Source organism: Vulpes vulpes, chromosome 7 (assembly GCF_048418805.1).
Source record: "Vulpes vulpes isolate BD-2025 chromosome 7, VulVul3, whole genome shotgun sequence".
Taxonomy (NCBI): domain Eukaryota; kingdom Metazoa; phylum Chordata; class Mammalia; order Carnivora; family Canidae; genus Vulpes; species Vulpes vulpes.
The window spans coordinates 1,227,918-1,510,691 of NC_132786.1; the positions used below are offsets into that span (position 1 = coordinate 1,227,918).

The 282,774-nt window shown below is 58.8% G+C and overlaps 4 protein-coding genes across 5 annotated transcripts; 2 read left to right on the top strand and 2 right to left on the bottom strand.

The window, feature by feature from the left end:
• The first annotated feature begins 62,257 nt into the window (after positions 1-62,257).
• IGFBP3 (insulin like growth factor binding protein 3) lies at positions 62,258-69,017 on the top strand. The gene is made up of 5 exons (XM_072762778.1): positions 62,258-62,789; positions 65,426-65,646; positions 65,966-66,085; positions 66,588-66,727; positions 67,693-69,017. Exons 1-4 carry the CDS (start codon positions 62,381-62,383, stop codon positions 66,711-66,713), a joined length of 876 nt encoding a protein of 291 aa, XP_072618879.1. The 5' UTR covers positions 62,258-62,380; the 3' UTR covers positions 66,714-66,727; positions 67,693-69,017.
• An 8,802-nt stretch (positions 69,018-77,819) lies between these two features.
• Positions 77,820-81,592, bottom strand: IGFBP1 (insulin like growth factor binding protein 1). Its single transcript, XM_025988006.2, has 4 exons — positions 81,165-81,592; positions 80,003-80,157; positions 79,087-79,209; positions 77,820-78,281 (listed from the first exon to the last, which is right to left on the bottom strand). The coding sequence occupies exons 1-4, from the start codon at positions 81,502-81,504 to the stop codon at positions 78,150-78,152; spliced, it is 750 nt and encodes a 249-aa protein (XP_025843791.1). The 5' UTR covers positions 81,505-81,592; the 3' UTR covers positions 77,820-78,149.
• Positions 81,593-83,361: 1,769 nt separating this feature from the next.
• On the top strand, positions 83,362-102,591 carry CCDC201 (coiled-coil domain containing 201). Of its 2 annotated transcripts, none has more exons than XM_072762781.1 (3): positions 83,362-84,441; positions 96,815-97,288; positions 99,777-102,591. In XM_072762781.1, the coding sequence occupies exons 2-3, from the start codon at positions 96,863-96,865 to the stop codon at positions 99,861-99,863; spliced, it is 513 nt and encodes a 170-aa protein (XP_072618882.1). In that variant the 5' UTR covers positions 83,362-84,441; positions 96,815-96,862; the 3' UTR covers positions 99,864-102,591. The 2 variants fall into 2 exon arrangements, with proteins under 2 accessions (XP_072618882.1, XP_072618881.1); XM_072762780.1 differs by lacking the exon at positions 83,362-84,441 and adding an exon at positions 93,921-94,264.
• Positions 102,592-110,923: 8,332 nt separating this feature from the next.
• LOC112911455 (adenylate cyclase type 1) lies at positions 110,924-207,934 on the bottom strand. Its single transcript, XM_072762782.1, has 20 exons — positions 207,370-207,934; positions 190,373-190,522; positions 179,831-179,949; positions 174,882-174,993; positions 161,169-161,296; positions 156,647-156,805; positions 156,262-156,403; positions 154,881-155,036; positions 147,320-147,514; positions 147,082-147,179; positions 146,199-146,283; positions 139,316-139,405; positions 138,274-138,530; positions 137,954-138,080; positions 120,874-120,990; positions 120,128-120,274; positions 119,667-119,765; positions 115,069-115,183; positions 113,819-113,943; positions 110,924-111,773 (listed from the first exon to the last, which is right to left on the bottom strand). Exons 2-20 carry the CDS (start codon positions 190,484-190,486, stop codon positions 111,435-111,437), a joined length of 2,724 nt encoding a protein of 907 aa, XP_072618883.1. The 5' UTR covers positions 190,487-190,522; positions 207,370-207,934; the 3' UTR covers positions 110,924-111,434.
• Positions 207,935-282,774: the final 74,840 nt, after the last annotated feature.

The following is a 282,774-nucleotide window of genomic DNA, read 5'->3' on the forward strand; positions in this document are numbered from 1 at the left end:
GAGGGACGGGCCTGTCTCCCCAGGGTGCTGCGCCCGGCTAGCCAGAGGCTGCACGGACGCTCACGCTGGGCCACGACGCGGGAAAGGAAGGCAGATCGTAGCTTATGTCCTCGCTCGCTGCGGCCCACGGACACGTCCTCGAGCCCGGCAGAGGGACCGTCCTCCCGGGACTCAGCTGCCTCCATGTGCACACCCTGCTGAGGGCACAGACAACCTTGGCCCGACCCCAGGGCCCCGTGAGCCCCTCTAACACGTAACTTTTTTTAAGTTAAGAAACTTTAAGCTTCTAAGTTTCCTGTAGAAACTCCCTGCGTCTCTGCAGCCCCCGAGATACGTGTTGGCGTCACCCCCCAGGCACGTGGCCCACCCATGTCCATCCGAAGGGGCTCAGGACGCAGGTTTTATTAGAGGGTAATCAGTGGCCTTCTCCCAGCAGTAGGTGGCCCCCGGGGTCCTGGAAACCTGGCTTCCAGATTCCTCAGGGACTCCCGCTCTCCCGGAGCATATAATGCCCCCCACTCCCCGCCGGTGACCCCAGGGCAGCCCCTCCTGCCGATGGGTCCCGTCCCCGTGATCGATAAAAATCACCCTTTTGCACCAAAGACGTCTCAGGAATTCTTCTCGGCCTCAGGCTTTGAACCCTGACGTCTCTCCTACATCAGGGATGGGGCTAACGTCATTATCTACCTTGTAACTAGATTTACATCCGCCCCCCCCATTGGTATCAGCACTGTGGTCCCTCGGCCCACAGACCACGAGTGCCACGGGGCATGCGGGTGCCTTCCCTCTGGGCAGACGTCCTCGCGCTTGTCACCCCGTGTGATCTGCTGTTGGGATGACGCTGAATGTAGACAAATCTCAGTGACCAAGATGCCCCCACCCCCGGCCCGACCTCGAGGGACAGGGCCGCAGGGTGAACCCACACCCATGACCAGTGATTTCATCAATCCTCGGGATGAAGCCCCCAAAACGCCCACAAGGACGGGGCCTGGGGGGCTCCCGGGCTGGTGAGCAGGTGACATGGGGACCGTGGGCCCTGGGGGGCCTGAGAGCCCTGCGTCCCCCGAGTGCGACCTGGTCGCAGAACCTCTCAGAAGCGCCCTTCATAGGATTCCACGGAGCATGCCCCGTGGCCTTCCGCACTTTAGACAGAAGGACTCGCGCGTGTTGGACACTTTAAAGGAGCAACAGCAGAGGAGACGCGCACAGCACGACGGAGGGGCTGCTGCCTGGAGGCCCTCAGCCCCGACCTGGCCGGGACACTGGTCTCCGATACAACGTCAACCTGCGACAAGGAGCAGGGGTGTCGGGGACGGCCCCCTTCCAGAAATCCACGATGAGGACTAGTTTTATGCATGGCCCGGCTGGACCGCAGCGCCCGGACACACGTGGTCAGGTGCCACTCTGCATCTCTGGGTGACGGTGGCTCGAGACGAGGTCAGCGTTTCCAGCGGCAGACCTGGGGTGAAGCCGATGACCCGTAAGGTGTGTGGCCTCGTGGCCGGGAGAGGGCCTGCACGGCACACAGGCCGACGTCCTGAGCGAGGGGGTGTCCCAGCAGGTGGCCCCGACGGCCCTGCGAGACCACAGGCTCGGGTCCGCCAGCCCACCCCGCCCACTGCGCTTGACGGCCTCCACGGTCATAAAGAAGCAAACAGGGATCCCTGGGTGGCGCAGCGGTTTGGCGCCTGCCTTTGGCCCAGGGCGCGATCCTGGAGACCCGGGATCGAATCCCACATCAGGCTCCCAGTGTATGGAGCCTGCTTCTCCCTCTGCCTGTGTCTCTGCCCCTCTCTCTCTCTCTCTCTGTATGACTATCATAAATAAATAAAAATTAAAAAAAAAAAAAGAAGCAAACAAATCCACGCATCCATCGGTCCCCACACCGCGGCTTCCCCGGAGCACGTGGAGTCCTGCCCCCGTGATCCGAGGCTCCCAGACCCGGCTCAGGGCACAGACCCCACAGCAAGGTTCCCCAAGAACCTATTGACCTATAAGGAAGGTGCAAATAGCCCCTGAAGCTCCAGGCTTGAACCTGCTCCTGGCCCAGCAGGAGCCGAAGGCGAGCAGCCGCCCAGCAACGCTCCCCTGGTGCCTGGCGGTGCCGCGTGGAAGGCCCGTCCCCACCCGGCGCCCCGAGGCCGGCCACCGCCATGGCCCCAGGCAGGGGAGCTCCGATGGAAGCCGGGAGGGGGCCCGGCAGTCCCGAGTGTGGGCAGTGGGTCCTGATGGGGTCCAGGTTCCCAGGAAGGACGGGTGGGGAGGCCCAGCCCCCTCACCGCAGCCAGATCCAGCAGCACGTGGCTGCACCCCGCACCCCCCCGGGTGGATGCAGACCTCACAAAGTGCTTCTGAATACCCGAACGTGAAGGAAATAACCAGCAGCCACTTATTGAGCACCTACTGTGTTCAAAGCACCGTCCTGTGTCCATCACATGACGCTACCATAAACCTTCCTACGAATGGTCCCAGGGAGTTTATTTGATCCCAGCAATTTTATCACATTTCATAGATAACTTGGCTGAGTCTGGGGGAGGCTTATATAGCTTTGTGCGGGTCGGAAAGTGGGAACCGGAACTCCGGGGCTAACCCTTGGGAGTTCGTCTCCAATGGAGGGCGTGCTGCAGACTCCCCCCGCCCCCCCGCACAAGCCCGGATCCCGACTTGTCGGGGTTGGGCCCCAAAACACCTCCAGCCTCTTTGCTGGCCTGAGTTTAGGGCATGGTTTTTTTCTTTTTTTTTTTTTGGAGGTCAATTTGCCAACATATAGCATAACACCCAGTGCTCATCCCGCCAAGTGCCCCCCCCAGTGCCCGTCACCCAGTCACCCCCACCCCCCGCCCACCTCCCTTTCCACTACTAGGGCGTTTTTTTATATGACTCAGCAACTGTACTTTTGCAAAAACTTACCTTGTCCTTATAATCCATAAAAGAACACATCAGTCAGGAGAAATAAACAGGACAAAGAGCAAGTTAAGTAATTCCTGGGCTTCTCCCGCGGGAGACTACTCCTGAAATTAGGAAACTGTGCACTTGAGATACTTGTCGCTGGATGTGCACTTTCTACGGTCAAGTTTATCATGAGGGAAGCGTCTGTTTTCTCTGTGGGTTCTCAGCATTTCATTCGGGGAGGACAAGGAGGCAAATTTGCACTTAGCAATACTCCACACGTCTCAGCTGGTCACCTGAAATATTCCCAGGAAGATGCCCTACGTGGGAAAGCACTCCCCAGGCGTCCGCTGCGTGCCCGGCCTTGCTCCAGGCGCTGGAACTCGACCCTCACAGGAACAGAACAGGGGCCTGGCCACACAGCAGTCTCCTTTTGTTGGGGCAAGACCAGCAACAAATTAACCAACAAGGAGCCCCCCGGCCCTTACGACGCCATCTCAGGGGCTCCTTCAGGTCAGAGGACAGAGGAGCCCATCAGGGAGGTAGCATGTGAGTTGAGATCTGCATGCAACAGCCAGCCCACCAACTGCTCTGCAAAGCCCCTGGGAAGAGCAAGAGGCAGAGAGGACGGTAGAGTAAAGGCCCTGAGGCAGACCACGCACAAGGAGTTGCAGAAGGAGGTCGGCGAAGATGCCAGGGTCACCCCAGAGGGCCTGAGAGGCAGCACGGGGAGATGCGGAGAGACCAGGTTGCAGAAGGAGCAGCTGTCGTGCTCCCAGGAAAGTGAGCTGGATGCTGAGGACCGGCCTCAGGGGCCCGATGTTCTAAAAGTGCTGGCTGCTGTGTGGAGTCGGTGGTGGACGGGCTAAGTGCAGGTAGGGAGAAGTCTTCGGCGTTGACGTTGAACTTCCTTTGCAGCCATGCAGAAAACGTGGCTCATCTCCTACTACCTCTCAGACATGTCACGTGAATAAACCCCCAAGCATTTTGGGGGTTCAGATTTGGGAGTCTGAGAAGGCTGCCCCGGAGAGGTGACCCCAGAGCTTCAATAGGATGAATAGGGAATGAAAGAAGGGGTCATGCGTGGTACACAGAAGGAACGGCAAGTACAAAGGCCCAGGGGCACAGAGCAGGGAGAGGGGATAAGCCATGAGGGTCCTTAAAGAAATTAGGTGCCAGCCTGAGATGGCACAAGGGCCTCCCCTGGCACCGGGCAGGGCATGGAGGCCTTCCCCAAACTTGTCAGCAGCAGAACATGGTTTTCAGATTATGTTTTAGGAAGGTCATTCAGGTAATGGAACATTTATGCCAGCCACGTGTCAAGCACGCTGCTAGGAACTGGGACGCAGAACTGGAAAAGGTTGATTTTTCCCTGAAGGAATTCAGAGTCTACTACCTAGATGCAAACACACATCACCTGTGGAGCGTAGCTGTCCATCGGGTGGAGACCCCATGGTAGTGGGAGCATGCTTCTGACCTGAGGGTCTTAGCCGGGGTTTTAGAAAGTGGAATTCTTCAATCCACCCATCCATCCATCCACCATCCATCCACCCATCCACCCACCCACCATCCATCCACCATCCATCCATCCATCCACCCACCCACCATCCATCCACCATCCATCCATACACCATTCATCCATCCATCCACCCATCCACCCATCCATCCATCCATCCATCCACCATCCATCCATCCACCCATCCATCCACCCATCCATCCATCCATCCATCCACCATCCATCCATCCACCCATCCATCCACCACCCATCCATCCATCCATCCACCATCCATCCATCCACCCATCCACCCATCCATCCATGCACCATCCATCCATCCACCATCCACCATCCATCCATCCACCATCCATCCATCCATCCATCCACCATCCACCATCCAACCATCCACCATCCATCCATCCATCCATCCACCCATCCACCCATCCATCCATCCACCCATCCATCCATCCATCCATCCACCCATCCACCCATCCACCCATCCATCCATGCACCATCCATCCATCCACCATCCACCATCCATCCATCCACCATCCATCCATCCATCCATCCACCATCCACCATCCATCCATCCACCATCCACCATCCATCCATCCACCATCCATCCATCCATCCATCCACTATCCACCATCCATCCATCCATCCATCCATCCACCATCCACCATCCATCCATCCACCATCCACCATCCATCCATCCACCATCCATCCATCCACTATCCACCATCCATCCATCCACCCATCCATCCACCACCCACCCATCCACCATCCATCCACCCATCCACCCACCCACCATCCATCCACCATCCATCCATCCACCCATCCACCCATCCATCCATGCACCACCCGTCCATCAACCTATTCATCATCCATCTGCCCATCCATCCACCTATCCACACGCAGCCACCCATCTACCCAACATTTCATTTATTTGATCACATATTTTCTTTACCAACTACATACCAGGTACTGGGGGTTCTTAGGGGGAAAAAGACAGATATACATCTCAGTGGGTACCATGTAGAGACCACTCTACTCAATAGGCCACTGAAGAACCTGCCAGACTCCAAGTTCCTTGGAAAGTATCTTTTATGTCATTTTTTAAGTCCTAGGTGTTGAACTGAGTTTTGTTCTATAAGTAAGAACGAGCCCATTTTTTGACACATTATTCCCTTGACTCTCTTTATTATATTTTTTCCTTCTTAAAAAAACTCTTTGAGCCTTAAACATTTTTAATGTTTAATTATGGAAGCAGGTGTCAAGAAATAGCCTTCTAGTGACCACCTCTGAAGTGTCAGCAGGAATAGCCTTTCTACCTTGTTCTCCATTTTTAGGGAAGCTGCTATGCCAGACAGGGCAAAGAATGTTTTATCAAAAAAAATTTTAATATGCACGACAACAGTGTGAGGCAGGAATTGTTTTCCCTATTTAATAAATGAGGAACCCGAGCTTCTATATAGCTAAATAACCTTGAGGAGAGGACACAGCAAATGATTTCTGGATCCAAAATGCCAAAGCATGGCCAACCTCCTACTCAGAGGCGTCCTGGAAAGTGGCCACCACTTTTACTTGAAGGCTCCGATGCAACCATTAAAAAATTCTCATTTGTGTCACTGATTTGTCCTAAACAGGGCATCCATCAGCTTCGTCCCTAACCGCTGTGCTCCTCTCTTCAGTAGGTCTGTAGGACCCTCCAAGGCTAGGTAAGGGCCTGCTCACCTTCTCATTTGATGTTCAAACACAGATCTAAGGGAAATGCATTCCTGTACACCTTTGCACGTCACCTGAACCCGGTGAGAGATTCCCTGACAGTGAAGTGCCATTTACTAATGAACGCGAAGAGCATCTTACAAAGGCCTTGGAAACCATGACCCTAGCTCCATTTTACTCATTCTGATCAACACAACCTATGTCTGCCCAGTATTTTAGTGAGTCATTTTTCAAGATCTTCCCTGACAAATATTTGCTGCTTCTGAAACTTTCTTTCACCCATACGTTGTAGGCAACCCTATGACACCGCATTTGCAAAGGCAATGAATAGAGCAGAGGCTCCCATCAAGACCCAGGCCATGTCCCGTCTTTCTAACAAAGCCGTGAGAACAGAGACACCTGCCCGCCACCCATCAAAACCGTGACCATCCACGACAGCTGCTGGGGGTGAGCGAGTTCACAGAGCCGTGAGGTTCTGATCTGGGTCCACCTGTTTGGGGTTTTCTTATAAACTGCACATGCTTCTGCCCATAAATTTCAGGAATGCCGTGTTGGCTCCCAGACTTCCTGGGGGGGGGGGGGGGATGATGAAGTTATACAATTTCATGTCCGACGAAAGCTTTGTTCCCACAGCTGCAAATCTTCATCTGTTCCAACGCATATGGACCTTATGGGTCCCGTGAGTGCAGTTTCCATGACCACGAAAGGTTCCCATAACCATTGTTTAGTTACACATATAGAAGAGGAATCTCTTCAACTTTGAATATAAACGTTGCAGATGCACCGTGCTAATTGATGCAGACTACATTTCAGTACCCCGAACGAAGGAGGAAAAAATAAGAGCTTTTCGGTAAATAAGAGAAATATTCGTGAGCACATTAATTGTTTTAAAGATGATATATTTGAATTAAGGGTGTTTTTCTTTTTCTTCTTCACTGGGGGAGAAACATTGTGATTTTTGGAAGAAAATCCAAGCGCTATCTCACTTGAATATTTTGAAACAATCTTCATTATTTTGCTACTCAGACCGAAAATACTGTGTGTGAATGTGTGTGTGTGTGTTTGTGTGCGTGTGTGTGTGTGTGTTGGAAGGAACAATGTTATGTTTTGCAGAAATCAAGACAGGAAAGAATGATAATTCTCAGAAGATTCTCCCTGAATTATTTTAGGTTAAAATCTTTATTGTGTTGTGTTCATGATTCATAGAACTTTCAAGCTGAAAGGTGTTCATATTTCATTCATCTGGTCAAGACCCAGAGTCCAGAGTCCCGTAAGCGACACCCACAAAGAGGCCCTTCCAGTGCCCATCTGGCAGTGCCGACAGCGGGGAAACAGCTGTCCCTTGGATGCGATTCCCAGTGAACCCACCGGCCACACCCAACCAGAAGCAGAGGGCAAGGGCCCCGTCCAGCCGTCTGGGGAGGTCACCCTGGTGGGGAGCGGGGCTGGAGGGGCCAGCAGAGAAGATCCAGCACAAACCAGATGTCCCTAAAGTCATGGGATGTGAAGGATTAGACAGTTCCTGGAATTCTGCTTCAGAACTCATTCTCATGTAAAGGGAAGGAGGCTGAGGGGAGGGAGGCTGCTTCCCCAGGACCACCCAGAAGGGCAGAGGAGCCGGCAGGGCAGCTTTGAGACTCCTTTTGTGCTGGAGGTGGACCTCTTTGGCTTCCTCTTAAGACAGGGGTGATGGCCCTTTGCGAGACGGGAGGACCTTGATGTGCCACCACACAGAGCCAACCCCAAATCTGGGCCTCAAAGGTCTCATGAGTTACCCAGTCGAGCTAAACAGCCACAGACTCCCACCCAGCTCTGAAGGCGGGCTGCCTCCCATCTGAGGGGCAAGAGAGACCATGGGTGCTTTATAAGAGCTTAACTCTTTTCAAAGAGCCAAAGTTAAAATGCCTTTAATCTTTCTTCCCTCGGAAATTGAAGAAATACGATGAAAAGAATGATAAATTTGCAAAACACATTTTTATGAAAACTTAAATACAAAAATTAAATTTAAAAGATTGTGTAAAATGCATGAGCTGTGTTTTATAGACATACACTCAGAGATTCATTCCGCTTAGTAATTGCTTCTAAGCGCCTGTCAGAGTGGAAAACAGAATGCCTTATTGTTTACAAACCCATCCTTTTGAAAGCATCAAAGGGCCTCAAGTAGACACCCAAGAGCCCCACAGACACGTGATGAGGAAACAGAGAACAGATAACCCCTAGAAATGGGGCGGCAAAGACAGATGAACTGGTTTAAAAGCTCTTTCTCAAAAAATAAAAATAAATAAATAAATAAATAAATAAATAAATAAATAAATAAATAAATAAAAGCCCTTTCTCCATGTCCTGGGCCATGCAGCTGCCATGAGGAAAGAGCAGAGTTCAAACAATTAAAGATGAAGTTTAGGCAACGAGACAAACGAAGGAGTCGCACAGCGTGAGGCTGGTGTGACCGTGGAAGTCACCTGAGTCGTGGCGCGGGGGAGACTGAAGATCCAACTCAAGAAAATTTTCCAGAAAGAAAATGAGCCGAGTCGCATCATTAAAACGACCTTCCGGGGCGCAGGAAAGGTTTACAAAGGGCGAAGCTGGCCTATAAATACAGCAATGAGCTTGCCAAGCATCAAAAATAGAAGTGAATACTTGGGGCGTGTAAGCAGGGGCCCCGCTGCCCACAGAGGAGGACGGAGGAGGACAGCTCCACCGCCGTCGCGGCGACAGAGACCTACGTCGGAACGTAAAGGCAGAGCCGGGCTGAAATCATCGCTTCATAAACACTAAACACGCAGATAGTTTTCACCCAGGAATTCCGGGTCTAAAAATTAGCCCAGCGCATGCGGTGCTGCCTGTGAGCCGTCAAGTGTCTATACTGGTACGTGACAGCCGCTATTTTTGGTTCAAACCCAAAAGATAGGAAACCACTGGGGATCCCTGGGTGGCGCAGCGGTTTGGCGCCTGCCTTTGGCCCAGGGCGCGATCCTGGAGACCCGGGATCGAATCCCACGTCGGGCTCCCGGTGCATGGAGCCTGCTTCTCCCTCTGCCTGTGTCTCTGCCTTGTCCCTCTCTCTCTCTCTGTGACTATCATAAATAAATAATAATAATAAATTGAAAAGATTCCTTTAAAAAAAAAAAAAAGGAAACCACCAAAACACTTATCAAAGGAAAAGAATTAAATGAATTAGGATCGATTTATAGAAAGGGATTCTGAAGAGCCATTAAACAGAACGCTGCCGAGCAATGGCTGCATGGTTAGGAGAGAGCAGGACAGTGTGCTTGCTGCTGGGTGTTACCCGCACACATTCCTGGCACCGGGAGCACGTGAGAGTTAGCACACCCGCCGCGTGTGAGCCCATGGAAGGTTCTGGAGGGATGCACAGGGAGCTGATAATGGAGATGGTCCCCGGAAAGGGGGCGTGTCGGGGCCAAGGGTGAAAGCAAACACATGCTCCAGCTTTGGGATTTTGCTCATGCACGTGTGTGACAGACAGTGACCCAGAAACACGGCGCCTGTGGTTTGCAGATATTAAACATCCCGCTGGGTAGAAGCAGCGGGAGGAGTGAGCGCTGCCACCCACCGACCCAGCCCCGCGATGCCTTCTCCTGCAGAATGACTGCTCCTACCTCCACGTCGCCTACGTGAGCCCAGGATGTGGTGATCGGTGCAGGAAACTCCAGGCGCGAGCCCCTGTCTGCGACTCCGGGCCACGGGTACCAAACTGCTCTGCTTCGTGGAATTTCTGGAGTCCTGGGCCGCTTGCCCAGAGGATCTTACAGACTTTCTTTTACTTGAGGGTGACATCCCGGGAGGTGGGGAGGCAGCAGGCCATCCCTCCTCACTGTCCCACTGAGGCCAGCCCCCCAGCTGGCGAAACCCACTGACCTGTTGCCCGGAGCCCTGCAGCTCCAAGGGCAGGTGGTCGAGCAGAGCTGGGAAAGCCACAGGCCTGAGCAGGGGTCCTGGGAGCTCACGCCCTAAGGGCCCCGTGCTGGCCAGCTGTGCTCGTTGGGGCGAGCAGGGGCAGGTAGCGCTGCTGGCAGGGGAGGCAGCGAGGGAGGGGGAGGGCCTGAGGGGCCCCGGCTGGTCCAGTCCAGCCCATCACAGGCATGGCCAGGTCCCGGGAGCTCCTCCAGCCGCTGAGCTGGAGCCGCCCTGGGCAACAGATGGGACGTGGGCCAGAGAGACAAGGTCTGCAGCCTGTGCTGGGCCCCAAGTGGACACACTTGCATGGCTGAAGGGCAGCGTGTGCCCCCCGTGCTTCCTCGGGAGCCCCAGGAACCGGAAGACGCACTCCAGCCACGCCTGCTGGCCCAGCCTCGCGCTGCAAGCAGCCACCCACTCTCCCCGGGCACCTCCTTCGTCCCAAGAACGCACCGAGGGGCGGGGAGGGGGCACAAATCTGTGCAAGACATCTGCAACGTGTCTCCTTGTCAGCCAGGAGAGTTTGGGGCCCAGGGACCTTGGTCTGCTCCCCCCGGGGTCCTCCCAGCCGGTGTCTGCAGCATCTCTGGACCCACCTCAATCCCACCTGCAGGCCTGGCTGCGAGTAATTCTCGACGTGTCCCCACTGCGCTGCTTCCTCTGGGACCCTGGGGGCTCTGACCCCGCGACAGCCTCTGCTCTGGTGTCCTGACAACCACTCCTGTGCCAATGCAGCCCTCACCCCAGTGACGGGCACGTCACCATAGCAGCACCCATGGTGCCGTCAGGGATGCTGGTGTGTTCAACGAGCCCCATTACTCAGGAATACGAGGCCCGAGGTGCATGGGTGCTGACGCGACCCAAGCAGTGGCAGCCGGGGCCCCCAGGCGCTGGCGGCTCCAGAGAGTGGCCTGCGCCCGGGGACACGTGGGCACCGTGCCATAGGGAGCGCGAAGGTGCCTCCGCCACAGAACCAGTGCAGATGAATCTTGGGGACGCAGATGTCAGCAGACACAGGGAACGGGAAGCCACTTAGCTAGAGGTCAACGACACGTGGGTCACGCAGATGAACACAGATGTGATAAGGCTCCAATTCCCGGCGGTGTGGACCCACCCAGGGACTCGGAGAGCACCCAGGATTGTGTCCGCGGGTGCCCCTGAAGCCGGGCCTGGCCCATCAGGGTCAGAGCCCCCTGGGCAGCCTTCCTGGAGCGCCAGGACCAGTGTCCCCGCAGCGGGCATGTGAGCCCCCCTCCGTGAAGGTGTCGGGGGCAGAGAGGGGACAGGGCAGAGGCAGGACGGTGAGGAGAGGGAGATGGAAACGAAGGGACACCCACTGAATCTTTTCAAGAAACAGGCTTCAGCTCGACTCCGGCCTCTGCCGTGGGAGCTCAGGGGCCCGTCTGATGCTGGCGTGCCCCGTCCTCACCCGATGGAGCCGCACACGTGGCCCAGCTGGGGCCCTGCAGCGAGGCCGTTGTGCTCGATTCCGCCGCCAGGACGGGGTCAGCTGAGAGCGAGCCCCACCGTCACCCCGTGCAAAGGGGCTGGGCTGGCACCTGGCTGGCACAGTCGGTGGGGGGCACGGCTCTGGACATCTGCTCGGTCACACTCCCTGGGCCGGGGGGCTGAGCCCCGTGGCAGGCTCGGCGCTCGGTGGGTTCTCGGCCAGAGGTCGTCTCTGCTGCCCCGCCCGCCCCCCCAAACAAACAAATCCTCAATAAAGGGGGGAGGGCTTTCCTGGCAACCAGCCTCCTCGTGGTTTTTGAAGCTGAGCCTGCTTCAAAGGACAGCGGCTGACCGAAGGCAGGACTAGGACTAAGAGCATCGCTCGGGAAATGCCCAGGAGGGTGCGTCGAGGAGCCAACGGCGGGTGGGCCCGGAGCGAGGCCACCACCCTGTCGCCCGGCGCGGGACCAGTAGGCCCAGAAATGACTCCCGCGTCGTTGTGTCTGGTGGAGGGAGACCCACACTGCGCCGTGTGCTGTCCCTGTGCTGTCGTCAGAGGAATGAAGATAAGGCGCCTGACGGCTGCTTCTGCGCTGTGTGGGGTGAACTCGGGGAGCGCGGGAGTCCCCCGGGATGGAGCACGTCCGCGAGGTCCGCCTCCCGGCCGAGGACACAGGTGCAGCCCTCCAGCCCGTCACACGGACTCCATCCCCGGCCAGACACCCCGGGAGGGAAGCCGCCCTCAGTGGGGGCCACAGAGCCTGCACATGGCCGTGGAAGGGCGAGCCCGGGGTACAAGCAGGCCTCAGGACCTGCACTTAGACAGCTGTGCCCCGAGGGCCGCGGAGCATCACCCGCACACCCAGGGCCTGGCACGCGGTGGGGGCCGGGGATGAATGAACGAATGAGCGAATGGGCGAACGACTGCAGGCGGGACACGTGTCAGTTCCCTGGGTGGTCGCTCCCTCAATCCCCCCACGACGCCCCTGACCAGCGTAACCCATCTGGGCTTGCACACTCTCCGTAAGGGAACGGAATGTATTGCTGGAAATCTGGAAGTGATGTAAGACGTCTCCGCAACCCTCTCTGCCCTCCTCACGCGCTTCCTCCTACACGGTGGGCCTGGTGCATCCCCGATGAGACGCAGCAGGATTATGAAGACGAAGGAAAGTGCTGGATCTTTCCCACCAGCTTACAAGTCTTGGGGGAAGACGCAGTGGGCTCAGTCAACCTACTATGCACTCAAGGCTTGTTGTCAAAGTCTAAACAGCCTCGGAGGCAGGACCCGGGGATGCAGGACACGCAGCTATAGGGCGTCTTGCACCAAAATTCCAACCCAAGATTTTATGTGGTAACATCAACGCTACAAAGGTCCCTGAATGCACACACTTGGCAGATACACGGCCAAGGTCAGGGACCTGACAGGACATGAGGTGCTTGACCCTAAGAGCGTCTCTCATTCGTTGCTGACGTAAAATTTACGTATATCGGGGCGTCTGGGGGGCTCAGTCGGTTAGCATCTGCCTTCGGTTCAGGCCACGATCTCAGGGTCCTGGGATGGAGCCCTGCATCGGGGTCCCTGCTCAGCGGGGAGCCTGCTTCTCCCTCTCCCTGTCCACTCCGTGCATGCTCACTCGCTCTCTCTCTCTCTCTCTCAAATAAATAAATAAAATCTTTATTAAAAAAAAAAAATTAAAAATAGGGCAGCCCAGGTGACTCAGCAGTTTAGCGCCGCCTTCAGCCCAGGGCCTGATCCTGGAGACCCGGGATCGAGTCCCACGTCGGGCTCCCTGCATGGAGCCTGCTTCTCCCTCTGACTGGGTCTCTGCCTCTCTCTGTGCCTCTCATGAGTAAATCAATAAAATCTTTAAAAATGAATAAATAAAACTTAAAAATAAATTTAAAGAATTTCATGTATACTTAAATGCATGGATTTTAGCCATTCAAAAAAATGAATTTTGGTAAACGTATACATTTTTGAAACCCACACTCCAGTCAAGACGTAAGACGTCTCCACCCTCCCAGAAAGCTCCCCCATGGACCCTTCTAATCAATCCCCACCTCCCATGGGCAGCAAATGCTCTGGCATCGATCGCCGTAGACGTGTTTTTCTTGTTGACATGTGGGTACGTGGAATCATGCAGTGTCGGGCTCTTCTGCTGGGGGTGGTTGTGATCGGTACCACGCTCCGTGTACGGACAACCGGCAGCCCAGGGTAGACATGGGCCACCATTTATCCGTTTTCATACCCATGAACATCTGGGTCCTCCCCCGCGTGGGGCCACGATGAACAAAGCTTCGTGGCGTGCTCTTGTACAGCACATTCTGAGAATGTGTTTTTATTTTTCTTCGGAAAAATATCTACGATTCGAAGGGATGGACCACAAAGCAGTCCACAAAGTGGGAGCACAAAGTAGCGTATGTGACTTTACCAGAAACCACCAGACCCGGACCCAAGAGAGATGGGCCATTGCACGTTCTTATCAGCATCACGTGGGAGACGCAAAAAGATCGTCTGTGGAATCTGAGCCGCTCTAAGGGACACAAAGGGGCTCCCCGCTGGGGTTTCACGGGGCCTTGCCCTGGCCCGTCCCCCAGGGGCTGCTCCCGGAGTTCGCCCGTTGCCCAGTAGACTGTTGCCGCCTGCCGTGAGGCACGGAGAGCAGCTTGCTCTGGGCACGAGCCTCCAGTCGGATCCGCGCGCCCTGCGAGTTCTCCCGGTTCGTGACGCGCACACTCGTGTTAATCGTGGAGATGAACCTTCCAGAGGACAGAGCTTTAATTCAGTGAAGTCTGGCACGTGGGACTCTCCCCCCCCCCCCCCTGCTCTCCGGGGAAGAGCTCGTGAGGTGCTGCCCCCTGGAAGACGTCCCTCCCTGTCGCAGGATCACAGACATTCTCTCCGATTCCTTTGGACAGGTGTAGGGTTTTAGTTTAGTTTTGGTTCTTTTGTTTTGTCTTGTTTTTATGGTTTTAGTTTTGACGTTTAGGTGCGTCGTCCACTCGCTGAAAAAGAACGTCCTTGGCCAACAGGGTCCCTCTGGCACCTTTGTCGAGGAGCGACCACCCTCGTATGTGGGTGTGCGGGTCTCCCCCCTGCCCAGTCGGCGAGCCCCGCTCCTCTCCCGTCAGAGGGGGGCCGCCCCTCTTCCTCGCGCTCGCCGAGGCCGCCAGGGAAACCACCTGGACCGGTGTCTCCTTCCGTGGAGTATTTGAAACTGCGACCCAGGCCCTTTCACAGACGTAAGGACGTCAGAGAACCTCGTCCCTCTCGACTTCACTTTGGCCGTGTCGCTCTTCCAGGGGGTCCGCACGCGATGCGTAAGGCACATCGGTCAGGGGTGAGCTCCCCGCGTTAACGCCTGGTGCCGGGAGCGCGTCTATTCTCTCCCTCCATTTGGTTGGGCTGGCAAGAGGTTTATGGCTTTTAATCATCTTTTCAGAGAACTTATTTTTTCAGCTTTATTGAGTTTTCTGGGCTCCTATTTTCAATTTTCTACTCTGATTTCCGTAATTTCCTTCCTTCCGCCTGCCTTAGTTTTTTTTTTTTTTTTTTTAACACTTCATCCTCTACTTTCTGAAGGTGGAGCGATCTATATTTCTGCTTTTCCAATGTGGATACTGAATACTATATAATATGGGCATCATATACACACTATACACATATGTGACACATACACGGATATAATTTTCCTCTTAGCATGGCCCTGGCTGCATTCCACACATTTTGGTAAGTTGTATTTTTATTCTGAGTTTGGTATAAATTTTTTAGATCTTTTCTTAGACTTCCTTAATTCATGAGTTGTCCTAATTTCCGTGTAGGAACTTTCCAACTAGCTTTTCTTGTCATTAGCCCCTGTTTAGCCTCTGTCATGTCCTGAGAGCACACACACGATTTCTACTGTTAAATTCGCGGACTTGTGCGTCCCTGGGGGGCACGCGGCCCACCCTGGCAAGTCTACGTGTGCACGACAAGAGCGTGTGGCCTCTCCGCGTGAATTCCAGGTAGGATTTGCACGGGCCCTGCTGGCACCTCCAGGGGGACGCCCACATCTTCACTCACCTCCCGCTTGGTCCTGGCAGGGTTTCCGCAGAGGGCGCAGAGGTCAGGTTTTGGGGCCACCAGGTGCCTTTCCTGGGTCAAGGTGAGTTTCCTGGTCACCGAGTTACATTTGTAGAGTTTCGGTGACATCCTGCTGGAAGGACTCGGAGCTCGCTCAGAAACTCCCATTGGCAAAGTTGAGACAATCTGACCACCAATAAGAAAAAGAATTGAAATGGTTGGAAATGTGTCAACTACGTTTAAACCCGTGGGGTCTTAATGATGTTTTAAAGGCAAAAACTGGTCTTTTTTACTGGTCCCCTTCTGATGACACAGAGCAGCCATTATTGAAAAATTAAAGCATTCAGGGAAAGTGAGCAATTTACGTCACTTTTCCCGGATAAACTTATCTCAGGGTAATAAACTTGACGGTGGTAAGGTTAGGGTTAGGATTTCTCAGCTAAAGAAGAATAAGGGGAATGTCACCGTGTTGCCCTCTTCTGAAATGAGAGGTGTTGTGTGCCGACCGACCACCCCACCACGCCCTGGCAAGAAGGGACACAGAGGGATCCCTGGGTGGCGCAGCGGTTCGGCGCCTGCCTTTGGCCCAGGGCGCGATCCTGGAGACCGGGGATCGAATCCCACATCAGGCTCCCGGTGCATGGAGCCTGCTTCTCCCTCTGCCTGTGTCTCTGCCTCTCTCTCTCTCTCTCTCTCTGTGACTATCATAAAAAAAAAAAAAAAAAAAAAAAAAAAAAGAAGGGACACAGACCCCACAGGTTCCCCTGAGGCCACGTCACAGGACACGCCCAGAAAAGCCAATAGGACTCTGACAAGGCTTCTGTGCGGGAAGGCAGGGGACAAAGGGAGCACGTCCCGTTATGCCAGGTAGACGCAGTCAGCAGACCCAGCCTGGGAACGTCTACAGGACAAACAAAGGGTCTAGTTTATCACATAATTTGCAAAAAAAAAAAAAAAAAAAAAAAAAGACAAAAGAAGGAGGAAGAAGGAAAGTGGGGAGGGGAATGGGGATGGGGAGTGGAAGAGGAGGGGGGCACAGGGAGTTAAGGACATTGGCCTTCGCAGAGGGCATGTGCCCACGGCCCCTGCTTTTCTTCTCTCAGACACGTTGGGAACTGGGTGGACTGTCCCAGCCGCTGGAAGCGTGAGGACCGCTCATGCAGCACCCCCACCCCGCCGCCCCACAGCAAGGCCGTGACCTTCCCACGCAGGGCGGGAGGCTCCATCGGAGGCACCGGTCAGCCTGAGAGCGGGGCTGGGGCTGGGACACCTACCAGCATCCGGCCCACGGACAATCCAAGCCCCCCCCCCCTCTGAGGGTGTGTCCCGGGGTGAGGGACAGTGGAACCCGCCCTGTGGGGCTGCGGCCGGTGCACGTGCTCCCCCAGGGACGGTCGCCACACCAGCTGCGGAGGGGGGTGAGCAAGGAGCCAGCCAAAGCCGCGTGAGCCTGAGGCTGCCCCGCGCCCGTCCGCCCGCACTCTGCTCCCGCGTGTGCGCTGTCTGGGGCCACAGCCGGCCCACCCGGGGGCCTGCGGGTGTCACCGTGTCTGCGCCTCCTCACACCATCCCTACGTGACTTTCCATCGCACTGTGTGGTCTCACCTGGCAAACAGAGCAACGACCACCCGCGGAATCCCTGCCGCCTGAGGAGCAGGCAGAGCCGTGAGTCACTCGGTTACGGTGACGGTAACGTGAGAACATTCAGGTGACACGTGTGGCCGTGTCTCAGCGGCCCACGCCAGGCGGATGTTAGCTGTTAAAATCACTATGTGGCTCTAATTCAAATAAAGTCAGTTATAGAGAATGCTGCATCCTAAAAGCTTGTGTCGGAACAACTATGTCTGAGTGTAAAAATGATACTTTTTTTTTTTCATTCCTCTTTGCAGGAATGTTGGGAATTAAGGAGCAACAGACCCGGCACGGAGGCCCCTGCTTGCACCCCTGCCCCACCTCACGCTGCCGCTCAAGTGCCGCCTGCTGCCCTCAGGCCTGGACAAGGCCCCTGGCATCCGGCCGCCACAGCTGGCACTGCGGGTCCCCACCTCTCACGATGCTCTGTGCGTCCCCGTTGCAGCTCCCATATGCCACAGGCCTGGTGCCTCAGGGCCTTTGCACACACGGCCCCTCTGCCCACACCCTCCTTCCCACACTCAGCTTACTGCAAGCCGCCCCCTGGAGGGCCCCGAACAGCCCCTCCGACGCATCCCTCCTCTCTGCCTGTCATCCGTGTCCCGCTCACGGAGGCTTTTCCATGCAGCCTGGCCCTTGCTCTTCTGTGGACACGTTGGCCGTGGGCCCCCCAACCAGCCTGTGCTCTCTCTAAGGCCTGTGGGGCAGCTCCGTCCCCTCACCCGCGCGGCACCTGCCCTAGACACCGGGGAGTACGGATTTGTGGGCGAATCCATTACTGTACCCTTCTTGGCATCCCGGAGCCAGGCCACCCGTGGTCATTTTCTGTGCCGGAAGTGGCCGAGTGTCACTAACTCTCATTCTGTCTCCACGGCCCCACCAGGCCCCAGGCGCCTCTTGGTGAGGGAGAATCTTGTGACCCCAGGACCAGCATCTGGCCCCGAGGCCTGGCTTGGCCACCACCACAGCCCAGAAGGGCGCAGAGGCCAGACCCCAGTCCAGGCGGGGGTTGGGGGTGCTCCCGAGGCCTCCGCGGTCCTCGTGCGCTCGTGCCTCTGTGCGGGTCTGTGTCCTGACAGCTTCTTCCGGTAGAGACACCGGGCAGATTGGCTCAGCACCACCGAGGCCCTCATTCCCCTGCTTACCTCCCCGAAGCCCTGTCTCCAAATAGCCACATCCCAGGGCGACGTGGGTTAGGGCTCCAACACGGGCTCAGGGCAGGACGTGGACCAGACCTACCCGCGCTCACGCTCAAACATGAATTCTTCAGAAGTTGAATACTCTTCCCTAAAATTTCAAATAAATAAACTATCCTCGTGGCGGATCATTGAATTGGTTTGATCCTGTGAGATTTGGGGCTAACTTTTCAACTGCTTGTCTCCCCTGAGCGCCCCCCAAGTGTGTCCACATGTAATGCAAGTGTCCGCAGAGCCGAGGGGTCCTGGGTTAGGGCGGAGGGCAGTCCCGCAGCAGGAGGGTCGGCGACAATGCGACACGCCCCACGCACCAGGGCTTGCGGTGGGGGCGGGGCCGTGGTTGCTGCCTGGCTGCCCGTGACACAGGTGGACTCAGGGTAAGCTTTGTGTTACCTGCAGAGGAGGACAGGTAACCTCCGAAGAAACAAATACCCCCCAGAGGGCCCCAAGCCACAGTTTGGGGGTGAAGCAAGAAGGGGTCAGGGTGATGGGGACACCCATGGGCTGTCTGCTGGGGGAGAGGGTCAGGGGGACGGGGATGCCCATGAGCTGCCTGCTGGGGGAGGGGGTCAGGGCAACGGGGATGCCCCGGGGCTGCCTGCTGGGGGAGGGGTTCAGGGCAACGGGGATGCCCCGGGGCTGCCCGCTGGGACAGGGGGTCAGGGGAACGGGGACGCCCGTGGTCCCTGAGCATCTTCCTGCACGATCAAACCCAAGCGCCTCCCCAAAGCAGCCTTCACAGACTTCTGAGTGGGGGACAACTGCTACCCATATCTACGGTGACCCCCAAGCTACAGGATCTAAGACAATCTAACCCACATGAGATAGACGGTCATTAAGATTGATTCTCCAAGAAAAGTCTGGAAAATGCCTGACATAAAACCCCTACAACCTTGTCATTAGCTGGGGTGGGCTTTGCCCCGGGAGCTGGCACTGAGCCTGCGGGGGCGCACGCCCAATGTGGTCCCACCGCAGAGAACCTCCTGGTCACATGGGCGACATGTGTTTCTTGCTGTCCAAGCATGAGACCGTTGGCCCCAAGAACCGTCCTTTAACTCTCACTGGATGAATCCACACGAGCTCATCCGGCGCTGCCGGGACGCGGCTTAGTGCCGTCCCCAAAGGGCTGGGTCGACACACGGGGACTGAGAGCAAACCGCAGCGCTGCAGCTGTGACTTGGTGGAGAAGCCCCCGTCCTCATGATGACAGGATGTCGGCTGCAGGGACGGACGTGCCCCCTCCCAGAGGCTGTGCGCACCGGGTGGAGTATCAGACCCCAAGGGCGGCGGCCGGGCCGGACTGCGGGGCCAGGGACACCCCAGGAGCGGTCAGGAGCTCAGGGCCCGGCGGTCGCACGCAACAGTGAGCCAGGCTTCGCTCTTTCCAATCCTGTCGTCGGGGGGATCAGGGGGTGGGGGTTCCCACAGGCTCCAGGACGCACAACCTCACAAAGACCCAACGCAGGCTCGGGTGTGAGTCTGTCCCCTACGGCAGCAGTGACAAGACTGGCTGGCAGAGATAGGAAACAGAGGCGTGTCGGCCACTTCTTCCTTAGAAAATGTATTTTCAAAAAAAAATGTATTTTCATTAAGAATATATTTTGTATGGGGGTATGTGGGGGGCTCAGCTGTTGAGCATCTTCCTTCATCTCAGGGCGTGACCCCGGGTACCCGGGATTGAGTCCTGTGTCGGGCTCCCTGCATGGAGCCTGCTTCTCCCTCTGCCTGTGTCTCTGCCTCTCTCTGTGTGTCTCTCGTGAATAAATAAATAAAATCTTTTTTTTTTAATTTTTTTATTTATTTATGATAGTCACAGAGAGAGAGAGAGAGGCAGAGACACAGGCAGAGGGAGAAGCAGGCTCCATGCACCGGGAGCCCGACGTGGGATTCGATCCCGGGTCTCCAGGATCGCGCCCTGGGCCAAAGGCAGGCGCTAAACCGCTGCGCCACCCAGGGATCCCTAAATAAATAAAATCAAAGAAAGAAAGAAAGAAAGAAAGAAAGAAAGAAAGAAAGAAAGAAAGAAAGAAAATGTGTGTACAGTTCACATTTTATTTTATTTTATTTTATTTTTCAGTTCACATTTTCTAACCCTACAAGAGCCACGTCAGACGTCGTTATCTGGGCACTGAAATTCCGGACTCATGTGTTCATAATTTTTAAAAGAATGTATTTTTATTTATAATGAAGTTACATGTTTCCAGTCTTGCAAAATAACTCCAGGGTTCCTATTTGTTATACAGAAAGCTTAAAAGCTGCATTAATCAAAAATATTCTAGTTCCTTTGCCAACTATCAGTGATTTTTTTTTTTTTTTAACCTCAGAACTTTGTCTTTTAAGGACCAGGACTGGATTTTTTTTTTTTATCACATTTGTTGGCTCCATGCTGCTTAATGAATGTTGGTAAAAATAATGAATATTAACATAAGACGTTTAAAGACAGAAATAACCCAGGGGAGCCAGGCTCTGCGCCCTGAGCGCCGCGTCCGCTGGTGACACAAATGACCTCAGTAAAGTACAGGCCGTGGCGGGTTTTGTGACGACCGACCAGTACCGGCTCGGCAGTCGAGGGAGGAAGAAGCGCCTTTGATCTGTGAGTCGGCCCTTAAAGATCTCCCAGCCGGCCCTAACCATAACCCAGCTCAGGACAGACTTGCAGGGCAGGGGCGGGGAGGGGGAGGATGCTGGACACCTGCTGACCCCCAGAAGCCACACGTACAGCCAGACACGACGTCTGCCGTCCTGGAGGACCCGGCACCAACCATACTCAGAGCAAGGTGGGGACCTCGCAGCGGAGACTCCCGACCTCAGCAGAACTGACCTGGGGCAGGGCGGGGGCAGAGGTGAGGGAGCCCCCACACCGCAGGCCTTGTGAAGGGACCATCCGGCTTGCAGCTGATGCCGCCTCTGACCTGCAGCCCCCGGAAAGGGGCATCCTTGGGGTGTGACGACTACGTGATGTGATGGAGGGTGTGCTCGTGGGGGAGGTCAGCTCCAGGAGGGGGGTCAGCTCTCAGGAGGGGTCAGCTCACAGGGTGGGGTCAGCTTGCAGGGTGGGGGGTGACATCTCAGGAGGGGGGTCAGCTCCAGGAGGGGGGTCAGCTCTCAGGAGGGGTCAGCTCACAGGGTGGGGTCAGCTCCAGGATGGGGTCAGCTTGCAGGGTGGGGGGTGACATCTCAGGAGGGGGGTCAGCTCCAAGAGGGGGGTCAGCTCGCAGCAGAGGAATGCGCCCTTCCTCTTCTATTAAGAAGCCATCCTTCCCGCCTCATGGCAGACACTGAGACTATCTCCACGTCCTGAACTCCAGGAGTCACTGGTACTCCCCAGAGCTGGGGGTCACGATCAATACTTCCGTGTGACACACTCCCTGCGCCCGCGAAGTATTTGTACCGTCTGTCTGGACTTTGCTACTCGGCTGCTTTCTGATCCTCAATCGCTGTATTTTCTCTGGGTTGCGTTTGCTCCGCGCCCGCCTCTCAGCCTGACCCTCCTGTGATTTTTGTCGCCTTGGGGCTCCCCTCCTGCATTTCTTCTCACCCCCCAGCCGCTGAAGACGCGAGGCTCGAGGGATGGGAGTCGCCGGCCGGTTATCTCCTGAAGCTCACCGTGGGGCGTCGGAGGAGAGAGTGGGGCAGGTCCGCGAGCCACGGGGCGCACCCCCAGCCACCTGTGCTGGGCCTTTGTGGGGACGACCTGTGGACATAGGCCTGGGGTCCGCGTGCGTGACAGCAGGGAAGGCACTTCTGGGTGATTCTGGGGCGCTTTCGGTTCTTTGTCCGTGAACTAGTTAGATGCACGTGAATGAAAACCACGAACACGCGGTTTCCAGGTGTGCGTGAGCCCAGGTGCCTCGGCAGCGCCCACCACCGCTCCAAGGGCCCTGGGGCCCGCCTGTGTCTCCGGCCCATCGCATCAGCAAGCTCCTCCCGCGTCGCCGTCAGCCACCAGCGCGCGTCCTCCGGAGTCTGTGAAGCCGAGGGTCTATCCATGTAGACTCACTGCGGAGACCAAGCTCGAAGGAGACTCCACGGGGAGACTGTGCCCACGCAGGACTGCGGCCAAGCGCTCCTCCAAAGTCAGTTCCAAGGAAGCAGCCCGTGACGCCAAGGGGGGAGCTTCCGTGCTCCCCGTGGGAGCTCAGACTGCAGGGCACACTTCGCCCTCCAGACGGCGGACACGGTACCTCAGTGGGAGGGACCCACGAGCGGCGTCTCGCATACTTGGGTTCCACTGGGTCATTTCCAACAGTTACGGTAGGAGAAGGGAACCCGTGACGGCTCGGAATGCAACCTCGAACAGGGCTAAATGTATTTTTAAATTGTATTTTAAGGAGAATATATGGAGTTTAAAATAATAATAGAGGGCCCGCCTGGGGGGCGCAGCGGTTGAGCGGCTGCCTTCGGCTCAGGGCGTGACCCCGGGGTCCCGGGTTCGAGTCCCGCATCGGGCTCCCTGCATGGAGCCTGCTTCTCCTTCTGCCTGTGTCTCTGCCCCTCTCTCTCTCTCTCTCTCTCTGTCGCTCATGAATGAATAAATAAAATCTTTTTTTAAAAAAATAATAATAATAGAGTGGTTAAAGGAACAGGCTTTAAAGGACTTTTGGAAACGGGTCAAGGGTGTGCGGTGAGGATGGTGGGCAGAGGCTCAGAATGGGCCCCGGGCTTTCCTGCACAGGGTCTGGGAACCGCAGGGGGGCCTGCTGCTAGGCTCGGTTGACAGGCTGCCCGACGTGGGGAAGGCGGTGACACCTCACCCCAAGCCACTTTCCTCCCTGGGAAAGCGTGAGGGTCGGAACCACCCTTGAGTCCCTCGTTACATTCCGCAGCCCCCAGCGCCCCCAGGGCACCTCTTAACCTGAGAACATTTGCTGGTTAATGTGGTGGGTCTGGCACCTCCGCTTTGCTGCTGAGGGACCTGACGCATCAAAGGCGATTGTAGTTTTACAGAGACGGCCCCTGGGACGGCCAGCCTGTCCCCAGGATTTGGGGTGGTCAGACACACTCACCACGCACACCTCCTCCTCCCCGTCCAGACGGGCCTGTCTGCATCCTGCTGCCCAAGCGTGCAGTCCACCTCCTGTTAGGGAAGGATAGAGCCCCCGGGGGCCCCTGAGGGCCTGCCCAAGGTGACCAGACCCAGGAGTCGGGGGCCTGCCCAAGGTGACCAGAGCCAGGTGCCTGGGACCTGCCCAAGGTGACCAGACCCAGGTGCCCGGGGCCTGCCCAAGGTGACCAGAGCCAGGAGCCCGGGGCCTGCCCAAGGTGACCAGACCCAGGTGCCCGGGGCCTGCCCAAGGTGACCAGAGCCAGGTGCCCGGGGCCTGCCCAAGGTGACCAGACCCAGGAGCCCGGGGCCTGCCCAAGGTGACCAGAGCCAGGTGCCCAGGGCCCCCTGCCCACACAGAGCCTTTGCCCAGCCTGACTCCCTCCCTTACCCCCGGGACAACTTGAGGTCTGGGGGAGACCCAGCGTCAGCGCTGTGAGGAGCGGTTGGGACGTGATGTTTTATCAGGGTCCCAGTTCCCAGCAGGATCACAGTCCACTTTCTTTTGATTGTGTGACCAATTCTTCACAGTAGCTTGGATTCGTCCGGGAAGCCCCCTGAAGTAGTCGCTTTTAAGGTGAAATGTGAGTGGCCCTCGTCGGACACGTGGATGAACCAGGTCAATCCTCAGCAGCAGACGGCAGGGCCGGGGGCGCAGGACGGGCCAGCAGGTGCCGAGGAGCCGTTAACAGCAGTCGGCCCCGGGGCGGGGGGCTACGGGCTCTCGGGGCTCCTCTGCTCCATGCGCGTGTGCGGCTTTTAATTAAGGAAATAAAATAACACTAAGCAGGAGGTGCCTAACCCCTAACGGACACAGGGAGCACTTCCGGGGGCTCGGCTCGGGCAAGCGGCTGGGCTGTTCGTTGGGCGCCGGGGGCCAGCCCGCCCCACCACTCCCCCTAGGAAGAAACCCGCCAGCGGCCCTTGTGTTTCTGGGTTTTCCCTCTTCTTTCATGTTTCTTATTGTTCATTAAGGTTTTTCATTTGTAATTAGATTTTTTCAATGCTTTAACGCAATTTTAACTGAAAGAAGTGGAAAGGGGCCAATGAGTCCCCAGATTTGGGTGCAAATGGATGACAGTATTTTGCAACCACACGCGCCGTCCCTGCTGTTAGCGACAGACAGGTTATCACGCAGCACACCCCAACGAAAACCCCAAATCAGGTGCTTGGTTCATCTGTGCACACACGTCGTAACCTGACGCGAGGTCAGACGAGGCCAATGCAGAGCGGAGGAGGCGCCCTGGGGTCCCGGAGCTGCGGAGCCGCCGGGCAAGGGAAAGAAAGCAGAGGGCAGAGCTGGCGCGGGCGGAAGGCAGCGAGGGCTTCACGGGGGGCGCCTCGCACCATCCACGGCCTGCGGGGCTCTCCGGGGAGAAGCCGGGGGTCCAGGCCTGGGCGTGGCTCAGGCACCGGCAGGCTGCAAGCAGGGAGAGGCCGGATGACCCCGGCGGCCGTGGGCACCCCACCTCTGGGACGCCGACCCCCATGGGGTGACCCGTGCACACACCTGCTCAGCTGTAGACTTGTCTCCAGGTGGAGTCTCGGCCTGGCATGCAGGGGGTCATGAGGCGTCACGGGCGTCCAGCTGCAGGGAGGAAGGGGAGAGCTGATATTTTGCACTCGCCGCATGAAGGACAAACACCACTTGCCCGTCTCCCACCAGGGAGCCCAAGGGTCTGAGCCGGGGAGAGTAGGTTCTCCACCCCACTGACCCCCCGGTGCTGTGGCAGGAGGAGGCTCCAGCTCCCAGTCTGGCTCGTGGCACCGAGGCCACCACCAGCAAGACGGGGCCTGCTCAGCGGCCTCACGGGCAGGTGGCAACTCTCCGCAAGGGGGGTTCTCGTGACCACAGCAGACCTGGGGGTCCGCCCAGGAGACGGGCCCGAGGCGGCCAGGACGGCGTCCCGGCCTCGGAGCTGCCTGTGCATCCACCTGAACGTCACCCAGGCTGGCTCCTTCACCAGGAACGGCACCACGGCGCTGGCGAGGCCTGCCCATCGCTAGTTGGCTGAGGCCCCACACACAGCTGCACTTTTCTTACGAGACGCAATCCTCGAGTCACTTGCAGGCTTGACGGGTCTGCATCCCGAATCACAGCCGCTGGGCCGGTGACCACGGAGCACGTCCTCCCACCAGGTTCCTTGCACCGACAACCGCCTCTTCTCTACAGGTCCGGGGATCTATCCGGGCGAGATCCTAGGAATGGGAAATCCAAGGTGCCCCGTCGAACCCTCCCTGAGGGAAGCCACTCGCCGCCAGTGGCAGGAGCGTGAACTCTCCAGGCGAGTGTCCGGCGTGTGAGCACGTGTGAGCACGTGTGAGCGCGGAGATGCAGGCAGGGCCCAGACCCCAGGTGTGACCACTGGCTGCAGCGTCCCGAGAGCACAGCAGCGTCTCCCGCGTCGGTCGGGATAGGTTTCCTGCCTCAAGCACCTTTGCCACCTCGGAACGGGAACCCCAGCATGACAGACGGCCTCTTTCCACGTGGACCCTTACAGGGACAGAGCCTCCACATGCTCTGAGTCACCGCGTCTTCAAAAGGCTGCAAATCCGTGAACGGGAGCATCTCCCTTTTCCAGCAAGAGCCCGAGACGCGGAGGCATGGCCAGGACACCCACGGGCTCCTGGGGGGAGGTTTGGATGCAAGCGCGGGGCTGGGATCGCGGACCGGGGCGCTTTGCTCCAGCTCACGCTGACCTTCTAAAATTTGCCCACGGAGACCTCCAAGGGCGGCCATTAGGGGCCCCCACGGAACAGTTTTCCAGATAGAATGTTCCAGTGTGTTGGGTAGAGTTTGACAGGTTTGGGACTGAGTCCTCAGCCTGCAGGAGGGGAGCGTCACGCCAGGCCCCGACCTCGGCCCGCCGTGCTTGGCCAGCACGTCTGAGCCGCAGCCTGGAGGGGACAGGAGGGGCCTCCCCACCCCGTGGTGCCCCCCGTGCTCCCCTCTTACCTCTCAAGACCCATGCGTGCTTGGACCCTGGCCTCCCTCTCCCTCGTCTCCCAGATCCCCTCCGACATCCCTGCCTCCAAAGTGTGACTGCACAAGTGTGTCTCCACTGAGCTCGAGTGTCCGGGCCACCCGACCCGCCAGCCCCTCCACACCGGGGACCATCCTCCCCAGAGCGCCAGGGTGCCCTTCTGGCCCGCACCTCCGCCTGTAAGCCCCTGCCCTTGCCGCACCAGCCTGTCCCTCCCAGTCCCCCGCCCCATCCACCTGCTCTGACGGAGCCACTGTCCTTCTCTCTGTCCCTGCGACACCATGTTTCTCAAAAATGTGGAGCCCAGGCCAGCCACGTCAACGCATCAGCACCAACAGGGAATCAATTAGAACCAGACCCGAGGCCCAGACCTGCTGAATCAGGACGTGTGGGGCCCGGCACTCAGTGTTTCCACAAGACCCCAGGGGACCCGGGGGCAGCTGAGGGTGGGAACGGGTCTGACCCCGCTCAGCGGTGCTGTGGGTCCTGCCCCAGGGCCCCACCACTGTGCGGCTTCCTCTCCTGAGTCACCGTGAGAGCATCTGCAGAACTCACTTGTTGTCATGTGTATTTTCTGCCTTCCCCCAGACGCTGGGGGTCTGGACCCCGTGAAATAAGCCTGTTAGGCGCCCTGATCCCAGAAGCACACCCAGCACAGAGGCGGGAACCCACTTAGGGCTGTTTCACCTCTGCCCAGACCCACTTGGGGAACACGGGACCTCGGTCTGCATTCGAGGCCACCCTACGGGGTCCGCAGACGGGAGCAGGGCCGGGAGGAGCATCCCACAAGGTGGCATCAGCGGCACTTGCATGTGGCCTGACATCGGATGACCCGGGGGCTTCAAAGGGTCTTGAACATTTTTACACTTTGATCCCATCGTGATATTTAACTTCGATCTGTTTTCCCGTTTCTAACAGTCCTGTTCATCCTGCGTGTTTTTATTTTTCTCTCTTCCCTTAAAAAGCATTGATGGACTCTTTTCAGGAAAAAAAAAAAAAAGGTCTCCCTTAAAGGCGCATCTGGGCAGGATGTCCTGGAGCGGCCACGCGGGTGGAAACCCCGGGTGCCATCGTGGCAGAGGCTGCTTCCCACACTCCAAGGCTCCAGATTCCCGACAGCTGCCCGCAAGTGCCTGCTGCCTCCCGCGTGCGTTACCTTCCGTCCTGGAGCCGAGCCACCGTCTGCCTTTCTTTTGTACGACTGAGGACAAATCCGCAGGAAAAATCTAATAAGCTAATAAGCGGCTCCAGCAGGGACCAAGATGTGAAATGACATTTTTATCTAATTGTGGTTCATTGTGTCTAACAAAGGAAAGCCAGGCTTTCAGAATCTCGACCACCAGCCTGGTGGCCTCATTTCCCTGAGCTGCCTCGGAGCCTCCGCAAAGCCATATGGAGCGACGCAGAAAGACCGTGCACGCGGTAGGCCAGGCCCAGGACGTCCCCATGTCACTATGTGGCCCGACCAAGGGAAGAGGAGACCAGACACAGGGCGCCGCTGTTGGAGCTGTCACGGCCTCCTTGTCTGTCTGTGCGGCAGCCCCCGGGCCCCTCGTTGTGTGGCCTCCCGCTAAAGCGCACCCAGCAGCCTCCGCCTCCCGGAGCGGCCTATCTGGACCGCCTCAGGCAGCTCCCATCATCTGCTCGCCCTGGCACTTCCAGACCCGCACAGGCCGCCCCAGGCCCCTGCCCCTTCCAGCGGTGCTGGTTTCCACCACCCCCAGCAGGTGTCCCCGGATGTGGGACGTGGGTGTCACACCTGGGATGAGCGGGTGACCCTGCCAGGAAGGTGACGGGCATGGACAAGGTGCTTCCCTGGGTGGGGTCCACTGGGAGCAAGGTGACATCCACACGGGTCTGTGGTTAGGGATTCGTTTGGTAGCCGGTGTTATGTTCTGTTTCAAAAGTCTGGCCGGCAGACCTAGGGTACACACGGATCAGTGGATTTGTCCTGTCTGTGCCACGCAGGATCCATTTGTTCGTTGACTACCAAGACTACCAACTCAACGTCTTGATAGATTAGGGACAGCCAGGGCATCTATCCTCCCTTAAGCGGATTCTAGTAGCACGTACGTTTCAAGAAGTGGATCAGTCTCATTTCAGTAGTAAAATAGGTGGGTTGTTTGTGGGGCTTCCTTATTACCCCTTTAATGACTGTGAATCTGTAGTGATGACTCCTTTCCCATTCCCGATACTGGTGATTTATAAATTTCCCTGTCCTGAGTTAGTCTGGCTAGAGGTTCATCATTTCCATCACCTCTTCCAAATGACCATATTCCTGTGTCATCGATTTTCTCCATCAATTTTCTGTTTATTGATTCCTGCTGTGATTTTTATTGCTCCTTTTCTTCTGTTTGCTTTACGAGGGCTCTTCTTCCTCTAGTGTCCTGAGAGTGAAGTTGAGTCGTTGACTTTCTTTTCTTCTTTTCTAACGTGCATTCGGCATCATCAGCTCCCCTCTCTGCCTTGCTCTGGTGATGCCCTCCAAGTCATGACAAGTTGTGCCTTCTTTCTTACTCAGGTCAATGATCTTACAATTTCATTTGAGACGTCTTTGACCCCTGGACTAGTTAGAAACATGTTGTCAAACCTCAACAAACTTGAGTATTTCCCAACATTTTTTTTTGTTACTAATTTCTTATTCAATTGCATCCTGAGAACATACTTTGTATAATTTCTATTATTTTCTTTTTTTTAAGACTTTATTTATTCATTCATGAGAGACAGAGAGAGAGAGAGAGAGAGAGAGGCAGAGACACAGGCAGAGGGAGAAGCAGGCTCCATGCCGGGAGCCCGATGTGGGACCCGATTCCAGGTCTCCAGGATCACACCCTGGGCCGAAGGCCACGCTAAACTGCTGAGCCACCCCAGCTGCCCGTGTTTTAATTTTTTTAATTAAAAAAATTATTCCACAGTTCTTGGATGTTCTACTCTGTTCATCATGATTGTCATTCCTATTTCTCTTGCTGCACTCCACTTTGGGAAATTCCTACGGATGACACTCGGGTTCAGAAATCATTGTTTGTACTGACCTGCTGAAGGGCTCACCAAAGACACACTTCTCGTCTGTTACTCTGGGCTTTAATTCACTCCACTCTGATGTCCTCCTGCCACATCCCCCCTTGGAAGGAACGGTAGCTTTGGCCACTATACTGGCCCAGACCACAGGCAGCCATGCTAACTGGACAAGGGCCTCCCGCCGCCCACGCCCACCCAGGCAGGGTGCACAGACCTGGGTGTAGAGCCAGTGGGCCGTCTCCTGCTCTGCAAACAGGTGCACTCACCACCAACCAGCCCCCACTTTTCCGATGGGGTCTTTTCTGATTCCACACAAATCTTCAGATGATCTGTTCCAACTCTCTGAAGAGAGTCCGTGGTATTTCGATAGGGATTGCGTTAATTGTGTAAACTGCCCTGGGTCACGTTGACATTTTCCCAATATTAATTCTTCGGATCCATGAGCATGGAATATTTTTCCATCTCTTTGTGTCTTCCTCAGTCTCTTTCAGACGTGTTCTGTCGTTTTTCGGGTTGAGATCCTTTACCTCTTTGGTTAGGTTTATTCCTAGGTAGCACATGCTTTTGGGTGCCATCGTAAATGGGGTCTACTCCTTAATTTCTCTTTCTTCAGTCTCATCGTTAGCGTCTAGAAAGGCCACTGACTTCTGGGCATTGATTTTGGACCCTGCCACACTGCCGAATTTGCTGTATGAATTCTAGCAGTCTTGGGGTGGAGTCTTTTGGGTTTTCTAGGTGTACGGTATCATGTCATCTGCGAAGAGGGAGAGTTTGACTTGTTCTAGGCCGATCTGAATGCCTTTTATTTCTTTTTGTTGCCTGATTGCTGAGGCTACCACGTCTAATGTTATGTTGAATAGCAGTGGTGAGAGTAGACATCCCTGTCTCGTTCCTGATCTTTGGGGAAAGGCTCCCAGCATTTCCCCCTTGGGAATGATAATTTGCTGTGGGCTTTTCATAGATGGCTTTGAAGATGCTGAGGAACGTTCCCTCTATCCCTACACTCTGAAGCGTTTGGATCAGGAATGGATGCCCTAAAACTGGCCATTTTGAATACCGTAATGTGGTAACTCTGGAAGCAAAATCTCTCCCGCCCCAAAGTTTGTTGTTGCTGCTTTTTGTGGACTGTTGTTGTTTAGTATCTTCTAAACTCTTTCTGTAAGATTATTCCTTGCGGTGTGTGCTCAATGAAGTCCTAGTTCTGCTAGCTCAGTGGTCAGCTGGTGATTTAACAGAGAGGTCATGAAATGCCTGAAGGCAACGTAATAAAATATTCTCCTAATCTTTGCAGATAGGTTGTGTGTCTGGGCACCCCCAATGTTGCTATGCCATTTGCAACCCTGCCCTAGCCTTCACGTCCATCTTGAGCAGAGCCTAGAGATCAGCCAGAGATAAAAGTGTATGGTCTTCCCCAAACTTTTCTGAGCACCTAGCCCTGGGCATGGATGAGGCCTTCTGGATTCTTCAGGATTGGGGCGGGGGGGGGGATGCTCAGAGCCTATTCGCCCATTCTTAGCCTTCCCCAGCCTCTTCCTAAGACTTCTGTCTGTCTGCCGCCCGTCCTGCTGCTGCGCCTCATCTCACACAGCTGCAGTTACTATGTTTGCCTTCATAGGCTTCTGACAAATGCCCCTGCGTCTGCTCCAGCCCTGAGAAAGTTGCGAGAAAAGTGAATCAAAGCCCCTGAGCAATCCATCGTGGTGCCATCTGACAGACACACAGCCATAAATCCTGGAGACCAAGGTCTGCATTGTCCCTTCTGGCACCAGCAAGTCCCACAAGGAACACAGTCTAGCATCGCCAAAGCCACCATGGAGCTGGGAAGTAGAGGGTTGCAGGCAGGTGAGTTAAAATGCCACAGTAGGGCAGCCCCGGTGGCTCAGCCCAGGGTGTGATCCTGGAGTCCTGGGATCGAGTCCCGCATCGGGATCCCCGCATGGAGCCTGCTTCTCCCTCTGCCTGGGTCTCTGCCTCTCTTTGTGTATCTCTCATGAATAAATAAATAGAATCTTTAAAAAAAATGCCAAAGTACCCTCATCCTGAAATTCAAGAGCTTCTCTCTTCATAAAACATACCCCTGGTTCTTGTGAATTTTTTATTAGATTCCAGAATTTGGAAGCATTGCTTCTGAACGTGTTTTCCAGCTTAATTGCTGCTCCAGTGGAGGAGCAGAGTTTGGGAGTCTCCAGTCTGTCATTTTTGATGTTGTCACACCCTAGACTTACATTGTAAAAGACCTGCTGGTGCCCACATCAGAGGAACTGAGCGGCGGTGATGATAAAAGACACGAGGGTGCCCTATGCCGAGAGAGTAACAGTGAGAAGACACAGTTAGACTCCGCATACTGAGAAAGGACAGGCAAAGGGATCTTCAATGGGGTGGAAAGCAGGTCATGAAAGCTCTGGAGCTGGAGGGACGGATTGGCTATTATTCACCTGATTCCTCCAGGAGCCTCCTGACTGGTCTCCCTGCCCCCAGTTCACCCTCGTGTCACCTATTCTCAACAGAGTAGCCAGCATGAGCTTTTCAAATGCCAAATGAGGTTATGTTACTCCTTTGCTCCCGTGCCCTCTCCCAAGCCCTTACCACGGCCTGCAGAGCCCTGTAAAATCGGGCTCCCTGTGACGTCTCTGTCCACCCCTCCTAACCCACTCACTCTGCTTCATGCTGGCCTCAGGGCTGTTCCCCTACTCACCATCAAGCTTCCGCCTCAGGACCTTTGCACCTGTGTTCCCTTGACATGCTTGGCTCCTTCCCCACTTCTTTATGTATCTACACAAATGCCTGGTCCCCTTGTTCTGCCTGTTCGTCATAGCTCCTGTCTCCACAGCACTCGTCATATGGTTGTTTCTTTATTTGATTGTCATCCGTCTGCATTTGCTGCCCCACAGAATGTTGGCTCCGTGAGCACCAGACACCTGCTTCTCTCCTGTCTGTGTCTCCAGCACTTTGAGCAGTTCCTGCAGGCAGGACAGCCAAGTTGACCTTTCCTGAGATCACAAATCGAGGCACACGGTCTTTCTGCTGAGAGACTCCACAAGTGAGACGGGAAGAGAAAGCAGCGAACCAGTGATGGCAAATGACGGATCCCGTGCTGCAGGCAAGTGCAGCGGAGGGATGTGAACAGGACGTGCTCAGGGGTCACTAGACCTATTGGACACTCGCCAGGCAGCTCCCACCCCCTCAGAATGACTCTGTCCTCAACTCTTCCTGATCCACATAAGGCTTTATTTGGAAAAAAAATCCTGAGTCTTAAAATAAGGTTTGAAAAATAACTAGTCTAACACAAAAATTAACTCAAAATGGACTAAAGACTTGAACATAAGACCTAAAACCATAAGACTCCTATGAAAACACGCACGTGGTAACCTCCTGGACCCTGGTCCAGGACATGATTTTTTTTTTTAATGTGAACCAAAAGCAGAAGCAACGAAAGCAAAATAAACAAGTGGGACAATATCAAACTAAAAACACTTCTGCAGAAAAAAAGGAAACCATCAACAAAATGACATCTATCTACTGAACGGGAGAAAATGTTTTTGAATCACATATCTGAAAAGAAGTTAATATCCAAAATATATAATAAACTCATACAACTCAGTAAAAGAAAACATCCAATTAAAAAATAGAGAATCTGAATATGTATTTCTCCAAAGAAGACACCCAGAGGGTCAACAGGCACATGGAAGTGTGCTCAACATCACCCGTCACCAGGGAAATACAAATCCAAACCACAGTGAGACAGATATCGCCTCACACCTGTTGGGATGGCTTTTCTCAAAAACATGAGGGACAACAGGTGTCGGCGAGGATGTGGAGAAAGCGGAGTCCTCGGGCGCTGTTGGCGGGAATGCAAACGTGCAGCCACTTGGAGGACAGTGTGGAGGTTCCTGAAAAAATTAGAAATAGAGCTGCCCTATCATCCAATAATTCTGAGTATTTACCTAGAGAAAACAAAAACACTAACTCGAAAAGATCTCTGCTCCCCCATATTCGTTGCCATCAGCAAGACATGGAGGCAGCCAAGTGTCCAACGATGGCTGGCTGGTTGCCTGGATAAAGAAAATATGAGCTACACACCCAGGGAATATCACTCAGCTATAAAAAGGACAAGGCCCCCATGAAGATGCCTCTCATGTATGGGATCCAAAAACAAACCAAGCAAAACAAAAAACCACCAAGCCCATAGACACAGAGGCCAGATTGGTGGTGGTCAGAGTCAGGGGTGGGGGAAATAAATGAACTGTTGTTTGCTGTTTTTTAGTTGAAGTAAATTGAATAATAAAAGGGGGGGAGAAAACGTTTGGTCCATCCTATGGGCTGAGTTAGCACCCAATTCCTACAGGGTAGCAGCTGCTTGGGAGATCCTGGCCACGCTTCCCTTGGGACTCTCGGGGCGCAGCTCCCTGGCCCTAAAACCCGACATTAAGGGGTTGGGTTGGAGGCTTCAGGGCGTGCCCCCAGCTTCAACAGCCCAGCATCGGAGTCCATAAACACTTGGCCACAAAGACGCAGAGCATCTTCATGACATAAAACAGTTAAAACCAAGAATTCATCAACGACTTTATTTTTCCCCAGAGACTCTGACATCTCTTTGCTTTGGTGATCGTTCCTTGGAATTAAGCTTAATGAGCAGATGTGGTTCCTGCCATGCAGTCACACTAATGTGAACTTTGATATTCCAAATTTCATTTGCTTCTTTGCATTTGAGATATTTGCACCAGGTTTAGAAAGACATTTTCCTCTGTCTTGTTTACAACAGATGCTAGAGAAATACGGCCAAGAAGGAAAAAAGCAATCCGCGCTTATCTGCCTAACCTCTTGCTGGCTTCTCCGGGAGATGTGAAAAACAGCAGGGCAGCCCAGCAACCCCACAGAATGCGCCGGACCCTCCCCCCTTAGGGATGCACATCCCTCGGGTCATGATTTTAAAACCTTTTAAATTTTTTTTAAATTTTATTTGTTTATTCATGATAGACGAGAGAGAGAGAGAGAGAGAGAGACAGAGAGGCAGAGACACAGGCAGAGGGAGAACACATGCAGGGACCCCAACGCGGGACTTGATCCCGGGACCCCAGGATGGCGCCCAAAGGCAGGTGCCAAACAGCTGAGCCACCCAGGGATCCCCTAAAAGCTTTTAGACTTAAAAGTGTGGTTCACTCCTGCAAAAGCTGTTTTTGACTGTTACAAGCCGATAATGCAAAAACAAATACCATATTGCTCTTTATCAAGAGACTTACAGTCTTCAAGAAAATAGGAATAATCGGTATTTCAGAGCACCCCAAGAGGGGATGTAGAAGTTTGCTAGCAGATGCCGGGTTTCTCTTTGGGGCCAGGGAAATGCTCTAGAATTAAGTTATGGTGGTGGCTGCACAGGCTGTGAGTCTGAGGAAAGCCATGGAATTGTCAGAATGAAACAAGCACACTAGAGAGTGTTGCAGTGTGAGCCTGGGTCTCCCGGAGTGGCCGACGCTGTCACACAGTCTGGGGGCAGACAGGCCGGCCCACAAGGGACTCAGACACACACGTTCACAGCTACTCCTCCCTGACCCCAGACCCTAACCCTAATGCTACCAAACCGTAACCCTAACCATAACCCTAACCCTAACCATAACCCTAACCCTAACCCCTAACCCTAACAGTACCCTACCCTAACTCTAACCCCAACCGGAACCCGAACTCCTAACCCTAACCCTAACACTCACCCTACCCTACCCTAACCCTAACCCTAACCCTACCTTAACCCTAACAACCCTAACCCTAACCCTACCCTACCCTAACCCTAACCCTAACCACCTTAACCCTAACAACCTTAACCCTAACCCTACCCCTACTCCTACCCCTGACCCTAACCCTACCTTAACCCTAACAACCCTAACCCTAACCCTACCCCTACCCCCGAACCCTAACCCTAACCCTAACCCTAACGCAACCCTACCTAACCCTAACAACCCTAACCCCTACCCTTAACCCTAGCCCTACCCTAACCGCCCACCGCCCCACCTGCCCTGCGCCACCTGCGGTGCTGTCACCCACCGGCTCCCCGTGTCCCGCCTCCCAGCCCCACCTGTCGTGACCGTGACTGCGGCTTCCCCGGGTCTGCTCGGTCCAGCCTCGCCCCATCCCGCACCACCCTCAGCGCCCCCGAACAGCCCTGCCCGCCCCGGCCCCGGCCCCGGCCCCCAGGGAGTCTCCACCCCGCGTGGGCACGGCCGGACGTCGGGGCTCCCGGGTGCAGCACCCAGCGGCCTGTCCCGCCTCGCGTGTCCTCTCGCGCTCGGAACGGGGGGGGGGGGGGGGGGGGGGGGCCTCCTGCGCGGACCGCGGGAGCTTGGGGGCAGGCATGGGGCGCAGGCTGAGGCCCAGGGAGGAGATTCCGGGACTAAGGGGGGGAGGGCGGGGGCGACTGCGTGGGCGCCACCTGCCCGGGGGAGCCTGCGGGGCGGGGCTGCAGGGATGGGGCGCTGCTCGGGGTGCGGGGGATGCGCGCGGGGGGGGGGTGCCCCGGGTGGCGCAGCTCGGGGTGTGCGGGGGGGGGACGGGGTGTGCGGGAGGGGGGGGCACGGGGGGCAGAGCAGCTCGGGGTGCGCGGGGGGGTACGGGGGGTGGAGCAGCTCGGGGTGCGCGGGGGGGGTACGGGGGGCAGAGCAGCTCGGGGTGCGCGGGGGGGTACGGGGGCAGAGCAGCTCGGGGTGCGCGGGGGGGTACGGGGGGCAGAGCAGCTCGGGGTGCGCGGGGGGGGTACGGGGGGCAGAGCAGCTCGGGGTGCGCGGGGGGGTACGGGGGGTGGAGCAGCTCGGGGTGCGCGGGGGCGGGCACGGGGGGCGGAGCAGCTCGGGGTGCGCGGGGGGGGGGTACGGGGGGCGGAGCAGCTCGGGGTGCGCGGGGGGGGCACGGGGGGCGGAGCAGCTCGGGGTGCGCGGAGGGGGGGGTACGGGGGGCGGAGCAGCTCGGGGTGCGCGGAGGGGGGGGTACGGGGGGCGGAGCAGCTCGGGGTGCGCGGGGGGGTACGGGGGGCGGAGCAGCTCGGGGTGCGCGGGGGGGTACGGGGGGTGGAGCAGCTCGGGGTGCGCGGGGGGGGTACGGGGGGCAGAGCAGCTCGGGGTGCGCGGGGGGGTACGGGGGGCGGAGCAGCTCGGGGTGCGCGGGGGGGGGGGGTTCCCGGGGCGGCACAGCTCGGGGTGCAGGGGGGTACCCGGGGCAGACCAGCTGACCCCCACAGTCAGCCACAAGCCCAGCCCGACCCTGTGGGCCGCATGGACACATCAGAGGGCCCCAGGGCGCCAGAGAGGAGCCGGCCCCCTTCTAGGGTGCGGGACGCAGACAGAGGGCCCCACGGCATGGCTGCGGGGTGAGCCTAGCCCGGGGCCTGGGGTTCCCTCCTGAGAGCAGCTCGGGGTGCGGGGGCTCCCTGGGCCGCGGTCTCCAGCGCAGCAGGCTGTGCCTTACACTTGGATCCTGCGAGGCCGTGGCGGGGGGCGGGGGGCGGGGGGCCCTGGGAGCGTCCGCAGCTGAGCGCTCTGACACGGGAGGCTCCGGGGGACCCCAGCCCCGCGCCCCACCTCCGCGGGGAGCCGCCAGCCCAGAGCAGGCCCCGCTCACCCCCGCGTCTCGGGGACCAGGGCGCGGCCGCGGCTAAGGTCCCGCCCACGGCCCGCGGCCTCTGTCCCCGCAGTCCCCCCGCGGCCCCTGGACCCTGGGACCCCGAGGCCTGGGTGTCGCGGGTGTCGCGGGCCAGCTTGGGCAGGACCTGGGCGGCCGGCGAGGTGCGTGTGGGCCACTGGGCCCCGACCCCGTGCGTCCCCCACCCCCGGCCTCCCCGCGGCCTCTCCGCTCCTTGCCGCACCCCCCAACCCCGCTCCCTGCTCCCTGGGCGCCTGCCCTGCTCTCTGCCGCGGAGGGCCACACGGGCAGCACGGGGCGGGTGCCTTCCCCCTGGCTCGCTGGTCATCCTGGGGACAGGAGGGTGACCCAGCGGCCACCACTTTGAGCTGACACCCAGGGCAGCGGGACACGCTGAGAAGCACCCACCACAAGAGCTCCTGTCCCGCGCTCAGGGGCCCCCAGGCCTCGGCGGTGGTCACCCTCAGGGGGGGGTCACATGCCAGGCCTGCCTCTCCTCTGTCCCATGGGACCACGAGGTCCCTTCTCATGTGCGATGGGGTCGCAGACGCAGCACAGGCCAGGCTGGCACCAGCACCCCTCGAGCCACCCTCTGCCAACCAGAAAGCCCACCCAGGGTCTTGAATCTCGGGGGGCAGGATGCAGAGGGTCTGGTGGGACACAAGGCAGGACCCCACTGGGCTGGATCCAGCAGATGCCGAAACAGGAGGCCCCTCAGCTCAGGCAGTTTGCTACCTGCAAGCCCCGGCGGCCGCGCTCAGCCAAAGGTCCTTGTGGGGGGCGCCGTGAGTCAGGGGCTACAGGACAGCCACGGCAGGGAGGGGACACGAAGCGGCCCTGTGCCCGAGGGGGCGAGCGGAAGGCTCATCCTGGGCCTCAGAACCAGGGCCATGAGACCATTGTCACAGCCTCCTCCATCGGGGAGGCCACTTAGAGATGACAGTGCCCCTCAGGCCTCCGAGATAGACCCTGGGGTCTGGGAGGACCACAAGGCCTCCTGCAAACCCCACAGTCAGCCACAAGCTGTACACACGAGAGGGCCCCAGGGCCCCAAAGAGGAGCCGGCCCACTTCTAGGGTGCAGGACACAGACAGAGGGCCCCACGGCGCAGCCGTGGGGTGAGCGCCTAGCCCGGGGCCTGGGGTTCCCTCCTGAGGGCACCAGGGGCCCTCCAAAAATTTGAAGCAAAATCACCTAATCGGGCTGGCATCGGATTATTGATGTTTCCTGAAAGCAGAAACGCGAGTCAATGTTCAAATCACCACTCGGTAGGGAGGGCAGATTTTTTTTTATTAAATAATATTAAATGACAACAGATATTACCCTCGGCTCTGTTTACCGTCCCAGCTAAACTCTATTAATCAAGAAGCTAAGAAAATATTTTTTTAAGATTTTTGTCTTACCAGGTTATAGCTTTCCCCAGGCTGCCCTGGACTTGCTCATGTCCTTCAGAGTGGGATGTGTTTTTATTTTATGAGATCAGCTTCCCAGCAAGTATTCTGATAAAAAGGGGGCTTCTTCTTAAAAAAACGGTGGGGGGGGGGGTGGGCTTCTTGCAGCGGGAAGTGGAGAAAGCAGATTTCAGGAGATGCTGGAGTCTCTGGCAGCAGAGAGAGGGCCAGCCCTGGGCAGGGGCAGGGCCGCTGGAGCCCCCGGGACAGGGCAGCAGAGGCTGAGCCCTGCGGGCACCTTCCAACCTCGCTGCCCCGAGCACCTGCCCGGCGTGGACACAGGTGCCCCTGAAATAAATTAGGACGTGGGCTCCGTACTCGGGCGCCGTTTCCGCGGTGGCCAGGAGGCCCAGAGGCGGAGGCTGTGCTGCGTGGCCCCGCAGCCAGGCCTGGGTCTGACCCCGGAGCGCGGCCAGCTGCGTGGGAGCGCCCCTCCTCCTGCAGCCCACGCGGGATGGGCTCTCGGGGTGGCCCCACCAGATGCAGCTGCCCACCCCCCCGCGTCGGACCCCAGGCCACCCTGGACCCTTCCCAGCAGCCACTCATTCTTTTGTAAGTGAAATCCCCCGGCCAACGACACCCAAGTCCTAGAGTCGGTGCCGATTGCTTCCCCGAGTCCCCCCGATTCCTGGGGGGGACGGTCCAGCCACAGCCCAGCTCCCACGGTCGAGTCCAGAGCCTGCCCGCCTCCCACCCAGGCGGGCCAGTGGGCTACCCTTCGTTCATCGATCCACAACAACACGGGCTCGTGGGGTAGCAGCTCAGAGACAGGCGCCCCCGGGCTGGGGTGGGGGCCCGGCGGCCTGCTGCTCCCATGGCTCACCCGTTATTTCCAGAAATCCGAACTTTATAGAATCATTTAAGTGTTAAGGGGCAAAGAGGCTCTGGGACTTCCTTCTCTGTGTGCTCATGCTGGTGACAGAAGTGAGGACAGTTCGCCGCACGACTCTGTTTCCTTGACGACTCTTCTTGGCCTCATCACATTGAGGTTCAGGAGGTCAGGAGGGAGCAAGGAAAAGCCGGTGCATGCGCGTGTCCAGACGAACCCGAGTGAATTCCACGTCTCCTATTGGTGCCTGCTGAGCCCATTCCTGCCACAGGCCCTTGGCACAACTCACCCACGTGGCGCTCAGTCTTGAATCAAGGGCCGCCTTTCACACAGCCCGTCCTGTCATCCTCCCTCACTTTGCCTTCACCCATCACACCGTGAAGCTGTCCCCCTCTGGCCATTTCGGCTCGTCTCACCCCGCACTCCTCTCCGCACAGCACCGGAAAGCAACTTCCTGGGAAGGACGGGCCGTTCCTGCAGCCACTCAACAATCAGCTGTTGGGCGCTCCTCTGGGCTCAGCGGCGCTCCAGAAGGGAGAGCAGGACGGTGGCCCCCTCGGGAAGCCTCGGGCCACAAGGAACCAGGGGGGCAGCTGTAGGCGGCTGTCAGCGAAGGCCTCTCCGGCCCCTCCCCAGGAGGCCAGCTGCCCGCGGCCGGGCGGGAGGCAGGTCAGCCGCACCTGTGCTCCCCAGCACCCACCTTCACGTCAGCTCCCTGCTGGCTGCAGCCTGGCGGGGGCTGGGGACCCAGGCCACCAGACGTGGTCAGGCCCCCAGAGGCCGCTAGTGCCTGAGGCGGGCGGGTGGGCACGCTGCCACTCCATCTGGGTGCCAGGCCACAGCACCCGCACAGCGGGGCGGGGGGACAGCCCATCAGCCGCCACTGGCTCCCAGCTCTGTTCCCCACCTGGACTCCTTCCCTGCTCCTGTCACTCCACCTCGGGGCGCCCAGAGTGACAGCCGAGGGGACGGGGGTTGTCCACATGGCCTCCCCGACTGGCCGTGACCCCTGCAGGGGCAGGGTCCCTCTCCCCATCAGTCCAGGAACCGGGCCTCAGAGGGACCCCGCAGACCCTACTCTGACACCCGAGGCCCAGAGGCGCCAGCCCCTCCTGGGGCCCCGTTGCTGCCGCCAAGACCCCATAGGCACAAACCCCAGCTGGCAGCTCAGAGACACGCCCTGTCCCCGCCCCGGCCTGCAGGCTGCAGCAGGAAAGGGGTGCAGGCGTCCCAGCGCATCAGAGCCGCAGCGGGCAGCGGGCAGCCTGGGGTCCCGGGGCCGAGAGCTCTCCGACCTCGTCCATTGGGCCGCACGAGAATCTGAGCGCAGCCCCATGGACACCCAGGACCCCCTGGCGGTGGAGGGAGGTGGCTTTCCAGAACATTCCAGGCAGCACAGGCCTGCAGGAGCTGCTGGGCGGGGGAGGCCTGTGTCTGGAAGCCCCTGGGACCTTCTGCCTGAGGGAGGGCATCACAGGGAAGTGGATGGTGCAGCCACGTCAGGAGGCCGTAAGTTCCTTCCTCTGAAACGCCAGGGGTCCCCTCCTCTGAAGGGCCTTGGCTGGGGTGTCCACTGGCTCCCACACGGACGTGGACCGCAGGTGGCAGCCCCAGCCTTGACACCCGCACGTGTCACTCGGCACCCAGGACCCCCCCAAATGCATTTGCCCACACCCTCACCTGCCTACCCCCTTCCTCGGGCCCACGGCCAGGGGCTGCGGCCTCGGCTGGGCTCATGCCTCACCCCCCCTCCCCCGTGGTCTGACACCCACAGCACTGGCGCTCACGTGGGTCGGGCACTCGGCCTGGGGCCTGAGGGAGACTCGGTGGCCAGGCGTCCGGCCGCCCCCTGGGCCCAGCCCAGCAATGACCCTCCAGTCCTGCCGCATGTCATCTGCTTTGGGGGCAATGCAATTGAGGATCGCGAAGAAAAGCAGCATCTGGGGCCATGTGAGTACACGTGCAGGGGGTCAGGGCAGGCTGGCCTCAGGGACAGCGGGATCCAGGGCACCTGTGGAACCAGCGGCCGCGTGTGCCCCCGACAGGTGGGTTCCCACGGCACCAGCTCCTTGTGGGGCGGGCGGGAAAATAAAAAGGCAAGTCCAGACACAGGCTCCAGCCATGGGGCCGAGTCACGGGGTGGAAGGCGCAGCCCGGGGGGGCCGGCAACGGTGTTGTGACACACAGCATCTTGGTGACCTGGAGACACGGCAGGTGGGCCACAGCATGACACAGAGATGCCTGCCGAAGCGCCGGGTTGTGGCCCCGAGCGAGTGCACCGGGGAGCATCACCTGTACCCAAATCCAAACGTGGAAAGAGTAAAGACAAACATTTACTTTATGGTTATTTAAAAGGCAAGTACGGGGATCCCTGGGTGGCGCAGCGGTTTGGCGCCTGCCTTTGGCCCAGGGCGCGATCCTGGAGACCCGGGATCGAATCCCACGTCAGGCTCCCGGTGCATGGAGCCTGCTTCTCCCTCTGCCTATGTCTCTGCCTCTCTCTCTCTCTCTCTCTCTCTCTCTGTATGACTACATAAATAAATAATAAAAAATAATTTAAAAAATAAATAAATAAATAAATAAATAAATAAATAAATAAAAGGCAAGTATGGAAGCTGCCAGAGCTCAGGGTCGGGGTGAGGAGGGGCTGCCCTGGGGAAGGAGCAGGGCTGGGGGGTGAGGCTGCCCGCCCCCCAGGAGGGCCCCCGGAGGGTCCCGCGAGCAGAGCTCAGGGAGGAGGACGCTCAAGAGCAAGAGGCCAGGCCTCACACGACAGCCCGCGGGAGCCCGGGCCCAGGTGGACACGGACGGCTCCAGCTCCACGTCGGGGAGGACGGCGCTCACCCTCCAGGAGCCTGGGGAGGAGGCAGGTCTTCCAGCCAGCGCCTCGGAGAGGTTCCCGCAGCCCCAGACTGAGGACAGGGGCGACCTGGCTTCTGGAGCGGGAAGGCTGCGCCAGGTGCCCCAGGAGGCCCCAGGGAAGCTGCACGGGGAGCCCCGGAGCTGCAGAGCCCCCAGGAGCAGGGTCGCAGCACAGGTCGGGGAGGCAGGCAAGAGGCGAGCCTGGGGTGCCACCCTGCCAGCCGGTGGCCAGGCACCTGCCCCCCTTCTGTCCCACGTGGCTCCCACATCCACATGCTTCGGGCTGACAGAGGCGCTGGGCCCCCCGCCAGCCCCCTTCCTCAAGCCTTCCTCTCCCACATGTCCCCAAGCCCTGGGGCGGGTCTGAGCTGGCCGACAGGGATGGGGCCCAAACACCGGTCCACCGACGGGGGCTGCAGCTGTCGGGTGACGGCACCGGGGCCCCTCAGCAGGCCCGGTGCGGCGCCTCCTCACCCCACGGTGGCCCGGGTGCCCTCCTGCAGCGACCCCAGGTGCCAGCCACCCGCCGCAGACACCTCTGCAGGCCACGTCGCCGCCCGCTGCCGTGAGGGGCACACGACAGATTGTCGCGTCCCCGCCACCAGGGTGGGTGATGCTTTGGAAACTTCCCACGCGCAGCAGAGAAGCTGTCCCCCTGGAATGAGGTGCCTGTCGATCGTGGGCCAGGCCGGGCAGGCGGCGTCCCAATGCTACCTGTGGACGCGCCCTTGCCCGAGGCATCACCTGGCCCGCTGCATAGCGGAGCTGCTGCGGAGCAAAGCGGGCGCTCAGGGAGGCGGCCAGGGACGTGCCACCGGGGATCCCCCCTATTGCGGGGGCTCCTCCCCGCGGGGCCCAGGGAGCAGGGGCAGCTCCGCCAACCGCCAACCCTGGGAGAGGACCTGAAAAGGAGAGAAGAGCAAGATAGGGAACACGAGGGTCCTCATCTCCTGGCACCTGGATTCTTAAGACGTTCACCTGGAGGCTTCTCCGATACTGAGTCGTCGTCTGCAGAGGACGGAGTTTTCCTCATATTTGGACTTTTAACAGAAAAAGGTGAGTCAGAGGGAAGGAGAACATCCTCGCCCCATGCACGCTGTGTAGACCCGGGACTCCCTGGCTGTTCGGTGGCGGCGGAGGCTTCTCGGAGGCTCGGCCCCCACAGGAAGTGCCTCACAGCCACTGGAAGGGCGAGACCCTGTCATCTGCAGCGACGTGGAGGGCACCAGAGGGCATGATGCTGACTGAAGTCAGAGAAAGACACATCCTCTATGACCTGGCTCGTGCGGGATTTAAGAAATAAAACGCATGAACCTAGGGGGAGGGAAGGAAAAAGAAAACAAGATAAAAACAGGAAGACAAACCACGAGAGGCTCTGAACTCCAGGAAACAAACTGAGGGTCTCTGGAGGGGAGGCGAGCAGAGGGATGGGGTCACTGGGGGCGGGCATGAGGAGGGCAGGGGATGGGATGAGCACTGGGTGCTTATGCAGCTGATGCATCCCTGACCTCTGCCTCTGAAACTAGTAATACACTGTATGTTAACCAAAAAAAAAAAAAAGAAGAAGAAGAAAAGAAAAACAAAAAAGAGAAGTAGGTATGTGTGTGCTCATAGGGCCAGGGACACACTGGGTAGGAAACAAGGGGCTACACAGCACCCCTGTGCACCCTAGTCCTGTTCACAGCATGAGGAAGGCCTTTGGGACACTCACTGATCAATGGCTACATCCACCTCTGGGAGGAGACCGGGAACAGGTAAAGGAAGGGGAGAGCGCAGGAGAACAAGTGAGAGCAGGTGGGGACAGGTGGGGACAGGTGAGGGCAGGAGGGAGCAGGTGAGGGCAGCTGCAGGCAGGTGGGAGCAGGTAGGGGCAGGTGAGGACAACTGCAGGAAGGTGGGAGCAGGTGGGAGCAGGTGAGGAGAGCTGCAGGCAGGTGGGAGCAGGTGGGGACAGGTGAGGACAGCTGCAGGAAGGTGGGAGCAGGTGGGGACAGGTGAGGACAGCTGCAGGAAGGTGGGAGCAGGTGGGGACAGGTGAGGACAGCTGCAGGAAGGTGGGAGCAGGTGGGGACAGGTGAGGAGAGCTGCAGGCAGGTGGGAGCAGGTGGGGACAGGTGAGGACAGCTGCAGGAAGGTGGGAGCAGGTGGGGACAGGTGAGGAGAGCTGCAGGCAGGTGGGAGCAGGTGGGGACAGGTGAGGACAGCTGCAGGAAGGTGGGAGCAGGTGGGGACAGGTGAGGAGAGCTGCAGGCAGGTGGGAGCAGGTGGGGACAGGTGAGGACAGCTGCAGGAAGGTGGGAGCAGGTGGGGACAGGTGAGGACAGCTGAAGGCAGGTGGGAGCAGGTGGGGACAGGTGAGGACAACTGCAGGCAGGTGGGAGCAGGTGGGGGCAGGTGAGGACAGCTGAAGGCAGTGGGACCAGGTGGGCACGGTTAGGAGAGCTGCAGGCAGGTGGGAGCAGGTGGGGACAGGTGAGGACAGCTGCAGGCAGGTGGGAGCAGGTGGGACAGGATGGCTAGGTTCTCCGGAACAGCTCATTGTCCCGCTAAGTGCAGGATCCCTTTGGCCTTCGTGGGCCTGGAGAGGGCAGCGGCCTGGTGGGGACAGGGCCCCGAGGGCTAAGAATGTCCCTCCCCCGGAGACTATGAAATTCTGAGGCCCAGTCGGAGAAGGAGCTTCTGCTCCCCCGGGGGGCACGGAGACCCGCCCCACGGTGGATGTGCCACGCTGGACGTCCCTGCCCGGCTGGGGAGCCGGAGAGCTCGAGATGAGTCCCTGCTGGAGGCAGCAGGATCTGGGAGGTAAACTTGAGTCTTCGCGAGGACCCTCTGCCTCCAGGCGGGCGCAGCAGGAGCGGTGAGAGCCCCGTGGGAGAAGAGCCTGCAGCCGGGAGGGCGGCCAGCCTGCCACCGACTCCCGCGGCCCCGGGCTCCCGGGTCGGCGCTTACTTATGCAGGTGAGGGCTCAGGCGGGACCAGGACTGCCCCCGGGGTCTCCCACGGAGAGCCCCGCAGCCCTCGGGTGACCACCCTGGGCCCCAGGTGTCCTCCGCTGGCCGGCCCTCCTGGGCGGGGGGCTCCCGACCCTGCTGAGGAGCACCGGGGTCCTGGGTAAGCCCCAGCCCACAGCTGTGGTCTGGCAAGTGAAACCCAGGAGGATAGGAGCAAACCCAGCGCAAAGAACTAGGGATTTCTCACGGCTCCGTCTCTGCTACGATCCCACAGAGACTATCAGGGAAGCCTCTTTCCCTGACCTCTCACCGGCCACAGTTCTCCAGGCTCCTGGTGGCCGGAGGGCACAATGGTGGCAAACAGCAGAGCTTCCTTGTCCCGAAGAACCACACACAGAAGATGATGAAACTTTGCTACTTTTGAAATAAAAGTGCACTCCAAAGAGAAAACTCCTTTTTTTTTTTTTAAGATTTTATTTATTTATCTGACAGAGCTCGCACAAGCGGGGGAAGGAGCAGAGGCAGAGGGAGAAGAAGCAGGGTCCTCGTGGAGCAGGGAGCCCGATGCAGGCTCGATCCCAGGACCCCGGGCCATGACCTGAGCCGAAGGCGGATCCTTAACCCCTGAGCCACCCAAACGCTGCCAAATAGAAAACTTCTCTGTTACTAAATGTTCTGATCCCATTTCCTGAAACGCTCAGGAGCCCAGTTCTGGGGGTTGCGGTTCTGCTGACTCTCACTCATGGTGCTTCTTTACCTGTGTGTTTTGGAAATTTTTGGAATTGGAGCAGGTGCTCAGCCAGGTGTGATGGCAAGCTTGTGACGTGGCATCGTTGCATCGAGGGGACCCACCTGGAGGCAGGCTGTTGACACGCCTACTGCCAACGGCCCAGACCAACCAGAGCCCCCCCCCCCCGCCCCAGACAGGAGGACACCCTGCTCTTGGATTCTGTGCTCCGCCCTGGCCCAGCACCGCCTGCGACGTGGGCCCTGGTTCCTCCCCCATCACAGCCTAGGAGGAGCCAACAAAGCCCGGATGCCGCTGGGTGCTCCACCTGGCACTGCCCCAGAGGGCACAGGGCTAGGGCAGGGGACGCACTGGTGTCACGGAAGACCAGAGGACAGCAGGGCACTGCAAACCCCTCCTCTCTGCATGAATGTGGTTCTTGGATCCTAAAGAGCTACGATGCAAAAAAAAATAAAAAGGATGGAGGCAGAGGCTAAACCCGGGCCGAGTGTGCCCACTTTGTCTGGAAAACTGCATCGCTCACCGTCTTTCAGGTCATAGCATCAGGGTTCAAAGCCTGAGGCCGAGAAGAATTCCTGAGACGTCTTTGGTGCAAAAGGGTGATTTTTATCCATCACCGGGACGGGACCCATGGGCAGGAGGGGCTGCCCTGGGGTCCCCGGCGGGGAGTGGGGGGCATTATATGCTCCGGGAGAGTGGGAGTCCCTGAGGAATCTGGAAGCCAGGTTTCCAGGACCCCGGGGGCCACCTACTGCTGGGAGAAGGCCATTGATTACCCTCTAATAAAGCCTGTGTCCTGAGCCCCTTCGGATGGACATGGGTGGGCCACGTGCCTGGGGGGTGACGCCAACACGTATCTCGGGGGCTGCAGAGATGCAGGGAGTTTCTACAGGAAACTTAGAAGCTTAAAGTTTCTTTTTTTTAAATTTTTTTTTAAATTTTATTTATTTATGATAGGTACACAGTGAGAGAGAGAGAGAAGCAGAGACATAGGCAGGGGGAGAAGCAGGCTCCATGCACCAGGAGCCCGACGTGGGATTCGATCCCGGGTCTCCAGGATCGCGCCCTGGGCCAAAAGCGGGCGCTAAACCGCTGCACCACCCAGGGATCCCCTTAAAGTTTCTTAACTTAAAAAAAGTTACGTGTTAGAGGGGCTCACGGGGCCCTGGGGTCGGGCCAAGGTTGTCTGTGCCCTCAGCAGGGTGTGCACATGGAGGCAGCTGAGTCCCGGGAGGACAGTCCCTCTGCCAGGCTAGAGGACGTGTCCGTGGGCCGCGGCGAGCGAGGACATCTATAGTTTCCCTCTGTCCTCGCTTCCCACATCAATAGGGCCTCGGGTTTCAGCAGATTCACGGATTCCGCGGATGGCCCAGGTGAGCCCGCTCCCCCCACGCTTCAGCAGCTCGCCACCGGCTCGGCCACCTGCATGCCGACTCTCCCTTACACCCCAATCTAACCCACCCCGTTTGTCCCTCAGAAGGTTCCTGTAACCACAGAGCGAGTCCAGGAGCAACCGAGCTCGCTCCCCAGGGCTCCGAAGACACAGTAAACCAGCAGCAGGTGAGGGAACGGCTCCCTCCCACTAGCAGGACCAGCAAGACCCTCCAGCGAGTGTGGACCCGGACAAAACCCTGGGAATCGATGACCTTCTGGAACTATCTACGTGGGAATAAAAATCATTAGATATACAATTGAACTTAACGCGTTTTTAAATGGCTTTGCAGGGTAACTCAGCATTTTAATTTATTTGAGTTGAACCTACACGCCCGGGAGCTCAGGTGTCTCCTGTTATGCTAACGAGGTGAGGTCAGGAAAGCAGCTTATGGGGGCTGGTTGCCAGGGGAACCGACCACGTGGTTACAGGTGGGGACCCCCCCCACAAGCGGCAGCCCGACCTCGAGGGGCGGGGCCACAGGGTGAACCCACACCCATGACCCGGTGATCATGACCCTGATCCCCCGGCGGGATCCCCGGGTGGCGGGTGGCGCAGCGGTTTGGCGCCTGCCTTTGGCCCAGGGCGCGATCCTGGAGACTTGGGATCGAATCCCACGTCGGGCTCCCAGTGCATGGAGCCTGCTTCTCCCTCTGCCTGTGTCTCTGCCTCTCTGTGTGTGTGTGTGTGTGTGTGTGTGTGTGTGTGACTATCATAAATAAATTTTAAAAATTTAAAAAAAAATCCCGTCCTCGGGATGAAGCCCCAGAAACACCCACAAGGACAGGGTCTGGGGGGCTCCCGGGCTGGTGAGCGGTGACCACGGGGACAGTGGCCCCCCCACCCGTCCCACGCAGCTCTCCCTTCTGGTTTCTCACAGAGCGGTGACCTAGGGACGGAGCCATCCCCTGAGCCTCCTCAGACCCAGGAGGGGCCGCGGGGGCCTGGGCTGGTCCCAGGTGACAGCTTGGACGGTGTGGGGGGTGGGGTGGGGACCCACCTGGGCCTGGCCTGCGGGGCTGTGTCCCCGGGTAGACGGGGTCAGGGGGTCAGGGTCGGGGTGAGTGGACCCTGGTGAGTCCTGAGTCTTAGGAGGGCCATGCATGCAGTGGGGAGCCTCCCACCACCTACCCCCCGCCCCCCCCCCCCCCCCCCCCGCCCCGTGTAGGGATGGGAAGTGGAGCTGGTGTCCCAGATGATGGGAAGTGGAGCTGGTGTCCCAGATGATGGGAAGTGGAGCTGGTGTCAAAATGCTGCGTCCATCAGGACGTTAATTGGCGTGAACATATTAATCAACATATTGATGACTCTGAAAACTTCCAGTACAAGTTGCTGGGGATGGAATGGCTTCCTCGAGTCATTCTTTCCCCAGAACGGTTAGTGGGGCGAGCAACACGCGGACATGGCGTGACCCCACCTGAGGGAAGCGGCGCGTCCAGGAACTGGTCTGAGTGCAGAGGCGCCTCGTCCCTGAGGACCACAACAGGCCGCCCCGGGGAGGGGGTCCCAAGGCCAACGCCGTGGGCCAGGTGCAAAGTTCTAGGACACGCGCCTCCAGAGCCTCTGCACCTGAGCAAAGAGGGGTGGGGTGGGGTGCTCTGAGGCCCCCCATGCGCCCGGACCGCGGCGCCTGCTCCAGAGACGGCCTCCACCTCCCCTCCCTGGCCCAGCCCAGACCCACCCCGTGACCTGGCCCTCCAGCCGCACTCAGGGTGACCGATGCCACCTGCTGTCCCTAAAGGGCCCCGAATACTGTGCTGCAAGCTCCCCCAGCAAAGGGAATCTGCACGTCAACAGTCACATCATCCCCAAGCTTCACCACAAGCATCCGAGGGATATTTCTACTTTGAACCCCCCGTGGGGAGGTGGGGTGTTGTGGTTTAGGGGACAGGTCGGGGGACCGCAGCACACTGGCCGGAGCCCTGGACACAGTGGGGAGGTTCCATGCGGGGACGCCGGGTCTGCAGCCCAGCCCCCAGGACAGGCCCCAGGCAGAGGCTGCGGCGAGCGGGGGCTCCCCCTGCATCATGGGCTCTATTGAAAGTAGAGCTTCGGCCTTCAAAGCAGTGGGATGCGGGGTCGCTGGTTACCGGTCCCTCACCAGGCTAACTGGAAGCCCAGGCGCTCACAGGTTTGGAGCTCCTGCCGCCACCGGTCACCCTGGGGTCCAGCAGCTCCGTAAACCACACGGGGAAGCCCTGCCCTGCCCCCCCCCCCCAGCTGGGGACCTCATCCCTTCTGGTTTGTTAGAGAACTTACCTGCTCTTACTCTGTTTTACACACTTTGGTGTTTCTTTGCGTGCTGCAAGCTGCTGAATTTTCTTTTTCTTTTCTTTTATTTTTATTTATTTATTTATTTATTTTTTGCTGCTGAATTTTCGAAGCCAACGATGCCTCCTCTTAAATAGATCTCATGGTGTCTTGAGACTTCAGCAGGAAGCGGGGAGCGGGGGCGGGGCGGGCATCATCACAAGTGTTTACCCAGGTTTTATTTTTTTCTAATTCCCTCTAATTCCCTCTAATTAATGACAATTATTTCCTGCATCTCGAGAAAACATAAGCGATTTTTGGCCACTAAAATTGTTTTCAACGGGAACTGATGCTTGCACCTTTGCCAATCTTGATAATTGCTGCTTCGTTATGGCTTCGGCTGAGACTCTGTCAAAGTAAAAACAGCGATATAATCAGAAAATGTGGATCTGTGCGTTCGTCGTACGTGCACGCGCTCACTCCCAACCACACACGCTCACAGGCTCATGCAGATATATGCACCCGCACACGCGTGTGCACACGCTCACACACACACACACAGAGTCCTCCGGGAAGTCTGTTTTCAGGGCAGTCAGGGAAGTATCTCAGATCAGAAATCTCTCCCACTGCTCTTGTCCAACAACAAACGCTCTTCCTACGCTTTAAAAGCAGCCGATGGGGACGCCCGGGGGGCTCAGGGGTGGAGTGGCTGCCTTCGGCCCAGGGCGTGACCCCGGGGTCCCGGATCGAGTCCCGCGTCGGGCTCCCTGCATGGAGCCTGCTTCCCCCTCTGCCTGTGTGTCTGCCTCTCCTCTCTCTTTGTGTCTTTCAAAAATAAATAAAATCTTTAAAAAAAAAAAAGCAGCCAATGTTCCTAACAACAGGTTAAGGCTTAATTTGTGGCACCTGCGCAGACACCCTTCCTTACTTGACACGTTCCCCATCTAGCCCACACCCACACACACGACACACCCACCCCGGACCCAGGATGCTGGACCCTCCCACCCACACATGGGTGCATCTGCCGCAGGTGCGTCACTCGGGGAGGAGCCCCCTTGACATTCTGCATGTGGGCTTGGCTAAAGATGTCCTACAGAGCAACACAAATTCTCAGAACAGCAATCAAGGGAGACAAACGGATGACCTGCCACGGGTCAGGACCTTGTAAGTTGGTGCTCACCGTAGGCTAGGGAGCCCCGGGCACCCACGGAGTCCGGGCAGAGGCTGCAGGCAGGGGCCGTTCGCTGCACACGGGCCCCCACGAGAGCTGATTCCCCTACCCGGGGTCACTGCTGCCCACCCCGGGGCCAATCTGCCTCCCCCGTCAGGGCAGGTTGTCCTTGCGATGAAGAAACATCTGCTTTGAGGGGAAGGGGGCGGACAGCCTCCCAGAGCAACCCATGAGCCTTCATGGCCACCACTGCAGGGAGACCCCACCGTGTTGCCCAACACCTCCCCGAGCTCCACCCTGCAAATATCTGGCTTCCTTTTCCATCCTGTGTCCTTACACTGAGAAAGGAACAGCAGCTCCTCCAGTTTGGAGCAGACCGGTGGCCTCTACTCTGGACAACCGTAGAAATGAAGGCAGGATCACCCAGCGACCGGCATGCACTCGGGCCAGGAAAGCACAGAAGGCGTCCCTAGTGTCGCAAGTACCCATTTTAACAGCCTTTGCGGAGGGGCTCCCCGGATCTGACTCCGTATCTGTGGAACTCACGAAATGATTGCCAGAGGGATTAAATATACACCAGCTGAGGTGCCTGGCACAGAGACGGGCATGTCCTGAGTGTCCAGGGAGTGACCAATCTTGCTTTTACTTCCCTACATCTGCCCCCCTCCGTGATCCGGCTTCCAGATGACTGCGGTAGCAACCCACCCTGGTCCCAACCCCAAATCAAGCCTCTGCCCTCCCCCGTCCCCCTGGTTTTTAGATGCCTGCATCGTCTGGTGGCGGAGACATGCAGCCCCAGTATCGTGGGTCAAACCCTGGGCATCCCAGGTACCCAGACCAATGCACAAGGCTTTCCCCAGCTCCCAAGCATCGTCAGCACCTGCGTGCACCAACAGGTATGAGAGGCATGAGTAAGAGCTGCTCCCCGCCCTGAAGAGAAGAAAGAGACACGAGATCTATTTTCTTAAAAGCAAAATAAACTCTGTGATAGGGGCACAAGGAAAGGGGCAGCAGTGAAAGATCTGGAGGCATCAGGAAGGCTCGGGGGAAGAAGCGACTTCTCAGGCTTGTCTGAAGCTCTCAGGCGGATGGGAAAGACGCGGAGGGCTCGTGAGGAAGGAGACGTGGGTCTTCAAGACGTAACTCAGTGCGGCCTACGACGACACGGGACTGCTGGGAGACCGAGACGAGGGTGCCCGGGGGGAGCAGCTGACTGAGCGTCGAACTCTTGGTGTCAGCTCACGTTGTGATCTCAGGGTCGTGGAATTAAACTAAATATGGAGTCGGCTTGAGACTCTCTCCCTCTCCCTCTGCCCCTCCCTCCACACTCGCTCATGCTCGATGGCTCTCCCTCTCAAAAAAAAAAAAGGAAAGGCAGAGATGCTCAGAGAAAGAGAAAAAAGAGAAAGCAGCTGGGAGGCCACAGCAAAGCTGAAATTCATCGTGTAACACATTTGAACGAGCACGGTTGTGCCTGAAATAAAGACCGATGTCTCTGACAACTAGATCTCCTGGTGGATCTTTGAAAATCCATGCAAAACATTAAAAGGATGGAGTAAAACACTGATAGGGAAAACTACGGGCAACCTGTATCACAAATGATGAATAGCCTTAAAACATGGAGTTTCTTACTACAGAGAAGGAAGAAGAAAAATGAACAAATAATCCACAAAAAAATGGGCTAAGATATGAACTGACAAACAGGAATTGGAAATGACCTTTAAATACAGAAAAAGATGCTCAACTCACAGTAAGAGAAAAGCAAGGGCGCCTGGGGGGTTCAGGGGGTGAAGCAAGCGTCTGCCTTCGGCTCAGGTCACGATCTCAGGGTCCTGGGTCCCCCATCGGGCTCTCTGCTTGGCGGGGAGTCTGCTCCTCCCTCTGCTCTTGCTCCTCCCCCAGCTTGTGCTCATTCACTCTCTCTCAAATAAATAAATATAAATAAATAAATAAATGGCCCATACCTTAAAAAAAATAAGAGGAAAGCAAATTCTAAGTATAGTTAACCCTTGAACAACTGGGTTTTAATTGCACAGGTCCACTTACACACGGATTTTTTTTTTTTTTATAAATACCATACAGCACTATAAATTTATTTTCTCTTCCTTATGATTTTCTTGATACCATCTTCTTTTCTCTGGCTTACTTATTGTAAGAATACAGCATCTATTACATACAACATACAAAGTACGGGTTAATCAATGGTTTTATGTTATCTATGAGACGCTCCATCAACAATAGGCTATTAGTAGTTAAGTTTTTGGGGGGAGACCAAAGTTATACATGGAGGGTAAGCACCCCAAGCCCCTTTGTTGTCCAACGGTCAAGTGGATGATGAGTTATGATTTTCTTGCCTATCAGGGGGGCAAAAACCCAAAAGGCTGATGATCACCGAGGACGAGGTAAGACAAAGGGACGTGCCTTCTCACCTATACTAGAGGAGATGCGAGATAGCACAGTCCCTACAGAGAGGAATGGAGATAAATCACACATGCTATTACCCTGTGACCCAGCGGTGCCACTTCTAGGAATATTCCAGCAAATATGTTAAAAGACGTAGGCACAGTGTTACACACGATAGCCCTTATTTTACAACAATACAAAAAGAAGAGGAGCGAGCAGAAGCAGCCCAAATGTGCACCCCTAGGGAGGAGCGGGGCAAGTTCTCGTGCTGCGCAGGACAGAGTGCCAGGCACCTGTACTGAGGGGTGGGGTGTCTGCTTCAAGGTGGAATGGAGAGAACAGCAAAAGACCATCCCTACCAGCCAAACAGTGAACTTCTAAATAAAACAATATTTTACTTAAACCCATCAGAAATATGCAGATGAAAAAATAAGGTCTACATGCACTAAATTCTAGAAGGTTCTAAACCTTCCCCGAAAAGAACAGAGCAATGGCTACTTGGTCCTTGAGATCACTGCAGAGCAGAAAATGAGCACATCTGCCAGGAGGAGGAGATTTAAAGGATTGGCCTGTTGGGGGCGGGAGTTTGGAGGACCCCAAATTTGGAGCCAGCTCACACTTCCTGCCAACTCTCCTACTGGAGAATCTGGAGGGAGAGAAATGTCCCAGTTCTGAGGTATTTAGAACCAAAGGTTTGACTACAGAGAGGAACCTGGTGTGCTCCAGAGATGAACTGCAGCTACAGAACATGGGGACCCACCACAGCCCCCCTGACTCTGTTGGACCCCGGTGACAGGCCGCTCGCTCCGGCTGCCTAACGAAGCACAGCGCACGCCATCCTCACTGTCCTTTATATTCAAAGTCAAGTATATAATAAACAATTATCAGATATTTAGAGAACCAAGAAAACAAGACCCACTTTAAAGAGATAAAACAGTTCGAGAGGCGTACAAGGAATGCAGCAGACAAGGATTTTATGATAACTTATAAATATACTAAAGTAATTAAAGAAAAATGTGAAAATAGATGAAAAGATGGGTAATTCAAAAAAAATTAAAAAAAAGATGGGTAATTCCAGCAAAGAAATGAAAACCAAAAAAAAAAAAAGAAGAAGAAAAAAAAAAGAAATGAAAACCAGAGAAAAGATCCAAATGGAAATTCTACAATGAAAAAAAATAATAACCAAAATTAAGGAAACATTCAGTGGGTTTAATGGGAGGCTAAGCAAAACAAAACAATCAGTAAACTCCAAAGTAAATTAGCAGAAAGGATTCACACTGAAGCATGGAAAAAACAAATACATCCTGTCGCAGATGGAGACAATATCCATCAGTCTAGCATAACAAGGTGTGTTGACAGGAGAGAGGGGACCAGAGCAGAAGTATTTGAACGGATAACAAGAGAGAACTCCCCAATGATGTCAGTCATCAGGCCAACAATTCAAAAGCTCAATAAGTCCCATGATGGATAATCACACACACACACACACACACACACACACACACACACACACAAACTACACTAAGCTCTGCCCTAGTCAAACTTCTGAAAACCAGAGAAAAACTGGGTAAAAACACCCAGAGGGAAAATAATTCTATTCCGTGCAACAACAGAAAGAAAGGCAGACGGCTTTTCCTAAAAACAAAGGAAACCAGAGTGAGGAAAATGAAATATTTTTTTTCAAATGCCGAAGAACAACCTTTCCAACTCTAAGTTCTATAATTAGCAAACATATCCTTTAGAAATGAAGCTGAAATAAATCATTTTCAGAAAAAAAAAGAAAGAAAGATGAAAGGATCCACAGCAGCAGGTCTACACTAAAAGAAATACCACAGGGAGACCCTCAGGCCATCAGGATCATCCAAGACGAAAGCCCAGGTCTGCCAGAAGGAACACAGGGGACCAGAGGGAGTCGACGTGTGGCCAAAAATAAAATGTGAAAAGATATATGTAAGACTATGAATTCTGTTTTTTTTTAAAGGTTTTGATTATTTTGGGGGGTGAGGGAAAGAGCACATGGGGGTGGGGTAGGGAGAGACCGAAAGAGAATCTCAAGCAGACTCCACGGTGAGCGAGGAGCCTGACTCAGGGCTCGATCCCATGACCCTGAGATCATGACCTGAGCCAAAATCAAGAACCAGGTGCTTGACACTGAGCCACCCAGGCGCCCCAAGACTATTAATTCCTTAAAGAAAAAATCATAACATCATGCTGTGTGTTTTAGAACATGTGAGTAAGCAAAATCTATTACCTTCATAGCACAGAATGGGTGGTGGTTATGGTAACAGAATTGTGTTGTTCGAAAGCTCTTACACGGAAAAGTGGTCCAATAGTAACCCACGGTTCACTGAGAAAAGTTAAGCATGGTAATTGTATTCTGTAAAGTCAACGATCAAAGAAATACAAAAAAAAGCCAACAGAGGACATGAAGTAGAATATAAAAAGATATTTAATGAATCCAAAAAATGTACGGAAAAAAAAAAAACAGGACAAAGATTCAATGAGACAAAGAGAAAGTAAACGGGAAAAATAGTAGATTTGGCCCAATTGCGTGCATGATTACATTCAATGTTAATTAACAAAAAAGGTCCAATTAAAAGATGGAGATTGGGGTACCCGGGAGGCTCAGTGGTTGAGCATCTGCTTTTGGCTCAGGGTGTGACCCCGGGGTGCTGGGATCGAGTCCTGCATCAGGTCCCTGCATGGAGCCTGCTTCTCCCTCTGCCTGTGTCTCTGCCTCTCTCTCTCCCTGTGTCTCTCATGAATAAATAAATAAAATCTTTAGAAAATAATTTAGAAATAAAAAAATAAACGATGGAGATTATTGAACTAAGTTCAAAAATAAAGAGCAGGACCCCACTACCTGCTATATAAATGAACCGTAAATATAAATGCACCACTAGGTTTAGATTAAAAGGGTGGAAGATCCGTACCTAGTAGACACCGATTATAGGAAGGCTGGAGATACAAAATTGAAGGAAGGAAGAAATCCGAATTACAAGACTATATTCAGAGGAAAGCTGACTGTAGTAAAACAAGAACACTAACACGCTCTGGGACGTGAGACGCAGAGACACAGCAACAAGAGCCCAGAAATCCCGGAGCGCACAACTAGAACTAGCGCATCTGAATGTGCTCCTGTCGCACAGAAATAGGATAAAGGCACCAACCAACAGTAGGATTTTATAAATTCAGAAGGCCTTTGTGGTTTCTAGGGACTACTGCAAAATAGTTCAAGAATAACTTTGAAAGTAGTCGGAAGAAATAAAAGCACAATCATGAAAGCTAACAACTAGGACGCCACTTCCCGCGACGAGGGAGTGAGGTTTCCCCAGCTCCTCGACCAGCCGCTGACCACCACGGACACGTCGAGTCCCCAGAGCCGGCCCCGCGGAGGGAGCCAACGCATGGCCAGGTCGCCCCGGTGGGGTGCCTCCTGGTGTGGAGGGTCCTCTTTCCTCTCGGGTGATGCCCCAAACCCAGCCCCGCGCACAGAAGGTGCCGGGCCGGCTTCCTGGCCAGAGGGACCCACAGAGAGCGCTCCTGAAGCCAGGAGGTGGGCAGGAAAAGCCTGTCTCTTCCATCCTTTCCCTCTGAGCTTTGCCCAAAGGTGTGGCCCCATCTGAGCACCCCAAGTGCAGGAGAGGCCCCCGGCTTCCGGCTAGAGCTCGTCTAGGGACCCCCGCGGGCCACTTCTCAGAACGGCCGTGCACACGTGCCAGGCAGCTGAGGCCCAAGACAGAGCCGCAGACGCTCGGGCCCCGGGCTCGGGGACGACCCGGCGCAGCAGAGCCGAGCCCTGCACGCGGCACCGACACGCGAACCGCAGGCCACGGGCAACACAGAACTCGTGGCCGCTAACCGGGCGGCTACCCGCCTGGAGAAACAAAAGCATCAACGTTCTCCCGAAGCTGGTAACGGCCCCCGTGTGCGGAGGCCACACACGCCCACAGAACACGAGCGCGCCGCGAGCAAGGACCGCGGACCCCGGAGGCCAGCCTCCCGCCACCGACGCCCAGACGCAGAAACACCGGCCGTCCGCAGCTCCTCGCACCGTGCACTGTGCACCCAAAGGGGAAACTCCGGGAAAGGAAGGTGACGCTCCCCGCAGAATAGGAAATGTAAGAAAGGACCCCCCGTCCCTGAGAAGGAGAGAAGCGAGAAATGCAGCCCACAAAGTAAAAACGCAGCAGGCGAGGGCAGGCAGGCTGGCAAAGTGGCCAGATGCTCGCCCAGATGTGGGCACGCACGCCTGGGGCCCAGGGCCACTCGCCAACGGGGGACAGCGAAGGCCAAGGTGCACACAGCTCGATCGGGAGCGCCCCCGAGGGCCAGGCCACCCAGGGGCCACCCAGGGGCCCCCCAGGGGCCTGCACGGCGCTTGGCGAGCGCGCACACGGCCGGGCAGCGGACTCGCTCTGAGCGTGGAACCCGCTGCCCAACTGCAGCTCCGCGGTGAAAGCCACGGGGAGCCCCGCACAACGGTTCCTCCTCGAGGCCGAGGCCTGCAACCAAATCCCACGCCGGCGTCTGTCCCGGCTGTCGAGCCGGCCTGTTGACTCTGTGGAGACAGTGGGCTCGCTCTGCGATGTAAATGTTTACGTGGCCTTCCCAGAAGCTCTCGGGGCCAAGCTCTCTCTCCCTAAGTGTTATCTTTTCTGAAAACACTTCAGCGTCTGACCATAAAGTAGACACAAACACTCGTGACAGCCTCCTCTCGCTCCGGCGCTGCTCGTCTCTCGGGGAACACTTGGTGATGATTTCAGACGTTTATCAGTGGCAGAAAATTGCTTGAATAAATGAAGTATCTGGGATTACCCCTTGAAAACAGATGTCTCCATGCTTGTTGAAGAGTGACCAGGCCGTCTAATTCCAAATACTTCTGAAAGAATAATGATCTAGTCCCTGAGGGAGCCAATTAAACAAAGGGGGGGGGGGGAGAAACGGAACAATGCAAAGAGCAATCGAAAGAAATGGAAGTATCTAAACTCGTGCCAAATGAGATTACACAGCAAAGCAATCCATAGGGCAAGGGAGAACTTTAATGACAACAGGGTCACCTGTCAGTTCACTAAGGGCACAGAAATTCTACAGGCGTGTGCAGAACCCGGAGCCTCAAAATGCAGCGGTGAAAGCTGCGAAACGGAAAGGAGAATTGATTTTGGCTTGTCCCCATCCCTGGTCCTGGTCACAGTTGGCTTGTCCCCATCCTTGGTCCCGGTCACAGTTGGCTCGTCCCCATCCCTGGTCCTGGTCACATTTGGCTCGTCCCCATCCCTGGTCCTGGTCACAGTTGGCTCATCCCCATCCCTGGTCCTGGTCACAGTTGGCTCGTCCCCATCTCTGGTCCTGGTCACAGTTGGCTCATCCCCATCCCTGGTCATGGTCACAGTTGGCTCGTCCCCATCCCTGGTCCCGATCACAGTTGGCTCGTCCCCATCCCTGGTTGGGTTGTCCCTGGTTGGTCTGTCCCCATCCCTGGTCCCACTCACAGTTGGCTCGTCCCCATCCCCGGTCCCACTCACAGTTGGCTCGTCCCCATCCCTGGTCCCACTCACAGTTGGCTTGTCCCCATCCCTGGTCCCGCTCACAGTTGGCTTGTCCCCATCCCTGGTCCCACTCACAGTTGGCTCGTTCCCATCCCTGGTCCCGCTCACAGTTGGCTCGTCCCCATCCCTGGTCCCACTCACAGTTGGCTTGTCCCCATCCCAGGTCCCACTCACAGTTGGCTCATCCCCATCGCTGGTCATGGTCACAGTTGGTTTGTCCCCATCCCTTGTTGGCTTGTCTCTGGTTGGTCTGTCCCCATCCCTGGTCCAGCTCACAGTTCAGCCTCCTCTTTTGGGAAAACCGTGCCCAGTGAAGCCAACTCTGACTGTTCGGAGGGGGGGGGGGCACCTGTCGAGTCTAGGGACTAGGACGGTCAGGCTGATGATTCTTACTTCAAATTCATAACATCCCAGTACCGCGTGCCGCCAGGACCCTGCTCCACTTCCCCGGGGCTGCGCCCCCTGCTCCCACGTCTCCATTCCCTTCTCCTCCCACCTCACGCTCATTTTGGCTCTTCTCCTTCCTCCCTGATGGCTCAGCCTTCTTTATTCTGACCTCGCAAGCCTCAAGCTGGGTGGGCCCCCCTACTTCTGCTAGGTGAGTCCCCCCACTTCTGCCGGGTCCTGTGTTCTGGTTTTAGGGTGCATTAGGGCATCACTGCTGATGAGGGCACTAGAAATGGATTTAACCTGCGTGTAAGAGCAGCAAGGGTCCGGCTGTCTGTTCCGTTCAGGTCCTGAGCACCTTCTCACGCTGGCTGTGGGGTCTCACAGGCTGGCCAGGCCAGACAGTAGGGGGCAGTGGGCATCTGTGTCTTGGGAGGGGGGTGCCTGTGGGGTCAGAAGAAGCCTCAAAGAGGCAGTGGCCTTCCAGTGGAGTCTTACCAGGTTTGGAAAAGGCTGGCTGAGGGGAGCAGCTGGGAGCGAGGAGGGGCGTATGCACACAAGGACCTTCGCTCGGTGTGTCTGGAGGGGCTGGGGGGCTCACAAAGGATGCTGCCTCTTGGGGGATGTGGAATTCTGGGGTTCAGAAAGGAAGACAAAACTTGACAAAGTGGACTGGGGAGGGGTGCGAGCGGCACTGGAAACCCATAGTCTGGAGCCAGGGGCCTCAGTTGGTGTATCCTGTTTGGTCCCGCAATTTGGAAACGGATGAAGGGTCCCCAGAGAAAGACAGAATGCAAGCCTTCCCGGGCCCCCAGCTGCCAGGTGCGGGACTTGCTTGGGACCCATCATCCGTTTATTCCTTCCAGTCTCTCCCTTTTGGAATGGGCATGCCCAACCTCTCCCACCATGTATCTGGGGAGCAGAAGTGGGGGGGCTCACCCAGCAGGAGAGCTGGTGGAGGGACAGCGAGGCTCCCCGTCCCCACCCGCAGCTCCCCCAGCGGGAGACACTGAAGCTCTAGGCAGCGTGCCACCGAGGCCTGAAATGAGACCCTACAGGCTACCTCTGGGAGTTAGGGCCGTCCCGTCCAGGGTCCACCCGGGCAGGGGAGCCTGACCGCCACACCTCCCAGACACAGAAGAGAGGGTTCGCTGCTCCCAACGTCCGCCTGCACTGCCCGTGGAGAGCACCCTGGGGTGGCGGGTCAGTGGGGCCTGGGTGGAAGGGAGGCCGGGAAGACTGATGTCACCCGGAGGCAGGTGCCTGTGAGCAGCAGCAGTGGACTCAACGGAGAAATGAGAGGCTCGTGTCATGTGCTTATGACGACGGGCTGACCCCAGCGACCACCAGCCCTCAGCGGGCCGTGGCTCCTTCCCACAGCCGCACACACTTGACAACCACTAAGCAACTGCACGCGGGTCCATCCGAGGGCGTGGCGGTGCCCGTCTTCCCACTGACCACCCCAGTCCCTAGCTTCTGTCGGTTAACCACCCGCGCCGGGTGAACCACCATCTGACACAATCAACTAGCATGACACAAAGGCAGTTTCAGCCCATCAAAGTCCCCCGTTCCAACGACTACAATCTGGGGGTAGCAGGGGGGGGGGTTCCCTGCAGTTGGGTCTCATAAAAACGAGCACCTGTTGGAACGTGGTCTTCCCCACGTGGCTGCCCACGACTGCAGACCCACTTGGCCACTGCAGGACTTCACAGAGAAGGGGACCAAGGTCCTACCACACGTGGTCCTGAGTGTACACTGTGGCCTCGCACCCAGCTCTCTGGTGCCCCCTGGGGCCTTGCATGACACTGGCACCCGCTCTCCAGCCAGGGAAGGGCACGGGGTTCTCCTGGGGCTCCGGGGCCACCACTGCCCCCAGCAACACTCCAGCAGCGCCATGCTGCCTGGCGGCTGGCACTGTCCTAAACACAGAGGCCGACCTCGGGGATCTACAGCGGGACAAGCAGCACTGGGTCAGAACTGCGGCCTCCGCGGGTAGTGAAGGAGCACTTGCAACCCTCAGGGGATGTCTGGCTCCCTCTGATTTTCCAGGGCATTCGGGGACTCTGCTCTCAGAGCCAAAGCAGCCAACACAGAGCTACAAGGAGGGATGGGGGGGCAGGGGGCAGGGGGGGCAGCCAGGAGGTTGAGCCCCATGCCGGTCGCCGGGGGGACAGGAGTGGACACCCCTGCAGAGCTGGGGACGCAGGTCCCTCTGCGGGTCCCTGGTGTTTCCAAGGAGGGACTCACGTACAACTCTTGTTGCCTGTGCATTTGCTGTGAGCAGCTGGTGCTCCCCTCTAAAGGAGGGCACACGCGTGCACACACACCTGCGCCTGCACACAGCAGGGCGGACGCTGGGGTTCATGCCAGCCTCACCCACAGCCGCACAGGGGGCTGGGCCCGGGCAGCCCGGAAGGTAGGGGGGCCTGAGGGGCGGTCTCTACCGCGCAAGGCACCTGTCCGCCTCCCGGAGCAAGAAGGCATCGCCAACAGCGCCCGGGAACGTCCCCTCCCGGGGTCTCCTCCGTTGGCACCGCGGCCCCAAGGGCTCTGGGCAGAGGAGCCTGGAGAGGGTAGCTCCCGCGCCAATCCTGGGCCACCGGTGCCCTCTGTTGGTCACCCAGGGAAGGGGCGCGCTGGCCCCGTCGCAGCCCGGCGCGCAGGAGCGAGACTCCAGAGCATCTCCCCTCGGGCGCGCGGGGGCCTGGAGCGCGCAACGGCGGGGCCGCCGGGCATCACCGGCGCTTCGGGGGCGCCCGCTGTCCCGCCCGCTCCACGGCCTCGGCGAGAGCACCCACGGGGAGGAGGGCGCTGAGGCGCCGGGAGGGGCCCCGGGCGCAGCGGCCGAGGCGCAGGGGCGGGGGGGCGCGCGCCAGCCGACGGCCTCCCGCCCGGGAACACCCCACGACGCCCCCGAGCGAGGCTCCCCGTGGTGCGGGGCTTTGCGCAGCGCGCCCGGGGAGGGTCCGCGCAGGCCACGCGCCCCGGCCCGGCCCCCGCCCCCGCCCCAGCCCCCGCCCGGGGGTCCCGCGTGCCCGCGTGCAGCAGGTGCCGGCCCCCGCCCCCGCCCCCGCCCCCGCTCCCGCGCCCGCGCCGCCCCCGCCCCCGCCCCCGCCCGCGCGCCGTTCCGGGGCGTGTCCTCGGCCACCGGCTTCTATATAGCGGCCGGCGCGCTCGGGCCGCCCAGACGCGGCATCGGCGGCGCAGTGCGCAGCTCCGGCCACCGCCCCGCGCTCCCGCAGCCTCGCGCCGCGCGCTTCCCCGATCCCCGCGCCGCGGTCGGCCGAGCAGCGGGCCCCCCGGAGGGCGCCATGCAGGGGGCGCGCCCCGCGCTCTGGGCCGCGGCGCTGACGGCGCTGGCGCTGCTCCGCGGACCCCCGGCGGCTCGGGCGGGCGCGGGCGCGGCGGGCGCGGGCCCCGTGGTGCGCTGCGAGCCGTGCGACGCGCGCGCCCTGGCGCAGTGCGCGCCGCCGCCCACCGCGCCCGCGTGCCCGGAGCTGGTGCGGGAGCCGGGCTGCGGCTGCTGCCTGACGTGCGCGCTGCGCGAGGGCCAGCCGTGCGGCGTCTACACCGAGCGCTGCGGCGCCGGCCTCCGCTGCCAGCCGCCCCCCGGGGAGCCGCGCCCGCTGCAGGCGCTGCTGGACGGCCGCGGGCTCTGCGCCAACGCCAGCGCCGCCGGCCGCCTGCGCGCCTACCTGCTGCCTGCGCCGCCAGCGCCAGGTGAGCCGCCGCGCCAGGTGGGCCCCGCCCCGCTGCCGCCCCCGAGCGCTGGGCGCCGGTGTCCCTGTGTCCCGGGCGGGCAGGGGCGGGCCCGGCGCGGGAGCATCTCCCCGGCCGGCGGGGAGCGGGGGCGGAGGAGGGCCCGGGAGGCTGCGCGGGGACGTGCGGGACACGGTGCCGGGCCTCGGGGACGCTCGGCGCGCGGCAGGGACGGGCAGGTGGGAAGCAGGTGTGCGCGGCTCGTCGCGGCGGCGCACCTGATGTCCGCCAGGAGGTGGCCCCCAAGGTCCCCCAAAGGCAAGGAGGGACGTGGGGGTGCGCCCGGTTGGCACGTCCCGCGTCGGCCCCGCGTGCGCCCCCGACCCACGCCAGGGCCGGAGCTGGGGAACGTGGACTCGGAGACCTCAGGGATGCTGAGGGGGAAGGAGCCCGCCCAGCACCGCGCGCCTCCTACCCGGCCTCGGAGGGCTGGGGCGCGGCTGCTGGGAGCCCCAAGAGGACGGAGGCTCCGGCGTGGCGCAGCGGGACCTCAGGCCGTGTACATGGGGTCGGCAGCTGCAGCTCTAGCCCCCCGCAGGCCCAGCCAGCCTCCCTAGGGGCGGGGAGCATCATGCCCCCACCTGCCCGCCCCGGGCAGGGCCCCCACCCCGGGCTGGCAGGAGAGAAGCCCCTTTGTGGCTTGGGTTCTGCACGTTTCCACTCCCGAGTGGCTTTGTTGGGCCAACCCAGGATTGGTGGGAAGGCAAAAATCCAGTTGCCCAAGACGTGCAGTGCTCTACGGCGGTGGATGTGAAGTGGCTAAGGGGCCTCTGTGTGGGGCAGTTAGGGCCTGTGCTCTGTGGGCACCGTGTTCGGCCCTCGTGTCTTCGGGATTTTCAAAAAGTGCACTTGGAAGTTCTTGGAGGCGCCACCGACTCCAGGTAGCCAGCAGTGGGTGTGTTGCAGCCACTACCACGGAGGCCCCCCCACCCCGTGTGGGTTGATGGGCTTTCCCATCACACGATTAAAAGACCTAAGATTTTATAAGGCTTCTGGGGCCTCTGGGGGCGGGGAGGTGCATTTAAGTGGCCGTCCCAAGTTCACTTTATCCGCTGCTTCACTGGGGAGGTTTTGTGTTGCTGCTGAAGTCCGCAGGCATTAGAAAGAAAACCGGGGAGGTTTAAGAAGTTACTCGGTTCTTGGAAAAGAAATGCAAATCTGTTTATTTGCATACTCTTAGCATCTCCTTTGTCCCTGCTACTTCCCTGACAAGGGAGGAAAAAAAACCCCTTGGGTTAAAGGAAATTGAAACCAAATTCTAGCAATTAAGAACCCGGCGCTGAGCTAATCTGCGCTTCCCCTGACGCCAGACCCCTCGGGAGCCCAGCCACCCCTCCGCCTCCGGGGAGTCTCTCTTCCCAGGGAGGGGTGATCCCCGGGCCCTGGTGAGCACACCTGCCCTGAGCACGTTTTGCAGAGTCGGTCCCCGAGCCAGCCGCGGGAGCGCTCTCCACGAGACCGTGTAATGCACCTGTCACCTAGAGCCAGAGGTGTCAGCCAGCTTCCCCGCGGGCTGCCACCCTGCATGCGGGGGGGTCCCTGGGAGCCGCGCTGCTGGCCGAACGGAGCAATCGCGTGACCCACAGGGGCTCCTCAGGAGCGCTTCCCCCATAGCCACCCCACTGTTCTCCTGGAAAAGGAAACCAGAGCGTGCTGACGCCACAGGAGCCCCACGTTTCATCCGTGGGCTTGAAACTCCGGTGGTGCTGTGGGCATTGCAGCACCGGTGTCAGGGCCTCGGGTGCCCTTCTCGTTTGCACGTTGCGCACCGGGAGGTGTCTTGGGGTGGTGGGGTCCTTCTGGGGACTAAGAGCTCTGGCACACAGCAACACGCCCGGCGCGCACAGGGAGTTAGAGACGTGTCGGCGGGACCCATCTCACCACCAAACACGCCCAGAGCAGGGGGACGCGCAGCCAGTCCCGGAGGGGCGTGCGGTTCCCCCGGGACGGCGCTGGACTCCGGGGCCCTGCAGGGCTTGTGCACTCCGGCCGCTGCCTCCACCCCACGTGGGGCCCAGATTCCGCAGGGCAGGCAGGTGGAGCTGGGCTGGGGGTGTTCCCCCGGAGCAGAGTCAGTCCTGAGCACTGTCCCTGCTCTGGCTCGGGCGTGCCCCCTGCTGGTGGAGGGCAGGGGTGGTGATAAGCCGTCCACGCCCCCGCTGCCCTGGAAGAGCACACAGCAGGTTTCACTGTATTTACTTTTAAACATTTATTTATTCATTTGAGAGAGAGAGAGAGCGCGAGCGCGTGTGAACGGGAGCAGGGAAGGGGGATCTGGGCAGAGAGCCCAGCACGGGGCTCGATCCCGCGACCCTGAACCTGCCACCTGCGCTGAGACCAAGAGTTGGCCGCCTAAGAGCCGAGCCAGCCAGGCGCCCCAGCAGATTCCATTCAGAAAGTGGGCTCCCTGGGGCGCCGTGTCGGCCGCCCGCTGCTGGTACCCGGGAACCGAACCTGATCCCGTGTTTCGAGGTCACGTGGTGTTGCCGGATGGCATTGCCGTGCAGCCGGGACTCGGGCCCAGGGGTGAGATTCTGAAAAGGCCGCTGCTCGCGGTGGATGGCCGTGCCACCCGTGTGCCCCTTGCACCTTTCAAGGAAACAGCAGCGAGTCGGAGGAGGACCACGGCGCAGGGGGCGCGCACGCCCTGCCCAGCACACACCGGGTGCCCGACGCCAAGCTGCAGCCCCTGCACACGAAGATGGACGTCATCAAGAAGGGGCACGCCAAGGACAGCCAGCGCTACAAGGTGGACTACGAGTCCCAGAGCACCGACACCCAGAACTTCTCCTCCGAGTACAAGCGGGAGACGGAATATGTGAGCGCCTCTCCTGGCGGGTGGCAGGCGGCAGGCACTCGGGGCGCACGGTCGGGGGGCACGAGCCCGTCTTGCATGGGAGGGGCCAGCCCTGCCTGCCGCAGGGAGGTCTCGGGGGTGTCTCAGGGGTCCAGGGACAGGGACACGGGTTCCAGCACCTTGAGTGCTCTCCCAGAGGTGGTTCCTGTTTTGTCTGCCTGGTCGCTGAGTGTCGTGTGTGTCCCCTGCCCCGGGGAGCCACGGTTGATGGTGTGGGCATGACCTGGCGGGTCCCCCGCGGGGCCACCCATGCTCCCTGTAACCCGCCACTCCCCCACAGGGGCCCTGCCGCCGGGAGGTGGAAGACACGCTGAACCGGCTCAAGTTCTTGGATATGCTCAGCCCCAGGGGCATCCACATCCCCAACTGTGACAGGAAGGGCTTCTATAAGAAGAAGCAGGTGAGTGCCATGCCCCCTGCTGCCCCGGGAGCCCCTGGGCGCCCCCGCATGTCCCCCTTCCTGGGAGGCGCGGCCCAGCCAGGGTGTCCTTATTTTAGGCCAGGGTGAGTCGTGTCTGGAGATGAGCCATTCCACAGTGGCGGCCTCAGCGTCATGACCGCCAGGCGGCTGCAGAAGCCACAGGGCCCGGGGGCCGCGCTTCCCTGGCCATGGGGCTCCGTGGTGTCCCTGTGGCACCTGTGTGCCACCTGCTGGGAGGCAGCAGCACATCCGTCTGTTCCCCTCAGTCAGTTCTTTGGCAAACCCACACCGAGAATGCGTCTGTGCAGACTGGCGCGTGCCCGGGGACAGGTGCCCGGGGAGGTGGGGACATTGCCATCCCGCCCATCAGCGCAGGTGCCTGCAGGGTGGCAGGTTCAGCATCAGCTGTGACACCTGAGGGACACCCCAACCCCCGCGGGGGCTCCCTCCGGGCTCACTGCCCCCCTGCGCTCCCCCGCAGTGCCGCCCCTCCAAGGGCAGGAAGCGGGGCTTCTGCTGGTGCGTGGACAAGTATGGGCAGCCGCTGCCTGGCTTCGACGCCAGGGGCAAAGGCGACATTCACTGCTACAGCATGGACAGCAAGTAGACGCCGCCGGCCACGTAAGTCGGGGAAGCGGGACGTGCCCGCCCGGGAAGTGGGGCCCTGGTCCCGTTGTCTCGGGCGCCTCTGGTCCCTTGGGAGATGCTGGACTCGGACGCACTCAGCGCAGAGCCGCCCAGGCTGCCCCACGCGGCTGTCCTGTCGGGGGCTTGTCCTCACAGCAAAGGACTGAATCCACGAGGACGTGGGGAAGGAACGTGCTTCGCGCTTACAAGCAGGACTCGTGTTCCTCCGTACTCTGCGTCTCGGACGCGTTGAGAGTCGGTGCTGGACGGGCCTGTTCACCAGACACAAAGGGGGGTTTACGGGAGACTTTGACTTCCAAGAATGCGGTCACCTGCGATCCTGCTTGGTCTTTGAATACACGAGAGGGCCTGGGGCAGCCTGGTCTGCCCTTGGCCCAGGGTGTGACCCGGGGTCCCGGGATCGAGTCCCCTGTCGGGCTCCCCGCAGGGAGCCTGCTCCTCCCTCTGCCTGTGTCTCTGCCTCTGTGTGTGTCTCTCATTAATAAATAAGTAAAATCTTTAAAATTTTAAAATGGAGAGAGCCATTGGGGAAAAGAGAATAAATGTGTTTCATCTCCTCAAGACAAACTTAAGGAAAGAGAAGAAATTCTCGTTTCTTTTTTTTTTTTTTGAAGATTTTATTTATTTATTTGGGAGAGAGCACCAGCAGGACGGGGTGGGAAGAAGACTCCTACCCACGCAGCTCAGTCCCGGGGCCCCGGGATCATGACCTGAGCCACCCAGGCGCCCCCAAATTTTCATTTTTAGTTACAAGTTTTGTTTCCCCACGAGTCAGAAGCAAGAACTCAAGGTTGAGGGTGAGACCTGGGGCTGGGCCTCGGCCTGCAGCCCCCGTCCGCCCGCCACGGGGGGATCTAGCACCAAGCACCGTGGGGCAGGAGTTGAGCCTTCCGAGGTGGGGGAGTTTCTCAACATATTTATCTTTCTGTTTGTTTTAGTTAACGTGGAGCTCAGAAACGCCTTATTTTGCACAAAAGACTGCCAAGGACATGATCAGCATCTGGCTACAGCCTCAATTTATATTTCTTTTTTTGTGGTGAATTGATTTTTTTTTTTAACCAAAGTTTAGAAAGAGATGTCTGCGACGCCTAGGGCTCTTCCAGGTGGCGAACCAGGGCGCCCTTCCACCTCCCAGGAGTCCGTGGGACGCCGCTTGGTTTTTCTTCCCGCTTCCTCCAAACGTACACGTAAACCCCAGCGCTGCGCGTCCCCGAGCGCTCCCGCGTGTCCACCCTCCGCCTCAAGACCGAGCGACTGTTGCCTCCGTGGAGCACAGGCCTCGTCCCCGCCCGGGAAGCAGGCACAGGCCTCGCAAGGATGGGGAGCCCCGCACCTGGTGGTGTCTGAGACCCCCCGGTGCACCTGCCAGGGGCTCCCGTCCATCGGGCAAGGGCCCGGCTCGGCTCGTGGAGAGGGTCCTGCAAGCCTTCCGGGGGCCACCCTGGGGAAGAGCAGAGAGTAGATGAGTCTTACACGAAAATTCGAGAGGCCAGGAATGTCGTCGGGATCCCCGGGAGCCCGTGAGAGCAGGTGTTACTGACCCTCTGGGTTAGGCAGCTTCCCGGGGGTGCAGGGTGGAGGGCTGGGGACCTGCCAGCAGAGGCAGCCCCACGGGGCCGGGGGCACCACAAGAATCCGCCCTTTTCAGCGGCCGCGGAACAAGAGCAGGATTATTTGGGGACCGCAGACCACAAACCGCGTTTCCCCCGTTCAGCAGTTCCAGAACCAGGTTTATCTTTGAGGATGAGCTCCTTTCTGTCCTTGTCTTCCTCCGCACGATGTAAAAAGAGTTAAAAATCAGTTCGGTCACCCGGCAGAGAGGGATGGCTCCCCGGGGACGCGGGGGCCACCTAGACAATCCATGCGCTGACACGGGACTCCCCCTGCTTCTCCTTCTAGTCACACGTAGACGCAGAGAACGTGCATTCCGCCTGAGGTGTCCCCTTGCATACGTCATAGTCCAGATACGCTAGGAGCTGAGCTAGGTAACCGTAGGCACGAGGTTAGCACACGAGGGTGGCCGCGCGGGACGACAATCCCGGTGGGCTGCGGCCACAGGCCAGGACTCCAACCAGCGGGAGCGGGAGACCTCGGGCTGGAGCGCCGCCCGCGGCCCCTTGGGGACACACAGGGGCCTCGAGACGTTCGCCTCTTAGCTTTCCTTTATTTTTTTAATTAAGTTTTTTTGGGGAAAAAAGGTATTTTTGAAAAGTTTGTCTTGCGATGTATTTATAAATAGTAAATAAAGTTTTTACCATAAGGAGACCAGCTTCTGTTCCCCGTGTTGGTGACCAGCTCCAGGGTTCGCTGGAGAGTTGGGTGTTCGGAGCACAGCTGGAGTCTGCATAGACAAATGCCTTTGCCTGTCCCATCCCGTCCCAAGAAGCACCCCAGCGGGACCCCCCAGCCCCCCAGGCCTCTGCTGGTGCCCCGGAGGCTATGGAGGCGCCAGGCCACACCTCCAGGGAACTCGGGGCCTGGTTGTGCCTCCAGTCCTTTGGCTGGTGTCTCCCAGGGGCCTGTCTTCGTCACCACTCAGGCCACGCAGAGCAGACCTGAAACCTGCCGAACGGTGTCCCCTGTGGCCTTCGGCCCCTCTGCTCGGGCAGCGGACGAGGCCGGGGAGGGAGAGGCCGCGGGCCCCTGAGTGGCCTGTTGAGAGCCGTGACTGACCCTTTTTTAAAAGATTTTATTCATTTGAGAGGCTGCGGGAGAGACAGCGCAGCAGAGGGCCAGGGAGAAGCAGACCCCCGCTGAGCAGGAAGCCTGCCTGGGGCACCATCCCGGGACCCCGAGGTCACCACCTGAGCCCCCAGGCGCCCATGACCGACCCTTTAGAGAAGCCTCTGCAGGGCTGTGCCAGCTGGCATTGAGCTCTGTGTCCTCGGGGATCGTCCACGGGGATCCGGGGACAGGCCAGGGTTGGGTGGGGGCTGTGCCTGCAAGGTGCCGACCCTGAGGGAGGGAGCCGGCGAGCAGAGCAAGGCCCGGGGCCCATGGGTGCTGGGGCTGCACACGTCTGGCAGGTGCGCGGGCACCCGGACGGAGTTGGGCGGGCCCCGGCCTGCGGGTGACAGCCCCGTGGGAGGCTGTGCTGGGACCCTGTGCCCACCAGCCCTGGACCACTTCACTTCTCCCGGGTCTCCTGTCACGTCTCATGAGCACGTGAAGTTGCACACACCCGGCCCTCTCCCCGCCCACACCCCCCCCCCCCCCCCGGCCTCCCAGCTAGCTCCTGGGAGCTCCTCCACCCCCCGCACCATGTGTCCCCAGCCGCCATCCCCCAAACACAGGAATGAGCGTGCCAGGGCGTGTGTCCCCAAGCCCCGGGGATGCAGTGGCTACATCGGCACAGCTGAAGCATGACTGTCGCCGACGCTGAGGAGGGTGTCATGGGAGGGGCTTCCCCGCTGTGCTGCGCTGCCCTGAGAGGCACGTCTCTTATGGCCAGACTCCTGGGACCCAGCGCTCCTCCCCGACACGCTCCTGAAGGTGGCACGACGGCGATGTCACCCACAAGGATTTCGATGTCGGTGATAAAGACAAATGCTCGTGATGGGTGAAAATGAGACCAGATGCTGTTGGACTGTGCACACACCCACGTGCACACACTTGCACACACCCACACAGAGGCACACGCCCACAGGCCCACACATGCAGTGACACACACATGCACACAGACGTTTGCACACATACGCAGACACGTGCACACACACAGATGTGCACACATGTACGCTGACACGTGCACACGCACACATTTATACAGATGTGCACACATACACAGACACATGCACACATGCACCCATTTACACGACGTGCACACACATTTACACAGACGTTTGCACACATATACAGACATGTGCACACAGATGTGCACACATTTACGCTGATGTGCACACATGCACACATTTATACAGACGTGCACACATGTACACAGACACGTGCACAATGCACACAGATGTTTGCATATGCAGACACGTGCACACACATGCACAGATGTGCTCACATGCATACAGACATGTGCACACACACACATACACAGATGTTTGCACGCATGTACACAGACATGCACACACCCATTTACACAGACGTGCATACATGTACACAGACACGTGCACACACGTGCACACATACACAGAAGTGCACACACATTTACACAGACGTTTGCACATATATCTAGACATGTGCACACACATACACAGACATGCACACATTTACACAGACACGTGCACACATGCACAGATGTACACACATGTACACAGATGTTTGCGCACATATACACAAACACATGCACAGATGTTTGCACACGTACACGTTTACACAGACGTGCACACATGCACACATGCACCCAGATATTTGCACTCACCTACACAGACACATGCACACATATACACAGACGTGTGCACACATATACACAGACACGTGCACACATGCACACATGTACACAGACGTGCACACACGTGCACACAAAGAAACAGCATAATGTCAACCTGGTTGTGAAAATGTAGGCAATGTCTTTATTTCCACCTCATTACACTCCCAGCAGTTTCAGCAGTGACACGCATGTGCCCCGTCTACCTGGAGAGGCTGCTGCTCACCTCGTCAGCCACCGCCTGTCGCCCTGGAGCCTGAAGAAGGAGCCTGAAGGAGCCTGCGCTTCCGGGGGCCGGATTCTTCCCGAGTCAGGGCCGCGGCTCCCACTGCTGACCACCCCCACGCGCATGGTGTAGCCCTGTCCCCAACCTGGGAAGGGGACTGGACACCCCCCGGCCCCCACTCCAAGCAGTCTCGCTTCTCCACACCGTCTGCTCTGGAACAGCGCCCGCAGGCGGTGCACAAGGGCTGCGGAGTCACGGCTCCTGTGCAGAGGGGCAGCCCGCGGGCGGGGCCGGGACGTGGGGCTGGGGAGGAGGGGGCTCCGCACAGGAAGGGTGGCAGGGCCGCAGGGTGCGGGACGCCTGCTGGTGGTCGTCCTCTCATTCCCGCGTGGCAGCTGGTCAAGGAAGGCCTCATGGGAGTGGCTTTCCAGTGGGCGCCAGGGAGGCCAGGGAGCAGTCACCCCAATCCAGGGCCACCGTGAGCCGGACGCCCCTGACCCCACGTGCGCAAGGTGGGACCTGGGAGAGGGCAGGCGCCAAGTCAGGGACCCAGGAACCCTGGCATTTGCGCTGAGTGGATGGGGAACCAGGCCTGCTGCTCCAAGTCCCACTGCCCCCGGGGGGCTCAGGGGTGCAGTCGGGGCTCGGGGGTGCAGTCAGGGAGTATTTTAGACATAGGGTCCCCTATTCATGGGTTGGATTTGGGGGCTCAGGAGGACATAGAAGGCGCCACCCAAGGCAGCCTTCCAACTGAAGAAGGAAACAAGAGGAGGTAGTTTTGGGGGGACACCAGGATCTCTAGGGGGTGAGGGGAGGTGCCTGCAGTCATGTCCCTCTAGGCTGCCATGGAGAACGTCAAGGTCACTAGAAACAGAGCGGAGGCCCTGGCCATTCTAAAGGGGGCAGGGGTGCCCCGTGGCCCCTTGCGGCCGGGAAGGCCAGAGCAGCGATGCTGCAGCGTGCACCCAGGAACAAGGCCGCCGTCCGTCCACCCCACCAGGGCCCCCGACAGCTTGGGAGCTGTCAGCACCTGCCCCCGGCTGCACGGACACACGCACGCGCGTCCTGAAGGAGTGAAGGAGGCAGGAGGGCGACGAGCCGCAGAGCTCCTCTCCCGAGCCGGGCAGGGGTGAGTGACCCACCGCAGACTCCCGGAGCTGGAGGCTTTCCCGGGACCCCACGCTCGCTGCGCCGCTGCCCCGCGAGCTCCGGGTGGGGACAGGGCCGCACACAGCAGGGCTCCCGGGGCGGCCCGGCCAGTCCGAGAGCCGCGACCTCCGAGCAGCACAGCTAGATCCAAAGTGAGCCGCGCAGCAGATCACTTCCTCCGGAAACAAAATGAGAACTAACTGCCCCTCCAAGCGCGGGGTTAGGAGCTGTCATGTCCCAGGAGCTCAGGGAGGGACCAACCGGCACCGTTGGTCTGAGGCACCCAACCGGGGAAACAAGGAACGCAGAGGGGGAAGAAAGAACAGAATGGGCTCCGCAGAGGCTGCGTCAGTGACCATCAAGTACACGACCTGCCTTGGAGGAAGCCAGGGGCCTAGAGGCTGGAAAATAAAGGGAGCACTTGAGACCCCCGACGTCCTGGCGAATATTCAAAGGAATATGACATGCATTTCTCATTGCGTGAAAAAAAAAGAGAATGACTTTAGGTTGACAGTCTCCACCGAATGTACAAGACGGTACAGTTTGAAGACACTGTGGGGGCATCTGGGAGGCGCAGGTCATGATCCCAGGGTCCTGGGATAGAGTTCCGCTTCGGGCTCCCTGCTCAGCGGGGGGTATGCTTGGAATCCTCTCCCTCTGTCCTCCCCGCATGCTCTCTAAATGAAATAAAATCATTAAAAATAAAACCACTGGGGCAGCCCGGGTGGCTCAGCGGTTTAGAGCCGCCTTCAGCCCTGGGCATGACCCTGGAGACCCGGGATCGAGTCCCGCGTCGGGCTCCCTGCATGGAGCCTGCTTCTCCCTCTGCCTGTGTCTCTGCCTCTGTGTGTGTGTGTGTGTGTGTGTGTGTGTGTGTGTGTGTGTGATGGATAAATAAAATCTTTTAAAAAAATAAAATAAAATGAAATTTGTCAGGTGAACATAGAGAAGCAGGTTCATTTGCTAAAAATCAAGATATGGGTTGTAATCAACAGAGGAGGCTGAAAGTTAAAGGGTAGACAAGTGAAATCAGAAAAAAGTATCCAGAACAATGTAGAGTAGCCAGTACGATGAGAACAACTTGATTTTAAGCCAGAGAGTGTTTTCTTAGAGGCAGGAAAGTCACCACGAGACAGCATGAGGGTGGATGGGCCAGGAGTACGAGCTGTTCTAAATACGTGCACCCAATAAAATACCCTTCAACTTTTTTTTTAATTTTTTTTTATTTATTTATGATAGTCACACACAGAGAGAGAGAGAGGCAGAGACACAGGCAGAGAGAGAAGCAGGCTCCATGCACCGGGAGCCTGACGTGGGATTCGATCCCGGGTCTCCAGGATCGCGCCCTGGGCCAAAGGCAGGCGCCAAACCACTGTGCCACCCAGGGATCCCCCCCTTCAACTTTTTTATTTGAAAATTAATATATTACAGTAATTTTTACCCTCTTTGGAAAAAATCAGAGAGGATTTAGGAGATCGGCAACCTCAAAACCAGCCAGCTTAGCCCAACCAAGCTACATGCTGAAATAATAGACTGCACGTCCTTCTCAAGAACCTGCAGGACGTCGAAAAATCAATCACATATCAGGTGGTAAGAAAGCCTCAGAAGTGAAAGCCTAGATACCACGTACGTGATAGTTTATGACCATAATGTGATTAAACTGAGAATCAATGACAGGAATCACCTCCCTGAATCCCCACATTTTTGAAAACGAGAAAGCACAGGAGATGAATGCTTCCAGGTTGAAGGAGGAGTTGACTATCTTGAAATCAGAACTCGGTGGGTGATGTTAATGAGGACAATGACGGCAAGCAAGAAGGCCGAAAGAAATACACGCTCGAAATACCTCCATTAGGTTCAGTGGCTTTGAGTGTATTCACCCACATGTGGCATCATCCTCACTCAGTTTTAGAGCATCTCCATCACTGAATAAGAACCCCGTACCCGCTAGCCGTCATCCTCCAGCCCCTGTCCCAGCCCCAAGCAACCACTCATTACTTTCATCCTCTGCAGCCTTCCCTACCTTGGACATACGTCCACACGAACAGAATCACACAATGTGAGGCTGTGGTGATGGGTATACTGTCTTCAAGGTCCATCCGTGTTGTAGGACGTATCATTCCCTTTTACGGCCAAGTAGTATTTCGTGATATGGATACATGATATTGTGTTTATCCATTTGTTTGACTACTGATGAGCATTCGGACTAGTTCCGCCTCTTGGCCGTTATAAATGACACATCTAAGAGCGCACATCTGTGTACAAGTTTTTGCATGGATGTGTGTTTTCACTTATCTTGGATATAGCCCTAGAAGCGGAATTGCTGGGTCCTATGGTAACTCGGTGTGGAATCATTTGAGGAACTGCCAGACCGTTTTCCAAAGTAGTTGCACATCGTACATTCCCACCAGCAGCGTACAAGGGCCTCATTTCTGCACGTCACCACTTGCACTTGTTACCTGCTGTTTTGATCACGGCCATCCTCATGGGTGCAAAGGGGCATCTCATTGGGGTGTTGATTTGCATTTCCCTGAGGACTCATGATGGTGAGCATCTATCATGTCATGTGCTTAGCGACTATGTATCTTCTTTGGAGGAATGTCTGTCCATATATTTTGCCCAACTGGGTTGTTTGTCTTTATACTACTGGGTTGTAAGAGTTCCTCATGTATAATGGATGCCAGCATTAGCAGATTATTAATTTGCAAATATTTTCTCCCATTCTGCAGGTTGTCCTTTTACCTTCCTGAAGCACATGAGTTTTTAATTTGGGTAAAATTTAGCTTTCAGTTTTGTCACTTGCATTTTTGGTGTTATATCTAAGAATCTTTTGCCAAATCCAAGGTCGTGAAGATTTACCCCTAAGTTTTCTTCTAAGAATTTTATGTTTGTAGCTCTTATATTTACATCTTTATTGGTCTTGAGTTAATCTTGTATATAGTGTGAGGTAGGGATCCAATTTCTTCTACATGCAACTATTCAGTTTTCCCTGCCCCATTTGTTGAAAAAACCATTTATCCTCACTAAACGGTCTTCCAACCCTCACTGAAATTCAGCTGAACATCAATGTCTATTAATGGCCTTTCGATTCTATTCCACTGATCTATAGTCTATCCTTACTCCCCTAACACCCTGTTTGATTACTATTATTCTGTAGAAAGTTTTGGAATCAGTTAATGTGAGTCCTTCTACTTTGTTCTTTAGCAGGATTGTTTGGGCTATTCCAGACCTCTGGAAGTTCCATACTAAATTTGAAATCCGTTTTTTAGCTGACTACAAAGAAGTCAGATAAGATTCTGAAAAGGATTGTGGTTAATCTGTGGGTTTAAGGTGTTTAATGTTGACAATGTCAAGCCTTCTGTTCCATGAACATGGTATGTTTTCCATCTATTTAGATTTCCATTCATTTCTTTCGACAATATTTTGTAGTCTTTATTCTGTACTTCTTCTGTTAAATGTATTACCAAGTATTTTATTTATTAATGCTAAACACTGAGTGAAATTATTCTCTTAATTTTATTTTTTGGTTGTTCATTGCAAATGTATAGGAATACGATGGATTGTTGTATATTGATCTTGTATCCTGCAACCTCGCTCAACTCACTGAATAGTCTTTTAGTGGATCGCTTAGGATTTTCTGTATGTAAGATCATGTCATCTCCAAATAGAGATACTTCCACCTTTCCTTTACCTGAATGCCTTTTATTTATTTTTCTTGCCTAACTGATAGAACCTCCAGGACACTGTTGAAGAGAAGTGATGGGAGTAGACATCCTTGCCTTGTTTACCATCTGCAGGGAGGGGAAAGGCACCCAGACTTTCCCCATTAAACACATTGTCAGCTGTGGGATTTTCCTAGATCCCTTTAGTCAGCTTGAGGAAGTTCTTTCTACTCCTAGTCTGTTGATATTTGTTGTTTGGATTCTTTTTTTTTTTTTTTTTTACCCTGAAAAGTTATAAAATATATTGGATACTATCAAATGCTTTTTCTGAGTTTGTTGAGATGACCATGTGATTTTTGTTTTTTTTTATTCTATTGATATGATTTGTTGCATTATTTTGTGTTAGGGTGTTGGAACAACCTTGCATTCCTGATATAAATCCCACTTGGTTATAGTGAATTTTTTTTTTCAGAGAGAGAGAGAGAGAGAGCTCACACATGCACACACATACACACAAGTTGGGGGTGAAGCAGAGAGAGAGAAAGAGAGAGAATCTCAAGTAGGCTGTATGCTCAGCACGGAGCCATTGCAGGGCTCGATCTCACACCCTGAGATTGTGACCTGAACCAAAATCAGGAGTTGGATACATACCCGTCTGAGCCACCCAGGCGCCTCATGAATGTTGCTGGATTCAGTTTACTAGTATTTTGTTGAAGATTTTGTGTCAATAGTTGTAATATATTATAATATTGGATGTTGAGTTCACAAGTCAATCCTGGGGGCTTGGCAGATGGAGGGTGGCAGCCACAGGTCAGAGGTGAAGGGAGAGCCCCAAGAGGGAGAGCTGGAGCCCAGACCATGGAGGGTGGGGGTGTAAACTGGGGAGACTCTGGCTTTTCCCACAGCAAGATAGGGGCATCCAGGAGATGGAGTGGAGGCAGCCAAGAGGCCAGGAGGGACCCATGTGATAGTTGAGATAGCCATTGTGGAGAGATGTGGAAGGAACAGTTGGCAGGGCTGCATCCAGGAGAGCAAGCCAGGAATAGTTCCTTCTAGGAAGAAATAAGGAATCCAAGGAGCAAAGAAGCCCCATGTGCTCAGAACTCAATCATCAAAACACAAGGGGTCAAGCCCTACAGAGGACAGAGGAGAGGGCGAGGGGCAAAGGAAGAAAGTGCTTGTATCCTGTGCTTAAGATGGTGGGGGGGCAGGCCTGCTGCTCACAGAGGCAGGAAAGGGGTGAGTCATCAGAGGTTAGGCCCCAGGACAGGGGGTGGGGCAGGCAGGGGGGTGGTAGGGGAAGGGCAGACCTGCCAGCAGCAGGACAGGGAGCCTGAAACACCAAAGCTGCATGAGAAGGGGGTGTGTGAGGGGATTTCAGAAACAAAGGGGGGGGGCATTCAGTCCTTATCCACGTAGCCACCGTGTTCCTAGGTAGAGCATTTATTCCCACCATGTCCACACCATGCAGGTGTGTGTGACCACACAGCCATGTCCAGCTCGGGTCCCATAATCAGCCCCGAACTCTCCCTGCTCGTCTACACAGACTGGGATCTGTGGGCACAGGGTGAGTCCTTAAGCACGGCTTCACCGTCCCCTCAGGTCACTTGAAGGGAACAACAACAACAACAACAACAAAACCAGCACTGTGACGCATTTAAGTTTTGCATTTTCCAGGCTTTATTTTTCCCCTGCTTTTTAGAACCAGAAGCAGGGAACTTTGAGGAGCTACAAATCAAGTATTTACACCCAGTGCCTCTAACGTGTTTCATGATTTACAAAGTAACACAGCACAGAGACTGTGTCGAAAAAAATACATGTACAGTGAATAAATAAACTACAGATTTATGCGTCCACCAACACGTATAAAAGTGGCTCCCACACATATACATATACAGCTAGATAAGTGTGCACGATTTCTAGACTATAAATACACTATGTACTTAAATATTTCCTGTGAAGGGACAGAGGACAGCGCGCGTGCTCTCAGCTGTGCCCGGGGAAATACTGCCCGCAGTTGGGGTCGCCTCTGACCTCCACGGACCCCGGAATCCTCTCCCCGTTCCAGGGGTACACGCACCAGCAGAGCCCGCGCTGGCCGTCCATGGCCGTCTTGCACTGCAGATCAAGCGGACAGCGCGAGGTCAGGGGCGGCCCACGGGCGGGGAGGAGGTGGCGCCCGGTGACCGCAGCCAAGGGCACGGACGCCCCCCACCCAGTTCTCCTCCTAAGATAGGGACTGAGGCTGAGCACCCGGTTGTTAGGGAGGCTGTGCATGCGGTAGGTGGCCCGGTGAGCACAGCTGTCTGCCTCGTGACCCCGACGGCGGGGCAGCTGGGCCCTGAGGGACACGTCCTGAGTGTGGCTGTTGTCACCTCGGACGCCGTGCCCCCCCCCCCACCCCCGGGCAGGCTCCTCATCAGGAAAGCGCAGCCTCCTCCCAGAAGGGGGAGGTGACCCCCCATGATCCCCCCAGAGCCCAAGCTTCCCGGAGTCCTAAAGAGCTCCCCCAGATGAAGCCTCGCTTTGTTTCCCATCCCAGTGATCACCCAGGAGGCCAGAAACACTCTTTCCTGAAGGTGGTCGCTTCCCCTTGAGGGGAGGAAAGCAGGGGGCTGGCTCCATCTCCTGAGCGGAGCTCTCCCCTCCCTCTGGTGTCACAGCAGGGTCAGGTGCAGAGCACAGGGCCTGTCGCCCACCTGCCTGGGCTCACAGCACCAGCGACCGAGAGCCCCTGGCCGACTGCGGGGTCCCCCCACCCCCTGCCCCGGGCCCCGTAGGGGCTGAGTCTGACTCAGTACGGCTGGTTGGGGGGCCTTGCAGGGCGTATTTGGGACTGGATGCCCTGTCTGGGGAAAGGGCGGCTCTGCGGGGATGTGCCAGGCTGGCCGACCCGCGAGAGTGCCCTGAGCAAGGTGCATACCTGTCTGCTGTGATAGAACCCATTTTTGTTGCAGTTGGGCAGGTAGAAACTGTACAGCTGTCTGGACGCCTGCTCCTCGGCCAGCCGTGCCAGCACCTCGTGCAGCTCCCGCCGGCAGGGCTCCTGGAAGGGCATTAGGCCCACATCGCCGTGAGTGACACGGGGATGGGACTGACCCGAGGGGCTGAGCGTCCGGGGGCCGTCCAGGAGGACGGGGCGCAGCTGCGCATCCCCACCGGGCCTCCCTGGGCCCCTGCTCTGCGGGGACTCGCCCCCCCCCCCCCCCCCCCCCCCCGCCTGGAGAGAGGACACGGCCCCTCCCGCAGCAGAGGCTCCTAGGCCGTGAGCCTTTCCTCTGTGCTGTTATGTCAGAGCAGCCACGTGGAGTGAGGACACGGCCCCTCCGGGCTACCGCAGACAACGGGACCGTCTGCACCCGTCACCCTTGCAGACAAAACCTCGAAGCGCCTGGGAAGCGGGTCAGACCCAGCGCCCAGGCCTGTGGGCCCCATCTGGCTCTTTTTCTCACAGACCGGCCCGTGTCCCCAACTTTGATTCTTGGTCGCCCTCAAGCGGTAGAATGAAAAACAGCCGTCGGCTCAGCCCGGACCAGGGAGCTAGTGCTTGGTGGGGACAGTTTCGGGACGACAGAAGGGGCGATGCTTGCAGAGCTGATGCCTCTGATCACAATGTTTAAGGGGGGGGTGCGGGCGCCCTCGGGGAGGGAGCGTAAAGGCCCCACCTGAGCTTTAGGGCGACACACGGGCAAAGCTACACAGCGAGGGAGCTGGCTTTCCGCCCAGCAGGCCCCTGGTGGGAGAACAGCCACAGCTGCGGTGGGGAAGGTCTATCCTTCCCAGGCCCCCGGGACGCAGGGGGCCCACGGCTTCTGCGTGGCACCTGCCCCAGGGCTCACCTTCAACTTGTCGGAGTCGTCGGATCTCGCGGTCTTGTAATTGCGGACGGCGTTCCAGAGGATGGGCGTGTCCTCCTCCGACGGGACCATCAGGTGGAAGTTCTCCAGGAGCTGCTCCTGGGTGATCTCCGAGCTCTCCGAGGACTCCTTGGCATCTGAAACGTGCAGCGCCGCACACCCGTGAGCCCCCCACCGCCTCCCCCGAGCTTGGGCGCCTGCGCCCCTGGGAGCGCCTTCCTCTCCCGGCAGCCAGGCTGGGCTGGGAGGCTGCTCGAGCTGATCCTGAGCTCTACCCCCTTCCCGCGGAACAGGGCTTCTGACAGTTTCCGGGGAACGTGACGACCCAACAGCAATTGTGTAATTCAGGTATGTGGGGGGGGGGGCGTCTGGCAAGGGCGCCCCGAGTCTTTGCCTCTAAAGGTGTGGAAGAGTGAAGCCACATGGACGTTGGGATTCAGCGCGTGGACGGAGATAGAGAACTGGCTGTCCTGGGGGGCCCTGGGGATGCATCTCTGCTGGGGACCATCAGGATGAGCCCATTTCACTGACTCTGAAGGCAGAGAGCCTCCTGGGAAGGGCCATGCACCCGGGCCGATGCCCTAGCAGGGTTACGGAACCATGGGGCCCCTCCAGGAAGGACCCGGGACAGCCCAGCCACCGGCCCCACGGGGAGGGGTGTTTCCTCTGCTCCCCTCTGCAAGTCAGGAACGTCTGACAGTCCAGTCCTTGCGCGGGGGCGACACACACATCAAACACCTTCCTTCTATGGCAGTGAACGCAGGCTCCCAGCCTCCACTCCCGCCAGCTCTGGAGCAGCGGGCATCTCAGGCTGTCCCCACGGCCTGTGATAAAGGACGTCCCCGGGCCGGCTGGCAGGAGGGATCCCCGTCCTGGGCCACCCAGCGGCGGCCGCACCCTGTGGCCTCCCTCCCCGACCCTGGCACTGAGTCCTGGGAGCCCTCCCGCCTCTCCTGCCCTCTCCTGGGCACCTGCCGCTGGACCACACAGCGATGGGCCTCACTAGGTGCCGGAAGACCCTCTGCCTGCTGTGCTCTGGCCGTGGGTGGGTTTGCTCCACACCGGCCGTGGGCCTCGGCGGCACCCCCCGCCCCGCCCCGGTCGTCTGTCCTGGGGAGAGGACCCAGTGGGGCTGCGGTTCTACCTGCGGCGGCATCGGTGGGCACGCAGACGCCCTGGCCGCGGATGAGGGCGTGCAGGGGCCGCTCTTCCCCTGGTGCCGCTCGGCAGCTGAGTCCGGTGGCGCAGCGCGCAGTGGCCACTCCGCAGGGCGCGTCCTGTGGCAGGGCGCACATGGGGCAGCAGCCGCAGCCGGCGGGCAGAGCGGTCTCGGCGCAGGAGGCGGGCACCGGAGGGCAGAGCGCCAGCTTCTCGGGGGTGCAGGGCGCACAGTGCCACGGCTGCGGGGTGCCAGCGGTGGCGCCGAGCTGGACGGCCAGCAGGAGCAGAGGCGGCCAGGCGCGGGCAGCGGGGGCCGCAGGCATTGTCGCGCAGGTGTGGCGCTCGGAGGCCGGCTGGCGGGCGGTGGCTCGCAGGCAGGCGACGCTCAGTGCCCGAAGCCCGGTGCTCGCTGGGAGCCGCCGCGCCTTATAAAGGGTGCGGCCGGCCCTCCCCTTCCCCCGGAATGGGCGGTTAATGATTGCCCGCGCTGCGTGTTTGTGGCCACGTTCAAAATAAGTCTGGAAAAAAAAGTTTGTTTTGCTTGCGCGCCCAAGGCCCTGCGCAAATGGTGGGTGGAGGGAGGGCTCCTGGCCCAGGTGTCCGACTGTGTTTGTCCTGTTATGGTTTCCACCTGGAGCCAAAGTGCAATTCTTTTTTTTTTTTCTTTAAAGATTTTATTTATTTATTCATGAGAGACACAGAGGCAGAGACACAGGCAGAGGGGGAAGCAGGCTCCCTGCAGGGAGCCCGATGGGGGACTCGATCCTGGGACCCCAGGGTCATGCCCCGGGCTGAAGGCAGATGCTCCACCGCTAAGCCCCCCCGGGCTGCCCCAAAGTGCTGTTCTAACCAGGAACGCAGAGCCAGGCCTCGCCTGTTGTGTTCAAGGGGCATCCCCGGCCCACCGGTCGGCACCCCTCCTCGTCCTCCGCACACCCAGGGAGTGCGGGAGACATCAGCCGGGCAGGGCCGGGCCTCCTGCCAGCTTCAAATGGGGAAGCCAAGGCCCAGGGAGGGGAAGGGAGGGACCCCAGCCAGGTCTCCGCGGCAAAGCCCAGAATTGAGGCAGAAGGCCCGCAGCCCAGGGACCCGCACGCATCGCAGCCCTTCCCACGATGAGGATGGAGGAAAGGCCCGGCATCCCCCGGAACTGGTGCCAAGCTCCCCGGTGTGGCCGGAGCACGACATCCAGAGAGGAGCCGGACCCCGAGTCCACGAAGGGCCAGGGCCGTGGCTGCGGAATGGGCTCCAGGACCCCAGGCTTCCCTGACTTTCTGGCTCAGACCAAAAATAAAAAAATAAGAGTTATTACTTTATTTTAGAGAGAGCGAGAGTGAGGAGCAGAGGGAGAGGATCTCTAGCAGCCTCCCTGCCCAGTGCAGAGCCCGGCCTGAGGCTCTGGGTCAAGACCAGAGTCTGACACTCAACCCAGAGTCCCCCCGACTCGCGCCCCGTCGGACTGAATTTTTACGAGGACTCTTTTTTGTGAAAATTCCCATTTCCTGGATATTCTCTGGGGGTGGTGAGAATGTCACTGTGCATTTAAAGGCAGTGGGACCGGGGCCCGCTTGCCTCTGGGGCCTGAGGGGCTCGCGTGGACAGCCAGCCCCTGGGAACTAGGCCGCTCTTAGCAAGAAGGAGGCAGCTCTGCGTTTACCGGTGGGGAAAATGTCCAGTACTGAAGTTTTGCAAGTTTACCATAATGTCCAATAAAAACGAGCAGGTCCAGGGGTGCCCGGGGGGCTCAGTCGGTGAAGCACCTGCCTTCGGGTCAGGTCATGATTTATCTTGGGGGCCCGAGAGCGAGGCCCCCGTCGGGCCCCCTGCCCAGTGGGGCGTCTGCTTCTCCCTCCGCTCCTGCTCTCTCTCTCTCTCTCTCTCAATAAATAGATAAAATCTTTAAAAAATGGGGAGGTGCAGAGCAGGCAGCTTGTGTGCCAAACAGTAATATGAAATCACGTCAGGGCGACTCTACATTTATGGACAATGGTGAGAGGAATAGGTAAGAACCCGAGGTGGGCACCTGATGGGTGGGGGGCGCGTGAAGCCGGGGCCCCGGGCGGAGTGCCGACTTCCATCGTCCCCGGTTCCCCGACCTCATAAAGCAGCATCAGTCCCTATAGTGGTGCTTGCATCCTCCTGTAGGACCCCAGGAGCGAGCGCATCACCCGTCCCGGCCCCATGCACAGCCCCCTTCCCCGGGCCGCGGCGGGCGAGCACCTTGGCTTCGCTCTGCCCCGTCCCCTGGCCGCAGCTCCAGCGGCCACCAAAACAAGGTCGGCGGAAATCACTGCAGTCAGGAGGTCAAGGTCGCGTCTGTCGCTGTTTTTACAGAGTAAAGGTCAGTGTCCGGCAAGGAGCTGACCGCGGCTTCGGACTGGCTGAGCGCTATTTTTCCAGCAGGTGCCTCAACGATTTCGTTTCCAAAAGAAGAGTCTGGGCTCTGGATTTCCTCGCACTTCCTCCACTCAGGATCTGTGCGTCCACACGAGATGGCCCCTGAGGGATGCCGCGCGACGGGCATCATGGGTGAGCACTCACGGCCCGCCCGCTGTGCGGGGGCCAGGTGCCAGCCCTGGACAGTTCGCCCTGTTGTGCACTTGTCCGCGAGGCCCCCGCCTCCAGCCCGCCCTGCCCCAGCTCGGCCCGTTCAGTTCCTCTCCGTCGCAGATCGATGTCCCCAATGTTTCAGCTGCTTGTCTCAGAGCTGCCGCAAACCAGAGCCGGCCAGAGAGAGCGGAACTCCCTCCCGTGGCCACACACCCCAAACGGCGTGGGCCCTCCCGGGGGCCTCTGTGGGCCGTGCCTGTCTGTCTGTCCGCCCCTGGCGGCGGCTGCTCCTGAGCGCACCCCCAAGCCCAGGTCCCGCCACCCAAGTCCGTGCCACTGGGGGCGCAGGGTGGGCCCTGCGGGAAGCCCCTCCTCACCCACCCTGCAGAGGACGGGGTGCTGTGCCGCACGTGGGTGAGGCCACAGCCGCCTCCAAGGGGATGGCACGTTCGGGGAAGGACCCAGCGCTGTCCCGCCCGGAAGCTGGGAGGGCAGCCAGGGGATGGGAGAGAGGGGCCGTAGGTGCTGTGTGACGGGCTCAGGCCACCCGGGGATGGGTGAGGCCTGCAGGGCAGAGAGCCGGGCCGAGACCCTCCCGCTGGCGTCCTTGCAGGCTGGACACGGACCATAGGCTGGACCCCGGACAGAGCGGGCCAACCGCGCCAGAGGCACATCGGCGACAGGCTCACAGCCGTCGTGAGGCCGGAAAGGTCAGCTGGCTCAGGGACAGGGAGGGGCCGCGGGAGGGGCCGCAGCCGGAGGGGCCACAGCCAAGCCAGGTGTCTCAGGGGAGACGGGCGTCCGCCCAGGACCGTCCCTCGGGAAGTGGTGCATGGTTCCGTCTGCGTCTCCACGGGCCCCCCACGCCCTGCTATACCTTGGTGTGCGTCTGCCCTGCTGCCCTCCTCCGTCCCCGGGGACCCACCTGGGTGTCCCCATCTCCCGGGAGCCTTGCCGGGGCTCCTCCCTGCGTCCTGGTAGCACGTGACACGCCGACCGGATGAGCCGAGCCGAGAGCAGCGCTATCTTGCTGTGGGTGTCTCCCCAGCATCACAGTGTGGCTGCGCGCTGGCCCGCGGGTCTCTCCCCAGCGCCCTGCCCAGGTCACCCGTGGGCACCCCTGCCCATCTGACCAGCGATGGAGGAGCCACAGGGCGGGGAGGGCAGAGTGGGGCGTGGGGAGCCAGGCTTCCCTGCTCCCCTGCCGAGTGCACCTGGCGCCACGCAATGCCCAGCAGCGTTGCCAGACGACCCCCCGGATCTAGTGGGCTTCGCGCCGCCATCCGGGCTGGCGTGGCCCGAATCAAAGCCTGCAGACACCTGCTGTCGGGGGAGGCCACACACCGCAAGTTCAGGGCAGTCGGGTGGACTGGGGGCAGCACGGAAAGGTGGTTGGGGACGCACGGGGAAGTTTTCTGAGCCAAACACGGAATGTGTGTTAGGTCCACTCAGCAAGAAAGAGCCTCAGCCCTGTGGAACCCCAGCCACAGAGAGACGCCCGCCCTGCCTCCCGGGGTGCATCCTCCAGCCGCTGCTCCTGGCTCAGAAAACCAGGGCCGGCCGCTCCTCCGTGCAACCCCGGGGCAGGTGTCACGGGCGGGGACCCGGACTGTACGAGTGTCCCTGCCAGCATGCATCGGGCCCTGGCTGCAGGAGCTGCGGGCACAGGTGCCACCTGCTGCGTCTAGGACTCGGGCAACGGCTGCCTCCGTCCCCAGGGGCAGGTCGCCTGCCCAGCTGCACCACGGGGGCTGGCCCCTCGATTCCCACGTCCCGGCCCATCATGCCACTTCCCTGACCTGTGAGGGGGGATCAGGAGCCCTGAGAGGCTGCGCGGGACCCCCCAGCTGCTACGGGCGGAGGGGGCATCCCCAGATGATGAAACCGCACAGGCCTCCCGTCACCCGGTGGGTCCGGTCCTGCCCCGGCAGCGCGCCGCTTACTCACCAGCAGCGGGAAGTTGGGCAATCTCCGCTCTAAAAAACAATGCAAGGGTCAAGGGCGAAGTCAAACCTTCAAAGGGAGGGAACACCGCAATCCGGAGGCCCCTCCAGGGAAGGACACAAAGATGTTGTGTCGTGTTCTGCGATCGACATCGGGGATGATGTAAATCCATGCAAGCACCTGGCCGCGGCCCTGTCCCCGAGTGACGAAGGGCACCGTCCTCACACCCGCTCCCCCCAATCACATGGGGAAGTAACCTGGCTCCTGTCACGTCGGCACAGCCCAGATCCCAGAGGCAGGAGCTCGCGGCGAGCCCGGGGCCCGTGTCCACCCGAGGGCTCCCCGAAGGCACAGGGCTTTCCTCCGCGATGCGGGCCACCCAGCCTGCAGGCACACGTCTGGGCGCGGCTGGGGTCGGGGTACCGAGTGCCAGGCGCACGGGCAGTGCCCACCTGTGTTCATTCCCTTGATCTTCTCCAGAACCCATGGCCCAAGTGTCGTGGCCTAGGCTGGCCTCACGTCACCTGGGGTCTGGGTAGAGAGGCATGTTCCCTGCCCCATGCGCACCCTGACTGGCAACCCCCCGGGGGCCCCCATGCCTGCCTCCTCCGCTCTTGCTGAAGGCCAGGGTGGGCGAACCAGGTGGATGCTGGGAGGGGTCCGGAGGGTCACCGCGGCAGGTGGGTGGGGTGGGCTGTGGGGTGATGGGCAGGACTCTGCAGGAGCCACAGACCCCACCTCCGCCCCCGTGCCGGGGTTCCCCCCCAGAGGGAGCCGTTCCCGCCCTCCACCGCCCCGTGTATGAAGGAAGAAGTGCAACCCAGGAGTCTGCCCCGGGCCCTGCTCGGCTCCCAGGCAGGCCTTGATTGGCTGGGCGGTGATGAAAATGCCCTGGAGAGCAGGTCTGTGTCTCCCTAGTGGTGAAGCGTGCCCATGAGTCCGATGACAAGAAAATGTTCCACCACAGTGGCCCCAGGAGCCCCTGGGCAGAGTTGGGGGGACGGGGTCCCTGTTCTGACGCCTGACCTGGGGCTGCTCTCTGCACCTGCTCACTAACCTGTCGACAGCCTCATCCGTCAACCTCCAACCCGCAGAGCTGTCCTTGGGGCACTGGGACCTCCCCATGCCCAGAGGGGGCAACAGTGTGCTGTACTCATGCCCACCAGGCTTGGGGGGGACACAGCTTTGCCTATTCTCTGACCTGCTCAAAGGACGAGGACACCGAGCAGAAAAGTGGGGATCATTTCCTATACTACGGTCTGTAGCACATCAGGCTGAGGTGTCTCCCCAACATCACAGCATGGACGTCATGGGGTATCTCCCCAACATCACGGTGTGGACATCATGGGGCATCTCCCCAACATCATGGTGTGGACGTCATGAGGCATCTCCCCAATATCATGGTGTGGACATCATGGGGTGTCTCCCCAACATCACAGTGTGGATGCCATAGGGGTGTCTCCCCAACATCACAGCATGGATGTCATGGGGGTGTCTCCCCAACATCACAGTGTGGACACCATGCTGTGGTATCTCCCTCACATCACAGTGTGACTGTGATATATGCACCTGGGGGTGCTGTCACCCTGGTCACACCATGCCTGGACACCATGAGTGGCATCACATGCTCCTGCCCAGTGATGACAGTATCCCGTTGGCTGTCCTAAGAGATGTTTACCTATATCTGCTTGTTTTTTACATTCTCCAGATGACGTATGATGTGGAGCAATTTTTCATGTGCTTATTTGGTGTTTATCTTCTTTGGGGAATGTGTCCATTAAGGCCTTTGGCCATTTATTAATCAGGTTGTTTGTTTTCTTGTTTTTGAGTTTTAAGCGTTCTTTTAACTTTTTTAGATAACAGTCCTTTATCAGATTCATCTTTTGTAAATATTTTCTCCCAGTCTTTGGGTTTTCTTCTTTTCTCCTTATGTTTTCTTTCACAGAAGTTTTTAATGTTACTAGTGTCCAGCTTCTACATTTTTGCTTTTGTGGATCACACATTTAGCATCGAATAACTCATCACCATACCCAAGGCGATCTGGGTTTTCCCCATATCACCTAAGAGTTGATAGTTTTTCATTTTACACTTAAGTCTGTTTGACTTAATTTTGTGAAAGGTGTAAAGTCTGTGTCTAGGTTCATTTTTTTGCATATGGACACGCAGTTGTTCTGATGCTATTTGTTAAAAAGCCATTTCTTCACTGTATTATCTTTGCTTGTCCAAGACCAGCTGACTATATTTACGTGGGTCTATTTCTGGGCTCTCTAAGCTGTTCCATTGCTCTCTTTGTCTATTAATTACCAATATCCCTCTCTCTGCTATAGGGTCATAGATTATGATTACCATAGATTTAGAGTAGGGCATGAAGTCAAGTAGCGTCACTCCTCTCACTTTCTTCTCCAGTACTGTGCTGTCTATTCTGGGTCTTTTGCCTCTCTCTCTTTTTAAGATTTTATTTATTTATTCATGATAGACATAGAGAGACAGTGGGGCAGAGACATAGGCAGAGGGAGAAGCGGGCTCCGTGCAGGGAGCCCGATGCAGGACTTGATCCCAGGACTCCAGGATCACACCCTGGGCCAAAGGCAGGTGCCAAACCACTGAGCCACCCAGGGATCCCCTTGTCTCTCTTTTTAAACTTTAGAATCAATTTATCAACATCTCCAAAATAACATACTGAAACCTTGATTGGGATTGCTTCGAATCTATAGATCCAGTTGAGAAGAACCCACATCTTGACAAAATTGAGTCTTCCTATCCATGAACATGGGATGCCTCTCCATTTACCCAGTTCTTATGTAAGATCCATCAGTCTAGTACTTTTTCATATAGATCTCATTCATATTTTGGTACACACAAGTATTCCATTTGGGGGGTACTAATGTAAGTGGTGTCTTTTTAATTTCAGATTCCACTTATTCATTGCTGGCATATTCAGAAAGGATTGACTCTGGATCTTGGTATCCTCCCACTTTTCTTTAGTCACTTATTGGTTCCAGGAGTTTTTCAATGATTCTTCTTGTCGTCTGCAAAGACAATTTCATTTACTCCTTCCCAATCGGTAGACCTTTATTTCCTTTTCTTGTCTTATTGCATCAGCTAGGACTCCCACCATGATGTTAAAAAGTGAGAGATGGGACATCCCTGTCTCGTTTTGCTCTTCGTGGGAAAGCTTCAAGATTCTCATCATTAGGGGCACCTGGGCAGTTCAATGCCTGGGCATCTGCCTTTGGCTCAGGTCATAATCCCGGGGTCCTGGGATCAAGTCCCACATCAGGCTCCCTGTGTGGAGCCTGCTTCTCCCTTTGCCTGTGTCTCTGCCTCTTTCTCTGCATCTCTCATAAATAAACTTTTTTTTTTTAATCTTAAAGAAAAAGATTCTTACCATTAACTGTGATTAAACTGATTTCTTTATTTTTTGGGTTTTTTTTAAACTGAAGTTTTTAGAGATATTCTTTATCGAGTTGAGGAAGTTCTCCTCTATTCACAGTTTACTGAGTTTTTTTTTAAAGATTTTATTTACTTATTTATTCATCAGAGACCCAGAGAGAGGCGGAGACACAGGCAGAGGGAGAAGCAGGCTCCCTGTGGGGAGCCCGATGCAGGACTCGATCCCAGGACCCTGGGATCATGCCCTGAGCTGAAGGGCATGAGTCCCCCAGGAGTACCAGTTTACTGCATTTTTATCATGAATGAATATTGGATTTTGTCAAATGCTTTTTCTGCCTCTATTGATATGATCATGTGCTATTTCTTTAGCTTGATGTGGTGGCTTACACTGGATGATTTTCAACTCTCAAAACAGCCTTGCACACCAGAATAAATCCCATTTGGTCACAGTATATAATTATTTTGTACGTTGTTGGATTTGATTTGCTAATATTTTGTTGAGGATGTTTGCATCTCTGTTCATGAAAGATATTCATCTATAGTTTTCCTTTCTTGTAATGTCTTCATCTGTTTTTGGTATTCTGGTAATGCTGGCCTCAAAGAATGGGTTAAGAATTATTTACTCTGCTTATATTTTCAGGTAAAGATGATAAAGAATTGGTATAATTTCTTTCTTTAAATGTCCAGTAGGATTCACAAGTGAACCTGGCTCTTTCTGTCTTGAGAGGTATTTTGACAGTTTATGTTTACAAATGTTAGTGCATTTAAAGCAGTCCCTGCGCTATGATCTTTTGCACTTAACTGATTATTAGTGAAGTTTACGGGTTTTTTTTCTCTTCTGTAGTGGTTTCCAAATAGTATCAGTCATTAGCCTCGTATTTATAACCCGAGGTCAACCGCAACCTTGAGTAAACTGGTTGCGTAGAATCTGTTCTAGGAATATACATGTTGGGTACAGAATAGTAAAATCAATGGGACACAGGATGAGATGGAAATGGGGCTTAGACCAGGTGGCTCAGCAGTTTAGCACCTGCCTTCAGCCCAGGGTGTGATCCTGGGGTCCTGGGATCGAGTCCCGCGTCGGGCTACCTGTGTGCAGCCTGCTTCTCCCTCTGCCTGTGTCTCTGACTCCCTCTCTCTCTCTGTATCTCTCATTAATAAATTTGTTTTAAATCTTTAGAAATGGGGCTTAGAAGGAAAATTCATTATATTCTGTGATCCAGAGACAGCCGGCATGGCATGCCGGGGCAGCCAGGAGGCGGCAGTGGGAAGGGGGTAGGGCCCAGGCCGCAGCCCTCACTGGGTTTCTATGGGGAAGGAGAGCAGGGCAGCTGCCTTGAGGAATCCCGGCGGGCTCTGAGCTGTGGGGTGGCCCCTCGTGCCTGGCTCCCCGCCCCGGGCAACCGAGCCAGAGGAGCACCGTCTCCGGGGCTGTGGCTCTGGGCTGCTCAGCGCCCAGCGGAAGGCGTGGTGCTCCCTGCCGGGTCCTCCCCCCTCCAGGGACCACTGACCCCATGCGGGCAGCCTCTCCCCAGCCAGAACAGCGCTAGAAGAGGCCAAAGCATTGTCATAGACAGAAAATAAAAATAAATATCCGATGCAGAAACAATAAGTAATTCTGTGTGCTGGAGTCTGAAAGCCCCAGCGTGAGGTGGAGCGGCCTCGCTGAAGGAAGTAGGTGAGTGGGCGCCGATGCCACCTGCTGCCGGGCGCCCCTGGGCGTTCCCCGGCCACGATCCTAAAGCTCGGGACACAGCTATCGCTGCCCTGGGCCACCTGCAGGTCTGTCCAAAGCCAGGCTCCGACTTGCTCTTTCCTGCGCCAAGAGGGTCCCTCGTGCCCGTGACACGGTTTCAGTGTGACAGGCTGGGGACATGTGCCTCTACCACTTGGCTGAGTGGCGCCTGAGGCCGGGCCCCTGCCCAGGGAAAGGCCCCCAGCCCTGGGCGCACGGCCTCCCCAGGCCCCGCTCTGGGAACTCGCTGGGCTCCCCCAGGCGCCAGAGCAGGGTGTGCCCCGGCCCCTGCCCAGACCCCGTGCTTCCCGCCCAGGGCGCCACAGAGGGTGCTGGGGACAGGCGACTCGGCGTGCCCGACAAACGTGACCCGAGACACACACTGCCCATTTCGAAATTGTTTTCAGTGGCAAACGCAAACAGAAGAGGCTGCGGCTGCGCTCAGAGCAGGGGTCCCTGGTGCCAGGTCAGGGGGACTCGGGTCAGGAGGGCAGGGCACCCGGGGCGCCAGGAGGTCAGGGGGCCCTCGAGACAACAGGACACCGGGGTGTTCTCCAGGAGGCCGCACCTGGCTCACACGGCAGGACTCAGAACCAACTGTCCCCGCTGCGGCCCTCACCTGGCATCTGGAAAAGGAGGGAAGGCACCAGGCGAGGTTTTTTAAAGTGCCCTTTACTATGAAACATTAAGAGGCTGGTCAGGGGGCGCCCAGGGGACTCAGGGGTTGAGCAGCTGCCTTGGGCCCAGGGCATGACCCGGGGGGCCCAGGATCGAGTCCCGCATCGGGATCCCCACAGGGAGCCTGCTTCTCCCTCTGCCTGTGTGTCTGCCTCTCTCATGAATAAATAAATAAAATATTAAAAAAAAAAAAAAGAGGTGGGTTGGGTGGGCCCCAGCTTCTTGTCTGCCCCCCTCCGTCCCCCTCCCGGAGATGCCGACCATGGGGGGAGCTCACCGTGGCGGCGGCAGCACCGCTAGTGCCGGGGCTGGGCACCACCAGCAAGGCAGGCCGGGTCCCAGCAGACCCTCGGGGCCGCCTGGTGGTTCTGACGCCCACCCTCTGAGGGCTGGGAAGGACTGTCCCCAGCACCAAGGACCCTTTGGGTCACACGCGGCTCCCTACTCGGGACACGGGGGCGCGGGGATGCAGGCCTCGCCCTGGGTGCCTGGTGGGATGATGGTCTACACTCCTGTAGCTTGCGGTGAATATGCACGAGGATGCCAGGTCCGGCGCCACAGGAAACCCGAGCACACACACAGGTGTACCTGGGAGCCCACCAGGTGGAGACCCCCGGGCCTCCACCCACACATGCGTGCTCCGCCCTGCACCTGCGCCACACAGGCATCAGGTGCAGGCCGAGCACAGGTGGATCCACGCCCCTGCCTGGCCCGTGGGCGGTGCCGCGGGTGCTTCTGGGCACAGGCTCCCTGCGGCAGCTGCTTCCTTGCGCGGAGGCGGGATGGCGCTCAGGGCCCAGGTACCACTCACTGCCCACCTCCCCTGGCCCCGGGCGCCCTGCATTGGGACCCAGCACGGCCTCCCCTTAACTCACCTGTGCAGCTCTGCGTCCTGCACCCCCCCACCCTCCCTTCCCTCCCCAGCCCGGCCGGTGTGGCTTTGCGGGGGGGAGGTGGGAGGGGAGCCCACGGGATGCCCGCTCCGTGTGCCCAGGGAAAAGCAGGTGCAGGACCGGCAGGGTCCCTGGGGGGTGTCACACAGCCCTGTGCTTCGGGGGCCCCCACTGGGGCGGCATCACCTCCCAACCACTCCCCAGCCCGGGGAAGGGGCAGCCCATGGCTCCTGGTCTCCTGCACCTGGTCAGAGGAGGAGGGGCCCTCCTCCCTTCTCCATTTCTAGGTCAGGTGTCAAAAGGCCTACACAGGTACAGAATGGCCCTGCCTCCCTGCCCAGCCGCCACCGGAAGCTAATGTTATTTGTAGCTGCTTCTAGAACATTAGATCCTTAATTTTCCTCACTTTGGAAAAAAATAGAGAAAGACTGTACCCAAAACATGGAGATCTTTTCTTATCAGTGTATTAGAAAAACATTTGTGTGTGTGTGTGTGTGTGTGTGTGTGTGTGTTTAACCATTAAGGGTCCTTGCAAGTGCGCTGTCCCCGGGTTGGGGAGACGATGGCCTCTTGCAGGGACTGTGCGCCATCTGTTTTCACTAAGGATATCGTGTGTTTTTCTTTGCAGAAGTTTAAAATTTTATGTTTAGTTTGACTTTTCTCCTCCACGGCTTCTGTGTCGTGGGATGTCACGTGAAAGCCCTCCTTCCGGCCGATTTACAGAGGAATCCGCCCGCATTTCCTTCCACCGTTTTATTTGTTAATTTTTTTTTAAGGTTTTTATTTATTTATCCATGAGAGGCACAGAGAGAGAGAGAGAGAGAGAGGCAGAGACGCAGGCAGAGGGAGCAGCAGGCTCCCGGCGGGGAGCGGGATGCGGGACTCGATCCGGGGACCCCGGGGTCACGGCCTGGGCCACAGGTGGCTGCTCATCCGCTGGGCCCCCCGGGCGCCCCTCCCTCCAGCGCCTTTGTGGTTCTGCGCTCACACGCGGCGGCAGAGGACAGAGGGAGAGGGGACACGAAGCCGAGCGTCTATGTGGGGCCTCAGAATTGCAGCTCAGGAACAAGCTGAGTCTCCTAAGAGCTCAGGGGGTTTTAAAGACAACGGGCATGTTTGCAAATGCCGCTTAGGAAGAATCTGGTAGGTGCTGGCGCCGAGAAGCCGGGCGGGCCCAGCAGGACTGATGGTGAGTCGCTCACTGAGCAAAATCTGCTCCGGTAGCAAGTTGCAAGGGCTCGGGGGTGTGGGGTTCGGCCCAGTTCCAGGATCCCGGCTCCACCCTGAGGACGGAGGACGAGGGTGCGGCCCCCCAGCTCCGCCCAAGCCCCTCCACGTCAGTGACCCCAGGCCATGCCGTCTCTCACGACATTTATGCCTTCTGTGCAGCTGGAATGTATCTTGGTGGATGCTGCAAGAACTCCACTTCTTTCAGAGTTTTAAAAATCATTGTTTCGTTTTAATAATCTGAATGGTTTTTTTTTTTTAAGAATTTATTTATTCATGAGACAGAGAGAGAGAAGCAGAGACATAGGCAGAGGGAGAAGCAGGCTTCGTGCAGGGAGCCCGATGCAGGACCCCGGGGTCACGCCCTGGGCCGACGGCGGTGCTCAACCACTGACCCCCCAGGGACCCCCGAGCACACAGCTTTGGTTCCCGGGCTCACCTACTGTATTTGCCCGTGAACTTGGCCTTTCCCAGGGTTAGCCCTGGAGACCGAGGCGCTCCCGCGTCTCCCCGAGGCTCTCTGTGGCCAGCACCCTCTGGATCTTTCTGGAGCCCTCCGACTCCCGTGCGGCCTCCTGCAGACGGCGTGGAGCTGATTCTGTTTGCCTTTGTCGACAGGGCACAGGGGCTAGACCTGTAAGCAGCGACGGAGATCCGTACACGGTGAGTAGGGACCACAGAGACGCGTCTGGGCCCTCGGTGGCTGAAGGAGTGGCCGCCGATGCCATCGGCCGCTGCTCCCTGTTGGAGAGGGCGCCTCAGGAGGGAGTGGGTCCCTCCACGGGACCCGAGGGCCGCGCAGCCACCCGGTCAATGCTTGGGCACTTCCTGCCGCGGACCCGTTCTCCGGCGCGAATCCAGTTTTTCAGGGTGGTTCGAGTTCGCGTTCATCGACTTGTAAAGGTTTTGCAAAAGGAGAACAATGTGGGAAGAGCACGCGGGGCCCCACCCCCGCCCCGGGAGGGCTCTACCCTAGGTGCTGCGGCCCCGGGCCCCCTCCTTGGTGGGTGCGCCTGCAGCCAGGCCCGGTCTGGGCTTCCAGCTGGGCTTGCACCCCCACCTGCTACCTGGTGGTGATACACTCACCTGGTAAGGACGCCCTGAGAGCCCCGGGGACCTGGTTATGCACGTGTTCCGGAGAAACAACCCTTCCTCCCGGCTGGCGTCTGCAGACCCCCTTCGGCCCTGCCCTGCCTCCAAGCCGCTGCGGGAACTCCAGCCCCTGACCCCGCTCTGGTATCCCGAGCCACAGTCTATCCTACGTGTCCATTCAGAGAGTCCGGGACGCAGCAAATCGGGGCGGGGGTGCGCGGTGGACAGCCACACGACCATCCACGCGTGCCAGGGGCTGCCTATGACGCATGAACGCTTCTGTGCCCGGGACGCGTGGTCTGTGTCTTTTGTTTAGCACAAACCGCTAAGGGCAGCCCCTGGGCGAGCAGGACTGCAGGGAGGTGGAAATTGGACTTTCTCGTTTTACCTGCCCCCCTCCTGCGTGGCTGCAGCCGGGACAGCTGACCCCAAGGGCCCTAGGGGAGACCCGAGCTCCCACCCGCAGAAACTGAGGTCCCAGCGTCCGTCGTAGGCACCTCGGTGCGGGTCTCATTGGTCTTGCCGCGATGCTCAGGCGCTCCCCGCTGCTGGCAACGTTCCCAGTCAGGCTGGCGCTAAAGGGAACATAAGCCTCTGTCCTCGGTTCTCTAAGAAACATTTAGGCCTTTATTACATCAATCTCATTCCCGTGCTCTCGGCTCTGCCTCCCCCAAAACTCAGCGCCAGGGACATCCCTTCAGGTGCAAATGCACAGCAGGAATTCAAGGAAAACAACGCGGCCGTGCCCCGGGTGACAGGTGGAGGTTGGTTCCACCTTGGTTTTCTGCCAAGCCTGCAGCGCACGGGCCTCCGGGAATGTCAGAATCACCCATCCCGGAGGCTTCATCCGCCTATTCTTGCAGAAAAGTTCCACTTCCTCCCACTCCGCGCGTGCCGGCGGCTTCTCTTAATACTCCTGGGAAGCACCGTCCACCGTGATGTTGTGACCGGAGACTGTCACTGCCGCTGCCAACGGGGGCACGGGATCGTCCCCGGGAGCGCGTGCTGTCCGCTGTGCACCCCACGGCTGCAGGGGTCGGGGCGCCGTGGGTCCGTCCTCAGGATGCAGGTCTCCTCTCCTGGGGCTAAATGCCCAGACGTGCAATTCCTGGGTCACACGGTATTTCAACTTCTCATTTCTTGAGGCGCCCGCACACCGTTCTCCAGGGTGGCTGCGCGGGTCTGCACGCCCACCACAGGGCCCGAGGCCCCGCGCTCCGCCTCCTCTGCGTCCACCTGTGGTTTCCCGTGTGGCTGACTTCCGCCGCCTGGCAGGTGTGAGGTGGGCTCTGCATCTCCCTGATGCCCGGGACGCGGAGCCTCTGTCCACGTGCTTGTTGGCCGTCCGGGCGTCTTCTTTGGTGAAGTCCCCGTTCAGCTCCTCTGCCTGTTTTTCAGCTGGATTATTTGGGGTTTTTTGCTGGGTCCCAGGAATTCCTGGTGGACCTTGGATAGTATCTCCCCCCGTTGGTGTTGGTCACCGCAACCCGAGGGCTCCTTTCAAAGAACAAATGCTCAGTCTGTCCCGTTGTTGTCACGTGACTTTTCAAGGAGCGCCCGGGAGGCCGGGGCCTATGATGCTGATAAAGCTATTTGCTGAGGATGGTTTGTCAACATCTGGCAAAGGCCATGAGCACAGCACTTGAGGGTTTTCACCAAAGCTCGTTCTGGAAGGAAACACGGGCTCAGGGGGCTCGGGGGCTCGGGGGCTCAGGATCAGGATGCTCAGTGTCCCGCCCGCTGCACCCCCACCCGGCTCCTGTCCCCCCTGTACAGAGAGCAGATGCTCCTCTCTGCTGAGTGTGGATGTTAACGTGATTTCATTGACGACGTTTTACAGCTTTCTCTTGAGGGGAAAAAAGTGACTTTACCTGAAAGCCACTTGTTTTTTCAAGTCTATAGATAAAAAATTGCATTTTTGACCAATGCTTGCTTTTGACCAAAAAAATAGAACAGGCGAGGCTGGCGGAGCGCTGGCGCGGCGGGAGGGTGCTCCGGGCAGGCCCGAGGCTCTGCACCCAGAGCAGAGGCCCAGGAGGAGGGCGTGCTGTCCTGCGCACCCGCCCCCCGCCCCCGCCCCGGGACCTTCCAGGGAGCAACCTCCACGCTTTGTCCTGACAGTTTCCTGCGTTGAGCGACGCCGAGGAAGATGAGGCTCCTTCCTTGACGATGGGTCAGCAGCGCTGGGGAGAGGCGGTAAAGCACAGCACCCCGCAGGAAGGCTCCCCCCGCCTGCGCAGGCGGCCACCGGGCGGGGTCCCCTCCCGCCAGGGTGAGGGCCCCGAGCCCCGGTCCCTGCGGCCTGCACGTGCCCCCCGGAGCACCCCATCCCTCCGGGCAGGGCCTGGGCGCTCAGCCCCCCTGCAGACCCCGCAGCTCTCCGACGGCCGGGCCTCCAGGGCGGCTCGCGGGCAGCCAGGGCCCCGCTCAGGGCACCCCGCTCCCAAGGAGGACCCGCCCGCACAGGCCTCGGTCACGCGGCAGCAGCATGCGGAGTCCTGCGCACCAGGGAGCTGGCCTGGCCCCACGGGGCTGCCCGGGATCCCAAGCGCGGCCAGGAGGAGGCAGAGGGACCCGGAGAAGATGGCAGCCGAGGTAAGACTGTCCCTGTCCTGGACCCCGGCCCTGATCCAATCCCAACCCTGTCCCCGACCTGAACCCAACCCTGACCCTGTCCCCAACCCTGTCCCAGGTCCAACCCCGACCCTGTCCCTGACCAGCTCCCAACCTCGACCCTGTCCCCAACCCTCTCCCTGATCCAACCCCAACCCTGTCCCTGACCAGTCCCTGACCAGTCCCTGACCTAACCTGACCCTGTCTGCATCCCTGTCCCAGATCCAACCCCAACCCTGCCCCTGACCAGTTCCAGACCCCAACCCAGTCCCCGACCTCAACCCTGTCTCTGACCAGTCCCTGACCTCAGCCCTGTCCCCAACCCTGTCCCAGATCCAACCCCAACCCTGTCCCCAACCAATCCTCGACCAGTCCCCGACCTCGACCCTGTCCCTGAGCAGTTACCAACCCCGACCCCGTCTCTGACCCTGTCCCTGACCAGTTCCCAACCCCGACCCTGTCCCCAATCCTGTCCCAGATCCAACCCCAACCCTGTCCCTGACCAGTTCCAGACCCCAGCCCAGTCCCCGACCTTGACCCTGTCCCTGACCAGTCCCCAACCTGAACCCAACCCTGTCTCCAACCAGTCCCCAACCTTGACCCTGTCCCTGACCAGTTCCCAACCCTGACCCCAATCCTGTCCCAGATCCAACCCCAACCCTGTCCCCTACCAGTCCTCGACCACGACCCTGTCCCGGGCTAGTTCCTGACCCCAGTCCCATCCCTGACCCTGTCCCAGATCCAGCTCCAACCCTGTCCCTGACCAGTCCCCAACCTTGACCCCGTCCCTGACCAGTCCCTGACCTGAACCTGATCCTGACCTTGTTTCCAACCCTGTCCCAGATCTAACCCCAACCGTGTCCCTGACAAGTCCCTGACCTTGGCCCTAACCCGGACCAGTTCCTGACCCTGACCCCATCCCTGACCAGTCCCTGACCCTGACCCCACCTGGAGGCTCAGGGTTCTGTGGAGGCAGCTGCCCTTCCCCCACGGCTCAGCCTTTCTGATGTCCTGGGCCTGCCCCACCTGCTCCGAGGGGCCAGGTGACCCCATGTAGAGCACCTGTGACCCCAGGTCCCCTCTGCTCCCCAAGCTCCCGAACTTGCTGCTGTGAACCCTCTGGGCCTTCTCAGGGTGAGGCAAGTGGTCCCAGACAGCCGCGGCTCTTTCCATTCCTCTGAGTGAAGATCTGGGGCCTCCCCCCATGGCCCCTGGCCCCAGGGCCCCTTTCCTGCTGGGAGCTCTGCTTCCCCGCCTCCTCTGACACCCTGGTGTTCTAGAAGGTTCTGAGAAGGGCACCGCTAGGGGACTTAGGCCTGGCCCCTCACACAGGGCCGCAGCTGACCCCGGGTCCGGGTCTGCTGCCCTGGGGTGACCTGTGGGCGACGGATGGCCTGGGTGCCCGGGGTCCGGACGGGTCCCCCTGGGAAGTCACCCTGCACTCTGCTGCGCCTGCTGGACTCCTTGCCGCCTGGGGCCGCCCTCCAGGTCTCCTTGGGGGGCGCGGGGCTCCACGTGCCCGGGCCACCGCAGGACGCCCGGCTCCCCCGCCCTGCTGCTGGGCCTCGCTGGCGTTTCTGGGCGCCGCTGCGGGGAGCGTCCTTGAGGCCCCCGCCCTGCGCCACGGCCGTCCTGGCTGTGTGGGGAGCCGGCCTCGCAGGGCAGGGGAGCCCCGCCCGCCATCCCGAATGCCTGCCCGCCGTCGGGTCCCTGTGGGCTGGTGCTCCCGCCCGCTGCCGGGAGAGCTGTGAGGTGGCTGGAATGTTCCAGAGCTGACGAAGGCGCAGGGCCCGAGGGTGTCCCTGTGGTGGACGTGGTCGCGGGGGGGCAGCCTCTGGACAGCTGGGGTCCCTCGTGCGGGCGCCAAGCTCCCAGCACCCTGACTGCTGGGGTGGCCACAAGCTCCCCGGAGGCCCCCTCTGCTGTCCTGCTCTGCCTGCACCTCCGCGGGCAGCCCCAACACCAGCCTCTCTGGGTCCTCGGGGTCGCTCCTAGTTTTCATGCTTTCAGGCTATTTGGAGGACCCTGGAGCGCTGGAGACCCCAGATCTCCCTTCCCCCTGGTCCCTGCCCCAGGGCACCCTGGTCCGGTCTGGCTCAGCCACTTGCACCCCCCGCTGGCCGCCCCCACTCTGGTTCCCGGGAGGCCGTCGTCTGGGTTTGGAGCAGGGCTGTTCCTGGCCTTGACCCCTCCCCGCTGCAGCCGGGCACAGTGGGGGGGCCCCAGGCCCTGGGCTGGCCCCCCTTGGCCATGCTCCCCTCCCCCTGCCTCCTGTCTGCACCCTCATCAGACTGGGTCCCAGGTCCTTACCGGCCCCAGTCACACCCAGACGCAGCCCTCCGGGTGCTGCAATGCCTGGCAGGTGGCAGTGGGGGTGCCGAGAGCCCGAGGGCAGGGGTGGGCAGGGGGCGCAGCCCGCGGGGCCTGTGTCCCTTCCGCGGGTCTTCTCAGAGCTGCCCTTCCTCCCCAGAGGGAGCGCGTGCGCCAGTGGGAGGCCCGCCAGCTTTGGGACATCGAGGAGGCCACTCAGCATGAGCTCACCCTCCAGGACGAGTGACCTCGGTGCCGGCCCGGAGGCGCCGTGTTCTGGAGCCCCCGCCGCGGCCTATAGGCTTGTCTGGCCTCTGTCCATCCGTCTGTCCATCTGCGAGCCCCAGCCCGTCCTCGGGGCTGGCCCGGGTCCCCCTTGGACCACCGCCCTCCCTACCTGGTGCCTCCCGAGTAGGGGCTCCCACTACTCAGACCCCACATGTGGCTCTGGGGGGCGCCACCGGACAGCGGGACGGAGGGAGGGGAGCCCACAGGGGATGTGGATGCCCACCACCCACCGGGCAGCCCCGCCCCCTGCCACCTTCCCTGGTGTGACCCAGGGACAGGGTGACATATGTCGAAAGCAGGGAGCGTGGCGACCTCCTTGGCACATGGGCCGGTGCTGCCCCCGCCCACCCCACCTCGCAGGGAGGGCAGGCCCGAGGCTCCACGGGAGGCGGCTCCGTGGCATGGGGGCGGGGGTGGGGTGACGAACCCAACCCCCTGCAGCTCGGGGCGCCTCGGCCCCACCCCTGGGCAGCGTTGGGGTCCCGCCCAAGGGCCGGAGGGGTCTGGACCCTTGTGCCGCAAAGAGGAGGAAGCTGGGCGCCCGGGGCTTGCTACCCCAGGCCCGTCTGGCGCAGACGTGTCGCGGGTCGCCGTGCACACCTAGGCTTTCACCTGACTAATGTGTTCACCCTCCACGGTATTTGGACACACTTGGCGGTTGGTTTTGTCTTTGTGTCCTGGCAACGGGAAGGAGAGCGCTGGGGCCGCCTCCCCTGGGTCGCCTCCAGGCCTGACAGGCGTGGCCCGACTCGCAGGGACATGGACACAGCAGACACAGCGCTCAGCTGGGACAGTTGGGGGCACCCCGGAGCCTGGACCAGGCCCAGCAGGCGGGGTGGGGAACCCGGCTCCCCCTGCGGTGGTTCTGAGGTCTCCAACCTGGAAGGCCGGGTCCTCGCGGGGCGGGGCGGGGGCTGCGGTCACTGGGCGAGTCACCCTGAGGCCACCTGCGTGTGCTAAGCGCTTGGACACTCCTGAGAGCCCCGGGTGGGTCCTTCCCATCTCCCCCTTGTCTCCGCTTCTTCCTTTGTGATGACAATTAACGGATTGGGGAAACAGGTTTATTTTCCAAGCCACAACAGCGGAAAGTCTGGCTGTAACCGCACACCACGCAATAAACCCTTCGGGGCCAACCCTCGCCCGCTTTAGTTGGGGTAACAACCCCCTGAGCGTCTGTCTGATGCGAAGGGATTCCGATGCGGAACCGAGTGGCTTTCTGCTCTTGCTTTGGTCCTTTGAGAGGTTCAGATGCAGAAGGAGGCCAGGGAGGAGGAAAGCAGGATGGAGGGACCTTGGGACGGGGCCGGGCGTGGGGGGGTGTCCTGAGCTTGGAGCCCCAGGCACCCCGGGGGAGGGGTTCTGCTCCTCAGATGCTTTCCCAGGTGCTCCTGGGGCATTTCCTCCCCTGTACGATGGCGAAGCAGACTCTTGCATTTCTACAAAGGGGCCCAGTTAGTGCTGGAAATGCGACCTCACGGGGCGTCTCCCCCCACAGCGTGGATCGGGGTGTGCTCCGGTCACGGGGGGCGTGGCCTGGAAGCCGCCGGAGGAAGGAGCGAGGACTGTGCCTGAGGTTGGGACGTGGTCCCCAGGGAGGGCGTCCCGTCCGTGCCCACCACCTCTGCGACCCCTGCGTCCCCGGGCCCCGGGCCACCTGCAGACGGGAGGGCGCTCAGGAGGCGGGCGCCACTGCTTGGGCCACGGGGTCTCCCCGGAAGCAGCCTGCTTTTCCCTCGGGCAGTTTCATTTAATGGGAAAAGAGAACTGACCCCCTTCTAACCTAATCTTTATCTAAAGGACACACTTTTCCCCCTAAAATATGCTATTGACCCAGGGCGTCCGACGCTCACACAGCTTGTCACTGTGTCAGACCCGGTTCGAGGGGCTGCCCGCGTTGGGTTCAGGTGACCTGGCTAAGGACATCTGGTTTGTAGACCACTTGCCACGGAAGTCTCAGCACCTGTTGTTTTAAGTTTCTTTTCGCTGCAAAACAAAGGCTCAAAACAGCCCGTGTTTGCCTCGGTTCTGGTGGCTCCTGCAGGGGACGTGTGGCAGGTGCTCATGCGGTGCACCTGGGCACAAAGGGGGACCCCAGCTGCGTGTGGGGGTGCAGGACCCGGGGCCCCATGCCTTCCCAGGCCCGCCCGGGTGTACGTGGCCGCCTCGGCTCGCAGCCGTGTGGGGTGGATACAGACCGTCCGTGCTCCGGATCCCCTGCTCGAGGGCCGGCATGGGGTCCAGCGTGCCAGGTGGCGGCCGAGGGCACAAGCAGGGTCACAGCGTCCCCCACTCACAGGTTTGGGGGCTGCGGGCAGCTCCAGAATCGTGTCTTTTGTGCGAGCCTGCTCAGCACCAAGCGTCTTGTACTAACGTCTACCAATTCTGTTAGAGCCCTACAGGCCGCTGCGTGGGCTAAAGGGTCCTAGCGTTACGAGCTCCCTGCTAGCTAGCGGCATCCGAGTGGGCGCTCGCTGCAGCTCTGCTAGCTGTGTGATCTCCTTTAAAACATATACTAAAAAATAAATTTAAAATAATAAAACAAAACGCAAACCGCCCGGAAGGGGGACACAGTACCTCCGCGTTCTCACCGCGCGTCCCTCACGGAGGCTCTGTGGACGTGTGTCTGCCTGTTCCCTGGCGGGTTGTAGCCCTTTCTCGGAGGATTCGATAAATGGCCTTTCTGTTTCTCCGGGGGGGGGGGGGGGGGGGGTTATGCTCTTCATAAGGACTTTTAAAATTTCTCTACTTTGGGGCAGCCCCGGTGGCGCAGCGGTTTGGCGCCGCCTGCAGCCTGGGGTGTGATCCTGGAGACCCTGGATCGAGTCCCACGTCGGGCTCCCTACATGGAGCCTGCTTCTCCCTCTGCCTGTGTCTCTGCCTCTCTCTGTGTCTATGAATAAATAAATAAAATGTTTAAAAAAATAAATAAATTCCTCTACTTTGGATTGACTTTATTTGAACTTAGAGATACAACCAGAGGAGCCACGCGTTACGCTTGTGATGACTGATTTTATGTGTCAGCTTGGCTGGGCCGCTGCACCCCCCTGTTCGGTCCAACGCCAGTCTAGATAGCCCCGATGTCGTGCTGAAGGTACGGTTTTGATGCGATTGACCTGTACACGGACCCTGATTGAAGCAGATCAAGTTCCATCACATGGTGGGCCGCGTCCAATCAGTTGAAGGCCTTAAGAGAAAAGCTTGAGGTTCCCCCCCCCCCCCCCCCCCGCCAAGAGGAAGGATTTCTGCCTTTGGGGGGCCTTCGGGCTCCAGATGCAATGTCAGCCTCTCCTTGGGTCTCCACGTGCCGCCTGCCCTGCAGACGAGACCTGCCAGCCCCGTGACGGGCCCTCAGTGCGGTCACGTGCTCCTACCCCTCAGGATGGTGCACACCCCATGATGTGTCTGCCGACCTCTAAGGGAAGATGCGGAGCAAGTGGGGGCTGGAAATTCGCCCCGGGTCTCGGGGTTGTCAGAGGAGGCACCGCCCCGCCCTCCCTCCTTCCCTCCCTGCCCTACAGGGTGTGCCCAGCCTGAGCCACACCCTCGCTCTCATGTTCTGCAGGGTCTGGCCCAGTCCCTCCCCAGGGAGGGAGACACCCGTCCCCTCCCGCCCCCTCCCATCCCCTCCCTTCCCCTCCTGTCCCCTCCCATCCCCAGCAGCTGGTGGGGGGGTTGTCCCTGCGCCAGTCCTGCTTCTCTTGCCCTCCATGTGGGGGTAGGAGGTGGCTTCCCCGGACGGTAGCATTGGGGGTGTCCCGGTTGGGTGGCCCAGCAAGTCCTTCCTGACACTGCAGTCCAGGGCCTCGCAGCCCCTCCTGAGCCTGGCCCTGACCTTGGCCCGACTGTGGCCGTACCTGGGCCCGTGGAACTTGGCTTTAGGGAACAGTCTGGCTCCACCTGCTGTCCCCCCACCGGCCCCCGCCGTCCACCCTTGGTTTCATTCAACCAGGTTCCCTGCCCGGGAGGACACGGCTTGGTCTGAGGACGGCAGGCGGTACGAGTCCCCCTCCCGGGGCCCCGGCTGGGAGCAGAGGCCTTCCCCCCGCCCCCGCGGCTGGCGGTGGGTGCAGCAGCAGAGCCCGGCCAGGAGTCCCCCGCGCCCACACGGGAGGGGCCCACGGTCTCCCGCAGGCAGGCATGTCTTCCGCACCCTCCCCCCCCACCCCGCCACCCCGTGGTGCTCGGTTAGGACGACTGCAGGGTTTAGTCAAGCAATTTTTTTTCCTTTATTTTTGTTAAATAAGATTCCAGAAAGTATAGTGCAAACACTCGGTAGAAAAGTCGCAATTAAGAAATGTACATTCACGTTAACATTTCAGTCCGTTCACTGGTTCGTTAATAAAAATAGGACCAATTATTGGGTGACTTGTCTCGGTCGGACAATCTTGGAAAAGACTGGAAGGAACAGTGTGGGGTTGACATAAAAATAGACCCGTATTGATTATACAAATCTATTGAGAGAAGCCACCCGGTGACAGTGAGCTGCCATCATCTGACCCCGTCACCCGGGTCCGTTCTCGAGCGCTGGCGGGGAGCGTGTCCCCCCACACACCTGCCCCGCATCCCCGAGGGCTCGGCCACACCCAGCCCAACACGGACGGACGGCGCAGGGGCCCACACGCCCTTTCTTGGCGATCACCAAACTCCGGGGGGGTGGGAGGGTGCTGGGGTTTACCTTCAGCGAGAATGGAAGCTACTCGAGGTGGTGGCGACTGTTACGTCATCTTCCTTGTGCAACGCGGCCAGCGGTTGTGCCGTCGTGTGGCCAGCGGGCGGGGGCCCCAGGCTGCGCTGTGTCGCGGGGACGCTCTGCGGCCAGCCGGCAGATGGCCCGAGGCGGGCCTGTCCCTCCGTGCATGTGCATGCTGCGTGTTTACGTTCACGGTGGGCTTCACACACACGGGGTTTCACGGCATGCAATTCTGAGTGCGTGTGGTGTGCAAGCCCGCGGTTTGCACAGGGTGAAGGCAAGACCGCCCCCCCCCCCGGGACTGACACTCGGGAGTGTGGGCTCCTCGGTGTGTGCGAGAGGCGGCGGTGGGCTCCCTCGGGATTCCCGCCACTAGGGACGCTCCCCTGAGACGTGGGCTTCGTGCCCAGGGCCCGGGGGCTGCTGGTGGAGGCAGGAAACGAGTTCTGGCTGCTGGTGGGCCCATGGCCCGCGCCGTGAGGAGCGAGAGCCCACGGACACGGCGCTGCGAGTGGCTGCTCCGCAGATTGTCTGCACAGCACATGCGGCGGCGAGCCCCGGAGGCCCCCCAGATCTCTCGGGGGGCTGGTCCCGGACGACCCCTCTGTTTAGACCTCAGCTCTCAGCAAACGAGGGGAGCTTCAGAGGTCCGAGCGGAAGGAGCAGAAGGAGCCAGTTTCCTACCAGCCTCCTCGATCCCCATCTTGCCTTCCCCATGTTCTCCGGAAAACCTGCCCTTGGCTGTCCCCTGACCCTGAGGACAGGACACCGGCCACCCACCCGGAGCCTAGGGCGTGAGGCACCGGATGGCTGCACCGCCAAGCGAGACAGAGCAGAGACGCCCAGCTGCACCCACAGCCTCCCGGGGCCCACGTGCCTCGGGCCCGGGACTTGGGGGCCCCTGGGCTCCAGGTGTGCAGGGAAGCGTGTGTGGTCTGGGGGCTCCTGGGGGCCCTCGTCGCCCTAGGTGATGCCAGAAGGCCCAGGCAACTGTCCTCCCTGCTGAAGGAGGCTCTGTGCTTTCCCAGGACAGACTGAGGCTGGAAAGTGGGACATGGTGGGGCTCCTGGGGCTGGCCTCCAGGGTCCTGGGGGGACCCACGGCTGGGGACGGTGTTCTGAAGGAGGCCGAGCCCGGGGCACACCCAGGGGTGGGCCGGGTGGCAAACCTCTCAGAACCAGCCTGCCAGGGGCCCCCCACTGCGGCGGGCCCCCGGGTGCAGACCTTCACAACCAACGCAGGGTCGGCAAAGAGCCGCTGAGCACGGTGGAAACCGAGGCTTGGGACAGACAGGCCTGCCACTGTCCCTGCCCCGGGCATGGGTCCCGGCCCCGGCGCTGTGCTGTGGGGCTGCTCAAGTCATGGCCTCTCTGGGCCTGAGGCCTCAGGACACCGCAGGGGCCGTGGGTGGTGACGGGTGCGCAGGGTGCGGGCGCTCTGAGGCTGCCGCGTACATGGGTCTCAGTCACAGGGACCACGCGGGAATTCCAGAGGAGCCGCGTTTTCACTGCACATGCGATGACCACTGGCCTTTCCTGCAGCTTTTGTGCGAACCTGCAGAACCCAGCGTGGGGCAGGGGCCACGCACAGATCTCATAGTGGACTAACGGGCTGTTTCTAACCCGCCCCCCGCCGGTGGTGGTGACAGGTGGCTGCCCCCGCGGTCAGCACTGACGGCCAACGCGTGCTTCCGGACAACTGAGAATGTCACCCGAGAGGGCCCCCGTCCGTGGACGTCTGCACGGCAGAGGGACAGTGGACATGGCCTGGGGCGGGGGGCTCCAGCGTGGACCAGGAGCAGCCGCGGGCAGGCCCTGGCTCCCTCTAGCCCCGCCTCGGGTATCCCCGCGCCCGCACCCCCGGACTCCCTGCCCGGCCTCCACGGGCACCAGAGGCCCAGGCAAAACCAAACTAAAAGCCGCCGCACAAAGGGGAGGTGACGTGCAGCGCCCGACACCCGGCGCCTCTGCGACAAACTGCACACGGACTCTGGGGGAAACATCCGGACAAGAGCCTTCGCTCCTCGCCGGGGCCGCTGCTGGGCCCCTGGCCACGTCCTGCCCTGGGCTCTCGGGCCGTCCCGCCCAATGCCCACCCAGGGCAGTCTGCTCCCTGCACGCTCCCTCCATCTCGGGACACACAACTGCTTTTCACTTTGGTTACGCTAGACCGTGTGCATGCGTGCGCACACGCACCCTCGCATGTGCACACACACGCATCCACACGCCAGATGCATACACGTGCACACCCGCCCACGTCCACAGACACGTGCACACCCACACCATCCACACACACACAGGTGTGCACGCACACCCGCACACGTCCACACAGACCATGCGCACACACATGCACACCCACACGCATCTACATGCACACAGGTGCGCACGCACACCCGCACACGTCCACACGGACCATGCGCACACACATGCACACCCACACGCATCTACACGCACACAGGTGCGCACGCACACCCGCACACGTCCACACGGACCATGCGCACACACATGCACACCCACACGCATCTACACGCACACAGGTGCGCACGCACACCCGCACACGTCCACACAGACCATGCATACACACACATGCATCCATACATGCACACAGGTGCACACGAACAAGCGTGCATGCACACCTGCAGTCCACACAGACATGTGCACACACATGCACACCCACATGCATCCACATACATGCACAGAGGTGCACATGCAACACAAGCACGCGCACACCCCCGCACACATCCACACACGTGCACACCCCCTGCATGCGTGCACACCTGCACACAAACGCATGTACACGTATGCACATATACACGCGTGTGCACACACACAGCTGTAAGTACAGCATGGCTCCAGCAGAGCAGTTAGTTTATCTCTGTGAGCAGAGCTGGCGGGGAACAGGTGGATTATAACTTTGAAGGAAATCACGAAACGCAGGTGTACGAGTCGTTACCACGAGGCTGTGAGTGAGGTCCAGTCCCAGAATGTGGCCTCTGCTATCAGGTTGGTGTCAATGAACCGGCCGTGGCGGTGACCCACGTGCCCCAGCACCACAAGATCGGCATCCAGCGTGTGCACACACGGGCGGGCTTCCGGAGCTGGGGCATCCCTGGGAGTCCCTGAGGGCGGGGGGCCTGGCGCTGGGCACGCAGGGAGGAGCTAGGGGCCACGGCCGGTTTGACGGCACCCTGCCCCGCGCTGCAGGCCACACCAGGCCGCCCCACCCACTCGGGCACCCTGGCACCCCTACGTTCTCACAGTCGTGGCTGCGAGGCCCCCACCGTCTTCGGGCACAGGGCCTGCCTGTGGCTCCTCCCCACCCACCATCATCATTCTCACAGAATCAGGGACTCCCCTGCCCCCCAAGGGCCTGCCGGTCAGCAGCAGCCCCCCACCTCCTAGGTCCATCCTAGCAGAATCCCCGGCGGGGGCTTATGCACGAGGCTGAGCCACGCTGAGCCTTCCTGACCGTCCGCCCCTCGCCCTCTGGGACGGGGGGCCTCAGGCTGCCTGATTTCAACCCCCCAGCCTAAGACTCAGGAAGGCAAATGCAAACCCCAAGATACTGTGAAAAGAAAGGTCACATTTCCACGTGCCGGCCAGTCCCCCAGAGGGTGCTGGGCGCAGACTCCCCGCGTGAACCTGCAGCTGGGGAGGCGGGGAGGCAGGATGTCCGAGCCCGGGGACGCGGCTGCCCGCTCCAGCTTCCGGCCGGCCACCGTTTGCCCTCATTGATTTCACCAAACCAAACATTTTGAAATCCACTGCCTCTAAGAAGATTGATTTTTTTTTTTTTTTGCTTTGTTAGTTTCGTCATGTTTTTAATCGAAGCCACTATAAAATTGGGTCAGGTCAGTTTCCGGGGTGACCTTCTGCAGCGCTGACCGGGGTGACCTCTAGCAGCGCTCAGAGGGCTGTTTGGTGCACAGCGGCGGCGCGCCCCTTCCCGACCCCTGGCGCCAGCAGGTGCACGTTCAGGAGGCAGCTCCCTCTCAGGCCCTGCCACACCGGGAGGGGCCGGCGGGACCCCGACTCAGGGAACCACAGGGACACACGCTGGAATGCACACAGGTCCGGGACAAATGCACAAGGCCACCTCGAGCCGCAGGACAGAGTGGGGGTTTCCTACCACTTCCAAGGTGCTGATGGGACGGGAGCACCGCAAGCCTATTGGGGGCAGCAGCATGTGGTGCCTCCGGCTGGGTCCTGTCCAGGCGCAGAGCCTGCACGCCAGGCAGGTTACCAGGGAGGACGGGCGTCCTGGTCCCGAGGCACAACGCACCCCGCGGACACGTGGACATGGGGTTCAGAGGGTCACAGATGTGCACAGAGCTATGCCTTCCTTGCCTCTCCCCTTCCTCGCCCCGAGGGTGACCCGAAGCACACCCCACGGAGGGAGGTGCCTGTGCGGGGTCTACAGGAGGGGCCGGGGCCCCCCGCAGCATGGCTGACCTCAGGCAAACCCGCGCACATGGCTTGTGTTGGAATTAACGCATCTGCTTTGGACCAGGCTTGTCTCCACAGTTCAGGTAGTTATTGCTTCTAGTGACAGAAGGTGTCTGGAAGCCCTGGTGGCTCTGGAGTCTGCAAACCCGCAGGCTCCAGGCGCCTGGCCCGTGGGGGCTCACCCTGCAGGACGCAGACCCCATGCAGCCTGGCAGGCCCCTGGAAGCGTCTGGAAGGTCGGGGCCGCCTCCTACTCTACTGAGGTTGGGCATAAGCAGCACACTAGGGTGGCCGAGGGACACGCAGGCCCCCCCCAAAGTGCCGGGGCCTCCGCACACTGGGCTGTGGGCCCCTAGGAGCGTCACACATCTGGGTGAAGCGTGTCATTTGCACGGGGGTCGGGCTGTTCTCAGTTTTGGTGGGAGTGAACAGGTGCCACTTGAAACAGTGCACTATTTACAGAGTGTCTTAAATCATTTAGACAGAACCCTACTCGACGGGCTAACGTCTGTCCGCAAACGCTGTACAAGATCAAAAATAAATAAGGCAATATCATACAGTCTCATCACAAAGAAAGAGGAAGACGTCGTGCACCCGACCCTGAGGGACACTGTGGCAGCTCCCGCGCCCTCGGGGTCAGCAGGGCCTGGACTGCTGATGACACAGGTGGAGGCTGGGGCCTCGCCACCATGGGAGGCTCCGGAGCTCCTGCTTCCATGGACCCCGGGTCCGGGCCCGGCGGGCAGGGCTGGGGGGCCGCTGAGAGTCTCACAGGCGTCCACGTGCTCCCGGCATCTGTGGCGTGTGTCTGCGGAGCCACCAGACCTCCTGTGGCTCGTGGCCGGGTCCCCGCACCTCTCAACAGCAACCTCATGCTCGGGCCGTCCTGACCGCCCTGCCTCTGCGTCCACTTCGAGGGGGCAGGTGGCCCCAGACGGCGCAGGATCCTGCGACCAGCTGGAGACCCGTTGCCTTCATTCCACCTATAAAGTCACCCTTGCCACGTGACAGCACGTCCACGGGATCGGGGCCACGGTGCCATCCACCGCCCCCCTGCGCTGCCCCAGCTGGGGGCTCGGCCACCACTAGCCGGCGGGCGCCGGGTCTCTGGGCCAGGTCCTCAGCCCTGCAGCCCGTGGGCCACCTGCTCACAGGACTCCTGAGATGACTCGGTTTCCTCTGGAGGACTCACGCCAGGTCACTAAAGGCTGTGGGGGGCGTTGGCTGGGCCACGGAGTCCTTCCCAGTGTGGTCACAGCCGTCGCTGGCCCAGCGCAGAGCCGTCTAACCCACCCGCTTCCGTCCTGAGTCCCACACCGCTGGCCTGTCCACGCACCCCCGGCGGCCGGCCGAGCTGCTGCCCTGCAGAGGCCCCTGCCTGGCAACACGGCCCCCGGGGAGGACGACACACCTCCCGGGCCCACGCGGGAGCAGTCCAGGGCCGTCCTGGGGGCTCAACCAGAGCGAGCCCAGCCCTCCCCGAGGGCCACGCTGCCGTCCTCCCTGGGTCGGGGTCTACGGCCTGTCCTTCCCCGTCCTTCCCCACGCCGGCCACCGCCCCGGGGCCCTAGCAGCACATCCCTGGGTCTGCACCTGTCGCACAGGAGGCTCCCGGAGCTCCCAGAGTCACCTGCGGCGCGCCCCCTGCAGACAGAGCCCCAGACTCACTCTGGAATCTTCCGCCCCGGGGAAGCCCTCTCTCGGGCATGAGGTTCGCTTGCATCAATCCATGCGGGCGTGTGCTGTTGTGAGAAGAGCAGGGGCCCGAGAGGCCGGGCGGGACGAGGATGGTGGCACCACCCGCTGTTCCTCCCCCAGTGAGGGGGGCCAGGGTCTGCGGGGCCGATGCCATCGGGGGTCGAGGGCAACGCAGAACGGCGGGCAGAGCAGGATGCTGGTTGTGACACGGAGGCGCGGCTCGGGGCCCCAAGAATTCCAGAAGACCTGCCTCTGGCTCTCAGCAAACACGGGTCCCGAAGGAGGCCGCGCCCCCGTCTGTGCAGCGGCGCTTCTCTGTTCCCCCCGAGCCGCTCGTCGCAGAGCCAGCCCCCCGCCCCCGGCTGCCGGGGCCCACATGCAGGCCTTGCTCCTGCTCTCCCGGCCGCGTCTCCACGGCTCCACGGAACCGAAGCCAGCAGCTGCGAAGGATGTTCTCGGGGTCTCAACGCCGGACGCCGAGCCGACCCCACGGAAGACAGGACCGAGCCGGCACAGTCCCCTGAAAGCCTCAGCATCCAGGCGGGCTGGGCTCCCCCTCGCCCGTCACTGCCCGGCTGCTTCGGGTCATGCCCGGGCGGCACCCCTTCTGCGGCCCAGCGTGGCCCCGGGCCCTGCTCCGTGGGCCGGGCTGGTCCCTGCTGGAGCACCTCAGCCCCAGCAGCCGGCATGGGTTCCGCTAAGCCTCCTTCCCCGCTGCTCTGGGGGGCAGGTGCTGGCCGTGGGGGCACGGGGGGAGCCCCGAGCCCTGCAGAGCCCCCAGCCCGGCTTGGACCGGGAGGCCGGCCATGGGGGCCACCGGGGGCGGGCCCGTGGCCAGTCTGGCCTGGAGGCCGGCTCGCCCGTAAGCGCACATCTTCCGCTCTGCACCCAAGGACCTGGCCTGGGAGCCGTTCCCATCAGTCCGGCCTTCCAGGAAGTACGTAAGCATCTCGCCCTTGCCTTTCACGCTGACCTTCCCGCGGCACACGAAGCGGTATGTGCCCCTTCGCAGCAGCCGGTGAACCTCCTCCGTCACCTGCAGCAGAGGAAAGCAAGCGAGCGTCCCCCGGGGTCAGCAGGGGGCGACCCCAGGGGCAGGGCCACACAGCAGGTCCCTCCTGCACCCCCCTGCGGCCTGTCCCCAACATCAGAGTGCCAGGGGACCCCAGGGCTGAGCCTGGGAAAGCAGCGCTCTCCGGGGACGGGGGCTGGGGCGCCGCGTGCACGGCCAGGCTGGACGGGGCACGGAGAATGTGGCATCAGGCCAGGTGTGGGCCCCGTGGCGCCCCAGGGCCCAGCCAGAGCCCCAGACGGGGAGGAGCAGGACAGGCGAAGCTTTAGCGCTAACATCGGAGCCTCCCGCTCGCTCTCACTTCTTGCAGGAAAGAGCCAAACGTCTAGCTTGGGCCCAGCAGAGCAGGGACGCGTAAGCGCAGCAACGATGGGGGTGCTCCTTAACACGGGGAGGGCTGTGCGTGGGGGCGCAGAAGGGGTGGTCTCAGGGCCAGGCGGCAGGCAGGCCGGGGCCCCGATGGAGGGACCAGCAGCTTCCCCAACTGACAGGTGTCTGGCGCGCTCCCACCGACACTAACACCAGGGCCGAGGCAGGGGCAAGGCTCCCCGTCTGCACAGAGCTCCCCTGACGCGCTCCGCTGCGGACAACGGGGCTTTCGCGGGACAGTGGAGTGATTTGTCCCTCGGGGTCCAGACACAGACACGCGGGGACACGGCGGCGTGGGGCGTGGGAGGGACTCCGCCCAGCACGCAGGGTGGCCTCCAGGGGGTCACGGGGCTTGTGGGACCCCGTGAAGCAGGCCCCTGGGTCAGTGTGGGCACATGGGGCCGTGGTCGCCCAAAGCGCCCTGTGGATCTCCCCACGCTCTTCCCTCCACGCAGGGACTCGCATGCAGGGGCGTGGAAGGCCGGTCCCTGCAGTGTGGCAGGAGGAAGGGAAGACCAGAGGGGGACATGGGGTGGGCACGTGGCTGGAAGCCCAGCACCTGGGGGCAGGCCAAGGCCGTGCGGGGGCCACACCTCGGGGAACGGCCTCGGGAGCCACAGTGGACAGCCCGGTCCTGAGCAGGGGAGGGGCTCGCTGGAATCCTAAGTCGGAAACTTGTAACTTCCACGTGGGCATGGTCGGTGGCCGGCTGGAGGGTGAACGGGGCTTCGCCAAGGTCCCCGGACACGGAGGCAGGGCCCGGACTGGACATGCGGACCCAGGAGAGCTGGGGGCCCTCACCCGGGGTTCACGCAGGTCTCGGATGACCTTGCCAGGCCTCAGGGCAGAGGAGCCCAGTGCTCACAGAGCACCCTGCATCAACCATCCCAGCCCCGTGGGTCCCCAGAGCCCGGCCGCGGCCACACAGGGGGGGTGGACAGGCCCCTTCTTCTCCCAAGGCCCCCAGGCCTGCTGTGTGCGCCCCTACAGAGCCAGGTTCACAGAGCTGGGAGGTCCTGAGGGCTGCCCACACCTGTGCAGGCTGGGGGGACAGCTCCAGTCCTGGAGCCTAGGGGGCTGGGGGGTGCTGCAGGGCTCAAGGGCTGCCCACACCTGTGCACCCAGGGAGGGGCAGCCCCAGTCCTGGAGCCTGGGGGGCTGGGGGGTGCTGCAGGGCTCAAGGGCTGCCCACACCTGTGCACCCAGGGAGGGGCAGCCCCAGTCCTGGAGCTGGGGGGCGGGGGGTGCTACAGGGCTCAAGGGCTGCCCACACCTGTGCACGGGGGGGGGCAGCCCTGGTCCTGGAGCCTGGGGGGCGGGGGGGCCCCATACAGGGCGAGAGGGCTGCCCAGAGGCTCCCAGCCCAGCAGCGCTGGAAACCCAAGGAAGCCGGTCCGTGTAAGGTGGGCAGGGTCCGGGATGCCGGGCGGCTCCCTGCCGTGACAGGACCCCAGCGCCCGCCGCACCCGGCCTCTGCACAGGGCCCACCCCACGGCCACGGGCACAGCAAGGTGTGCTCAGGCAGACGCCAGCCTAGCCTGCGAGGTGTCCCTGCCGCGCAGCAGGTGGCGGGGAAGGGAGCCCGGGCTGGCCCTGCCCCCGCCTGCAGGCCGACACCGTGGGCACTGCCAGGAGCTCACCTGGATTCTGCCCTGAACGCCGGTGCTGTCCATCCGACTGGCCACATTGACCGTGTTTCCCCAGATGTCGTACTGTGGCCTTCGGGCCCCGATCACCCCGGCCACCACAGGGCCCACGTTGATGCCTGGAAGACAGCCGCGGAGCACCGTCAGCAGCCGCCCCTCCCGGGGTCGTGGATTCCCAGGGTCCCCCAAGCACAGAGCCCCTCCCGGAGCGGGGACCCACCACACTGGGAAGAGGCCTCTGCTCCCACACGGAGCCCCGGGCTCCCGGCACCGTCCTGACCCGCACGCACGGTCCCGTTTCCTGGAACAGTGGCCCCGTGCGGAGGCTGCTCTGGGAGGCCTGTAGGACGGCAGCGTGCGGCCCGCAGGCCCCTTCTAGAAGGGATGGTGGCTCCCAACGGTTTCCCAGGCTGCGAACCCGCAGGCGTTCAGCGTGCGCAGCCCAGAACTGTTCAGTCTTTCGGGATGCTCCCACGTGGGGTGCAGAAGCCCCCTTCTCTTTACGAGACCTGCCTTGCAGCGGGGCTCCCCGGCCCTGCTGACGCCACGCAGTGTCCCTGTTCTGTACCTGCGCAGACTTTTCTGGGCTAGCCCGGGGATGCTAGTGCTCTCAGTCACTGGCATCGTCAGCGGCCCAGACCCTGCAGTGGGGGGGGGCGCTGGGCGCTGGGGCTGAGCTGGGACTGGACAGGAGCCTGAGGGGCCACTCCCCCCGCGGCTGCTGGGGCGCGGACCCCACAGGGCCTGCCTGCGGGATGGAAGGGCCTGTGCTCACAGCCGGGCGGATCCCACCGCGGGGCGAGCAGCATCTGTGTCTCCCGACACGTGGAGCTCCAGCCCGAGGACAGGCCGGAGTGCGGCACCCGGGGGATGGGCACCAGGACACAGCTGTGCTCGCAGCCCCAGAGCACCCCTCACTCCGGCCGACCCCCACTCTGGCCGACCTCACACTCAGTTCTTAGGTTTTTTTCTGAGTTTAGAACCACCACAAGCAACCACTTGGGAGCACCCTCCTCCGGCCACACGTGGACTCCGGTGCTTCAAGGGCACCCCTTTGGGTCCCAAGGCCTAGGTGCCAGCTTTCAGAGGCAGCGGTCCCTGCGTCTCCAGGCCTCCCCCGCCCCCCAAGGCCTGAGCCTCCTTCCTGGGACCCAGACTTTGGTGGCAGGGGCGGGGGGCAGGGGGTTTGGTGGGGGCGCGTGGAAGCCACTGGCCCGGGGGGGTGGGAGCCCGCAGACACCTACCGACGCGGAGCACGAAGTCGTTGTAAGACTGGTAGTTGATTTCGTCCAGGACGTCGAACATCTCAATGGCGAAGTCCGCCAGCGTGCTCAGGTGGGAGGAGATGCACTTCTTTGCCTGCACACGAGCGGACGGAGGTTACCACGGGGCGTGTGCGAGGGCAAGTCTGGGGGCCGGGGACACTCGGCAGGTGCCCCGCCATGCCCCCGGGGCGATCAGGGACCTGACCCCGCATGCACAACAGCGCCCACCACCCGTGGGCTGGGTGCCCGCCTGGCGTCAGCCCCTGGACACACTGGACCCCGCTGTGGGCAGGGGCGAGGGGCGGGGGCAGCCACGGTGAGCGACACCAGGCGCCACGGCCGGCCTGTCGGGGTCCAGTCTCCCCGCACACGGAGCCCGAGGCTCTCGCGGCTTTGTGCTGTTAGCACGGCCTCTCGCGTGTAAAACGACGACGACCGTCCACTTTTCCCTTTCGGCAGGAGCCCCGCAGGCTGCCCTCCCTCCCGCGGGCCCCTCCTGACCGCCTCCTGCATCAGGAGCTTCGGTAACCGTCCAAGCGCCCCCAGTGACCCACGGGGTAGGTCCGCAGGGTACGCGAGGCCTCGCTGCGCGTGTGCACATCCCGTGCGTTCCCAGAGGCAGGATTCCCTGCACCCACAACCGTAGTTTAGCACAAAGCAGCTCCACTGCCCGCCCCCGGTGCCCAAGCCCGCGTGTTTGTCCCCCGCCCCCGGCACCCCCGGCCCCTGGGCCTTCCGCTGTGTCTACAACTGTACCTCTTCCAGAATGTCCCATAAGTGGGATCCTAGAGTATCAGCCTTTCGGGTGGGCTTCTCGCCTCAGTGGCTCGCACCCCAGGCCGCTCCACAGCTTTTCCGAGCTCCCTCCTTGTTAGCGCCGAGTAACGTCCCCTTTCTGGATGGGCCACAGTGGGTCGATCATCCGCTCACCCAGCGAAGGGCATCCTGGTTGCTGGCGAGCTCCGGCGATCACGCATAGAGCTGCTGTGAACATCCACATCAAGTGCTCACGCGGGCACGGGGGGTCGCCTCCTGGGGTAAAGGCCAAGGCGCGTGGCCGCAGGATCGCACGGTAAGAGGATGTTTAGCTCCGGGAGAACGGCCAGCCTGTCCTCTGGGTGCCCCCTCGGCATCCCCGCAGCAGTGAGTGCTCCTGCCCCTCCGCGTCCTCGCCAGCCCGGGGCGTCCTCGGGGCTCTGGGTCTGGGCCCTTCCGGTCCTTCATCTGCATTTCCCCGATGACACGTGACACAAAGCACCTCTGTATGCTTCACTCGTCCCGTGCACCTTCTTCAGCTCTTTTGCCCACTTTTTAATCGGGTGGTTTGTTTTCTTACTTGTTGCATTTTAAGATTCTCTGTACATTTCACTCTTATTTTTTTTAAGTCGGCTCCACACCCAACGTGAAGCCCCATGCAGGGCTTGAACTCACCACCCTCAGATCAAACCCTGAGCGGAGATTAAGAGTCAGACACTTCGCCAGCTGAGCCACCCAGACACCCCAGGAGTTCTTTCTGTATTTTAGGCCCAAGTCCTTTACAGAATTTTAAATTCTTAATTACATCCAACATAACCATGTTTTCTTCCACGGATCATGCCTTTGGGGTTGTACCTAAAAACTCATCAAGGTCACCTACATTACCTCGTAGGTGATCTTCTAGATGTATGATGCGTCTGCTCTGATGTGGAGGTCTGAGACCCATTTTGAGTTGATCTCACACATCTTGCATTAGCATCCATCTAGACATGGGGAGACGTGCAGGTGTCCCAGCACTGTTCCCTGAAGGCTGCCGTTGCTCCACTCGCTCTTCCGTCAGGGATCCGTTGCCTCTACTGGTGGAGGGTCCCCGTCTGGGCTCTCTACTCGGTTCCACGGATCCAGTCGCCTCGTCTTCCCCTGCACCACACCGTTGATCACGGCACCTTGCCATGCGACCCTGAGGTCAGCGGGATCGGTCCTCCGACCCCCTTCTCTTTCTGCTGTACTACGTACCCTACTCCGGGTCTTCCAACTCCGTGTGATGTCAGACTACGGGGGTTTGTAGATGTTCTTTATCCAGTTGACAAAGTTTCCGTTTGCAGAGTTTGCTCACTTGAATTCAAAAAATTATTTTTTTTTTTTTAAATCAAGAATGAGCGTTGGATTGGTCAATGGTTGTTCTGCATCAACCGACATGATCACATGATCTCTCTTCTCTAACCTGTTGATCTAGTAGATTTCAGTAACTTTTTTAAATGTTATACCAGCCTTGGCGCCTTGAATAAACCCACCTTGTGTGTGGTCGATTGTTCTTTTCATACAATGTTGGATTCAACCGGCTAATGATTGCTGAGGACTTACACGTCTCTACTCGTGAGAAATACTGGCCTGTGATCCTCCTTCCTTGTCGTTCCTTTATGTGGTTTTCATGTTACCGTGATACTGGACTCACAGAATGAGTTAGAAACTCCTACTTTCCGGAAGAGATTTTGGAGAACCGCTATAGTTTCTTCCCTAAATGTTCAGTGAAACATTCCTGTTCTTCCTCCAAACATGCTGTTTTGGAAGATTACTAGTTATTGATGCAATTTCTTGAATAGATATGGGCCTGTTAAGATTTTTTACTTCCCCCTTGTCAGAGTTTTGGTAGGTTGTGATTTTCAGGGCATTGGTCCATTTGATCTAAATCATCACACTTGTGGGCACAGAATTATTCCTTTTTTTTTTTTTTGACAGAATTATTCCTAACATACCTTTTCATCCTTTTATTGCCCACTGGTTCAGTACAACTGGCCCGACTTTCATTTCTAATATTAGTAACTTTTTTTTTCTCATTTAGCGTAACTAGAGATTATCAACTTTATGGGTTTTTCAAACAGCCAGCTTTTAGTTTCATTGATTTCCTTTTTAAAAAAAGATTTTATTTATTTATTTATTTATTTATTTATTTATTTATTTAGAGCATGAGTGGGAGGAGGGGCAGGGGCAGGGGCAGAGGCAGAGGGAGGATTTCAAGCAGACTCCACACTGAGCACAGAGCCTGATGCAGGGCTCGATCTCACTACCCTGAGATCATGCTCCGAGCTGAAATCGGGACTCAGACTCTTCACTGACTGAGCCACGCAGGCGCCCCATCATTGCTTTTCTTTAATACTTGCTTTCAATTTCATTAATTTGTGCTCCCCCCACCCCATGCTTATCAGAGGCTTATACTGTTCTTTCTGTAGTTTCCTAAAGTGGAAGCTTACATGGTTGATTTTGGATCGTTCCTCTTTTCTAATATCTGACTTCAATGACATAAATTTCCCCCTAAGAGCTGCTTTTGCTGCATCCCACAGACCTTGATAAACTGCATGTTCATTTAGTTCAAAATACTTTCAAACTTCTAATATTTCTTCTTTGATTCATGTCATTTAGACAAGTGTTGCCTGATTTCCAAATATTCTGGGATTTTCCAATTCTCTTCCTATCAACAGATGTCTAGTTAAATTCCATTCTGTTCTGAGAACATACTTTACAAGATTTCAACTGTTTTAAAGTTGTTGAGGTATGTCTCGGGGCCCAGAATGTGCTCTATCTTGGTAAAAGCTCCACATGAGCTTGAGAAGAACGTGGGTTCTGCTGTTGTTGGATGAAGCTGTCTGCAGATGCCAATTCTATCTAGGTGCTTGATGATGCTGTTCACACTCCAACCACCTTTGCAGATGCACAGCCCACGGGATCTGCCAACTACTAAGAAGCGTGCTGCAGTCTCCAACTATAGAGTGGGTTCATCTAGTCCCACTCATGGTTCCATCTGTGTTTTACTTTGTGTATTTTGACGCACTGTTGTTAGGTGCATGCATGTTGAAGACTGTTACATCCTCCTGGAGAACTGACTCCTTTATCATTCTGTAGTCTCCCTCCCTTTATGTGTCTGATAATTTTCCTTGACCTGAAGTTTGCTGCATCTGAAATTAAAATTGCTACTTGAATTTTGTTTTATTAGCGCTAGAACGGCATCTCCTTCTACATCCTCCATTTTTAAGGTATCTGTGTCTTTACATTTAAAAGGTATTTCTTGTGGCAGATACAGTTGGGTCTTGTGTTTTTGCCCACTCTGTCTCTTTTAATTGGCATATTTACATTCGCATCTAAAGTAATCATTGATATAGTCGGATTAGTACCTCTTGTATTTGTGACTGTTTTCCATTCATTGCATTTCTTTTTACATCTTCCTTTCTTTCCCTGCCTCTTTTTTAAGGGGCAACCTGAAGACTTTATTCACAGTTCTGCACTGGGGGAGGGGAACACTCCATGGTGCTGAGCTGGCAGGACTGGGGTGCAGCTGGTGGGGAGGGGGCAGGGCTGGTGAGGAGGGGATCAGTGGGGCAGGCAGGGCAGGGCCAGGGGAGGCCCCCGGGACAGGCCTCGTGCTGACTTTCCCTGGGAGACTGTCTGGAGAAAGCTGGCCCCTGAATGGACAGCCCACAGGCCACTGCCCTGACCCAGTGCTGTGCTGACTGGGGCTCAGAGCAGAATCTGCCCAGAATCTCAAAGAAGCTTGGGACAGAGCTGAGACCCAGTTCCTGAGCAGCAAAGCCCTGGACAGCACTCACCTTGGTCCCGGTCGTGGGTGCCAGCCCCACCGCAGCCATGTAGGTGCTCCCGATGGTCTTGATCTTCTCCAGGTCCTTGTAAAAGTCTTTGTCCATGAGCTTTGTTTAAAACACAAAAGTGTTAAATGTGATGTAACATCTGAGAGAAGCCACTGCAGGAGCAACCCCAGCACAGAAGAGTCTGTTCTGGGAAGCAGAGGGTCTCTTCAGTCGTGGGCACCAGACAAGGTCGAGGCCGATGTGAGGGGCGCCAGCAAGGGCGTGGGAAAGAGGTAGGGGACGGAGGCCAGCACCCACCACCAGAACTCAGTGCCTGCGGGCCCTTCTCCATGGCGAGGGTCAGTTTGGACCCCCAAGGGGACCGAATAAATGTGCTTCCTCCCAGCTCTGTGTGCGGGGAATGCGCCACATTCCAGGGCACCATTCAGGAGTGGTCCTCAGGGGACGGCCGGCACCCTCACCTCGTCAAAGTCAGCGATGATCTCATTCAGGAGGCGCAGACACTCCACGCCCATGTTGTTGCCATCCAGCTCGATGTAGAAGTCGTCAAAGTTGGGGATGGAGGCGAACATGACGCCCACCTGCGAGTAGGACTGGTAGTACAGGTCCTGGAGGCAAAGGTCAGGTCAGAGGCGTGCCAGGCAGCACGGTGGGCAGGTGAGGGGGCGGCAGGGAAGGACCGGGGCCTGCCGAGCTACCCCGCGAGCCGGAGGAACAGGACGCCCTGGAAGCTATGTACGGTCAGAGACGGCCAGCCTGAGCCTTGGCTCTGCACCTTTAGGATCTAAACCGCTGACCGAGCCTCTTTATTTTGGAGTCAGCATTAGTGGGTCCTGCTCTGTGGGTGGTTGCAGAGCTCCACTCAGTAGGCCGCCGCGGTTAGGAAGCTCTGACCCGCCCGGCTGGCCCGAGCACGGGGCCCCGGAAGCCCATTCTCCCCCATGCGGGGTGACAGGCGCTCTGCTCTCTCCCGGGACAAGGACTTCCTTGCCCCTGGAGCCTCCTGAGGTCTGGCCCCCGCCTGCTGCCCGGGGAGCTCACTCAGCCTCAGTGTGGCCCGGGCTCAGCAACAGCCATGCTTTGCGATCTTAAGCAGAGAAGTGGGGGGCACGTCCCTCTGGGTGGGAGCTCCAGCCACAGGCCTGTGACCCCCGTCCGTCCTGGGGGCAGCTGCTCGGTGGGGCGGGAGCCGGGAGCAGGTGCTCACCATGTTCCGGGGGTTGGACATGAGGAAGTGCTGAGCGACGTGGGCCGGCAGGAGGTTGAAGAGAATCCTCTTGTTGTCCAGCTTCACCCTCTCCATGTCATCCCTCTCTTCCTCTGCCTGGGGGACAGACCCTCCGTCACCCACCGGCTTCTTCCCCTTGAATGGCCGCCTCTCCCAGACCAGGCTGAGCACGTCCCGCAGCCCCTTCCAGCCTGGCCCTGCGTGGGCATCACCTGGTCTCTGCAGAACCAGCAGTCCAGCCAGGCTCCCACCTTGAGCTTTGATGGGGCTCCTCAGCCCTTCCCTCCCGGGTGGCATCTGACGCCCTGGACTGCCTTCCCCAGGCCTGCTGGGTCAGCTCAACCAGACCTCTGGCCCCTGACGTCTCCCCTTCGTATTTCTCTCTGCTGGCCCTGACCTGCTCCTCGGCGATGAACCCCACCTGCCTATGCTGCACCTGTCCCCTGGCTCTAAATGACATCCGCGTCACCACTGTTAGCGAGGGCCATGAATCACCTTTCCTACAGCACCCAGGTCTTTCCAATCATCCAAACTAAACTCCAAGGGTGCTGATCCCTGGTCTACAAGGCACCTCTTCACCCCCCAGAGGGTGGGTGCCTCTTCTCCAGGTAGAGCGGCTACATCATTGTCACAGGGATCCAGAGGAGCCACAAATTTCTGGGTAAGTCCCCACCCTGATCAGCTGTAACCTCCACAGGACAGATAATGGGGGGTTCCACTCCATTTCTAAAGTACACTCCCCAGCACCTTCTGGGACCCAGACACCTGTAGCAGCTCTGAGGCACGAGCCTGCTCCCAGGTCATGCTGCCCCCCAGGCAGCCCCTGATGTGCCCTAGAACATTCATGGGCACTGCCACTTGTGTCAGTCACTCAGGATGCCCACAGCCAGGCAGGCAGCTCCATTTCCTCTAGAATCTCCCCACTTCCAGCAGGATTCACATCCTGGGCACTGAGACAGGGAGACCTGTGGGGACCTGGGGTTGGGAACAGATGCAGCGCCAATGGAGCTCGGCTGGGTATAGGCTCATGGGAGCAGGGGGCGAAGGCCAATGGGGCCCCCTGGCTATGCTGCTGGGGAGGTGAAGGTCCTCTGAACCTCAGGGCCTTGCACAGAGTAATGAAACCATCATCCACAGCTCCGCTCATGAGCTGAAGCAACCAGAGGGCCATTGGTCATTCACTCTAGCTCCCAAACCTGGCCCCCAGCCTGACCTGAGAGGGGCCATTTGAGGAACATTTCAAGGGCTGCATCAGCTCTGTGGACACTGGCCTTTAGGGGTGCTAACAGTGGCAGAGCGATGCCTCGTCGGGAGCCTGCAGCCTGGTGATCAAAGCTGGGGCTTGGAGGCCCCACTCCACACTTCCTGTCTTGCATCATGGCCAGGTGACATGCCCCATCTTCCTCATCATAAAGTGGATGGAAGGTCCTCAATTTTAGGGCCCTGCTCTTACTTATCAAGGCTTTGGAGCGTGTTTGCTACCTGCTAAGCCTGGAACCATCCGCTCCTATTAATTCAGTACAACATCTACCAGTTATAGTGAGAAGCAGTGACTCCCAGAGGCAGAGCTGCAGAAGCCCGGCCTGAGGAGGAAGATGAATGGACCATAGGGGAGGGCGCAGCCAGGATGAGGGGCCCAGTCAGCAGCCCTAGGCCTCCTCTGGGGGCTGTGCTGGGAAACCACCATGGGTGGTCCACTGGCCCATTAGTTATCAAGGAGCCTGGCGATGGGATGGGCTTCATCCTCCTCCTCACAGCATGTAGTCAGGCGGCAGGGGGTACAGGAGAAGGAGCCCAGAAGCTACCAGACCTGGTGGAGATGGGCTAGGCTGTCCTCTGTGGAAGGGAGGCTGCAGCCATGGGAGAAATGGAGGCGTCAGAAGGAAGCCAGGAACCCCTCCTAGGAGCATGCAATTCATTACCTGTCAACGGGTGTGCAATGACTGACACAAAAGAAAGTTTTTTACGGGATAAGATAAAGACGAAGTAGATATTTTTAAGATGGCAGTTTTATTTGCTAATGGCACTAACCATTTTGCTCTCCCCAAAATATTGTCAGTGTTGAAGAAAGCAACGTAAGTGAACGCACTTCAACTTTGTAAAATAAAAGAATCTTGGTTTATCATTCTGTGATCAAAAACTTTAGTTCAAAATTCATTTTCTTTCCACTGACTTAGAATTCACTGACATCTATAGCAAATCAGGGTAGCAAAAACTGTTGTCTGTTTTTCAATCCATCCACAGATGCAAAGGTCTATGTTACATGATGGATAAATGTCCATCTTCTTACAAGTTAAGCAGCAGACGGACGCCTGGGTGGCTCAGTGGTTGAGCATCTGTCTTTGGCTCAGGGCATGATCCCGGAGTCCTGGGATCGAGTCTCACATCGGGCTCCCTGCAAGGGGCCTGCTTCTCTCTCTGCCTCTCTCTGTGTGTCTCTCATGAATAAATAAATAAATAAAATCTTAGAAAAAAAACAAGCTAAGTAGAAGAAGTTGTATTGTAATATATTTAACAAATAAGAGGAACACCCAGTGAAATTCTCTTTTTTGTAAGATTTTCCTAACCAGCCAGGAAACTCTAAGTGTTGGTGAGAAGGAGCTGGTGTAGCTGACACACACTATTCCTGCCAGCACATGAGAGATAAAACCAACACCCATTCTCAAGCTGTTCCCCCTGCAGCAGAGCTTCTTTCAAAAGACATTTCCCTTCTCATACATCAAAATCCGACCCTGGACATTAAGGGACAGAATGTGGGAGCTGACATCTCAGAAAGTACTTCCCAGGGTACACTTACAGTTACGTGGCACCCGAAGAGGGGCTCACAGGCTGGGGCCACTGTCTCTCCATCAGTCGAACAGAACAAAACAGCACAACCTGATGGGTCCCAGATCTGCTGGCACAGTGACCAGTGGGCGAGATGTGCTGTGACTATCACCATGACTCCCATAAAATGCTGCAAAGATTTCTAATTTAACCAACCAGACCAGCACACCCCTCCTAGTGCCTGGAATGAAGGACATGCTCACTCAAAATGAACAGCCGGTCATGCTCTTTCTGGAAAGTGACATCCCTGCATCCTCCTGGAAGTGACATCTGGCTGGAGGCAGATGGTCACTGCCAGCTCATTCCTCAAATAGTAGGAGAGGCATTTCTTAATTTCCAGAGCACTCACTATGAACAGAGCTGCTGATGCTGCACTAGCATCCTCCGGAGAAAAGAACCAACAGAATATATGCAGACACAGGAAGAGATTACCAGGACTTGGCTCACAAGATCACGGAGCTGAGCAGTTCCACCTTCTGCTGTCTGCAAGTCGGATGCGCAGGAAAACAAGTGGTGGTTCCTGTCCAAGCCCAAAGGCCTGAGGACCAGGAGAAACAAGGGCAGAAGACCAATGTCCCAGCTCAACCGTGCAGGAGGAGGTGCTGGAATCCAGCTCTGCCTTTTTGTTCTATTCAGGCCTCAACTTGAACTTATCTAGGTCCCAAAAAAGGGATCAAAATTATATTTATGGCATAAAGAAATACTTAGCACCCAGAAACTAAAATTCACAATTCATAACATCTAACTAAAAATTAGCAGACAGGGAAGCAGAAAACTATAGCTCAGAACTAAGAGTTGACAACTATCTGTTGACATCGACCTATAGGCGTACAGTCGGTGGTCTGAGTTAAACAATTTGTTCAAAAAACTGGAGGAAGGGTGCCTGGGTGGCTCAGTGGTTGGCTTTCTCCCTTTGGCTCAGGTTGTGATCCCAGGGTCCTGGGATCAAGTCCCCCATCAGATTCCCTGCAGGGAGCCTACCTCTCCCTCTGCCTGTCTCTCTTGTGAATAAATAAAATCTTAAAAAAAAAAAGCTGGAGGAAACATGGTAAGTAGATACAGAGGAGATGTGAAAGAGACCCAAAGCTACATTCTAAAAATGAAAACTACAAAATCTGAGATGGGAAATGCACAGACGGGATTAGCAAAAGTAATATTAGGTGCTGCGGTAGAAATGAGGATAAACGTGAAAAGCACCAAATGTGGAAGGCACTGAGAAGAGGGAGGAACAGAGTGTGCCCAGAGCATGAGAGAGGTGTGGGACACTGTCCAAATGCCTAATGCACACACAGGCAAGGCCCTTGAAGGACAGAGACAGAAAAACATCAGAAGAAATAAGGGATGAAATTTTTCCAAATTTACTGAAATCTATAAACGCACAGATCCAAGATGCTCCACAAACCTCAAGCAAAAAATGACATCAGGGTACATCACAATCAAGCCACTTAAAACCAGGAATAAAGAGAAAATCTTCCAAAGCCACCAGATACAAGGACACATTTACTCACAGAAAGATGGTGGTTGATGAATCGCTGGAAGCAATACCAGACAAGAGACAAGAGAATATCTTTAGAATGTGAAAGGGAAAAGGATCGTCAACCTACAGACCTATAGCAGACTTATCTTTCAATCATGAAGGCAAAATAAAGATGTTTCCAGACACATGAGAGTTGGAAGAATGAATTGCCAACAGACCTGCAAGAAATGTTAAAAGTGATCCGTCAGGAAGAAGGCAGGTACCAGATGGAAACCTAGATCTTCACCAAAGAATGACAAGCACCAGAATTCACAACTCTGTGGATACATAAAAATACCACTTCTTCTCATAAAATATCCTTAAAATACAATTAAATAAATTTATGGTGGAAAATATATTTTGGAGTTTATTATATATTTCCAAATAAGATCTATGACGTCAGTACCAAAAACCTAGGATGGGAGAAAGATGTGTGCTGTTGTAGGTAGAATAACATCAACCAAAGAGAGACAATAATAAGTATTCACTGAAATAATACCACAGGGGATGGGGGGATGCTAAGGTGGTGGAACAGGAGGAGGGCCCCATGCTTGCCTCGTCCCTCAAACACAGCTAGATATGTATCAACTCATGCTGAACACCCAAGAAGTCAATCTAGGACTGACAACAAACTGCACAAGAGGGAGAGAAAAGGCCACATCATGGATGGTAGAAGGTGGGGAGACGTGGTTTGGGGAGAAACAGATTGTGGGCACTGCAGTGGGGAAAGAACCCTGGTCACAGAGTCAGGCAACAGACAGACGGGGGTGGGGGGGTGGGCACACAGGCCTATGCACAGGAACAATTCCCCAAAGCCAATGATGGGGAAAACAAGAGGGGCTGATTTTCACAAGATTTTACAACTGGCGGGATTCAAAGACTGGAGTTCTAGAGGTCCACAGTGTGGCCAGTATGGAGCCCGGTGGGCACTGCAGTGAGCACCCCTATGGAGAAGGAAGGTGCAGAGCCCGGGAGTGGGGGGCACAATTGGAGAATCCCCTAGGACACACTGGGAAAGACAGTTCCCCCTTCTTGGAGCACATCTGGGAGAAGTGTCACTGCTTCTCTAGGGACAAAAGACTTGCAAGCATCAGTCCTCTCCCCAACCCGTCAGCATAAACTAACTTCAGTAAGCAGCACAGCACCAGCACTGGCAGCCTAAACCAAGCCCTGCCCCCTGTGCTGCAGGCGCTGCTTTTCCTGGGCGAGTGAGCCTGAGAAGCAGAACAGTGGGTCCCTCCCCAAGAAAACCAGCACAAACCCCCTGCACACACCACATCTAAAGACCACAGAATGCCGCAAAGCTTCAGCTCTAGTGCAAACAGGATCTAGCCTCTTTTAACAAGCAGACCAGAGCACACCTAGTTAAAACTTGCCACATGCTGGACAAGGTCCAAGCACTGCCCACTGCAGGCAAGGAGACACTCCGCAGACAACTGGCATGAAGGATGCAGCCGCCAGAACACCGCAGCACAGTGCACACAGCACACACCAGGACACTTCCGGAATCCCAGGCCCTGGACATTGTATGACCTCTTCTTCATAAAGCCACTACTCTCAGGAGCAGGAAACATACCAGGCTTTCCTAACACACAGAAAACAGAGACTGAGACAAAATGCCAAAACGGAGGAATTCATCCCAAATGAAACAAGGAAAGGTCACAGCCAGGGATCTAATCAAAGCAGATGTAAGTACTGATCCAGAATTTAAAGCAACAGTCATAAGGATATTAGCTAGGCTTGAGAAAAGCGTAGAGGACACCAGAGAGTCTCTTACTGCAGAGATCAAAGACCTAAAACCTAGCCATGCCAAAATAAAAAATTATAGCTGAAAACTTCCCTAATTTAGGGAAGGAAACAGACACGCAAATCCAGGAGAAACAGAGAACTTCCATCAAAATCAGCAAAAGCAGGCCAACACCAAGACACACTGTATTAAATATGGAAAACACAGAGACAAAGAAAAAATCTTAAGAGCAGCAAGAGAAAAGAAGTCCCTAATCTATAAGGGAAGACAAATCAGATTAGCAGCAGATCTCTCCCCAGAAACTTAGCGGACCAGAAGAGAGCGGCATGATATACTCGAAGTGCTGAAAGGGAAAAATCTACAGCCAAAAGGAAACTCTATCCAGCAAAGCTGTCATTAAGAATAGGAGAGCCAAGAAAAAAAAAAAAAAAAGAAAGAAAAATAAAAGAAAAAAAATAGGAGAGACAGAGTTTCCCAAACAGAAACTAAAGTAGTTTGTGACCACTAAACCCGCTGGGCAAGAAATATTAAAGGGGACTCTCAGTGGGAATGACCAAAAGTGACAAAGACTAAAAAGGAACAGAGTAAAGTCTCTGTAAACAAGACTTGACAGGTAATATACTGGCACTAAACTTATATCTATCAATAATTATTCTGAATGCAAGTGGACTAAATGTTCCAACCAAAATACATAGGGTATCAGAATGGATTTTTTAAAGAAAGATCTTTTTTTTTTTTTTTTTTTATGATAGTCACAGAGAGAGAGAGAGAGAGGCGGAGACACAGGCAGAGGGAGAAGCAGGCTCCATGCACCGGGAGCCTGACGTGGGACTCGATCCCGGGTCTCCAGGATCGCGCCCTGGGCCAAAGGCAGGCGCCAAACCGCTGCGCCACCCAGGGATCCCTCAGAATGGATTTTAAAAAGACCCATTGATATGTTGCCTATAAGAGCCTTATTTTGGACCTAAAGACACCTGCAGATTGAAAGCAAGAGGATGGAGAACCATTGGACATCAAAAGAAAGCTGGTGTAGCCATCCTTACATCAGACAAACTAGATTTTATTTTTTTTTTAAGATTTTATTTATTTATTCATGAGAGACAGACAGAGAGAGAGAGAGAGAATGAGAGAGGCAGAGACACAGGCAGAGAGAGAAGCAGGCTCCACGCAGGAAGCCTGATGTGACTTGACCCTGGGTCTCCGATCACGCCCTGGGCCAAAGGCAGGCGCTAAACTGCTGAGCCACCCAGGCTGCCCAGACAAACTAGATTTTAAACAAAAGACTGTAACCGGAGATGAAGAAGGACACTATATCATAATAAAGGGGTCTATCCATCAAGAAGATCTACAATTGTAAGTAGTCATGATCCCAAGTTGGGGGCACTTAGATATATAAATCAATTAATAACAAACATGGAGGAACTCATTGATAATAATACAAAAATAGTAGGGGCCTTCAACACCCCATTCACAGCAATGGACAGATTATCTCAGCAGAAAATCAACAAGGAAACAATGGCTTTGACTGACACACTGGATCGGATGGACTTCACAAATTCATTCAGAACATTCCATCCTACAGCAGCAGAATACACATTCTTTTCGAGTGCCCATGGAACATTCTCCGGAATAGATCACGTCACAAATCAGGCCTCAATGAGTACAAAAAGATTGAGATCATACCATGAATATTTTCTGACCACAACATTATGAAACTTGAAGTCAACCACAAGAAAAATTTGGAAAGAACACAAATATATGGAGGTTGAAGAACATCCTACTAAAGAACGAACAGGTTAACCAGGAAATAAAAGATAAAATAAAAAATACATGGAAACAAATGAAATGAAAACACAACAGTCCAAACCTTTGGGATGCAGCAAAGGCAGTTGTAAGAGCGAAGTATGTGGCAATGCAGGCCTTCCTCAAGAAGCAAGAAATTTTTCAAATACACAATCTAACTTTACACATAAAGGAACTAGAAAAGGAACAGCAAATAAAAACCTAATGCCTCAAAAAAACAAAACAAAACAAAAAGCTAATGCCTCCAGAAGAGGGGAAATAATAAAGATTAGAACAGAAATAAATGATTCAGAAACAAAACCAGTAGAACAGATCAATGAAACCAGAAGCTGATTCTTTGAAAGAACTAATAAAAGTGATGAACCCTATGGCAGACTTATCAAAAAGAAAAAAGGGCTCAAAGAAATAAAATCACAAATCAGGGAGGAGAAATAACCACCGACATCACAGAGAAGCAATTAAAAGAGAATATTATGAAAATTATATGCCAATAAATTGGGCAATCTGGAAGAAATGGATAAATTCCTATAAACATATAAACTATCAAAAGTGAAACAGGAAGAAATAGAAAACTTGAACAGACCCATAACCAGCAAAGGATTGAATCAGTCATCAAATATCTTCCAAAAAACAAGTCTAGGGTCAAATGGCTTCTCAGGGGAATTATACCAGACATTTAAAGAAGAGTTGATACCTATTCTCAAGTTGTTCCAAAAAATAGAAATGGAAGGAAAATCTCCAAACTCCTTCCACAAGGTTCACATTACCTTGATCCCAAAACCAAGGACTCTAGTAAAAAAGAGATCTATGGGCCAAAATCCCTGATGAACATGGATGTAAAAACAAGATACTGGCAAATCCAATCAATAGTATATTAAAAGAATCATTCACCACAATTGAGCGGGATTTATTCCTGGCTTGCAATTGCAAGAGTGGCTCAATATTTGCAAATCCATCAGTGTGATACAGCCCATTAATAAGGAAAGGATAAGAGCCATATGATCCTCTCAACACACACAGAAAAAGCATTTGACAAAATACAGCATCCTTTCCTGAAAAAAACCCTCAACAAAATAGAGACAGAGGGAACATACCTCAACGTCATAAAAGCCATATACAAAAAAACCCCACAGTTAATATCATCCTCAATGAGGAGGAGAGCTTCTCCTCTACAGGCAGGAACAAGACAGGGATGTCCACTCCCACCACTGATACTCAACATAGTCCTGGAAGTCCTGGCCTCAGCAATCAGACAACAAAAAGAAACAAAACCGGTAAGGAAGAAGTCAAATTTTCACTATTTACAGAAGGCATGATACTTTATGTAGAAAACCCAAAAGAGTCCACCAAAAAACTGCTAGAACTGATACACAAATTCAGGAAAGCACAGGATACAATGTCAATGTACAGAAATCTGTTGTATTTTTGTACACCAGTAATGCAGCAGAAAGAGAAATCAAGGAATTGATTCCACTTACGATTGTGCCAAAAAACATATGATACCCAGCAATAAACCTAACCAAAGAGGCAAAAGATCTATACTCTTAAAGCTATAGAACACTCATGAAAGAAATCGAAGCGAACACAAAGGAATGGAAAAGATTCCACGCTCACGGATTTGAAGAACACATACGGTTAAAATATCTATACTACCCAAAGCAATCCACACATGTCATGTAATTCGTATCAAAATACCACCAGCACTTTTCACAGATCTAGAACAAACAATCCCCAAATTTGTATGGAACCACAAAAAACCCCAAATAGCTAAAGCAATCTTGAAAAAGAAAGCAAAGTGGGAGGCATCACAATTCTGGACTTCAAGCTGTATTACTTCAAGCTGCGATCAAGACACTATGGTACTGGCACAAAAATAGACACATAGATCAGCGGAACAGAATAGAGAGCCCAGAAATGGATCCTCAACTCTACGGTCAACTAATCCTTAACAAAGCAAGAGAGAACATCCTATGGAAAAAAAGGCTGCCTCTTCAACAAATGGTGTAGGGAAAACTGGACAGCCCCATGCAGAAGAATGAAACTGGACCACTTTCTTATATACCACAGACCAATTAATTCATTCAAAATAAATTTGAAACCATAAAAATCCCAGAAGACACACAGAGTAACCTCCCTGATATTGGCCATAGTAATTTCTTCCTAGACATGTCTCCAGAGGAAAGGGAAACAAACCTAAAAGTGAACTATTGGGACTTCATCAAGATAAAAATCTTCTGCACAGTGAAGGAAACAATCAATGAAACTAAAAGGCAGCCTACAGAATGGGGCAAAATGTTTACAAATGACATAGCTGATAAAGGGTTAGGATCCAAAATCTATAGAGAACTTATCAAACTCAACACCCAAAAAACAAATAATCCAGCTGGAAAATAGGCAGAAGAGATGAACAGACATTTTTCCAAATAAGCCACACAGATGGCCAACAGACACATGAAAAGATATTCAACATCACTCATCATCAGGGAAATACAAATCAAACCATGATGAGACATCATCTCACACCTGTCAGGATGGCCAAAATTAACAACACAAGAAGCAACAAGTGTTGGTGAGTATGTAGAGAAAGGGGAACCCTCTTTCCTTGCTGGTGGGAATGAAAACTGGTACAGCCACTCTGGAAAAGAGTATGGGGTTTCCTCAAAGAGTTAAAATAGAACTACCCTAAGATCCAGCAATTGCACTGCTAGGTATTTACCCAAAATATACAAAAATACTGATCGAAGGGGTATATGCCCCCTGATGTTTATAGCAGCATTATCAACAATAGCCAAACTATCAAGAAAGCCTAAATGTTTATCAACATGCATGGATGAAGATGTGGTCTCACCCCAGTGAGAATGGGGAAAATTAACAAGACAGGAAACAACACACGATGGAGAGGATGTGGAGAAAGGGGGACCCTCCTGCACTGTTGGTGGGAACATGAACTGGTGCAGCCACTCTGGGAAACTGTGTGGAGGTTCCTCAAAGAGTTAAAAATAGAGCTACCCTATGGCCCAGCAAGTGCACTGCTAGGGATTTACCCCAAAGATACAGATGCAGTGAAACGCAGGGACACCTGCACCCCGATGTTTCTAGCAGCAATGTCCACAGCAGCCAAACTGTGGAAGGAGCCGAGATGTCCTTCAGCAGATGAATGGATAAAGATGTGGTCTCTGTATACAATGGAATATTACTCAGCCATCAGAAAGGACAAATACCCACCATTTGCTTCAATGTGGATGGAACTGGAAGGTATTATGACGAGTGAAAATCTCAATTGGAGAAGGACAATCATCATATGGTTTCACTCATATGTGGAATATAAGAAACAGTGAAAGAGATTATAAGGGAAAGGAGGGGAACTGAGCGGGAAAAATTAGAGAGGGAGACAAACCCTGAGAGACTCCTAACTCTGGGAAAGAAACAAAGGGTTGCAGAAGGGGAGGTGGGTGGGGGGATGGGGTAACTGGGTGACTGAGGAGGGCACTTGGTTGGACGACCAATGGATGTTATACTATATGGTGGAAAATCGAATTTTAATAAAAACAAACGTAACAACAAAAACAAAAAAGATGTGGTCTATATATACAATGGGATACTACTTGGCCATCAAAAAGAATGAAATCTTGCCATTTGCAACATCCTGGATGGAGCTAGAGCGTATTATGCTAAGTGAAATAAGTCAGTCAGAGAAAGACAAACACCATATAATTTCACTCATGTATGGAATTTAAGAAATGAAACAGATGAACACAGGGAGAGAAAAGAGCAGATTCTTAGCTACAGAGAACACGCTGAGGGTTGCTGAGGCGAGGGGAGAGAGGGGGTGGGTATTAAGGAGGGCACCTGTGATGAGCACTGAGCATTATGTGTATGTGATGGATCACTAAATCCTACCCTTGAAAGTAATAATAGCTATATTTAACCATCGAATTTATATAAAAACTTGAAACATAAAAGAAATAATACAACAAAGAATGCAGCTAATAAAAAGAGAAAGGGAAAAAAAAAGAGGGAGAACAAGAGAAACAAATGAATTATTACTATTAATAAAGTGATCAATACTAATTATAAATGGAATAATAAATACTCTTTTATATTTTAATAGAATAACAAAAATATTTAATCCAAAGCAGGCAGAAAAAGAGGGAAAAAACCACAAAGAACAGATGGGCAGACATGACAAATAGGAGACAGCAAGGTAAAAGATTAAAATCCAATGCATCAATAATCATATTAATTATAAATGCTCTGAACAGCTCAATTTAAAAAGCAGAGATGTATAAGTTGGATAAGAAGGCAAGGTCCAATTGTATGTTGGTCCAATTGTGTCCTGCTTATGAGAAACCCACGCTAAGTAAAAATATATAAATAAGTTAAAAGTAAAATGATGGAAAAAATATATAAAGGGAGCAGGATTACCTATACAATATCGTGTAAAGTATAATGCAGAGCCAAGCACATTACCTGGGAAAAGCAGCTCTTTCCATAGTGATAAAGGGGACAAAGGTTCCAACTTACCAAGAGGACATCCTCATCCTAAACATTTATTATGCACCTAATAATGAACTGCCAAAATACACGAAGGAAAAATTGGTAGAACTGCACAAAATTCTGTCTACGGGTACAATGGGAGATTTCAACATCATTCTCTCAAAAATTGGTAGAATATCTGGGCATAAAGTCCATTAGGGCATAGAAGACCTATGAGCATCCTCGGCCAGGGTGGCCTCATTGGCATTCATGAAACACACCATCGAAAAGAATAAAAAATTAAAAAATAAAAATAAATTTAAAAAACCCACAGCATCCAACAGCCACAACATGGAACAGGGATGATAGAATTCTCAAGAATCAGTTCAGCCGCTTAACCGAGCCACCCACGTGCCCCTCTTTTTCAAGAAATCTAAAAGAATTCAAGGCATAATCTCTGACCACAGTATAACTAAGGAGAAGTCAGTAACAGAAAGATCCCTGGGAAATCTTCAACAAAAGAATGTATGTCTTCATAACTCTTGGGAAGAATAAAGAAGAAAGAAGAAGAAGAAAAAGAACAATAACAACAACAACAGCAACAAAGATCTTTGAGCCAAAGGAAAATGAAATGACATTTAATGTCAAAATTTGTGAATTAAGCAGCACTTGGAGGAAAATGTATAATAAAACCGCTGAGTTCGAGAAAGTACAAATCATCTTGAAAAACTACAGAATATGAGTAAATCAACCCCAAAGTTATCAGAAGAAAATAAAGATCAGAGTAGAATTCAATGACATTGGAAACTCAAAATAACAGAGAAAGATCAATAAGACCAAAAGCTATTTCTTGAGATCAATAAAATGTATCAACTTCTAGTCACATTGATTAAAAAAAAAAAAAAAACTACACAATCCTACATCAGGAGAGAGGGGAAGTCACCACAAATCCTACAAATGGTAAAGTGGGTAAGAAGGGAATAGTAAAAACAAGTTTGTGATAATCGAATGAACAACATTCAGGCAATGACATAAATTCCCAAAGCTACCTCAAAAAAGAAAAAAAAGAAGGAAAGCCTTATGGCCCTTTATCTTTAGAGAAGCTCATTTTAGTTAAAACCTTCCTACTCTAAAGACAGACATACAGATCCAAGCCGAAGGGCTTCACCTCCCAGAACGTCTGAGGAAGAAATGGTACCGATTCTACGAACTCGTCCAGAAACCCGCAGAGGAAGGAACAGGTCCCCCCCTGGTGAGGGCTGCTTCGCTCTGACCTCAAAGCCTTGTCTGGCCTAGAAAATGGGAGAACGACCTATATGTCGGCAAACTGAACACCAATAGGAAATAGATTTACAAAAATAAATAAATAAATAAATATAATTAATTAATTAATTAATTAATCAAATAAAAGACAATGAGAGAACCACATTATTCATGAGCCCCGAGGCAAATGCCCTCACCACGTTTTGGCAAAGCGAACCCAACAACGCACAGAATCGTTCCCGCGTGACAGCAGGCCCCCGCCGGGCCACCTTCCCCCCGAGTGCCGCCAACACGGCGCCACCACCGATGGGAATCACCCTCCCGAGAGGCATTCCCCGTGCAGGAACAAGCTGCCCTACTATCACCCGCACTGAGGTCGGCACCCGATGGCCTGCGGAACCCAAAGGAAACACGGCTCTGGCACACAGGCATTGCGGTGGCCACAGATGAGGAGGAGGCTCAAGCATGCAGGCTCCTGGGACCACCCGGGGTCCGAAAATAATTAGCCCCCAGGCCTGGCCTGACCGTTCCACAACGGCGTGAGACACCGTGATGTCTGCGTGACAGGCTTAGGGACCCACAGGGCAAGCGGGCAAAGTCGAGAAATGTCCTTGTTTTGCTGGGTTTACAGGAGGTGAGGTGGCCTTTCCCGTTACACGTCCTTGGGAAAATATGTCAGTGCGTCGCATGTAGGACCCCTTCCCAGTGACACGTGGAGGGTCTCCCTGCCACTGAGCTCCCCGGAAAACTCACCGAGAGGCGGGGGCCCGGGGTGTTGTCAGTGGGGAACCCCAGGGCAGGCCCAACCACTGGGCTTACAACATCTAAAGGGGCACCGAAGAGAGCGCCTGCCAACCCAGACGGGGCACCGCAGCCTCTGTCTGTGGCGCTGGCCGCACGGCAGGTGCCTGGAGAACAAGCCAGAAGCCAGATGCGCACACCCCAGGCCACCCCGACTCTCCAGCGCACCCTGACTGCTCTCCTCAAGCTGAGGAGCTAATCGCAACTAAAGACCTGAAACCAGACGGGCCAGCGGACCGCGGGGTGGGCACCTCTAGGGACCAGCCAGCCCCGTGCCCCTGGACAGCCAGCTGCAGCCAGACAAGGGTCCCCTGAGTCCCCTGGCACAGCCCACGAGAGACGCTGTGCTCCGTCACCTGGTGAGGCTGTGGCAAACAGCAGCGGTCGGGTCTCCCTTCTGGGAGCCCACGTATGGGGCCGCCTGTCTGGAAGCGGCTCCGACCTGACACCGCCGGGCTTGGCCAGGGCGGAGCATCAGCAGGCCCGGGGAGAACGCGGCTGGGCCCCTCCCGGCACGGTCACAGAGGGCCGGCCGGGTCCCTTAGCTGAAGGCCCTGAGTCTTGTCTGGTGGCCTGCCTCGGGGTGCCTGCAGTGGCCCTAGACCAGCCCATCTCAGGTGAGCTGAGGGTCCTACCCCTGACCCACCCAATCCAGGCTGTGGTCGGGCCCTCACGTGGGATGACGGTGGCAGCTCAAGTCGCTTGTGGGACAGAGCCAGCATCGGGTGCGTTCCCCGGTCTGCAGGGGGACTCCAGCCAACACTGTACACCCGCCCCCCAGGGCGTCCCAGCCCCTTGGACAGGGGTCCAGAGGGCTCAGCATTCCAGGGCCTCTGCCCACCCAGAACCCACAATCCAGGTGCACGGTGAAGGCGGCACCAGGCAGCGAGCCCCTCAGATCAGGGGTCTCCCCAGGACTCGGGGGCGTGGGCTGCCCAGAGTAGACACGGGATGGGCAATGAGCAGTGAGCAGAAGCACGGGGCAGAAGCACATCCACGGGGATGGGGCGGCAGGCGTAGGGAGTGACCGCTGCTGGGGACAGGGCTCTCTGGGAACGTGAAGATGCTCTAACACTGACCATTACGACGGCGGCCCAAGGCGGTAAATACACTGGAAACCACCGAATACTTTACTTTACAGGAATGGGGCGTGAAGAGCGCGGTTTTAACCTCAGTGCGGTTACGCAGAAAAGAGTAATTAGGCTACGTTGTCCCCCGGCATACGGACGTGTGTGCAGACCCCCTATGTACTCGGGTACGCACACGCGCACGCACACGGGTCTTCCCTCCTCTGTCTACCCGGAGGAACGGGATCACCCTTCATGGTCCCGAACACGCGTCCTCCCGGACATCCTTAGCCGGGACCTGTCTTTCCCAGGTTAACAAAACCAGAGTAAAGGTATCAGACGGGCCTCCTGCGGGTGGAGCGTCCCAAGAGATGAACAAGGCGGCGTCCGGAGGCCGCCCAGCCGCACCGAGGGCTTACTGCGCGCCAGGCCCACCGCCAAGCCCGTCCTGGTGGGGAACTAGTCACTGTATCCTCACCCAGGCTGGAGGTTTTATGTGTCACCCGGACCAGGCCACAGGGCGCCCACACGGCCACCAAACATCACTTCCAGGTGTCCGTGCCGGTCTCTGCAGCCCATGGTCTTCCTCGGCGAGGGCGACCTCACCCCCCAATCCTCTGGGCTCCACCTGTCTGGCATCAAACACTGGCTCTCCCTGCATCCTGGCCTCCAGGGGGGCCCCAGGCTGGACACGGGGCTCCCAGGATGAGGCGACTGCCCCCCTGCTCCGGACACCACTCAGATCCCCGCTCCTCCCCACTGGGCCATGTACCAGCCGCCCGGGCCCGAGCACCTCACAGCGCTGCCCTGCTCCCCACCTGCAGGCTCATGCCCTGGGCAGGGCTGCCATGAAGACCAGACACAATTAAATGCCTCGGATGATAGAGAGCAGCTTCGTAATACATCAGGATTAGAAAGCTCCCGAGAGCTCGCATCCACCGACTCTGTTCTAGGGCGCGCCCCCTGCCCACTTCTAGCCGGGGAAGCCAAGGGAGGCCCAGGGGTCCAGACGTCTGCAAGTGGCACGGGTGGACTAGTCCAGCAGGCCGGAAGGCCTCCCCATCCAGAGCCGAGGGACACAGCAGGGGACGAGGGGGGCCCCTCGCGCATGCCCGGCTGGCCCAGACGAGCACCGGTGTGCTGGTCACCTGGCAGGTGCACAGCCCACGCCTCCGGTCATCATCCCCTCCCTCCCCGGGCTCGGGGCCGACAGCTCGCCTACCTGCACCCGCACACCTACTAACTTGGGTGGGCGGTGCAAGAGTCAGTGTTTTCTGGACACTCCCATGACCCTGGGGAGACCCGCTGTCCCGTGCAGCGCAGCAAAGGCTGAGCCACTCTGCGCGGCAGCCCTACTGCCGGCCGCCTCTGGGGATGGGGAGCTCACTGCTCAGGATGCCACCAAACTCCTGTGCCTGTCTGGCAGGGCTCATGGGGCTGTGCTCAGCTTCCCCTGGTCCCCATCCTGCCCCAGCACTAGCCCCTCCACCCGCACGGCCCCTCCCCAGGGGCTCCTTTGCCGCACCCCACCCTCCGTGGAGCACACGGAGCGCCTCTTGCCTGTGCCGTCCAGAGGTAGTCCAGCCGCAGCTTGACGTCCACCTGCCGGGCGTGCAGGGCCAGCGTGCACGAGAACAGCAGGATGGCCATGATGGGCTCGAAGCTGCGCCCGGACACCGCGCCGCCCCTGGGGGATGGGGGGGTGAGGAGGGAAACCTTGTCAGTACAGAGGGCCCAAGACCCGTGCACGCGCCCCCGGGGCAGGCCAGTCAGCAGCACCTGCCACCGGCCCGGCTGCAGCACCTCCCGCCCGAACCGAGGCCTCGCTGGCCCTGGGCCCAAATGGACACATGGAGAAGCTGCGGCAGCAGCGCACCTACCCCGAGGCCCGGGTGTAGCCGCTGAGCTCCAGGACCAGGATGTAGGACGTGGTGAGCACGAGGAGCAGGATCATTTTGGGCAGGGAGGACACTCGCAGGAAGATGGCCAGTGGCAGCGTGCCCACCAGGCCGCAGAGCAGGGCGTGGGGCGCAGACTCGCAGGGCGCAGCGGGCAGCAGTGCGCTCTGGCCGCCGGGCGTCAGGACCACCAGGGTCCTGTTGGGGCTGGAGCTCCAGGCCCAGGGCAGACAGCCCACCTGGAGGGGGCGGAGGGGTGGAGGGGGCAGGGGCGGAGGGGGAGGGGTCGGGGTGAAAGGGGAGGAGGAGCAGAGAAAGCAGGGCCAGAAGAGGCAGGGGCAGAGGGGGCAGGGGAGGAGGGGCGGGGGGGAGGGGGCAGAGGAGGTAGCGGTGGAGGAGACGGGGGTGGAGGAACAGAGGAAGAGGGGGCGGTGGGGGCAGAGGGAGCAGGGGTGGATGGGACGGCGTAGAGGAGGCGGGGGCAGAGGGAACACAGGGTCAAGAAGAGGCAGGGGTGGAGGGGATGGTGGGGAGTGGAGGCAGCAGGGGCAGGAGTGGAGGGGGCAGGGGCAGAGGGGGCAGGGGCAGAAGAGCAGGGGTGGAGGGGCAGGGGTGTTGAGACAGGGGCAGGGGTGGCAGGGAGACGGGGGCTCAGGACCAGCCGCCCTCAGCCCCCCCTGCACCGCCCCCCTGCTGCTACAGCTTCCTGTGGGAAGGAGGGGATGCCCCCAGGTGCCGCCCGCCCCCCCTTGCTGTGCCCTCCAGGCTTCCCCAGTGCAGGCTGGAAGAAGCAAGAGACCCCCTCGCCCCCCCGACCGCCCGAGCCCTGTCCGGCTCCCCTGTCACTGCGGCCCTGCCTCCCTCCTGGTACTCAGCGCCCCACCCCCTGCCCTGACTCCTGCCCCAGCTTCTACTGTGCACTGGGGAGGGGCTGGGTGTCCCTTCACCCGGAGTCAGCCCCCCGCAGCCCCCACACCTCGCGGGGCTCCCCCCGCTACACCCTGCCGCCTGCGGACATGCTCACCACACATCCTTGGGCCACGGAGTAGATCAAGACCACTATGAAAATACACAAGACGGTGCGGATCTGGATGGTCAGGCATCCGGGAAAACACTGGGCAGGAGAACACATGACCGTGAACACGCGCTCCTAGGGTCGGTCCGGGCGCAGAACGGCCACCGCACAGGACGGGCCGCGCCCTGGTGCCGCCGGCTCCCCACCCAGCCCCCCCACATCTCAGCTGTGCCCAGGCTGCCTCTCCCAGGTCGACGCTGCCAAAATTAAGAGAAACAAAAACTACTCTTTCAGTGAAAAACAACCACACCCGCCACCGTGTGCCCCGCGCTGTGACTCTGGCACTGGAATGAAGGGATTAATTTGACATTTTTATTGCATTAAATCCTTACTATGTCATGTATTTTTTAAGTTTATATATTGTTATTTATTATATTAAATAACAAGGATTTACACGTACTTGAGTCTTTTTTAGGGTCTTTAAGTTTTATGTCATTCACATAGGTTTTACGCTGTTTTTGTTACTAGAAATTTTCTTTTAAATCTGTTTGGGGGAACCTCGGCAGCCCAGGTCATGATCTCAGGGTCCAGGGACCGAGTCCCACGTCGGGCTCCCTGCTCGGCAAGGCGTCTGCTTCTCCCTCTCCCTCTGCCCGTCCCCGAGATTGTGCTTTCTTGCTCTCTCTCAAATAAATAAAATCTTTTTAAAAGAAAGAAGGCGGCTGAAGTACCTTTGGCAATAGGCAACACGTGACTTTGTGGATAAAAGAGCAAAGTTCGTTTTAGATTCACGCTCGTGAAATTCGAAACAAAAACTAAAATAAAGACCACAGGGACCCGGCACAAGACGCTGACGAGACCCGCAGCCAGCCAGGGGCCCCCTCCGCGGCCCTCCCCTGGGGAAGTCCTGACCCCCCTGTCCCCACCAGCTGGCCTTCCGCGTCCTACGGGGCTCCCAGGCGCAGCCTGGGTTCCAGATTCCGTTCGGGATTCCTGAGCCCGACGCTCCCGCGCCCGCAGACACGCTGGGCCCCCAGATCTCGAGGAGAGGAGCCCCCTGCAGCGGCGCCAGCCCCGACTGCTCGCACCTGGCGCTGGCCACCTCCCTCCCTGTCCAATCTCATGTCCGCCCCCGGCCAGGATTGAGATGTCCCCGCGGACTCTCGCCCGGCCGACAAGGCACACGCAGCTCACGCATTCGCTCAGCAAACACGGGGGGGGGGGGCTCCTCCCGCTGTGGACATCAGGAGCCCCAGGGGGCACTGCCCAGGCCTGGCCTCTGGTGGCCTCCGGTGACTGGAGGGCCACTGGCCAACACTCAGCAAGCTGTGCCCGGGGTGCAGGGAGGCTGAAGCGGGAGGCGGCCTGGCGTGTGCAGGCGGGGCTCAGAAGGGGGCGGCCTGGGGGGTGGATGCGCCGTTCCCATTGGGCAGCCAACCGGCCAAGCGGTGGCGGGTTCCCACGACGATGCTGAAGGGGGACACAATCTGCCCCCGTGGCTCCTCCGGTCTGGCCCTCCCTCCGCGCTCTACTCACTGAAGGGCATACGCGGCGGGCGCTAGCCGCTCCCGATGTCCTACGGGCGGGCAGGGACTTACGAGTCCTGGATGCACTCACCCAGGACAGCTCTGCTCCCGCCGCCCACGCGCCAGCGCCACACGACGCTCCGCGGAAACGGGAGAGCCAGCGAGCCGCCGGGGGCTGGCCTCGGTCACCTCCGGCCCCGGGCGCCCGCTGAGCGCCTGTCACACGGTCCACACTGCGGGCAGCCCGGTTCCACTCCCTCGGCTGCCCGGGCGCCGGCTCCCCCGCACTCCGTGCACAGCGCACGGTGACATCCAGGGATCCGGTGTCTTGGGACCCAGGCTCGGGGCCACTGAGTGCAGCGGAGCACACAGGGCCGGGCACACCGCCTCGCCGGGTGCAGAGAACACGCCAGGGCTAGGACGCGGGCCCGCAGGAACCACGGGGCACTGTGGCCTCGCACGACCTGCCATCCTCCTCGCCGACCCTGCTCAGGGTCGCAGACCCCTGGCTGGCCGGGTGCTCCGTGCCAGGACCCCCACCGCACGAGAACGGAGACATGGGCCGTCATCCGCTCACACTCGCAGGGCCCCAGGGTTCCTGCCACTCCCACCCCCCCACCCCCCGCTAGCCAGGCGTCTCCCCTGCCCCCTGCCCACCCTGGGGACCTCGAGGCCCACCAGCGACAAGCCCACAGTGGACACAGACCAGCTCGTGGGCCTTCTCCATGCACGAGCTCGCAGGCGGGCGGGAGCCCCCAGAGCAGCTGGCTGCCCCGATAGGTGACTCCCAGCCCCAGAGGGATGGGCGGGGACTCGGAAGGAGCAGGACCAGAACAGTGTGCCAAGGAAGCCACTGCCGCGACACACGTGTGTGCAGAGACCGGTCTGAGTGGGTGGAAAGTGCCCGTGTCCCGTGTGATCGGCTCCCACGGGGACCTCGGCGGACACGGTGTGATGATGCGGGTGGGGACGGCCCGCTCTGCGGACACGGAGGAGGTGACATTCAGGACACGGGCCTCTCGCCTCAGCCGACCTGACCGTGGCCAGCGCCGAGGCCAGTGGTCCCCAGGGACTCAGGGAGCCCCCGACCCGCCGAGCTCCTCCCAACCGGGGACCCGGGAAGGGATGCCGGGAACGAGGGTCCCTCCCCGCCCAGTGACAGGCCCCAAAGCCAGCAGACCCCTCGCCCCAGCCATGCTGCTGAGCCCACTGCGACCCGACGTTCTCACAGGGGGGGGAAGGGGACCCCACGGCCTGGAGCTGCTGCTCTTGCCACGACCCCCCCCCACCCCATACTGATGCAGCAACTTCGCCGACGCAGAAATGGCCTTTTGAAGATTCAGGGATGGTGTCAACTGGGCAGCAGCCGCCCTTGCAGAGCCGGGGCGTGTCCTCCTGGGCGCTGGGGTGCTGTCCGGGCCTGGCCGCGCCCCGTGACCCCCGAAATGTTTGCTGAAATGTCAGAACTCTCAGCCTCGGTCATAAACACAGCGAGAGGCGCACGGTGAGACCAGCCCAGATCTGCTGCCTGTGACACGGCACCGGAGGGCCCAGGGTTCCTCCCCCAGCACCGGCCCCGAAGAGCCACCACCCCCGGCCCACGGCCGCCCACGGCGGAGGGTCGCAGCGTGACCGGAGGGACGGGTTCCCGACCGAGGACTCCAGAGGACCCGGTTCAGCAGCACCAGGTCTTGAAAGCTGGACGGTGGCGGAAGGGGAAGTGGGCGGGCTGGGGCACCAGGACTCCACGCGCCGGGGCAGGTGACGGCCCCCCACCGCCCCACGGGACCCCGCCGACAGCGAGCCTGCGGGCCGCTGCCCTGCAGCATGTGCTGCCTGCAGCCGGGAGCCAGCGGGCGTGCGTGCCCTGGGACCTCCGAGGCCGCGGTCACCGGCCCGGCAGCAGCAGGAGGACGGGACTGACGCCGCCGCTGGGAGCGGGGATGGCCAGGACCGGGCAGCGGGGCCGCGCCCACCCGCCACCTGCTTTCTACTCGTGTCCTCTGCTCTCCTGGCCCGCAGCTTCCAGACTCCCCCGGGGACGGGCACCAGCCAGCCGAGGAGGAAGGCCAGGTCCTGGGGAGGGACCCTCCTACGCGGGGCGCTCGGACACGCTGTTCCCTGGGGCTGCCTGGAGACGCCAGGGCGCAGGGAGGGCAGCTCGCGGGCTCTCTGCGGGAGATGCCACGGGAGCTGGCTCCTCTGTTGCCTGCAAAGCCACGGTCCCGTCAGCCAGCACACCCACAGCCCTGCAGGAGCGGGGACTGCCAGCGCGGGTGCTGAGACCCGCCCCCCGGCTCGCCCCCAACTCCTGAGCCTGCGCACGCGTTCGCTCACACGCGCAGGGGTAACGTGCTCTTCTGAAAAGTGGACGCTGCTGGTCGCGGAGACCGACGCGGGCGCCACCTGCGTGCCACTGGCCATGCGTGGACTCCACGGGGCCTGTCCTAGCTTTGAGGCCAGTCGCTGCTCATCTTCACGGTCAGTTTGCTTATACACTCATGGAGCAAACACATGCGTGGAAAATTGTTGTAATACAGAAAAAAAAACCAGCACATCTGCCCCAAACCCGGGAGAAACCCCCCTGGAACAAGAAGCACAGCCATCAAACGTGGCCCGGCAGGTTGTCTGTGGTTGCACGTCCTCGGGCCACGCTGTCCACTCAAAAGGCAGCTGTGCCAACTCCAGCAATGACCCTGTGAGCACCCGTAAGCACACCACATGCGGAACGTCGCCAAGGCCACCAGGAGCGATGCCACGGAGCACAACAGGACACCTGCCTCTCTGTGGAGGGTGCCATGGCCAGGACCCCACGCATCGACCTAGGCACACGGTGCTGGTGACCCGAGCCTGAGCCTGTGGCCGAGGGTGTGTGAGACAGGCAGCCGTGGCCGCCGTGGCCGCCTCCCTGGGCTCGACGCAGCCTGATTTACACGGGCGCCTGGAGCTTACGGCCCAGGACGAGGTGTCGCCAGGGGCAGGGCCTGTGCAAGCCTCTGTGCTGGACGAGGCTGCGTCCACCCCTTCTGCTCACAACACGGCGCTGCCCAGCCCCCAGCAAGCGCCCTCAGAGCAAAGCGCACCCGAACCTGCAGAGGCTCGTGGACAGTCCCTTCCTGCCCAGCGGCCAGCCCTGGCCCCACCGCCCCCCACCCAGGGCCGGCTGTCCTGCTCCCACTGGCACTCGTGGCCACCTGGTCCAGCTCAGGCCCCTCCTAGCTCTCACCCTGCACCCTCATGCCCGCTCTCTGCTGGCCCACGGCACTGCAGGCCCCCCCTCCCCATCCCCACCTCCTGGCCTCCTCCTGGCCTCCTCCTGGCCCCACTGACCCGGTCCCTTTGTCCTCCAGCTTCTCCCCTTGTGTGCCAGGCTCCCGCTACTGACCTGCATCACGGACAGGGACGTGGAGGCTCAGAGGCCCCAGTGCCAGCAGCCCCCAGCAATGCGGGAGCCTGGGATGGAGGTCCCAGGGGGCCACGGAGCTGGCCCAGCAGCCCGGATGCCCTGCTGTGGCCGCCTGCCCTGTCCCAGAGGAAAGCCCGTGCCCAGCTGACTCGGGCTTTCCCACGGAGGCCCTGCTACCACGGACCCCGGCTCACCCACATGCACAGCTTCGCCCACCCGTACCTCCCTCCACTGAGGCCAGGCCCCACCTGCTGGCCGCCACCCCTCCCCACCATCTCTGGGCCACACCCCGGGGGGGACACTCAGAGCTAGCGCAGAGGCACCAACGGACACGAGACTCCGAATTCCACACGCTTCGGCTGAGCCACCTCTGCCAGGAGGGATGTGTCCGTCACAGCACCCGGCTCCCGGCTCCCCGGGAGGGGGTGGCGGGCCATCGAGTCAGCTCCACCTGTCACATTCTCCCCAAAAACTACATGAAAACACCATCTTATTTAAAGCTGAAAATGGCAGTTTCCAAACCACGTGTCACCCTATGAAGATCAAACAACTGGAAATTGGTTTAAATAAATAGCATCTTTTCAATCAAAAAAAAAAAAAAAAAAAAGAAGTTACCTATGAATGACAAAGAAGTTAAGTGGATAAAAGTGAATTTAGTTTTTCAAAAAGTTGCTGTTTCCAACAATTACACAAAGAGAATCCTGAGTCGGCAGGACGTGGCCATGGGGTGAAGCGGGGTAATGGGGTGCATGAAGACACGGACAGGGGGCCACGGCGGGGCTGGGACCGAGCGCTCTCCCAGGAGCACAGCCACCCATGGAGCCAGCCCAGCCCCCACCCCAAAGCTCACAGCAGCAAAGCCAACAGAGAACCCTCCACGGTGCAGGTGTCCCGTCCACCACGCAGGCGTATGATGGATCGCTGGTTCCCTGCCCTGAGGGACTCTCCACTCAGAACACCCCACGGCCCTCATCCCATCACTACGGACCACCTGCCCGGTGTCCCGGGGGCGCTCCTGGAACTCCGAGCAGGATCCAGCACACGACAGGGCTTAGGGAGCTCCTGCTACTCTCCACCAACCCACCCGTCCTGTCAAGAGGACAAGCGGAGGCCACACATGTACCTGCCCAGGTGATGTGCAGATAAAGGACACAGGCAAATACACATACCTGCCCAGGTGATATACAGATGCAAGACACACGTGTACCTGTCCCAAGCAGGGTGTAAGGCACACACATGCACATACACCTGGATCTAGGTCATGCACAGGTACGGGACATATGCACACACACTCCTGGACCTGAGTGATGTCCAGGTACAGGACACACGCATACATAAGTATCTGGACCCAGGTGATGTGCAGGACACACATGCACACACATCTGGACCACATGGATCATAGGTCAGGGAGAAGTACAACAGGCACCTGGACCCAGGTAATGTGCAGGTACAGGACACAGGCACACAGACACCTGGGCCACGTGGATTGCAGGTCAGGGAGACACACAACAAGCACCTGGACCCAGGTGATGTGCAGGCACAGGACACATGCACACACACCCCTGGACCTCAGTGATGTGCAGGTACAGGACACATGAACACATAACTACCTGGAGCCAGGTGATATGCAGGTACAGGATACACGCACCCACACTCCTGGACCCAGGTGATGTACAGGTACAGTACACACACACACGCACACACACACACACACACACCTGGACCTGAGTGATGTGCAGGTACAGGACACATGAACACATAACTACCTGGAGCCAGGTGATATGCAGGTACAGGATACACGCACCCACACTCCTGGACCCAGGTGATGTACAGGTACAGTACACACACACGCACACACACACACACACCTGGACCTGAGTGATGTGTAGGTACAGGACACATGCACACATGCACCTGGACCCAGGCGATGGCAGGTCTGGACATACGCACACACACGCACCTGGACCCGAGTGATGTGCAGGTACAGGACGCAGGCCACCAGGAAGCAGATGCAGAACACCAGGAGCAAGAGGACAACCACGTTCCTAGAACAGAAGATGCAGGGTCACTGCGGGCTGGGGCCAAGCAAGGTGTGCCCGACAGGTGCCCGCGATTCCAACCCCCCGCCTCTCCACCAAGTCCCTTTCTGTCTTCCCCCCAACTCCTAACCAGCGGGGCCCATGGAGAGGTCCTCCCTCATGGAGGACCTGCCTCTGGGCACTGCCCTCCTGGGCCAAGTCATCTGGGAGCAGCTTTTCTAGGAAAAGCTTGATCCCCACATGGGGCCATCAGGTGGTCACCGTGTTTACAGCATCTGGGGACGGAGCAGCTTCCTGTGCTTTCTGGAAACTCTGGAAACCCAAGGAGAGCCACTCCACCAGGGGGTCTAAGAAACTGGCCCCCCTGGAAGGAAAGTGGACGTTCCTCCTGGAAACAAACACTCCCAAACTCACCTTGACTTTGGGTAACTGATTATTCCTACATTACTACGTTTCTCTTCCTTTCCAGAGGCCACTATTTCTCACTTTAACATATCTGAAGATGACGCGCACCTAGAAATCAACGACCCTCGAAATCTGCCCTGAAGTCAAGGGTACACGTTGGGCGGATGGAAAGGTGCTGAAAATATCTTGTGTCTTAGAACTGTGTAAGTGACACACGAGAACCTGAGCGTGAGCGTCCCACACGTGTGCCACCAGGGCCTGCCTGACGGCTGACTGCAACCAGGGGACAATGGGCTGTGGCTCGTGCGGTCCCGGTGCCAGGGACCACGGGGGCAACGAGCATACGAGGAAGGACCTCCGGCGCCCTCCTGCCCCGACGGCCAGGCCCGTCACACTTACTGCGGGATGATGAGAAGGTAGACGAGGCCGAACAGGGCGGTGAGGATGAGCGCCAGCACCACGGCACTGATGAAATACTCGTCCTGGAGCTGGTGGTACTGGGAGACACGGACACCGCCCATCAGTGGCTGCAGCTGCCAGGACACACGCAAGGTCCCCACAGGGGCACCCGAGACCCGGGGACCACGCCGCCTGGAGACGGGTGGGCGGAGTGGCCCCCGGGGCCCCTGCCACCTACCTTGCGCTCGCGCTCAGCCTGCTTGTACTTCAGGGTGAAGAAGTCCAGGTCTGCCATCTCCAGCTCCATCTGGCGCGCTTCCAGGAGGCGGCCGATGTACCTGTTGACGCGCGTGCCCGGCGTGGTGTAGACGACGTTCGCAGAGAACGATGAGCGGTTTCTGAGTTTCTCCGATGCGGTTCTCAATGCCCTCCGCTGCCGCCATGGAGGGAAAAAAATAAATGTCAAATCCTCCGCTCATTGAAGAAAAAGCTCTTCCACTCCCTCAGCCTGCTGTCTGGGGGGCAGCTGCGGGGCCGAGATGCAGTCGTGCCTCCACCACCTGAGATCCCAGGTGACTTAGCGCATCATTGGCCCTGAGACGCCTGCGTCTGCAAATATGGGCACGTGACGTTCATGTGGCACTCCGTGTGGATGCGGGCGGAACCCGGCACAGAGCAAGAAAACAGAAGTTGGTTCTTAAAAAATATCAATAAAATTGACAGATCTCCAGCAGGCATGACAACGAAAAAAAGAAAGAGAGACTAACAAGCGGGGGATGAAACAATTCTACTATAGACTCTGCTGACGTCAAAAAGGTAATAAGGAAATACTGTGAACAATTACACACCTTAATTTGACGCCTCAGATCAATGAACGACTCGGAACACACACGCTACCACAACTCACCTAACATGAAAGATTATGAGATTAGCCCTGTAATTTACTAAAGAAATTCAACTCATAACTGTAAAGTTCCCGAAAAATGAATCTCCAGCTCCAGGTGGCTTCACTGGAGAATTTTACTCAATATTTAAATAAGAATAAACACCAATTCTGTATCATCTCTTCCAGAAAACAGAAAAGGTAACACCTTCCAACTCACTTTATAAAGTCGGAATCATCCTGATACCAAAATCAGACCGAGACAATACAAAAAAAGGAACACGACAGGCCACCTCTTTCAATACCGGTGCTACAATCCTTAACAAAACAGCAAGTAGAATTCGGCAGCCTAAAAAAAAAAAAAAAAGAATTCGGCAGCCTAAGAACAGAAGCACGCACCATGACCACGAATAGAGATGCAGAACCTTTGACACATCTGCCCATCAACGCAATACACCACAGAAAAAATCCCATGGCTGTGTCAATTGACACAGAAAAATTTGACAGTTGAATCTGACAAAATTCAACACTCATTCTTGATAAACAAGATCAGAAAACTAGGGAGGGAAGGGAAGTTCTCCAACTTGACGAAGATCTACAGAATCCTGAAAGCTACTATCGTACTCGCTGGTGAAAGATGGAGAGCTTTCAGCAACCCCAGCCATTGCAATAGGGCAAGAAAAAGAAAAAAAGAACATCAGAAAACTGGCCCTTTGCAGATGCCACGATGGTGTACATAGAAAATTCTATGTAGGGGAGGAAACGACTCTAGAACAAATGAATTCCATAAGGTCACTGGATACAAGATGAACATAAAAAAGGTATTTCTTGGGGCACCTGGGTGGCTCAGTCAGTTGGGCGTCTGAGTCTTGGTTTCAGCTCTGGGCATGATCTCGGGGTCCTGGGATGAAGCCTCACACTGGGCCCCCTGCTCAGCAGGTAATCTGCTTGAGCTTCTCCTTCTCCCTCTGCTCCTCCCCCTGCTTGTGCACTCTCATTCTCTCTCTCTAAAAATAAGCGTATTTCTTAAACCAATAATCAGCATGTGAAGACCAAAGTTAAAATTCAGTGCCATATGTACTCATGGAGAAAAACGAAGTACTAGCTACAAATCTAACACGTACACTACTTGTATGCTGAAGACTATACGATACTGATGGAAGAAATCAAAGATTTCCATGAACAGAGGGACACACGTGCTCATCGATAAGAAGACATGACACAGTAAAGCTGTCGATTCTCCTCATATTGATGTGCACAGGTTCTTTAAAAAAAAAAAGATTTTATTTGCTTATTCATGAGAGACAGAGAAAGAGGCAGAGACCCAGGCAGAGGGACAAGCAGGCTCCATGCAGGGAGCCCGATGTGGGACTCGATCCCAGAACCCCAGGTCAGGGCCTAAGCTGAAGACAGATGCTCAACCAAAGAGCCACCCAGGTGCCCCGCGGTGCATGGGTTTAAGGTAATTCTTATCAAAATCCTAACAGGAATTTTTTCATAGATAGACAGGCTTATCTTAACTATAAATGGAAAGGGAAGGGGATGAGAATAGCTCATTTTTCTCAAAATCACTCAACCCAAGGGTAAGACTGATTGTGTAGCTACCTACCCTGGTCGGAGCAGTACAGCGCTGGTGACAGGTGAGACACAGAGATCTAAGAATAGAGAGCCCAGAAACAGCCTCACACCAGTATGGTCAATGATTTTTGACTAAATGCAAAAGTAATTCAATGGAAGAGGATAGTCTTGTCAACAAAGGGTGCTGGACCAACTGGTCGTCCCTGTGCAAAAAAGGAAATCTTGATCTAAACCTCACATGTTATAAAGAGAACTTATCAAACTCAACACCCAAGAAACAATCCAATCATGAAATGGGCAAAAGACATGAACAGAAATCTCACGAAGGAAGACACACACGTGGCCAACAAGCACATGAGAAAATGCTCCGCATCACTTGCCATCAGGGAAACACAGATCAAAACCACAATGAGATCCCACCTCACAGCGTTGAGAATGGGCAACATTGGCCAGACAGGAAACGACAGATGTTGGAGAGGATGTGGAGAAAAGGGAACCCTCTGCACTGTTGGTGGGAATGTGACCTGGTGCAGCTGCTCTGGGAAACTGTGTGGAGGTTCCTCAAAGAGTTAAAAGTAGACCTGCCCTATGACCCAGCAATTGCACTGCTGGGGATTTACCCCAAAGATTCAGATGCAGTGAAACACTGGGACACCTGCACCCCGATGTTTCTAGCAGCAATGTCCACAGTAGCCAAACTATGGAAGGAGCCTCGGTGTCCATCGAAAGATGATGGATAAAGAAGATGTGGTCCCTGTATACAATGGAATATTCCTCAGCCATTAGAAACGACAAACACCCACCATGTGCTTCAACGTGGATGGAACCGGAGGGTATTATGCTGAGTGAAGTAAGTCAGTCGGAGAAGGACAAACATTATATGGTCTCATTCATTTGGGGAATATAAAAAATAGTGAAAGGGAATAAAGGGGAAAGGAGAGAAAATGAGTGGGAAATATCAGAGAGGGAGACAAACCACAAACGACCCCTAACTCTGGGAAACGAACTAGGGGTGGTAGAAAGGGAGGTGGGCGGGCGGGGGGTGGTGGTGACTGGGTGACGGGCACCGAGGGGGGCACTTGACGGGATGAGCACTGGGTGTTATGCTATATGTTGGCAAATCTAACTTAAACTTAAAAATGTGATAAAATATATGTATATATAAAAGATTAATTCAAAATGCACCATAAGTTTAACCAGAAAACACGTAAGTATAAACTTTTAGAAGAAACGGGATAATCTTTAGGGTTTGGGCTACATAGAAAATTCTGAGAACACCAGAAACACAGTCCAGAAAGGAAAAAATATCAGTAAATTGGACATCTTTGAAATTTGAAACCTCTGTCCTGGGAAAGACACTGTGAACAGGACGGAAAGACAAGCCACACGTGTGACAGTAGAATCAGATCCAGGATTCACCGAGAACTCCAAAAAGTCAACAGTACCAAAAATAAAAAATAAAAAAAATTTAAAAACCACTCCAATTACAAAGCAGACAGACATTTTGCCAACAAAGAAGAGAAAATATATGGACAGAAAACAAGCACGTGAAAAGGTGGCTGGCATGACGAGCCACCTGGGAGATGCCAATAAACGCAAGTCACTAAACATGTGTTAGAACAGCCAAAATTTTCTAAAAGCAGAGACCGCACAAAGCTGGCTGGACGCAGAGAAGCTGCGTCTCGCACACGTGGCTGCCGGGAACGTGGTATGGGACGGTCTTTCCGGAAACAGTTTGGCGGTTTCTTAAAAAAAAACCAAAACCCAAAAACAAGACCCATCCGCGGCACAGCTGGGCATCTGTCCCAGATAATAAGCATTTACGTCCCCACGAAAGAGAACGCGAGCGAATGTTGCGGTTTTATTTTTAACAGTCACGGTTGGGAACAAGCTAAACGTCCTTCAACGGGTCCCGCAAACGGTGTCCCGCCCGCCCCGCGGGATGCCAGCCGGCCACGGGGGACGGGGGACCCGGGGCGCAACCCGGGGTCCGCGTCCACGATGTCCTCAGTGCTAGGTCGGCACGGAGAGCCGTCCGTGGGGGGCCCGGGGGCTGGGAGGGGGCAGTGTGGCACAGCAGAAGGGGGATCGTGGCGTGAGGGAACGTTCCGGCCCCGAGTGTGGCCTCCAGGACGACCCGGGGCACAGCCACACGCACCACCCAGCGGCGCCCGTCACTAGCTCAGGTGCACACGTCCTGGGGAGCTGCGGCCTCGGGGAGCCCGCCGGGGGCCCAGTGTGCACACTGCGTGGCGCCACCGCGGACGTGCGTGCGGCCAGGGTGGTGCATCACTGCCCCCCTCCGGAACGCGGCCGGAACGTGGGACGGGTTGGGACAGAGCCGGCACCCACGACCCCTGCTGGGCAGGTTGCTCCCATGCGACCAGCAGCGAGCGCGTCCGTGCTCCTCCCGGGCTGGCTCCTTCGAGGGCAGGACCTCCGCTGCGCCCCCCCAGCTCCCCGGCCCCGCGGCGAGGCCTCACTTTCCCTCTTTGTCGTTCTTCCCTGGACTTTCCACAACAATCGTGTTTCCTCGGAAAACAAGTCAGAGCCAAGGTCACAAGGAAACGTGCCCGTTTTGGTGCAGACTCTGGCCGCCTGGGCCTGTTTCTTGACCTGCCGGAGGGCAGGCTCGAGGCCTGGGTGCAGAGCCCTGGGTGCGGGCGAGCCGTGCAGCCCCGAGGGCGCCCCTGACCTCTCTGCTCCAGCTCCCCGGTCTGCGACCCACAACGAGGGGGGGCACGGCGTGCTGCCAGCGGGAAGCATCGGAGTCCACGCAGAGACCCAGGTGAGGCAGAGCCGCCGGGAGCAAGAGGCCCTTGCGGGAAGTCGGGAGGCCGGGCTGGGCCGGCTGACCCCGGGCAGGAGAGGTGACCCGGACCCGCTCTGCTCGCCACCAGGCCTTGCAGGGACATGGGGGGAACGGGGCTGTGCGGGCGGGAGAGCCAGCTTGGGGGCCGACATGGACTTGCCTGCTCTGCGTCCTTCCCGCCAGCTGAAACGAGGATGCAATGACCGGAGCCCCAGCATCCCTGCGGGGCCACGTGGCGATGACGGCAGGCAGGCAGGCAGGAACAGGGTCACGGGTCTGGCTCAAGATGATCACGAAGCTGACACGTGGGCCCCCACCTGCCTGCTCTCTGGGTTCACTTTAAGCATAAGAAAGCTAACCTGTCTCCTGGTCAAGACCCACGACCGCGGGTTTGTACAACAGCACGATGCCCACGCTGACTCACAGCGGCCCTGAGCGCACACACGTGTGACAGGCATTTGGGGGGCTCAGCGGTTGAGCGTCTGCCTTCAGCTCAGGGTGTGACCCCAGGGTCCCGGGATTGAGTCCTGCATCGGGCTCCTGCAGGGAGCCTGCTTCTCCCTCTGCCTGTGTCTCTGTCTCTCTCTCTCTCATTGTGTTTCTCATGAATAAATAAATAAACCTAATAATAATAATAGTAGTGGTAGTAGTAATAATAATAATAATAATCCAGGGTGGAAAAGAGGTGCCAAAGTCATAGCTACAACCATTCGTCCAGAAAACCGAGACAGCCAGCCCTGGCCACACACGAGGGCGCCTGCGCAGGACTCAGGCCTGGACATGGATGACCGGGACACAGGGCCAGTGAGAGACCCCATCTCAACGGGGACACGGGCCCTGGGGGTCAGTGGGGACAGCGCCCATGGGCAGAAGGGCCTGCCCGGCAGGGTCACCCGACAGCCACCTCCCCAGCTGCCCAGCTGGCATCCTGGCCCGGCCTCGGTGCCTGTCCCCCGCCCTTCAGAACCACCGGCCTTGTCACTCCCCGTCTCCACCCCAGGGGCGACCCCCAAGGTGGGAGGCCAGGACCCAGTGTCCCCGGCAAACAGACAAAGGACCAGAGTCGGCAGGAGCGCACGGCCCCACCTGGGAGGCATCCCGCACTGCAGAGGTTCAGGGGTCAGGGGCTGGGCCAGGATTCAGGGACGCGGCCCTGTGCTCCAGGAGGGGCAGGAATCCAGCAGGACATCAGACGACAGGGAGGGAGGGAAGGGCCGGCGCGCACATGCACAGGCATGCGTCCTCGTGCACACTCGGCCATGCACACGCATGGACACTCACGCAGGCACACAGATGCACAAGAACATAGTAAAAAAGGGAAGTCGCCAGGGGCCCTCAGGACGTGGGAACCCAGGCCGGGCAGGTGGCAGGTGCACCCAGGGAGCTCGCGGAGCCCGTCATCCTAACTGCAGCCACGCAGGGCCTGAGAGAGATGGGCAGGAAGCTTCCCCCCAAAGCCCCACCAGTAAACCCCGACATGGGGAGACCCTGCCCCCGTGGGGGGGGGACGGTGAGGACCACGCTCTCAGACCTGGCTTTGCGCCGACGGGACCCGCTCCCAGGAACACTCGTGCACATGCCTGCCCGCCTGGGATGTCCAAACCCACCGGCCACACACGTGAAGCCCCCGGGTATGGGGGGGTGCGGGGAGTCAGCGTCGATGGAATTCACGTCCCAGCAAAATTCTCACAAACGTGAGCTCACGGCCAAATCCACAAAAACCCTCAGAGGCCATAAACCCCTGGGAGTGCAGCCAGCAGAATCTGGCTTCTTCCTGAAAAGCCCCTAAAACTGCGGGGATGGAATTCCTCGTAACTGCACAAAACCCAGGACGGCGGGGGACAGACGTCACGGTGTCGGGAAACGGGAATCAGTCGTGGACGGAGCCTCGCTGGGCAGGGGTGGCCCAGGACGCAAGGACACAGGAGGGGAAGGGGCGGCGCGCCAGGCTTTCTCTGCCCCCACGGAGGACCGGGGTCGCCCCTGGAGGGGCTGGGGTCTCTGCCCACACCCCCAGACAGGAGGCCCATGTGGTTGAAGCAGATGCTGGGACCCGCACGGGGCGGCACCGTCCCCCAACCCAGCAGAAGAGGAGAAACCCCAAGGATGCCTCTGACCAACCCAAGGGGAAAACCAGAAACTCCCGGGAGCCAGGTCATGAGGCGGGGACCCCAGGGGAGGCCGCTTTCTGCGGACTCAACGATCTAGCCACGGAGGAGAGGCAAGCAGGTGCGTGGCAGGAGGCCACGGACAGGAGGGGGCCGAGGGCGGGTCTGTGGGACGGCGGCCAGGGCTCACAGGCCGTGGCCAGGGCTCCAGACCTCTCGACAGAGCATCTGAGGACTGTGAACCTCCAGACGGCAGCGGGGGTCCGAGCACAAATTTACCGAGAAGCACGGGGAATGCCAAATGGAAAAAAAAATGCAAGAGGATAGGAAGATTTTCACGGGGAAACGAAAGCCACCCAGCCCGGACAGCAGCCACACGGTCCGGAAGCACACGGGACGGCGCGGGCGGCCCTCCTACCTTGTCGTCATCCTCACACGTCATGACGTTGGAGAACGGGATCTCCGCCTTGAACATCTTCCGGCAGTGCATGAGCTGAACCAGCAGGTAGCACACGGTCTTGAATTTCATCCTCTTGGCTGGCTTGATGTCGGACAGGATGAGCCCCGGGAATATCTGTGCAGAGAGGCGGCCCGGGGGCGGCCCGTGAGCAGCCCCGAGCTGCCCCCGGGCCGGGCACGACCTCACGGGGACACGGACGCCAAACAGGCGAGCGGGACCGGCAGGCCGGCTCCACGGCACACGGCTCTCGGCTCCTCCCGGGGCCTCTGGACCCAGAGCGAGGCCCCGGAGCTGGGCCTGCAGCAGTGGGGGGCTTGGGGCCCGGCCAGGGAGGGACCCGGAGGCCTGGACGTCACTGGCTGGCAGGGCCGCAGCCGGCCGAGGACCAGCACCCAGAGACCCCCGGGGCCCTGCCCTGCAGGCCCCACCTGCCTGGGTGACTGCTGCTGTGCTGGGGTCCTGGGCGACCCCTCGCCCTGCCCTCCTCCAGGCCCCCGAGGGCTGCCCCTGCTTCAGGAGTGAGCTCAGGGAGCCCCTCGGCCATGGGCCCCAGGTCACAGGGCCTGCACAGCCCCAAACCACAGACACGCAGGACGGAGAAGCTTCAAGCTCTGTCTCGCAGCCGACCTGCTTATGCCCCCGAGCCGCTGGTGCCCCCCGACCCCGCCGGTGCCCCAGAACCCCCACCTGTGCCCCCAGACCCTGCCTGTACCCCACAGCCCCACCTTCTGTGCCCCCTGCCCCTCACCTGTGCCCCCCACCACTCGCCTGTGCCCCCATTCCTCGCCTGCACCCCCGCCCCTCGCCTGTGCCCCGCGACCCCTGCCTGTGTGCTGAGACCCCGTCCTGTGCCCCCAGACCCCACCTGTGCCCCGTGGCCTCCCCTTCTGTGCCCCCCACTTCTGTGCTCCTCTCCCCCCGCCTGTGCCCTGCATCACCCGCCTGTGCCCCCCGACCCCAACCTGTGCCCCCAGCCCCTCGCCTGTGCCCTGAGACCCTCCTCTGCGCCCTGAAACCCTCGCCTGAGCCCTGGAAGAACTAGGCCCCCTTAATCACACCCAAATCCGTTTCCTTGGGCACAAAGCCCTTGAGGGCCCCCTATGCGGGTCACGGGCCCTCCCGCGTGCACGGCACCCTCAGCCCTCAGCAGCCCCACCACTGACCTGTGCTGCTGGAGAGGAGTAGAGACCCAGGAAGGTCAGTGGGGGGGCGGGTGCAGGGTCCCGCCCCCGAGAGGACCCCGGGCTCCGCCTGGGGGTCCAGGAGCTCGTCCACCCCGAAGGCCTGGCCCAGGCCCAGGACCAGGCGAGTGGGGCCCCGTCCCCCTCCCGGAGCCTACCTTCCGCCGGTGAGACGGCACGATGAAGAACGTTTCGATGTTGTGAGCTTTCAGGAAGCTGTTCCTCTCGTGCCCGTGGCCCGGCTCCACCTCGTAGTCACCGTTCAGACACGCCAGCGTCGTTTTCGTGATGTGGACCTTCCTGCAACACAGCAGCCCCGCCATGCCCAGGGCCTGCAGGCGGCGGCAGGCGGCCCTCCCCGCGGGCGCGTCCAGAACTCAGGCTCCCTGTGTCAGGGGCAGCCCAGGCACGTGGACACGCAGTGCCAAGTGACCACAGTGAAGCCATGGGGCCTCCCTTCCTCGGGTGAGCGCAGGGGACGAGCAGAGAGAAGCACCTGCACCAGTCCTCTGGCCCGGAGCACATCGCCTCCCCCCGACTCACCCGGGCAGGCCGGCGGCCTCCATGACGTTGGCCAGGGTCACGTCGTTGGACCACACGTCGTACTGCCACTTGCGCAGGCCGAGGACCCCGCAGAGGACCCTGCCGGTGTGCAGCCCCACACGCATGTTCAGGTCCACCTCAGTGGCCTCGGCCACCGACCTGCAAGAAACAGGTCACGGGCATGAGCTGGGCCCTCGTGTACACCCGTGAGGGGAGCCCGGACAGGTGGGAGCATGGGGTCCCCGCCCGGCTCTGGGACGCATGGCCACAGTCAGGTGCCAGAGGGAGCGCCGAGCCAGGTGACCAGCCCCTCTGCCACCCTGGTCTGACCACAGGTGGCCCCCACGGCAGGTGTGTCCAATGGGCCTTCCGCATGAGCGGCAAAGCCCAACCACACCAGGAGGCCGAGCCACGGCCCAGGACACGGTGGCCCCGGGGTTAGCAAGTCTCCCCAAGGGAAACCACAGACATGCAGGGCCACCAGGCCGCCACCCTGGAGCCAACCCCACCCGCGCCCAGCCCGGGGCAGACCCCCACGCGCCCAGCACAGCAGGGGGCCCGTGAGCTCAGAGACCAACCTCCCTCCTGCTTCAAAACTGCGGTTGATTCCTGTGCGCCCACCTTCTTCCTAGTACGACTTGGCCCAGCTGAGACGCAGCCTCCAGGGAGCCCTCCCAGGCCCTCACCCCCATCCCCCCGGGCCCATCGCCAGGGCCTTTGGGTGCCGGTTGCCCTTGCAGGAACCCCCTCCCCCAGCCCGTGAGGACCGCGTCCCCCTTGGCCCACCCTCCGTGGCCGGGTGCCCATCACCGCCCCTTGTGCCCACCGAGGGCCCATCCCCAGAACCACAGTGTTTCGCGTCGGGTCCGGGGTCCCCGGTGCACGTCCAGAAGTCCGCGTGCACCACGGGTTACTTGGGAGTCTGAACGGATGTGTCCTCGATACCTATTGACTTTTACACGTGATGAACGTAGTTTCTCTCAATTTTAACTTTATCACTCATTTCCCAACCTCCAACGAGAGGCGCCAAGACAAACAAAATGAGGTTAAAATTTGGGTTGGGTTTTTTTTTAATTGTTTTGTTTTTTTGTTTTGAAATTTGCAAACAGAAAGGAAGACAGAGAAACCTGAATGAGAAAAGCAGGACACGGTCCATTTGAGCGTTTTTAACATTTCCGCCTCTGCAGCCAGGAAGGGGCCCAGGGACGGGGAGGCGGGGACCCGCGTGTGGCACGCAGCACCCCAGCCAGCCGCCCACCAAATCCCACAACCCACACACCCTCACCTGCTCTGGAAAGCTCTGCCTCAAACATGTGCCAACAGATGCAGTTACCGGGACACTCACTTCTCAGTAAAAGGCGCATCAGGGAAGGCCTCACGGAGACGTAACCCCAAACACCAGAGCCGGGGCAAAGCGTGTCCGGCTAACGTCTCCTTGGCACCACAGCGGCACCCGCTTGCCGGTGGCTGTGCGACCCGACGCTCTGTAGCCTCAGGGGCCGGGGCAGAGGAGCCGCGGAGGGGGGCACTGAGGCTCCGGCTGATGGGGACCCAGCAGAGCACCAGGGCCGGCCCGACCGGAGAGCCCCCAACCCCAGCAGCGGCGCCCACCCCGCAAGGAGGGAGCCCTGGGCCTCTGCTTCCACATCAGCGCCCTGCGCGGTCTTGAACCCAGAGTGTGCCAACGGTCCCGCCTGTTACTCCGACGCGAACCTGCCTCCCATGGAGTGGAGCACAAGATCGCCCCCACCCGCTGCACCAGGAACACACACGTCCTCCCCCCCACCACCCCCAGCCTCAGGAGAGCTCAGAACCCTGGCGGCCAGGGCCTGCACGCACCTGCCTTGAGGAGAGGCCGTCCATAACCGTGACCGTGTTCATGCAGGGGCAGCAAACACCCAGCCCCTCACACGCCTGTCCTGAGCTCACAAGTCCAGGGACTCTCGCGTTTGCACCCCGACTGGGTGTACTGCCAGAGAGGCAACACCCTCGGGGCGAGGGAGCAGCATCCCCAACCCTGAGCACCCTGGAACCGCACACAGGGTCTGCAGCAGATACTCTAAGAATCCTACAACCGGCCCAAACCAGCCCCCGGCTCTGGGTCTCCCCCGTGTGCCGAGGACCCCCAGCTGGAGCCGACCACGCCGCGGCCTGGCGAGGGGCGTCTGCAAGCACCACCTTCCTGCCGGTCGCCCACAACTCACTCCAGCCATCCGGGCCGCGGCGGGGCCTCGGGGATGCTGCGCCTTCGGGGCTCCGAGGGAGAAGACTGACAGGCCCTGCCCAGAAGGAAGCCGCCGTCCTCCCCGGGTGCCGCGGGCCCAACCACAGCAGCACACAGCCCGGCCAGAGGCCAGACACCCGCCCTGGCCACTGCTCCTCGCTTCTTCTCGGGCAAGGTTCGTGCTAACAGAGCTCCAGGCTAAACACAAATACACACGTTTGCGCACGTTTCTGTGTCAGAGGGGGCGGTGCGGAGGGTGAGGGAGGCCACCGTCAGGCCAGGAGTGGCCCCCCAGGAGCCCGTCCCTGCGTGAGGCCCACCATGCGGCAGATGCACACAGGCAGGGCCCTGCGCTGGGGCCCCCGGAGAAGGGAAGAGGGGCTCATCGTGGGCAGGAGGCCGGCTCCGAGCTGTGGCTCTGGTGGCCCTCGCCCTTGTCCACAACCGGGACGGCGCCCAGCACACGCTCCCAGTTTGTGGAGACAGAGACCGGGCCCCGGAACCCCAGGAGGCCATGGAAGCCTCTGGGGATCCGGAGCCGATGCAGACGGCAGCCCTGGAGCCCAAGGAAGATGCCCACTGGCCCCGGGGTGGGCGGCCTCCAAGGCCAAGGCCGGGTCTCAGGGCCGACAGGGTCGGGGAGCCTGGAGCTCAGCCTCAGCGAGCGGGAGACACAGCCAAGGGGCCCCCACCGCCCCGAGTGAACGGAGCAGGGGCAGACAGGTGGCCCATCCACCTCTCCACAGGGCACAGCAGCCAGGCCGAGGGGAGGCGCAGAACTCCGGGCTGGGGCAGCCAGGAGACGGTCACAGAAATCCCTCCGAGGCCGCCCAAGTGCGGTGAAGGTGGGGCGCACCAGGGCAGGCCCAGAGCCCGCGTGAGCAGCCAGGCGTCCCAGGCACGCCTCCGGGCGCCTCTCCACCCAAGGAGCCCTGGGGGCGGCAGGGGCACCAGGTCCCCCCAGGAGGCCCCCAGCAGGGGCGGCCGGCGTCATCCCCCTCAGGGACATCAACGGCACGAGCCGTTGGCGGCAGCCTGGGCAGGCCCTGCCGGGGACGCGCCCCTGACCGGCTGACGGGGGAGTGGACACCTGCCTCCCCGCACCTCCCCCTGCACAACCTCACTTTGGCCCAGGAGGTCCCAGAACGACACAGGACGTGACCCAGGCCGTGCTCCACACTGATGTGGCCGCGACGTGAGAGCTGCTGGGCGTGAGCCCCACGCGACGTCATATAAGACAGCACGGGCTGTGACACGAGGGGTGACGCGCGACGGGGTGTACATCACATGCTGACAAAGGACACGATGAGAACCGCAGGCGGATTCGTGGCACGTGGTGCCCGGCGCTCTGATGGCTGGACGTGGCCGGGGACACGAGAAGATGCCGTCGCGAGGGGGAGCCTCCGAACCCTCTGGGAGACGCACCTGTGCTTCCTGCCTGGCCCTGCCCACCTGCCCCAGCGCAGCTCCCCCTCGAGGGCAGAGGCCCCAGTGTCTGGATGCACGTTAGCCTCACCCGGGCCTCTCCCGCCCCCAACCCTGGTGCGGGCGCAGACCCGCCACCACTGGCACAGGGACCCACTGCCCGCAGGGCCCCCACCCTGTCCCCGAGGGCGCTGCCCGGCTCCGGGACGCCGCACCTCCACACCCGTCCACGCTTCGGAGCCTCCTCGTTTGCATCTCTCTCTCCCCTTTCTTGTTCCCCAGACAACGCTGCTGCCGCCACTTCTCAGCTCCGAGTGTGGATGCTGCCAGCGCTCCCTGTGAATTAAGCCCACCCTGCGGGGCTGCACCCACCCCTCTGAGCTGCTGAGACGTGGGCACGGGGGTGCTCCAGCCACCAGCGCAGCCTCCCAGCCCCACGCCGTTCCTACCCCGACCGAGGGTCCCTAACCCTTCATCCCGCTGCCTGACGGGACGAGACAGGCTGGTTGAGAAGTGGACACGGCCGGCCCGCGGTGTCCAGGCGACGCGCACCTGTTCCCTCGAAGGCCCCTCGGCACGGGGCACCTGGACGCCAAGGCGCAAGGCCGAGCTCGTGCAGTTCCTTCAAGTGGAACCCGGCTGACTCCCTGGATGCCCGGCCAGGCTACGCGACAAAGCGTATTTCTTCCCGCCCCACTAACGCCATCCCGACAATGCCCGGGACGGCCACGGATGAAGAAATGCCGTCCCAGCAAAATGCAGAGGAGGGGGTCCCAGAGGCACACACGCCTCGCCATGCGGCCTGGCTCTCGGAGAGTGGACGGGACAGCGCGGGGGCGGTCGCCGCGGGGACGGTCACCGCGGGGCACTCACGTGATGGTATCGATCATGTCCAGGCCCATCTCCACGCAGCAGTGGGCATGGTCGGTCTTCGGCTGGGTGAGGCCGGACACGCAGTAATAACAGTCGCCGAGGATCTTGATGCGGCGACAGTGGTTCTCCTGGAGGGGGAGGGGGGGGCGACAGGAGAAATCCCAGGTTAGTGACCCACCCGGGGCCTGGGCACCTGCACTTTCACCACCAGGTGCCAGAGACCACAGAGCGTGCAGCACGACAGGCAGGGGACCCCTCGGAGCCCAGGGCAGCCTCAGGAAGGTGAGCGGCCCCCAGGGCTATGGTCAGGGACACCCTGGGGCACCCACCCGGCCCTACACCTGCACTCAGCCCGGTTCCCACGCAGGGGCCCACTCTGCCCGCCCCGCGGCCCAGCTGGCACACCCACACAGCCCCAGCCTGGAGCCAGCTCTCTCTTCCATGGGGACCAGCACTGCTTCCCTCCTGACCACTACCTCAGACCGTCACCTGCTGGCCCCTGTGCATGGTGCCAGACACCCCCGACACCGGCCCCTGAAGGGCAGGTGCACACACCTGAGTCCTCGCGGCTGGCCTCCACGGGATGTGTGGGCGGCTGTCCATGAAGAGTCACCTGCCGGGGCCGGGGCCCGAGCCGCAAGGGGCGCACCAGGGTCTGCACCCTGACCTCGCCACCCAGGGTCATCTCAGAACTGCCGCTCTGGCACTTTGCAACAGTAAGAGTGTCGCGCCCACCTCGCCGTCGCCCGGGGGCAGACTTCCTAGCACCTGTCACACGCTGACCCGCCGCTCTCGGCTGTGATCATCCTCGGACACTTCCGTAACGCTCCCCTCTACGTCCCTAAAATAGCAGACGGCCTCACAAAACTCCTTCCCGCGAGTGGCTCAGGTCCACGGGCGTGACCACGAGATACGAGGGAGACGCTCTCCAAGACGCATTCACGCGTTCGTTCAGAGGGGACGGCAAGCCTGCGACACGGTAACGGAAGTCGCAAACTTCACGGAAAACGATGACCTTTTCCAGAACGAACACGAGCAGTGAGAAGCGCGGCCGTGGTCACACGGGGAGTGTCGCGGGTGCCCTGGGCCCACGGGCGACTGCAGCCCCACTGAGAGCACATCCCCCGGCTTCTGCTCATGCTGCCCTCCGCCTGCCCAGAAGGACCGACCCCTCCGGGTGTTCTCCGGTGCTACAGGTTGACCTGAGAATTCACCGTGAGAGCCCTCAGCTCCCGCCTCCTGCAGCCCCACCCACGTCCCACGTCAGAGGACAGGGCGCCTGCCCGGCCCCCTGGGGCTCCCCCGTGGACTGCAAGCTGGGCGCAGGGACATCTGGTTCTGACCACTCAGCCTCCAGGGGACCGTGGCAGCCACCTGTTAGGACCCCACCGGCCTTCCTGCCTGCGGAAAGGAGCTCCCGGTGTCCCGCAGGAAGGTCGGGCCGGTGGCACCTGTCCTCTGCTGGTGTTGGGGAGCCGGAGCCAGATGGCCGGAGGCAGACGCCCCCCCGGGGGAGCCGAGGGCCGGGCCCCTGGGAGTCAGCCGGCCCACGTTCCTCAGCCACGCTCGCCAAGCCTCCCGCCAGCAGGCAGCCCTGGGCTCTCTCCGGGCTCTTGCCCCACCGTCCCCATCGTCCCCAGTGGGCAGGCAGGCCAGGACGCTCACGCAGGCCAAGGACAGGGAGCCCTCTCCCAACGTCCCGTCCCCAGGCCTGGGGCCCAGGGATGGCACCAGGGGCCACCGCCAAGCCTCGCCCGTGTCCTGGGCGTCAGGGCGTCCTCCCAGCGATCGGCCCGGGGCTGCAGACCCCCACCTCCGAGGAGCCCAGGGGTGACAGCACTATTCCTGCAGCCGGCCCGGGTCCCGGCACCTCAAGGGTGATGTGTGCCCATCGGCACCTCGGCAGGGTGTCCCTGTGCCCCCGGCTGTCTCTGGACCCCAGGTGTGCGCGGGCCGCAGGAAGGCAGGGAGGTGCCCACGGGGAGCCCTGGGAGTGAGCACGCGGCCCGCACGCCGGCCTCCAAGGAAGGGCAAAGCCACTTAGCAGGCAGCGTCCAGAGGCCACAGCCTCCTAATTACAGGCTGTCAGCGGCAGATGTGTCCTTGGTGAAGGTCCCGCTGTCAGCCTCCACCCCTCCCGGCTGCCCGGCTGCGGGGCAGGGCAGGGCACAGCCCACGGCAGCCCGGGCTGAAAGCAGCGAACGCCTCACCTCGTCTTCTAACCTCCAAGTCCCGGCTGCCGTGCGCCAGCTCGCGAGACAGAGGAGGTGCTGCACCGACTTGGCCGTGCTCCAACCTCAAGCCCCTGAGGGGCAGCCCGGGAGCTGGAGCCAGGCCCCTGCGATGACGATGGGACAGCGGTTTCTGAGACCTCCGCCCACATGTCCACGCTGGGGGACACAGCGGCCAGCGAGGCCCGAGGGGCTGCAGGAGGATCCGGGCAGGAAGGCCGCACGCGGGGCCTCAGGGACAAGCTCTGACCCGCCGCGCGGCCGAACGGGCAGCCGCGGGGCCTGGACCCACGACGTCAGCCACAGCGTCTGCAGGGAGGAGGCGCGGACCACCATCCACCGCGACTTCGGTTCCTCCTGAACCATCCGCACAGAATTCCCTTCACCCGGCCCTTGCGAGCCGGCCCCGGGGTAGGATGAGGGTCCTGTGGTCCCAGAGCCTCTGCCCGCCGGAGGGGGCAGGAGCCACACAGGAGCCACGTCTGTCCGGCCGCAGAGAGGCCATCAGCCCAGCGCCGACTCCGCAGGCCCAGGCTGGCCCGAGACGGCCCCGCGCCCGGTGTGGCTCTGGGCAGCAGGCGGTCATCGTGCACGTCGGCTCCTGGTACCGGTACCGAGGGGACCGCCCACGGCAGCACGAAGCCCGACCCCGTGGGCGGGGTGGCCCTCCCTCCACGCACAGGCCTCGGGGTCTCCACCGCGGAACCAAGCCACGCAAATACTTTACACAGTTCAAAAAATTCAATTGAGGGACACCTGGGAGGCTCAGCTGAAGCGTCTGCCTTCAGCTTAGGTCATGATCTCGGGGTCCTGGGATCAAGCCCCATATGGGGCTCCCTGGTCAGCACGGAGTCTGCTTCTCCCTCTGCCTGTCACCTTGCTCGTGTTCACGTCTCTCCCTCTAATCAATTTTTAAAAATCTGAATAAATAAATAAACGGCAAGCAGCGATGCTCAAAACGCAACACCAAAATGAAATAAGCCCTAAGGGTGACAGCGTCGGGAGGGTGACGGCATCGGGACGGCGGCTGCGCCCGGGTGCTGTGACTGCGTGTCCAGTGGGACGTCAGCCGCAGACAAAACAAAGAAAGGCCTCGAGGAACCCGAAACCGCACGCGGGGTCCTGTCACACGTGTCGAGCGGGCAGCGTCCCTCTGAGCCTTCGATGCGCAGAGGGAAAGGACGTCGCCGGCGCCGGGACGTCCAGCCTCAGGGAGAAGGGACGTGCGGGGGAGAATCAAAGGAGCGGAGCGACCCAGTGGGCGGAAAGAGCAACACAAACACAGAACTCGCCGTTATTCTTCCAAAACAGCCTCACCCCTGCGTCCTGAGACGCCGGAGGACGAGCTGGAAAACCACTTCCCGAGGACGGAAGCAATTGCCGCATCTGTGTGCGGGGCGGGGTGGGGGGGCATCTCGCCGTCCGGGGACACGGGCTGGGGGCGGCCTCGTCCCTGGAGGCGGGAGGCGCCCGCGGGGAGGCCCCAGAGCCTGGGGGATGCATCCAGGCACAGCAGGTGCCCACAATCCCAGGAACGCCCGGGACGGAGGGGCCAGACGGCGGCTCCGGGGCGCCCATTCCTCAGTCGGAAAGCACATCGGTGACAAAAGCCAAGCGGGCACCGTTGCTGAGGATCACCCATCAGCTGACGTGTGAACCTTCTTCGATGTAAAGAGTCACGAGCCAATAAGTGCAGGAACAATGATGGGAAAAGTTCACCGCAGTGAATCGCCAAGCGCCCCGCTTTCGGGGCAGCTGCCAGGGCCCCCCATGGGACGGACGTCATGGGAAGCAGCCGGCAGGTGGGTCGCACGCACGCAGGGACCACGGAAACCGCGAGCCTTGAAGGAGCTGGGAGCCGGCCAAGGGCACGCCAGGGGAGGAACGGGGAGGCCGGCGGCACCCAGGAAGGCTCCCCAACACGAAGGAACCAGGCGGGGTCCAAGCCCCAGGGGCCCGAGGGCTCAGGGCAGGTGGTGGGCAGGAGCCGCCCCGAGGCCTGTGTCCTGACAGACATCCAGGGGCCGCGACGACCAGTCCCGCTGTGTCCACGGCAGCCCAAGGGTCTGGAGCCTCCACCCCACCCCACGTGCTCTACTCGCCCTGCCGCCCACGCCGGCCGCCAGATCACAGAGGAAGGGACACCGGAGCCAGGGTCCGTGTTACCGACTGGTCAGGCCCCTCGCCCGCCTCGCCCTTCCGCTGTGGAAACCACGAGAAAGCCCCACCACGCTGTCCAGCCCCCTCTGCGCCCCGCATGCCTTGCCCTGCCCTCTTCAGGGTCTGCGGGGCCGTGACCAGTGGCACGAGCTCCGTGCCATCGGCCAGCGCCCAACGTATATTAAACCCAGACACGTATCCCGCCTGGAACAAGGCTGCCAAGGAGGGAACACCTGACATGACGAGCAGGTGCCGCGGCCCAGAGAGACCCAGAGCTTCCACGCTGGCGGTCCACTGGGCGGGTGACAAAGGCATCGCGGCGGCCTCGTCATCCTCGAGGGAGGGGCTGGGGCCCAGGCTGTGAGCACAAGGTGCGGTGACATCTAGAACCCGGGAGGAGAGCCCCAGCCAGAGGGGCTACAGGGGTCAGGTGGGGCCGCTGTGTCCTCCCTGCCATCATGCAGAGGTGAGTCCACGCGACACATTCCCCAGCCCCCGAGGGCAGGGCTGGGCCTCTCCCTGCAGCTTCTCTGAGCGTGTCCCCAGGAGCACGCAGGCACCCCCAGGTGAGCCGGGTGCCCCCACCTTCCCGGGGGCCCACACCCCACAGCCCTGAGCTGCCCTAGACGAGGAGTGATCGTCCCCTCCTGAAACGAAGCTACATCTCTGCACCCAGAAGCAGGCGGGGCGGGGACGACCAGGCGAGTGACTCTGGGGGTGGCGACAGGGGCCGGGCTGTCCCCAGTGCATAGTCCCCCCAGGGGCCTGGGGTCCTCACTGGGACCTCAGTGAGGGTGTGGTGCTCTGGGGACTATGCACCAGAGCAGCCCCCCGGGTACCACGCAGCAAGGACGGGGGATCGTGAACTGGGGCAACCCCGGGGGACCACGCACTGGAGCCCCCACGGCCGCCCGCGAGGGAGTGCGGCCGGGCTTCCACCCACGGGAAACCCCAGTGCCCGCATTCCACACACCGCCTGCTGTTTCAGGGAAGTGTTTATTTCCTGCTCATTAAGGAAGAATTAAATCGGGCTCATCATAATGCAGGAAGCTCCGAAAATTAAAACTCAGCAAGAACCCACAGCCCTGGGGCCCTCGTCCCCGCAGCCCACCCCCGACGGCTCGTGGCTGCGTGTGCACACGCTCTGCAGCCGGTTCGCACCCCTGGCTGTCGTGCACACGCCTCCACCACGTCAAGGCTCACCCGGGGAGACGGTCCCCGAAGCCAAGGGTGGACGCCACCTGCACTGTCTCCTCCTCCCTCGGGACAGCCGGGCCCAGTCCTGACCACACTGCCCCATGCAGGCCCCTCCTGCGCGGGACACTCCAGGCGAGCCCCTGCGTGCCCCACAGCCCACCCGCGTGCAAGCCTGACGGCGCGGGCACAGCACGTCTGCGGAACGGGCACCGCTCAGCCGGGGACGCAGCTGGCCGTCGCGTACACTCCTGGCCTGCAGCACGCTCGGGGAGGAGGCCACCTCCGGGCATGAGGCCACCGGGGCTCCTCACGTTCACCGGCCAGGAAGCCAAGGCGCCAGGAGACCCGAGGGCGCCACTGAGTCCTCGCGCTGCCTGCTGAGCCCAGGGGAGCCCGGCGAGGAGGAGGGACGTGGGCACACACCGCAGCGAGCTCCGGCTCCCGGACTGGCTTCCGCGGCCACATGCAGAGGAACCCCGGGCGCTGGAGACGGACACCCTCACCAGTCCTCAGGGTCACCTTCTGGCGGCTCCCGGGGGAGCACAGCCCCGCGGCTTGGGCCAGACTCTCCCCGTCCTCACCGCCCCGTCTTCCCTCACAATCCCAACCAACAAGCTCCCCGCATCCCTATCCAGCGGGTCAGGGGGGCCAGGAAGGCTCCCCACTGCGTGTGCGGCGGAGACTGCGCAGACTGGCCAAGCCCGGGGCGGAGTCCCAAGGAGAGCCCCCGCGTGGACACCGTGCGCCCCGACAGGCAATGCCTCCCAGGCTCGTCCAAGCTGGCCGACTGCACTGGACCCCACGCCGGCCGCATCCGAGTGTGTACACCCGCCGTGTGCCAGGCACAGGCCGCCTGGGGGCTGAGAACCGACCAGAGTGCACCAAGCTCCGGCCGGGAGCTCCTGGGGCGCAGCCCCAACGGAGGATGGTCTCTGGCTGTCAGTCCCGAGGGGCGCGTGGGACCCAGGCCGCCTCCGCGGCCGGCACAGCCAGAGTCTGGGCCTCCCCACGGAGCCTGGACGTGCGTGGAGCGACGTCTGCTTCTCCCAGTGGGGCTGCTCTCCCCGCATCCAGAGAAGAGCCCTGTGGTCAGAGCAGATGTAAACCTAAAGTGGCTCAAGCAATAAATACTGTGTCCATCTGCGGTCCGCCGGGCACAAGGGTCAATCAACCTCTGGAGACCGTGGAGACCAAGCCAACACGCTCACCCTCGGTCTCACTGCCCGCAGGGACCCTGCTAAGGCGGGGTGTGTCTGGGTGACCACGTGCAGGCGCACTCACGGGGCTCCCGCGTCCTGCACACAGACGCGTCTCCTCGGAGCTGGGCTCAAGCGGATGGGACGTAGGTTTTAAACACACCCAACACCCTCGGAGCACTCAAGGACAGAGGGTCGTCATCCTCAGCTGCCGGCAGCGACCTCGACAGGGCGGCTGGCGTGTGTGGGGGGTTCATGCTGAAGTTCCACAGATGGAAACATAATCTCCGAGACGACGCGGTGCTGGACAGATGGGCGGACAGACGGACAGCAGGTCACACCTCGCCAGTCACCTGGACAGCTCAGCAGCACAAACCATCCGGAACGAAAGAAAAGGAAGAAGAGGCCAAAATGAAAACGGATCATCAGTGAGCTGTGGGACGTCAAGATCCACACACGGGTAAACCGGGGTCCCTGAAAGAAGGGGGGATGTGTGAGGAGCAGTCGAGGGCTTTCTCACCCAGATGATCAAACCATAAACCCACCGGGGCAGGAAGCCCAAAGTCCGTGAGGAAAACCTCATGGAGGCACATCAGAGTCAAACTGCTTAAAGCCAGTGATGAAGAGAAAACCTTAAAAGCAGTCACAGGAAACAGACATCTTCCCCGTTGCGCACGGAGGACCAGAGCGGCGTCCTTGGACAGCACGACCCGATGACCCACAGCCTGTAAGGAACGGGTGAAAAGAATTTCCAAAGATAAAGGCAAAATGAAGACCCTTCTCAGAAACACAGAGACGGAGCGGGTTCCTCGCCGCTGGCTGCCCTCCTCCCTGCAGAGCACCCACCGCAGACCCGCTGGCCACCCGCACAGGCTGGACCCCACCTTCCCTCTTCTAAAGGGAACGGCTCGTTTGCCCAAACAGAAATGGCAACAATGCAGAACGGGGTTTATGACAACAAGGGGAGCACGCACAGCAGCAACCTCACACGGGCCAGGAAGGGAGGCGCATGAGGAGGCGTCCGCGAGATCCTCGGACCACGTCCAGGAACCTGCTGCAGACCCCGGAGCAGCCAGCCCAGTGCCAGAGCCAACGGTGCACACTCAGGAGCCAACAGAGGTGCAAGGGCAGAGTCACAGAACGCACCCCCTACACCCACAGAACGGCAGGAAAAGTAAAACCGCGACACAGAACAGATGGGACAAACCAAACCCGGGCCGACGGCACAGCACAGCAAACGCAGACGGTCAGATTCGAGGGAGAAAAGACAAACCCAGCCCGTTAGAGAAAAAGAGATGAATCCCTTGGGGGAAAAAAGGGGGATGGAAACGACACACTTCCCAGCAATAATCAAAGGAAAGCTGGAACGGCCGTGCTCACACAGGACGTTAGGTCTCCAGGGGACGAGGGGCATTTCTTCATGAAAATAGAGCTAATTAGGGGAGCGTGGGTGGCTCAGTAGGTTGAGCATCCGCCTCTTGGTTTCAGCTCTCCCTCTGCTCCTCTCCTGCTCACATGCACACACACGCTCTGTCTCTAAAAAAACAGAATGGGACCGCTGGGTGGCTCAGTGGTTTGGCGCCTGCCTTTGGCCCAGGTCGTGATCCCGGGGTCCCGGGATCGAGTCCCACATCCGGCTCCCTGCATGAAGCCTGCTTCTCCCTCTGCCTGTGTCTCTGCCTCTCTCTCTCTGTGTCTCTCATGAATCAATAACATCTTAAAAAAGTTAATTCATCAAGAGGACCTAAGAACCCTAAATGTTACAAATCAAGTAGCAGAGCTTGAGAACACAGGGAGCAGACAGATCTCTAAGTAAGTCGCGGACTCCATACCCCTCGATCAGGAACTGAGAAACCCGGGAGCCAGGACGTAAGGAATGACGCAGAGTAAGAACGTGAGCAGCCGGCCCCCAGCCTGCCTCAGCGCGTGTACACTACGCCCCAGAACACGAGGATGGCACGGAAGCTCAGTGCATCTTGTTGCTCAGGTCCTGAGGAGACCGTGTGCTGAACCGTGCACTTAAGAGGACTCAAATTTTTGAAAAAATGTGTTCTCTGACCACAACAGAATTCAATGTGAACTCAAAAACAGAAAGACCTTTGAAAAAATCCCTCAAAAAACATATCTCTAAATAAGCCATGGGTGTAACCAAAATTAAAAGGGAAATTAGAAAGCATCTTGAACCGAGGGGAAACGAGGACACAGTGTCTCAGCAACGTGGGGACGCCACCTTAGCCAGACACCCGCCTGGTCTGCGGCACCAACTCTTCACATTTGGAGGGGAAAGATCCTCATCAGCAGTCTCAGCTTCCATCTTCCCAAACGACAAAATCAAGAGTAAAAGAAAAACAAGGAACGCACAAGAATCACAATAATAAAAAATCAGAGAAAAACAATGAAACCAAAAGCAAACTCTTTACAAAAATTGATAACATTGATAAAGGTGCAGCCAGAATGATGGGGGAGAGAGGGAAGCACAAATTATCACAGTCAGAAAAGGAGGAGGTGATGTCACGGCTGCTTCTGCAAATATTAGAAAGCTAACAGGGAAATACCATAAACACCTTTATTCTAACAATCTCGGTGACTTAGCTCACATGGACAGATTCCTCGAAAGACTAAGAAACACAAAGCTCACTCCGATATATGGACGTGTGCATATCGTATATGGATATATCACATACATATAAAAAAACCGATTCTAGGGATCCCTGGGTGGCTCAGCAGTTTAGCGCCTGCCATCGGCCCAGGGCGTGATCCCGGAGACCCAGGATCCAGTCCCACATCGGGCTCCCTGCATGGAGCCTGCTTCTCCCTCTGCCTGTGTCTCTGCCTCTGTGTGTGTGTGTGTGTGTGTGTGTGTCTCTCATGAATGAATAAATAAAATCTTTTTTAAAAATCCCTGATTTTATAGATATATATATATAATAGGCTTATTTTTAAAAATTGAACTTGTACATAAAAACTTCCAGGGGCGCCTGGGCAGCTCAATTAAGCATCTGCCCTCCGCTCAGGTCGTCATCTCAGGGTCCTGGGAGGGAGCCCCCAGTTGGGCTCCCTGCTCAGTGGGGCGCTTGCTTCTCCCCTTCCAGCCTACTTGTGCTCTCTCGTGCTCTGTCTCTCTCTCTCTCAAATACACAAATTTTCTTAAGAATTGGTTAAAAGTTTCAGAAAGAAAATCTCCAGAAAGTGGAACAGGAGGAAACATGCCCAAACTCTTCCAGGAGACCAGCCTGACCAAGATTCCACATGAAGACGACATAAGGAAAGAAAGCCATAGAACAGCATCCTTCAGAAACGTAACAGGAAGACAGCTAAAACAAATCTTAGCCCACATGCACATACTCACACATGGACACCTGCACACATACGTGAACAAGCGTGTCCATATGCACATGTGTGTGCACAACTGCATACGCACACGCTCTCATGCATGTGTGCAATGCACTCGCGGATATCCATACACACGTGCATGCCCCCCCACACAGCTACATGGACATGCCCCACCATGTCCCACTGCAGCCCACACAATCACGTGTCCTCGTGAAAGAGCCAAGTAGTGAATAAAAAGGGACACATCTTATACACCAGCAGACCTGACAACCTAGAAGAGATGAATAAGGGATCCCTGGGTGGCGCGGCGGTTTGGCGCCTGCCTTTGGCCCAGGGCGCGATCCTGGAGACCCGGGATCGAGTCCCACATCAGGCTCCCGGTGCCTGGAACCTGCTTATGTCTCTGCCTTGTCTCTGCCTCTCTCTCTCTGTATGACTATCATAAATAAATAATAATTTAAAAAATAAATTAAAAAAAAAAAAAGAAGAGATGAATAAATCTCTACAAACACTCAACCTACCAAGACCGAATCATAAAGAAACAGAAAATCTGCAGACATTTCTAGTACGGAGACTGAAGCAGTGATCAAAAGCCCCCAACACAGAAAAGCCCAGGACCGGATGGCTTCACTAATGACCTCTGCCAAACGTTTGAAGATCACCAACACTTCTTAAGCTCTAAGGAAGCTCCCAAATTCACTCTATGGGGCCAGCATTACCCTGAACCCAAAACCACTGGACCTGACCAGAAAAGACGAGGATCTTTTACTAATACCAATACCCCCAATGATCACAGATGCAGAAATCCCCCCAAACAAACATGAGCAAGCCACTTCCAACAGTACATCAAAGGGATTGGACACCACAACCAAGTGGGATTTGTTCCCAGGATGCCAGGATGGTTCGATACCCACAAATCGATCGATGTGATGCATCGCATTAACCGAAGAAAGGGTAGAAATACATGATGGTCTCAGCAGATGCACAACAAGCATTTGACAGGACGCAACGTCCTTTCAGGATAAAAACTCCCCACACGGCAGGTGCAGAGGGCACGTTTCTCGACACAGTGAGGGCCGGGGATGCCAAGCCCACGGCACACATCGGCCCCGACAGTGAGAACAGGAGAGCTTCCCCCGCAGGGTCAGGAGTGGACAGGGAGGCCACTCCCATCCAACAGCATAAGTCCCAGCCTCAGCAACCGGGCACGGAAAGAAAATCACACACTATCTCTCTCTGCAAATGGCCAATATCTACAGAAAACCCTAAAGATGCCACCAAGAACCTGCCAGAACTAATAACTGAATTCAGCAAATTTTCAGGATGTGAAATCAACACGCAGAAATCTGAGGTGTGAATGAATGCCACAGTGAATGCTCGGAAAAGCGGAGGAAATAATTGTATTTACGACTGCATCAAAGGGAATAAAATACCCAGGAATAAATTCAATGAACAAAAACAGGAAGGCAAGTCTGATGACTTGAGAGGTGTTTGGAACATGTCCTGTCCCCAGAGCAGGCCCAGCAGATGTCCACCGCGTGAGCCCTGAGTGGGTGCCGATGCAAAGGGATGGTGACATCGCAGCTGGGGGGCAAGCCCGGGAGGCCCCACCTGGGCCAGGGGGAGCCTGATGTATCCTGAGCTGATGAAGAAAGAAGGGGACAGGACAGCGAGCCCCCGCGCCACACATTTCATGCCGAGAACAAGACCCAGACCATGCATCCCGGGGACAGCCTCTCCACCCTCCACCCTGCGGTCAGGGGAGGCCCACACCTGTCGCCCCCACCCCGAGCAGAAGTGGGCCAGCCAGCACACCCCGCCCTCACTCTGGGGATGCCACAGTCCACACGAGAGGACACTGAGAAGTGGGCTGCACGCAGTCACGCGCCACGTAAGTAAACTGGCTGAAGCCAGGGAGAAGACATGTGCCAACCGTGTACCCACGGAAGGACAAGCTAAGACTCTACAGACTCCTGTCACCCTGGGGGCGGGGGCTGTTGTAAGCGACCCAAGCAGGGGCGGGGGTTGGCGGTAGGCTGGTGGCACTGCTGACCACTGAGTCACTGAGGGAACACGTCCCCTCCGGGACCAGGCAAGACAGATTCGGACAGTGGGGGGAGGGCACACCCCTCACATCAGCAGCCTGTCCTCAGAAAGCCCCGGTGGCCAGTGAATCCTCATCCAGAAGCTTCCTCGTGGAGGGGCAGGGGAAAGGCGCAGGCCCCAGAAAGCTCAGAGCAGCACCCAGAAAGCCCCGGGCCACCAGGCACCCCGGCCTCGGACAAAACATACGTTCTGACCCTAATATGGGAGGCCGTGTCCGTGAGCTCCACACGCCACACGGGACTGGTCACCCTGACTCCTCCATCAGGCTTCCCCAAAACCACAGGTGTCAGGGAGGGAGGAGGCCCCGGAGGCCCCGGAGGCCGAGCCTCAGCTGCTCCCCAGGGCACGAGGCCAGCACCCCCGCGCCCAGGCTGCCAGGGCACCTCACGGCCCGGCAGTGCCCCCAAAACGGACAGAGAGCCAACCCCCTCCCTTCATCCTAGGGAAAGACCCAGCAGCCTTCCCCACACGGGGTCCCGCAGAGCCCCGGCCCGGGACAACAGTGGGTGCCCCAGGAGAAAGGCCTCCAGCGCCAGCCCAGTCCGAGCAAGCGGCGAACTCCCAACTGGGCGTCTCAAGATCCTGACCAGCCTCCAGGACACTCCGGGTGGAGGGCGGGGGGCAGCGTCCAAGGGCCACATGCCGCCGCCCCCGAGGCCGAGTGCTCTCCTCCTGACTCGGTCCCGAAACTACAACCAGGCACAGCCCGTGTGACAGCCACCCACTTCACCTGTGGGTCAAGGGCGAATGCTGGCGCCCGGCACTCTGCAGCCCGCGGGGTACCCTCCCCCAGCCCTGCACGCACGTGGGACATCCTCAGGACTCCACTGTACGAGGCACGCTGGCCCGGGGACCGCTCCTCCCCCTCCCTCATCAAGGGGACATCCGTCCACTCTTTCTACCAAGTTCTTTCCCTGGGTGAAGAGTTCTCAGTCTGCGAACTCCCTACCCCCGACTACCTGCCCAGGGCCCCTCTGCGTCCAGGGGCAGGCTGGCCGGGCCGGTGGACGGGGCTGTGTCCCCACGTCCCCCCACGTCCTTGTGGGGCAAGGGAGGCCGGCATCCAGGTCCAAGGACACCAGGCAGTCCGTTGCCTCCGCACCAAGACACCAGGCAGTGAGCCAGGCCTGGGCTTGACCTCTGCAGGCCTTCACGTGACCTGCCCCAGGAAGCTCTTAAAACGCCAGCAGTCTCCTGCCACAGCAAGGGGGCTCGGCATCGTCAAACGCCACCAACCGGCTGAGGTGACCTTCAGGGCGGGGCCTCCCCACCCAGCCACCACCCTCGGTCTGGGGCCAGCTCGGGGCGCCCTGGGTGCGCTCGGCCAAGCACCCTCTTTTGCACAAAGGAGTCGCGGGCGGTGATGCAGAAGCTGTGGGTGACGACAGCTGGGCGGGACCGACGCATTCGGCATCCGCGAGGTCGCACCTGCAACCCCGGAGCCCCCGAGGCTGCTCCAGTGACACGCGAACATCGGGGGCTGCGCTTACCGTGGCCAGTTCATCAAACTTGCCGAAGAGCTCGTTGAGGAGCTTGACCAACTCCTGCGCGGTGCACTGTGACGCCAAGCCCGTGAAGCCCACGATGTCCGCGAAGAGGATGCTGCAAGAGAAACGCACCAGGCTGCCTCCTCCACGGTATGTGGTCCCCAGAGCGGCCTTACGAGCACCCCAAAATAACCCTCCCTGGTTATTCCTCGGGCCGGCCTGGGAGGGAAGGGTCTGTCCTGTTTGACAGGTGGCAGCAGCAGCGGCTGGGGAAGCAGGGGAGGCCCTCGCCACCCCGGGGGGCGTCAGAGCTCCTGCTGACCCCCCAGGACACGGGCAGGGCACAGCTCCACAGCCACCAGACCTGCCCCCAGCCCCGGATGGCCCTCCTCAGCCCTTGCAGCCCCTGGAGCCCCGCTGCGAACCCCTGCGCCTCATGGACGGGCCACCTGGGTCCTGCGGTGGGACAGGGCCTCACCTCGCGGGACGGAAGCCTGCCACGTGAGCATCCGCTTACTACGGAACGGGGCGGGTCTAAACAACGGCGCCCGCCACCCGCACAGCCTCCTCCCCGGATGCCACAGCGTGAGGCACACGGCCACACCGAGCTGCCGTCACCGTCGTTTTTGCTGGATACCGAATTCCTGCCTGTTTCGTTCCACCCTGAACACGTCACCCCAGCCCCCACCTCCACCATCCCTGGTGAAAAATCCCACGCTGGTCTTGCCGGCCGTCACTTCTGTCCCACTCCTCTCCTGATCTCTGGCCCTTAGGGTTCAACGACCACGTGGGGGGCTCCGTGCGGGTCCTGACAGGGCTTCTGCAATGCGTACTTTACTGCTTTCCATGAAATTTCAGACCTTTTGAGTCCTATTTTTTCAAAGACTCTCTCTCCTCCTTTCCTCTCCTCTGAGACTCATCCTGGGGGGGCTGTCGCACCGGCCGGCGTCCCTCGAGACCCCCAGCCTCTGTTCTCTCTCCATCCATCAGGCTCCTTGATCTCAGGTGGCTGTCTTCAAGTTCCCCGAGTCTTTCCACAACCTGCTCAGATCTGCTCAATGTGGAACCCCCACCCCGACCCTCTAGTGAACTTTTTATTTTGGTCACTGTACTTTTCAAAGCTGGAATTTCTGTTTGGTTGGTTTTTTATAATCTCGACCTTTTTACTGGTATAGTCTACTTGATAAGAAGTCTTTCTCATGCTCTCCTTTATTTAGACACGGTTTGTTCTTTGAGAGTATTTCAAACAGGTGATTTAGGGGCACCTGGGTGACTCAGGGGATCAAGCATCTGCCTTCGACTCAGGTCATGACCCCGGGATCGTGGGATGGAGCCCTGTGCCCTGGGTCGGGCTCCCTGCTCAGCGGGGAGTCTGCTTCTCTCTCTCCTTCTGCCCCTCCCACTGCTCATGTTCTCTCTCTTTCACTCTCTCAAATAAATAAATAAAATCTTTAAAAATATATATATGTGACTTAAAGTTTTGTCTAGAAGTCCAATGTGTGGGCTCCCTCTGGGACTGCATTTTCATTTCCATATGAGCTATACATTCACGCTTTCTTGCACACTTGCATATATTTTCACAGAAAATCAGATAATACACTGTGGCAACTCTGAAAATCAGAAACCACCCCCCCAACCTCAGGATTGAAGTTGTTCTTGTTGCTGTTTGTGTTGTTATTTGTTCAGTGACTTTTCTGACAAACTCTGAAAAGTCTGTTTGCTATCTCATGTGGGGCCATTAAAGTCTGTGGTTGGTTAAGCTAGTGGTCAGCTAATGACCACACAGAAATTTCCTCCCATTCCTGAAGCCAGTAAGTCTCTCAGTCTTTGATGATGGGCACTCAACCAGGCAGATGCCAACTGTCTCAGTCTGCTCTTCCTGCTTGCACACATCCTCAAGGTCAGCCTCAAGACCTAAGGACAACCCAGGGTCATCATGGTCTTTTCTGAACATGCACGTCGCCCGACCTGTGTGCGGGATCTTCTGATTCCCAGAAACATTCCCAGAGCCTTTCAAAGCACCTGACAGACATCTCATTCCCTAGTTTTAAGTTTTTAGTGCCCTGCTGCTTGCCTCAGCTGTTATCACTGCCTCTGACAGCTATGATGTTAAACACTTGCCACTGATTGTTCTTAACAAATGTCCCAGGGCAAAAGCTGTTCCAACTGAGTGTTGAGTCAGGTCAAATAAAGACAAGCCTGTGAGCAAGGTTTCCCAGGGAATTCCCAGGCAGTCAAATGATGACAGTTCTCTGAGAATTTTTCAAAGCCCTGACCCCATTCTGTCCCCTCAGGTGGCTGTCAGTGGACAGGTTTTCACTGTAATAGCAGCTGCTGGTTTTCAACGCTATCATGGAGCTAAAGACAGTGAAACAGGGTAAGTTAGAACTCTACAAAGCTTGCTGTTTTTTTACCAGGATCCAGCTGTTTTTCATAAATAAACATTCCTGGATTCTTGCAAGGCTTTGCTTAATTTCCAGTGTTCTGACAACGTTGACTCAGTTTTCGTCAGTATTGTCATTGCTTCTATGGAGCTGAGGATTTTCAGATGTCCTTACTCCACCGTTCCTGATGACATCAGCCTATTAGTTCTGAATGGTGTACTGACTCGGGATTCTAATCCTGGATGATAGGGAACCAGAGAGGGACTCTAACGAGGATGGTGAGGAAGACAGTGAGCTGATCACATCTGGGCCCTACAAAGCCACCTTTGACCCTGTTGAAGGGTGGTTAGGGGAGCCATGGTGGAGCTGGTGCCATCAGGGACAGGGAGCCGGCCTCAGCTCCCTCTCCTATCTCAGCATTGTCACACCTGCACCTGCTGGGAATGAGGCATCCGCCGGGGGATGTGGGCGGAGATTTTTCACATCAGAGGGAAATGGTGACTTTCCACACCTGTGTCTGTTGTCCCAAGTCAGAAAAGAGGGGGGAGGCATATGGGCACCACACACCATGCTCACCTCCACCTGCTGCCCCAGGAAGTCCTTGACATCTGATGCCTTCCCTGCTGTGTGCAGACACTCCACACCCCTCCCCCTGGGCACTCCCTGGATTGTTCTGGTGATCTGGTCTCATCAGGGGGCTGGGTCACTTTGCCACCTCCTTACCCACTGAGGAGAGGCAGTGGGTGAATGGGAAGTCTAGGTGGGTATCAGCATCAGCCAATCCCAGGCTGCCCCAGCCCCACCACTCACTGGCTCCACCTCCAAGTGGAGGTGACAGTGCCTGGGCTGCCTGGGCTGGAATGCTGGCCCCACACGCTGGGGCCTTAACCCCACTGGGCTCAGTATCCTCCACAGGAGGACAGCACTAGTCCTCAGCAAGAGGCACAGCAGTGGGAGTGAGCATGCTCACCAGACAGCGGCTAGCCACACCGGCTCACACACAGGGATGGCTGAGGCCCTGACGAGGAGGGGCTGGCGGCAGCAGCAGTCCTTCGCTCAGCCTAGACGGACAAGTACCAGCTTGTAGAGACTCAGTCCACAGCACTCAACAAAAACAGAGGAAGTTTTTATACTGTTGTGTCTGCAAAGGCCCAGTGGCAGGTAGGCCTGACACCAACCAGAAGGACCAGCAAAGAGTATCAGGGGTGGAGGGTGCTTCCGGGCCTCAACCACCATCACCAGCCTGATTGATGCTTACATAAAGGGAAATACTCAGCTAGTCTAAGAACTTTATTTTTTTAAGATTTTATTTATTTATTCATGAGAGACACAGAGAGAGAGAGGCAGAGACACAGGCAGAGGGAGAAGCAGGCTCCATGTGGGAACCCCGATGTAGGACTCGATCCCGGGACTCTGGGATCATGCCCTGAGCCATAGGCAGATGCTCAACCTCTGAGCCACCCAGGCGTGCCTAGTCTAAGTACTTTAAAAGGGAATATACGATGTAGTAGAATAAAATTCTTTGTGATGGGATTTGTAAAAACAAGCAAACCTCAGAGCGTGTCTGGGGCAAGCTGCTTCATCACCTGTAAAACGGGAACAATCCCTACCTCCTGGGGCTGCCATGAGAGGAACGGGGGAGGAACAGGACGGCTACCCCAGGCCCTGGCACCAAGTGGAATATTGCTCAGCTGTTATCCTGACATGGGCCAAGATCCAGCTGAAATGCCACCACCCAAACCAGTTCAGAGGCAGAGTGCCAACCCTCCCCAGCCCACGCAGGACATGGGAGGTGAGGAACAGCGGGAAAGAGCAGCTGTGACACCTATCACCCAAGAGGTCAACACCCCCCCTCCATGGGACCTGCTTTCCGGCCAGCAGGTGCTCACCTGGGCCTCCTGACGCACACCCGCTCCCTCCTCCCCTCACATCGAGGCCTTCCACCCCCACCTGCCCAAGGCCTCCCACCTCTGCCACTACCTGCGCCACCTACTTACTCCTCACCTCCTGCATCAACTCCACCTCCACCAGCGCCTCCCATTTCCATCACCATCACTTCCATTATCTCTCACCCTTACGCTCACCACCTCTTCCGCAACCTCCCACATCACCTCCCGTCTCAATCACCTCCTCGCCAACCCCCACAGCCCCCACAGACATCACCTCCACTTCCATCACTTCCCACAATCACCCTCACTGTCTCCATTATGCCCACCCCGGCAATCACCTCCACCACTTCAACATCCACCTCCTCCACCTTCCTCCTCCTCCTCCTCCTCCACCTCCACCTCTTCCCCCTCCTCCTCCACCTCCTTCTCCACCTCCACTCCTACCCCTCCTCCTCCATCTGTACTGCCTCCCCTCCACTCCTCCACCTCTTCCACCTCCTTCTCTACATCCTCCTCCTTCTCTTCCACCTCTTCCCCTCCTCCTCCATCACTTCCACCACTTCCCCCTCCTCCCTCTCCTCCGCTGCCTCCACCGCCTCCATCTCCACCTCCATCATCTTCATCTGAGCTCCCCAAGGCCCAGCACCTGGGCCGCATCAGCGGGCCGCATCAGCCCTACCTCACATTGTCATGCCGCTGGATGTAAATCTTGTGGAAAATCCTTTCGGGGGGCTTCAGGAAGTCCTCCTTCATCTCCATGGCAACATTCCGGGGCAGAAGGCTCATAAGCAGCCGCTCCTGGACAGGAGAGACAGGTCTGTGTGACGCAGCAGGACTCCCCTGCGAGTCCTCGATCACCCCCACCGAGGTGGTGCTGAGGAGCTGCCCTGCACAAGGGGCTGCAGACCCTCCTCACGGGCAGCAGGCGGCCTGGTGCTATAGACCCTGCCTGGCCCCTGGGCCCCTGCAGCCTGTGCCCAGGCCTGGAGTGGCATTACACAGGAAACTCGCTCCCGGAGCACTGGCAAGGGGCCTGCATCACCTCCACGACACCCGGGCCACCACGGCAACCTTCACCCACCGTCCACCCACCCGCGTGCCCCCGCTTCACCGAGCAGAGGTCACAGGGAGGAAACGCCACCGGCCCCAACCAGGATGGCCAGGCCTCACTCCACATCCCACTGCCCAACACGGCCCCGAGAGGGACCTCCCGATGGGCCGTAAAACCCGCCCCTCTGGAAAGACGGGAGTCCCGTGACCTCACAGAGATCGGTACACAACGGCGCATCCCCCCCACCCCACCCCCCGGTCCTATCTTCCGATTTCTTCCTTCTCTCTGGGGGTCAGATGTTTTCTTCCCTCTCAGAGAATGGAATAAACATCTAGGCCTTTTCCAGAGGTGCCCTGCCGCACAGGAGACTCCATCCCTCTCCTGGGGACTCAGTTTCCCCACCTGCTTCATTCTGCCTCTCCGCCTCCCAGGGATCCTCACCCGCCCCCAAGCCCCCTGGCCCGTGACCACCGCTGGCCACACCTGCATCTGAGGCCCTCCCTCAGGGCCTCTCGCTCCCCTTCCCAGCCTGCTTCGGGAAGCAAAGAGATTACATTGAAATCCCAGTAGACCGAGGAAGGAAGCCTGCTCAGAAGAGCAAACACGGCAGAGACTGGGCAAGAGAAGCCGCTCCCTCACTCCATCCCTCCAGCCCCAGGCTCTGCTCCGGGCCTGTCCCATCAACGCAGCAGCTCTAGTGAAGCCCTCGACCCCTGGCATCCCCCAGCCCACAGCAGGCATCGGGTGACCTCCTGGACCACAGCCCCATTCCGTGAGGCCACGTCCCACGTGATGACCTCAGGAGGACGATGAGAGCGGCACAGTGACAAGAGTCCCCCGGAGCCCAGCCTCGGAGGCCTGGGGCAGGGGTGTGAGGGCTTCACCTGTCTGCTCTGGATTCCACAGAGCACGTCACAGGCCTAACACATGGAGCCCACACCCCTCAGGAGCCTCCCCAGGTCATGCGTCTCCCCGTAAACCGCAGAGGGGAAGGCCAGCCAAGCGCCGCTAGCTGCTGTGTGGAGCCAAGCAGACAGACGAGGCCAACCTGAGTCCCGGACCATGTGGCCCGAGCAAGGCCTGGCTCTGCCCTGAGACCCACGCCCACGGCGGCCAAACGGACAGACTGCAATGCCGCGGCGGGACTTCACGCTACTGCCATGGCCTGTTACCACTCTCAGCACTGGGACCCCTGGGAGAGAGGCTCTGAGTGCTGGCGAGCACACGGACACCATGCATGGACACGTCCAGGCTGACATGTGAGGGGCAGCCCCAGCGCACGGGTGTGGGAGCCGCTGTGTGACTGGTGCCTGGCCAGTAGACCCCGACCCCTTCCTTGGCCGGGGGGCCTCTGGGGCGAGGCTGAGACACAGGCAGAGGGTGCCAGACTGTGCGGGTGGTGGAGGGAGCTTGGGCAGGGCCTCACCCAGGCCACCTCGCGGACAGGCCAAGGGCAGCATCAGCAACACGAACACACCTGGAAGCTGCTGGAAATGCCTCGAGGCACGAGGCCAGGACACGACAGAATGCTGCCCCAGAACACACGTGGGGCTTCACGCTCTCCTGGGAAGACCCAGCGTCACGGGGCTCCGCGACCCTGGGCCGCCTGGGCTGCCGAGCTGCGGTTAGGGGCTCGGGGGTGGCTCCTGCACCAGCGTGCCCCGTACAGAGGGTCCCTGGAGGAGTGCACGGTGGCCTGGCCTTGCATCGCACCTCTGCCCTGTCTGAATTCCATCACACCAGACAGGGAGACAGGCACACCGAGTACTCAGCAGGTGCTCTGTGAGGGGGTCATTGCCCCCCAGACCCTGCTCCCCCTTTGCCTGCCACACCTCCAATTCCCACTGCTCAGGGCTCAGGTCTTAAATCCCTCACCTGCACCTACAAATATGCTACATCAGATCAAACAAGGGAGGCTGCCCCCCACACCCACCGTGCCCCGCATACCCTCCTCCCCGTTCAGTATTTTCCTAATGCCCTGGAAGCCCTCCCTCTCCAAGGACCCCAGCTGAGGGCACACCTCCAGGACCTGGTCTCTCCATCCCATCAGCTGCCCTGCACCGTGGAGTTAGGACAGGGAAACTGAGTCAGCCACAGACCACAGGAGAGCACCACGCTGGTAATGCTGGGCAGGGGCATCTGGTGCTGGAAGTGAGGCCAGGGCAGAGCTGGCCGCTGTTCCCACATCCCTTCATCACCACTAGCACAACCGTCTAGCCCCTTACTTTCATCTGGGGCTCAGAGACCTAAGATAAACACCCCGTTATCCAACCTGCTCTTGCAGCTAGATGTGGCCCAGGAGACAGGGGGTGAAAGGTCATGTGAGAGCTTCTGGAATGGCTCTTAAAGACGGCCTGTTCTTCCTTTTGTCCCTCTGTTGCTGGGGACATGGTCTTGATGTCCAGCCCTCTACCTACCATCTTGATTCACAAGGACGAGGGCCACACACCAGCAGTGGTGGACCAGTGAAGAGATGGAGACTGGGCTGGAAGGGCTGCCTGGATCAGCCCTGCCACCTCAGCCATAAAGAGGCTCCCTGGAACCCGCACACGAGGGGGAAAGAGTGCTCACACTTGCATAAGCCACTGTCACATGAAATTCCTAAGGACAGGCTGTGGCTGTCCTTCTGACCAGGGGCTCAGCATCAGCTGCACCCACGAGATTAGGGATGGTACGTAAAGCCGACACACAGAACCAAGAGTAAAAGCACACGACTTCCCCACAGGGAGCAAAGCGCCATCTGGCAAGATCAAGCACCCATCCCCGATTAAAAACAGCAAAACCTGGAACAAAGTAGTTTTCTGACATCATAAAGATATTACCTGCAATCCACGTCCAATCTCAGACCCAGCCTGAAAGCCCCAAGCAGCAGTAAACACTGCATCAGGAGCCGACAAGCCTGATGTGTTCTGACCAGCAAAATGAAACACAAAGCCAGAAATCCAAAGGACAAACTCATGAACGTGGATCCTACAAAGTCTCCCGGCGGCCTACAAACACCAAAACGTTACTTAAGATAAATGTATTAGGGACGCCTGGGTGGCTCAGTGGTTGAGCATCTGCCTTCCACCGGGGTGTGACCCTGGGGTCCTGGGATCGAGTCCTGCGTTGGGCAGGCTCCCTGCAGGGAGTCTGCTTCTCCCTCTGCCTCTGTCTCTGCCTCTCTCTGTGTCTCTCATGAATAAATACATAAATAAAATCTTAAAAAAAAAAAAAGAAAATAGGGATCCCTGGGTGGCGCAGCGGTTTAGCGCCTGCCTTTGGCCCAGGGCACGATCCTGGAGTCCCGGGATCGAATCCCACGTCGGGCTCCCGGTGCATGGAGCCTGCTTCTCCCTCTGCCTGTGTCTCTGCCTCTCTCTCTCTCTCTCTGTGACTATCATAAATAAATAAAAATTTAAAAAAAAAGAAAAAATCACGCAGCACATGAGAAGCAGAACAATCTCAACAAATGAATAAAGACAATCAACAGACAGCAACAGCACGATTAACAGAATAATCACCATACCTAACGAGATTCTAAAGCAGCTATTGTAAGAATCATTCGATAAACAGCCACAAACACACCTGAAAAAAATGAAAGAAGAAAAAGGAACTCCAGCAAAGAGATAAAAGATACAAAAGAGACTCCAATACAAATGTTGGAGCTGAAAAAAAAAAATAATGAAATAAAAAGCTCGACAGGTGGCAGAGAACAGAGGAGAGCCTAGTGACCTTGCAGGCGGAATGACAGAGATTGCCCACACGGTTCGAATTACCGCAGATTTCTCATCGGGGATCGTGGAGGCCAGGAGACGGCGGCCGGCTTCTCGAGTGCAAGAGAAAAGAACTGTCTACCCAGAACCCTTCGGGAATGAAAGAAATCAAGAGGGAAAAGTAGGAGGCCTTGTCACCAACAGACCTGCCCCAAGAGAAAGACCTGTAACCAGAAAGAAAAGGAAGCATCTGGGCATAGGGGAGGAAGAAATGACATAACATAAGCAAAAATATCCATGAATAAAACTGACTTCCCTTCTCCGCTACGTGCTGGTTGACGCAAGCTGTACAGCACTGCCTGGTGTGGCTCAAATGTATGCAGAAGAAATATTTAAGACCGTGTTGTCGCAGGTGAGGCTGAAGGCCGCGGAGGTGGGGTTTCTGCACGTCGCCCCATCCGGTAACATGTCGACAACAGTAGAATGTGACATTACGTGTCTTTAGTATAAAACCTCAAGCAGCACTGAGAAAGATACGCGCTCACGGGCACAATGATATATCAAAGCTGAATTCTAGAAATGCGTTCGACTAACACAGAGGAAAGCAGGAAAAAGAAACAAAACATAAAATGACAAGTGGATGCTCTGCATAATAATTACATGAAAGAGAAGTGTTCTAAACATACAAAAGACAGACATCGGCAGACTGATTTTTAACAAGTATGACCCAGGGACGCCCGGGGGGCTCAGCGGTTGAGCATCTGCCTTTGGCTCAGGGCGTGATCCGGGGGTCCTGGGATCCAGTCTCACATCGGGCTCCCCACGGAGAGCCTGCTTCTCCCTCTGCCTGTGTCTCTGCATCGGGGTGTGTGTGTGTGTGTGTCTCTCATGAATAAATAAACTCATTTTTAAAAAAATTTAAGAAGAAAAATAAATAATAGAAAATCTGGACAAAGATTAGCAATGATACAGAGCACTCGAGAAGACCATCAGTACGTCAACAACAGGTATAAAACACCTCGCCCAAGAAGTGCGGAAAACACGTTGTCTTCAAGCACCCGTAGAACTCACACCAAGACAGGCCATATCCTGGACCATGACACGAACTTCGGCGTATTTACAAGAATTCAAATTCTAGAGCATGGTCTTTGAAAATCACGGACTCAACCTAAAAATCGGTAGCAGAAAACAGCAGAAAAATCTCCAAATATTGAGAAACTAAGCAAAAGGATTCTAAGCAATCCAGAAGTCGAAAGGAGATGTCAAAGGAAACTTTTAAAAATACACAGAACCGAATGAAAGTGAGAATACCACACACCAATATCTGTGGCGCGCAGCTCTGAAAGGGAAATTTATGAGACTATTTGCTCATACTAAAAAAGAGAAAGTTGTCAAGTAAATAATCGAAGCTTCCATTTACAGAATCTGGAAAAAGAAGAACAAAGTAAAGCAACTTTAGAGGAGGGAATAGCATAATAAATACAAGAAAAAATCAAAGAAACTGAAAACAGGAAAACAAAAAACAAAAAAAAAATCAACAAAACAAAAATGTGATCCTTTAAATACAGCAGTAAAATACGCAAACCTCTAGCAAAATGAGTGAGAGAGAGACTGATATGACATAATTAACAAAATCAGGAAGGAAACGTTATCATTACAGACCCTGCAGAAACCGAAAAGATAAAGGGAACAGTAGTAACACTTCACACGTGAATTTGACCATTTCAAAGATACGGACCAAGCTTCTCGAAGAAGCACAAGCCACTACAACTCACGCAGTAAGATGTAAATACTGTGAATGAGACACCTGAATAGCTCTGTAATCTATTAAGTAAACCGAATTCTTAATTTTAAAATTCATATACCAATAAAAAAATAAAGAAATAAAGAAATGAAAAGAATAAAATTCATATAGAAGAAATCTCCAGATCCTGATGGTTTTACTAAATATGCCTGCCAAGCACTGAAGAAAATTTAACACCAATTCTACCTAAAATTTTCCAGAAAATACCAGCCTTAGCAAGATTTTTCTAGATATGTCTACTCATGTGAGTGAAGCAAAAGCAAAAATAAATTATTGGGGCTGTACCAAATAAAAAGCTTTTACACGGCAAAGGAAATAATTAACAAAATGAAAAAGAAATGAAACCTACTGAATGGGAGAAGGTATCTGCAAACGGTAGATTCAATAAGCTGTTAGTATCCAAGATATATAAAGAACCTAGACAACTCCACATCGGAAACCCAAATTATGCAATTAAAAAATGGGCAGAAAATCTGAATATAGGGATCCCTGGGTGGCGCAGCGGTTTGGCGCCTGCCTTTGGCCCAGGGCGCGATCCTGGAGACCCGGGATTGAATCCCACATCGGGCTCCCGGTGCATGGAGCCTGCTTCTCCCTCCGCCTGTGTCTCTGCTTCTCTCTCTCTCTCTCTGTGACTATCATAAATAAAAAAAAAAAGAAAAGAAAAGAAAATCTGAATATACATTTCTCAAAAAAGACATCCAGATGGCCAACAGGTGCTTGAAAAGATGCTCAACATCATTAATCCTCTGGGGAATGCAAATCAAAACCACAATGAGATACCACCTTACCCCAAGGGAACACACCCCAATTCCTTATATGAAGTCAATATTATCTGATACCAAAACTGGATCAAGACAAAAAGTAAACTTTGTCAGGGGATCCCTGGGTGGCCCATCGGTTTAGTGCCTGCCTTCGGCCCAGGGCGTGACCCTGGAGACCCGGGATCGAGTCCTCCGTCGGGCTCCCTGCATGGAGCCTGCTTCTCCTTCTGCCTGTGTCTCTGCCTCTTTCTCTCTCTCATGAGTAAATAAATAACATTTAAAAAGAAAAGAAAACTTTGTCAGCTCTGCTTCCACGGTGTCCAGGCAATCATGGGGATGACAACACACGGGGTAGCGGCAGCCCCCGCAGAGCCCCACACGTGGCACATGGATGCGCCAAGGCGTCCAGACAAAACCCGCTCCCCGCTCAGCGCCAGGAAGGGCCTGGGGGTGACCGCCCAGGAGCACAGCGCCGGGAGCAGGGGCCGCTCCCCACCTGTGTGTGCGACCTGCACATCGGCGACTCTGGAGAGTCACCCTGCGCCCACATCCCCGGGACAAGCGGGAGCGGGAATGGCGCCTTCCCCGGACGCCCACATGGCTCATGGGTGACCACCGGGCCCGGAGACGACGGTCACTGCTAAGTCAACATCTGGGTGGCCACGGGCTTTCCGAGCCCTCTGTTTGCTTCTCGAATCAGTTTCGATCCTGGAAACTGTGCGGGAACTGGTGCATCTCGGAGTTTTCAAATCTCCTGCCCGAGACGAATCCTGAGTGTTTCCCTTGTGTCTGCTTTTAGCGCGGCTCTATCTGCCGCCAAGCCTTCCGTCCCTAACACCCGCCTTATGCCCTTTCTTTCTTCTTGATCAGCTGCTCTAAGGCTTTCCCATTTTGAAGTCCTAAGGTTGGACGTCTTTGTTTTGGAAGCGAAAGACCCTCCAAGTCCCTTTGGAGTATCTGACCCCCGGGGCCCGCAAGCCCTCGCCGTGTGCCAAGCCTACTCCCGTGTGACAGACCCGACCCCCAGGCCCCAACAGAGAAGACATGGCAGGTCAAAGTCCGGACTCACCCGCTCTTGGGCCAGCCGGAGATGCATGGACATGACCCTCACCCTCCTGTTCCAAAAGCACCGTGTGAACCACCAAGAGAAATGACTGAAATGTCTGAAACATGGAACTATTGAATTTCTACACCAAGAGAAGCAAGGCTAGAGAAACACAGGTGGGGGCACGGCGACACCCCGGAGGAGACACCGGCCTCTCCAGGGTGAGCGGCCCGTTCGCACCCACGGGGGCAGAGCGTGGGCCAGGAGGGGTCAAACACATACGCCACAAAGAAATACGAAGGGCAGCCGTGTGGAGAGAGGCCCTCCCGCGTCAGTGAGGGCCAGGACGCACAGCAAGGCCCGCCCGGAAGTGGGGGATGGACAAAGAAGACCAGACTCCTCTCCGGGACGCACGCCGGACCCCCGACCACCAGGCCCGCCTCAGCCGGCCCCCCATGGACTGGCGGGCCCCGGGCCCCTACTCAGAGGCCACCGCTACCGGAGCCGCGCGCGATCGCAGGTAACTTCCAAGGAGAACATGGAACACGGTGGAACCGGGAGACCCCCCTGGAGCGAAGTCGCGCCTGCTCTCCCGACGACACAGCTGAGGCCTGCTCCCAGGCGATGAACAAGGATGCTCGGGAGGAGTCACGTTTTCAAAACACGGAGTCTGAACGTCGGGGCCGAGAACACAAAGTCCCGCGCACGCCGGGGAGGAAGGCACAGCGGCCTCAAGTTAGTCAAAGCACCGGTGGATCCGTCCGTGGGAAAATGCAGAAAATCTAAATATCCAGACCCAGAGTGACAACACAGTAAGAGCAGTCACCGGGCTGATGGGTCGGGGTGACATCTGCCACCTTGCAGAGTTGTGCGCCCGTACGCCGGCCCTGAGCCTCCCGGTGTCTGGGCTCCCCGCTCTGCGGGATGAGCCCTTGCTGGTGGAGCTGCCACGAGCACCCAGACTGGCCCCGTGACGGCACGAGTGCGTGTGACCGCTGGCCCCTGGGGCCGGGGCCGGGGGTGCGGGGAGAGCGCGGGCCTGGGAGTCTGCATGCACGTGGGGTCCACGCCGCGGCCACCACTGCAGCATCGCACGCGGCCGACCCCAAGCTCGGGGGCCCAACAGGCCCAGAGCCTCACGTGGTCGCCGGGAAAGGCAGCCACGGGAAGAGAAGAGATGAAGACAGACACACGCCGAGCACGGAAAGAAAGACGTCCGATAGGAAACGCAGAGGAGGTGGAAGACGGGAGGAAGAGCAAAGGAAAACTCAGAAGAGAAAGACACAGCGGCGGCCCCCAAACGTTGCTTCTTCCGGGATGTCGGGGAGGCATCCAAGGGGGATCCCCGCGCTGCGCGTGCAAGCGTCTCAAAAACGGCCAAGAGACCCTCAGTTGGCGGGGCTGATGTCGGAGGAGGCGCTCAGGGACCAGCCCGGGGACCCCGGATCGTACACACGTGTGTGCATGCACACGCACGCTCAGCCACACACTCGCCTGCACACATGCGCACACACTTACACTCACACCCGCACACGCACCCACACGCACCCACACGTGCAGTTACGCACACATCCACACGTATGTGCACACACCCGACGTTTGCATGCATATGTTCACGTATCCCCACATACATGTACACACATGCACACACTCACGTACAGACACCGGCATGCACAGAGTCCACACGAATGCAAATCCACACGCGTAGACGTACACAGACATGGGCACTTGCACACATGCTCCACATATACACATACACGTGTGTACAGACACAAATGCACACGTTTCCGCACATGTGGCCCACACCCATGCATACCACGCATGTGCACGTACGTATGCACGCAGACGTGGGTCTCCCACAGACAAGTCCATCCGGATACGCACACACAATCTAAGCATACGTACGTCATCTGCTTCTAAACCACAACCTACCTTCACTGTACACACTAGGTATCGTTATAGTATCTATAAATAAACACACGCGTGTGCACGTTTTAGAAGGACAGCCCGGACCCCACGCCCTGCGTCTGCGATACGGTGGGCTCTCACGTACGGAGCAATCCCACCCGCCACCCCACAGAAACAAGGTTCAGCACCGACGCTGCGGGGAAGCCTCGCCGGGGGCTCCCAGCCCACCCGGCACCCCTGACGGGGACGAGCCCGGGACTCCGGGCAGTGCGCACGGGTCCGGGTCGCCGTCTAGGTGCGGGTGGGTGGTCCCACGGCCCCAGGAGGCTGTGGCAGGGGCCGGGCAGGGGCCCCCCAGGTTCACAGCCGAGCTGCTGGCCAGGGTTACCGTGACAACCACTGTCACAGGGACACCCCCGGGTCCGCGGAGCTTTAGCCTCTGGACAGTGGGTCAGGGCCCACCACAGCTGTGCCAGGGCCGGTCAGGACCTGCCTCACCACCCCCCCACCACCCCGGCTCCAAGGCAGTGGATTCCAGCTGGATCCCACCCAACCTCCCCCAACAGGTGAAACTCCCACCCTCCGTGCCGGCCTTGGAGCAGCTCCGCCCCTGCAGGGCAACAAACCCACGGGGCGAGCTCTGCAGCTCTCCCTGCCCCCTCCCAGCCCTACAGGATCACCTGGGCACACCGTCTGACCAATGGGGAGACTGAGGCTGGGGCCACAGAGGGTGGCAGGTCCTTCCCCGCCATGTCTACGGAGTCCCCACTGCCGCTGCCCTGTCTCCTCTTGCCTGAGGCCCCTGAGCATCTCCACCCCAAGCTCCATGCTCCCCACTGGGTGTTCCCAGCCCTGCACCCCGGGCCCACACTCCGCTGTCCGCGCCCCCCACCCGGCCCCATGCCCCCAGCTGTGCTGCCCCGTGCCCTGCAGGGGAGAGCCCCCCGCGCCCACCTGCTTCTCGTTCTCGTCCTCCAGCCTCAGCCGGTCTTCAATGTAGCTGCGGGCCTGCAGGAAGGCTTTCCTTTGGGAGCGCTCGGCCAGGACCCTCACGAACACCCCGTACATGTTCACGCTGAGGAAAAGCAGGGCGTTGGCTCCGAGCTGGAAGGGAGAGAGCACACGGCACCTTACGCGGGGGCGCGAGCTCGGCGGGGCTCCTCACCTCCACACCCAGCCCGTGTCCCCACCGCACTGCCCAGGCGGCCGCGGGTGCCGGCGACGTTGCTTCCCGGACCACGAGCCGGGGCGGCAGGTGCACCCCTCGTCCCGAGTGGGCAGCCTCATGCGGTGGCAGCACAGCACGCAGGGAGCTCTCCGTCCCCGCAGCCAGGCTCACCTGCCGCGCTCCCTCCTGGCACCGGGACGGTGCCCCCTACACGCCGCGCAGCCAGAAAACCGCTGTCCCGCGAGGGTCCCCGGGGAGCCGCCCGTCCCCATGTGACCCGCTCCCCGCCCTGTGACCGGCTCGGCCGTGCTGCTGCGACCCTGGTCATCTCCAGTCCCAGGAGCCCACCGCTGCGCCCTCGCTGGAGCGCTCCTAGCCTGAAGCAGGCTCACGGCGCCGGGGAAGTGCTTCTGTGGTGCTGCAGCAGCCTCCCACCGGGCCCGGGGGCAGCAGGGGCGGTGCGGCCATCGGGGGCCTGTGCCACATCCCGGGGCATCGGCTCAGGCCACCTGCTCAGCCGGGGCTCAGCTCGTGCCAGTTGCTCCTGAAGCCACGAGTCGGGGGTGGCGGGCAGCGTGGGTGCGAGAGGCCGTGGATGGGGTTCTGCAGGGTCAAGGTGCTTCACGTGCCCCGGGCGCCGTCGTGGGCGCCTTTCCACCCCCCCCGCCACACGCTGACAGGTCCACGCGCGGAGCACACACCTTTTCCGGGCTGACACATGACCCGTCTGGCCTCTCTGTGCCCCCACCCGGCCTCGACCACACATGTGGCAGCAAGGGGACCGGCGAGCCACACGCCCTCCCAGCCCGGTGCCCCACAGCCCCCATGCGGGCACCCCACTCGGAGGCACAGAGTGGGAGATCGGGACCCCACGGGCTGCCCTGCCCTGGGCCAGAGGCGGGACACGGGCCAGCAGGAGGCCATCGGGCCGGGGGAGAAGCAGACAGCAGAGCAGCGGGGCCCAGGTCGCTGCCCTACAAGCACCTCCTCACTCCTTCCCTTCCCCCCCACCACGATGATCCATCCAGGGAAACTGAGGCCCCCTGGCCGGTCAGCCCCGTGAGCGCTGGTGAAGCTGCCCACGTGCAGGAGGAGTCCGTGTCCAGCGGGCCGGGGGCGGGGGGCTCCTCTGCCTGGCGCTCTGCATGCACCCGGCCCGGGGCCTCCCTGCACCCCCACCTGCCGGCCGGCGCTCCCCTCCCTCCTGGCGTCTCCCACACCCCGTGGTCGGGCACAGCCCTGCCCGATGGGCCGCAGGGCGCCCTCAGCGTCGGCCACCTAACCAGCCACCAGTGATGGGGGTGATGCCTGGAGCTCACCTGCCGACAGGTGTGACCGGGGGCGGGGGGAGTTCACATGGGGAACTGTGGGGGTGGGGGACATGCCACCCGAGGCTGGGACAGGGCGTATCGGGGTCCAGACGAGCACCCCAAGACCCACAGGTTGGCAGGGCCACAGCGCAGGGGGGCAGGAGCCACAGGGCCGGCCAGGGAGGGCCCAGCATAATCTGCTGCTGCCTCTCTCGTCTGGCCTCTGGGTCCCCGCCAGGACGCCGGCCTGTGGGGGAGGGCGCCCCGAAACCCTGCTTGCCTGTGCCACCCCCTCCCCCCGTGAGGAAACCCAGCCCTTGCGGCCGCCCCATCCCGCTACCTACTCAGGTCCCCGGCACTGCCCACGGCCACGTCAGAGCAGCCATGCCCACTGCTGTCCCACCTGCACCTGGCGCAGGCCGGGCCGGGCCACAGGAGCGGGGCGTCCGCACCCCTCACGCACCATGCTCCGGCCTCCCTTGCTGCAGCGCTCCCCCAGGGGGGCTCCAGGCAGGGGTCCCAGGGAGCGAGGCCCCTGCCCTGGCCGCTTTTGGGCCACTGCCCCAGGCACCACCTGCTGAGCGGTGGCACCTGGCGCACAACCACAGGGGTTCCCGGCAGGTGACTGGTCCTTGCTGCCCCCCATGGTCATTGCCACGGACGGACACCGCGGCACTCAGGACGTGCGGCCCTGGGCTGAAGGGACGGCTGCACACTCTGCAGCCCTGAGCTTCTGGCCTCTGCACACCTGCCCCACGCCCCCAGCCTCCTGTACCTGCCCCTCACCCCCGGCCTCCTGTACCTGCCCCTCACCCCCGGCCTCCTATACCTGCCCCATGCCCCCGGCCTCCTGTACCTGCCCTCACCCCCGGCCTCCTGTACCTGCCCCTCACCCCCGGCCTCCTGTAGCTGCCCCTCACCCCCGGCCTCCTATACCTGCCCCACGCCCCCGGCCTCCTGTACCTGCCCTCACCCCCGGCCTCCTGTACCTGCCCCACGCCCCCGGCCTCCTGTACCTGCCCTCACCCCCGGCCTCCTGTACCTGCCCCTCACCCCCGGCCTCCTGTACCTGCCCCTCACCCCCGGCCTCCTGTACCTGCCCTCACCCCCGGCCTCCTGTACCTGCCCCTCACCCCCGGCCTCCTGTACCTGCCCTCACCCCCGGCCTCCTGTACCTGCCCTCACCCCCGGCCTCCTGTACCTGCCCCACACCCGTGGCCTCAGCACACAGGCTCCTCAGGACTGCCCCGCCCTCTGCTTTCCAAAGCCCACACTGCTCTGGACACAGGGCCCTGTCAGGGCCTCGAGGCTACAGGTGTCCCGCCCTGGAAGCCCCACTCCGTGTTCTCTCCTCCTCCTGCCCACGCCCTTCCCGCCGCTCTCCTACTCTGGGAGAAACACGCAGTCCACGTGACAGGCCCTGCTTGGTCTACACCAGGGCTCGAGGTGCTCCTCGTGCAGCAGGAGAGTCCTGCACTCGCCCCACCTCCCTCGGGGCCCGCACCTGCCACCCAGGCCACAGGACTCCTCTGCCCTCCGCTGGGACCCGCGGGCTCCGCTGCATCCCCCTCGGCAGCTGACACACCGACCTGCGGTTCTTCCTCTCGTCTGAGGACAACACGCTTCTCCGGGCCCCTGCTGCCCTGGCCCGTTCTGCGCCGTCCGCAGGCAACACCCCGGGAAAGGCCCCCGCCCCCTCGGCCCCCCCAGCCCACCCGCCCTCGTGGCGGCCCAGGCTCTGCCCAGGTCAGGTCCCAGCACCCAGCACCCCTCCCCGTCCCTTGGGCCTGTGCACGTGCCTGGGACCTCTCCACCGACAGCACCCGTCCCCCCCCCACCCCCCGGACCAAGGAGCCACACCTCCAGCCTGGCCCCGCCCCAGCCCGCTGCCCCCCGAAGGGCCCCCCGACCCCTCCCGCTGCTCACCCCAGCAGACCCCTGAGCCTGGGATGAGCCACTCGCGAAATGGGTACCCTGGTGTTTGCTGAATGAATAAGGAAGGGCACGTGGGTGGTAGGGGCAGATGTGCGCCACCACGTGCTCCCCGCTGTCCCGGATGAGACCCCACAAGACGTTTCCCAGTCCTCACATCTGCGGTCAGGTGGGTGGGTGGGCAGGGACCCCAGCTGTCCCATGACCCACAGGACATACAGAGGCAAGGCCTGGAGGCAGCCTGACGTCTGAAGTGACGTGCTTCTGGAGCATGCTGAGCCTGGGGAGACCGGGGGGCGCCACGGGGGTACGGGGACACGGCCTGCACACACGTGCATATGCGGACAAGGTCTCTGAGCCGCGGGAACAGCACCGGGGGTGGGGACAGGCCCGTGTCCCTCCCAGGCACTCCCTGTCTGTCCCCCGCAGGCCTGCAAGGCCAAGGAGCCTCTGAGTCCACTCGCACCCCTACCCTGCCTACGTGGGCTGCAAGGACAATCCCGGAAGAGCTCCAGGCCTGTGCCGGCTCGTCAGGGTCTGCCGGCGGCCCGAGGCCTCTCCTGGCTCCTGAAAGCACCAGCGCCCCATGGCCCTTCCTCACCTGGGGGTGCAGGGTCGGCGTGGAACTATCCCCAGTGCTCTTCCTGACTCCTGATCCCCCGGGTCACAGGTGGGAGAAGATATGGTCCCTGTGCTCAGCCCACACCCCACCCGGGCTCCCCGCAACCCCGCCTGGCCTCCCTTACAAACGTGAGACGGACGTCGGGCTGTGGAGCGTGGGCCGGCTCTCACAGCTGGTGAGTGAGCAGACTTGGGCCTGTGTGGTCTGGGCCCAGACCCCTCACTGCGCCCTCCCACTGGGCCCTGCTTCCAGTGAATCCTCTGGACGATCACTGTCCCCGAAGTCAGAGGCCTGGGTTCAAATCCAGCTCTGCCCACTGCCAAGGGACCCCATGCAAATGGGACCACCACTCTCACCTGCAGCGTGCTGACGTGGGTAACACCCCGCTGTCCCCCCCTCCCTGCCACTTCCCAGTGAGTGAAGAAACCAACAAGGAACTGCTCCACCACAAACACCATCTCCTTCCATAATCAGGGTGTCACCAGCCGGAATCAAATCTGTAGACATACACGCCCCATTCAAAACATCCACCCATCCATCCACCCACTCACCCAGCCACGGACTCACCCAGCCATGGACTCACCCACCCGCCCACTCACCCACCCATCCATCCACCCACTTACCCATCCACCCACCTGTCCACCCACCCACTCACCCATCCACCCACTCACCCATCCATCCACTTCCCCATCCAATCCATCCATCTATGCATACATACATCCCCTACCCACTCACCCATCCGTATCATCCATCTATGCCCTCCCACCCATCCATCCTCATGCACTCAACCATCCCCCTACCCACCCATCCACCCCCCCACCCATCCACCCACCCACCCATCCACCCCCCACCCATCCCCCCACCCACCCACCCACCCATCCCCCCACCCATCCCCCCACCCATCCATCCACCCACCCACCCATCCACCCCCCCACCCATCCACCCCCCCACCCATCCACCCCCCCACCCATCCCCCCACCCACCCATCCCCCCACCCATCCACCCACCCACCCATCCACCCACCCACCCATCCATCCCCCCACCCATCCACCCACCCACCCATCCATCCCCCCACCCATCCACCCACCCACCCATCCATCCCCCCACCCATCCACCCACCCACCCATCCATCCCCCACCCATCCACCCACCCATCCATCCCCCCACCCATCCATCCACCCACTCACCCATCCACCCACCCATCCATCCACCCACTCACCCATCCACTTCCCCATCCAATCCATCCATCTACACATACATACATACATCCCCTACCCACTCACCCATCCGTATCATCCTTCTATGCCCTCCCACCCATCCATCCTCATGCACTCAACCATCCACCCACCCACCCATCCATCCGCACCCACCCATCCACCCAAGCACCTATCTATCCGCCATCCATCCTTGCATCTGTCCATCCACTCAAGCACAACAGGAGCAAGGCTTTGGATCTGTGTCCACTCCAGGAAGGGCTGGCAGGGCCTCCTCGCCTTAGACGGGCCAGGTGGCTCCAGGAGTCCCGGGAACCTCAAAGGACAACAAGGGTGACAACCGAACATCGACGTCAAAGCACTTCTGGAGGGGACGACGCATGCGAGAGCTCTGGCTCGGAGGCACACGTGGCCCACCCCAGTCCACACGGCGCAGCCACGCACATCCGCTACAGAGAAGACCCCTCCGTCAGATAGAAGCTGAGGCCACAGTCGGGATGATCTGTCCAAGGCGAAGCTGAATTATGCAGAGTGGGAGCGGCGCAGAGCTCACCGCCCGCCCCGCGTGGGCACCACACCGACACCTGTGCGAAGCGTCCGGGGCCTGTGTGAAGCGGCAGGGGGAAGCCGCCCCTGGCCGGGGAGGCAGCGCCACTGTGAAGGACCGGACTGAAAGCCGTGAGCCGGGGCACCTGCTTGCTGCAGGAAAAGCAGCCACAGCGCTGCCGCGTCTCCTGCCCTCGCACCTGACTGCAGAGGACCAGAAGCGAGCTCTTGCGCTGCCTCGGCTTCCAGGAAGCCCCATTCCTGCTCCCGGCAGCTCCACGGAGCGCTTGGCTCATCAGCGGGGCACACAGCTGGAGGTGCAAGGGCCACACGCAAGGCCAGAGCGGCGGGGAAAGCCGCCCAGGGCGCCTCCTGCATGGCCGCGAGGTGCAGGAATGGGTCGAAGCAGACCCCTGCCCCGTGGACCTGGGCAGATGCCAGTGGGACAGGCACGGGGCGGGGGTGGGTGGGGGGTCACCTGGAGATGAGTATGCATGGCTGGGCAGGTGCACGGCCCTCTGCCCGGGGTGAGCAGCCAATCCCCGCCCCACAGCGGGCCCCTGGGTCCTCACACTGCCCTGGGGCTCCCGGAGCGGGGGCGGGCGCCTTCCCCTTGCTGCTGCAGCACGGGCTCCCTGCCCCCGGGGTCACGCCCCGTCTGACGCACACCTACTCCAGAAGCCACGGGCTGCACGACGCACAGAGTGACGCGGGCCGTGCCGACCACAGGCATCACCCTGAACCTCACAACCACTGACAAGTCTTGAGACTGAAAACTCAACCACAGAACACGCTTTCAAAGCCAGGAGCCAGGGTTCGAGGCGCGGCAGGAGGGCGGGCCGCCCCCAGGAGGCCGGGCAGGGGCAGCAGAGCCAGCACCCTGCCAGCCCGGAGCGGCGGGAGTGTCTGCAGACCCACTGGGGACACGGCGACCCGGGAAGGCAGGGGGCCAGGCGCCACCGTGTCCAGATCGCGCGGAGCCCTGAGGCACAGGATGCGGCTTCACAGAGGCTGGCACACAGCCCGAGTGCCCGCCCCAGGCCCCGCACAGCCACCTCCGGATCCAGGCACCGGGCGGGCCTTGGGGTCCCACGGCTCCAGGGTGGCCAGGCTCGTTGCCAGTGGGGGGCTGGCCTTGGCCTCACCCTCCCCTCGTCCTCCATCCAGGACAAGAGTAGAGGCTGGGAGAAGGGGGGCCAAGCCCAAAGGTAGGGGTACCCGGCGGCGGAGGGGGGACCGCCCGGAGGCGGGAGCAGGTGCTCTCCAGACAAGGGGACTGGGGATAAGGACCCAGCGGCAGGTTCTGGGGCGCCAGGAAGCACACACGACGCGGGACTCCACAAGCATAAGCCGGTGTTGAGGCTCCTGGGCTTTGGTGAGGGGTCTACTCGGCAGCAGAGGCCCTGGCCTCGGGCTGGGCAGGAGGTCCGGAGAGGCTCAGCGCGGGTGGAGGGAGCTGGGGCCGGACCCACCAGGAGGGGGGTGGGCTGCAGCTGCTGTGAGCTTCCCAGAGATGAAGGTGACCACAGGCTGCAGGGTCAGGGGTGGGAGAGGGGGAGGCGTCACTGGCCGAGGTCCCACGCTCGGCCCCTTCCCAAGCGGCCTGGCCCCTGGGCCCACGGGGACAGGGATGGGCTGTTCACACATGGGGAGAGGCGGCTAGGGCCGAGGTCACCAGGTGGGCTCTCAGGACAGGTGAATGAGACGCCGTCCGGACAGAAGGGCTGTGGCCGAGGGGAAGAGCCCAGCCCGGGGAGCCCCACGATGCTTCAGAGGGGGCCCCGGGGGCCGCCACAGACAACAGGGGCCATGCACATGACCAGCCCAGCCTCCCCGGGGGCCGCACTGGGGCGTTACAGTGGGGCGGGGACCCGGGAAGGAAGCTCCCAGATGGCCGCGTGCATTCTCAGAGGGGCCCCTTGGAAGGGGAAATGGAACACGGAAAATAACCCCAACTGGGAAGGAGCACCTCAAAGCTCTCGTGGTCACTCCCCCCACACCCTCTGGTCACCGCGCCCCACATCCGTGGTCTCCAGGACGGCATCCCCGTCCCTCACAGGCCGGGGCCCGGCCCACGTCTCCAGGCTGACCTCTCTCCTGTCGCATCTCCCCATCGGGCCCCGGGTGCACACACACGTGCTCGTGCCCCCGCCAGGCCTGCAGCGTGCCGCTCTCCCTCGGGACGGCGCCTCCCACGGCGGCCTCCGCCTCAAGGGTTTCCCTCTGACCACTGGGCAGCCTCCTGACCCCAAGCCCGAGGCACCCCAAGGTCCCCCCTGTTCAGCACTCCAACCTCTGCGCAGAACGCCCGGTTCCATCCAGCCGCCGCCTGCGCCGCCCAGCACAGGGCGCCGGCCTCCGCGTCGGCAGCTCGGCCACCGCCCGAAGAGGGGGAGCCCTGCCCGCACAGGAGACTCCCCACCTCACCAGGCGCACCCCCTGCGCCAAATCAACGTCCCACCCGGGCCTCGCCAAGTCCCGTGTTTCTGGTCGGGGGCCCCCTGACGGCGCCCGCACTGGGACCCACCCAGTCCTGCCTGCGGGTGCGGGGTGCTCCCCGGGGGGTGCTGCCTTTCCCATGTTGCTCACGGACGTGGTTCCTAACGCGACCGCTTGCCACCTTCTCTGTGGTGGAATTAAGAAAAGCGTCTGGGACGAGCATCCCCTGGAGGGGGAAAAGCGGAGAGGACAGGGACAGGGGTTGGGGCTGCCCCTGGCCCCAAGAAAGTGCCCTGCTGGCCGCGCTCCGGCGAGTTTCCGTAGCAAAAACAAAACAAAAACGGGTTTCTTAACTACAGATTCTGGGGGGGGGGGGGGGGCCTGTGAGCTCCTGCTGTCGGGTTTCCCACACGTGACGCGGAGGACCCCGGCCGTGGCCACCACCGCAAGCGGCCCATGCTCAGGGGCCCGGCGAGCCACCGCACGGTTTCCTGTGCGCCCTGGCAGCTCTCCCGGGGGGATCCCAGCGTGAGGGCCTGCCCGCCCCGCTGCGGCTCCCGGGCCTCCACGCGTGTCCCCGCCGGGCCGTGGAATTGCAGCCGCTGACCACAGCCCTGGGACGACCACAGCCCTGGGACGTCTCGAGGCCTCCGCGTACCTTCGGGCCGGCGCCAGCGCCAGCAGCCACAGAGGCGCTCTCCAGCCCCTGCCCGCAGCGCCCCCAGGCAGCGAGCCCCCCGCAGCCCCCCGGGGCGCCATCAGCCAGGGGGACGCCCCTCAGGTCAGCAACACCTGCTTCCAAGTAAGGATCGGGACCTTCTGACGTGCGCGGCCCGGACGCACGGTTCCCGGAGCCCCCTCGAGCAGGCGTGCAGTGCAGATGTGCGAGGCAGCCCCCGAAGAGCCCACGGTCACGCGGGCACAGGGCCCTAGGGAGACTGCTGGCGGACGGCCCCCCGAGGCCGTGGGCGCCCCGAGGACCAGGGCAGGGTGCAGGCCTGGCTGCCGGCCACACTCTCCTCTCCCGGGCGTCAGGCCTTACGTCCCCACACTGGGGCACACGGTGGCAACCAAGAGGCTGGTCCGTGCTTCGGAGGTGGCCTCGTTCCTGGAGGCCGGGGTCCGCATCACCCGAGGAGACGCCCGCTCGGCCCCGCAGAAGCACCACCGGTGCCGCTGCACACCCAGGAGTGCACGCCCACGCACCCCTGCTCTGCCGCACGACGCCAGGAGGAGGGGGGCTCCCGGCCCTTCCCGTGACCCCGACAAGCCCCGGGCCACGGCCCGTCCTCAGGTCCCCCGCGTGGATGGGCACCCTGTGCCTGTGTGCAGGGGATCCTCTCACAGACGTCCTGTCCTCCCACCCCACAGGTCCTTCCATGGGCACCCCCCCCCCGGGTCCTTCCATGGGTGTCCTGTCCCCGCTCCACCCCCACGTCCCTCCATGGACACCCCATCCCCCCTCCACCCCCGGGTCCCTCCATGGGCATCCCGTCCCCCCCCCCGGGTCCTTCCATGGGCACCCTGTACCCTCCACCCCCGGGTCCCTCCATGGGCGCCCTGTCCCCCCAGCCCCCGGGTCCCTCCATGGGCACCCTGTCCCCTCTACCCCCAGGTCCCTCATGGGCGCCATGTTCCCTCCACCCCTGGGTCCCTACATGGGCGCCCCATCCCCCCCTTGCCCCGGGTCCCTCCATGGGCACCCTGTACCCCCAGCCCCGGGGTCCCTCCATGGGCGCCCAGTCCCCCCCGCCCTGGGTCCCTCCATGGACACCCTGTCCCCTATCTCCTTCCCTGGGATCTCCTCCCTGGGGATCCCTCAGCAGCTTGATCAGGATGCTGGGCCTGAGCAGCCACACTGCCCACACAGTCACCATCACCATGGGCCGCTCCTACCTGGTCAGGCTCCCCGTCCAGCCCTGCTCCCCACCAAGGGAAGCGCCCCTAACTGCAAACCTAGACCCAGGACAACCATACTGCGGTCCCTCCACCCAAGCTCTCGGCCCACAGTGGCTGCAACATTCCCAGAGCAAGGTGGGTCCTGGGTGCTGAGAGGAGAGTGAGCAGCCTCAAACCCAGACATCGAGACCTGCAGGTCCTGGGTGGGCCTCAGGGCTCCGAATGCTACCAACACACGCACGTGTGCACGCAGCGGCCTCACAGGGACAGCACCGGGGAGCAGCGAGCCCTTCTCTGATCAGCGGGGAGCCTTCCTGCGGGCCTGAGGGCAGGAGGCAGCCCGGACACCAGCAGCTCAGAGATCACAGCAGGTCCCACCACCCGCAGTCCGAGAGCACAGGCTCCAGGGGCCAGGAACACAGGAGGATCCAGGGAGGGCCCTGACGCAGCAGCGAGGGACAGCCTGCCGCCCCCTCAGCCCACGCATCAGGGAGCAGAGGGTGGGAGCTTCAGGGGCAGGGTCCCAGGCTGGGCAGGGGTCCCGGCCCTTGTCGCTGACCCATGTTCTGCAACCCTGACCCCCCCAGACGAAGCCCAGGCTGATTCACTTTCTGGGCCATCTCTGAGGCCGCTCAGGGTCACGAAGCTGGAGGGCCCCGGGTCCCACATCCTTCAGCTAAGAACGCGGCGACGTCAACACGGGAACGATGTGTGGGGTGCGCAGCGTGTGCCTGTGCGTGTACGTGGGGGTGTGTGAAGGCGGACAAGTGTGAGGACGTGCGGGTGAAGCGTGAGGGCATGGATGTGTCTGCAGGTGCATCTGTGGGAGGCGTCAGTGCGTGTGTGCACGCGTGTACACGGGCCACACGGGGGCCGCACGTGCCCAGCCCTACTAAGCGGGCAAGGTCCTTCCTGCCCGCCTGCCCAGCCCCACGGTGTGAACCGAGGCACCTGGTGCCGGGCGACACGGGGTCTGTCCCTCCTGCCCTGACCCGAGCCCCCTGCCTGGCGGGCAAGTGGACCACCTAAGGCCTGAGGCCACGGACACAGGCCCCCGTGTGGCTGCCACCGCGGGGCACCCCGGCCGCACTGCAGGAGGGGGAGAGCGCCGACAGCACAGCCGGAGGACACAGTCTGGACAGTCTGGCCGCCACCAGCCGACGGGGCGTCTCTTGCATCACTCGACCAAGCCCAGACGCAGGGGCACTGAGTCAGAGAAAGCTGGCGGGTCACAGGCCCCGAGCAGTAACAAGAGGCGGCTCTCACCTGGCCGAGCGCTGGCCCCAGGCCCGGGGCACAGGAAGCTGCACGCGCTCCTACAAAGCCCCGGAGCCAGCCCGGAGGAAACCGAGGCACAGGGTAAGTACCCACCGCCAGGAGCTCCCGCACCCCTCACACCGCCCGCCACGCCGTCTGCGTCGGGAAACGGGATTTTGGGCTGAGTCTGCAGGGACACAGCACGGACCGTCTGTCCCCCTGGGAGATGAGCCCTGGCCCTCGGGACCTCGGAGAGGGGACAGGAGACAGGCATCGCCCAAGAAGAATCGCCTCTGGGCAGGCGGCTGGGCAGCTCCCACAGCAGGTGGAGGGAGGCAGTGGCAAGCAGACATGTCCCCAAGGATGCCGCTCCGGTCTGAGCCAGGCACAGCACCCACGTCCACTCGTGTGACCCCTGCTCCCCGCTGCGTCCCAGGAACCCCCAAACAGAAACCCGACCAGACCACTCTGCTAAAAAGGCTGGCAGAGTGGAGGAAAGGGAGGTGGGCGGGGGGTGGGGTGACTGGGTGACGGGCACTGAGGGGGGCACTTGACGGGATGGGCACTGGGTGATATGCTATACGTTGGCAATTTAAACTCCAATAAAATATAACTTAAAAAATAAAAATAAATAGATAAAAATAAATAAAAAGGCTGGCAGGGCCTCAGCACGGCTTTCCAAAGAAACAGAAGATGCTCCACGTGCCCTGCAGCCCTCACCTGCCCTTTCTGGCTCGCCCACTCCCCGGGCTGAGCCTGACCCCAGGCCCCGAAGGCTGCCCTGGGCCTCGTCCGTCCAGCCTGGAGCACACGGGTCTCAGGAAGCCGCCCTGAGCCCTCCGCCCGCCCCGTCCCCTTCACGCACCTCTGAAGGTCACAGGCTCCCCGGCACAGGCCAGCGTCCCCCCACAGACAGTAAGTTCCTGGAAGACAGGGGGCCTCGTTCCCACTGGGCCCCCAGCCCCTAGCCCGAGGCCTGGCACCCAAGCGTGGGTCCCAGAGCTTCCCAGAGAAGGTGGTACAACCAGGACAAGTACCGCGTCGTCACAGCTGTCTGCCCAGCCTGTCCCCTGCGCCCCCACCAGGTCCGCAGGTGGGGCCAGACTCCAGCCCTCATAGTCCCTGGGGCCTGTGGAGGCCGGTCCCACACCTGGCACCTGCTGGGGCAGCAAGAAACAGTCCCTAGGCCTGCCCCGAGCAGGTGCAAGCCCTGGTCTGAGGCCAGGATGTGTCCCCTCAGGGTGCGGGCCGCCTGCCCTATTCCTGGCCATTCCCGGGCCATTCCCCGGCTGCGGCTGCTTCAGGTCAGGGCCAGCCGCCCTGGAGGGAGGACAGCAGACCAGATCTGGGGAGGGGACCCGAGGACCAGCAGGGCAGATGTGGGAGTGTCGCCTGCGAGGAATCAGGTGTCCCGGTGGGATGCCCGCGGGACACGGCCCTGGAAGCCTGCAGGACACCTCGAGTATGCAGCGATGGGAGGCTGAGCCCCGCCAGCGACCCGAGGCCTAGGGAAAGGGGGTCCAGACCAAGGAGGCTGCCCGCGGGCTCGCTCCTCAGCTCCTCAGGGGCAGAGAACCGCGCTCCCCGCCCCCAACGGCCCCGGAGCCAGGAGGACCCCACCCCCACCCCCCTGCCCCACCCCCGCCTCCCTCCCCCTTCCAGCCCCCACCCAGCAGCACCTGTCGGCCGCGGCAGGTGGAGGCACCAGCAGGTGAGCCAACGAGGTGAGGAGGCCCAGGGAGATGGGGCAGGAGGACGGGGGTCCCTGCGGCGGGGGGGGCCCGGCGGCTAAAGCGCTCGGCGGCGGGGGCGCAGGGCAGCAGGGGCGGGGCCTGTGGGGGAGGGGCGGGGGGACCTAGAGGAGGCGGGGGAGGGGCCGGGCAGGGGAGGGGCCCGGGGCGGGGCGGGGGGGACCTAGAGGAGGCGGGGGAGGGGCCGGGCAGGGGAGGGGCCCGGGGCGGGGCGGGGGGGACCTAGAGGAGGCAGGGGAGGGGCCGGGGCAGGGGAGGGGCCCGGGGCGGGGCGGGGCGGGGGGACCTAGAGGAGGCAGGGGAGGGGCCGGGGCAGGGGAGGGGCCCGGGGCGGGGCGGGGCGGGGGGACCTAGAGGAGGCAGGGGAGGGGCCAGAGGCGGGAGGGCGGCGCGGCGTCCGGGTATGGGGGCGGGGGGCCGACGGTGTCAGGGAGGCCCCGGGATGGGGCCCGAGCTGCGGTGGAGGGCGGGGCGGCCGGCAGCGGGACCCAGAGCAGGGTGGGCGCCCAGGGCTCCCGCGGGCACACCTGGGCACACCTGGGCACACCTGGGCACACCTGGGCCCGGGCCCTTCGGTGCGCAGCAGGTCGCCAGGGCGCCGGGCCCTGAGGGCGGGGACAAGCCCCCCCGCCCCCCCCCCCCCCCCGCGCGGCAGCACGGGAGCTCCCCGCAGAGCTCAGACGACCGAGGAGCCGGGAACCGCCAAACCTCACTTCCCGGGTCAGGGTGCCTTGTCCTGTCCTGCCCGCGGCCCAGCACCCGGGAGGGGACACGAGGTACATGTCACCCCCACTGGCAGGCCACCGCACAAGGCCATTCTGCACACGGCAGTGGGCCCTGGGCGCTGCAGGAAAACCCAGGCTCTTGCTCCCCCCTGGCCAACAAGTGGTCATTTGGGGCCCTGGGGGTTGAGGCCGCAGGGGAGGAAGCTGGAGGAAGGGAGGAAGCTGGTGCCCGTAGGGGCACAACCCCAGGCACGGGGGGTGTGGGGGGGCAGAGACCCCCCCAGCTGCTCCTCTGCAGACAAAGCCCGCTGCCCCAGCCACCACTCCAAGGCCAGGACCTGGGCACGCACACTAACCCTACTTCCCCACCACTGCCCCCCTGTCCCCAAACACAGCCACTCCCTCCTCAAGCTGTACCCCCTCAAGGTCCCGCCCGAGTGCCACCCACCCCAAGGGAGCAGGAGTCACACGCTTGATGTCTCCCTCTTCCCCCCCACCAGCCTCCCACGTCCTAGACCCCCACGCCCTGCCCCTGAGCAGGCCTCAAGGGTTCTGCAACATGTGTTGGTTCCCCCACGTTGCTGGAATGAATTTCTGCGCCGTGTTTAGATACAACGGGGAGGGGGGGGGCGACAGGAAGTGGACCCAGTCTGGCCGATGTTTACGAGGCTCCTCCTGGGGGCTGGGGAGGGGGATGAGACTCTGTCCCGAAACTCCTTCTGCCCCAGCTGAGCACAGCAGCAGGCGCCCCTCCTGGGGAAGGGCAGGACCCCGTATTTCAACTGTCTAGTCAGGGCGCTCCTGGGTGCTCTCAGGCCGGGCCAGCCTGGTGCCACAGGGTCCCCAAAGCACATGGTTACATCCCAGAGCTCCGCACACCAGGGCAGTGTAAGACTGCTGCAGGAACCTCCATGTGGAGGGGCCGAGGCTCAGCGGCTGGGGCTTGAACCCCCCATCTCCGCGCCCCCAGCAGGACCGGCTCTCTCCCACCGCACTGACACAGACGGCCTCAGTCACCGTCCATCACCCGGGCCTCCTACAGCCTCCTGTGGGCCTCCAGCTGACGGCCTGCGAGGCCTCTGCTTACCCCAAACCAGATCCTGAGGAATATGGGGCTGTGGGCATGTGACTGCACCACGGGGTAGCAGGGAGGCTGCGGAGCAGCAGAGGAGCAGCAGAGGAGGACCCGCTTGGCACATATGGCTCCCACCTTCCCCCCTGGCGTCCAGGCCAATCTGCAGACTGCACCCCAGGCCCCCCACCACATGTGTGTCTGCGCCCATCCCGTCCGTCTGCCCACATCGCCACCACCAGTAGTGACGCCTGGACTTGGACGGAAACGTTCTAAGGAAGCCAAGAGGACCGGGAAGTGGCAGGAGACTCTGCATATGTGCTTTCCCAGCAGGTTTCCACCTGCCTGGCAGCTCTGCAGGTAGGGAAACTGAGGCTCTGTGCGGGAAAGCGTGCCTTGCCCAGTGAGCCAGCAGCAGCCAACCCCTGAGTCCCGTGCCTGGAGGATACAGGGGCTCGTCTTATCCTGGGGGCAGAGCTCCCTGTGCCCGAGGCACCTTCACAGACTCCAGCCTCTCCCTTAATTGTCTAGAAGGAATGACCAGAAACTGTAGAAAAACTGTCCCCCACCCCCCCCCCCCCCCGCAGAAAAACCAACAGTGCGGCCTTTCATTGAACCAGCTGAACCCCTGGTACACCAGAACCCAGAGCTGCCCCGGCCCTGGGCCTGCCTGGCCAGGTGGGCTCGGGCTCCCCCCACCTGGAGCCCACCTGGCTGCAGGCCACCACCTCCCAGTCTGGGAGGGGAGGCTGTCCTGCTGGGGGCTCCCCTCGTCAGCCGTGATGGAGGGGTACAGTGGCACCCCCGAAGGACAGCCAGCGCGACAAGAGGCAAGCAAGCAGGGGGTCTGCTGCAGAACCCTCCAGAGCAGAACCCCCCTCCCCTCCCTCAGGCCCTCTTCCCCATTTTCTCAGCCTCACCTGAGACTTGGCCTACGCCCCTATCTCCCTCCCTCCTCCCACCTCCACAGCTCCCTTCCCCCATCCCCTCCCCCCCAGCCTCCAGCACATGTTGGCCTCTGTGGGCCCTGAAATGCTCCTCCAGCGAGAGTCTACCCTGTGCATCCACCGCCCCTCTGACCATGTGCACCCCTGGCATCACCGTCCTGGTCCCCTCACCTCTCCCTTCTTCCCAGCTCTTGCCCCGTGCAGCTCCCCTCCTCCCGTCATCTCCCCCATCTCCTCTATCTGCCACGTTCCCTCCACACGTGAGCCCCCCCCCCCCATCCTCCTGCCACAAAGCTGCTGCTGCTGCTGGGGGCAGAAACTAGGCCCTTCCTAAGGTCCCTCCAAGCCCCAGTGGGCCGGGCGGAGCTCCACCGCCCAGACAGGCTCCGGGCGCCCCACAGCGCAAAGACCTGTGTCTCGGTCCCCGGAGTCCCCGGCTTGGGAGGAGCCCCTGGGGATGGGGAGCGGCGGCGTCCTGGTCCTCCCTGCGCCCCGCTGGTCCACCTGGGAGGCAGCGACAAAGTTCAGCTGCCGGCAGCCCTGGTCAGGTCCCAGCAGGGTGGGGGCAGCAGGGACCGGAGCCCTGCTCGACCTTGGCAAGCCCGTTTTTGTACCCGGGAGTGAGGTCCAGCATGAGCACCAGAGAGGCTGGAGGGGACCCGAGTTCCGGGGTGCCGCGGGCTGGGAGAGGGCTCTGCTCGCCCCCCCCCCAGGTCCGGGCACACAGGAGCGCACCCCGAGCCCGAGCCCGCGCCCACTTTCGTCCCCCCCCCCCCCGCGGGAGGGATGCGCGGCGCCAGCAGCGCCCACCTGGGCTCCGCAGCGGCCTGACTCGGGTCGGTCCCCAGCCCGCGGGTCCCCAGGGCCGCGCTGAGCCCGGCAGCCCCGCCGCGGCCTCGGCGCCGGGTGACCTTGAGCGGCCCCTCCCCCTCCCCCTCCCCCTCCCCCTCCCCCTGCCCCGGGCCCGCCCGAGCCCCCGCCGCGTCCCGGTGCCTGCGGGCAGCGGAGCCGGGGCGAGGGCGAGGGCGAGGGGGGCGGAGGGCGGGGCGGGGCGCGCCCCGGGCACTCACCGTCCTCCAGAGGCGCGGGCGCTTGGCGGGCGCCAGGGTGGCGGTGAGCAGCAGGTGCGAGGCGGCCACCGCGAGCCCGAAGCCCACGGCCAGCAGGCTGCGCACCGGCAGGAGCGCGTAGGACACGAAGGTGACCAGCAGCAGCTGCCACACGCCCTGGTCGGCGGCCGCCGCGCCCGCAGCCGCGCCCGCCGGGGCCCCCGCGGGGCGGCCGAGCGCCAAGGGGCAGCCGAGCAGCGCGAAGGTGAGGCTGAGCAGCAGCGCGAGCTGGGCGACCTGCCGCAGCTGCGGGCCCCGCAGGGAGCGCGCGTTGGTGACCGCGAGCAGCGCCAGGAAGAGCGCGCAGTGCGCGGGGGGCGAGCCCCGGGCCAGGCCGCCCGCGGGCCCCGGCGCGCCCAGCAGCTCGGCCAGCGCCCGCGCCCCCGCCAGCGCGCTCAGCACCGCCAGCGCCTTCAGCGTGGCCGCCTGCTCCAGCCGCAGCGTGTAGCCGCGGAACAGCGCCTCCAGCTCGGGGCACGCGAACGCCTCGCCGCACGCCCGCAGCCCGCGCCGGCCCGGCCCCGCCGCCCGCCCTGCGCCCCCGGGCTCGCCCGCGCCTCCGCCGCCGCCTCCTCCGCCGCCGCCTCCGCCGCCGCCTCCGCCTCGGCCGCGCGGCGCCCCCGCCATCTCCGCGCCATGCGGCGGCCGGGCCGGGCGGGCGGGAGGCGCGGCGGGAGGCGCGGGGCGCGGCGGGCACAGTCGGGGCGCAGGAGGCCCCGCGCGCGCGCCCCGAGCGCGTCCCCTCCCGCCGCCGCGCCTGCGCACTGCGCCGCCCGCCCGCCCGCCCGCGGGCCCCCGGCCCCCGCCGCCGCCGCCGCAGCCTCAGTTTCCCCGCCCGCGCGCGCCCCCCGCAGCGACCCGGCGCGGGGAGGCCTCCGGGCTGCGGCACCCGCGGCCGGCCCAGGACGCACGGGAGCCCCGGGGGGAGGGGGACGCCGCGCTGTCCGGGTGTCCAGGGCCGCCGGCTCAGGGCCCAGCCCGGGAGGGGCCCCGCGCACAGGCGGGACTGAGGTCCCCAGAGTCCCGGAGGCAGCAGCAGGGCCCTCCGGGTGCCCTCGGGCCCCAGCACGCGCCTGTCCCGCAGGCACCGGGAACTGCCGCCGCCGCCGCCCCCTCCCCGAGCCCCGCCCGCTCCTCTGCGGGCTCCAGGTCTACACTGTGGGAAGCCGCATCACTTGGGCCCCGGCAAGGGCACAACGCGGGCCACACAGGTCAGCCCCGTGGCTGCAGACGCGGCACCTCACCGCCCGCCTGGCCAGGAGCACCCGCTGTGCCACCCCAGCAGCTCACGTCCCCCGCCCGGTGGCCGCCGCCCCTCCTGCACGGGCCTCCCCAGGCGCAGCCCTCCCGGCTCCGGCTCGGTGACCGCGTCCCCAGGGCCCAGGGCTCTTTCTGGCAGCCCCTGGGGCAGGGGGACTGGAATGTGCCGGCCCTCCCTGTCTTCAGAAGACAGGACCGCGTGTTCCTCCCCAGTGCCCACCTGTGCCCACCGGTAGCAAAGTCCACACGGTCTCCCAAGCTTGGAGGACCAAGCGTGGCCTCTCCAGCTAAATGTATATTCTTACGTCCTAATAATATTATAGAAGGAAAGCTGAGTAATGTCCAAAAATCTGGCAGGCCACCCAAGAACAAAGGAATGACCAATGCCCTGGGACCCAGGTCACAGCACCCGCCCCAGTCAGCAGCACATTCATGAGCAGGATCTGCGTCCATCTCCTTCACAGAGACACAGAGACGGAGGCACCAGGCCCCCATGGGAGCCCCCGACGGCCCCCGGGTGGGGAACGGGGTGGGTGCCGTGGGCCAGGGGCTGCAGGTGCGCTCATCCTCTCTGGTCCCATCCACTGGGCAGTCTGCAGCCAGGGAGGACGGACACGCTGTCTGAGACACACTGCGGGGCCCACACCCCATGCTCCTGCGGATGTCATCACTTTAATCGTGTCTCCCCTCCTCCAAAATCCACATGCTGAGCTCCTAACCCCGAGTAGCTCAGAACATGACCCTCTCTGGGACTTAGGTCTTGCAGACGACCTTGAGCTGAGGCCACCCTGGGATAGAGTGGGTCCTAAGCTAACAGGAGTGGTGTCCTTCCACAAAGGGGACATCGGGAGACAGACACGCACAGGCTCAGAGAAAGAAGGCGCGATGACTTGCGGCAAACAGAGGAGCCATGGGAAGGCGGGAGGTTCCTCCCCCAGGGAACTCGGCCCCAAGACCCCCATCCCAGCCTTCCGGCCCCCATGGCTATGGGAACAGGCATCCACACCCCTGCTCTCGGGACTGCGTGAGGGCGACCCTGGCCACGAGCACCCATAGCACGGTCGGCCCTGGATACCGTTGTCCACAACGGATCGTCAATATTGACCAACAGCAGAGTGGCCACTGCACAGACCGGGGCGAGACACTCTGCTCTTCCTGGAGGCACCTCGTCCCTCCCCACGGGAGGCGAGCAGAGGGACGGGAGCCATCGTGGTCATCCTGTGTCCCCCAGTCCTGGAGCACGCCACCGGGCAGCGCCAGCATCTCGTTAGAGACGGGAACGCGGGCCTTCTGGAGCAGGAGCACAGCCGGGCGTCCCTCGGACCCGTCATCGGTCACAAATCTTGGTCTTTGCCTTTGAGACTCACCGCAGCTGAGGGCTTGTCCGACCGAGAAACCCCGGGACTCTGCGGGACGGCGGTGGGCGTCGTGCGGCAGGGCTGCGGCCTCCCCAGCGGCATGTGGTGTCCAGGCCAAGAGCGCAGACGTGCGCCTCCTCCCCCAGCTGCGTGACTCCGGGCAGGTTAGTCTCCCTCTCCATGCCCCATCTCCTCAGCGAATCGGGGATGTAAAAGCTCCCGGCCCGCGGGGTGACCCCCAGTGCACGCAGAGGCTGCACGGAGCACCCACGAGCACCAGCTGGTCAGTGTTCTGGGCGCGCAGGACCCTGTGACCGCCAGGCCCTGCACCCGGTGGCCATAGCAGCCGGGGAGGTCGCTGTAAGCCGGCTTCTGTCTGGGGGTGCTCGCCAAGTTCCTGGGGCCTCTGCCAGAGACTCGGCCTCCAGGCGAGTGTTCCTCCTGGGTTGGATCTGGGGATGAAGTTTCCCCGTGGGTCTTTTGGAAACCCCGTGGAAACGCAGGCCGCTAGGGGACCAGGCAGGTGGTCCTCACCAGGGAAGTGGCTCAGGAATGCTCATTTTGCCAAGACTGTGTCCAGGAATCAAAGGGCCCCGCCACAGGCTCCATTAGCCGTAGAAACCCGGACACGGGGCTCAGCCTCCCCCTGTCCCTGGTGGCTGGACAGGCACCTTCCCGGATACGTCCCGGTGGCTGGTTGCCGGAGGCAAGGGGGCCCAGGAACGCAGTGTGGACGGAGACTGGAAATGGCCACGGGGATCCAACCGGGACTCCTCCAGCAGGAATGGGCCAGGACTCCATCCAGAAGCTGGAGGTGGCCAGGACGGACAGAGGACCACGCCGGACGGCCACTGGCCACCCCCCCCACCCACGGCAGGACGCTGACCCGTCTGGCTGAGGCCCCCCAGGCCGCAGGCGGCCGACAAGGAGAGCGAGGGGGTCCTCCAGCCAAACCAGGGGCCACAGCTGGACGGGCAGGTGGGTGGTCGCCGAGCCACACGGCAGAGCGGCAGGACAGGACCCACTAATGTCCCCCTTCACCCATCACTGTCCCCATACCTCAATGGCCAGGAAGACCACCTGGGGCCTCACAGCTGGCTCTGCCCCTTCCCTGCATGGGGCCCTGGGCTCGCAGGGTCCCAGGGACTTGGCATCCTTGCCGCCGTGCCCGGGGGTCAGGCCAGCCCAGAGTGCCAGGCTCCAGACGACGTCAGACTGCCTGGTCTGTAGGGACACCCGGCCGGCAGGAGGAGTTGGTGTCATGGTCACGGGGGCTTGCTGCTTGTCACTAGGCTTCGGCCCTAAGCAGAACAGGACTGCTGGCCAGTGGGAGCGGCCGGGGCCAGCCCAGTGACCCCACAAATAAATACGTATGTGCTCAAAACTGTGGCCAGGGCTCCCACAGAAAGCAGCCACAGCGTGTGACCTCTGGCCAGCCCTGGGGGGGCAGAGTGCGGCCCAGCTGTGCCATTGTGACCGTGCCCAGGCCCCCAGCAGGGTGAGCAACCGGAGGCGGTGGACGGAACTGGTACCCTGAGCTCTGGAGGACCAGAACTGTGGTGCCCAGACAACAACCCCAGACCCGGGGCTGCTGGAACTAACCTCTTCTCTCCAGAGCCAGGGGTCCTGCAAGGTCTGTGTCCTCCTGGGGGGACAAGTGGCCTCAAATGAGTGGACGCTGGCCCCTGGCCGGGCAGAAGGGTCTCACTGAGCCCAGGGCTAAGGCTGCGGTGGAGGTCGGTAAGCCAGGGTGGGAGGTTCCTGAGGATCCCAGGATGTTGGACGGCAGCCGCAGGCGAGGGGATGGTCTACTGGCCCCTGGAGGAGGTGGGGTGGACGCTCTAGGTGAGAGGCGGCCCCTTCCAGCCCATCCACGTCCACTCAGGAGTTGGAAGGGAGAGCCCTCCTCCCAGATGTGACCTCCCCTCCCTCAAGAGGCCAAAGTGTGTCCCCTCTGGCTCCTCTAGACCGCAGCTGCTTTCTACTAAACCCAAAAGATGCCACATCCCGGGCAGGCACTTTCCCAAGGAGGACGGGACCCCCGGCCTGGCAGTGGACATGAGGGGACATGTGTCCCCCGCACACAGTGGCTCCGCCCGTGCCAGGCTCCCAGGCCCCGGGTGGGTTTTCACTTATTCCTGCTGATCCCAGGGAAGACAAAGGATGTGACAGCTGACGCCACTCTTTGCCACGTGTGCCTTGGACCTGAGTGTGGCTTCAAGGGGCAGCAGTCCTCGGGCGCTGTGCCCCGGATGCCGGGAGGTACGGGGCAGGGGCGGTCGGGGGAGTCGGTCTTGCCCTGAGCATCGTCCCAGAGCACAGGTAGGACACGGAGGCAGCTCGGACGCAGCTCCAGCATCTGGTGGTTGACGTAGAACCAGAGGCCACGGTCCTCTCAGGAAGGACAGTGCGTGGTCCTCCCGGGAATCGGCTGGGCCGGGGGCCGCCCCTGAAAGCCTGCTCTGTCCCCAGGCCAGGCCAGGGCAGCGAACTGGAAACTAATCGTCAGGGTCAGGAACAAGGCCGAGGCTGGTAGGGACGGTGAGCATGGACCGACGATCCTCTCCAGGGCTCCTGGGGAGGGAGGGCGGGAGGCAGAGCCTTCTGGAAGACGCCCGAGGGAGACCTCAGTGACAGATCGCTAAGGAGGAGAGTCTGGGGAAATGGGGCCTCTGCTCCCTCTCTCCGACCCCTACTGTTCGGGACACAGGGCTCTGGCCTTCCTGGTTGGGTCCCGTGATGACCCGCTGAGCCCAGAGGCACGCGTGTCCACACCAACGCTGGCCGGCCTCAGCCCTCAGCGACCCCTGGGCTTCGCGCGTGATGGGCGGGGACCCATATGCTTCAATCAGGGGCTCCAGTCCGAGGCCCCGAAGCCAGGGCCACCAGGGGCAACCTAGGAGACCCACAGTGCTGCGTCCTGAAGACACAGCGGTGACCAAGTCCCACCCTGCCCACCAGGAGCGCACAGCCCAGCGGGGGAAAGACAGGGACACAGGCGCGGAGCGTGCCACTAGAGGGGACAGACGGTCAGTGAGCGCGAGAGCCTCGCACCCCGGAGGCAGTGCTGGTTGTGGCCCCTGAACAGAGCGGGGTCCCCTGGCTGAATGGGGACGAGGATGAGATTGTGTACAGGTTCCACTCCGTGCGGCTTAGTTTGGCCACTAGGGATGCTCAGGGACCTCGCAGGTCACCAAACGCTCTGTAGTACTCGCTCTCCTGGGGAGCAGCCCCACGGGGACCAGAGGCCACTGGGGAGACGGGCCTCTCCTCTCGCCCTGCCCAAGCCGAGACTCGCTATTTATAGTGACATGGGACCGGGACCGGGGGCATTAAGTGGATTCGTGTCACCAGGGCCGGGGGTCAGGGTGAAGGTGGGGAGGCTGGCAGGTGCCCCTGCCCCGCGCCGGGCCTGACACCGACTGAGGCCTGCTGGGGGGGGGGGGGAGCCCGATGGAGTCGGCTCTGACAGCTGTGCCGGGAGGGGGAGTCTTCAGGAGGATTTGCGCTAAAAATAGCATCGCTGGCTCGTGGGTAGAGAATTTGACCCAATTAGAGATTACCAGTTTCAGGAATTACTGGAAAAGAAATCTCATTAAATAGGTTAAATATAGGAGCCAGAGGCTGAGAAGGCCATCTGGGATTCACGGGAAAACCAAAACCGACGCGGGGTGCCTTGCGCTCTGCGACTCTGCCCCCCGGGGGGTGCTCGACTCGGACACGGGCGGCGTGCAAGGCCGGGGCTCCGGCTGGCACAGGCAGGGCCGCCACCTCTGGGGTGGGGGCAGCTGCTCCCAAATCCACCACCGCGGGCCGCAGCCCCCTCCCCCCACCAGTCCCCCTCGTCTCCCTCCGGGTGTGCGGACCCCCCAGGGAGCCTGTCGCAATCCCCCCCACCCCCGCACTCCACGGGCAGTCGCAGGCGCCCTCCAGCCAGGCCAGCGGTTTCCTGCCTGGCCCAGGGCCCACCACCCGCCCGCCTCCCGCCACCCCAGGCGGCTCCATTTCCATAAAATGCAGAAGGGAGGGTCTTCCCATTCCCTGCTCTGAGAGAAAGAGGCTTCCTTCTGCCTCACAGCTTCCCCAGGCGCCTTCACCGGGCAGGTTCTCAGGAAAACCCTGAGGGGAGCTTTGCCCTGCCTGCCCCCCCCCCCCGCCCCCCATGCTCCGGAGATGCCTTGGGCAGGACCCTGCTGACCTGGGTTTCACCCAGCCTGGCAGTGACTTGACCAGCACACCTGGTGGCACCAGGTAACATGACGGCACTCCCAGCGAGGCTGGGCAGGCCAGCCCCCCTGCCCTGCGCCCCTGCCCTGCTCCCCTGCCCAGCCCCCAGCCGTGAACCTTGCCCAATCCCCCTGCCCTGCACCCCTGCCCTGAACCTTGCCCAGCCCCCCTGCCCATCCCCCCAGCCCTGAACCTTGCCCAGCCCCCCTGCCCATCCCCCCAGCCCTGAACCTTACCCAGCACCCCTGCCCTGCACCCTAGCCCTGATCTGTGCCCAGCACCCCCAGCCCTGAACCTTGCCCAGCCCCCAGCCCTGAACCTTGCCCAGCACCCCTGCCCTACACCCCTGCTCTGCACACTTAACCAGCTGCCCTGCACCCCTGCCCTGCACCCCAGGCATGAACTTTGCCCTGCACCCCTGCCGTGTATACTTTCCCAGCACCCTCCCTGCACACTTGCCTGGCACCCCTGCCCTGCACCTGCACTCTGCACCCCTGTCCTACACCCCTGTTCTGCACACTTACCCAGTACCCCTGCCTTGCACCCCTGCCGTGTGTCCTTTCCCAGCACCCTCCCTGCACACTTGCCTGGCACCCCTGCCCTGCACCCGCACCCCGCACCCCTGCCCTAACCCCTGCTCTGCACACTTACCCAGTCCCCCTGCCCTGCACACTTACCGAGCATCCCTGCCTGCTGCCCCCAGCCCTCCTGGTGATTCTTGAACTGTTCCCAGACATCCCTGCGTAGCCAGGGACCAAACATTCCCTGCCTTAGAGTTCTGCCCAAGTGCAGTGGCCAGAGAGGTGGAAGCCAGGGTGCCAGGGTGCTTCAGACACACCTTTGCAGGTGCAGGCCCAAACTGTGTTTGGTGTTGCAGCAGGAGTGGCACACACGGGGAAGTGCCCCCGTGCCCTGGGTCATTCCCAGGTCGGCTCCGTCCATGTGCCGGAGAAGAGAGCCCAGCAGCACCCGCCGACCACTGAAGGGGAATGTGCCCTCCACACATGCACTTGGGGTCTCGGCCAAGAACCTCCCGGGCTCCATCAGGGCCACGAGCTCACTCCCGAGGCCGTCACTGTGCCTGGAGCCTGAGGTCTCTGGCCACGCTGCAAGGGGTGGGGAGGGATCCCCGCAGGATCCCGGGGCAGCGGCCCTGACGCGTCTGGACCGGAACCTGGGGCACCGGGCGGTGGGAGAAGGAAGCTGTGATGCAGAATGACCACCCCGCCCGGCCTGGAGCCGTTTTCCGCAGCAGCGCAGGGAACTCTCAGAGTCTCCAGTGACAATTATTTACCTTGTCCTTACCTCTCCCTTGTGACCTCCAGAGGCCACTTCTAGCTCACTTTTATGTCCCACTCCTGCAGCCCCAGAGCTGGGCTCTGGGTGCTGGACCCGGCGAGTGCTCATGGATTGGGGTGCGTTGAGTCTCACAACGTCGAGGGTCTGGGGCCACTGAGTCCGGGCCAGCTACCCCATCCCCCGTGGTCCTCCGCACCCAGCGAGGGGCCCCCCCGCCCTCACCGACGTGCTGCAGCCCCGGAGCAGTGCGGCAGAGCGCCCAGAATGCCAACAGTGCACGGAGCCACGTGTCCGCGTGTGTCTGGTGGATGAGGACACGGGTGTCTTTCCCTCCTTCTATACGAGTTTTTATGGTTTACAAAAACATTACGACAGATTTTTATAATCAGAAAAATGTAATACTATGAGGTTCCATTGAAATCTAGCACATTGCAGGTTTGCTGGGAGCAACAGTGAATCCCTCGGTGTACGAGAAAGGACTCCGGCCACGCCGGGCAGAGGCAAACATACGTTATGAAGGTCATAATATTTCTTTTGAGGTCAGGACACGGTGCACGTGGAGAGAGGAAGGCGGGCTACTTCTTGCATTTAGCAGGCTGGCCAGTGCAATTATTGAGCTCCTGCCGGCGTGCCGGGGGAATGGGGAGTCCGGTGGGTGTGCCTCTCCTCCCATCAGGACACTGGCTGGGGTGACCATCACCTGTCCTGCACACGGCTGTGGGGCAGTGACGGGAAGCGGTGTGTGGCCCCCAGCCCCTGCACACCTGCGTGCACACCTTGATTTTCGCCGTGGTTACCAGTGCGGGGGGCACAGTTCTCTTGGCAAAACCCCATGGAGCTCAGGGTCTGGCCACGCACACCCACCTCACGGGTTTGGTTCTGCCGTGAGCCTCTCTCTGGAGCAAGCCCTCCCCCTGTCCAGGTGAGAGCTCCCCGCGCTTGGCCTCCACATTGTCATCTGATGGAGGGAGGTGTCCCTGCTGGTCCCTCCCCACTGGGGACCTGCCGGAAAGGCTCCCCCACAGGGGCCCGGGGGGCCAGCGGGGCTGGGGCTGGGACACGGGGGCCGCTCAGTGTGGGTGTGGAGTCAGCCCTAGACCACCCCCCTTCAGGAGGTTGTGTGTCACGGGAAATAAAACTTTTCTTTTATGTGAAAAGGCATGGGGACTGTTCTAGAATAACAGGCAGCAGGATCAATCGGAGAACAGAAGCTCTGATGGATCTTAACAGTTCCTGAAGGAGCCCGAGGGGACCGTGAGGGGTGTGGGGACCGCCGGCCTCAGATGACACCAGGCGGTCACTAGGTGACCACTGGCCAGGTGACGCAGGCTGCGGGCACCCAGGGGCTTGGGCACGGGGCACCTACAGCTTGCCCTAAATGGCTTCCATCAGAGAAGACCCCCCCTTCCTGCATGTGTGACACTGGGAGCGAGGAAGGGACGCGGAGGGGGCTGGACGCTGGCTCCTGGGGGGCAACGGCTTCTCAGGGGGCCCTGCTCGTCCTCGGACTGGCACAAGCCTCCTGCATCCACACGAACGTCAGCAGGAGAAGCACACGTGGCTGTAGAGCCTCAGGGACCCGAGATGTGGCGACGATCCCACGTGGAGCACAAGCCGGTGGTGAAGGTGTGTTTTGAGGCAGTGACGGTGTCGGGACCAAGGTGAGCGAGCGGCACAGCTGCTGCACGCACGGCTGTTCAGGGCAGCCGGACGAAGGACGGGCTGCTTCCCACGGAGCCACAGGGAGGCCGAGAACCCGCCTTTGAAAGGACAGAGACAAGAAGCCCCACCAAGGTGACTGGTGGCGTGACAAGTGCTGCTGAGGCCGGAGACGCTCACACCCAGTGGCAGTCGCTTCGAGGGTCTGGCTCGGCTCCGCTTAGACACAGACCAGGAAGGCAGAGCCTGCTGCCCACAGTCCCGCAGGACGTGGGCCCCCACCAGGGACCCACAGACTTGGGGTCTGCTGAGGCTCCCTTCCAGGCTGCAGGCTCCTCACAGGCTGCCTGACACCCCCTCCCATGGCCGGAGGGGGTCACCCTGGCTCTCGGGGCTCCTGCTAGTGCAGTGACCCCACAGAGGGCCCCACACGTGGAACCACTCTAACCTCACCAACAGAAAGGGGATCCAGAGGGGAAAAACAGGAATTAACAGAACTGGGTGCCTGGGGGGCTCAGCGGTTGAGTGTCCGCCTTCAGCCCAGGTCGTGACCCCAGAGTCCTGGGGTCGAGTCCCGCATCAGGGTCCCTGCATGGAGCCTGCTTCTCCCTCCACCTGTGTCTCTGCCTCTCTCTCTCTCTCTCTCTCTCTCTCTCTCTGCATCTCTCATGAACAAATAAATAAAATCGTTAAAAAAAAAAAAATTAGAGACCACTGACCACTGAAGATCCTCTGCAGAGATGAATGGTCTTCAAGGGGACATCGGGAAGGTATCAAAGTCCCTAATCACAGAGGCTGCAGCTTAGAGGGAATTAAGACGATAGCAGGACTGAATCGTGCCAACAGATTAGAAAGCACAGCGCAGCCAGGCCTGGAAGGACGTAAGCTGCGGGCGTCTCCAGAAGAAACAGAAGCTTCGGTGGTTTTAGAAGCACTGGGAGGGCTGGGTCAATAGCTATGCGGCCGGTGGTCAGGGACGCGGGTGGCCAGCATCCCCAGACTCACAACTGCGAGGACACGCCAGGAGGTCACAGCTGCTCTGCTCTGCCAGCATTAGAAAAACTGTACATATCATTGTCCATATAAACGGATTAATAAGTGGGAGGGGGCCCGGAGTATGTATGTCCTTAACTGTTACAGTGAGAGCTTTGGACAAAATCTATCACACATTCACGATCAGTCTAATGAAACCCAAATGGAAGGAAACGCCCTAACCTGGTCACGTGTGCCTATCAAAAATGTTCAGAAACCATGATTGTTTATGATAAAATCTTAGAAATGCTTTCTTTGAAACTCAGGAATAAAACGAGGAATCCCATCTCATACCTCACGTTCAGAATCTACCGGAGGTCCTTGCAAAGTGTAATGAATAGAAAACAAGTCTGAAAACCAAAAATCTGAAGCCCTGGAAAATTGTTAAGGAACCAAACTGTTATTCTTCGAATATTAAATGATACTCCATGAAGAAAATGCGGTAATTTCTAGACCTAGATTATTGGAAGTGATCAGACTATAACACTATGACTGGATTTAGGATCAACCTAAAAATGCATGAGCCTTATTTACTCTGTGTCTGAAACAGAGAGACCATCTTCCAAGTGATCCCATCTTACAATAAAAGAAAAAAAATCATAAAGGAATAAACCTAACAAAAGAGACATGAGTACCCTGAGGAAAAATTATGAAACCTCATGGAAATTGATGAGAACCCAAATGAATGGAAAGAGATAGGCTACGTCCATGGGTAAGAGAATCCAACACCCAATGTCCCTTCTCTCTAGACTGCCCGATAAGCAGATCGCAAGGCCAACGAGAGTCCCAAAGAGTCTTTAAAAATAAATGGGCAAGGGATCCCTGGGTGGCGCAGCGGTTTGGCGCCTGCCTTTGGCCCAGGGCGCGATCCTGGAGACCCGGGATCGAATCCCACGTCAGGCTCCCACTGCATGGAGCCTGCTTCTCCCTCCTCCTGTGTCTCTGCCTCTCTCTCGTTCTCTCTCTGTGTGACTATCATAAATAGATAAAAATTTAAAAAAATAATAAATGGGCAAGCTGATTCGAAACTTCTCACGAGGGTAGAGGCCTCCAGGGAGCTGAGACACGCAGGCACGGGGAGGAGGGACGAGCTGTGGGAAGGACGAGCTTCGGCGCCCGAAGCAGACCCACACGCTGCGGAAGCTCGTCGTGGGACCAGGCGGCGTGACGGATCACTAGGAAAGCCGTAGAGATTCAATAGCTGGGGAATTAAAGGGCAGTTCCCCAAAACTCCGTCTCCATGGAATAAAGACAAAAGTGAGAGGCAGGGTTTTAGCCCCTCTTAAAGAATATGGAGGAGAGGCGTTGGGACTTTGGAGCAGGAAAGGGTTGTTTCAACAAGAGCCCGACAGCAAGACGGTCGCGGAGCGAATCTGACGACATTGCATAGAACATCGCCGCTCATCAAGAAGGCCCTGGAAACTGCAAGCCGAGCGGGCGTCTGGGGGCTCAGTCGGTGATGCAGCTGCCTTGGACTCAGGTCATGATCCAGGGGTCCTGGGGTGGAGCTGCACGTCGAGCTCCCTGCACGGGGGAGAGTCTGCTTCTCCCTCTCCCTCTGCTTGTTCTCTCTCTCTCTCTCTCCCATGGTCTCAAATAAATAAATACAATTTTTCTTAAAAAAGAAAAAGAGCAATCCAGCCACAAACTGGAGAAGACGTTGCTACCACCTACGTAGCTCAGGGTGGGTTCTTGCCAACGTGCACACAGAACTCTCATCCCTTGAAAAGACAAACGACCCACACCCTGAAAAGGGGGAGCTGACAAATTGGCAAAGAAGCATAAAGGAGAAGGTGCTCCAACCCCCTTGGTCACCGGGAAAACCAGGAAGGCCCGTGGAGGTCACGGCGAACACCATCCCCGCCCTGGAGGTGCGCAGATGCGCGGGCGCTGCAGCGCAGGAGCCGCCAAGCAGGAGGGTCATCGGTCCCGCCGCCCTTCCTGGGAAGCGATATGGTGTCCTCCTGTAAATGCATTCACCCCTATGGGGCCTTGCACACGTGCACCGCAAGGTGCACAAATAGTCCATGAAACCGGAACCCCGGAAGCGAGCCCCACACCCAGCCCAGGGAAGACGGCTTCGGACCAGGCCGCGGACTACGAGGCTGCAACGAGAAGATCTCTACAGCCTGGTGCCGCAGCTTGGGTGATCAGAGGACGGGGACGCCACTTCCACAAAACTGGGAAACGAGCACGTGGAAACTATAAAAGAGTCACACATTCCAAACAACAGCGGCAGACTTGGGGGCTGCTGAGGCCCCCTTCCAGGCTGCAGGCCCCTCACAGGGCTATTTAGGGCTGCACGCACGCTTGAGAAACAAACAAAACAAACCTATTGCCCCGGAATGGGGGGGGGGGGGCGGAGCACATCCCGCAGCAACGCCCAGGCGGCCAGTCCTGCGCAGAGGCCTGCTCGGGGCTCCCCTCTGGGGCCGCGCACCGAGCCTGCACCTGCAGGTGTGTTGCTGACTCACATAATCGGGAGATTCATCCCCAACTTCACGTCGTGAACCAGCGGCCAGGAAAATCCTGTGCACACCGCAGCCCTGCAGGGCCGCCCTCCGCCACCTACCCCCGGTTTAGTAGGTCGGCGCCGGCCCGAGACTACCTTTTACCCCGTTGCCCGGGGGCAGGTGCAGGCACCTGCCACCTGTGCTGCCCAGATCCCCCGGAACACACGTCTTTCTGCCCGGGGACCTGTGCTTCCCTGCCTCCCCCCCCGCAGTCCATAAAATAAAAGAACTGAACTCTGAGCACTTGGGAAAATATTGGTGATTCTGAAGCTGTGCATTTCCCGCTGTGTGAACAGGAGTAGAACGGAGTGCGCGTCCCGCCCGGCCGACCCGCCGTGTTCCATCTATGACTGCATAATGATCGAGCCACGGCTCCTGCCCTGGGACGTCAGGGTGGCTGTGTCCTGCTGTCGCTCTGACCTGGGGTGCAGTGTGGCCACCAGGCTCAGAGACCCGGCTGACCCCACCGCACCCAGCACCACGGCGCGGGAGCCGCGGCAAGCCTTTCCACGCTACGCAAATGCACCTCCTCACCTTGAAGACTTGCAGAAGGGACACGGGGAGGAGAGGCACAGGCCTCCCCGGATTTCTAGGTCATCGCTTTGTACAGCGGAAGCAGAAAGCGCTCCGTGCACTACAGTCATAAAGCATTAATGGCATGAAGGGCTCTCGTGAGCTCACGCTAAGTGGGAGATGGAAAAGCTGAAATCGTGCATGCAGTGTGCCCCCAAGCGTGGTGACGCCGTCCACGGACGGGAGGTACGGCTTCCTACGGACGCTGTCATACTTCCTGCGGGGAGTCCAGAGCGGAGGCTGGATTCGGAGCCGCGTCCGCGGGCCAGGCCCCGCCGTGAGCACGCTGTCCATCCCCCCTGGTCCGTCCCCGCCGAGATCCGCGAGCGAGGGCAGGCAGGGACCCTGAGCACAGAGGGCTTGCCCCCCGTCCCGCAGCAGCCAGCAGGGTCGCAGCCTGCACCGGTGCCTTCCTAACTGAGGCAACGGGGAAGAAGCAAGCACGGAGGGAGAACGTGCCCCGGCCCAATGGCAGTGCCCCAGGCTCCCGCCGTGTGCAGGTGTCTGGGCTCTGGGGGCCACCGAGGGGCCTTTCTCCAGGCAGATCGAGAGACCCAGGGTGGGGGCCCTGGGCCCCTTGGCCTAGGAGAGGGCCCCTTCACACGACAACGGCACTCTGCAGGTGGCTCCTGCCCGGAGGGCCACACCCAACCATTTCGGGATGGGGGACAGTTAGTTCCACTTTGGGGTCGGGGAGGTGAGGCTCAGGAAGCAGCCTGGCCCCAGCTAGGCAGGCGAGGAGCACACATGGTGCTCTTGCACACACTGTGACTGGTACACGTGTGCGTATCTGGAGGGCACGCAGGACACACAGGTGCACACGCACCCAATGCAGACCCTCCCCTCAGCCTGGGTGCTTCTCTAACAGGCACACTCAGTGACGTGTGAATGCACGCATTCTCACACATGCAACTCTACAGAGGCACACACACGTGTACAGCACACATGCACACAGTCACCTGTGCACACGCACACGTGTTCACACAGGCACCCACAGGTGTGCACGTGCACACATGCACGTCCAAGCACAGATGCACACGGGTGCACACACACCCATGCACACAAGCACGTGAGCCCAGCCAGCGTGAGGAGCAGGATGCTGCAGACCAGGCCCCTGCCATGCACCCTCACTCCCAGAGGCCCACCCTGCTGCACCCTAGCAGTTCAGTCCTTGCTGCGTCCCTGCCAGGTCGCAGATCCTGCTGTAGATCTGTCCATGCGCCCACCTGGCTTTGGGAGCTCCAGCTGTCTCCTCTCTGTTGCTCGGCCTCCCCAGGTTCTGAGAGGAGCTCATCCCTGGGGCCCTCCTGGACCCCTGGACCCACGGCCACTGCCTCCCTGTGATGGGGTGCACATCCTGCCCTTGCCTTTGCTCCCATGAGGGGTCGTGCAGTCCCTACCACCGTGGAATCCAGATTCCTGATACCTGACAGGGCCCTCCACCTGGGGGCACCAGCCCCTCCCCTCGGCCCGGGCGCCTCTGTGGCAGCTGATCCCAGGCTGGCCGGCGACAGGATAACGGGGACTGACACAGTATGAGAAGGGGGCCCCTGGTGATCACTTCCCCCACACATTGGCTGCATGGCCAGGATGAGCTGCACCTGTGTGCGTGGGGCCCCAGCGTCTCCCCTGCGCTGGTGTGCGGCTCTGTGCAGGCAGGTGCGGCCCGGAGATGGGCAGATGCAGGCCCCTCCCTCCCTCCAGCCAGGGCTCCAGTTCCCTGAACTGCCTCAAGGCCTGACACAGCTTAAAAGATTAATTCTCCTGATTCTAAAATAAAAAACCTGCACAAATTGCAGAACATATTTAAAAAAAAAAACACAGAAACCTACATGTACAAATCAAGGACATGTATCTCCTTTTAATTCACTAGTGAAGCAGAAGTCTCTCCATCTATGTCCTACCTGTCTACATTTCTCTTTCATTTTATGTGAGGCTGTCTTTTTTTTTGTGTGTCCTTTGCTGGTGTTTCTAGTGGTAGTTAAAAAAAAAAAAACAGATTTATGTATATTAAGGATATGGAGTTTTATGGTAGATGTGGAAAATAATTCCTGGCTGTTTCACTTTTAATGCTGCCTTTGTTTACTCTTTTGAGATATGATTCACATACCACTAAACTCACCATTTTAAACGGTGTGATTCAGTGGTTTTAATGTGTTTGCAGGGTTGTGCAATAGCCGCTACCTCCTTCCATGGTGCTTTCACACCCCGGGAAGAAACGCGGTCCCTATTAGCCATTAGCCCTAGTCTATTCTCACCGTCACGCCAGCATCCTTCTACAGATTGGCCTATTCTGCAGAATTCATATGAATTTAATCATATATATATATATACACACCTTCGTGTCTGGTTTCTTTCATTCAGCATAAGGCTTTCAAAGCTCACCCACATTAGGGCTCCTGGGTGGCTCAGTCGGTTGAGCGTCCGATTCTTGGTTTCAAAGCAGGTCATGATCTCGGGGTTGTGAGATCGAGCCCCATGTCGGGCTTCACACTCAGCGGGGAGTCTGCAGGAGCTTCCACCCCGCCCCCCCCCCCCACTTATGCTCTCTGTCTCTCAAATAAATAACTAAAACCTTAAAAAAAAGTTCACTCATATGGTAGCATGTACCAGTATTTGGCTTCGTTTGACTCCTAGACAATAGTCTAATGTTGACACAGCAGGCTTTCCGCTTTCCTTCTCCATCCACCAGCGGGTGGACGGTTGGGTTGGCCACCTCGAGTAAAGCCGCCATCAACATTGTGCACCATATTCGTGTGAGCGGACGTTTCCTGTTCTCGTGGGCACATACCACGGAGCAACAGTGCAGAGTCCTCTGGTGACCTTAGAAGGCACTGCCAACAGGATTTCCAAGGTGAGTTCGCCATCTTGCTTTCAGGACAATGAATGGGGGTTTCGATTTTTCCATATCTTCGTCAGCATCTGCTGTTAGTGCTGCCTTTTTCTATTCCAGCCATGCTAGTGGGTGCGAAGTGGTGTCTCACGGGGGCCTGGGTTTGCGATTCCCTGACGGCTGGTGACATTGAGCATCTTTTCATGTGCCTATTGACCATTTATAGACATTATTTGGAGAAACGTCTATTCAAATCTTGGGTCGTTGGCACATTGTTGAGTCGTAAAGTGATGACTTCACATAGTCTGTAACTAGACACTTATCAGATAAACGGTTTGCAAATGACTTCTTCTTCCTGTGGCTCTTCTGGTCACTTTTGAAATAATGTCTTTGAATGCATCGGAGTCTTAATTTTGATGATATCCAAGCTACCTACTTTTTCTTTGGTTCCTTGCACTCGAGGTAGAAGTCAGAAGCTTTTCCTCAATTCAAGGTCACGAAGACTCACATCTATGTTTTGTTCTGAAAGTTTTGTAGTTTCAGCCCCTACATTTAGGTATTTGATCCATTTGTAAATCAGTCTTTGTTTATGGTGTGTAAGGTAGGTCTCCAAACCCATTCTCTGGTAAGTGCATGTTCAATTGTCCCAGCTCCATTTGTTGAAGAGACTATTCTCTTCCCACTGAATGGTCCTGATGCCCTTGTTGAAATCGGTGGACCTTATACATAGAGTTTATTTCTGGACTCTGCATTATGTCCCCGTGATCCGTGAGCCCATCCTTGCCCATGCCACAGTGTCCTCGGTACCACACTGTAGCTTGGTAGTAGGCTTTTGAAACTGAAATGTAAGTCTTCCAACTTTGTTCTTTCTTTTTCAAAATTATTTGAGATATTTGGGGTGCTTGCATTTCCCTATGAATTTTGGGATAAATTTGTCAATCTCTTTTAAAAAATGGTATTGGTATTTTACTAGGGATCATACTGAATCTGTAGATAATTTAGGGAGTGTTGTCATCTTAATAGCATGACTTCCAATCCATGAACATGGGATGTCTCCCCACGTACTTAAACTGACCTGTGTGTACTGATCCTGCATCCACAAACTCAGACAACTTGTAATTAGCTCTATTGGCTTTATTTTGTGAATTCCTTCCTTGTGAATGCCTGTGTATAAGATCATGTTCCTCAGCACTAGAGATATTTTTACTTCTTTTTCTGCAATCTGAGTGCCTTTGTTTCTTTTTCTTGCCTAATTGTCCTGGTTAGAACCTACAGTACGGGGTTGAACAGCCATGGGGGGAGAGGACACCCTTGTCTGGTTCCTAATCCTAGAGGAAAGGCACCAGCTTTTCACCATTAAGTGTGATGGTAGCTGTGGGGTTTTCACAGATGCCTTTTATCATATAAGGAAGTTTCCTTATAGCTTGTGGAGGGTTTTTACCATGAAAGGCAGTTGGATTTTGTCAAATGCTTTCCCTAGTGAGGTGATCGTGTTTTCTTCTCCTTCCTTACATGAATGTGGAGTTTTATTTATTCCTTTGCCAGTGTTGCCATGACAAAGTACCCCAGGCTGCCAGCTTAGTGTATTCTAGTTCTGGGGGCTAGAAGTCCCAGATCCCAGTGTCGGCAGAGTGGGTCCTTCTGAGGCCGTGTGGGGGAGGCTGACCCCAGCCCCTCTCCAGCTGCTGGGGGTCCTCCGTATGGCAGCATCACACCAGTGTTCACACAGTGCTTGCCCTGTGTGTGTCTGTTTCCAAACTTTCCCTTTTCATAAGGAGACCAGCTTCCTCCGGGATGGCCCCATCTTAACTACTTGCATCTGCAACAACCCTATTTCCAGGTAAGGGCACGTTGCGAGGTTTAGTGTTAAACTTTAAGGGGGACACAATTCAGCACATCAGAGCTCAAGCACAGTAAAATACGCCAATGGTAGACGATAGTCTTTCGCCTGTGAATAAACCCACGTAGCCACCACCCAAACGCAGACTCCCAAACTCCACACATCCAGCACCCCACAGGCTCCCTCGCACTTCCCCATGAGACTTCCCCGAGAAGTATTGGTGGGTTTAGCAGGACTTTATTTTGAAACCAAAGACCTGTTATGATTTTTCAATTTCTCAGTAGAGCCCCTGGGAACCCCCTCCCCAAGCTCCACGCTGAGCCTGTTGGTTGTGCAGTTAAGATCAGAGGAGATCTCTCTGTTAACTGCTCCCGATGAGTCACACTCCCTCCTGCCTGGCTCCACTCCTGGTGTCACACTCTGATTAGCCAACAGTCTCTGGGGAACATCTGGCTAATAAAGAGACCAGGTTGACTTCCCCGGTCCTCAGGGCTAACAGCTCCTGTTCGATGCCCTTGAGCCCCAGACCAACTCCATGCTGTAGAATGAAAGGTGGCAGCCCCAACCGTGCCCCCCTGGGTCCTGGGGCCCAGATAACAGGGGCTCAAGGCTGGGACAGATGAACCCCTTCCCCTGGCGGCTCATATCAGACACTTGGTCACTTTTTCTCCTGGCTGTTTGCTCTCGCGTTTGTTTCCTAGAACTCCACAGTGAGATGGCTAGAATGCAGAACAAAGTCCTCAGCCAAGGTGACACTGCAGTAGCTCTGCTCTCTGGCATCCTCTGCTCTGTGCCCCCGACGCCCCTCTGAAGACCCTTCCCTGGTTGTTGCAAACACACCTAGAGCTCAATCTGCAAAACTGAAATCCCCGCCCACATTTTTCCAGAGAAATCACACTGCTTTGCCCTTGTGGTTTTTTGCTTTGGTCTGTTTGGGGGGTGGGGATTTGAGGAGGGCCTCTCCTTCCTCACGCACTACCTCTGTGACGCTGGGGACCTCTGCTGTCCCTACAGCCCGTGCTCCTGGAGCCGCCTGCTGTGAGCCAACACCCACCATCCAGCTTGTGTTGCCCCGTCCCCCCCCCCCCCCGCCCCCTGAAACGGCCATCAAGTACTCTCTACGTGGGAATAGGACTGTGTCTCATCATGCTTAATGCTGTACAGAGCCTCTTAATAATCCCTAGTGTAGACCAAAAAGGTCGTTCATGCTCTGGGCTCCCCAGCCTTTGGGTCTGACCTCTCCGCTGCCCCCACACCCCAGGCCACGGCCCACATGAGGGGCTTGTAGTTCCTGGAAACCCTGTCCCTCCCCGTGGCCACCACACCCACAGGAGGCACAGGCCTCAGGGCCCCCACCCCCTTCCTCCACCTGGGAGCCCTAGCTCGGGCTGCCAGCCTCAGTTCCAATCCCCACCTCTGGGGGTCTGACCCCAGTGACCCTCTTCCTCTTCATGAGCCCCATCTTCTGAGCCTCAGCTTGCAGGCACCCAGACTGCTCTCAGAGTAGTTAAATCTTCCAAGGCAGAGTGACCCCGGGTTCAAGACCCTGTGCAGTGCTTCTAGCCAGATGACCTTGAGCAAGCTGACCTCTGAGTCTTGATGTCTCCACCTATAAAATGGGAACCACAGAGCCCCCCTTCAAGGCCATGAGAGAAATGGCCCTTACTACTGCTACTGGGGCTCAGGAAACATTCCTTGCTAATATTCCCTTTCTCACCTTTTTTTTAAAAAAGACTTATTTATTTATTTATTTATTTATTTATTTATTTATTATTTGAGAGATTGAGTGCAAGTGCAGGTGGGAGGGGTGGACAGAGGGAGAGAGAGAATCCCCAGCAGACTAACCAATGAGCCCAGAGCCCAACGCAGAGCTCGAACTCACAACCCTGAGATCAAGACCTGAGCTGAGAGCAAGAGTTGGATGCTTGGCCGACTGAGCCACCCAGGTGTCTGCCCCCCCTTCTCATCTTTTGGGAAACTGTCCCCACGTTGGAGCAGTGTCCGCACTCCTGAGTGAGAGGTGTGCTGGTCAGCCCTCCAGGCCCAGGCATGGCTCAGCGCCCACTGTGGATGACAGTAAATGACTTCACCGTATCCACCCTGTTATTATCCTGGGGGGGCACAGGGCCGTGTCTCCAATGCCGCAGGGACCGAGGAAGGGCAGCACCGGGGGCCTCGGAGATGACCCCCCCCCCAGCTGCCACACAGAATGGGCAGCGACCGCTTGGCTCTGTGGGCTCCCCGGTCAGGGATGCAATGGGGCATCCCATGGAGGCCGGCTGGACCCCAGGAATCACCACTCGGAGCCAACGGCTGGGAACTGCAGAGATGCAGTTTCTCTGAACCTCTTGTACAACCCAGACCCAGAATGTTCTGCTTACAGCCAGTCCCCAGGTTCCTGCTCTGACCGCCGACAGGGTCTGACATCCAGACCCTCTGCACTCCACTCCGTCAGCTGCCAAATGAAGGAAAAATTAAGCCCATTTGACAGAGGCAGGGTTTTATGGACATACACCTCATGCAGAATTAAAATTATTCCTATGACAGAGGGAAAACCACGTAGGGCACGAAACATGGCCCTGAACACATCTGCTCATGAAGTGTTCTCTGTTGGCTTCAACGAAGAGGGATGTTGTCCCTAGAGCAGCCCCAAATATCCTCAGAAGTCCTGTCATGGTTTCTGGAAGAACTGAGAAGCCTGGCATCCTGTGTGCGTGGGTCCCGTGACCCCAGAGACCCTTCCCAGTGCCGGCCAGAACCACTGCGGCTCAGAGGCTCCCCCACATCTGCTACAGCCCCACTTCCTGGGCCCCCCCCCCATTACAAATGAGGCACCCCTGTCTCGGTGTGTGAGCATCATGCGCCTCCTCCTCTCTGTCCTCTGCTGGTAGTGTCCCTGTCACCAGTCCCTGCTCAGGGTGACCCAACAACCAAGGCCTCGCCCAGAGCACGGCCTCCCAGACTTACCGGACTGGACCCAGAGCCCAGTATCACACTCCGGTTCCAGTTCGGGCCGGGCCGCATCCCTGTCTGTAATCAGGTGTGTGTTTGCTCCCCTGTTCATGCAAAAGCTCATCCACTTGCCTCGATGCCTCAGGACCGACGCTTTCCTGGAGGAGCCCCAAAGCTAAAGGTGGGCAGGCGGGGTGGCCTCCGCACGGAGGGCCTGCCGATCGGGCTTCCTCGAGGACGTGAGGTTTGAAGAATGAGAAGAGTGACCTCTCCCCAGTTCATCCGTGCGGCCGGAATCGCCGGATACACAGTCAGACAAGCACTGCCCCCGAGACAGGACCTAAAGCAGCAGCCCTCCTGGGTGTAGATGCGAAACCCCTGACAAAACAGAAGCAAACACAGTTCACCAAGACAGATATTTTTTCTGTTTTCAAACGTGCATATCGGGATGCCTGGGTGGCTCAGCAGTGGAGCATCTGCCTTCGACTCAAAGCTTGACCCCAGGGTCCCGGAATCGAGTCCTGCATTGGGCTCCCTGCAGGGAGCCTGCTTCTCCCTCTGCTTGTGTCTCTGCCTCTCCCTCTCTCAGCCTGTATGTCTCATGAATAAATAAATAAAATCTTTTAAAAAAGAAAAATAAATAAAAATAAATCTAAAATTTTTTTAAAAAATCACATGTACACATCATGACCAAGTGGGTTCCATCCAGGTTTCCAACGATGGTTTGAAATTCCAAAGGTCAGTCAGTGTAACCACCGTATTAATAAACTAAAGAAGAAACGCTCAATCATATCAATCGTGCAGACAGACGCATTTGACAACATAAAAAAAAAAAAAAAAACCTCAAGGAACTCAAAACAAAAGTAAAAAAAAAAACCCCACAAAAGTAAGAATACAGGGAAACTCTCTTAACTAGGTAATAAGGATTTGCAAAAACCTACGTTGTTCGTCACAGTGGAATTGGGAGCGTGTTCCCCTACGTGGAACCGAGGAGCTGCATCCCCCGTGCTCCCTGTCACGAGGCGCAGACGCTCCGGGCCGTGTTCTCTCTGCTGGCGATGGGCACGCGGACACAGAAATGACAAATGGCCTTATGGCTGCTCAGGAAAACGCAGCTGTCCTGTGGCAACGAAGTGCCCGTGGAGTCCTTACCAGAGCCCCGTGAGTGGAGGAGCTACACGGGGTTTCCTGTTCGAGAACCCAATGCGGAAGCAGGTCATTCCCTCCCAAACAGACACACGGGTTTACTCTACTCAGATCCCGGCAGGACATTTCACGGGTCTGGACAAGATTATTCTAAAATTTACATAGAGGGTGTCCGCGTCTTGGCTTCAGCTCACGTCGTGATGTCGGGGTTGTGGGGTTGAGTCCCTCGTGGGGCTCTGCGCTCAGCACCGAGTCTGCTGGACACTATCTCTCTCCCCCGCCTCTGCCCCTCCCACTCCTGCCCTCGCTCTCTCGCTGTCTCTTTCCCTAAAGAAGAAATTTTTAAAAATGTACACAGAAAGGCAAACGTGGATGGACAATTTTGACAAGGAAGAAGGAAGTGTGAGAAATCCGTCCACTGGCTGTAGGGCTTCGGGTTCAGCCCTGGTGACGGGGACAGTGGGCCACAGGGGAGGTGGGCAGCAGTGGACCACACGCAGCCATGCTCGGTGCGGCCCGTGGACTTTAAGAGAGCCCACGGAAGCAATGCCACGCAGGGACGATCGTGTTTCCCACGTGCTCCTGGAGCGCTCATCCACCCCCCGGCAAAGAGAACCAAAAAGAGCCTTGACTGCAGCCTCCCTCGGAGGAGATCACACGCTTACGTGTAAAATATAAGATGATGAACTCTGAGCTTTTGAAAGAAAACAGTAGAAAATCTTCGAGATCTAGAGCTGCTTGCAGAGTTCTGAGCCAACACCCAAAACATGATCCGTAACAGAAATGGATTAAACTTCCGAAGCACAGCTCTGCGACGAAACAAAACAAGAAGAGACGAATAGGAACACGCCTGCAAAAGGGTTAAAAGTCAAGCTAGGAACTGGGGGAAATGTTTGTATCAAAGCGTATCTGACAAGCACCTGCAATATATAAGGAGCCCATAAAAGGTGGCAGTGAACAAGGCTGGACTCGTGCACAAGGACGCCCTAAGCGAGAGAGGAGGATGCCCTAAGCTGAAAGACGAGGATGCCCTGAGCCAAGAGAGGAGGACGCCCTAAGTCAAGTGAGGAGGATGCCCTAAGCCGAGAGAGGAGCACCCTAAGCCGAGAGAGGAGGGTGCCCTGAGTCAAGAGAGGAGGACACCCTAAGCTGAGAGAGGAGGACGCCCTAAGAGAGAGAGGAGGACGACACTCAGTATCTTTAGCCACTAGTGGCAGAGCAAACAGAGCCCAAGCCGCCAGGGGCCACCTGCCAGGGGACACCCCTTCACACCTGCTAGTGCGGCTGCCTTGAACCCAGTCCTCACGCCCGGTGCCCCACGGCTGGGAGAACCTGTGTCTCTTGGGGTGCAGCCCCCTGAAAACCAGCCGGGTGTGTATTCCAGAGAGGCGGGCACTCCGCTCTCGCCAACACCGTCGGGGGGATGACCTGAGACTGAAACAAGCGGCGTGACCCCAGCAGGTGGCCGCGGGACCGAAGGTCGTGAGGGCCTGGAACGCCGGACGCAGAGGCCCAAAGGCCGCACCAGGCGGTCCCCGTAAAGCGTGACAAAGGTGTGCAATCCGCAGTGTGAGGAACGACAGCTCCCTTGGGGGTGCAGGGCGCAGGCGGTTTCCACCCACACGCGCGGCTCCAAAGTGCACCTGCAGGGGCTTGCGGGCCCCCCACTCTGACACCTGGCGGCGCGGAGCCCACGCTCGCTGCAGCCAAGTCTGCTGCCCCTGGACACTGCGCCACCGGGGGGCAGGCCGCGGCCACGGACACCAGCCCGGGGGCGCACGAGGCCTCGCTCCACTGTCTTTATGACTTTCTTGCCGATCTACGGCTCTTTCCAAGTGGAAGGTGTTTTAAAAGCCGACGCTGCCCACCTTTGAAACGATCAAACTGCTGTCACCTGCAGCGCGTGGCCGGATCGCCGAGGGTTAGGAAGCCAGCAGAGGGCCAGCTGCACGCTTTCCCTCCGGGGCAGTCCCCGAGCCATCGCATTCTCCCCGGGGGTTAAATCGGACAGCGGCGCCTCCGGTTTGGAGGGACTGACGGGGCAGGAAGATGATGTACAAGGGGAGGGAAACGTCTCAGGGCTCTTCACGTGGGCAGTGACACAGGGCTGCAAAGGCTCGAAAAGCCAGTAAGCGGGCACGTGGGCGGCCCCCCCGGGTAAGCATCTGACTTGATTTCAGCTCGGGTAGTGATCTCAGGGTCCTGGGATCGAGTCCCGCATCGGGCTCATGCTCCGCGTGGAGTCTGCTTCTCCCTCCGCTCTGCCCTTCCCTGGCTCCTGCTCTCAGGCACTAAGCTGTATGCTTGAGAAAAGCACGTGTGTTTGTCACTTTTTTTTTCAAGTTGGCAGCCTCAGCTTATCTTGCTTGCGAACCTCTGAACAGCCAGAGCAGGCCGTACCTGAGGGTGGCTCATTCTGCGTCAGGATGGTGACTCCAGGACAGAGGAGTGACTTCCTTCTGTCCCCCCCTCCCAGGATGTCCTCTGTCCCCGGCTGCGTCTCTGTGCTCGTCATGCCTGTTGCTATATTTGAATGGGAAACGTCGTCATATTTATCGAGAGCCATGGATCTGGGATGTGGCTCCCAGGCCAGCAGCACCCGCATCAGCAGGGAGCTTACCAGAGACGTGGCACCCGGACCTGCTGAATCAGGAGCGTGGAGCTGGGCCCGGCCACACGCCCTGCAGGTGGCTCTGTGACATCTGAGCCCCTCTGAGCTAGAATCTCTGCTGCTCGGGCTGCACGCACGGCTGGGCAGGACCGCTCAGCCCAGAATAACATCTCGTCTTTGCAAGTTCGCTGCCTGCTGGGTGGACTCTCCTTGCCCACTGTCGCTCCGCCCAGAGGGGAAACCAGACTGCAGCCTGCAGGTGTCCTTCTGCGTCCACAAGCAGCCGGGCTTGGGGCCGGGAGGCAAAGTGGGGCTAAGGCAGCTGCTGGAGAAGGAGGCCGGGCGGACGACCACCCGACACCTCCTGCCCATCCCAGGACCATGCTTGCAGCCGTGCCTGGAACATCCTGTGGCTTCCAAGTGCGGCTCTGTCCTCGTTAGACAGGATAGAATCAATTTTCTCCACTGGCCGTCTGTGATGCCTGATTTATTTTGAAGGGAGGAAGAACGTTATTCAATTTTCGGGGGCCTAGTGTGAAGGGCAAATTAAATCGTGAGGCAGACATGTCCGCTGCGGCGTGTCCTTCCCCAGGATCCCAGAAACCACGCCGCCTTTACCAGTCATTAGAGATCACTTTCAATTATGTTGAAAAGAAAAATGCCGTTCTAACAACTATAAACGGCTTATATTGTAGCTCCCGACCTTTTAAAAGATGGTTTATTTCATAAAAATTAAATTGCACCAAACTCAGAACGTCTGGAGACTGAAGAAGTCAGACTCCCCCAATTAAGCCTCCCTCCAGCATCTGCTGCAATATTTTGCCAATAAGCTATTCCAATCCAAATATAGATCTGACGCTCGCAGCACTTTCTGGAGAATTAAGTGTGTGGTTTTGAACGTCCCCACCCGCCAGCCACTGCCCGGCGCTGGCTTCCCGCCTGCCCCCCGCTCTGCGCCGCCTGCGAGGTCTGATCCTGGCCTGTGCACGCTCGCCGCGTCCCCACCTCGGTGCTGCGAGCCAGGGGCTGTGTGCCCTGCAGCCTGGGGGGTGACGTGCGGCGCCCCGGCCCCCTCTGAGCTAACGAGGGGGGTCTCAGCCTCTCTCCTTGCCCCCCAGCATCCACCTGCCTCCCGGGAGCTGTGCTGGAAGGCGGGTGGGGGCTCATACTCCACCAATGCCCAGGCCTCTGGGCTCAGACCCATATCCCCCCTGAGCTGTTACTATCCCCAGGCCCAGCTTGGCCTCTGCTTCATCCCAGTGACGGGCTGACGGGCCCCCCACCCCCTCCCCCAGGCACAAACCCTGGCCCGTCCTACGAGGCTGCCCCCGCCCCCGCCACCCACTGTCCCTTGGTTTCTGTTCTACTGACACAGCCTTGCTCCACACGTGCACCATCTCCTGGGAGACTCAGAAAGTCACCTCTGGGAGCCCCCTGCTGCCCGGTCCTGTCCCTCCTGCTGCTGGCCAGCCACCGAGTCGTCATGCATGGTGCACCACCAGGGCATCGGGACCCTTCTGAGGACACCCGGCCTTAGACACCCAGCCTCCGGGGTCCTCGGGGTCCCTCCCCTACAGCAGGGCCTCCTGCTCCGTGACTGCACACGTGACCACACGGGGTCACCACCAGGCTGGCCTTGCAGACCCCCCTCCCGGGGCCCACGGGCCTCTGCTCACCCTTCCTTGGGAGTGCCACCACCCTGAGGCCCGCGCAGCTCTCCTGGAGAGCCAGAGGAGGCAGGAAGGAGGACAAGGACTAGCTGCTCCGAGGGAGGAGACGGAGCGAGAACGACCTCATGTCCCCCGTTCAGCGGGCAGACAGCTGAGGGGCCTAGGAACGGTGGCGGAGGGAGAGGTCCCTGGGGTCCGTGGGCCAGCATCGCCCCAAACTGGCGTCCTCCTGGAGCCTCAGAGCAGGGCTGTTTCTGGAAATGGCTGTAACTGGTGAAGGCTCTCGAGGCGAGGCCCTCCTGCATTTGGGGTGGGCCCCGAACCCAGACTGGCGTCCTTGCGAGGAGGAGATGGGGACCTCTGGGCCTCGGCTCCAGCCCCCAGACTGCGGGGGAACACATCCCTGCTGCTCGCACTGCCAAGTCTGCGTCCCCTAGGAGGAATGCAGAATTGTGTGCGTCCAGCCGTGGACCCAGCAGCAGTCGGTCCCGGGTCTGGTTCTGCTGAAACACCTCGCAAAGCGCAGCTCAGCCCATGCGGGACGTCCTGGATGGACAGGAGGCCCGACAGGTGTGCGGAGGCCAGCCCTCAGGCCCGCAGCAGGCGCCTGGCGAGGACCCAGGCGCCTCTGGCACTCAGGGCTCGGCCGGTGCCAGGCGCTCAGACCGAAGCAGGTGTCGGCCCCCCCAGATTCTGGCTAGGATGGGGTCTGGACCGAATTCATGCATTTACCCCTAAGCCCCATGGGATGCTGGAGGAGGAGGCAGTCCAGGTGAGATGAGGTCAGGAGAGTGGGGTCCCGTTGGTGGGATTAGCGCCCCTGGCAGGAGAGGAGCCCACGTTCTCTGCCCCGTGAGGACACGGTGGGAATCGGCGTCTATGAGCCAGGAAGCGGCCTCACCAGGACCCCGACCAGCCGGCAGCCCTGTCGGGGACGTCCAGCCTCCAGGGCCACCGGACATGAGGGTCTGTGGGCTCGGGGCTGTAGGACATCGCAGTCGGTGGCTGCCAGGCTGGCCCTGGAGAGGGAGGCTTCGACCCCAGGGCCGGCCCCCAGCAGCCTGGCACTCGTGGCGCGGCGCGTGGGCGGCCACAGCACTCTACAGTGAGCAGGCCACACGCATCCCAGCCGGAGCGCCTGAACCCTCGACTCCCTCCCCGAATCACTGCTCCCCTCCGGATCCGGCTTGGAACGAGTCGCCTGGAATCTGCTGGGAGAACGCCTAGCAGGGAAACGCCTGGAGACGATGGCCGGGATGGTGGATTCCCTTTTGAAATATTAAGAATATGCAGATTATAATATGTCGATTAGGCGATTGTGAGAGTTTATGTGAATGGACTTCCAATTGCTTTCTCCTCAAATTCTTGTATAAATCATTCTTTTGTTTTCAGATTTTCTCTAAAGGAAATTGTACATCTCTTAGAGATTTTTTTGAAATTTTTATTTATTTATGATAGTCACAGAGAGAGAGAGAGAGAGAGGCAGAGACACAGGCAGAGGGAGAAGCAGGCTCCATGCACCGGGAGCCCGACGTGGGATTCAATCCCGGGTCTCCAGGATCGCGCCCTGGGCCAAAGGCAGGCGCCAAACTGCTGCGCCACCCAGGGATCCCTCTTAGAGATTTTTCTAAACATTCTCTCTCTCTCTCTTGGAAGATTTTATTTATTTATTTGACAGGGGGAGGGGCAGAGGCAGAGGGAGAAGCAGGCTCCCCAGGGAGCAGGGAGCCCAATGCAGGACTCGATCCTAGACCCCTGGGGATCACGACCTGAGCCGAAGGACGCTCCGCCACTGAGCCCCCACGCGTCCCCTCTGTATATTCTTTTAGCAACCAGAGGACATTTCCATGTTTCAATATGTTTATCACAATGATTCTTTTAAAATCATTACCAGAAACATAACCACGCCCCTCCGTTCCCATCCACACCTCATTTCCATCCTATAAAATGAGCAATACACGAATTTACATTCAATATCCATTCTCTGTTTTTAAAGATTTTATTGAACTCGTCATTCAAGGAAGGCCCCACCTAACGTGGTCAAGGATAATCCATTTCCAGAGCTTGCCTTGTGCCCATCGGAGGTGCTCTCGTGGGGTCTGGAAGACGCTGAGCACATTTCCCATTGCTAGGACAGGGCAGCTCTGGCCGGGCGGCGGAACCACTGTCGCCTGAAAGGGGGTCGGGGGGACGTAGAACAGACGAGGCTGGGGACAAACCAACATTTTTGCCAACGACATAAACACCGACTCAGAACACATTTGCCCTGGGTCACCGGGCTCAGCTTTTTCCAGTTTTCTAACCTGAAGCTCGGGTTCCGAATTCAACTTTCTCCTCCTTTGATTGGGGCACTGAATGGTCTGCGCTTCCTCCCGGCGCGGCCTGAGCCGCTTCCTACAAACTCCGTATATTTGCATTTTTATTCAGTCTTAAATATTTTCCTAGTTCCCTTGCAGACTTCCCTTTGATCATGGATGATTTTTTTATTGATTGATTGATTGATTGATTGATTAATCATGGATGATTTTAAACCACGCGGCTTCGTTTCCAAGCGTTGGCAGATTTTCCTCTTTTCTCTCGGTTTTGGGTTTCAGTTGAACCCCGCTGTCCAGAGGACATGTTTGTGCGAGCCCAGTTGTCCCTGGGCCCCGATGGTGTCCCTGGACACAGAGTGCAGCCGGTCACGGCCACGGTCCCGCTCCCTTGAGGATGCAGAACGGTTGGTGCAGGTCGGTCAAGTCCTCGGCGCTCTGTGAACACTCAGGGTTCACGAAGCTCACAGACCGGCGTCCGCCCCCCCCCCCCCGTGATCTCCCTGCACGCCCTGTGACCCCACTGTGGGTCCTGGCTCCGTCCTGCACCTCCCAGGCTGGCACCTTGTCCTGCGCCAAGGGGCGGGGGCAAAGGGAGCCGAGAAGCGGGGCAGCTGGCCCGTGCTCCTGGGGGAAGGGCTCTTTCTCGGGCACTCAGGCACCTGGGGCCCCAGACCCTGAGGGTTGCCGGGGAGGGGGGGCTGGAGCGGTTCCCTCAAAGCTCAGGAGAGCCTGGGCCCAGGCGCAGACAGGGAGGACTGCGAGGGAGGAGGGAGACGGGGAGCTGTGCTCTCTGCGGTGCTCCAGTGCCGTCCTCTGCGGGGCCACCGTCACCTGCTCTGCAGCGGTTTGCGGCCCGCTCCGTGGCTTCCCGTCTGCCCTCAGCAGCGAGGCTGGCACCAGAACCCGCCGCTGTTGGGCTCTACCTGTTCCTCTGCAGGTGCATCGGGTGGCCTGAGCCTCAGGGCTTCGGCTCCCAAAGAGCCGGCCCTGCTCCCTGCTCGCTGAGCTGAGCGCATTCGCTGCCTGTTTCACCTGAGAGCAAGCTTAGAATTTCTGAGAAGAGTCTGATGAAATCCCTTTGCTTTGTAAGTCACCGGCAAGGTCACCGGAACGTTTACATGGAGACGCGAGCCACTGGGCTGCCCAAGGGCATTTTGAGACGGAAGAGTGCAGAGTGGGGGGCTCTCGGGACACGGTGGAAGACCCCACAGGTGACCAAATGGAGGGGAAGACGCGAAAGACGAGGTGCTTGTGCGTGGCGCCTTCCCAACGCCAGGAGCAGGGGTGCGTGTGCGCAGCTGCGAGGATAACCGGAGGAGCGGCTGCGTAGCTGCCCCCTGGGCACACGATTCCCAGCCTGCAGCTCAGGGCCCGGGTGGGCAGGCCGGCCGGGCGGGGGCTCTGCTGAGGCACCAGCGCTGGAGGTCGAGGGGAGCTGCGTCCTCGCACCCGCCCCGCAGGGCTCACCTGTTCCCGGGATGGGGGTGGTCCAGGGAGAGGGGGGCCCCTGAGCACGGAGCATCGTGGGCACATCTCACGGTTTACAGATTCCTGGAGGCCTCTCCCGGGCACAGACACTGTCCTCCCCACGTCCTCACATGGCCGGCCCCCCACGCGTGTCTGTATCCCCAACCGTCTTCTTACAAGCCCCTCACCCTAGTGGAGCAGGGCTCAGTGGGAGGGGAGCAGGGCTCAGCAGGAGGGGAGCAAGGCCTGGCCTGGTGGCCTCCGCCCCTCAATGACCTCCTGGTAAGAATCCTGCCTCCTGATACAGGCACGTCTGAAGTCCTGGGGCCAGGGCTTCACCCCATGGGTTGGGGGGACACCGTCCTGCCCATACCACTGAGGCGAGGCAGGACCGCTGTCACTGCCAGGTGCCGGTGCAGAGCAGATGGTGTGCATCTCTCACGTTTCTAGAGGCTTCTCCCACATATAGGCTGTTGGAACTCGCCCGGTTTCATATGGTGCTGAATTAAACTAGCGGCTCCCAAACAACACTGCGGAGAATGGGGAGGGAGTGAGAAAGGGATGGGGGAAGAGGGAGGTCGGGTGATGGGGGAGGGGGCGAGGATGGGCAATGGGGGAGCAAGGGCGATGGAGGAGAGAGAGGGAGGAGGAGGGGGAGGGGGAGGAGGAGGGAGAGGGAGGGGGCATCAAGCAGCTCACAGCCACATTGTACCTCCTGTGCCTGCGCAGCCATAGGGTGAGCAAGGTGACTGCCGGTCTCTGTCCCTGGTAGGGCCCCCCCCCCGCCCCCCGAGCTTCAGGACAGACAGCAGTGCCTCTGCCCCGGAGTGAGGGGCGGGGGGAGTTGATCGCTCAGGGCTTAGGCTGAAGAGGCTGGGAGGACTTGGTGAGGACAGACATGGCCCCAACACCAGCTCCCGTGTGCGCGGGACCCTCCCCGACCTTACTGTGGGGCCCCCGACCTCACTGGGTGCTGCCTGACCTGGTTGTGGGATCCCGGACCTCACTGTGGGCTCCCTGCCCTCCCTGGATGCTGCCCGACCTCCCTGGGTGCTCCCCGGCCTCGCCGTGGGCCCCCTGACCTCTCTGTGGGCTCCTGTTTCAGCTGCGCCTCCGTGGCCTTCGTGACAAAGCAGCGATCACAAGTTTGGGGCCTCCTGAGTTCTGGGTTGTTTAGCAGATGGACGGAGCTGGGGCAAGGGCTGTGGGGCCCCTCTGCCAGCTGGTGTCAGAGCTGGGGGCAGTGTCGCCGAGGCCTTCCCCCAGGCTGCGGGCGTCTGTGCCAAGTCGGGGAGGTCGAGTCAGGTTGGACCGCAGCTGCGGCCGGAGGATCCTGCGGGAACACAGCAGCGCCCAGAGCAAGGCAGCTCCCGGGCCCCAGGGAGAAAGTGGTGACAGGTGTCACCTTTAAAGCGGTGACAGGTGGGGTTTCACTCAGGCGTTACTGCCGCCACGAAAGGAGCCCCCAGTACGGAAGAGGGCTCGGGCCTGCGCAGCCTGGGCTCCTGGGGAGCAGGCTGTGGGAAAGAGAGCACATCAGGGTGACGGGTCCCGGCGGTCCGGCCTGCAGGGGCTCGCTGAGGGCAGGCCAGGGCGTCAGACGTCCCCCAGGGGCGGGGGTGGCATCTGATGTGACATCGGGTTCTTGCTACACCTGCTTCTGCCCAGACGGACACAGAAGCCCTAGGTGGATGCCTGGCAGCAAAGGAGCTCGGTCAGGAGAGGGTCCCTGTCCCCATCTGGAGGCAGCAGCACGTGACTATGTGGGTCGCGGATCACCCCCGGGCCACGCGATGGGCCATGGCTCTGTTGCAGGGTGAGCCTGTCGGGGGCCCTCTGGGGCCAGGACTCTCCGAGACAAAGCGGGACACAGGGCAGGACAGGGGACGCCCCAGCGGCACTGCCTTCTGCCTGCAGGCACCTCCTTCCTGGGGGACAGAGCAGAAGGCTCGGCCAGCCCCTGCCCAAGAGAGGGGCTGTGGGGGAGCAGAGCAGGTGATCAGATGCCCCCCGCAGGCCTCAGCAAAGCCGTCCTCCCCGGGAAACAAAACTGACGCCGTCGCCAAGCAGTTCTCTCCGGAACCCGGGCCAGAGGGACTTTCGGAGGTGCGGCTGCTGGGGACTCGGGGCTCCACCCAGTGAGACATAAAGAAGCCCTGTGGCCTTCGAGCAGGGAGCTCTGTGGCCCGGAAGGCAGGGGGAGCAGAGGCGGGGACCAGCAGCTTCAGCCCCTCTGTCCGGGCTGGTGGGCTGCCCGAGGGAGGTGGTCTGCAGACGTCCCGCCCCCCGCAGGCACCCGGTGCCGCAGCAGGACACCCCTGCCCGCCCAGCCTGGCCTCCCACACACGCCTGAACCCCAAGTCTCCATTTAGCTTAAATAGGACGTGTGTCCCCGGGTCCCTGACAGCTGGGGTGGACCAGCCTCCCGGTCAGGTCCCTAGAGGCCGCAGTGGAAGGCGCACCTCCCTACGCTAACCCCTGAAGATGTGCTGGGGCAGCTGGCAGGTGCCACAGCCCCTCCCCTGCCCCCACGCTCACTCCGCACACCACACCTGCACCCCACGGCTCCCATGGCCGCCCCACCCGGGGAGGTTCCTGAAAACACCACAGAGGATGGAGTGTCTTCCCTGCTGCGCAGCCTCTGCTGGTCCCTCCCCCGCCTCAGAGGAGCCACCTGGGCTTGGAGATAGCCCCCCTCCCCCCGTGCACCCTGTAGGGCCGGCGTGTCCTCTCCAGCCCAGGGCCCAGCACCAAGCCCTCGAGCAGCCCTTCCCCGAGGGCCAGGCACATCCAGGCCTCCCAGGATGGGAGCCACAGCTTCCCAGCACCACAGCCCCCGTGGACCCCCGCCCCCTCCTTCCTATCCAAAGCCCCTACTTCCTGCGGGTCCTGAATCCCTCGGAGGGGAGCCCCGCAAGCCGCAGCTTAGAGCCTAGAACCAGGGGCTCTCCGCCCGTGGCCCGGCGGGGTCACTTTGTGCTCAGGTTTGGGGGGCCCAGCTGAGCCTGTCCCGGGCCCACCTCACAACGCTCTGGGAGAACCCGGGCTCCAGGGCTCCCCGCCCGAGGGGGGAGCGTGAACAGGGCTGCCAGGGGGTGCCGGGCCGGAGGGAGGGCGCCTGGGAGCCCAGGGTGCGGCTGGGGGGTGCTGCCTCCGGGCGATGGCACCTCCCAGGCAGAGGCGCCGGAGGGCAGGGGCTCCAACCGCAGGCTGGCGGTGCTTGCCCCAGGATTGCTGAGCCTGGACGGCCTGGGGGTGGGCAGGGGCCTCCCTCTCCTCCCCTCCCTCCTCCCTCCCCCTCTTTCTCTCCCCCCCTCCCTCTCCTTACTGACCAACCTACTGCCCGACCAAGGGTCCTTCACTGCACCTGTGGCCTCATCCGCACATCCCAGAGGCATCACCTGCGAGGGAGGAGGGCAGGTGGGGACAGGAGCCCCTGAACCCAGGGAATGGGGGGGGCAGGGAGGCAGACGTGCAGGTTCTGGGATGTGATGCGCACCCTGCAGAGACCGCCGTGTGTCAGCACTCCGGGTCCCGCCGCTGGCTGCAGCCTCCAGGTCATGTCCCCGGGCGCAGAGGGCTCACGGCCTGGACTGAACGTGGCCCTGGAAACCCTGCCCTCTGGCTTTGCTCATGACCTGTGAGGCCTGGGGCTTCGCCTGCGAGTCGATGAGCTCCAGGAACTTGGCCTCGCCTTACATCGGCCCGAGATCTATAAATGTGCAAAATTAGCATTAAAACCTTCCAAGTTGCCCTGTAAGATCAGCTGCTCTTTCAGCTTCTTTATAAAAGTACCCCCAACCCCCTGCTCCTCACATTTCTTCATGCTTGTCCTGTTCCGCGCCTGGGCTGTGTCCACGGGAAACAGGCAGGTCGGGGCTGTGCGGCCTGTGGCGGGCTGGGACGGGTTCCAGGTCAGGTCCTCCAGGGCTCTCACGGGCCGGGGTGGGGGGATGGGGACACGGGAGCATGGGGCGGTCTGAATTCCTGGATCCTAACACGCCATGTCCAGGTCTCGGGACAGCCCGACGTTAGGGCGCTGGGCTCCCCGTAGCGGGAGGGCCTGGTCCCCGGCCGAGGCTCGTGGCCCCTGCTGGGGCGCACACCCCTGCTCACAGCTCACGGACACCTGGGCGCCTTCCGACACAGAAAACCTGCTCATGGAGGCAGGAAAGAAATCCGTAACCAGAATGTGCTGTGCGGCCCAGGAGCCCGCTAGGCATCGAGGAGCCAGGAGGACACCCCACGGCTACGCACCCCCCACCCCGTTCCACGTGCATCCTCAAGGGAAATGAGAAGCGGTGCTGGGGCGGGGCAGGGGGCACCTGTGCCGGTGGCCGGTTTCATAAGGAAGAAACGGGCCTCCTGTTCCCACGATGAGACGGAGATGGCAACACGGGGCACGGTGCCCACGACGCCGCCCTGCCACGGGGCGTTGATGCCCCAAGAGCTTGCTCCGGGTCCTTGAGAGAGACACCCCTGGCCCCCCACTTGTGACGTTGGCAAGAGGCTTATTTTCCTTCTAAACGGATTTCCACCCGCTTCCAAGGGCAGGGAAAGAACCCGGAATGCAAGTTCTCTACGGCGGGTGCTGTAAGGTGGGGGAGACTCGCCCTTGTTTTTACCAGAAGGGTCAGGCTCTTCTAAAGAATTAGGTTAGTCCTCGCCCGGCCGTGCCCCCCGGACGGCCTCCCCCGGGGGCGGGTGACCTAGCCCTGTGCCCGAGCACAGGCCTGTCCTCGGGCTCCCTGCTCTGCCCTGGGCCCCCGGGCTTGCACCGGCTCCCACGCAGGCCTGCAGGGTTCCCCGTTTCCCGTCAAGCTACTCTTTTCCCTCCTCGCCCTTCGCCCCAGGACTCGCACCGGCTCGAAGGAATCAGAGACTTTCACTCGTCCACTGAGAAACCCCAAAGGCGTCGGCCAGTCCGGCAGATGACCGTGCACTGTGTGTGCCTGCCCGGTGTAGACCAAAGACGAAGAATCCAGATACGAGGATCACCAGGGAAAGGACAGTGTTGTCCTTTCGAATCCTTGCCCCGTTTTTCTCCAGGGTTATGGTGTTTCCCCCAAACAAGTTGGTGACAGCTCCATGGGCCACAGGCCCCGAGTGTGGCCATGGACAGGAGCACTGCTGGCACCACACGCCGACACTTCCTGTCCATCACCATGATCGACGTCCATCACCGTGTTCATCACCCACCACCGTGGTCACCCTCCGTCACCGTGGTCACCCCACATCACCATGTTCACCATCCATCACTGACCGTGATCACTGTGGTCACCCTCCATCACCGTGTTCACCCTCCATCACCGTGTCCACCATCCACCACCATGTTTGTCATCCACAACTGTGGTCACCCTCTGTCACCGTGTCCATCGTCCATCACCACGTTCATGTCCTCCACAATCCAGGGAACAAGGGCTATTTCCTACACCTTGCAGAAACCTTTCCCAATCAGCTTTCCTCCCTCTGACCTCAGATCTTTTTAATGACACTACAATTTAACATTTTTTGTGCTAAAAATCTAATTTTTCCTCTGCAATTTCTCCCATTGCTTCAGAGCTGAGGAAATTGTCTTCCATGATAATATAATTTTATGCTTTCTGCTAGTTCTTAAAATCTTATTTCTTCCATGTAATTCTTTATTCTAAATTTAGCTGAATCTAATTTCAGTGATAGAAGGTACGGATCCAATGTGCTCCCTCCCGGGGCTGCAACCACTTGTTCTGAGAACAGTCACTGAGGGGTCCTTCCTTGGAAACCCCACCTCAGGGCTTCACCGGGGCCTGCCTCCTTGCCCTGCCTTTGATCCGCGCCTCTCCCTGTTTGTACCTATTCTTTTTTTTTTTTAATTTTTTTTTTTTTTTTTTTTAATTTATGATAGTCAAAGAGAGAGAGAGAGAGGCAGAGACACAGGCAGAGGGAGAAGCAGGCTCCATGCACCGGGAGCCCGATGTGGGATTCGATCCCGGGTCTCCAGGATCGCGCCCTGGGCCAAAGGCAGGCGCCAAACCGCTGCGCCACCCAGGGATCCCTGTACCTATTCTTCTGCACGTTTTAACGCGGCGGCTCCAGCTTACAGACCTCGAGCTCCCGATCGCATCTGTTTTGCCTCAGAAGCTTTATGGCCTCGTATGTTTTCCCCGTATCTTCAGGCTTTTTCCTTGAATATTTCGTTCATTCGCAAATGCTTTGAAGACATGAAAGCGTTGGCTTTGCCTTAAACCCGCAGATTGCTGGGAGCGCCCCGTCACTCTTGCAGCGTCCCGCCTGCTTGTCAGCAAAGCCGCCCGGGCTCCGTGTCCGCCGACGTGCTCCGAGAGGGGCTGGTGGCCAGGACAGCTCCCATTAATCTTGCCATTTCAGGCTTTCTGTGGTTTTTGTTTCTAGTCCCAGCCGGTTGCCTTTTCTCATCGCGCCCTGACAGGTGTTCCTGGGACGAGGGTGCTTCTTATTTAGCATATCTGCCGTCAAGCGACTCTTTTCACTAAGCCCTTGTACGGAGCCCGATGGTTTTTGTAGGAGCTGTGCTCGGCAGGTGCCACACGGTGCCCTGGCACGGAGGAGCTCTGGCGCCCTGGCCACGGCCACACCAGCCCCGGGGGCTGTGCAGCTGGGGAAGGGTGAGCCCAGGCCCGGCTTTGCGTCCTCAGCCCCAGCCCCTGCCCCCTGGCAGGCCCAGGAAGGCACCTTCTCGGAGGCACGAAGCCATCCCAGCCTGACAAGAGGGCAAGGATCTGAAGCTCAGCCGGCCTCGTTGTCACACCTTCTATTAGGAGAGTGAGGGCAGGTGCGTGACCCACTCGTGCCCCAGGTCCGGGTGGCCGGGCACCCTGTATATACATGACACAGTCATATTTGGTGGCTGGGCCCTACATCCTCGACTGCCTTTCTCAGAGCACCTAAATGCCCCATGTTCCATTTTTTCAATACATTACAGAAATTCTGCAGTCAGAACCATTTTGCCAATACAACACTTGAGTCTTGAATCACAGAAGTGACTCAAAAAGCCAGACCTCCGCCGGTGAGGGTCCAGCTGAGCCTCGGGGCCTGTCCTGCGGGTGGGACCCGGGGGGCCAGGGGCTGAGTGGAAATCACTCGCTGCTCCTAGTCCACAGGGAAGGCTGCAGTGTGGCCCAAGCCCCAGGCCCCAGACACGTCACCACGGACACGCCACCACGTCTGCCTCCGGCAGGAGCCCCCCTCAGCCCAGTCCTCGCGCTCTGACCTGAACCCCTGCCCCAGGCCCCACTTCTGGAAGCAAACTGGCCGGCGATGTTGGACCTCGGGGGGGGGGGACACAGAGGATGGCCCCTCGTCCTGACCGCTGTGCCGGCCCTGTCCCGCCACCAGTCCCCAGCCCCGGGGCTGCTCCAGGCCACTGGGCCCCGGGCAGCCGTGACGTGATTCCACACGGTCTTGTCCATCTGGCTGCGCCTCCTATTGTCTGTAGTTCGCGTGTGTGTCTGAGCCCCAGGCACCCAAACACAAGTGCAAATACCAAATACCATTTTGACTTTTTTTTTTTTAAAGCGGACGTTCACTAAGCAGAAAAAAATTCTTTGAAGCTCCTTGTTCAGGACTTGGTGGCCCATCCCTCATGGCAATGGGACCAGTCGGACGTTAGTCAGCGCAGGCAGGCAGTTAGGCCCAGCCCTGCATGATTTCCTCAACCGGTACTGAAGAGAGGAGTAAAATAACTTTTGGGGGTTTGTTTGTTTGTTTGTTTAACAGAAATTGACACGAAGAAGACCTAATGCCCCTCAGCCGTTGAGCGTCTGCCTCGGGCCCAGGGTGTGACCCCGGGGTCCTGGGATCGAGTCCCACATTGGGCTCCTGCAGGGCGGCTGCTTCTCCCTCTGCCTGGGTCTCTGCCTCTCTCTCTGTCTATCATGAATAAATAAATAATTAAAAAAAAGAGTGTCACAGTGGCTCTGGCTCACCCCTAATGGCACAACCGCACACACAGCACATGACAAAGGATCGTCTCCCCTTTGCCTGTGCAATATTTTCTCTCCCAAAAAAACCTTGCTTAAAAAGCTGTTGTGGGGGCAGCCCTGGTGGTGCAGCAGTTGGGCACTGCCTGCAGCCTGGGGCGTGATCCTGGGGACCCGGGATCGAGTCCCACGTCGGGCTCCCCGCATGCGGCCTGCTTCTCCCTCTGCCTGTGTCTCTGCCTCTCTCTCTCTGTGTCTATGAATAAATAAATAAATAAAATCTTCAAATAAAAAAGCTGTTGTGAGTAAATTTCTTTCAGAGGTGACTCAAGAAGTCGCAGTGAATTTCTGCACGTTGTGTCATTGAGTTAGGGGTTGATGGGAAAAATTGCCCTGCTTTTGGTGAAGAGAAGGCGAATACAAGTTTGACAGGAATTCACATAAAGGTGCAAACAACAGGTGTTTCTGTCAGGACTGTTGGTGGGGTGCGTGGCCGTGCTTCCCGGGTTCCGCGGGATCCCACTCAGGAGGCATCTGCGTGCTTCCCCCCGACACCCACGCCATCGTCATGCGGGGCCCTCTTCCAACCCAGCTAGGAAAGGACTTCGGTGACCTTGTTGCCATTTCTTGTTCCCTTCTGACCTTCAGAAGTGGCGGGTTGTCTGGATGCAGTTGAAAACATGCTCACTCTATTTGAGGCCCTGAAATCATACTTCCATTAGAAGAAAAATCCCAGAATTCGTGTTGATTTTATAAATAATGTACTGAGTGCAGCCTACTTATTTCTAGTTCAGAGTTTTCAACATCCCTTTAGCAACAGGATTATGCAAATTGACAGAAGCGCCAACGGCACCATTGCCATGCTCCACTGCTTAAAGGGACTCGCTGAATACCTTAGAGAAATAATGGAAGGAATATTTATTCCTTTAAGTGTCAAGGCTGTTCTTTGAAGAAACAACATTAATTATGAGCAGAAAAGGAAATTCTGGCTTGAAATGAATCATTATTACAGCATTCGCCATGACTGTGATTGAAGTGGATTTCCCCCCTTTGATGATTCCCCCCTTGTGCGTGGGGGTCGCCAGGTACCCCTCCCCCGCGGGCCGAGGAGAGCGTATTGTAGCAAGAAGGGGAAGGGGAAAGGTTGACTGCAGTGCCCACTTTCCTGTGTGTCTGTGAACAGCATTTTAGGATGTCACTGAGGGGCGCCTGGGTGGCTCAGTCTGTTAAGCATCTGCCTTTGGCTCAGGGCATGACCCCGCTCAGCGTCCTGGGACCGAGCCCCACATCAGGCTCCCTGCTCACGAGGGAGGCTGCTTCTCCCTCAGGCCCTCCCCTGGCTCACACTCTCTCTCACTCTTAAATAAATAAATGAAATCTTTGAAAACAAATATAAAGTCACAGAACAGGAGATGCAACACGATCCTGAAGAACAGAGAAGCGAGTTACTCCGTCGGGGGGACGGCGTGCACCTGCAGAAACCCAACCCGGGGCCAGCGTCAGAGCTGCCCGCGTGACGCCAGGACGTGTGCAGTAGACCAGCTCCGGAGCTGATGCTGAGCGTGTTTCCTCGGCATCGCAAGGTCATGGGCACAGGGAGGAAACCAGGGGCGTGTGACCTCGCAGCAGGTGCACAACCCTGGAAGCGGAAAATACGATGTAGCTGCAAGGAAATCTGTGAGCTCAGAGCAGGGACGAGTGGGCGTGATTGAAAAGGCATAAAACTCAGACGCTCAAGATCTGGGTCAGATGAGCAACGAGTAAGCTCGTCTAGGCCCGTCCCTCACGATGCTGCTCTCTGGTCGCGCCTGGGCGATTAGAGAGCATTCCTGGTGTCACACTGGCAGGTGTCTCCCCGCCCCGATGGACTCAGCACCCCAGCACCTGGCGGAGAAAGCCCAGAGCCAGGCAGGACAGGGGCGGGCCAGGTCTCTGCAGCCGCAGGGGCAGGCGGCGTGGCCAGACCGCACGTGGGTGGAAGTCACCGTCTCTGAAGCTGGCCCCAGGGGCCCCAGGATGGACAGGCGGGTGGGTGGACGAGCACCACAGCCTCCGGATCAGGCCGGGCAGGGCTTTCTTCTTTCTCTTGCTTTCCGCTTGCGCTTTTATCGTGACAAGGACAGTTAGCAGAAGGCCCACCTCTGGACAGATGTTTCTGTGTGGGAGTCAGTAGCGCCGGCTGAGGGCCCAGCCGCCTCCCAGGCTCCGGCCTGGCCTCCCTCGCTCAACCGCCCCGTGTCTGTGGGCCGCACAGAGGTGGGACTGTGTGCTCTGTCCCTTGGTGACGGGCTTACGCACGAGCGCGATGCCCTCTGGGAGCGTCCACGCTGCAGCAGGTGCCAGGAGTCCCTCCCTGTCTAGGGCCGATGACAGTGCACCGTGTGGCTGGACCGTGGTTCCTGGTTCGTGGGGGTGAGCTGAGGCTCCTGGTGGAGGTAAAGGAGGCTCTGACACTCTGTGTAGACAAAGCCACTCTCAGGTAAAGTCTGTGCCGTCTCTTACTTTTTCCCTGATTTTACTCAAAAAAGTAGTCAGGTGTTTTCTGTGATCTGTGCATTGTCCATAAGTCCTGGCTTCACTAAAGCCTTAGGAACCTCCCAGAACCTTCCAGACCTTCCCCTCCTCCCTGCCCCTGGTTAGCGATTGCAGGGGCTCGTCGCCTGGAGGCCCCGGGGTACCGACCACTCGGGGCTTGTGTTCCCTGCTTCTCCCCTGACGCTGTGTGCTCTAGAGGCAGGACGGTCTTGATACGGAAAAAATAAAATAGTAGCTAAATCTCACCTTGCACATGACTTGTTGACCAACTTCGTAAATTGTGAACAGAAGTTATTCCTAAGGTCTCCAATTTAGGGAAAATGAAAAAAATTTTGACAGCTTTTCCCCTGAGATTTTTTCCTTCTCCATTTTTTTCCCTTTAGAGCATTTTAGAATGGTTTTTATATTACATATGCATACATACATACACACATATATATATATAAATCATTTTTTTCCAAAACAATTAAAAGGTCAAATGGTTCACTGCCTTTTTCTAAACTGGCCCCCCTTCCCTGAAGAGTGCTGGGAGGTGAGCAGAGTGCACCCTCCAGGTGCATTTCTGCCTGGAGGGTGATGTGATGGCTGGAGCAAAAGAAGCCACTCTACGGCTTCAAGGAGCAGGCCAGGCGCTCGCTAGGACCACCAGGCCAACACGGGGGAGCTGTCGAGCCGAGCTCCAACTTCTTGATTGACCCAGGGCACCGACACCCCGGAGCCTATGAGCTAATGACGGGTGTTACAAGTCCAGGCAACGGCGACACCTGACCCGTCCTGCCGGGGGATACAGACCCAGGGCGTGAATAAGCAGCCAGAGAGTAAAGACTCTCGAGAGCTCAGGCTGAACTCTGCATGGACTGGAATCCTGGAAAACACACACCATTTTTTATTTTTAAAAAACTATATTTGTCTGAAAAGGAAACAACCATGGTTTAAAATATGCTTGAATCCATTTTGTGTTCAACTTCGGGAACCTTAAACTGACATGAAATAGGAGCTGAGGGGAGGCTGCAGGACTGCGTCTGTCGAGGCAAATGTGCAGAGCTCTGCTGGGCCAGGCCCCAGAACACCCACACCCTGATGTGGCTAAATGCAGCCCCGTGCGCTTTCCGCCCTCCTGCCTAAGCAATGGGCATAGTTTGGCGCATGAGGCAAAATGACCAACTTCCTAATCTTCTTTGTGATGCCGTTGCGACAGTTAGCAGGGGACCAGCTGCCCCGGGAGTGCAGGGACTCGCATCCCAGGCGGTAAGAAGAAAGCAGGGCCACCAGCTCCAAGCCGCAGGCAGCACGGAGCCGCTGGGAGGGCCGCTGACCACAGCGTGCGGGACCCCGCGTGCCGCGTGTGTGGCGGACTTCAGTGCGGGTGCGGCCGGTGCATGTCACAGAAACAGCCCCCTGCGTCCTGGGGCCGGGGGGCGACCACAGACAGAACTCCCTGTGCAGTGGCCCCCATGGTCCTGCGGGCCCCAGTGCTGCAAGGTGCTCAGGGCAGGTGGCAGGTGCAGGCCCGGGCGTCCTCCCCTGGAAGTGGAGGATGAGGCTCAGGGCTGGGACACGGTGAGTCCCCCGCTGGCATGTCCACTGCCTTCCTGCTCCTGCCTCTTCGCAGTCCCTGTCGCATGAGGTCACAGCGACACTGCACACAGGCAGCCCCCCTTCGGGCCGGTCTCACGGTGGGCCACACACCTAAGCCATCGCTCTCAGGGGACATGAGGGTGACTCTGGCGTGACACACAGGCTTTGAGTCACCCAGACCCCCTCCCTGCAGCTCCTCCTGAGGGCCAGGGGGTGACCCTCCAGCCCACGGGGAAATCTCATGCTCTGCAACGCTGAGGGCAAATGGTGCCACGGACCGGTCTGGGCGCATGGACGTGTGTCCTCTCCACGCGTGGGGCTGCCGGCAAGCCGTTTGCTGCGCTTGCAGGTGCCGCGGGCTGGCGGGTGTGGGGGCTGGGCCTGCGCCCACCCCAGGCCTCCGACACTGCCTCACCGGCCTCAGACGACGGATCAGGTCCGACTGAAATAAATGCAAAGTCTTCACATTTGTTCCCAAAGAATATCTGACATGACAAATCGCACATTAGGCTGAAGGATGACGGAGTGAGCTTCACAGGGATCCCACTGAGCAACGTGGGGACGGCCAGGGCGTCAGCAAGAAAAACGACTAGTTGACTCAGACACGTGTCGTCTGTAAAAATCCATGAGTCCCTAATAACTCCCAGAGAGAGAGCACCAGCGAGTGAGCGAAAGCCGCCCTAATTGGTCTCTGCTGGAGGCAAGGGCCATAGTGGCCGTTCCCCTGGAAATGAGGGGCTCCCTGCAAACCATGAGGTGCCCCCCCGCCCGCCCAGCAGATCAAAACCCCTTTCTACGGAGGGAGGCCAGACGACAGCCAGAGGCGGCCGTGAGAGGATCCCCCTCGCACCCCTGGTGGGCGCCTGACCCAGGCGAGGCTCGTCCAGGGGGGCCGAGGCCGGGGGCACCCCGGCTTCCAGATGTGCCCGCGTGGCTCAGCTCCCAGCCCTGAGGGCTGCGTCGGCGACAGCGTCCCAGGGCCCGAGCCGCCCCAGGGCGGTGGGAGCCTCTCCCAGTCCACGGGGCCAGGACGGTGCGCCCCGGGGGGCCAACCAGCCTGCCAACAAGTCAAGGCGGTGAAGGACGTCAGGAACACGAAGTCAAAACAGCCGTCTTCGATCCGCACCAACCGCGTGTTAAACACGTCTTGGCAACGATGGGGGACGTTTGATCTTCAACTTGGGATTTGACATAAGATAATAGGGAAAGGCCATTGCTAACTTTCTCTGGTGTGACAATGGGACTGGGATCCTAAGGAATGTCCTTAATTCTTAGGGGAGAAAGCCAGAGCGACACAGGCTGGCTGCCACCGCGTGTGACGCACGTCCCCGCACAGGAGCAGAGAACCACACACTGACAAAGGAACCCACGTGGTGAGGGTATGAGGAGCCACTTAATATTCAGTCAACATCAACGCACATCTGAGCGATTCCATACTGAAAAGTGAAAACAAAGGTGAGAATAAGAGACACGCTTCACAGGAGCCGCCAGCGGAGGCGAGGTGGCTCTGTGTCCTGAAGGTGGGGTCGCTGTGCGCCACGAGGCAGCGGGCCCCTGCACACCCAGAGTAGGTGTCCTCACCTCTGAGATGGAAGGGGCGCAGGGAAGGGCCCACGCGACAATGCCCAGATGGAAGTGGCGGCCCCACCCAGCACCTCCCTGGACGGTGCTCAGGTCAGTGGGAGCGCTTGACCTACAGGCAGGTGACCCCTCCTGTGTTCCTCAAATCTGGGTTGGGACAGGTTAGGGAGTTGAGGTTAGTCTCAACCCAGCAGATTTAACAAGAAAGGAGTCCGGGTTTGGAATTGGTGTGGATGTGCCCCTGGTGATGTGTGAATACCCACGAGGAGGCCAGGTTGTTCATGAGGCTTCTGCACATCCCGGGCCCAGCCTGGAGGACACAGCCCATCCCTCCAGCTCCGGTGCAACAGAGAAGAACCTGGTCCTTCCAAGCAGAACCTCCACGTGGTGGGAAGGGGAGATGCCAGAGGACCGCAAGGAACCCCAGCTCTTGGAAGGCCAGAGGAGAGCAGGATGTGCAAGGGTCTGTGTGCACACGTGTGTATATGTGGGGTGTGAGTGCGGGTGTCTGTGTGGGTGGGTATGGGTCGTGTGTGCATGTGTTGGGGGAGTGGAGGGTGTGGGTATATGCATGTGGGTCTAGTGAGGCATGGGTGTGTAGGCATGCATGTGTGAGCATGCGTGGTTGTGGGTGTGCACATGAGTGTGCATATGTGTATGTGGGTGTGGGTATGCACATGCATGCATGTGGTCGTGTGTGTGCATGTGTGTGGTTGGGGGTGTGTGCATGCATGTGGGTGGGTGTGCCTGCGTGCATGTGGGGGGTGTGCACATGCATGTATGTGGCTGTGGGTGTGCGTTGTGTATGTGGGGGATGCCTTCCCTGTTGCTTTTATAGTTTTCATTTCATTGATTTCTCTTCTTGTCTTTTCTACCTCCTGCTTGCTCTCGGGTCATTTTGCTCTTCGGTTGTAGGTTCTTGAGCTTGGGTCCTGTGGCTCAGATTATTGATTAAGACCTCTCTTCTATATGAAAAATCTCCCAGTAAGCACTGTTCTCACTGCTTCCAACAAATTTTCATTTTCATTTGGTTTGAAATATCCTGCAGTTTCTCTGGAGTCTTCTTTGATTTACGGATTATTGAAAGCACGTTCCTTACTCTCCATATATTTGGGGATTTTTCCATCCATCTCCCTGTTATTCACTTCACGTTTAATTCCTCTCTTGTCTGAGCACCTACTTGGTATCATTTCTAGTCTTTTAAATCAGCTAAGGTGTGTTGTATGGCCCAGAATGTGGTCTGTTGTTCTGAGCGCTCCGCATGTTCCGCTGTTGGGTGGAGAACTCCGTAGGTGCCAGTCAGACCCAGGTGGTCACTGCTCTGCAGGCCTCTGCACTGGACGCACCCTGGCCTGACTGCTGCATCAGTCAGAGGGCATTGGGTCTCCAACCGCAGGTGTGGGCCTGCACACCTCTCCACATGGTTCAGTTTGCCTTATGTGTTTTGATGTACTTTTCACAGATTGTTGGGTGCATATGTGTTTAGTGCTACTGTGGCTTCTGGGAGGATCAGCCCCTTTATCCTTATGTTGCTCTTCCTCCTTGATCCTTTTTCTTGTTCAAAACTCAATATGGGGGATTCCTGGGTGGCGCAGCGGTTTGGCGCCTGCCTTTGGCCCAGGGCGCGATCCTGGAGACCCGGGATCGAATCCCACATCGGGCTCCCAGTGCATGGAGCCTGCTTCTCCCTCTGCCTGTGTCTCTGCCCCTCTCTCTCTCTCTCTATGTGACTATTATAAATAAATAAAAATTTTTTAAAAAGTCAATATGGTCTGAAATTAATAGAGTTCCCCCAGCTTTCTTTCGATCAGTGTCTGATGAGCAGGATGGCAGTTCTTTCTCCATGTCTTTCTTTAAATCAACCTAAATATCTACTTTAATAAGGATCTCCCGCAGACAACATACAGTTGGGTTCCGGCAGTTCACTCTGTGAATCTCTGTCTCCTAATTGTCTCAATCAAAATGATTATAAAAAAAAAAAAAAAGATTATCAACATGGTTGGATCGATATCTACTATCTTCATGACAGTTTTTTATTCATATTATTGCTTATGTCCTGTTTTCCCCCCTTCATATTGTGCCTTTTGTGGGTTTGTGAACATTTTATAGGTTGGGTGTTATATTTTCTTATCATTGCATTTATACTTCTTTTTATAATTTGAGTTGTTGCCTTAGAGATTACACTGTGCAGTTTTAACTAATCCTAGCTCACCTTCAAAGTGATACCCTACAGCTCCACGGGCACGGAGGCGCTGCTTGTCTCTAAATTGTGCCTTTGCCTTGATATCATGTCTTTCACGTAGTCACCCTACATATTGTTGCTATTGCTTTGAAAAACAATTAGTCTTCAGATCAACTAAGAACAACGCCTTGAGCCACAGCCTGTCCAGCAGCCTTCCCGTCACCACGAGGAGGCGAGGATCTGATGATCTGCTACCTGGAGGATCCCTTCTAACATTGTCCTGCTGTGGCTGGTGGCAATGGGTTCCCTCCACTTCGTCTTAGAAATTACCTATTTGTCCTTCCATTTTAGAGGATTACTCCTCCAGGTACGGAATTCTGCGTTTGGTGGTCCAGGCACACACGTATCACACATTTGACACTGTCCAGCGGTTCTGCCTCTTTCTTCCTCCATCGTTTCCCTGTGCAGCTCAGTGAGCTTTCCTTGATGTATTCATCACAGTTCTCCAGAGAAGCAGAACTAACAGGATGTCGCCCGCTAGAGAGAGATTTTCAGGAATTGGCTCCTGTGAGTGTGGCACCACCCAAGTCCGCACAGTGGGTCAGTGAGCTGGAACCTCAGGCAGGGCTTCTTCTGCTACAAGAGACCTAGGTCTGTGCTCTGGGGGCCTTCACCTCACTGGACCAGGCCCTCCCACATTGTGGATGGCTCGTTGCTCTACTCAGGGGCAGAGGGCATGATGTACGTGTCAGCCACATCTCAAAAATATCTTCACAGCAATATATTTTTTTTTTTTTTACCAAAAACGGCATCATAGCCTAGCCAAGCTACATAAAATTAACCCTCACCACTGGGCACCCGTAGACGTCTCCTTAATCCTCAACTTAAGACAGTAGCAGCTGTACTACAGCGATTAGCCCTTGAGTGGGGGCAGGGCTAGAAGTTATCATCCATTAGACTTTCATGGGACTGGAATGAACATATATGCAGAGAAGAAAGCATTTACGGATGGTAGCAGAGGGCAAGAAGCTGAGGCCATTGTACAGGGGTTCCCAGACGATCCACCGAGATTGACTGCTCCCCTCATAGCAGAGAAAGGCCAATGACAATTCCCAAGCAAGAAAGCGACCTAAGGTGTTTTTTTTTTTCTTTTTTTTCAATGACCTAAGGTGTTTTAAGGGTAGAATCAGCTGTGTACTAGTAAAAGCTTCACAATCACCTCTCAGAAAAAATAACAGGGATAAAATAATATACATATACATGTAGAGCATGTTCGCCGAACAGATGCAATTGCCGCAGAAATACCCTCAAGAAAATAGTAAGAAGTGATAAAGTAATTAGAAAGTGATGACGTTTGAGTGTCTGTTGACTTTGCTGGTTTTTTCCAGCTTTATTGAGGTACAATTGACAAAATTGTAATCTATTTAAAGTGTACGCTGTGATGATTTGATAGACTTACACGCTGAAATAATCACAACAAGCAGGTTAATTAGCACATCACTTCACAGCGTCACCTTCTTTTTTTCTCTTGGTGAGAACATCCCCGATCCACTTCCTCTACCCATTTCCAGGGTGTAGCACGCGCTGCTGGCCGTGGTCACCGTGCTCACGGTCTCCCCCCCATGCTGACTTCGTGACTGGAAGTTTGGCCGACACCCCCCTTCCACCACCCGCAGCCCGAGGCAACCACGGTTCTACTGCCTCTGTGAGTTCAACCTGTTTATCTAGATTCTACGTGTCAGTGACCCGAGGCAGGGTTTACCCTGCTCTGGCTTCCTACGCTGAGGATAATACCCCTGGGTTCATCCACGTTGTTGCAAACGGTAGGATTTAGGATTTCCTTCTTCATATGGGTGACTACATCCCATCATATATGTGTTTTCTATCACACTTAGTAGTACATGGACCAGTTTCCTTATCCATTCACCCGTCAATGGACGCTCAGGCTGTTTCCATATCTTGGCGATTGTGGACAAACCTACAGCAAACGTGGGGTGTATCACATATAAAAATCAATTCGAAATGGATTAAAGACTTGAACATGAAACCTGAAACCACAAAAATCATAGAAGAACATATCGGGAAAAACTCCTCGACATCGGTCTTGGCAGTGATTTCTTGGATCTGACACCAAAAGCAAAGGCAACGAAAGCAAAAATAAACAAGTGGGGCTATATCACACGAGAAAGCTTCTGCACGGCGCAGGCAACAGAACGAAAAGGCAGCCGGTGGAAGGGGAGAAAATATTTGCAAAGCATACATTTAATAACAGGATAATATCCGGAATAAATAAGGAAATTATATAATTTAATAGCAAACAAACAAAAAGCACTTACAAAAGGGCAGGGCACCTAGAAAGAAGACAGCCAATGCAGATGGCCCATGGGCCCGTGAGAAGACGCTCAACATCACTCACCACCAGGGAAACGAAAATCAAACGCACAGATGTCCCTTCACACGTGTCAGGGGCCGGCCTCTAGAAGGTCGCCAGGGTGGTGCTGGCGGAAATGCGGACAGGGGCGGCCCCGTGCTTGCTGGGAGGGCCACCCTGGGACACAGTGTGCAGGCCCCAGAGACCAGAGGTAGGACAATCACGTGGCTCGCCACCCTGAGCTCAGCCGGCCCGGCCGCCCCCTGCGAGGCACCACATGCTGCTTTTACAGGAGAAACGAGGATCCCTCATCTGCAGGCTCCGGAGACAGACCCTCCTGAAGCCAAGTTCTCCTCACACGGACAACATTCCCTTACGCTGAACAAGATTGGAAAGGAAGGCAACTCATTCACTCAGAAGGAGTTTCCTCAAGGATTTCAAAACTTTGTCCCCTGAGACAACTGCCGAGCTCCCGATAGGAAGGGGACCCAAGTAAACTCCCAGTCTGGAGACCCAGCATCACCCCAGACCCCGCTTCTGCCCACCGGGGAGGGGCAGGGCTGGCGCCAACGCCTCCCTCCTGGGCAGCAAACCCACAAGCCCTCAGAGGCCAGCTTCCCTGTTTTCCTGGTGGGGACCCCAAGGCTCCTGCTGGCAGGGACCCCCCTGAGGTCACACAGCAAGACAGCGAGGGGTCGGGGCCAGAATCCTCCCTGGGCCCTGGCATGTTCCGATGCTCGCTGAGGCCAGTGCAGCACGGGGCCGCCACGACGAAGGCAGAGCAGGTGTGCGAGGCTCCGGGAGCCAGAGCCACCGGCCGGGTAAGCCGAGGCCCTGCTCCCTCTAAGCGTGTGGGCCAGCAGCATCCCCTCCCACCCCAAGCTGGGGGACGTATGTCCTGAGGACCTGACAGGCCCTCAGTTACAAAACTTCATGAGTCACCAGCCTGCTACTGTTTTAGGGAAGATTGGGGAAATCTGCTCCAAGGGGCACCATGGCCCCGTGATGATTCAGCAGCAGCAAATATTGATGCCAAGCGCTCCGGGCGAAGGGGGACCATGTTGCCAGTTGCTACAGGCCTGGCTTCTGGGCTACGAGCACCCCGACCGCAGCCCTTGCTCTGATGGTCACCAGCTCTGGGGACGGGGACCCGGATACCCTGTGTCCCTTACATCACCCCTTTAGGGACTCTTTCCAGATACCTGCAGGCAGGTAGAAGGCACACGTTGCACACTAAATCCCAGGAGGCACCTACACAGGCGTGGGGGGCTGGATCGTGTCTCCTCTCTACCTCCCAGGACCTCAGAACAGGTCTCTACATGGAAAGGGGTCTTTCAAGAGGTGATGAGGTAAACGAGGTCACTAGGGTGGGCCCTGCTCCAGTGTGACCGCCTCCTCATCAGAAGAGGACATCAGGATGCAGACCCGCACCGAGGGACGACCCCAGGAGGACCCGGGAAGGACATGGCTGTCTGCTCACCCAGGGGAGGCCTTGGGAGGGACCCCCCCACCTGGATCTTGGATGTCCAGCGCCAGGGGAGGACGGATGCTGTTCTAGCTCCCGGCCCCCGGTGCCTGGTCACGGGGCCCAAGCTGCCAGATGCCCGGGGCCGCCTCGTTGGATCCGCCCGGTAACTGGGAGGGAGGTGGTGCAAACCCACTTGACACACAGGATGACAACACTCGCGGGTGGGCTCTTAGGGCAGAAAGCTGACCATCGTGCTGTGGTGACATCGGGAGTACTTTAGGCCGTTGGGCTTTCTGGGCATAGCTCTGTTTGCTTGTAGAGAACAACTGAAGGAGTCGGAGCAGCTTCCAAAGCTCCGCTGGGAGGACACGCAGCTGGTTCATGCAGGCGGCCCACATGCAGTCACACGGAAGGCCGTCAGGTGGCTTTCCCGAGAAGCAGGTTGGCTCCACCTGATTCTTACAGATACAAAAACATCAAGTTCAAGTCATGGTAATTCCAGGGAGCACAGGCCATTGTCCCCAGGGAATCTGGACGCCCCCAGGACCGACCTGGCTTCTGTCCTACTCTGTGGAGGTGGGAGGAGGCCAGGTGGGGCTCTCAAAATGGTGTGTGGGAGACATTCGGGTTAAGTTCAAGGGGATCTGTGAACGGCTTTGGGGTCCTGGCTGAGGCGCAAATAAGGCAGGGACTGGTCAGGACACAGTTGACACCACGGGTTTACTCTCCTTCATATTCCTAAGTCACACCGTGAACAGCATTGGCGGCAAATAAGGGGAGAGGGGTGAACGGCTTTTTACATGTAAAGAGCTCGTACGAGTCAAGAAAATCACGAAGCCAGGGTGCAAAGCGTCCTATCCCAAGGGGATACAGGTGACCGGCACAGATGGGAAGCAAAGTGAGCCGAGACATGTAAACTGGAGCCCCGAGGAGATGCTGTTTTGTCATCCGTACTCGAGGCAGCAAAGGCCGACATGCCTTCACCTTCATTCCTCTGGGCACGGTGCCACCTCGCCCCCCGGATGCACAGCAAAGAGAACACACCCAGCAAAGAGGGAAGGAAAGGTGCGCCCAGGCGAGCGGGTGACCTGAGGCGAGCTGATGGGTGCGTGTGCGCAGGGACAGAGCTAGGCGAGTCACAGCAAGAGCAGCTGGAGGTCTGCCCGGGCCACGGAGGTCAAGGTGGGCACGCGGAGGTCAAGGTGAGCACGTGGAGGTCAAGGTGGGAACTCTGAGGTCAAGGTGAGCACACAGAGGTCAAGGTCAGTGCAAATACTGAGGCCAGGCATGGGGTGGCACAAACACCCAGCAGCGGTGCCAGCAACCACACCGTCAGGCCCCTCAGTGTCTCCCCATGCTGTCACCCTGTCACCTGTCACCCTGGTGCCCTGACAGGTACGGCCTACCCGACCCCCTCACCAAAAGGCAGAACCAGAAGCCCCCCCGCCAAAGAATGGAGCTTGTGGGGAACTTCAGGGCTTCTGGAAGCTGGGCCTGTGCTCCCATGGACCGAAAGAGGCCACTCAGGGCTCAGGAGAGACCCGGGGGAGAGCCCACAGCAGAGGATGAGGCCAGGAGGGACCCCCCTCCACTGCTCGGCGACAGAAGAGCTCTTCCCAAAGTATCTTGAGTTTGTGCTTTCAGAGCTATTCAGGAAGAGGAACAGACATAAAAACCAGATACCACACAAAGGGACACTCAGAGAACGAGAGCGACCTTTTGGAAAAGAAACCAAGTGTTTGGGTAAGAACGGGTCTGAGAGCTGGCCGAGAAAGTACGAGAGGAGAGGCTAAAACCAGACAGAGCGTCGGGGCAGGACGGCCTCCGCTGGACAGGGGGGTTCTGGTCAGTCCCTGGGGTAACACGGAGAAGCTGCAATCCTGGAGGCCACCAGGAGGTGACGGCACTGATGGGAACAGACCCACAGAGTCCACCTCTTGTGTAACTGCCTGGGAGATGCCAAGGATAAAGGCAGGATTCTAGGAGCTTCCACGAAAACACGCAGGTCGCCGGCAGAGGGACTAGACCCAAGCAGACATCCAAAGGGTCCCTGGAAATTCTAGACTCCCAGGGAGGCCCAAGCGGAGCTCTGCACCCGGGCAGGAGCCACACTGAGGGCCCGCCGTGGGACCGCCAGACGCACAGAAGCTTCCAGAAGCATCTGGGTTTGCACCTTTCTTGGAAGTTACTTGAAAATGTGCTGCAGCAACAGAAGAAAAAGCCAAAGAGAGAAAGCAAGAACCCAAGGCCCTCGGCTGCCCTTGGCTGGGTCCCCACGCATCCCGCTGGCTCCAGGCTGGTCTCTCGGGCCTCTCAGGGGCCCGTCTCCTCCCTGTGTCCCCACGTGGCTGTCCTCTCTGCTGGTCTGTGTCCTGATGTCCCCTTCCCACGAGGACGCCAGTCCTATGGGATTAGAGCCCACCCCAGTGGCCTCATTGTACCTCCATCACTGACCCCATCTGCAAACCGTCACGCCTGAGGTCCAGGGTTTCGGGCTTCCCCGGGTGGGTCCTGGGGGGACACGGTTCAGCCCCTCGCATGCACTACCATGTTACCCCTGGAAAGAACAGAATGCACAACGCAAGTTGCAACACGGCCCGATTTTGCACAACCGATGGAGTGTGAGGAAAGAGCCCGTCTGGCCGCGCACCCCCCAGGCCTGTGTTTTACTGCACCTGCTGCCGCACTGGTGAGGGCTGGTCCCTCACACGGCCCGGAGCTTGGGTTTTCGGGCACAGCTGGTGAGGGCGGGTATTTTTCTCTCTCTCCCACTGTGAACACCCACCCTCAGCCGCCCCCGCTAGCCCACGTGGGGATCTCGGGGTTCTGGCCGTCAGCCGGTCCCCTCGGCCCACCCAACCTGGTGATGACGTGGCTCCCCCGCGGGCCGGCGGTGCTGAGCCCCCACCCCAGGCCCCGGGAGCGCGGTGCAGCCCCTCTTGCCCGGAGCACGCACAGGGGGAGGCCGAGGCCCAGCCCGCACGGGCTGCCCCCACTGGCGCCCAGCGACCCCCGGGCCCAGCAGTCACTAGAAATGCCCCCCAGCGGGCTGTCTTCTTGTCCCCAGAGACACATGCCTGTCGTGTGGAGGCTTGTTCCGCCTCGCTCTCCCTCTTGCACGTCGTAGTTCTTCTGTGCGAGAACAGAGAGGATTTTAAAGCACAAATTTGCTTTGCCATGTTGACCTACAGGTCCTCGCTTACTGGTTTTTAAATGTCATGACCTATTAGAAATAAGGCAGCCTGCAACTCAGTTACAGAAACGACTGTGACGTGACCGACCGAGACCCTGTACGGGTGACAGAGCGGCGTTAAGTCCCGAGACGCGGGGGGAGGCAGGCACAGGAGGCATCGGGCAGGTTAGCAGCCAGGATCGGATCTGCACTGTTCTCCCGAACTTCAGGAGCAGCCGGGGTGTAGGGTGCGCGATGAGAGTGACCCAGGCCCCAGCGTTACGTCAGCGTCACTGGGGTCATGTCACTGTCTACACGTGATGACCTCGCGGACAGAGGGGAGGCGGAGTTTTGGCATTGGGACAGGACCACAGAACAGCTCAGTCCCCAGCCGTCTCTGCAGAGCGGGGTCATGTGCATCCTGTTCTGCGATTCATTTTGGCTCACTCATACACTCCTGCACGCACTCACTTGCACATGCTCACATGCACCCACTCACCACTCATGCATATGCTCACGTGCATGCACATACCTGTGCACACACTCACACATGCAATATTCTTGCACATGTGCTCTCACCTGTACACACATGCACAGGCTCACATGCACCCACTCACCACTCATGCATATGCTCACGTGCATGCACATACCTGTGCACACACTCACACATGCAATATTCTTGCACATGTGCTCTCACCTGTACACACATGCACAGGCTCACATGCACCCACTCACCACTCATGCATATGCTCACGTGCATGCACATACCTGTGCACACACTCACACATGCAATGTTCTTGCACATGTGCGCTCACCTGTACACACATGCACATGCTCACATGCACCCACTCACCACTCATGCATATGCTCACATGCGTGCACATAACTGTGCACACACACAATGCTCTCACACATGTGTGCACACTCACCCACATCCATGTGCACATGCTTGCATGCACTCACATGCTTGCACACACATGCTTACCTGCATGTGCTCACATGCATATCCTCACACACCCAAATGCACACATGTGCATGCACACTCGTGCACATGCTCATATGTATGCACTTGTGCACATGTTCACACTTGCACACACAGATCCACACATGCACAAGCTCTCACACGTGCATGTGCACACACATCCATGAACACAAACTCGCACTCAGGAGCTCACACTCATACACATGCTTTCACACACGCAGGTGCCGATGTTCAACGCTGGTGATTCAAACCAGAAGAGACCTCCACGCCGGTTTGGAGGAGACACCTGGTATTTCCTTCATGGGAAGCAAGCGCCAAATGGAAAAGAGTTTTGCCCTCAGCTTTGACAGGTAATCCCACTTCTGGGAGTTTATTCGAGGAGAAAGTGAACGTGAGAGGAAACGTTTCTGTAGGAGGAAGTTCTCACAAGTGTGAATTGTAGGAATAGAATTCAACGGTGTAAATGCCCATCAACAGGTGGGTGTGCAAAGGCACTGTGGCACACCGGCCATGCATGCTGTGCAGTCAGTGACATTCTCCTTTAGAGCAGGCTTTAATATGTGAAAATTCTACATGCTATATAAAATTTTTGAAAAGCAGGAAAAACACAAAACTGGTAACTATGGTTATCTCTGGGTGGAAGTATTATTGGCAACTTAAATGTTCCTTAGATTTTTTTTTTTTTGCTTTATTTTCTATTCTTATAATCAGAAGGATATGTGCATTTTCCAGACGTGCATCCTGCCCCGTGGCTCGTCCAGCCCCAGCCCCAAGACATTCTGGGGGCCCCGAGAACTGCACGGGGCCCGTTGGTGCAGAAACAGCACGCCTCATCTCCCCACCCTGTCCCTCCTGCATGTGGACAGGCTCCCGTCACCCTGGCTCCAGGTACCACCTGTCGCCGTTGCCCTTGGCATAGGACTGACACTCACTAGTCACCCAGTAACAAGCTGGCAGCGTGGCTGCCACTCCCCTGAGACCATTAACCACGTCTCATTTATCTTTGCAGTTCCCATCAGGCCTGCAAAGTCACCTGGACGCTAATGAAGCTCCACACACGTTCACACACGTTTGATTTGATTTAAATTAGTTCAGTATTTATCATCCACCAAGAAAAAGCTGATCAAACTGTCTGAGCTCTGCAGGCGTGAGTCTGAGCTGTGTCTCATTTGCCGGTAGAGGCCCGGCTGCAGAAAGCAAATAACTCAGCGCGTCTTGCCGGGCGGCCACCGTCGACCACACACCCTGGGGTCTGCCCAGGTGTCCACTGGCACAGTGAGGACCCGGACAGAGCTGGGAGCCGAGGCAAGGCCTGCCCAGGGGTGGGGGGAGCTTGGCGGTTGGCTGCGCTTGGCCTGGTTCATCACACTGGGATTTGATGGGGAAGGACGCAGGCAGGGAGCAAAGACACGGGCCAGCATGGGGGACAGGGAAGGGCCGGAGAGTGACGGGCCACGGGACGCCCTCAGGGACCCTGCAAGGAGACCCAAACTGTGTCCCGAGTGGGGAGGGTGATGCTGGGGCCCCCCTGCAGCTGGGTGGGTGGGCGAGGGATTTAATGAGCACCAGCGTAGGCCCTCGGTGCCTCGAGAAGGCAGGTTTTCCTGCCACAGTGTGGAGGAAGATTCTAGAACACAAACGCTGTGAGGGCAGAGATGTTTGTGTGCTTCACCAATCTGTGCCCATAGGGTGGGCAATGGGAGGCACCCAATAAAGGTCTGTTGAACGCGTAACAGAGCAAGCACTGGAATGAGACGGCTGGCGGCGCCTTCTGGTGCCGGGGACAGGGGACAGGGGTCATCTGCTCCCGAGGCCCAGTCACTGGCTGCCGCAGCTCTGGGCATCACTGCGGGAGGAGGGGCCCTGCCTGCCGCCCAGGGGCCTGGGGTCTCCTGGGAAGCGGGCCCAGAAGCACCCGATGGGGGCAGACCCTACCGGTTGGCTGGGGAGCGCCGCCCTTCTGTCCTGCGTCACGGCTTTCTAAGATCCTGAGGAGGACGTGGAAGCCTGTGTCATCGAGGACTGCTGGCTGGGGGGTAGCCGGGCCTTGGGGAGAGGTCAAGAGCCAGGTCATGCCAAGCCCTACAGGAGACGATGTGGCCCCGGTGTCACTGAGCCCCCAGGCCCCCTGCTTTGCTCCGCAGGCTGCACGGCTGCGGCAGGCGCGGCCCAGTGGGGTGTGAGCAGGCTCCTGGGGGGGGCCGGGCCCCACTCTGACCCCCCTAGAGGTGGGCGGGGGCGGGGGTCAGCGCAGGACAGGCCCGGCCGAGCCCACCACCGCCTTGCCGCGCAGCCCGGGGATGAAGAGCGTCTCTGCGGCTTTAGAAGGTTGAAGAAAATCCACAGAGAAGCTGCTTCCTGGAGCGTGAGCACCGCGTGGGATGCGGATCCCGTGAACCTGAACCACGTTTTATTGGCGCAGAGACGCGGGGGCCTTGGCGCTCGCCGCTGACTTCCGGGTGTGGCGCAGTGGCAAGTGGTGACAGGAGCGTGTGGCTCTCGGAGCAGGAGCCACTCGCCCCCAGCCCTTCGGGGTCTGCAGGTGCTGCCCGCGGGGGGGAGCGAGGGCTGCACACCAGCACCCCTGCTCAGGGCCGAGGCTGGCTGTCCGCGTGCTGGGGACGTCCTCTGAGGCCCCAGAGGTCCTGTCGTGGCGGGAGAGCAGCAGGTCACGGGCCACACGCTCATTAGCCCCGCTGCCCAGGGAGCCTCATGCCCCCAGGCCTCCCGCACCGTGCACCCCACACGCAGTAAACACACGTGTACCTGGACCAGTGGACGGTCCCCGTAGGCCCCGTGCTGGGGGGGTCAGAGGGAGCCAAGCCGGGGTGACCGGGTGGGGGAGCAGGCTGTGGAAGCCAGGCTGGTGGGCAGCCCTGGGCAGGTGAGGACAGGGACAGCTCTGAGCTGGGAAGGAACTAGCACATCTGGCCTGGGTTGGCTGCGTGGGGGCAAGGGGCATGGGCCGGCGTCCACGGGCCAGCAATGGACCGGAGGCCAAGTAGGCAACGTCTCCCAGCGGCCAGATGGGAGGAAGCATGTCCAAGCTGGGGCCTGGGCGGCGGCAGGGAGCCCGCGGGGCATCTTGCATCCAAAGCAGAGCTGCGGGGGGGGGGGGGGGGGGGGGGGGGGAAGGGCAGCACCAGCCTGGGGCCCGAGGCCCTGGAGGGAGAAGGAGGGGCTGCTGGGCCCTGCAGCCACCACCACCCCTGCCACCTCCACCACCCCCGCCTGCCTCTGGGTTGCACATCTGCCCCGGGAAGTGCCTGAGGTCGAGGTGAGCACCTGCCCCACCGCCCACGCAGTCCTGTAGCCTCTGGTGTCCCCCGACACGAGAACCTGGCCTGTGAGCCCTCCGTCTGCAAGGGGGCCCCAGCCGCCCCATCTTCACCCCCGTGAGTCACTCGGGTCGCGTCTGACCTTGGGGAATCCCAGGTCCCACCTGCTGGGCCTGTGGCCAGTCTGTGGGCGGATCTCGGGGTGGGGGGGCGTGAAAGCCAGGTGTCTGGAGCCCTGAGGATGTGATCTCTGCAGCCCTGGGTCCCCACCCCAGCCGTTCTTGTGGCAGCAGAGATGGAACTAATGAGCCTGAGGCGTCACCACCCGATCTTCATATTAGCACCCGTCTTTCCTGCGTCTTCAAGGACTCGGGACAGAACGTTTGTCCAGGGCCGTATTATAGTAAATCCCCCGCCGCGTCGATTCTGGGGTTTATCGTGATGCTTATCATCACTTGTATTTTATCGGCCAGACGTCTGGGGCAATTTTCTTTTCATTCGCATGAGACTCTATTATTCTGAATCACAGCTCAGAAAGGGGGATGTTTATTTGAAGGAGATGCAGTTTCTCTTTACAGAATTTATGTAGAATGTCTCCTAATGCATTTTTAAACTGAAATCCGAGAAGCAATTTTCATGCCAGCTACTATCCTGCAGAGACACCAGAATTTGGCAATTGGCATAAAAAGAAAAAACACATGTAACTTTATCAGTGAGGGGGAAAAAAATGTGAATGATAAAATTGTCCTTCTTTTCCAGACAGCAGCACATGTAAATTTTTAAAAAATCTTTAAAAAAGTAGAGAGTCTTACTTAGGTGGCGAATCCTGAAATACATGGGAAAGAGAAAGGAAGATAAGTCACCTGGAACCCGACCAGCTGGAGAGAAGTGGTCCTGACAGTGCAAACTTGCTCCCCGGCTTTATTCTGTGCAGCAAACACACTTATTAGCTGGGCAACGTCGCTCTTGTGGCTTCCCCCAGCAGGGGGACCAACCCAGGGTGATATATGAACAATGATTTCCCTTTTGTCATTTTTTTTTTAATTTCTTTTTTTTTTAATTTTTTTTAATTTTTTTTAATTTATTTATGATAGTCACAGAGAGAGAGAGAGAGAGAGGCAGAGACATAGGCAGAGGGAGAAGCAGGCTCCGTGCACCGGGAGCCCGACGCGGGATTCGATCCTGGGTCTCCAGGATCGCGCCCTGGGCCAAAGGCAGGCGCCAAACCGCTGCGCCACCCAGGGATCCCTCCCTTTTGTCATTGACCCAGGGGCCATTATTTAATTTATTTATTCCTGAGAGACACGGAGAGAGGCAGAGACCCAGGCAGAGGGAGAAGCAGGCTTCATGCAGGGAGCCCGACGCGGGACTCGATCCTGGGACCCCGGGGTCATGCCCTGAGCCCAAGGCAGACGCTCCACCCCTGAGCCCCCCAGTGCCCAGTTTAGAGTATTGTTATCCGGGGCATCCGTGTGTGGGCACACCCCTGCCCCGGTTCGCTCCGTGTTCAGTGCTGTGGGCCTGTTACTCCGAACCCCCCACTTTGCTTTCTTAAAAGCGTCTTGGTCCTTAGCAACCCTTTGAATTTCTGTGGGAAGTTCAGAATCAGCTTGTTTTCCATAAAAACTAACCGTAGGTGGTCTCCCTGGGACTTCACTGAACCAACAGGTTCACCTGGTGGGCGCCCACACTCCCAAGACACCCCAGCCCATCGGGGCCTTCCCCTCGATCACCGCCCCGTCCGTCTGTCCTGTGTCACCACAAGGTGCATCATCTGCCCCAACCAGGTCCTTGCGTGACATTTATGTGACCTGTCCCTCCCTGTCTGTAGCGCTGGTCTCTGCTCTGGGGTCTGGTCTCCATAGTGAGCACGGCCAAGTCCCGTGGCCGCCGTCGAGGGGCGCTGAGGCCCTGGGTGCTGTGGGCTCGGCCCCACCGGCCTGGGCCAGCGCGTCCACGGGGAGTCCCGCTGGGCCGTGGGCACAGCCGACCCGCCGTCCCCTCTGCCCAAGACCCTGGTGGGGCTCCGGGCCGCCGTGGATCACTAACCCTGTGCTTCCCGCTTCCTGCCCCCCCACCCCGTGTCCACCTGCCTTCCTCCAGGCACGTGCACATTTCACAGGGCACATCCTGAGTCCCTGAGCACGGTGGCGGCGGCGCTCCCGAGCTGGTTTCTCTGCGCAGCCCACACGCACCCAGGACTCAGCACGACAGCCACCGGGGACCTCTCGCCAATGTCACGGCCCCGTTACCATCCTCGTTCGGAAAATGCCACCGTGCCCAGCATCCCGCCGCCTACACGGGGAACCACCACGACGCCTCTGGGGTTTGCCCCAGCCGAGCTCACCAGGCTCTGCCGCTCTTCCCACCCACACACTCTTCCTTCTCTGAACTCTGCCTTCTTTTTATAAAATTATGTTAAAAACACACCCCATAGGGACACCTGGGGGGCTCAGTTGGTCACATGTCTGCCTGCAGCTCAGGTCATGATCTCAGGGTCCTGGGATCGAGTTCCGCATCAGGCTCCCTGCTCGGCGGGGGGTCTGCTTCTCCCTCTGCGTCTCCTCCCTGCTCATGTGCGCTCTCTCTCTCTCTCTCTCTCAAATAAATAAATACAATCTTTTTAAAAATGCACATCCCATAGGGGCAGCCCAGGTGGCTCAGCAGTTTAGCACCTGCCTTCGCCCAGAGCATGATCCTGGAGACCCAGGATCGAGTCCCGCGTCGGGCTCCCCGCATGGAGCCTGCTTCTCCCTCTGCCTGTGTCTCTGCCTCTCTCTGTGTGTGTCTCTCATGAATAAATACATAAAATCTTTAAAAAGAAATACACATCCCATAAAATTTGCCACATAATCCACGTTTAAGGGTACAAGACAGTCAAGCTAACTGAAGTCATGTCTCACGTCAGACTCCTACAACTTCCTCCCTGTGCAAAACAGAAACTCTGCTCCCACTGAAAACCCCTTCCCTCCCCCAGGGGCCTGATGGCTTTTTATATATTTAGGCTTTTTCCATCACTGTCATCACTCTCCGTCTGGTGGCCAAATCGCCACAACGTTGGCTTCACAACCCATGTAGGTTGGTTCTTGTGTCTCTTAATCCTTCATTATTTTTAAATCTTTAATCTCTCATTTCTCCTTGCTTTATGACACGAAGATAAATCCCAGGCACACGTCTCCCCTCTGCCGTGCGTCGGAGGGAGGCGCCGGGGACCACTTCCCGTGGCATCGCCGCAAGACCGGTCCAGCAGGCAGAGTAGGACAGGGTCGCTTTTGTTGAAAGCACAGATTTATTTATTTTTTTTAATTTTTATTTATTTATGATAGCCACAGAGAGAGTGAGAGAGGCAGAGACACAGGCAGAGGGAGAAGCAGGCTCCATGCAGGGAGCCCGACGTGGGATTCGATCCCAGGTCTCCAGAATCGCGCCCTGGGTCAAAGGCAGGCGCCAAGCCGCTGCGCCACCCAGGGATCCCGAAAGCACAGATTTAGACCAATATTCCCAATTCAGTTCTAACGTGGCGGTGTCTCTCCTGACCATGATTTAACTCTGGTTGTTACACTTTGTTATTATACATATATATATCAATTATTTTTTTAAAGGAGTCAATTTGTATGAACTGTAAGGAGAGGACAGTGGCAATGACCCCAATATTCTTTCCAACAGACCGAGTGCAGAGCACGATCCTTTATCTTTGGAGGGAGACCTGCCAGGGGCCAGAGGGGCAGGTCAGCCACGGTCCTCAGGCTGCACGGCCGTCCGAGGGCTCCTCTGGGGGCGCTGGGAGCAGGACAGTGCTCGGCACATATTTGTTGAGTGACTGGGTGGGGGAATTAGTCCATCAACAGGCCAAGGGTTGCTTCTCCCCCGGGAAGCAGTGAACCTGCGGGTTGAGACCCCTTGACGCTCGAGCTGGTGGACCAGTCTGAAATACGAGAGCTGGGGTGCACACGGAGAGGCAGTGGTGACCCCGGGGAGGCAGAGGCCTCTGACCGGGCCCTGTCTGGGGCCCAGCAAGCACACGTGCCACTGAGGGGACTGCGGAGCTGACGCGAGACGCCCCTGCCCGGCCGCAGGGCCTCTTCCTGACGCTCACAGCTCCCTCTCAGGTCCGCTCACGCACTGCTTTTCACACATGACCTGGTCACATGCTAGGATCATCCTGCAGGAAGGAGGGCGGAAGTGCCGTGAAGTCCCCGCATGGAGTAAAGTGACAGATCCGATAAAGGGTTAAATATCCAAAATATGTAAAGAACTTCATAAAGCTCAACAACAACAAAACTAAATAATCCAAAGTAAAGATGGGCAGGAGATGTGAAGAGGCATTTCTCCAAAGGAGAGATCCAGACGGCCGCCAGGAAAGATGCTCAAGGGGCGCCTGGGGGCCTCGGCGGCTGAGCGTTGCCTTGGGCTCCGATCATGAGCCCAGGGTCCCGGGATCGAGTCCCTCGCCGGGCTCCCCGCAGGGAGCCTGCTCCTCTGCCTGTGTCTCTGCCTCTCTCTGTGCATCTCTCATGAATAAATAAAATCTTTTAAAAAAGAAAAGAAAAGATGCTCAAAATCACTCATCATTAGGGAAACACAAACCAAAACCACAGTGAGGGCGCCTGGGGTGCTCAGTGGGTTACACGTCTGCCTTTGGCTCAGGTCTTGATCTCGGGGTCCTCGGAAGGAGCCCCACGTCAGGTCCCTGCTGGTGGGGAGCCTGCCTCTCCCTCTGGCCCTGCCTCCAGCTCGTGCATGTTCGCTCTCTCCTTCTCTCTCTCTCTCTAGCAAAAATAAATACATAAATAAAAATTTTAAAACCCACACTGAGTTACTACCTCACACCTGTCGCAATGGCTAAAATTAACCACACAAGAAACACCAGGTGTTGGTGAGGGTGTGCAGAAAGGGGAGCCCTCGTGCATTGTTGGTGGGAGTGCGAACTGGTGCCGCCGCCCTGGGAAACAGTGTGGAGGTTCGTCAGAAAAAGTAAACACAGAGCTGCCCTATGCCCCAGAAACTGCCCTCAAGGTGTTTACCTACAGAATACAAAAATAGGGACTCCTGGGTGGCTCAGGGGTTTAGCGCCACCTTCAGCCCAAAGCATGATCCTGGAGACCCGGGATCGAGTCCCACGTCGGGCTCCCTGCATGGAGCCTGCTTCTCCCTTGGCCTGTGTCTCTGCCTCTCTGTGTCTTTTGTGAATAAATGAATGGAATCTTAAAAAAAAAAAAAAAAGAATACCAAAATATAGATCCGAAGAGGCACCTGCTCCCTGGGGTTCACAGCAGCCATGTCCACAATAGCCAAAGTAGGGAAAGAGCCCAGATGTCCGAGGACGGATGAACGGGTGAAGAAGACGGGAATGTACACAGCGGACGATCGCTCAGCCCTCAGAAGGGAGTCCTGCCATTCGCCGCAGCGTGGGTGCAGTTAGACGGCATGACGCTCAGCGAGACAAGTCAGTCAGAGAAGGACAAACACCATATGATCCCACTCACATGGAATGTTTTTTTTAAAGATTTTATTTATTTATTCATGATAGAGAGAGAGAGAGGCAGAGACACAGGCAGGGGGAGAAGCAGGCTCCATGCAAGGATCCCGACATGGGACTCAATCCCAGGACTCCAGGATCGCGGCCCGGGCCAAAGGCAGGCGCTAAACCGCTGAGCCACCCAGGGATCCCTACAAAGGAGTGAAGGGGCAAGAGAGAGAGACAGACCAGGACACAGACTCCACTCTAGAGAACACACTGCTGGTGGGACAGGGGTGGGGGACAGGGGATGGGGATGAAGGAGCGCACCTGTCGTGAGGAGCACTGGGTGGTACAGGGAGGTGCTGAGTGATTGTACTGTACACCTGAGACTAACAGTACCCTGTATGCTGGTCCTGCCGGAATTTATTTTATTTTTAAAAAATATTTATTTATTCATGATAGAGAGAGAGAGAGGCAGAGACACAGGCAGAGGGAGAAGCAGGTTCCATGCAGGGAGCCCGATGTGGGACTCGATCCTGGGTTTCCAGGGTCACACCCTGGGTCAAAGGCAGGCGCTAAACCACTGAGCCACCTGGGGATCCCCTGTACCAGAATTTAAATAAAAACTTTAAAAGGAAGAAGAAAGAAAGAAAGAAAGAAAGAAAGAAAGAAAGAAAGAAAGAAAGAAAAAAAGAAAGAAAGGAAGGAAGGTAGGCGATGGCGAGCCTAGTTTAGGTACAAGAACTCCAGAGAGAGCTGCAGGTGTTGCCCCAACACTCCTGCCACCAGGAGGACGTGGAACCTGCAGTCGGAAGTCAGCAAAGTTGAGAAAAGCCTGGGAAGGAGCCACCAGGAGACGTATTTGAAAGAAGTGGACGGTTTCTCCAACAGAACATGGAGCGTCTGTCATACTGCTGGGACCTACATTTCCTTTACCATCATCCCTTACTGGGAGGCTGATTCCACCACTGTGGCGTCTCTTGTGCGCCCGAACATCACGCACCCAGGCGTGACACGGAGGCCTGCAGTGCTGTCCCCGCGGAAACCAGAAACGGGAGGACAGGAGCAGACCACACCTTGTGGACGCCCCGACGGCGCGCCGGGCCCTGCCACCGGCAGGAGGTGGCCGCGGGCACGTGGCTGTCCCAGGAGCAGGTGGGCCGGGCGTGGGCACTGGTGGCCCTGTGGCCGGTGGCCTGGACGTGTGGGCTCACGGCCTGCCTCCCCCAGGGGCCTGCATCGGCAGACGAGCCCTGACCCTCAGTCTACACCTTGCGCTTGGTTAAATCACAGATTCACTTAGGAACTTCCCGTTTGAAACTTGATCATATTTTTAAAACTCTTCATTTAGCATTTGGCCAAAAATAAATAAATAAAGGGAAATTCGTACACGTCCACATTCTTCAGTGTGGTGCTTCCCTGGGACCCAACCCGGGGAATGTCGGAAAGGTGAGCGAAGCCGCACGCGAAGAGGCTGCTGCCCCTCGGCCGTGCAGCACGGAGCGCTCTCACTGAAAGGCCCTTAAGGACGAAGGAAAGCTCATTGGATTACGTAATTTCTTGAGATCTGTTTTTTTGACTGACAGGTCAGCTTCAACATGATGGGCTTGTCAAAGAGTCCCGGCCACAGAGGCCCGTAAAGCACCAAGATCGTTACCCTCCAGCCGCACGGTCCGCGCTCCGTGTTAGGGACCACCCTGCAGCGAGCGATGCGCAGCCGTCCCCACTTCCCGCACGCCCTGCCCTGCCCTCACAGCCTCCGCCCCGGAAAACCCTCGGTCCTCCTGGCTTCTGTGGGTGCATATTCCACTTTAAAATACCGTCATCCCCAAACGCGGTGTTGATAGTTTTGCCTTTAATATTACATCGACTTTATCTATTTTTAAAGAGTTTTATTTATTTATTCATGAGACACAGAGAGAGAGGCAGAGACACAGGCGGAGGGAGAAGCAGGCTCCATGCAGGGAGCCTGATGCGAGACTCGATCCCAGGACCCCAGGGTCACGCGCCCACACCCTCTGCAAGTCTGTGCTCAGAGACTCGGTTTCCTGGACTGTGGGTCACAGGCCCCCGCATCTTCACATTTCCAGTAAGAACATTCCAGGCTGTGGTCTCTTCAGTCCGTACAAGCACTACCCCCCGGCCTGCGCTCGGCGAGAACGTGCTTATATCAGCACCACAGACAGCTCATTTCATCTTCAACATCCACTTTGAGACTGAACCTACGGTAGCGTCCAGAATCATGTCAGATGTCACTGACCGTGAGACAAACCTCCGAGAGCTTTCTGCTGACCCCAAGAACTGAATGAAGACCTTGACACCATTTTACTTGACTTATTTTCTACTTTAAAGGATCTAATGACTCCCACAAAAACTGATGTTATTCAACTGATCCTGAAGTTCTGTTTTTGGGTGTGGAGGCCACCTATTAACAGATACGGCTTTCCTTTTTGATACATGCGGAAAATCCAGAAATAAAAGCGAAAAAAGCTAATGAACGATGATGACAGCCATTTGATCCAAAAAGTCATGCCTCTCAAAGCAAATTCTAAATGCAGCCTCTGACATTGTACATCTTAATTCCTCACCTTTGTGAATTATGTTCTTAAAATAACTGCTAACTTTTGAAGTACAAGCTGACGGCTTCTCAGCAAACTTTTGCCCCTGGAGACTGGCAGTCTGTGCTGTGTGCCGGGCCAAGCGCCCATCCATGGACTTTATCCTGTGTCCACGGACATGGACTATATCCTGTGTCCTGCAGAGCACGCAGCAAGTCTGGGAGGTGCCCCAGCAGTCCCCCAGTCTCCAGCAGGGTGCCCCAGGCCTTTTGCAGGCCACGCGGTTCTGGGACGGGCTGCCCACATTCACCAGGACTGGCCTGGCAACTCTGTGTTTTCGGACCCTCTTGATGATCTTACGAAATGAAGATGCCCCCAGAGGACACAAGAACAAGGAGACACGGCCCCGTTATAAACCCAAGCCATGGATCCCAAGTCAAAAGTAAATTGAGAAAGCATATTTGTATTTGGAGGTTTTTTTTAAGATTTTTTATTTTGGAGTATTCTCTCCGCCCAACATGGGGTTCAAGCTTACAGCCCTGAGATGAAGAGTCGCTGGCTCCACAGGCTGAGCTCACCAGGCTGCAGGCTTTGCGTTTAGGGGTGCTCAAGTGTTTGCAAGTAGCAGGCGGTCTTCAGGGTTGAAACCCCAGGCGGGCCCAGCCCTGTCCACGGCTACCTTGGCGGAAAGCTCTGGTCCTCCCACAGGAGGCTTCACCCAGGCCCTGCCACTGCCTGCGGTGCCCTAGTGAGGCAGGGTCCCATCCCTGCAGGTGCACCCCATGATGCCAGTGGATGCTCCTTCTAGAACAGCTCATCCAACACGTGCCTTTGCCTTTTCCATGTTTTTTCAATGTATCTCTGCCTCTTCCCTGCAAGATTTCTCTTGTTCTAGAGATGGGATTGTACACCGAGCGGAAAGGGGTGGATCTGCCGGGACCTGAGGGCGCCCCACCCCCATGTGCCTCACCCTGCCTTCTGCACACCCCTCTGTGAGCAGGACCAGAGCTCGGGCGCTGGGGTTCCCAAGTCTGTGCGTCCATCCCGAGACCTATTCTGCAAAAGGGGGATTGTGATTGCCTCCTCCAGCTTCAGGCTGCTGTCCCCTGGCCAGCTAGTGAGGGTGGAGAGCTGAGCGGTCATTCTGAACCAGGGCAGTGGCAGCAGGCAGGTCCCCGTGTGTGACATGCGGGCCGGGGCCTCGTCACCTTTCAGCCAAGTCCCCGGGGGCCGAGGCCTCCAGACGGCTCAGAAGCAGCCGGCCCTGCAGGACGGCCCCATCTCCCAGGCTCCCTGAGCCCCCGGTCCCTGTGGGGTCCTCCCCACCCACCCTCCCTGCAGGGCATCCCCCCACTGCCCTGCAGGGCCCCGGTGCTGAGCCAGCCTCACACAACCCCACCGTCTGAGTACAGACCCCTGCCCCAGCCCCATCGGTGGGTGAGGGTGACCCTGGAGCGTGGAGAGGCTAAGTCCTCCTCCACTAGCATTTCCTCAGGATACAGAGCCACCTGGTGACATGTGTGCCTCAGTGCGTTGTCCCGACGAGGCCACATAGCAGACAGACCCGGGCGGTGACAGTGTTTGAAGCGTAAGTGATCATCATTCAAATAGTCCCGTTTCCGGACCCTTGAGTCATCACACTGGGAACGCGTGGTGGCTGGCCGTGACCACGGGTGGGGACCTGGTTTAAAACCAGGTGACCTCGTTTACATTTCCCAGCCTCTGTTAGTGAAAACAGGTCAGCTGAACCCACTTGTGCACGGAGCCGAGGCGGAGCTGGCCGCCAGGTGCTGGGTCCTCCCGGGGCGGGGGGAGGGGGAAGGAAGCCTGGGAGCCCCCTGGACTTCTGCGCCTGAGGGACTCTGAGCTCGGCTACAGCCACGGACCCCTTCCACAGCGGGCCCGGGAGGGGCCGGGCGGAGGAGGCCGTCCCGCCGTCTACACTGTCCTGTGGGGGCCACACGACTCGCTGCCCCCAGGGCAGGCTGAGGACTGGGGGTCAGGCAGACGTGTAGGGATCTCAGGGAGCCCCCCAAGGCAGCAATCCTGGGGTGTGAGCGGGGCTGGGTGGCCCCCACACCTGTCTTCCCAGAGCCTGTAATCCTTAGATCACCTGCCACCGGCGCGGCTTGTGAGCAGAAGGCAATGGACGGCCACTGCACCATGTGTCCCCAGTGAGCACCGAGCTGGCCACACCCAGACTGGCCCCAGGGCTCTGTCCTTCCTCCTGTCACCTTTAACACAACCCCCCGAGGCCTTGGAGCCCTGGTGCGGCCTGTCCATCCTCCGCACACACGGCCATCCGCTCCTGCCCCCGACCCCGAGGCAGAGGTGGCGAGAGTGGGCAGCCGAGGCCTGCCCAGCCCTGGAGCCCAGGGGGCCGTCTTGCCTCGGGAACATAGGCTACAGGGACATTCTCCAGCTACACAGCAGTCGTGTGGGGTCTTCCCTATTTCTAGGTTCTCAAATGAAGGTGGAAACTGCTTTCTGGGATCCGGGAGGGCCCGAGGGAACACTCAGGGCGTGCTTGCTGCCCGTAAGTAATTGAAACACTCGTGAATTAGGCCAGAATGTCTGAAATAGTTCGTGCTTTTAGTAACACGTTCACCGCAGACCCCATGCTGGGACCAGCCTCCCTGCAGACCCGCTCTCCTGTGCCCCCGCCCCCCGCAGCTCTGGGCTGGGCCCCTCTGCACCGCCCGTGGGGGGATCCCTCAGGGCGTCTTTCAAAACAAGGACAGTAATGGGCAATAACAGAGCCGCTGGGCGCAGGCGTCACGTGGCCACATGAGGCCTGCTGGCTCCTTGCCTCCCGCTCAGGGCCCCAGGGAGGCCACCTGCCACCCCCACCCCACCTGCTTCCTCCCTCCACCTCCCCCAGGCCCCCCAGGCAGGGAGAGGAAGCCAAGACGCAGCCTCTCTAGGCCCATCTGCAAAGTGGAAACCATGCTCCTGCCCTGCCCCCAAGAGGCAGCCTGAGCGTCAGGGGCAGGGGACGGGCTGGGCTGCATCTCCCCACCCAGAGTCAAGGACACTCCCCTCTCCCCCATCGTGACCCTGGACACAGGGGTGGGCTTCCCACAGATCCGCCACTGGCCGTGGTGGCCCTGGCTGGCTGCCAGACTCGGCGTCTCAGGGGGGCGACCAGCCGCCTGGTGGGGGGAGCCTGGGGTGGGGGGAGCCCTTCCAGGCTCAGGTCAGCCGAGCGCACTTGTTCTCACTGACATTAAAGTGCTCTGAGGAATAACCTAATAAAAAGTTAAGGCACCGACTGGCTGGAGCCGCCCGCTGCCACTGTGGGGAGGTGACTGTGCTTCCCGGGGCCTCCGGTCCCACCCCGGGTGCGTGGCCCCCGCCTCCTCCCAGCCCAGCTGCCATCGGGCGCCAGCTGGGAGCTGCTGGTCCTGAGTCCTGCGCACCGAGCGCCTGAGACACGCAGGGGCCCCGGGCCTCCTCCTCCCTCCTGGCAGCAGGTGCACGTCGCGCTGGCCGGGCCTGGGAGACCTCGGCCCTGTCCCCTCCCGGGGCGCGCACCAGGCCGCAGCTCAGTTCCTGCCTCCGAGAGCCGCTCTCGCCCTGTCTTCATCAAACACAAATTCCAGGAAAAGCATTTCCCAGGGATGCTCAGCAGGAGGAGAGAGGGGGCCGCAGGGCACAGCCCCCAGGCCCAGAGCGCAGAGGGTGGGTCGCCTGCAACCACCTGCAGAGGAAGGTGGGTCCCTTCCCTTCGCAGCCCTTCCCTGAGCGGGCTCCGGGGTGTCGGGGCCAAGTGGGGCCGTGGAGCCAGCCGCCCTGGAGGCAGCGGACACTGACCCTCGGCTCCCACCCCCCGCAGGCCGAGTCCTCCCTGAGTCTTCAGGGAAAGTCGCAGGAGTCGAGAGGAAAGTCACGTGTGCGCGGGGACGGGGCGGCTTGCAGAGTCCGCGTGTCCAGGGCCCCCTGTCGTCTCGGCGACTCACAAGATACCTGAGTCGCTTGCCCTGAGCGGCCCTCCTGTCGTTCCCGGGGCGAGTCGCTGAGGACCGCTCGGAGTCCCGCGTGGATCCGGCCATTCTCTCCGAGGCTGGAGTAGCAAGAACCGGGTGATGTGCAGACATCACTGCTCGACCCCACAGTGCCAGCGAAGCCAGGGCCGTTGCACCCTTTGGACACGGGGGAGCCGGGGTCAGTGTCCTCCCCTGCCGTCACGGCGTCAGCTCCCCTGGACAAGACATGCCTTGGCAAGAACCGTCCACTCATTCTTCACTCATTTGCACGTTCAGAGCACAGACGGAGCGCCGAGCCTCATGCTGGAAGCAGGGAGCTGGACCCCGCGTGGCCCCCACCGTCCCGCCCTTCAGTACCCCAAGGACGGTGGGTCTGGGAGGGCTGAGGCGTGACCCTGCAGGCCCAGGCTCTGCAGAAGGGAGGGGTGTGCGAGGAGCTACGAGAGCCGGGGAGGCGGGCCCAGAAGGCTCAGCGGACAGAGGCCAAGCGCCTGAGTGGTCATGGATGGGGCTCAGTACGCCCCACGGGGCGCAGGGGCGGCTGCTCACCGAGCACCCAGAACAAGCCGGGGCCCAGACCTGGAACTAGCACACGCCTCCCCGGGCTGGCACAGATGCTCGTGGAAACAGCTCCCCCTGGACCACAGCCACACAGGAGGCGGTCGCTGCTCGGCCCAACAGCGCTGTCCATGCGGCGCTGCCCTCCAGAGCGGCCAGTCCCCAGGCTGACGACAAGGCCGCAACTGCTGGGCGCAGACCGCGCTGGGCCGCGTATGTCTTTCCAGCGGTGGCTCCTTGTCACCCTGAGCAGCTGTGAGCGACCCACATCCGCCTCCATACGTCATTGCAGAAGGAGCAGCGTGGTGGTGGACAGCGTGTCCACCGTTCCCGTGGGTGCCAGAGGACTCGGCTCCGCCAGAGGCTGGGAGATCCCGTCCCGGGAGGAGTTTGCAGCCCCTCCTCCTCCCCTGGCCTCCACCTCTGTGTCCACATGAGGCCAGCCATGCACCCACCTATCCTCACCTGAACACACCACAAAGCCTCCTGATGTCCTCGCAGGACAGGGAGCAAGGCCCCTGCCTCCCCTCCGATGAGCCCCGGGGCACAGCTCGGGGGAAGGACATGCAGGCAGAGTCAGGTGGCACCACTCCACTGTGCAGTGGAGCCCACGGGCCAAGCAGAGCACTGATGCTTTGCTGGAAAAGCCTCCAGGCTGGAGCCCGGGGCCTAGTAAGAGGCTTTGGCTCCCTTCCTCATTAGCTGAGACACCAGGCAAAGGGCAGGAGGCTGGCAGGCAGCTTCCCTGAGACGGGCTGCCCCGAAGGAACACGGTGATGCACCAGGAAAGCAGAAGGGGCCGGGGCATGTGGGGGGACAAGAGGGCGATGGCAGCCTGGACAGAGGACCCAGGGCCAGACACAGGAGGCAGGCACATGGGACGGGAGGCCTGGGGGAGGCTGAGGAGGCCCCCCCAAGGCCAAGCATGGTCTGCAAACCCTCGGAGGGGGCAGAGGTCCACGCCCCTGGCCAGCTCCTCCAACTCCGGCAAGGCGGGCGCATCGTGGGACATGGCCTAAGGACATCAGTCCTGCCCGTGGCCAGTCCTAGGAAGTGAGTGGACTCTGCCTCCGGAAAACAAGCCAGCAACACGGGGACCGGGCGGGATCTGGGCAGTGGGAGTAAGGGGGTCCTGGGCAGGAAACAGCCTGTTTCTCCCGGATTGATTTAATCCAAAGAAGCAAGGGGGAAGGACCTTGCAGACCGGGACATTTGCAGGAGCCTGACACGGTGGCGAGAAGCATCAGGAACTGAGACATCAGGCCCCCCTCCGCTTTGAGGTCTGGGTGCTGTGAACTCGTTCTACAAAAATTACCCCAAACCACGAAGAAGCCCACGACTCGTGACTCCTAGGCAGCGGCACCGGGAATCCTTCAGGTGCCCACGGAGGAGGGCGACGGGCGGCCGTCCAGCCACACGATGGCCAGCGACCCGAGGTGGTGCCCGATGGCTGCGCGGGGGTATCGAAGGCTTCACGCCCTGGCCACGGGAGGAGTCCCCACGCTCGCGGACTGTGTCCAATGTGCACCTGCCCCGGGGAGGCTGGAGCGGGACAAAGGGACGCGCCACGCACCTGAGCCCGGAGCTCGGCACATGGGCCGCTGCTCAATCGCTGCTCGGCCAGGAACCTGGTCTTCGGAAACCCGAGGGCGCGTGGCTGACGCGTCTGTGGCCACTCGTGGGAGGGTCCCCCACGGAAGGCGGCCCGGGGCGATGGCGCTCGGGGGCGTGTGGGATTCCTTACCTGTGGCCCCGACTTAATGGACAATACGAAGTGTTGGTTGTGTGGACATCCGGTCCCATTATTTGCAGTGGTAATTTGGGTCCACAGTAGCTATTCCAAAGCTCTGCGGTGTGAGATTAAGTTTGTTGGTTAATTAATTGGAAGAACGTAGAGACTTCATTCTGCTGAGAGATTGTGCCTTTGAGATGAGTGATCTGTAAAGTCACAGAACAGCAGCGTCGGAACAACAGGAGAGATAAGCCAGCGGCTGAGCAGGCAGCAGCCCGGAGCTCCTTGCAAGCCGGCGACCAGAGAACTCACGCGCGCCGAGTTCCTGAGAGGACGCTTGCGTTTTAATAGCCACGTCCTCACTCATCGCCCCGGGTCCCCATTTTCCGCCTGGACAATTTATCTTATTTTTGGCGAAACACCGAGCTGGAGAGCTTCCCCCTAATGACCACTCAGGGCGGAGAGCTGCGTTCTCGCCAAGGTTGGTGACGTTACATCAATATTTTCCGTTAGCTTGTTAAAACTCCCCAAATTATAAAATGGAATCCTCTGGAACGGGGACATTTTAAACGGTGGCCTCCAGAAGATAGTCCCCACCATATGTCTGACCTTCCGTTGTGGGCCTGAGGCCCTCCCGGTTACAGTAATGAGATGCTACCGCTTTCACTGCGGAATTGGGGAGGATTAAAAGCGAAGATAATCCCGTGCGAGAGCAGCTGACGCGCGCTGTGAGGAGCGGAACTGATACAACATTCATGGCAGCAATTTGATCTCAAAATTGTGTCAGGAAAGCACCGGAGTCTTTGTACAGCAGCTCCGAAGAGAGTCCATATCTGGAAAGGTGTCCTCGGGGCAACCGTGGGTCGTTTGGAAGTGGGCACCGAAGATTTCCGGCAGACGAGGAAACAGCCCACGGGAAGACGTTCTCGTCGATTCTGAACAATACGGTGCTGATGAGAGGACGATGTGCAATGGCCACTCGACGGGATGATGCTGCATAAATTGGAAACAACACGCTTGGAGCCACGCAGAGTGCAGTCCCCACATTGGGCTGTCCTCTGGCCTGGGACCGACGTGTCCTGCTGGCCTGGCACCCGGGGAGCCCTCATCTCCTGGGGAGCCCCTTTCAGAGGGAGCCTCGGACCCTGTGCCTTAAAGTAAGGGGTAGACCAGATGTCGGAGGAGCTGTCTGTGAAAATAAAAACTGATGAATCTTTTACAGAGTTTGACAAAAACGGTTGAATTTATGAAGGAAGCTTTTAACACAAGCAGGCAGAGGAATAAATCTCTCTCTCAGAGAGTGTCCAAGCAAAAAGATTTGCTCTCAATATGTGAAGAAGGAAACCAAAGACCGAAAAATCTGCTGTGTCGGCTGGTGTCACAGAAGGACTCAGTTGAAAGAAGACCTTTCTGGAAAGCCAGGCCCCCCCGATGCCACACGAGACGGAGGGGGCGATACGCCAGGCAGAGGTGCTCCCGCCTGGAGGGGCAGGGGGAGGCTTTTTGAGAACAGGCCAAGCAGTGGGGTCAGAGGCAGGCCCAGATCCGCAAGCTAGGGAGCTTCTCCAGCACCAAGCTCGCTGGAAGCTTCTGCGTTCCGGGCAATGTCTTCAAAGAGGTTACGTCCCCATAAGTACCCACCCAGGAGGGCATGGAAGGGAGCTGAGGTGGAGTGGGGGTCACCCCACGGAATGAGTTACGGGATTTAAATGAGTTTTAAATAAATAATTTAAAATTTAAAAAATCTGGCATGGGGTCACCATAGACCCTGCCCCAAGGGCCAGCCCAGGGGATGACCGGACCCAGGGGACAAACCTCTTGGTGCACGGCGCTGGGCAGAGACAGTATCCTCTGGACCCCATGCAAGTGCAGGAACTTCGGGCGTGGCTTCCCACCCTACCCCCTGTTATGTCCACCGCTGACCACAGAGGTGCTGGGGACAGAGGCAGAAGCTGGGGGGGGGGCAGGAAACTCAACCAGGGGCTGCACCTGCATTAGGACCAGGCAGTATCATCACCAACTTGAGACCCAGTGCGTGGCTGCACAGACCCCGGGGAGGGCCACCCTGCCAGCCCTGCCCAGTGGTGCAGGAAAGGGACGCCTGAGTGTGGCTGCTGGACCCAGGCAGGCGCCGTGAGGCCCCCGGCATGAGGACACACTGAGTCTGGGCATTCATAGCCCAGGGGTGTGAGCCACTGAACTAAGGCACAGAAGCAGATAGAATGCTTTTCGCCTGGGCCTTCTTTTTACTTGAGGAAAATTAAAATAGGGCTTGTTGACTGCAGCTATTCCACAAAAAGCTTGAATTTAAATGGGTTTGTACAAGAGCAGAGCAGAGAAGATCCCAGTGGGGGAGGGAGCTTAAGGCAGAGAGGCTGCAGAGCCCGGCACTGGTGCCTGTGGCCCTGGCCATGCGTTCCCAGGCCCAGGGGCGCTGGGTGTGGCCTGGGGTGGCATTCGTCCCCTGCTGACAGGGACACTCCCGGGAGGCTCTGGCTTCCTTGGTCCTTAGCTCCGCTGTCTGTGGAGGAGAGAGGAGCGCACGGCCCAGTGCTCCCAGCAGCATCCCGGGGGTGGCTGTGATGGCCCTGCCATGGGTCACGGTTCATCCCTCCGCCGGTCGCTGTGGCCAAGGGGCCTGGTACTCTCACTGGCCAGCCCCAAGGCGTGTGCCCAACTCCAGGCTGACATCGGCAAACGGAGCACATGTTGGGGTGGGGAAGGACGGTGACCCCAAGGAAATGATGGCCAGGCAATAGAAGAAGTGACTAATGAAGGCGCTTAGCCCCCGGGCCGCAGGGCTGCTGCCTCCCTCCGGAGTCCGGGGTGAAGGAGGACACGATGCAGAGCGATGGGGACAGAGTCCATAAACGCACACCAGTTTCCGTGATTTGACAAGAATCAACCGTGGCCTAATCAGGAGCCCAGTTCCGGCCGGTCGGATGGGGTGGGCACCGGATGGCCCAGCCTGCAGCTCGAGAGGGCCCCTCCCGACCAGGTCCACCTTCCCGGCTTCTGAGCACGCAGGGACGTGGGTGAGACGTTGGGCCCAGTAGACTTGGGGAAGCCCCACAAAGCTGCCTCTGCTGGGCCACACCCCCACAGCCGGGAAAGGCCCAGAGTGGGAACAGCCCGGAGCGTCTTGAAGCATGAAGGGTGTGACTCCCCGATGGACACGCAGAGAGGGGCCCCCAACTCCAGCAGGTCCAGGCAGTGGGGCGGAGACCCCGAC

Excerpts from the sequence above, each read along its gene's own strand:
- IGFBP3 (XM_072762778.1), top strand. The coding sequence starts at position 62,381 with ATGCAGGGGGCGCGCCCCGCGCTCTGGGCCGCGGCGCTGACGGCGCTG. Across the intron at positions 62,790-65,425 it reads GCCTGCGCCGCCAGCGCCAG|GAAACAGCAGCGAGTCGGAG; the intron begins GTGAGCCGCCGC and ends GCACCTTTCAAG. Across the intron at positions 66,086-66,587 it reads GCTTCTATAAGAAGAAGCAG|TGCCGCCCCTCCAAGGGCAG; the intron begins GTGAGTGCCATG and ends GCTCCCCCGCAG.
- IGFBP1 (XM_025988006.2), bottom strand. The coding sequence starts at position 81,504 with ATGCCTGCGGCCCCCGCTGCCCGCGCCTGGCCGCCTCTGCTCCTGCTG. Across the intron at positions 80,158-81,164 it reads GCCCACCGATGCCGCCGCAG|ATGCCAAGGAGTCCTCGGAG; the intron begins GTAGAACCGCAG and ends TGCACGTTTCAG. Across the intron at positions 79,210-80,002 it reads ACGACTCCGACAAGTTGAAG|GAGCCCTGCCGGCGGGAGCT; the intron begins GTGAGCCCTGGG and ends ATGCCCTTCCAG.
- CCDC201 (XM_072762781.1), top strand. The coding sequence starts at position 96,863 with ATGGGTCAGCAGCGCTGGGGAGAGGCGGTAAAGCACAGCACCCCGCAG. Across the intron at positions 97,289-99,776 it reads CGGAGAAGATGGCAGCCGAG|AGGGAGCGCGTGCGCCAGTG; the intron begins GTAAGACTGTCC and ends CTTCCTCCCCAG.
- LOC112911455 (XM_072762782.1), bottom strand. The coding sequence starts at position 190,486 with ATGTACGGGGTGTTCGTGAGGGTCCTGGCCGAGCGCTCCCAAAGGAAA. Across the intron at positions 147,180-147,319 it reads AGGCTGAGCGCGAGCGCAAG|TACCACCAGCTCCAGGACGA; the intron begins GTAGGTGGCAGG and ends CGTGTCTCCCAG. Across the intron at positions 138,081-138,273 it reads GGCTACACCCGGGCCTCGGG|GGGCGGCGCGGTGTCCGGGC; the intron begins GTAGGTGCGCTG and ends CCCATCCCCCAG.